General features: G+C 33.6%; 27 protein-coding genes and 2 pseudogenes across 46 annotated transcripts; 13 read left to right on the forward strand and 16 right to left on the reverse strand.

Annotated features, from left to right (window-relative positions):
* The first annotated feature begins 14,772 nt into the window (after nt 1–14,772).
* On the forward strand, nt 14,773–33,904 carry LOC117912325 (endoribonuclease Dicer homolog 3a). Its single transcript, XM_034826877.1, has 25 exons — nt 14,773–15,139; nt 15,244–15,424; nt 16,407–16,520; nt 18,179–18,313; nt 18,520–18,589; nt 18,731–18,795; nt 18,877–19,008; nt 19,120–19,272; nt 19,778–19,907; nt 22,584–22,689; nt 22,769–22,961; nt 23,045–23,205; nt 23,409–23,627; nt 23,753–24,018; nt 24,846–25,117; nt 25,205–25,740; nt 25,820–25,914; nt 28,916–29,151; nt 29,249–29,458; nt 30,117–30,593; nt 30,981–31,253; nt 31,485–31,811; nt 32,667–32,910; nt 33,210–33,321; nt 33,510–33,904. The coding sequence occupies exons 1-25, from the start codon at nt 14,997–14,999 to the stop codon at nt 33,715–33,717; spliced, it is 5,058 nt and encodes a 1,685-aa protein (XP_034682768.1). The 5' UTR covers nt 14,773–14,996; the 3' UTR covers nt 33,718–33,904.
* A 26-nt stretch (nt 33,905–33,930) lies between these two features.
* LOC117912326 lies at nt 33,931–38,703 on the reverse strand. The gene is made up of 10 exons (XM_034826878.1): nt 38,040–38,703; nt 37,297–37,388; nt 36,845–36,947; nt 36,444–36,709; nt 36,112–36,243; nt 35,752–35,874; nt 35,080–35,208; nt 34,633–34,850; nt 34,350–34,503; nt 33,931–34,275 (listed from the first exon to the last, which is right to left on the reverse strand). Exons 1-10 carry the CDS (start codon nt 38,242–38,244, stop codon nt 34,057–34,059), a joined length of 1,641 nt encoding a protein of 546 aa, XP_034682769.1. The 5' UTR covers nt 38,245–38,703; the 3' UTR covers nt 33,931–34,056.
* A 9,090-nt stretch (nt 38,704–47,793) lies between these two features.
* LOC117913151 lies at nt 47,794–54,441 on the reverse strand. Its single transcript, XM_034828094.1, has 5 exons — nt 54,366–54,441; nt 53,789–53,954; nt 52,250–52,862; nt 48,083–48,088; nt 47,794–47,977 (listed from the first exon to the last, which is right to left on the reverse strand). The coding sequence occupies exons 2-5, from the start codon at nt 53,850–53,852 to the stop codon at nt 47,809–47,811; spliced, it is 852 nt and encodes a 283-aa protein (XP_034683985.1). The 5' UTR covers nt 53,853–53,954; nt 54,366–54,441; the 3' UTR covers nt 47,794–47,808.
* Nucleotides 54,442–54,586: 145 nt separating this feature from the next.
* LOC117913150 (3beta-hydroxysteroid-dehydrogenase/decarboxylase) lies at nt 54,587–63,905 on the reverse strand. Of its 2 annotated transcripts, none has more exons than XM_034828092.1 (13): nt 63,726–63,905; nt 62,858–63,102; nt 62,553–62,642; nt 62,307–62,440; nt 61,735–61,905; nt 61,116–61,241; nt 60,601–60,680; nt 59,610–59,808; nt 58,962–59,067; nt 57,795–57,969; nt 57,224–57,380; nt 56,759–56,825; nt 54,587–55,121 (listed from the first exon to the last, which is right to left on the reverse strand). In XM_034828092.1, the coding sequence occupies exons 2-13, from the start codon at nt 63,087–63,089 to the stop codon at nt 54,967–54,969; spliced, it is 1,692 nt and encodes a 563-aa protein (XP_034683983.1). In that variant the 5' UTR covers nt 63,090–63,102; nt 63,726–63,905; the 3' UTR covers nt 54,587–54,966. The 2 variants fall into 2 exon arrangements, with proteins under 2 accessions (XP_034683983.1, XP_034683984.1); XM_034828093.1 differs by lacking the exon at nt 63,726–63,905 and adding an exon at nt 63,572–63,691.
* Nucleotides 63,906–65,388: 1,483 nt separating this feature from the next.
* On the forward strand, nt 65,389–69,420 carry LOC117912860 (protein WHAT'S THIS FACTOR 1 homolog, chloroplastic-like). 3 transcript variants are annotated; one of them, XR_004651047.1, is made up of 3 exons: nt 65,389–67,002; nt 68,213–68,815; nt 69,362–69,420. XR_004651047.1 is itself a non-coding variant. In XM_034827617.1 (2 exons), the coding sequence occupies exon 1, from the start codon at nt 65,646–65,648 to the stop codon at nt 66,999–67,001; it is 1,356 nt and encodes a 451-aa protein (XP_034683508.1). In that variant the 5' UTR covers nt 65,389–65,645; the 3' UTR covers nt 67,002; nt 67,661–67,778. The 3 variants fall into 3 exon arrangements, 1 of the variants encoding a protein (XP_034683508.1); XR_004651048.1 differs by having other exon boundaries at nt 68,704–68,815; XM_034827617.1 differs by lacking the exons at nt 68,213–68,815; nt 69,362–69,420 and adding an exon at nt 67,661–67,778.
* Nucleotides 69,421–70,118: 698 nt separating this feature from the next.
* LOC117912859 lies at nt 70,119–76,453 on the forward strand. 2 transcript variants are annotated; one of them, XM_034827614.1, is made up of 10 exons: nt 70,124–70,839; nt 71,654–71,848; nt 72,325–72,735; nt 72,823–72,886; nt 73,559–73,776; nt 73,870–73,983; nt 74,246–74,351; nt 74,691–74,902; nt 75,723–75,826; nt 75,964–76,453. In XM_034827614.1, the coding sequence occupies exons 1-10, from the start codon at nt 70,237–70,239 to the stop codon at nt 76,106–76,108; spliced, it is 2,172 nt and encodes a 723-aa protein (XP_034683505.1). In that variant the 5' UTR covers nt 70,124–70,236; the 3' UTR covers nt 76,109–76,453. The 2 variants fall into 2 exon arrangements, with proteins under 2 accessions (XP_034683507.1, XP_034683505.1); XM_034827616.1 differs by lacking the exons at nt 75,723–75,826; nt 75,964–76,453 and having other exon boundaries at nt 70,119–70,839; nt 74,686–74,845.
* Nucleotides 76,454–80,682: 4,229 nt separating this feature from the next.
* On the reverse strand, nt 80,683–81,783 carry LOC117913168 (ethylene-responsive transcription factor ERF017-like). Its single transcript, XM_034828114.1, has one exon. The coding sequence runs from the start codon at nt 81,734–81,736 to the stop codon at nt 81,161–81,163; it is 576 nt and encodes a 191-aa protein (XP_034684005.1). The 5' UTR covers nt 81,737–81,783; the 3' UTR covers nt 80,683–81,160.
* Nucleotides 81,784–91,787: 10,004 nt separating this feature from the next.
* Nucleotides 91,788–96,224, forward strand: LOC117912240 (annotated as a pseudogene).
* Nucleotides 96,225–102,322: 6,098 nt separating this feature from the next.
* Nucleotides 102,323–104,841, forward strand: LOC117912990 (3-ketoacyl-CoA synthase 10). The gene is made up of 3 exons (XM_034827819.1): nt 102,323–102,778; nt 102,854–103,479; nt 104,014–104,841. The coding sequence occupies exons 1-3, from the start codon at nt 102,368–102,370 to the stop codon at nt 104,567–104,569; spliced, it is 1,593 nt and encodes a 530-aa protein (XP_034683710.1). The 5' UTR covers nt 102,323–102,367; the 3' UTR covers nt 104,570–104,841.
* A 6,050-nt stretch (nt 104,842–110,891) lies between these two features.
* On the forward strand, nt 110,892–116,545 carry LOC117912691 (probable flavin-containing monooxygenase 1). The gene is made up of 5 exons (XM_034827374.1): nt 110,892–111,356; nt 112,521–112,761; nt 113,473–113,651; nt 114,644–114,993; nt 116,209–116,545. The coding sequence occupies exons 1-5, from the start codon at nt 110,892–110,894 to the stop codon at nt 116,543–116,545; spliced, it is 1,572 nt and encodes a 523-aa protein (XP_034683265.1).
* Nucleotides 116,546–118,371: 1,826 nt separating this feature from the next.
* Nucleotides 118,372–123,784, reverse strand: LOC117913104 (circadian locomoter output cycles protein kaput). 2 transcript variants are annotated; one of them, XR_004651079.1, is made up of 3 exons: nt 120,046–123,784; nt 118,866–119,201; nt 118,584–118,667 (listed from the first exon to the last, which is right to left on the reverse strand). XR_004651079.1 is itself a non-coding variant. In XM_034828024.1 (2 exons), exons 1-2 carry the CDS (start codon nt 121,407–121,409, stop codon nt 118,619–118,621), a joined length of 1,413 nt encoding a protein of 470 aa, XP_034683915.1. In that variant the 5' UTR covers nt 121,410–123,780; the 3' UTR covers nt 118,372–118,618. The 2 variants fall into 2 exon arrangements, 1 of the variants encoding a protein (XP_034683915.1); XM_034828024.1 differs by lacking the exon at nt 118,866–119,201 and having other exon boundaries at nt 118,372–118,667; nt 120,046–123,780.
* A 3,457-nt stretch (nt 123,785–127,241) lies between these two features.
* Nucleotides 127,242–135,326, reverse strand: LOC117913433. 4 transcript variants are annotated; one of them, XR_004651095.1, is made up of 11 exons: nt 134,776–135,326; nt 134,253–134,456; nt 133,668–133,725; nt 133,409–133,471; nt 130,800–130,875; nt 129,861–129,973; nt 129,385–129,474; nt 129,153–129,284; nt 128,601–128,736; nt 127,697–127,928; nt 127,242–127,605 (listed from the first exon to the last, which is right to left on the reverse strand). XR_004651095.1 is itself a non-coding variant. In XM_034828409.1 (10 exons), coding segments are annotated over exons 1-10 (1,197 nt in total). In that variant the 5' UTR covers nt 135,099–135,326; the 3' UTR covers nt 127,242–127,603. The 4 variants fall into 4 exon arrangements, 3 of the variants coding, with proteins under 3 accessions (XP_034684300.1, XP_034684301.1, XP_034684299.1); XM_034828409.1 differs by lacking the exon at nt 127,697–127,928; XM_034828408.1 differs by lacking the exon at nt 127,242–127,605 and having other exon boundaries at nt 127,615–127,928.
* A 1,171-nt stretch (nt 135,327–136,497) lies between these two features.
* LOC117911975 (E3 ubiquitin-protein ligase AIP2) lies at nt 136,498–139,008 on the reverse strand. Its single transcript, XM_034826374.1, has 5 exons — nt 138,757–139,008; nt 137,860–138,085; nt 137,557–137,765; nt 136,953–137,168; nt 136,498–136,825 (listed from the first exon to the last, which is right to left on the reverse strand). Exons 1-5 carry the CDS (start codon nt 138,907–138,909, stop codon nt 136,676–136,678), a joined length of 954 nt encoding a protein of 317 aa, XP_034682265.1. The 5' UTR covers nt 138,910–139,008; the 3' UTR covers nt 136,498–136,675.
* Nucleotides 139,009–140,701: 1,693 nt separating this feature from the next.
* Nucleotides 140,702–143,482, forward strand: LOC117912692 (annotated as a pseudogene).
* Nucleotides 143,483–147,105: 3,623 nt separating this feature from the next.
* Nucleotides 147,106–154,578, forward strand: LOC117912037 (coatomer subunit beta-1). Its single transcript, XM_034826462.1, has 6 exons — nt 147,106–147,303; nt 148,722–150,782; nt 151,799–152,308; nt 153,468–153,553; nt 153,901–154,144; nt 154,213–154,578. The coding sequence occupies exons 2-5, from the start codon at nt 148,737–148,739 to the stop codon at nt 154,103–154,105; spliced, it is 2,847 nt and encodes a 948-aa protein (XP_034682353.1). The 5' UTR covers nt 147,106–147,303; nt 148,722–148,736; the 3' UTR covers nt 154,106–154,144; nt 154,213–154,578.
* An 89-nt stretch (nt 154,579–154,667) lies between these two features.
* Nucleotides 154,668–155,900, reverse strand: LOC117912038 (putative peptidyl-tRNA hydrolase PTRHD1). The gene is made up of 2 exons (XM_034826463.1): nt 155,493–155,900; nt 154,668–155,213 (listed from the first exon to the last, which is right to left on the reverse strand). Exons 1-2 carry the CDS (start codon nt 155,862–155,864, stop codon nt 155,028–155,030), a joined length of 558 nt encoding a protein of 185 aa, XP_034682354.1. The 5' UTR covers nt 155,865–155,900; the 3' UTR covers nt 154,668–155,027.
* A 2,361-nt stretch (nt 155,901–158,261) lies between these two features.
* LOC117912145 lies at nt 158,262–159,504 on the reverse strand. Its single transcript, XM_034826632.1, has 2 exons — nt 158,941–159,504; nt 158,262–158,816 (listed from the first exon to the last, which is right to left on the reverse strand). Exons 1-2 carry the CDS (start codon nt 159,276–159,278, stop codon nt 158,492–158,494), a joined length of 663 nt encoding a protein of 220 aa, XP_034682523.1. The 5' UTR covers nt 159,279–159,504; the 3' UTR covers nt 158,262–158,491.
* An 11,919-nt stretch (nt 159,505–171,423) lies between these two features.
* Nucleotides 171,424–174,539, reverse strand: LOC117913375 (exocyst complex component EXO70A1-like). The gene has a single exon (XM_034828332.1). The coding sequence runs from the start codon at nt 174,018–174,020 to the stop codon at nt 172,017–172,019; it is 2,004 nt and encodes a 667-aa protein (XP_034684223.1). The 5' UTR covers nt 174,021–174,539; the 3' UTR covers nt 171,424–172,016.
* A 9,981-nt stretch (nt 174,540–184,520) lies between these two features.
* Nucleotides 184,521–185,745, forward strand: LOC117913197 (leucine-rich repeat extensin-like protein 3). Its single transcript, XM_034828160.1, has 2 exons — nt 184,521–184,863; nt 184,906–185,745. Exons 1-2 carry the CDS (start codon nt 184,531–184,533, stop codon nt 185,620–185,622), a joined length of 1,050 nt encoding a protein of 349 aa, XP_034684051.1. The 5' UTR covers nt 184,521–184,530; the 3' UTR covers nt 185,623–185,745.
* Nucleotides 185,746–186,403: 658 nt separating this feature from the next.
* Nucleotides 186,404–186,733, reverse strand: LOC117912693 (keratin, type I cytoskeletal 9-like). Its single transcript, XM_034827375.1, has one exon. The coding sequence runs from the start codon at nt 186,731–186,733 to the stop codon at nt 186,404–186,406; it is 330 nt and encodes a 109-aa protein (XP_034683266.1).
* Nucleotides 186,734–191,063: 4,330 nt separating this feature from the next.
* LOC117912694 (glycine-rich cell wall structural protein-like) lies at nt 191,064–193,939 on the reverse strand. The gene is made up of 3 exons (XM_034827376.1): nt 193,855–193,939; nt 193,522–193,765; nt 191,064–191,505 (listed from the first exon to the last, which is right to left on the reverse strand). The coding sequence occupies exons 1-3, from the start codon at nt 193,937–193,939 to the stop codon at nt 191,064–191,066; spliced, it is 771 nt and encodes a 256-aa protein (XP_034683267.1).
* On the reverse strand, nt 192,575–202,810 carry LOC117913119 (pentatricopeptide repeat-containing protein At5g10690). Its single transcript, XM_034828046.1, has 12 exons — nt 202,561–202,810; nt 200,280–200,462; nt 199,612–199,744; nt 198,914–199,011; nt 198,567–198,728; nt 198,390–198,458; nt 197,922–198,057; nt 197,226–197,458; nt 196,544–196,621; nt 196,024–196,092; nt 195,446–195,622; nt 192,575–194,496 (listed from the first exon to the last, which is right to left on the reverse strand). The coding sequence occupies exons 1-12, from the start codon at nt 202,768–202,770 to the stop codon at nt 194,215–194,217; spliced, it is 1,830 nt and encodes a 609-aa protein (XP_034683937.1). The 5' UTR covers nt 202,771–202,810; the 3' UTR covers nt 192,575–194,214.
* Nucleotides 202,811–206,535: 3,725 nt separating this feature from the next.
* LOC117913618 (F-box protein AFR) lies at nt 206,536–208,330 on the forward strand. Its single transcript, XM_034828636.1, has one exon. It carries the CDS (start codon nt 207,011–207,013, stop codon nt 208,121–208,123), a length of 1,113 nt encoding a protein of 370 aa, XP_034684527.1. The 5' UTR covers nt 206,536–207,010; the 3' UTR covers nt 208,124–208,330.
* A 451-nt stretch (nt 208,331–208,781) lies between these two features.
* On the forward strand, nt 208,782–209,528 carry LOC117913592. Its single transcript, XM_034828598.1, has one exon. It carries the CDS (start codon nt 209,056–209,058, stop codon nt 209,416–209,418), a length of 363 nt encoding a protein of 120 aa, XP_034684489.1. The 5' UTR covers nt 208,782–209,055; the 3' UTR covers nt 209,419–209,528.
* Nucleotides 209,529–217,985: 8,457 nt separating this feature from the next.
* On the forward strand, nt 217,986–223,267 carry LOC117913366 (probable E3 ubiquitin-protein ligase RHG1A). Of its 3 annotated transcripts, none has more exons than XM_034828312.1 (6): nt 217,986–218,094; nt 220,031–221,260; nt 221,375–221,425; nt 221,509–221,607; nt 221,907–222,110; nt 222,900–223,267. In XM_034828312.1, exons 2-6 carry the CDS (start codon nt 220,055–220,057, stop codon nt 223,026–223,028), a joined length of 1,689 nt encoding a protein of 562 aa, XP_034684203.1. In that variant the 5' UTR covers nt 217,986–218,094; nt 220,031–220,054; the 3' UTR covers nt 223,029–223,267. The 3 variants fall into 3 exon arrangements, with proteins under 3 accessions (XP_034684203.1, XP_034684204.1, XP_034684205.1); XM_034828313.1 differs by lacking the exon at nt 217,986–218,094 and adding an exon at nt 218,101–218,697; XM_034828314.1 differs by lacking the exon at nt 217,986–218,094 and having other exon boundaries at nt 218,102–221,260; nt 221,907–222,071.
* Nucleotides 223,268–224,219: 952 nt separating this feature from the next.
* LOC117913367 lies at nt 224,220–230,727 on the reverse strand. 6 transcript variants are annotated; one of them, XM_034828321.1, is made up of 4 exons: nt 230,489–230,727; nt 228,327–230,243; nt 225,050–228,214; nt 224,220–224,922 (listed from the first exon to the last, which is right to left on the reverse strand). In XM_034828321.1, the coding sequence occupies exon 2, from the start codon at nt 229,805–229,807 to the stop codon at nt 228,584–228,586; it is 1,224 nt and encodes a 407-aa protein (XP_034684212.1). In that variant the 5' UTR covers nt 229,808–230,243; nt 230,489–230,727; the 3' UTR covers nt 224,220–224,922; nt 225,050–228,214; nt 228,327–228,583. The 6 variants fall into 6 exon arrangements, with proteins under 6 accessions (XP_034684212.1, XP_034684211.1, XP_034684207.1 ...); XM_034828320.1 differs by having other exon boundaries at nt 225,050–225,576; nt 228,149–230,243; XM_034828316.1 differs by having other exon boundaries at nt 224,223–224,922; nt 225,050–225,576; nt 225,753–230,243.
* Nucleotides 230,728–235,501: 4,774 nt separating this feature from the next.
* Nucleotides 235,502–249,798, forward strand: LOC117912750. 3 transcript variants are annotated; one of them, XM_034827443.1, is made up of 14 exons: nt 235,502–235,585; nt 235,699–235,746; nt 236,054–236,128; nt 239,774–239,822; nt 239,914–239,962; nt 240,298–240,368; nt 241,048–241,106; nt 241,390–241,488; nt 242,396–242,453; nt 243,195–243,331; nt 243,442–243,498; nt 243,916–244,013; nt 249,185–249,378; nt 249,489–249,798. In XM_034827443.1, the coding sequence occupies exons 3-14, from the start codon at nt 236,063–236,065 to the stop codon at nt 249,557–249,559; spliced, it is 1,008 nt and encodes a 335-aa protein (XP_034683334.1). In that variant the 5' UTR covers nt 235,502–235,585; nt 235,699–235,746; nt 236,054–236,062; the 3' UTR covers nt 249,560–249,798. The 3 variants fall into 3 exon arrangements, with proteins under 3 accessions (XP_034683334.1, XP_034683333.1, XP_034683335.1); XM_034827442.1 differs by having other exon boundaries at nt 235,521–235,585; nt 235,678–235,746; XM_034827444.1 differs by lacking the exon at nt 235,502–235,585 and adding an exon at nt 236,285–236,355 and having other exon boundaries at nt 235,663–235,746.
* Nucleotides 249,799–250,194: 396 nt separating this feature from the next.
* Nucleotides 250,195–253,119, reverse strand: LOC117912749. Of its 3 annotated transcripts, none has more exons than XM_034827439.1 (2): nt 252,157–253,119; nt 250,195–251,688 (listed from the first exon to the last, which is right to left on the reverse strand). In XM_034827439.1, the coding sequence occupies exon 2, from the start codon at nt 251,626–251,628 to the stop codon at nt 250,366–250,368; it is 1,263 nt and encodes a 420-aa protein (XP_034683330.1). In that variant the 5' UTR covers nt 251,629–251,688; nt 252,157–253,119; the 3' UTR covers nt 250,195–250,365. The 3 variants fall into 3 exon arrangements, with proteins under 3 accessions (XP_034683330.1, XP_034683329.1, XP_034683331.1); XM_034827438.1 differs by having other exon boundaries at nt 250,195–251,961; XM_034827440.1 differs by lacking the exon at nt 252,157–253,119 and adding an exon at nt 251,885–252,144.
* Nucleotides 253,120–253,662: 543 nt separating this feature from the next.
* Nucleotides 253,663–261,329, reverse strand: LOC117912355 (plasma membrane ATPase 4-like). The gene is made up of 16 exons (XM_034826909.1): nt 261,050–261,329; nt 258,524–258,643; nt 258,191–258,427; nt 257,342–258,103; nt 257,136–257,258; nt 256,934–257,038; nt 256,703–256,847; nt 256,451–256,615; nt 255,713–255,951; nt 255,579–255,611; nt 255,390–255,471; nt 255,132–255,292; nt 254,866–255,039; nt 254,553–254,735; nt 254,281–254,462; nt 253,663–254,155 (listed from the first exon to the last, which is right to left on the reverse strand). Exons 1-16 carry the CDS (start codon nt 261,104–261,106, stop codon nt 254,059–254,061), a joined length of 2,865 nt encoding a protein of 954 aa, XP_034682800.1. The 5' UTR covers nt 261,107–261,329; the 3' UTR covers nt 253,663–254,058.
* Between the last annotated feature and the right edge of the window lie 12,828 nt (nt 261,330–274,157).

A 274,157-nucleotide genomic window follows, 5' to 3' on the forward strand; every position in this document is an offset into this window, starting at 1 on the left:
TCTTCATATGTCAAGTCCTCAGAAATTTGAATAGGCTCCAACTCCACAACATGAGAGGGATCATAATTATACTTCCTCAAGGTTGAAACATGGAAAACATTATGAATCTTAGATAAACTTGGGGGCAAGGCTACTTTATATGCCAAAGTGCCTACTCTTTCTAATATTTCAAACGGACCCACAAAACGAGGACTAAGTTTTCCTTTTCTCCCAAATCTCATCACAGACTTCATAGGTGAAACTTTCAAGAACACATGATCACCCACCTCAAACTCCAAATCTCGCCTACGATTATCAGCATAACTCTTATGTCTACTTTGAGCTGCTTTTAATCTTTCTTTAATCAAAGCAACTTTTTCAACAGTCAACTGCACAAGTTCAGGCCCCAAAAGTTTCCTTTCTCCAACATCATTCCAACAGATAGGAGATCGACATTTTCTACCATACAATGCTTCAAAAGGTGCCATCCCAATGCTAGCTTGAAAACTATTGTTATAGGCAAACTCTACTAAAGGTAAATGATCATCCCAATTACCTTGCAGGTCCAAAATACAAGCTCTCAACAAGTCTTCCAAAACCTGAATTACCCTTTCTGATTGACCATCAGTTTGAGGATGGAAAGCAGTACTAAAACTCAACTTAGTGCCCAAAGCTTTTTGTAGACTATGCCAGAATCTAGAAGTGAAACGAGGATCTCTGTCAGACACTATAGAAACTGGTACTCCATGCATTCTCACAATCTCCTTCACATAAAGAGAAGCTAAACGATCTAAAGAAAAGTTGACTTTCATAGGCAAAAAGTGAGCAGACTTTGTCAACCGATCAACAATCACCCAAATAGCATTATTACCCCCTGAGGTTCTTGGCAATCCTATCACAAAATCCATGGTAATATGCTCCCACTTCCACTCAGGAATAGCAAGTGGTTGCAAAGACCCTGCTGGTCGCTGATGCTCAGCCTTCACCTGTTGACACACTAAACACTGAGCCACAAATTGTGCAATATCACGCTTCATACCTGACCACCAATAGTTTTGCCTCAAATCCTTGTACATCTTTGTCCCTCCTGGGTGGATTGCAAACTTGGAACAATGAGTTTCCTCTAAAAGCTCTCTCCTTAAGTCTTCATCATTTGGGACACAAAGTCTAGTCCCAAATCTCAAGATCTCATCATCTGGCAAAACAAAATCAGGCTTACTGCCCCTCTTAACTTCCTCCATAACTTGTACTAATCGGGAATCATTCTTTTGTAGGGTCTTAATTCTCCCAACTAAGTCTGGTTGTACTCTGAAATTTGCTACAAGTGCTCCTAAGCCCATAACTCGAAAGTGGACTTGTAAACTCCTCAACTCTTCCAATAATTGCCTCTGACAACCTCTAATAGCTGCTAAGGAACCAACTGACTTCCTACTCAAGGCATCAGCTACAACATTCACCTTCCCAGGATGATACTGAATAATGCAATCATAATCTTTAAGTAGTTCAATCCACCTCCTCTGTCTCATGTTCAATTCCTTTTGGGAAAATAGATACTTCAAACTCTTATGATCTGTGAATATCTCACAAGTTTCACCAAAAAGAAAATGTCTCCAAATCTTAAGTGCAAAAACCACAGCAGCTAACTCCAAATCATGAGTAGGGTAGTTCCTTTCATAAGGCTTCAACTGTCTAGAAGCATAAGCTACAACTCTCCCATGTTGCATAAGAACACAACCCAAACCCTGATGAGAGGCATCACTATACACCACAAATCCTCCTGAACCTGAAGGGATAGTCAAAATAGGAGCTGACACTAATCTATTCTTCAACTCTTGGAAGCTACATTCACAATCATCAGACCACTCAAACTTAACTCCCTTCTGTGTCAACTTAGTTAAAGATAGGGCAATCTTAGAGAACCCTTCTATAAACCGCCTATAGTAACCAGCAAGTCCCAAGAAACTTCGAATCTCAGTCACAGTACTAGGTCTTCTCCAATTAGCTACAGCATCGACCTTTCCAAGGTCAACTGAGATGCCATCATTGCTTACCACATGCCCAATGAAAGAAATTCGATCTAACCAAAACTCACACTTCTTCAGTTTAGCATACAACTGCTTATCTCTGAGGGTCTTTAATACAATACTCAAATGGCCCTCATGCTCCTCTCTACTTCTTGAGTATACCAAGATGTCATCTATAAAAACCACCACAAACTGATCTAGATAGGGCTTGAATACCCTATTCATTAAGTCCATAAAAGCAGCAGGTGCATTAGTCAAACCAAAAGGCATAACTAAAAACTCATAATGCCCGTATCTAGTTCGAAAAGCAGTCTTGGGTACATCTTCACTTTTAACCCTTAACTGATGATAACCAGACCGAAGATCAATCTTAGAGAACACACAAGCACCTTGTAGCTGATCAAACAAATCATCAATCCGAGGAAGGGGATACTTGTTCCTCACTGTCACCTTATTCAACTCCCTATAGTCAATGCAAAGTCTCATTGAGCCATCTTTCTTTTTCACAAATAGAACAGGAGCTCCCCAAGGTGAAACACTGGGCCTGATAAAACCCTTGTCTAATAACTCCTGAAGCTGAACTTTCAACTCCTTAAGCTCCACAGGTGCCATCCTGTATGGGGCCTTAGACATAGGACCTGTTCCTGGTACCAGATCGATGGTGAACTCCACCTCTCTCTCTGGTGGCAAGCCAGACAAATCCTCTGGAAAGACATCAGGATACTCCCTTACTATGGGTATGTCTTCTAACTTCAAATCACTTTCATTACTCATCACACTAGCCAAAAATCCTTGGCAACCCTTCTTGAGTAAGCTACTAGCTCGCAAGGCTGAGATCATACGCAGTGGTCTGTCCACATGCTTCCCTTCAAAGCTAAACTTAGGCTGACCAGGAATACTAAACGTCACCCTTTTCTCAAAACAGTCAACAGAGGCATGGTAGGAAGCTAACCAATCCATTCCCAAAATCACATCAAAATCCTGAAGGTCAAGGAGTACTAAGTCAACTGGCATTTCCCTATAACCAATCATCACAATACAATTTCTAAGCATTCTACTGGCCACAACAGAATCTCCCACAGGAGTAGCAACAATCAAATCAAAGTCCATGCTAGCAACAGGCAAACCCAACAAACCAGCAAAAGATACTGAAACAAAAGAGTGTGTTGATCCAGGATCAATCAAGACTCTAGCAAATAAGGTGTGGATTCGGAGAGTACCTGTCACCACATCAGAAGTGGCTTGAGCCTCTCGATGAGTCATTGCAAACACCCGCCCTTGGGCTTTGGGTTTCTGTTTATCATTTTTATTCTTTTCCTTAGGCTTCCCAAATACAAACTCCCTACTCTCTGGACAATCCCAAACCATATGTCCCTGTTTTCCACAACCAAAGCAAGCCTTTGTCTTCTATAGCATGGCCTACCCCATGCTTCTTACCACAAGTAGGACAAATCCCATCTAAATTTGTCACTAAGAAGCCAAATAAGCAAATCAGAATTATAAGGAATAAAATAATCGGACTAGATGAAGTTGAAACTTAAACTAATGCGTCACTCATCTATTCCAAAGGTAAACTAAACAAGTTCCCATCAAGATCACAACCTAAAGCTCTGATACCACTCTGTCACGCCCCAAGACCCACTCCAAGGGCGTGACGGTCATTTCACACCTCAAACCCGAAGGCTTAAAGTATAATCTGACCCAAACAATCATATTGTAACTGGATATTACCAATTACCAAATACCTGTTCAGAGTAGCATAACAAAATCTAAAATCCTCAAATTCAATTTTCAAATAACTTCCAATATCAAATAATCCAAATGAACATAACTAACAGTTAAAACAAAATCCAACATAAAATCCCTAGTCAAATTCTACTGATGACTATTCCTCAGCCTAGCCATCACTCCTCACTCGAACTAAGAGTACCTGAAAAATTTTCAACAATTGGGAATGAGCTCACAGCCCAATAAGGAATATTAATGCAATTCATGGATCAAATATTTCATTTCAAATAGGAGATATCATTTTTTTTTTCTCATCAAATATCAGAGTTTCAACAATACTAATATATTCAAAATTCAACCAACCATTTTCATATCAAATTCAAACACTTTCACATAAGATTCAATCAAATCCATTCAATTTTCATTACTCTGGTTATCAAATATCAAATGCCCAGTTAGGTGGGACTTTTCAAATGGGTGGCTAGCTTCAAATTGTTCCTGGTGGACGGAACCAAACACTACTAGTACTAGTAACCTCTAACCAAACCCCTAGAGGCTGGGGTTCAAATCAATTACATTCCCACCATGAAATGTAAAGGTCAACTATTATATCCCATTGACAGGGCCGAATAGTCAACTATTATATCCCGTTGACAAGGGCCAAATAAACCAGAGTGATGTTTTTGTTCAAGTATTCAAATTTACACAATATAATATCTCCATATTTTGTGTCATAAATAAAACAAAATATTCCAACATAACATTTAGTGCAAAACAGTTTGATCCATGCATGGTAACAAAATATCATTTTCTTTTCCACAATTCAAAATAACAATTCAGTAGACATTTTCACAATTCAAAAATATCATTTTCTTTTCCACAATTCACCTAACCCAAATTTCTAAATGTTATGTCTTATTATTTTAGGACATCATGCCACCAAGAAGAGCAGCTTCTTCACAAAACAGTCAGGCTAATGATGATGTACCTCCAGTTGAGGGTTTGCCTCCTGTGAGTGCAGAAGGGATCTATAGGTATCTTGGGACACTAGCTGGTTTAGTTGAACGCCAAGCTCGAGCTGTTGGGACTAATGTTCAGGGACAGTCTTCATCTTCTAGGGGTAGTTCTTTTGATGACTTCAAGAAATTGGGTCCTCCTTACTTTTCTGGTGCTACAGATCCCACAGAGGCAGAGGCTTGGATCCTTAAGATGGAGAAATTCTTTGATGTAATAGTTTGCTCTGAGGAGCAAAAAGCCTCTTATGCAGCTTTTATGTTAGATAAAGAGGCAGATCATTGGTGGCGTATGACTAGGAGACTTTTGGAGGATCAGGGACCCATAACATGGAGACAATTTCGGGAGGCTTTCTACAAGAAGTATTTCCCTGACAGTGTTAGGCGGCAGAAGGTGGGGGAGTTTATTCGTTTGGAACAGGGGGATATGACTGTGGCTCAGTATGAGGCCAAATTTACAGAGTTATCACGTTTTTCCCCACAGTTGATTGCTACAGAGGAGGAAAAGGCATTAAAGTTTCAGGATGGATTGAAGCCTTATTTGAAGAACAAGATATCTATTCTGAAGCTTGGTGTCTATTCAGAGGTTGTTGATAGAGCCCTTATAGCAGAGAAAGATAATGAGGAGCTTCATCAGTATAGGGAACAACAAAGGAAGCGAAATAGAAGTGATGGTGCTCATGGTAATCAAGCACAGCGAAGGGCTACATCAGGAAGAAATCAGAATAAAGGGAAGACAGCGCAGAATTTGGATGGGATTTGTCCTACTTGTGGCAAGAAGCATGGGGGTAGGCCATGCTATAGGGAGACTGGAGCTTGCTTTGGTTGTGGGAAGCAAGGACATTTGATCAGAGATTGTCCAGAGAATAGGAAGTTCATCATTGGGAAGCCTAAAGAGGAAAATAAGGAGGATAAACAGAAACCCAAAGCCCAAGGGCGGGTGTTTGCAATGACTCATCGAGATGCTCAGGCCACTTCTGATGTGGTGACAGGTACTCTCCGAATCCACACCTTATTTGCTAGAGTCTTGATTGATCCTGGATCAACACACTCTTTTGTTTCAGTATCTTTTGCTGGTTTGTTGGGTTTGCCTGTTGCTAGCATGGACTTTGATTTGATTGTTGCTACTCCTGTGGGAGATTCTGTTGTGGCTAGTAGAATGCTTAGAAATTGTATTGTGATGATTGGTTATAGGGAAATGCCAGTTGACTTAGTACTCCTTGACCTTCAGGATTTTGATGTGATTTTGGGGATGGATTGGTTAGCTTCCTACCATGCCTCTGTTGACTGTTTTGAGAAAAGGGTGACGTTTAGTATTCCTGGTCAGCCTAAGTTTAGTTTTGAAGGGAAGCATGTGGACAGACCACTGCGTATGATCTCAGCCTTGCGAGCTAGTAGCTTGCTCAAGAAGGGTTGCCAAGGATTTTTGGCTAGTGTGATGAGTAATGAAAGTGATTTGAAGTTGGAAGACATACCCATAGTAAGGGAGTATCCTGATGTCTTTCCAGAGGATTTGCCTGGCTTGCCACCAGAGAGAGAGGTGGAGTTCACCATCGATCTGGTACCAGGAACAGGTCCTATGTCTAAGGCCCCATACAGGATGGCACCTGTGGAGCTTAAGGAGTTGAAAGTTCAGCTTCAGGAGTTATTAGACAAGGGTTTTATCAGGCCCAGTGTTTCACCTTGGGGAGCTCCTGTTCTATTTGTGAAAAAGAAAGATGGCTCAATGAGACTTTGCATTGACTATAGGGAGTTGAATAAGGTGACAGTGAGGAACAAGTATCCCCTTCCTCGGATTGATGATTTGTTTGATCAGCTACAAGGTGCTTGTGTGTTCTCTAAGATTGATCTTCGATCTGGTTATCATCAGTTAAGGGTTAGAAGTGAAGATGTACCCAAGACTGCTTTTCAAACTAGATACGGGCATTATGAGTTTTTAGTTATGCCTTTTGGTTTGACTAATGCACCTGCTGCTTTTATGGACTTAATGAATAGGGTATTCAAGCCCTATCTAGATCAGTTTGTGGTGGTTTTTATAGATGACATCTTGGTATACTCAAGAAGTAAAGAGGAACATGAGGGCCATTTGAGTATTGTATTACAGACCCTCAGAGATAAGCAGTTGTATGCTAAACTGAAGAAGTGTGAGTTTTGGTTAGACCGGATTTCTTTCCTTGGGCATGTGGTAAGCAATGATGGCATCTCAGTTGACCCTGGAAAGGTAGATGCTGTAGCTAATTGGAGAAGACCTAGTACTGTGACTGAGATTCGAAGTTTCTTGGGACTTGCTGGTTACTATAGGCGGTTTATAGAAGGGTTCTCTAAGATTGCCCTACCTTTAACTAAGTTGACACAGAAGGGAGTTAAGTTTGAGTGGTCTGATGATTGTGAATGTAGCTTCCAAGAGTTGAAGAATAGATTAGTGTCAGCTCCTATTTTGACTATCCCTTCAGGTTCAGGAGGATTTGTGGTGTATAGTGATGCCTCTCATCAGGGTTTGGGTTGTGTTCTTATGCAGCATGGGAGAGTTGTAGCTTATGCTTCTAGACAGTTGAAGCCTTATGAAAGGAACTACCCTACTCATGATTTGGAGTTAGCTGCTGTGGTTTTTGCACTTAAGATTTGGAGACATTTTCTTTTTGGTGAAACTTGTGAGATATTCACAGATCATAAGAGTTTGAAGTATCTATTTTCCCAAAAGGAGTTGAACATGAGACAGAGAAGATGGATAGAACTACTTAAGGACTATGATTGTATTATTCAGTATCATCCTGGAAAGGCGAATGTTGTAGCTGATGCCTTGAGTAGGAAGTCAGTTGGTTCTCTAGCAGCTATTAGAGGGTGTCAAAAGCAGTTACTTGAAGAGTTGAGGAGTCTACAAGTCCACTTTCGAGTTATGGGCTTAGGAGCACTTGTAGCAAATTTCAGAGTACAACCAGACTTAGTTGGGAGAATTAAGACCCTACAAAAGAATGATTCCCAATTAGTGCAAGTTATGGAGGAAGTTAAGAGGGGCAGTAAACCTGATTTTGTTTTGTCAGATGATGAGATCTTGAGATTTGGGACTAGACTTTGTGTCCCAAATGATGAAGACTTAAGGAGGGAGCTTTTAGAGGAAGCTCATTGTTCCAAGTTTGCAATCCACCCAGGAGGGACAAAGATGTACAAGGATTTGAGGCAAAACTATTGGTGGTCAGGTATGAAGCGTGATATTGCACAATTTGTGGCTCAGTGTTTAGTGTGTCAACAGGTGAAGGCTGAGCATCAGCGACCAGCAGGGTCTTTGCAGCCACTTGCTATTCCTGAGTGGAAGTGGGAGCATATTACCATGGATTTTGTGATAGGATTGCCAAGAACCTCAGGGGGTAATAATGCTATTTGGGTGATTGTTGATCGGTTGACAAAGTCTGCTCACTTTTTGCCTATGAAAGTCAACTTTTCTTTAGATCGTTTAGCTTCTCTTTATGTGAAGGAGATTGTGAGAATGCATGGAGTACCAGTTTCTATAGTGTCTGACAGAGATCCTCGTTTCACTTCTAGATTCTGGCATAGTCTACAAAAAGCTTTGGGCACTAAGTTGAGTTTTAGTACTGCTTTCCATCCTCAAACTGATGGCCAATCAGAAAGGGTAATTCAGGTTTTGGAAGACTTGTTGAGAGCTTGTATTTTGGACCTGCAAGGTAATTGGGATGATCATTTACCTTTAGTAGAGTTTGCCTATAACAATAGTTTTCAAGCTAGCATTGGGATGGCACCTTTTGAGGCATTGTATGGTAGAAAATGTCGATCTCCTATCTGTTGGAATGATGTTGGAGAAAGGAAACTTTTGGGGCCTGAACTTGTGCAGTTGACTGTTGAAAAAGTTGCTTTGATTAAAGAAAGATTAAAAGCAGCTCAAAGTAGACATAAGAGTTATGCTGATAATCGTAGGCGAGATTTGGAGTTTGAGGTGGGTGATCATGTGTTCTTGAAAGTTTCACCTATGAAGTCTGTGATGAGATTTGGGAGAAAAGGAAAACTTAGTCCTCGTTTTGTGGGTCCGTTTGAAATATTGGAAAGAGTAGACACTTTGGCATATAAAGTAGCCTTGCCCCCAAGTCTATCTAAGATTCATAATGTTTTCCATGTTTCAACCTTGAGGAAGTATAATTATGATCCCTCTCATGTTGTGGAGTTGGAGCCTATTCAAATTTCTGAGGACTTGACATATGAAGAAGTGCCCGTTCAGATTGTAGATGTAATGGATAAAGTACTACGTCATGCTGTTGTCAAATTGGTAAAGGTTGAATGGAGCAACCATAGTGTTCGTGAGGCTACTTGGGAGTTAGAAGAAGAGATGAGAGAAAAACATCCTCAATTATTTCAAGACTCAGGTATGTCAAGTTTAGAGGACTAAACTTTTATTAAGGAGGGGAGGATGTAACGCCCAACATTTTCTTTTAAGGGTAATTTAGGAAATTACTAATAATAATTAATTTAGTTAATTAATTAATTTAATAAAAAGGAAGAGGGGTAAAAGGGTAATTTTACGAATAAATACCCTAGGTATAAATTAGAAATTTTATTCTTTCCGTTCTTTTCTGAATAGAGTTCCTGTTCGCAGAATTCCAGAGAACGTAGGTTGGAGTCAGATTTCAGGGTTGAAGAACAGATCTCTATAGGTAAGAGTCTAACCCCTAGTTTAATATTTTAGATTCATTGATTAATTTCAAACACATTAGATATATTTTTTTGGAAAACCCCAAATCTAGATTAGGGTTAGATTATTTTTTTAAAATTCGTTTTAATATCAAATAGTGAAAATTTAAGATTTTGATTTATTATTGGAATTGGGGAGATCTTAAGTTTTGTTTTATTAAAAAAAAAAAAAAAAAACTCCTGTGAAGATTTCGATTTAGATTAGGGTTAGTTTATTATTATTATTATTATTTATTTCGTTTTAATATCAAAATAGTGAAAATTTAAGATTTTGATTTATTGTTGGAAATTGGAAATTCTTAAGCTTTTAGGGAAAATAAAAAAAAAAATTTGGAAGACGCGTGTGCACACTGTGGAATTGGAGAATGGCTTAAGAATAAAAAAAAAAAAAAAAAAAAAAAAAAAAGGGAGGACGCGTATGCACACTGGAATTTTAGAATGACAAAAAAAAAAAATAATATATGTGGGTGTGTGTACGGATGGAGAGAAGGATGGTGTGTAGTTAATGTATATATATATATATATATATATATATATATATATATATATATATGTATATATATTATTATATTGATAATAATGGATAAAGTTTATGTTTGAAAAAAAAAAAAAAAAACTTGTTTTTTTTTTGGTTTGGTGTACCCGAGACATGAGTGACTTTTGAATTGGTTAATTAAAAAAAAATAATAATAATATTTAGTTTTAGATTAATAAATAAGATAATAGTAATAATGGTCTTTTTTTTTTTTTGTAATAAATAGAATGAGAGATTTAGCAAAATATATATATATATATATATATATATATATTATATATAGAATTTTATAATGAAATAAAATTGTAATTTAATTAAATTAGTAATGTGTTATTAGAAACAAATTGAGAATTTATTAATTTTAATTAAATAAGGAATAGAGTAATTAAATTATTACTTTGTTAATAAAAAATATTAATCTTAACATTTAGAAATTTTTAGGATTATCAGATTTATATTTTGAGGTAAATAGTAATAGTGGTCTTTTTATTGTGTTAGGTGAAGAGTAGACTTTTCAGGGTTATTTTTCCTTCAAGGTCTTTGCACATTTTGAGGTAAGGGAAGTTAATGCAATATTTATAAAATTAAATTATTTTATATGTTATTTGAATTGTGGAAAAGAAAATGATATTTTGTTACCATGCATGGATCAAACTGTTTTGCACTAAATATTATATTGGAATATTTTGTTTTATTTATGACACAAAATATGGAGATATTATGTTGTGTAAATTTGAATACTTGAACAAAAACATCACTCTGGTTTATTTGGCCCTTGTCAACGGGATATAATAGTTGACTATTCGGCCCTGTCAACGGGATATAATAGTTGAGCTTTACATTTCATGGTGGGAATGTAATTGATTTGGACCCCAGCCTCTAGGGGTTTGGTTAGAGGTTACTAGTACTAGTAGTGTTTGGTTCCTTCCACCAGGAACAATTTGAGGCTAGCCACCCATTTGAAAAGTCCCACCTAATTGGGCATTTGATATTTGATAACCAGAGTAATGAAAATTGAATGGATTTGATTGAATCTTATGTGAAAGTGTTTGAATTTGATATGAAAATGGTTGGTTGAATTTTGAGTATATTAATATTTTTTGAAACTCTGATATTTGATGAGAAAAAAAAATGATGATATCTCCTATTTGAAATGAAAATATTTGATCCATGAATTGCATTAATATTCCTTATTGGGCTGTGAGCTCATTCCCAATTGTTGAAAATTTTTCAGGTACTCTTAGTTCGGGTGAGGAGTGATGGCTAGGCTGAGGAATAGTCATCATTAGAATTTGACTTAGGATTTTATGTTGGATTTTGTTTTAACTATTAGTTATGTTCATTTGGATCATTGATATTTGGAAGTTATTTGGAAATTGAATTTGAGGATTTTAGATTTTGTTCTGCTACTCCGAACAGGTATTTGGTAATTGGTAACATCCAGTTACAATATGATTGTTTGGGTCAGATTATACTTTAAGCCTTCGGGTTTGAGGTGTGAAATGACCGTCACGCCCTTGGAGTGGGTCTTGGGGCGTGACAAAGTGGTATCATTTTGTGATGTCCCACATCGGATAGGGGAGGAAGTTCCTGGCGCTATATATGTAGAGGCTCCTCTTAACCAAGTAGACGCGTTTTAAAGCCGTGAGGGCCCCATTGGGCCCAAAGCGGACAATATCTACATGGTTGGGTGCGGGTCGTTACAAATGGTATCAGAGCCGATCCCCGACCCCGGTGTGGGGGTTTGTTTGGCTTTGTCTGTTTGGCCCCGCAATCTCATGGGACACAACGAGGACGTTGTGTCTGCATGGGGGGGTGTTTGTGATGTCCCACATCGGATAGGGGAGGAAGTTCCTAGCGCTATATATGTAGAGGCTCCTCTTAACCAAGTAGACGCGTTTTAAAGCCGTGAGGGCCCCATTGGGCCCAAAGCGGACAATATCTACATGGTTGGGTGCGGGTCGTTACAAGTGACGGTCATTTCACACCTCAAACCCGAAGGCTTAAAGTATAATCTGACCCAAACAATCATATTGTAACTGGATGTTACCAATTACCAAATACCTGTTCAGAGTAGCAGAACAAAATCTAAAATCCTCAAATTCAATTTCCAAATAACTTCCAAATATCAAATGATCCAAATGAACATAACTAACAGTTAAAACAAAATCCAACATAAAATCCTAAGTCAAATTCTAATGATGACTATTCCTCAGCCTAGCCATCACTCCTCACCCGAACTAAGAGTACCTGAAAAAAATTTCAACAATTGGGAATGAGCTCACAGCCCAATAAGGAATATTAATGCAATTCATGGATCAAATATTTTCATTTCAAATAGGAGATATCATTTTTTTTTTTCATCAAATATCAAAGTTTCAACAATACTAATATATTCAAAATTCAACCAACCATTTTCATATCAAATTCAAACACTTTCACATAAGATTCAATCAAATCCATTCAATTTTCATTACTCTGGTTATCAAATATCAAATGCCCAGTTAGGTGGGACTTTTCAAATGGGTGGCTAGCCTCAAATTGTTCCTGGTGGAAGGAACCAAACACTACTAGTACTAGTAACCTCTAACCAAACCCCTAGAGGCTGGGGTTCAAATCAATTACATTCCCACCATGAAATGTAAAGGTCAACTATTATATCCCATTGACAGGGCCGAATAGTCAACTATTATATCCCGTTGACAAGGGCCAAATAAACCAGAGTGATGTTTTTGTTCAAGTATTCAAATTTACACAATATAATATCTCCATATTTTGTGTCATAAATAAAACAAAATATTCCAACATAACATTTAGTGCAAAACAGTTTGATCCATGCATGGTAACAAAATATCATTTTCTTTTCCACAATTCAAAATAACATATAAAATAATTTAATTTTATAAATATTGCATTAACTTCCCTTACCTCAAAATATGCAAAGACCTTGAAGGAAAAATAACCCTGAAAAGTCTACTTCTCACCTAACACAATAAAAAGATCACTATTACTATTTACCTCAAAATATAAATCTGATAATCCTAAAATTTCTAAATGTTAAGATTAATATTTTTTTTATTAACAAAGTAATAATTTAATTACTCTATTCCTTATTTAATTATAATTAATAAATTCCCAATTTGTTTCTAATAACACATTTCTAATTTAATTAAATTACAATTTTATTTCATTACAAAATTCTATATATATATATATATTTTGCTAAATCTCTCATTCTGTTTATTACAAAAAAAAGAAAACCATTATTACTATTATCTTATTTATTAATCTAAAACTAAATATTATTATTATTATTATTATTATTATTATTATTAATTAAACAATTCAAAAGCAAACTCTCGGGTACACCAAAAGAAAAGCAAAACAAGGTTTTTTTTTTTTTTTTTTTTTTTTTTCATTGCCATCATCATGATAATGAATCATTATATATATAAATATATATATATATATAAGCCTCCCTCCATCCATCCGGGCACACGCCCATTTTTTATTTTTTTTTTTTCCCTTCCATCCCATACTGTGCACACACATTTTTCCCTTTTTTTTTTTTTTTTTTTAAATTAACCCTAACCTAAAATCGAAACTTTCCAAGGAATTATTATTTTTTTTTTCATCTAATAAAATTTAAGATCTCCTAAATTCCAACCATAAAATCAAAATCTTAAATTTTTATTATTTTGATATTAAAACGAATTTAAAAAAATAATCTAACCCTAATCTAGATTTGGGGTTTTCCAAAAATATAACTAATGTGTTTGAAATTAATCAATGAATCTAAAATATTAAACTAGGGGTTAGATTCTTACCTATAGAGATCTGTTCTTCAACCCTGAAATCTGACTCCAACCTACGTTCTCTGGAATTCTGCGAACAGGAACTCTATTCAGAAAAGAATGGAAAGAATAAAATTTCTAATTTATACCTAGGGTATTTATTCGTAAAATTACCCTTTTACCCCTCTTCCTTTTTATTAAATTAATTAATTAATTAATTTAATATCATTATTAAGAATTCCTAAATTACCCTTTAAAAGAAAACTTGGGCGTTACATTTACAGTCGGTGCCGACCGGGGGAGGGGTTTGGGTTTATAGTGAGTGTCGCGCAGGGGGGGTGCGGGGTTTACAGCGGGGCGAGGAGGGCTTCACAACACTGCAAGATGGTGGGGTGGGGTGGGGGCGTTTCAGTGGTAGCTCCGTGCCGACAATAGTGGCAGCTCCCAGAGAGGTTGCTGGAGGGGGGAAAGGGGGGGAATTGAACCGCCCGATTCACCGGCCGAACCGTTGGTTCAACCGGTCCGATTCCGATTTAACCTCTTTCCAGGCTAATTAACTGGAACCGTGATCGACCGGCCGGTCCGGTTTGGTTTTTAACACCATGCTTTTACTCCTTATTTTGCATTTCAATAAAATAAATAATAAAAAAGTTTAGATAAACAAATGGCAGAAAATAGATGTACAGAATCCAAATCCGGGAACTCCAGGGCATTTTGATAATTTCCGTCCTGACTCCTATTGTCAGAACCCAAATCTCTGATTGATTGGAACTTCCGCACGGAGTCGAAAACCTCTCTCCCAGTTTCCCAAACAGCCCCTTCCCTTATCATCCATACTAAAAAGAAAAAAAAGAAAAAAAAAAGAAAAAGAAAAAAAAAAGGCTACCTAGCTCCACATGTACAAGGTTTCTAATCTCACTCCAGTTCGCATTTGCCTGCACCTCGCTACACGATTGGACTGTTAGACACACGCGCCTTTTTGTGCGTGGGGATTTTGAACAGTTCCCTAATCTGACTCGATTTAAACTTCTAAATCCGAGTCATGAGTTGTGGACTCTTGAGTCAAAACGCAGCGTGTCATGCGTTTGGCGCCTATTCTCTCACTCTCTCCCCAGCAGAAAAAACACGGAGACGTGATCGGAGAGTTCCGATCGGCGTTTCCAGATCTTTTCTAGGGTTTTCGCACTTCTTGTGCTTGTAATCGTGCCGATTATTATTCTCCACAATGCATTCTCCGGAATTGGCCAATCCTCTGAAGCGTAGTTTCGACGAGATGAACTCGAAACGCGACGCAGACGATGATTCGAATCCACCGCCATCGCCATTGCCATCTTCATCGTCTTCTTCCAAGGAGCTCAGTCCAAGAAGGTTTTTGTTTTGTTTTTTTTTTCGTTTGTTTTTTTATTATTTATTTTCTTTTTTATTTGGAACTGTGATTTTGATGATTGTGTTTGTGGTTCTTGGTTTTGTAGCTATCAGTGGAAGGTGTTCGAAGTCGCGAAGCGGCGGAACACGATTGCGGTGTTGGACACTGGGACTGGGAAGACAATGATCGCTTTGATGCTGATTAGGGAGATAGGTCAAGCTGTGAAGGCTGATGGCCGTAAATTATTCATTATCTTCTTGGCTCCTACTGTTCATCTGGTTAATCAGGCATGCTTCTTTTTCATTTTTTCTGTTTGTTTCCGGGATTATTTATTTATTCAATTGAGCTTGAATTTCAACACGAATATCCGCATTTATTCTTGCGGGTTAATTTGTCCATTATTGGTCTTTATTGAGAATGTATGACTAAATTTATGTATGAAAGTTTGAATCTTGCGTTTGTTTTCGCTTCCGAAAACTTGGAAATCAGTTAATTTAAGCTATATGCTGGCTCTAAATAATTTACTTCCTTTTTAGGTATCTTTATTGAGCTTCAATTTCTGTAATTTTGGTTTTTGGTTATTTGAACATTTGCACTTTTATATTACTGTCGTTGCGGGTTTGAAGTTTCGCTTCCGCATTTTTGTTCTTTTTGGTTGTATTTTATGGCAGTTTCCTTTTACCTTCTGTTTGGTGGCTGATGAAATGAGGAAAAAGAAAAGGAAAGAAAATAAATTCTGAAGTTCTTGTTCTGTTTTGTTTTGATTTTCATTTCTGAAAATTTTAAAAAATCTCTTATAATACGTTAAATTTTGTTTTGGGCAAGTGAAGTCGGGTTTTTCTCATCATTCATCTCATTTTACAGCAATTAGCCTTTATAGGTCTTTAGAAAACCTTAAAAACTGAATAAAATCTTGAAAAAAGGAAGCTAACCTCTATACCTTCTTATTTCTATCCTTAAACTCTTAAATCTTCCAAATAATGGAATTAAAAAGAAAATAGAAACTTTCACTTTAGAATGAAGAACTTAAAACTTTATAAACACTTCTTATAATAAAATGTTTCTAATAAAAAAGACTTTTTAGATTCTAAAAAGGACTCAACAAATTTTAGAACAAGAAACCTTTTTTTTTTTTTAGAAATTAGACATTTAGAAATATTGAAACTTCTTTAAATTCTGAATAAATAAAGTCTTCCTTTTCTCGAATGCATTTTGAAGATTCATTTCCTATTGATCACCTATTAAGACTAAGATGGTTTTTAAATGCAGCAATTTAAAGTTATAAAGGACAGTACAGGTTTTGAAGTTGAAGAATACTATGGAGCCAAGGGAGTTGATGAATGGAGTGCAAAGTCCTGGGAGAAGGAAATTAGTGAGCACGATGTAAGTTTGTCTGTGGAGTGATCCAAATTATCTACTCTGATTTACTGGCTTATGCATCTATTTTGGATTTTTGTACTTTTGATAATATAATCATGAGTATCCTGTGTATTAATGGTTTTTTTTTATTTCTTTTTGTTGCTACTTACTGTTACTGTTAGTATAGGAACCTGGTATTTAGGGAAGGGAGTTTCCTAATTTTTTGTTTGGTTTGTGTAAGAGTGTGAAAAGTGCAGGAATCATTTAATGGAAATTATGTTTTTTGAGAATTATATATGTGCATAGACAAATAGATAGATAGATAACATGGAATATCTGGACAGCAAGACATTTATGCAGACGGTTAGCCCTTGTTTTTTGAGAATTATATTTGTGCATAGATAGATGGAATAGGTAAATAGATAACAAGACATTCATTCAGACTGCTACAGTGATGAACCTTGGGTGATGGCCTACCCTTTTACCCTACACCACTTAAATATTGGGAGACTTGAACTCGAGACCTTTGGTTCATTGCTAGAGGGCATTACGAATGATTTAAAAATCAGATCGGACCAACCAGTTGAACCTTGGACTGGATCCTAGTTGGGTTTGGTTCAACTTTTGAGCCGAAATATGGGTTGAATCGGAAAATCCAGCAGTTGAACTGCCAAAACCTGGTAGGTTTAGAACCAGTCTTTTTTCTTTTTTTGCAAAAAAGGGGTGCACAATATGTGGAGGCCTGGGTTCAAACCCAGGCCCTTCTGTGGCAAAATAGGGAGGAGAACCACCAAGCCACAATTACTTCTTTGGATGTATTAGGATCTAGATTATACATATAAAATTCAATAGCTTCAAAATAAATATAAATGTTATTCATACTTATTTATAAGATAATAAATATAAATAAGAGAAGTAATATTTTTGAAGATAAAATAATAATAAAAGAAAATATGTGACTATTGAAATTTGAACAAATTTAAATAATAAAATCTTATTTTATCTTAATAGTTAAAAGTCATATATTTAATAAAATTAGAAATACTAATCATTTAATAAATTTAAATTTTATCGTTATCATAATGTAAGATGTTAATTTTAATGATAAAATGATGAAATGTGTTTAAAATTTTAATTATTTATATATTTTTATAATTTTTTCTAATTATTTTTATTTTGAATAAAACATAAATTATATATTTATGACTTCATTGTTCGACTATGTTTCAACTATCAATTTGACCAATGAACTGTGATTTAGTAACTTCCCTAGTTCAATGACTAGTCTGATTTTCAAAACATTGGACATTACCTTTGAGCTACACTTCGGAAGGCTTGTTTTCAAGAATTGTATTACTAATCCCGTCTTTTTTTGCCTTCCCTTTACTTCTAGCCTGTCTCTTTAGCTGTTGTTGGATCTCATTTATTTATTTTCTTCTGGTAATTCTTTCCAACTTGGGATTCATAGATATTGGCATCAAGAAATTGTTAACCAGAGCACTGGCTAATCAAGTAGATATTTATGGATAAGTAGCTAGACAAGACATCATCCATGCCTACTAAACTTCTCAGTCAATTTGAAATCAAAACTATGGGGCTTTAGAAGGGAGAATCTGAAAGGTATCTGTTGGATTTGCTCAAAATTGTATTGATGATGCTCATCCTTTCTTCTTATCTGATAGGTACTTGTTATGACACCCCAGATCCTATTAGATGCCTTGAGGAAAGCATTCTTAAGTCTGGAAACAGTATGCTTGATGATAGTTGATGAGTGCCATCGTGCCACTGGTAACCATCCCTATACAAAAATAATGAAGGTAAACATTGATCATGGCTGGAAAATCTCTTTCTACGCTATACTCGTCTTATTTCACTTACCCTTTCTTTATTTTTTTTTGTTAAAATTTTAAGGGTTTATATATGTATATGTACTTATATATATATGTATATATATATATATATATAACCTTTAATTCTTATGGAAGTTGGATACTGTGGTGGTTACTTATTTGTCTTGGTGAAGGAATTTTATCACAAATCTGTCGACAAGCCAAAGATTTTTGGAATGACAGCATCACCTGTAATTAGAAAAGGTTAGATATTTTTAAAGTAAATCGTACTAAAATTTTGCCTTCCTCTATTACCATAGCAATCTTATTTCTAGCTTGTGGTCTGCATACCTGGTGGCCTATTAAAACTTTCTTCTGCGTGTTTTTAATGGCTTTGCGCTTAAGGTGTCTCATCTTCTATGGATTGTGAGAATCAAATATCAGAACTTGAAAGCATTTTGGACTGCCAGGTAGTTACTCTTAAACTATGGTTTATGATTTTGCACCAATTATAAAGCTTAACTGTTGGTGTATAAATTTGTTTTGTACAGATTTATACTATTGAGGACAGGACAGAACTGGAAGTATTTATTCCTTCTGCAAAAGAAATCAATAGATTTTATGATGCATCTCAGTTTCACAATTTGGATTTGAAAGCAAAGTTAAAATCTTCATGGTCCAAGGTATTTCTGCATATATATATATATATATGCAAGCAGAGGCCTTTATTTATAGTTTTTACTTTTTGGAATCAATTTGTCATGATACTAAAAAATGTTTATTCACATGGACAGTTTGACAATTTGTTGCTAAATTTGCAAGGGTCACCAATGACTCAGTACAAAGACATGGATGATAAACTTAAGGCATTGCGGAAACGCTTGTCCAACGATCATGCAAAGATCTTGTATTGCCTGGATGACCTTGGACTCATATGTGCTTATGAGGTATGGTTATATATTAAGTTCAAGTCAAAAAGGAGACGGGAAACTGAGAAAGTTAAAGAAAATAAACAAATGTGCCACTTACTCTTTTCCTCAACTATGTTTTGTGTCATCCAATGGTCTAATTAGCTCCAGTATTGGCATAGTCAGCCTTGTTAAAATCGTAAAAGAACCTACCAATACAATAGAAGACAGGCTGAGATTAATGGGTCACAAGATTGTTAATTTTGATTGCAGGTCTCATTTTCTCCCATTCAAGGACTTCTCTCATTTTTAATGCTATAGTTTTTCTCTGCTGAAACGATATTGTCTAGTCTTCTGCAGTTGGTATTTCTTAAATGTGTGGATTTTTTTATCGTAAATTTCTGGATTCAGCAATTTAACGTCAAATAACCATAGACGTGATGAAGCCCCATCAGTCCATCGATATTTGTTTTCAATATGGTCTTACCTGTTCATTTTCATTATGATTTCTATGGTTCTATGTAATGTTTTATTTATTTTGTAGGCTGTTAAAGTCTGTATAGAGAATGTTTCAAATGCTCAAGAGGAATTTGAATTTTATAGACAAAGTTCTTCCCAGTGTAAATGTTTTCTTCAGGAGGTTTTGGGCATCATTGGGGGATATCTGCCACATGGTATGCTGTCTGGAGTCTTTCTATCTTTTTTCCATTATATCATTTCTCTGTTAAGGTACCTGAGGTGTTGATAATCGTGCCCTTTTTTGGTGCTCTAGTGTTGCCACTTTTCGTTGCTTCTGTTTCTATTTTCTCCTTCAGTAATTGTTGCATTCTTTTTATAGTTAGTGTTAGCTTGAGTCTACATTGTTGGATCATATCTTAACATTTTAAACTTTATTAAACTCTGATTAATCAGAGATTTTGAGTTTGAATCTCATCTATTATTTATTCCCTCATCTATTTATCCATAATTCATTACTGCTGCTGATTTCTCTCCATGTTTGGGGATGGGGCCGCTCAACCTGCATGTGAGGGGGAGTGTTTTAGCTTGATAACATTGTGGGCCCATATGCTAATAGCTTAAGCTTTTAGGAAAGTTGGTAGCCGTGCATGGTCCAACACATATCCCAACAACTTAAACTTTTAAGAAAGTTGGTAGCTTAACAGTTAGCGATATTTCTTTTCTATCCTTTGGAGGTAATTAATAATCTTGTATTTCAGACTTATCATCCAATTCCTTTGAAGTCAAGTAAAGCTGGTGGTAAACCTATTTTTTATTAAACCTTTGCATGTCTTGGAAAAGGTTTTAGGTAATCTTTCTAGACACTGTTTCTTTTGTGATGACTAAAGATAGTCCAATCCACTTGACTATAATTGTGTAATTTGGAGATAAAGATAGTCCAGAAATACTCTGGGGATGGTTTGATTGTCTCATGCCCTCCAATCCACTTGACGCCCCGCTACTCAAAGACTTGAAGAACTATCTAATACCACTTTTCTAGTCTTGGTTCCAAAAAAAGTAGGAGTGTAGGATTTGAGGGGGTTTAGGTCTATTAACCTTGTGGGAGCATGTATAAACGTATAGCTAAGGTTTTGGATGGCAAATTGAAAAAAGTAGTTGGGAAAATGGTTTTAGAATGCTTTTGTGCAAGGCGAACAACTCTTGGATGTTGCTCTTATTACAAAATGAAACATTGACTCATGGTTAAGGACTAAGGAGTGCTAGAGGGGGCCTTTGTAAGTGAGACATTGAAAAGGCCTATGACTATGTAAATTGGAGTTCTCTCTTGGCAGTGCTTCATAAAATGAGTTTGGCAGCAGTGGATGAATTGGATGAATTGGATTCATTGGTATCTGAACAGTAGGGTTTCTTTTTTGGTGAATGGAAAACCTTTTTCCTAGAGCACAAGGGTTTTGAGAGGGGGGATCCTCTTCCCCCTAATTTATTTTTTGTGGTGATGGAGGCCCTTATTGTTTTCTTTGAAGGGTAGGAGAGGACATGTGTTATGGGTTTCAAGAGAGGAGGTTGGGAAGGAGCAGTAGTGGAAGTTTCTCACCTTCGTTTTGGTGATGGCACACTCATTTTTGCAGTCCTGTGCAGATGTTCACTTATTTTATTTTATTTTTTGATAGGCAAAGACACAGAAAAATGTATATTAATAAAAACAAGGCACCCAACGGCTAACCCAAAGCATACAACATCAGGTGCCTATAGGCAAAAAAACAAAAGGAATAGGGATACAAAAAACTCACCTGCCCTCATCCATAGCCCAACCACTCAAAAAAGTTAATTAAAGAATCAAGCCCTTATACACAACTTAGACCAAGACCACAGATTACAAACAAAAGAATATTTCATCATTTGGATCGAAAGATCCTCATTTTCAAAAGCAATCGATTTACAACAATTATTTAATTTTTCATATCAAAAAATACAGATTTGAGCCATCATTAATCATTTGATATAATATTTCAGTACCTATGTATATAGGTTTATCCTTAATCCTATTTCTTTCCTTCCAAACCATCCAAAAAAGGTACAAGGGGGCTGCTCTCCGAACCTTTACTCTCTTCTTGCCCACAAACAAATCATGCCACCCAAGATGTTCACTTATTTAAGTTGGATTCTTCTCTAGTTTGAGGCTTCTTGAGGTCTGAAGGTTCAATTTGGAAAAAACGCGTATTAATTCCTTAGGGTAAGGTCAAACCAGATTTGAAGTTGGTTGTGGAAGACAATGAGAAGAGGTTGGAGTGCTTTTAAGGCCAAACCAGATTTGCAGTTGGCAACTGAACCAGATTTGTAGTTGCCTATGAATTTGAATTGCAATGGGAGGCAAATCAAATTTTGCTTGGTGTGGGGATATGCCTTTGAAAAACTCTTTTCCCCCTCGTTTCTCTTTTGTGATTGATAAAGAAGCATGGGTAGCTGATGTTTTGGAGGTGGCGGTGAATGAGAGTTTTGGAACTCTTGCTTCTCAATACATTTTCAATATTAGGAATTGGATAGTGTTTGAGACCTTGCTTAGGTGGCTTTACGAGATGCGGAGGCCTATTGAGGAAGAGGATAGGCTGGTCTGGGAAGCTGATAAGAATGAGAACTTTTCAGTAAAATCGTTTTATTTTAATTAGAGTTGGGTGGGGGGTGGTTTTCCCCCCAAACGAAATGTGCAGCTATTTTTAATAAGTTATTTCTTTACCCATTTTTTTTTTTTAATCTTTATTTTTATGTCTGATGCACTTTCTACAGCCACATTTCTTTTTATCATGCTAATATTTCCATGAGTCAACTTGTGTTATTTGGTGCTACATTACTGTTATCCCCTGACTGATGTCAACTCTGTGTTATCTCCTCAGGTGATGGAAATTATTTGAATTCTGAATCTGACATTCTAAAGGCAGTAGATAAGGGTTATATAACTCCCAAATTACATGAACTCCTTCAACTTTTCCAATCCTTTGGGTAATAGAACTTCTTCACTGGCTTATTGATCTGTGACCGTCATAAATTTGTTAATTTACTATATTTTTTATGCTTGCAGAGTAGCTAGGAAAGTATTGTGCCTCATTTTTGTAGAGAGAATCATAACAGCTAAAGTAATCGAAAGATTCATTAAGAAAATTATATACTTATCACATTTCACGGTTTCATATTTAACTGGGAGTAATTCATCGGTCGATGCACTTGCACCAAAGGCGCAAAGGGAAGCCTTGGAATCATTTCGCTCTGGGAAGGTATCTGACTCCTTAGGAATTGATTTGCAAGAGGTTTTAGCATTTAAACTCCCATCAATTGATGAGTATTACACTGTATGCAGGTTAACCTATTATTTGCAACTGATGTGGTTGAGGAGGGAATTCATGTGCCAAACTGCTCCTGTGTTATTCGTTTTGACCTACCGAAGACTGTTCGTAGTTATGTCCAATCACGAGGACGAGCTCGGCAAAGTGATTCCCAATTTATCATCATGCTTGAGAGGTGACAGCTTTTTTCTCTTATTCAAATTCATTTAGTATTGTTTATCAACTTATTTTTATACACAAATACCATGCTGTATATGCACTGAACTCAATTTAATTAAAGCCAAAGGTTTCTTTTGATGCACATTTTTTATGTCTATTATTTTTCACTGGTGTGTACTTTAATGCAAGTTCTAATAGTAGATATATGATATGCTGCAGGGGAAACACAGAGCAAAGGGATCAATTGTTTGATATCATCAGGAGTGAGTATTCTATGACGGATACTGCTACAAATAGAGACCCTGATGGGTACACCTTGAAAGCATACACTATTGAGGAAATGGATTCATATTTTGTGGATTCGACTGGTGCATCTGTCACTGCAGATTCTAGTGTCAGTCTTATTCATCGATATTGTGAAAAGCTTCCAGGAGATAAGTATGGACATATTTCATTTGTCAATAATGGTCTTTAGATACTTTGCCAACCCTTTTGTATCTAAGCAATTGTGTATTTGAGTAATTTATCTTACATCAGGTTCTAATTGAATGTATTTTTGTTAGGTACTTCACTCCTAAGCCATTTTTTCATTTCACATATTTGGAAGGGATGTATGAATGTAAATTAACATTACCTCCTAATGCGGCTTTTCAAACAATTATTGGTCCTGGGAACAAGAATTCTCATTTATCAAAACAGCTAGTATGCTTGGAAGCATGTAAGAAGCTTCATCAAATGGGGGCTCTCGATGATCATCTTCTCCCTTATGTTGAAGAGCCTTCAGAAAATGATATCATTGTAAAAAGCAAAGGATCAGCTGCAGGTGCAGGTATGCGTAGGTCTATGTATGAATGAATTGACAATAATTTGTCTGTGGATTTTTGGTGTCTTAAAATCTCTTTGGTTTCACAATCATAAAAGAACAGAGTTTGGTGTTTTTTTGTGACTGAAGGGCATCGGGAAGAACAGTATATTTTATTATGATTATGGTCTAATTATTTCATAGGTGACAACTTTTCAAAGATAATGTAATTCCTTTTAGGATTTGGTGTTTGTATGGTGCATAAAGAAAGGCTTGCTTTGTTTTACAACTTTGTGACCCATGGTATGGGTAATAATATCAAGGAATCACATGAACCGCTAATTGAACTTTACTCAAGACAGGATACAAGTCATTGACGATGCAAATATTCCTTAAGGGGATTTTGCTTAGTGCTCACAAGCTAACTTTAGGTTAACTAGTAAAGTTATTGCAAAAGGAGATCACATAAAAACATTTCTTAATGTTTCCTTGTGCTGACATGCAATAGAGTGAAGATGCTTTATTCTCCATAAGAGGATGCTACTTCTTAGTCAATTATGTAGCATTAATACTTGTTAAAGCATAAGAAAACTATTGTTCTGTTTCTGATTCCACTGCGAAGTTTGCATAGACAGTTGGTAACATTTCAGTTATTGCATCTTCAACCATTTTTATATTTTGTGTGAGATTGGGCTGGGTGATTGGGTTTTGAACATGTATGTATTTGTTTTCATGCAGTTTGTAGATGTTGGAGCATTCTGTATTTCTTGCTGGATTTTTACATACCTATCATTGTTTATGTTCTTCATTTTGTCTCTATTTGAGGAACAGTATGTTTCTTGTTGTGTTTGAAGGAACAACAAAAAGGAAAGAATTACATGGGACAACCCAAACTTGTGCATTATCTGGAACTTGGGGAGATAAAATTGATGGGGCCATTTTCCAGGCCTATAAAATAGATTTCTCCTGTAATATTGTTAATGAGCTGTATTCGGGATTTGTTCTTTTGATTGAATCAAAACTGGATGATGATGTGGGAAATATTGAAATGGAACTCTACTTGATCTCCAAGTTTGTCAGAACATCTGTTTCTTCATGCGGTCAAGTGTCTCTAGATGCAGAACAGGTACAACTATATAATTGTAATTTGAGTTCTGTTTTATTGTGTAGAAATTACTTAATATCATGCTATTATTTACTATTTTCTGACCAGGTGATGAAAGCAATGCGCTTCCATGAATTGTTCTTTAACAGTCTGTTCGGGAGATTGTTTATTGGATCAAAATCATCTGGAGTGCGAAGAGAATTTTTACTTAACACACAACAAAAATCATTATGGAGCTCATCAAACATGTATTTGCTGTTACCAATTGAGTCATCAAACATTCCAAGTGATGAATCTTGGAGAATAAATTGGCCAGGAATCAACTCTTGTGCTTCTGTTGTAGAATTTTTAGAAAAACGTTCTCAGTTAAGTACTGGAAATATGAATGATGATACTGGAAATCCATCACCCTGTAGCACTGGCTTAGTTGAGACAGAATGCAAAAGCATCAGTACTGTCCACTTAGCTAATAATTCAGTTCACGTGAACAACCTTAAAAATATGGTGGTTTTGGCTATTCATACAGGAAGAATTTACTCCATTCTAGATGTAGTGATTGACACATCAGCTGAGAGTCCTTTTGATGGAAGTGCTGATGTTAACTCTTCTAATTATACAACCTTTGCTGAGTACTTCAATAACAAGTGAGTAAATTGTGATACTGACTTATCCCTTCTGCTTTAGTATTTAGAATTTCATTTATATAACAGTGGCCATGATCAGGTATGGGATTGTACTAATGTATCCGGGACAGCCTCTGTTGCTGTTAAAGCAAAGTCATAATGCACATAATCTTCTTGTAAACTTTAATGATGAAGGTTTGTTTCTTTGCCTTAATGTTATGCCCATGATCTATAGTAAGGATTTTATTTTTTTTGCCCCTTTTGAAATCTTTGTTCCTTTGATGATATGTTTCTGTTTTATGTTATGTATACAGCTTATATCTTGCTCCTGGCAGTGCTTCTAGGTTCACCTTTGCTTTACCTTTTTTTGCTTAGATCTAGATGTGTTTGGATTAGGAAAAGATGTTTTGGCCATCATTTGTTAATGTACAAGAATCTACCATATCTATGGTTCTCTTCTGAACCTTCTCAATATTGATATTCAGGCAAGAAATATGTATGCAAACAGATGGCCGAATATGAACATCCTAGTGAAAAGAAGAATTGAACATGGTTTAAGAAAGATGGAGCTGTAAATTTAAGAACAATAAATTACTGAATATATGGTTAAGTGGTAATTAAGGGGAGTGCTTTTAGGATAGAGACATCTGAAATGATCATTGTTAGCATGTAACTAGCTGGGGCAACAACATCAGTTCTGTTATGCCATTTTAGTTGGATAAGCTGTCTATCCAGTTGCTGAGAAGCATGCTTTCACCATATATTTTTTTTTTATTGGTATCATGCTCTTACCATGCTCACAATTTTTAGGCCTGCCCATGCGCACATGCACACAATCTGCAGAAAGTCACCTGCTGTCACCAGCCTAATAATTATTGTTTCTTTTAGATGTTTGAACCTTCAAATTCTTTACTCTATTATTTTAGCATTTTTAAATTTTTTTTTTTTTGGATAGACTTACTTTCATTCCTAAGTTTTTCAATATGCAATATTGCAACTTTGAGACCCGCCTATAATGACCCACATCCAATTGTATAGATATTGTCCGTTTTAAGTCCAAAGGGGCCCTCACGACTTTAAAACGCGTCTACATGATTAAGAGGAAACCCATACTTATTTATATAGCCCCAAGAACTTTCTCCTCTTATCCAATGTAGGATATCACAATCACCCCCATACAGATACAACTTTCTCATTGTGTTCCATGGGATTACAAGACCAAATAGACAGATACCCCTCATAGGGCCAAACAAACATATAAACACCCCTTAAGGAGTCAAACAAACCTCTACATTGGGGTCGGGGATTGACTCTGATACAATTTGTAATAACCCGCATCCAACCATGTAGATATTATCCGCTTTGGGCCCAAAGGGGCCCTCACGGCTTTAAAATATGTCTACATGGCTTAGAAGAAGCCCATATTTATATAGTCTTAAGAACTTTCTCCCCTATCCAATGTGGGATATCACACCACCCGTCTTAGCCTTTCCTCTCACATCTCTGACATGACAATACCTTATTTTATGAGTAACCAGTGTGATGGTGTTAACAGATGGTTTTTGCCTATGGTTGGTATTATTTTATTCATAGTTATAAACCCACAAAATTATCCACTTCTAGTGCCTAGAAAATGGGGGTTGCAACCTGGATATTTGCAAAGCATACATGAAGAGTGGCCCAAAAACAAGCAAATAAATCAGAAAGGGGAAAAGCAGCAGAGAAAACTCCTACAACGTTAAGCTCATCTTATAAATCCATGAATGGCATTGTACTAAACCAACGGGAAACAATGCCGCTAAAACAAAGAAGTCAGGAAGATAAAGATAGAAACCTGTAAAACAAAGTCAAGAATGTTTCCCTACAAATGGTAACAACCAATTCAATTCCTCAAAAGCTCCTTCTATTTCTTTCCTTCCAAAGGGTCCAATTCAAGAGAAGAAGACTAGGCTTCCTAAGCTTGTGTGCATTCGTCACAAACTTTCCATATCATTTTTGTTACATAATTCAAAACCCATGGACAGTCTTAGCAACCACCCAACATCCAGCAAAAAGAACAAGATAGAGAAAATTTTCCTTGTCACTGTGCAACAAAGCAAACAATGATTAATGCTCCTCCTTTCTTTTAGATATGCAATGCTAGTTTGGAATATCTTCCCCTCTATATGGTCAATGATCAACAATTGGAATTTTGTATAGATATAATATCCACTCAAAGACAATTGGAATTAGAGTGTGCTAGATTGCATGAAATCGTCCCTCCTTCCTACCCCCCAACTGGGCTAAGAAATTTCCTCTTCTTTTAACCAAAATCCTAGGATGACTTCAGACCATGATTGATTGCATAATATGAAATAGGTTAATCACTCTGGTGCCCCAAATCCTTCCTTGTATTGACTATGAAGGGTGACTTTATTGTTGGTTAATGTTTAAATGGATGATATGACTTGTATGTGACTGTGCTATTATTTATACTTATTTGCCACACTATTTGGAAAGATTACGTAACATTATGTATGGATTTTGTTAATAGTATTATCATTTGTATTTATTTATTCACGTCTCTTTTACATTTCTTGCTTTCCAAATTCAGCCCCTTTTTCTAAATTGAAGAAGGGTGTTCAATCTAGGGGGGATCTTACTAATAATAAAATAATAAATATGATGGTTGCTCTTTAGGGTCTTTGCAGCCTTATGGGCATTGTTAAAAGTGGATCTCATAAAGTTATGGAGGAACTGGCATTGAAAATGCATTAGTGGGTATATAACGCCTACTGATTTAAACTTATCAAAAAAAAAAAACACCTAATGATTTACATTCCCTTGGTGGGGTCACCAAGGAACCCTGCTTTACTGCACTTTACTGCTAATTTCCTCATCTTCAATTTTTTTTTTTTTTTAAATATTGTAATCATTATCCAATGAGATTAACAATATGCATGTAACTTATGAAAGACCCATACGTTCTGAAAGGCATCACTTCATAATTGTCCTGACATGCAATCTATTTTCTTCTCTGTTTTCTGTCTATGCAAGCAAATCAATCAGACATATCACCATGTGAAAGTCCATATTAGTATACAATGACTCAAGGGTTTTCTATTTCAGGTCACTCCAATATGGTTGCTAAATTTGGTTCAGAGATACAATAACACTATATTATTTAATTCATTATTGGTTAATTTTAATTTTTCAGGTGATTCCTCAGGTGGTGAGGCATTGCAAACCGGCCAGAAAATGCTCAACGAGAAGGCTCAAACTCATGTTCATATGCCACCTGAGCTTTTAGTCAGTATTGAAGTACCAATAACTGTCTTAAAATCATCTTACTTACTCCCATCATTGATCCACCGTCTGGAGTCCTTGATGTTAGCTAGCCAGCTTAGAGAAGAGATTGCTTTTACTACTGGCTCTCAGATCTCAAGCTCTTTGGTTTGTCATTTTTGTTCAGCTAATATCCCTGGGTTTTGGCTATTTTTTAACACTCAGCTTTATTCTAGATCTAAATCAAACTTCTCTCATGATTTAGATTCTGGAAGCAATTACAACTCTTCGATGCTCTGAAAGTTTTTCTATGGAGCGTTTAGAATTGCTTGGGGATTCAGTGTTGAAGTATGCTGTGAGCTGCCACCTCTTTCTCAAATATCCCAAGAAACATGAAGGGCAATTATCTGCTCGACGCTCATGGGTTGTTTGTAACTCAACCCTTCATAAATTGGGAACTGATCGCAGTTTACAGGTATTGGTCTTTTATCTGCTATCTGTTGTGTACACCAGTTGAACTGATCACTGCATTAGATGTATATAATTTTCATGATATATCTATCATTACCTTCACCAAATACCTAACAGTATGAATCTTAACAGTCCTGTGATCCTCTCTTTAATAATGTAGTACTAGAATTATATTATAATCCGTTGTCTTTGAAGATTTGAGTTCCTTTTCTTTCATACTTCTGCTTCAAATATTACATCATCATTTGGAGCTTCAATAGAAGGAAAGTTTGGTCCTTATTATAAATAAAAGAAGCCAAATGGAGATCAAAAATGAAAAAATATATATATAAAGAACTCGCTATAAACCAAAGTTAATTATTTATAGATAAAAAAATTAAAAATTAAAAAAATAAAAATAAAATAAAAAAAGATCACATGATTGTTCATATTATAAGAAGCATGTGTGTATGAAAGAGAGAGAGACGGACAGAGAGGAGGGGGGAAGTGGGGATTTGGAATGGGTAGCACTCATGAATTGAACAACTATGATGTATGTAATTCTGTATCCTGTTTTAGTTTCAGCATTTTTCTACTGATCTAGTATAAACCTTGTTACATGTTCCCTTTAAATGCTTTAATAGTTTACTATGCTTTGCATTTTTTTTTATTCTTGTTGACAGGGCTATATAAGAGATGGTGCATTTGATCCTCGTCGTTGGGTTGCTCCAGGACAGCATTCTATACGCCCTGTTCCTTGTTCATGTGGGGTGGATGCATTGGAGGTGCCTTTAGACGGCAAATTTCAAACTGAAGACACAAAAATTGTGGTTGGAAAATCCTGTGATAGGGGTCATAGATGGATGGGCTCAAAAACGATAGCCGATTGTGTTGAAGCCCTTATAGGAGCATACTATGTTGGTGGTGGATTAAATGCTGCTCTTCATTTGATGAAATGGTTTGGTATTGATGTTGAACTTGAGCCCTCATTGGTAGATGAAGCCATTGCCACTGCATCTCTCCGAACTTACATTCCTAAAGCTAATGAGATTGAAATCCTAGAGTCTAAGATTGGGTATGAATTCTCTGTCAAGGGTCTGTTACTGGAGGCTATAACACATGCAACTGAGCAAGAACTTGGAGTTGGCTACTGCTACCAGGTACCAATGGAGGTTCATTGAAGTTTTTTTTTTTTTTTTTTTAATATTCTCCTCTCTTTTTATTTTTGGTTTATTTTTGCTTTTTCTTATAGAACTTGAGCTAGGAAATAGTGTTTTAACTACAAAACTAAAGGTTGATGTCCTGCTATGCTATACTGTTTCAGAAAGTTTTTCACCATCGATGAAAGAAAATATTTCCTGTGTTGGAATATGCTAGATATTTATTTTTTCTGTGAATATTAGAAGCATATTGCCTTTTAGACATCTATTTAAACATCAAGATTATTTGACACTTTTTTTGGGTAAATACATTCCATGGACAGGAGTTCCACATGACTTATTTCTTTCTTTTTTCTTTTCTTTTTTTTACTTTTTGAATTCCAACAGCGGCTTGAATTTCTTGGCGACTCTGTGCTGGATGTGCTTATTACATGGCATCTCTTTCAGAGCCACAGAGATATTGATCCAGGGGAGTTGACTGACCTGCGATCAGCTTCTGTTAATAATGAAAGTTTTGCCCAAGTTGCTGTAAGACGGAACCTTCAGCAGCATCTTCAACATTGCTCTGGTTTACTTTTAGGTCAAATAAAAGAGTATGCGAAGTATCTTTCTGGTTCTGATGATGTCCCCAATCCACTCCAGAGCACAAAAGGTCCTAAAGTAAGTTCTTACTTGATATATCTCTCCACAAAGCTGGACCATTTGCCATTTGCATTCTTTCTATTCTAAGTTGATTCTTAGGAAACATGATCAGTAACCATGCAAACTCTTTAAATGCTCAAGTTAATTCTCTGCCCCTTCTCCATGGTTTTCCACCCTGTGTTGTTAGTGATCAGCCATTTGTTTCAGATGAGATGTGGTTTCCATCAATCATTTCTTTTATTGCTGCAGGCTCTTGGAGACTTGGTGGAGAGTATAGCAGGAGCAATACTAATTGATACCAAGCTTAATCTCAATGAAGTGTGGAGAATCTTTAAACCACTTTTATCTCCAATAGTAACCCCTGATAAACTTGAGCTGCCTCCACTGCGTGAACTGAATGAATTATGTGATTCTCTCGGCTATTTTATAAAAGAAAAATGTACGAATAAGGGAGAACTGGTGCATGCGGAGCTTAGATTACAGATGATTGATGTCCTATTGGTTGGTGAGGGATGTGGCCGGAACAAAAAGGCTGCAAAAGGTCAAGCTGCTGCTCAATTGTTGAAAAACCTGGAGGTTTGTCAGTGCTCTTCTAATGCCTACTTGCTATTGTTTTGTTTATCTTTTCCAGAAGGTGAGATCAATGAATAATTTAAGACTCAGATCCTAAAATTGATATGTTGCATATCAAGATAAATGAAAATAATCCTCACCTGATCCATAGCTTTATTTGTAGCTCTCAAAGAGCCTTATGAAATGAAAATCTCATGTATGGTAATAGCAATGGGGATGATGATTTTATCTCCAATTAGGATCTGAGAGTTCAAGTAAAATTGAGGCACAGTAGCAGTATGGTTTTTGGGTTCAAACTCTTTTTTCCAAATTAGTCGATAATTTATTTAGATCACTCTAGCTCCATTTGAATCAGGGAGCTCGAGGGAGCAAAAATATATATATATTTTAAAAAAGTCAAAGAAACTGAGCATAAATTTAAGATTGATAATTTATATGGAGAATGACCAAATTCGAGAATATACCAGGTTTCAAATAATGTTTTATTATGTTTTATTTCCCTTAGTATTCTCCATAATAAACCCAAAACATAATTTGTGATATCTTCTTTGTTTTTCCTTTTCTCGGAGAATTTTTTTCTTGTTAGGGAATAGCTCATTCATATAGAAAAGGTGACTTTTGTTGCATCTTTTTGTAAGGGAATAGCTCACATAGATTTGCAGAGACTAGCCAAAGCAAAGTGACTTCTATTGGGGAAAATTTATTGTGAGAGTGTCATAACTTGTCTTTCATTCTTTGGTTGCTCCTGTTACATACAGAAACAAGTGTTTGTGGATTTAGGCATGATGCATATGGTTGCTTCTTATGAACTTTTCAGTTGTCATACATACTAATGCTGCGATACTTGTAATGAAACAGAAAAGAGGAATTTCATACTCCCGGAGTAATTCCAAGAGGAGAAAACAGGGTGCAGACTTGGTTGGTGTTTCATCGTCCCTGAACATGGGTGGTAATGCATGTGGCCAATCCAATAATGAAGATTCTTCAGAGTTGATAAAATTCCACAAAAAACAGAAGACAACAGGAATGCAGTTGTGTACAAGAACTTCCATTGCCAACAACTGTCTCGAGAATGCTTGCAAACCGAAGCTCGACACCCCAGGTTAGCACCATCCAACTGATTCTTGTTCTCATTTTGATAACAAGAGGACACAAGTAGCTAGAGCATGATATTTAAAATTTAAGCTAGCAGACAGGAGTTCTTGGCATTTTAGTTTGTGTATGTACAAGTGTTTGAACTGTGGAACTTTTTCTTTTCTTTCTCACTTTCCTTTTCTCGTCCTGATTATTTTATTATTATTATTTTGTTTTTTATCTGCTCGATAGTTTCATGTATAATAAATATCCTCTTAACTTCTATGCTTCATTGATGGTCGAGGAATTACGACTTTGTTTTTGCAGTCATTAAATCAATAAACATGAAGAAAGGAGGACCCCGCTCCTCTCTTTATGAATTATGCAAACGACTACAGTGGCCAATGCCCAGTTTTGAATCAAAAGAACAAAGATCAAGGTACGTTCAATCAAACAAGTTGTACCCTTATTCACTCTTTCTTATTTGCGTCTAATATTTCGAACTTCTTGGTTTGATTCCATCTAACAGCCGAAAATGAAAAAATTTAAAACAAAACTAAACAACAGGGTGCCAATCTAAAATTTATTTTTGAACTTTGGCTTAACCCTACGGCCTTCTTCATGCAGATTCCCGATTATATTTGGTGAAGGCTCTGAAAGAAGGGAAGGCTTTAACAGTTTCATATCCAGCATCTCCTTGCATATACCCAATTGCGGTGTCATGGAATGCCGGGGTGATCATAGAGCAGACAAGAAGAGTTCACTTGACTCTGCAGCCCTTGTCATGCTTCATGAGCTTCAACGACAGGGGAAGCTCATCATCCTTGATTCATAAGTCATAACTATTCTTTAATCTTCTCTAACTAGAACAAACATGAAAATATCAAAAGAATAAGCCGATCTGTTTTACTACTAAAGTAGGATGGTCACAAGCTTGTCATGTCAACACGTGGATGGAGCCATCTTAGTTTTCCTGTATGTACACAGTGTCAGTGAAAGCCTGTGCAATTTTCATGTTTTCATTCATTTGCTATAGGATTATACACACTGAAAGCAACAGGTATAGCTGCTATATAACAATCACACAAAGTAGGAAACTGTTCCAATCTTCCTAGAAATATTGACTCAATATTCGTGTCTTTCACAACTGGGATCTCTCGATAATTACAGAATCTTACGCTCTAATCACCAGTTCGTATACATTATTATTGTTATCACCACTCACCCGTTTCAACATTTCAAAACTCTTACGACTGCCTAAGAAATCGATGCGTTTGAAAATTGCATAACCTCTCTCCCCTGTCTCCTTGCTTGAATACACTGATCGGAGTCTGTCAGCATGCCTCGAGTCAGTATGAATGGCAGCTTCTATTTCATGAAGCGTCATGTTCTCCTGCGAGGAAGCAAAACACACCTCAATGAGTGGATGTGACTGCTAGGTTTGATGGAAAAAACAATTGTACATACCTGATAAAATGCATGGATATGGTCCAACACCTGCAGACAGGTAAAACCTTTACTGCTGAAAAAGGTTCTTGAAGAAGGACCCATCTCAGCAAATCTATCGACGGGGAGCAGTATAGTAAGGAAGTGGCCTTTGAATATTAGCTCAGCTTTCTCGCTGCAGAAAGAAGCCACACAATGAGCAAAACTCATTTAGACCGGGGAGATGATGAATTTGAAGTTCCATAATTTAGTGCCAAAGACAAAGACCATTACGTGCAGTTTTTTAGGGGAATTGTGCACTAACCTTTCTGTAAGTAGCCGGGAGAAGTTTGCAAAAGAGGCTTCTGACTCTTTGCCATCTCCTTTGGCATCAAAGAATACGGATGTTTGGTGTTCGCTAACATCTCCTACACTGGATGATTCTGTGTAAATAGAAGCAGTTGAGGTTGGCTCAGATATTGACCAGCAGATTGAATCGAGAAGGCTGCTTGGGTTTATTGGACGAATTGGGGTTTGACATGTCTGTAAGAACAGAATTCATGAACAAATTTGATACAATTCAAACCTACATGAATAGTCAATTCATTAATGTATCCATATGTATGCATAAGACTAAGAGCCTTTGGAAATTGCATTTTCTGGGTAATTTGTACGATGTTTCTGAATTTGAAATAATCTAAACATCTTTACCTGCAATTCAAACAACCCAGATTAAGAAGATACATACATAAGAAGAGTTGCAAATTGTTACCTGCATATACCGAGCACGGCGGTTTCTAACCCCTGCTTTTGCTAAACTCACAATCTCTTGCCTTTCTTCGTGGCTTGCTTTCTTTCTAGGACAGGGAGTGTCTTGAGGACCATTTTCCCTGTTCATTTCCTGAAAAATAAGTAACTGGATAAAATCAATATCAATGATATCTATATATCTACCAAAGAAAAAGAATTAACTGGGAGAAGAGAATGCGGCCAGTAGAATTTCAAAAAAGCAGTGCTTAGAGAATGCTAGAAGCCTTCAACAGGCAGTGAAGCAGGCTTGCAACCAAAGTTAGGGAGTTTTTGAAGCAGGAGCTGGTTAATAATGATGGATGGTCTGGAACAGTAAGATTTCAAGTATTAAGATATTATTAGAGTTTGAGTTTTTATTTCCTGATTTTGAAGTTCATATGTCCTGTCCTCAATTATAGAAATGTAAGATTACAAAGGCTAACCCCATTATCGTGGATTTACGTTTGGCTTCATTAACTTATGCATGAAAGAACTTCTAGAACTAGTAGCATTTATAGTCTACATCTTCATTTGATCAACTTATGATCCTTCAGAAGTGTGAGGTTTCAAACAGATTTTGCTAATAGCCGTAGGCGGCCTAGTGTCCCTCTATAATAATGTTAGGACAGTTAGAAAGCTAAAGATCAGATGATACCTCCAATTCAATTCCGTTTTGAACATTTTCAAGCACCATTCCAACCTGCCTAGCCAAATCAGCAGACATGTGAACAAGCCTTTGTGCATATCTCTCCTTTGCCGTTTTCAGAATCCACAGTGGCTGAGACACACCGTACATCAAATGAATTCCATGGTGATGGTAATTTAAAAAAGAAAATACACCCTACAATCTCAATTACATGCATGAATGATTTTCATGTGGCACGTCATGCCATCATTACGGGCTATCCAAAATATATACAGCCAGCCCTGACTGGCCAAAACCCGATCTTCATGGATCTAGAGAATACAAAATGGTCACTAATAAGAAATAAAAACAAAGTGTGGGAGCACTTACTGTAACAAGATTGTTGGAATGCCCAAGATATCTTTGTATAGAAGGCCCTTCACACACAACATAATTCGCATTGCAACCAACAAACCATTGGTCTACTAGCATGGCACCTCCTCTTGCAGCAGCCTCAACAACCTAACACATGTGTAAACCACAATGTCTCAGAGGGTTGTCCAAGCACCAATTTGGATATTACGGATGCTATTTCAGCTCAAATAAGGAGTAGCCAACTCTCACTAGCCTTAACATTACCATGAACATGTGAAACTTACACAAATAAGGAAACATGTTTCCAGTGAACCAAAATTTCAGAGGATAACCAGATATTTCTCTACCTTATTCCGCAGCTCAGCTGAGATATCTGAATCAATGAACATTGAGTGACCAGATAGTGTTGAGTCCACACTTCTTTTAGACTCTCTCCCAGAGAACCACAAATGTGGGTCCTCGGTCATGACAGATTGCTTGGCATTTTCAAAAATACCAGCAGGAAGGCAAGAATTTTCAGCACCAGAAAAACCAATGAGGCGATTCAATTCATCCATGCGTACACCATTTTCTCCCACATTCTTAACATAATAAAGGGATTCGCTCAATCTGACTGAAACAGGGAAGCAGCTGAGTCTCAGTGTAAAATGTTGTTGCACCAAATCCATGTAAGAAAAGACCCACTTCCCATAAGCAACTAAATTTATCATAACTAATCAGTACCAAGCAAAGTGTAGTCAACTCTTACCGTTCCTTCGAACGCTATCTACAAACCATCCAAGTGTAACAACAAAAAGACCATTTTTTGATCCATGCTTCAGAGCATGGTCTAACTTGCGTCCACCAAAGCTGTAAAAAGTGTTAAAGAGTCCAAACGATAATGTTTCAAAGCACAACATGAAATCATAGAAAACAACCTATAAGAGGTACGCCCATGGAATGATATGATGAGAAGCATCCACAGAACTAGACCGGGAATTCATCAAGTCCAACAAACAAATTAGATGATACAATCAACTCAGGATGCCTTTTCCTGTTACTACCCCAACCAAAAATGATCATCTAAATGTCTTACTAGACCTCCAAACTAATATCCACATGTTCTAAACAGGGAGACAGAAGAGCATCTTCCATCTAAAATGTTAAATTATCACAAACATGACAACATCAATGCAATTCCAACATCAAGTTAAAGGATATTTGGACCACCAGATGGGTGCATTGAGGATGCAAATTAGAACTGTATTGGCCACCTAATCGCTCGGTGGCGTCCATCACTTGTTTCCTTGCTTCTGTTTCACCAAAAAACACAAACATGATTCAGTACTTGAATAATAATGACAAAAACAATCCATCCATTGCTCGATGGGGAAACCGACAATCATCTGCACCCAGCAGACTATGTAGTGAAAACTTGTAAGTATTCTGCATAACAGAAAATAACGAGGTAGAACACAAGAAGCAATCCCTTTAACACTGTCACCTGAAGATCCAAGATCCCTCAACCTTATTTGAATTCTTTTTCTCCATTAAAGTTTTTCTCATGCCTCTCCAAGGAAAACAGTAGAAAATGAAATTAAATTGTTTGCAAATGGGTCCACATGTTATCGGTGCATTCAAATAAGCAGTACTATCATGCTTCTGTAATAATGATTAACACCCATCTGAAAAGAAAAGAACTTGCTTGGAATTATTCATGGTAATAATGAAAAAAGAAGAAGAAAGAAGAAGAAAATCCATTTTCACAGCTTTTGTTCAAGTATCTGAAGATTCTCACCATTGCCTTCTTTATTGGCAGGCCAAGTAAAAGCAGAAAAGCAAATAGGAAAAAAACACAAAAAACAAAAAACAAAAAAACAAAACAAAAGCGACTCCATGAAAGATCAAAACTAAAACCTTGAAAACAAAAGCTAACAATTAGAAAACATTACTGATTTTCCCACCTTTGGAGAGACCTGTGACGCATATCACGAGCCCAGAAAAAGGGCCATTGGATCGACCCACAGACGATGAAGCCGGAGACATTGGCTCAAATGTCTTGAGACCTCTCATCGGCGGCAATGAAGACGAAATCCCCACCAAGAGCCTTGAACACCCTTTGCTACTTATCACCTCCACTGTCCCTGCTCCACCGCCACCGCCGCCCATAACTGTAATGAACTACCTCAACTAGTCCAAGCAAAACGAATGATGCAACAGTGGAGGAAACCACATCACGGAGCGAGAAATTCGGGAGCAGAAGTGTTTTTCAAAACCGAGTCCACGGATTTCAAACCCAGAACCGAAACGACGTCGTTCCGCCCTGAACCGAAAAAAATGCGAATTCGAATCTCGCCGGAATCAAACGGAGAAAAAACGAAACGAAAAATGAAAAGCACTGAGAAAAAGAATTGTTTTTCGTGGACTTTGGAGGGATTCGAAGAGGAAAAATCGAAACAAGAATTTGAGAATTTTGAAAGATCTCTGACAAAGGCCGTGAATTTTTTTGAACTTCGGGCTCTGAAAGTGAATTCCACTTTCTTTCCTTCTTTTTTTCTTTTTTTTCCTTTTCCTTTTTTTTCTGTTTGGTTCAAAAGAAAAAGTGGGTCGTACCCATACTTACAGGTACTGTACAGCACGGGAATTTTTCTCTTTTTCCCTTTTTCAGTTTTTCTTATTTATACATATATATATATATTTAAACCTATGAATTTACGAAAACAGGCATGGCGTAGTAAGGAATTACGATTGTACCACTGGGTCCACCTTTCTGAGTTTGTGATGCGAACACGGTCCGTGTGGGCCGGCCACACATGGACATATGGTTTCGCTTTCCCGTGAACTCACTCAACTGTCACGCGACTCACGCACCAGTCCTCCTCATGCCCCTCGAGATCATCTATAGGATGTATTTAATCTAATCACTCTTAAGCCCTAAAGTAATTACCGATCAACCCCGTGTTGAGACCTGTGGATCGATGCATCACCTCGTTCTTTCACTAATTTTTTTTTCAAGATTTAAAGGGTATTTTTTTTTTAATAATTTGTTTTCAAATTTAAACGTTAGTTTTTTATTTTTTATTTAACTTATTATTAATTTTTAAATATTTTTCATTGAGTATAAAAAATTAAAATACTTGATTATTTTTTTAATAAATAAAGTAGAATTTTTAAACCAATCAAAAAATCTCAACCCCCTTATTATCATAATGAATCTTCACGTCTTTATCACCTTCCTCTACTATTAGTTCACCTTTTTCTCTTCTCCCGAAACTTCAACTTCAACAACTTCTAATATAAGTTTCATTATTTTAAATTTTAAAAAAATATGTTAAATTATATTTTTCAAATAAGAATTAATTTTAAAATTTTTAACATATAAAAAAACAAATAATTTAACATGTAATAGAGATAAAAACATTAAAAAAACAAAACCACTTCATAGTTAATGCTTGTAAGCATTATTTAGTTTGAAGTTAAATTAAGTTCTTTTTTAATTGAAAAAACAATGCTAAGATAATATTCGAATATTCTTCGTAGTCATCTAAACTTCCCTCCATGTATTTTTAAAAAACCCTCCATGTATTTTTAATTTATCAACTCTTTTTCATGCATTTTCATTTTGCTTTTCTTATTCATTTCAATTTCAATTATCAAATACTCTCTCATTATCATGTTGTTATTTCATTACGATGTCATATACTTATTTCAATTGAAATAGATGATTGAATAACTTTGACCATAGCATAAATAAAACAAAATTTGTCAACCTAATTTAAGGCGCTAACATTAAGGGTAACGTATGTTTTGAAAAATAAATAAGTGATATTAAAATATATATAGTCTAATATTTTTTTCCGAGTCTAAATATTCTTTAAAAATTGCATATGCCCTTCAAAAGTCATGATTAAAAAACATTTCAATAAAAATGAGATACAAGAAAATTAGTTAATAGTAGGAGTAAAAGAAATGAGCACAATGAGTAAAATTTCAAGTATATTAGATGGTTCTTTTTTAAAAACAATTTAAGATATGTTTAATAGTGATTTTAGAAAATGTTTATAATATTTTTAATATCTAGTTTTATTTTTTAAAATATTTTTTTTAAATAAAAATAAAAATACAAAAAGTTTCCATTGATTACAAACAATATAACTAAAATGGAAAAAATGAATTGGAGTTCTAAACCATGTTTTTTAATGACATAATTTTATCAAAAGATAAAAGAGTATGATAAAGATGAGAGTCCCTATATAAAAAATATAATATCTCATAAAATTCACTATTTTACGGTTTGTTCTTTCTTTGATGGGATCCTTAAAAAATATTATTCATTACCAGTGGGATCGGTGGAATTGATGTTTGATTTTTATTTCTTTTTTTGATATTCTCTTTCCTTGGATTAGCACTCGACTCATATATATAAAGTTCAGTATGAAATTTGAAGGAGATCAATTCTTTCAAATTAAAATTAATAATTGAAGTTACACAAAATCATAGCCAGAAAAAAAGATAAATTAAATTTGAAACAAATTTAGAAAATATTTTTAAAAAGTTAAAAATTTCATGTAATGTAATTTAAAGTACAATAAAGAAAATTTGGAGAATTGGTACCAATGTTGAGATAAATGTTTCATGTTGGATTTTCAATTGATATGATACATTTTGTCTTGTTTGGAAAAGGAATTTGAAAGGGTTGAAAAGATACGGCCTAAATTCAATGAATTTGTTGGTTGTCATAAATGTGGAAAATGAACAAGAATTAAAAATTAGGTAATCTTGCTTTTATTCATAGGTCCACTTCAAATTCAAACGCCTTACAATTCATTCTCCCACCCTTCCTATTAAGCCTCATCATCATATAAATGCATTTTGGTGCATTCTAGATACATTTTTATTTTATTATTTCCATAAATAAAACAACAATACGGATCTTTTTAATTATTATTTTTATTAGTAAAAATATAAATATTTTAATTATTTTTAAATTTTTGATTGATATTAAATATATTGAAAGTTTTGATTGTTTATTATTAAAAATAAAAAATATTTGGCAACTATATAATGAAAGGTAAAATATTTTTTTGGATAGTTCTTCAATAATTTTTTAGTGATTTTCAAGAATTTACAAAGCTCATAAATACGACATTTGTGTTAATTGTTTAATAAAGAAAAATAAGGTGCAAGTAATGAATGAAAATGTATTTTTTGGTAATTATTTTTTAAAATAGATTTATGTTTTCTAAAGTAAAAGAGCAGAAAACATGTTTAACAATAAAAAAAATAGAAAATAAGTTTTATTTTTAAAAACAAAAACACAGTGTCTTTATAAAATATCTTTTAGTTGTTTTTACCTATTTTTAGAAAGTTATTTAAAAAAATTATAAAAATATGGAAAATGATTAAGAGCAAGACATTACATATAAAATTTATTTTTTAAATAAATTAAAAATATTTCAATTTTCAAAGAGACTTTCATTTTATAGATAGAACATCATGGAATAATTTTTAAAAATTGTTCTCATAAATATTTTTAAAAAACTATTTCTAAAAACACTTCTTACTACATAGCATAAATATTTCTTTTAAAAATGTTTACATCTTTTATATATATTTTATTTTTGCTATCAAAATTTAAAAGCCAAAATTATATGCAATTAAGGGTAATAACATTAAATAACAAATAAATGAATTATTAAAAAAATAATAAACTTAAAACTCTAATCATAATTACTAAAAATAGTCTAGTGAGAATTTTTAATGTGTTTGGGAAGCACATTGATAATCAAGGCATGCCTTTTTTCGGAGACACACCCCCTTGTTTATTTTCCTTCTTTTTTATTTTTTTCTTAATACCTTTTTAGTGAAATTCCTAAACCTTTATTAAAATTTTATAATAAATTTTCTTTTATAAATATTTTAAAATTTAAAATTTTAAACTATATTTTATAAAAACAATAAATTTTTATATTACATTTAATATTCACACCTCTTATAAGTTATGTTTGATTTATAAAAAATACTTAAAAAAAAATTCTGTTTAATTTCGTTATAAAATATGAAAAAAATTAAATATAATTAAAAATTATTTAATTTTTAACTAATAAAAAAATAATTTTTAAAAAATATATAAAAATAATTTATTAATTTTATTTATTTATTTATTTCTTTCTTTCATTCATGTTTCCCCCCATTTTCGGAGGACCGAACATTGCCATATTGTCGGTCGCCTTAAACCGTACAAGGCTTTTGGGCACGAAAATCTTTTCAAAACAATTTTTAAAAAAATTAATTTTAGAAAAAAAAAAAAAAAATTGGTTGGTGGGCATGGAGGACAATTTGGGACTCGTATTTCTGACGGATTGCTGTCGTTTTCCAAAGAGGGAAGACCATCAGAGTTGACTCCCATTATTAAAATACAAAAATATAATAACCCATAATATTTATTATTATTAATATTTTCCATGTCATAATCATCAAATAATATTGTGAAATGGTGAGTCAGCATCACACATTATTTTTTCTTTTATTCAACACTCTACATAATTACAAAACCCACTAACATATAGCCCACTTGTGGGTTTTGTGCTTTCAGCTTCATTAAAGAAAGGCAAGTTTGACCTACCAAAACCCCCAACAGAAAATTAAAAATAAATAAAATAAATATAAAAAATAAAAAAGAGAGTACTTGTCATTTTCTTGCTGGGCTTATTAATTGACAGTTGGGATTGATTTTTAATGTTAAGAAAAGGCTTACCCTTTTTTTTTCAATTCCAAAAAATATACCTAAGAAAATTTATTTATTTCATATTTGGGTTTATTATAAAAAATATGAAAGAAAATTAAATATAAATAAAATTAACCAAAATTTTATATATTATTAAGTTGTTTAATTTTTATAATTTAAAAAAATTAATTTTTTTTTCTCATCCATTTTTTCATCAAATTTTTCTGAACCAAACATGACCCAAATGATGTCATTCAGCATTCAGCAGCTTTGATATCAAGAATTAACTCCTATTTTGGTTTAAGTAAGAAATTAAAAGAATTTTGTATTTTTAACTTAAGTTATTAGAAGGAGAGAAAGTAATAATTTTTAAAGGGTATGATTGACACTAAAAAAATTATTAAATATTTGTAGTGCAGCCAAAAAGCCACTTTAGAGGCCAAAATTTTAAAATGTCTTCGGAAGAAACATGACACCTAGTCCCCTTAGTCTGACCTATACTTGCAATTACTACATAATTCTTCAAAAAATCACTTTTTTTTTTGTCATATAAATTATTATAAAATACTTGTAATTACTTTTAATTTTTTTTATTTATATCTAAATACTATTAACATGTGTGTGAGTTAACAATAAACTTGTAAGGGGCAAAAAAAATTGATTGGTGAGATCCCCATCGTGAGGTGCACCATCAATCGACCTCGATTTTATGAGAGAAGGGTTCGAATGAGAATATGTCTATTAGTACCTAGAAAGATTGTGTACTATACTTGAGTGGTGGAGAAGTTAGAGAAAACTCTAACGAAGACTTGCAACGATATTGACACTTTGATTCTTAACTATATTATTAATTTTTCTATAAGACTTTGATCATCTCATTTGGAAATTAAAGGCCATTGAAGATATGTTAAATTTGTTATGTCATTCAACCATTATTACGATAATTTTATGTAAAGTGTTTGTAATAAAAATATTATCAATAAAAATACTACATACTAAGAGTGTTTTTACGATAATTACTACCAAATCAATCTATAATATCTTTTATCCTTGTATCCTTATGAATTACAAATCATTAAAACAAAGAAAATTTTGATTTTCGAACATTTATTACATAATTCTATTAATAACATAAATGATATTAATTTTATAAAATAATTAACAACCCCTCATTAATTTTACCCAACTTTTCATTTTCATTTTGTCCTTACAAAGCTTTAATGCCTATCTATCTATTCTTGCATACATCTAGTACCATTTTGAGTCATTCTATCTGAAGACTGTACCAAAACTTAGTGCAGCATCATGGAAGGAGCAGAGGATAGAGTGTAGACCAACCAACAAAAGAATAAAACCAAAAGGAAGAAGATAGAAAGGGACAGGCAACAATGTCAACCTCCAAGAAGAGTAAAGAAAGGCTTAGCATCAAAAGCAGTTAGGTGAGGATAGAGGCCTCATCATTCATACTCTAGGTTGGGGGCCTGGAATCTTAATACTCCATTCCAAACAGAACCTTTCTCCAAACTTTTGAGCTAAATATGTATTAGGTGAAGTATAACACCGATCCCTTAATCCCTGATGAGAGTTAAGGGACGCCTAGTGTGCCTATGCAAGGATAGAATAGCAATTTAAATGGAGAGAGTGGGTGTGTTTGAACTTTGTAAGGTCAGCCTCTGGGCTCATGGGTCACCATTGCCACAGGTATATTCCCAATTGCAGCATGCCCAGAGATCTAAACTGCTAGTGGGCAACCCCATTGAGAATAATAGGACACTGGATACACCACCACTTCCATCCCGAACCAGTTAGGCAACAGGACAAGCATTCGGCCACCACCCTGACTTTATGCATTTTGTGCCTTTTCCCCCTAATCTAAGCTTTCTGCCACCAAATTATCTATCCTCCCTGTCCTCAGCTACATGGCAAGAGAACCCACTAAGCATTATCCAAAAAGATGGGAATATTTTGTGATCTAAAGCTAATCAATATCATCAACATTCTACAAAAACACCACAGGATGAGGGAATTATGAAGGAGTCTCCAACTCTCCATTGTAAATGTAGTGTATAGAGGACAAGCTCCAACTCCCACAAGGTTGATTGTAGGATGAAGTTTGATATTGTGAAGAGAATTTGTAATAAAATATTAATATGATAAAACTTTTATTTAATGTAAACAAAATTATATTTAGTTTAGAATAAAATATTTTCTATTCTAAATATAGTAATCAATTTTCAAGAATGATTTTCAAATAAACCCCAAATTTTTTTATTTAGTTTACACAAATTTTATATATTCTCTATTTTTATGGGAAATAAATTTATAAATTATTTAATAATAATTTTATTTTTCTTCTATTTTTCCTCTTTATTTTCTTTATCTTTTATTGTTAATTTAAAAAAAAATCCAGATCAAAAATCAACCCCACCACCGGATAAACCCCACAATATTCCTCATAATAAAAACAATGGAAAAGGAAAAGCGAAAAACAAAAACAAATGTATTGAAAAGAAGAGAGAATATTCAATCTGTCTTTTTCTTTAATTTTTCTCTTGGGAAATCTAACTCTCTCACTTGGAAGCTGAGGCTGCTGACACAGCATCACTCCAATGGCCCCTCCCCTTGGGTCCTGTTTGGATACGCGACAAAGTCTGTCCCCAATCTGTTCCTCGACCTTTGCTTATTATATATCTACAGAGAATGTGAGATGCGGAGAATGATGTGTGACATGTCGACTACATTTGACGGCTTCGATTATCTTGAAATTTGAATTCGACGGTCGGGATGCGTTTAAAAAGGAAAAATTGTTAATGGCCTGTTTGGAAACTCCCTTTTACTGTTCTGTTTTGTAGCGAAGATTAAAATAAAACGGCCTTTTTAAAAAATAAATTTCAATTTTGAGGACAAATATTGAGACATCTGTGAAAATAGACTTTCTATAAAATTACATGAAATTTAGTTCCTATTTAATAATTATTTTAAAAAATAATTCTAAAAAATAATTTTTGAGAATAAAATTAATTTTTATAAAACAAATCTATTTAGAAATTTAAAATGTTTTTAACTTGTTTTTAATATTTTTAAAATAATTTTTATATCTAATAATTTATTTTTAATTATTTTATATATTTATATTATTATTTCTTAAAACAACCTCTAAAAAATAAGTGAAAATAATATATATATAAAAAAAAGTAAAAGATGTTATCTAAAAACACTTTTTTATTTTGAATAATAAAAAACAGTTCTAAAAAACAATTCTCAAATAGGTCTTTAGTCTTAAAAATTTCTAAGAAATTACTTAAAACTCAAAAGGGTAAAATAAGAAATTTGTTACAAAAATTCTCAAAATATGTATTATATAAACCTTTAATTAATGCAAAATATGGCATAAATAAAATCCCAAATATATATATATATATATATATATATAAAAAGTCTGTGAAAATTGAAAAAAAATGTGGGCACTTGCTTGAATTTACGAAATTGACCATCAATTTCCACATAAAAAATGACAAATCATGATACAATTATTTGAAAGGGGTGGGTCAGTGGGTCACCATCCATTATTTCCTTCATTCCATCTGCTTTTTTGTATCATTCTTGGATTCATTCACAAGCTTCCTCTTTCCCTCTCTTTCACGGAAACCCCCATTTAATGTCTTGTTTCCAATCATTTTTCTAATTATTTTATAATAATCAGAGAAAACATCTAAAGATGTTATATTAAAACATAGTCTTTTCTATTTTCAAAAACATAAATACATTCTTTATTTTTTTAACAAATATGTTTTCTTATTCTTTTATTATAAAAAACAAAAAACTGTTTTCAAAAAACATTTTTTCCGAGAATTTATTTGTACAAAGAAGTGAAAAACTGTTTTTCAAAAACAAAGAAAGGAACAAAACCAGGAGGGAGAGGGTGGAAGTCAATCTGCAAGACAGAAGAGAGAAAAGCTTTAGCATCAAAGACAGTTGGATGTGGCGAGGAGCCATCATTCAAATTTTGGGTGAAGGGCCCTGCCTGGAACCTTTAGAACTTGGGCAGTGGCCTAAGGATTTTTAATTTTTTATTCCTGCTCCAGACAAAAAATCACCCTGTAAATGCAGGGAAGGAAGGCTATAATCCCAAGGAGGAATTTATATATATATATATAAATTCAAGATCCTTGACATTTCATATTCCATATGAATTCATAACAAAAACTGCTACCTGCCTCCAACTTGTCAGATACACAGAAAGAAAAAAAACCATTTCCTGGTAACTATTTTTGAAATCAGTTCTAAAATTTAAAAATAATTTTTCAATATTTTGTAAAACAAAAATTAATTTGAGGACCTAAAATAGTTTTAATATGCTTTTAATGTTTTTAAATATCTTTTAAAAATAATTTTTTTTTATATATAAAGTGAAAATAATAATAAAAAATTTACAATATAAATCCAGTAAACTCTTAACAAAAAATTGCCTTCCATTGCTCTCATATTAACCTTATGTCCACCACCTTGCTCCCCGGAAATAAATGGATGTTACATAGGTTATCATCCAAACACGACTTAAGAAAGGAGCCTGCCCCAAAAATGAAATCATTCAATTAGGTTATAAAGACAGTCGTTTGATTGATTGAGCAAACTAAATGAAATAATATCATTCCCAAGGGAGTATATTTTAAGGGCTTATTTGGAATATTTTTTTGTTTTTGGTTCAAATCGTAATTTCCCATCAATAATATTTGGTATTATACATGAAATAGTTTCCTAGCAAATGACAATATCTTTTACTCATGTATTAAGTTAATTAACCAAACATGGATGGAAGCTCTTATTAAGTTTTTTTTTTTTTTAAAAAAAGGTTTTTTAGCTTCTAAGAAATCAATCCAAACATGGACTAACCTAATAAGACAAAATAAAAGGCCGAAAAATATTTTAACTTAAAGAAGTCAATTTAAACATGGCCCGAGATTGCTTTCTTCTCAAGCCATGATCCTCAAGTCAACTTATTTTGCTTAACAAAAAGAGTACTTAACTTCTGATAAGTCATTCCAAACATGGCTTAAACCAAGTAAGACAAAAAAGGAGAAGCTAAGGATCACCTTCTTTTGGATTGCCTTCTTTTTGAAGCCGCACGATCCTGGAGTGAAAAGAAAGTAAAACTTCTTTTCATTATTTGGACCAGATGTAGCTTGGAACCGCTTAAATTGAGGAGGAAGAGAATCCAGGACAAGTTGCACAAAAAAATTGTTAGGAATATCGATACCTCCAGCCTTAACCCTTGCAGCCAGACCCCACATTTTCGCAATGTGATCGCGCACATTCCCTTGGCCGTCATATTTCATGTTTGCTAACTTGTTTAGTAGCAGAGCTGCATCTGCCTTCTCAAAGCGCATGAACATGATTTCAAGACGAGCCAGGTATTGTCCAGCAGTGCCCGACTCAGGCGCTAGACTGCGAATGCTACTAGAAATTTTGTGCTTCATGATCATGAGGCTTAGCCGGTTACTCCTCTCCCATGTTTCATATTTTGCTCTTTCTTCAGGGGAGCTATTCCTGGTAGGCATGGGGGGTTTGGCTTCATAGAGAGCAGGCTCCAAGTCCATCAAAGCAAGTATGAGCTGCAGGCTACTTTTCCATTCCATCCAGCTCTCGAAATTCAAATTTTCTAATGTTTTAACATCAGACAACCTAAAAGCTGCAGAGGGATTGAGAGTGTAGTTACATTGAAAACAAAAACAGATCAAACAAAACAAAAAAAAAATGCCTCAAAAAAGTATTTTCCTTGTTTCATCCTCTTGAAAATCTCGATTATTTCCACAAATTAAGACTCTGTTAACTGTTTTTTAGAACAATTTTTTCTCCTCTAAAACAAGGAAATACAAATGCACATTTGATGATTAAAAAATAGAAAACACTTCCCAAACTAACCCTAAGCATCCTCGTGTGTTGCAAAAACAAACTTAGATTTATTTGGAAATTGTTCTTAAAAAAAGTTATATATTTTAGAGACAAAAAACAATTTTATAAGAAAGTCGAGAAAACTATTTTTCATGTTTGAGAACATAATTCAAAAACATAAAATAAGGCATATTAAATGAATACCAAAATATTATTTTCTATGTTTTAAAAGTATGATCACTTCAAGAATGACAATAGATTCCAAAATTAACGCATTGGCTGCAATATCACAACTACTTTTTAGAATGGAAGAAAAGAAAATCCAAAAGCATTAAAAAGAAGAAAGAAAAGTCCAAAAGCATTGAAAAGAAGAAAGAAAATTTCACCATTGGCATTGGTGGTCATCATTCCATCCACTGAAGAAGAAACGATCGTACTCCCTTCTTTCTTCTTTTCGGTTCTTCTCTCCTCGATCTCTGTTTTATATATACAGAGAGCGGGAGATGGGGCGGATGAGGTGTGCCACGTGGACCGCATGCTTTGACTGTTGGATTGGAGATGCATTTCTAAAATGGAAAAATACCTTTTATGATGTTGTTTTTTTTATTTTGTATTTCTTGTTTCCTAGAGTAAACATTATGTCTTTGATTTTTTTAATTGAGAATTGTAGTTTAAAAATATTCTTAATATAAGGATAATTTTAATAGTTTCATAAATTTAATTAAATATGTTTTCTGCTATATTTCCAAAACATAAAATATTGTTTTCAACAAATATATCAATAATCTAAATTTACCAATATATCGAAATATATAACACAAAATATCGATGAAATAAAATTAATCAAAACTAAAATAATGTAATGGAAATTTTAAAAAATTGATAGCAAACAAATGGATACTTTATGTTATTTTGTTGAACAGTATATCAAAATTAATAATATTAATAAATTTAGAAGAATATTAATAATTTCTAATATTTATTCAAAAATTTAAATTTTTTTAATTTGATTTTAATTCAAAATACTAATTTTAAAAAATTTAAATTTTATCAAAAAATTCTAATAATACTTTTCAATTTATTAAAAAAATTTATCTTAAATTCCTTTAATATATTTATGTTAATTTATTTTTAAAAAATTAAAACTACTTTTATTACATTCTTAATAAAAGAATAAATCAATTCTAAGATTTATATAAAATATTTTATTTGAGAATTAATTTCTAAAATTTTATAAAAAAATTATGATAATAATTTTTTATTAGTGACATTAATTTATTTAAATAATTAACATTATTAAAAGTTATATTAATAATTTATCTTATCAAATTAATTTTAAGATAAAATATTACAACTTCATTCATTGTTTTGATATTTTAGTAATTTTTTAATAAATTTATATTTTATAAAAAAATTAAAATGATTTTATATTAGAAAAATAGCAACCCGTGAAAATATCTACGATTTTTCGGGAGATGGTAGATTCGTTTGAAATATTGCCGATTTTCTCTCATGGAAACAGCTGCAGCAGCTACGATTTTAGTATTTTACCGATCTGTGGCGATTAAGCAGTTGCAGCAGCCAGTGCCGATTTTATTCGAAATTTCCGTCATTCAAAAATTTTCAAGATCATATTTTCCGATATTTCAAATCTTAATTTTAATCATATTTAATAACAGAAAACAATTTTTCGATTATTAAATGTTTTTTTAGCAAACATAGCTTTTCTTGAAACCAGTTATCAAACATGACCCGATCAAAAAACGATCCAATTTCCATCTCCATAAAAAAAAAAACATAATAGCTTGTTTTAAGAATTTGTTTTGAAAATTTGGTGATTTTTAGAACAAATTTAAAATACTTTCAAATAGTTTTATATTAAACATTCTAGGAAGCATCTAGAATAACTAGAAAAAAAAATTGCTCGCACTTTTTATATTTGAGTTTTCAAATAGAATTTTATTTCAAAAAATCAACCTATAACTAATTTATAACTAATTTTTAAAAAATATTCTCAAAAACTTAATTTTTGACAACGTTGCTACAAAGAACCCTATTTTTTCAATGAGCGGATAACATTCAAATTTGAGTTTAATATAAGAGACAATATATATATATATATATAAAGAAAATAAAATAAAATGAAAGATAAATGAGAAATAGATTTTCTATTGTTCTTCAAATTTATTACATTTATTTTTTTAATATAATAATTTAAAAATGTATAAATTCTTAATTAATTATAATTATAATTAAATTTAACTAGAGGTGACAATTATAGTTGAGTCATGTTGGCAGGTCCTGTAGACATTGTGTCTAACCCAAATAATAATCACCGTATCAAAAATATAACATTTAATAATTAAATTCTCTTATTTAATAATCAAATATGTTTATAAATTAATTAACCTATTTAATTAAAAAAAATTAAAATAGATCAAATATCAATTAATAGTGAAAAATTACCATTAGACTAATCTTTAAGATTATTAAATGGATCGGGTTAAATTCGTGTTGCACCTATTTATTAAATGAATTATATAAGTCTACACAAATTTGATCAAAATCTAATTATACTCATCCAAACTCGTAAAAAATATGTTGGGTTCGACGAATCATATTAAACTTCGTCGCCTTATATTTACCTTTCTTTTATATTTTTCATAATAAAACAAGTATGAAAGAACATAGTGCAAGGAAAGTAACGCTTTCACCAAAAAGCTGAAACCCCATATATTGTAATTCAAAGTGTATCAAGTATCATTATAGAATCTAGTAAACCCTTAACAAAAAAACTTGCCTTCCATAGCTCTCATGATAACCTTATGTCCACCACCTTGTTCCCCGGACACTAGTCCTGAGAAGTGAATAGATGTTACATGGATTATCACCCAAACACAACTTACCCATCAAAAAAACATTATCATCCAAACATGACTTAAGAATGGAGATTGCCCCAAAAAATGAAATCATTCAAGTTGCAAAGACAGTATTTGACTGAGCAAACTTAGTGGAATGATATCATTTCCAAGGGAGTATATGTTTAGGGGCACATTTGGAATAACATTTTGTTTTTGGCTTAAGTCGTAATTTTCAACCAATAATATTTGGTATTGTTAAAATTTTAATTAAGTATGAAATAGTTTCAAAGACAAACATATAGAAGCACCATAATTAAGCTCTTTTGACAAGATTAACCTAACAAGGATAGGAGCTTTTGTTTAAGCTTAAAGAAAAGAGCTTTTAGCTTTTAAAAAGTCAATCCAAACAAAGTCTAAACCTCTTCGGACAAGATTAACTAAACAAGGGTTGCTTTAACTTTTAAAAGGTCAATCAAAACATGGCCTAAACGAAATAAGACAAATAACAAAAAAGCTAGGGATTGCTTTCTTTTCGAGTCATGATCCGCAAGTGAAACTTATTTTGCTTTTCAAAAAAGAGTTTTTAGCTTCTCAACTTAACTAAATGAGACAAAAAAAGAGAAGCCAAGGATTACCTTCTTTTCAAGCAGGTGATCATCGAGTGAAAAGAAAGCTATACTTCTTTTCATTATTTGGAATAGCAGAGATCTTCCTTTCAGAATTTTCAAGCCGAACGAATTCCTCCTCTTGCCCACACATACACAAAAGTTCCTCTAGTCCCCAATTCACTTCATATGAAGCTTGGAACCGTTCATATTGAGGAGGAAGAGAATCCAGGACAAGTTGCACAACGAAAAATTCAGGGATATCGATACCTCCAGCCTTAACCCTCGCAGCCAGACCCGACATGTTGGCAATGTGATCACGCACATTCCCTTGGCCATCATATTTCATGTTTGCTAACTTGTTTAGTAACGGAGCTGCATCGGCCTTTGCAATGCGTATGAACATGATTTCAAGACGAGCCAAGTATTGTCTAGCAGTGCCCGACCCGGGTACTAGACTGCGAATGCTACTAGAAATTTTGTGCTTCATGATCATGAGGCTTAGCCGGTTACTCCTCTCCCATTTTTCATACTTTGCTCTATCTTCAGGGGAGCTATTCACGGTAGGCATGGGGGGTTTGGCTTCATTGAGAGCAAGCTCCAAGTCCATCAGAGCAAGTATGAGCTGCAAGCTACTTTTCCATTCCATCCAGCTCTCGAAATCCAATTTGTCTAATGATTTAACATCAGACAACCTAAAAACTGCAGAGGGATTGAGAGTGTAGTTACATTGAAAACAAAAACAGATCAAACAAAACACAAAAATGCCTCTTAAAATAGTCGAAAAAGCATTTTCTCTGTTTCATCCTCTTGAAACTCTAGGCTATTTCTACATATTAAGACCATGTTTGGTAACTGATTTGAAGAACGATTTTTTGTTTTCCAAAACAAGGAAATAGGAAAACACTAGAAAACGCTTCTCAAACATCCTCGTGTAGCTACAAAACAAACATCGGATTGTATGAAAATTGTTCTTGAAAACAGTTCTATGTTCAAAAGACAAAAAACAGAAAACAGATTCAGACAAAAACACAATTTGAAATGTTTTCAAATTTTTTTTTTCAGCCTCTTGAATATAAACCCTTAGAATAAATGAAGAAAACTGTTTTTCATGTTTGAGAACATAATTAAAAAACAACTGAGTTAAGAAATAAAATAAATAAATAAAATGAAGTAAATAAATTGATTCTTGAGATTTTCATTGTCCGATTCAGGGACTAAGGGGCAAAACCCCATAACTGTTCTCTATTTCAAGAAGCATAAAGAACATAAAAACAAAAAAACAATTTTAAAAATCGCTTTCCAAAACATTTCTTAAAAGCATAATCACTTTAAGAATGAAAATGGATTCCAAAATCAACGCATTCATTGCTTTCATTTTTTAAAATGAAAGAATAATGGTGAAAAATCCCCAAAAACAAAAACAAAAAACCATTTTCCCATTTTTAAAACAAAAACAAGACATTATTTCGAAAAAACAAAAACCCAGAACGAAGATGGTAACCCTTGAAAATCAAATCAAAATCCATAACCCCAATAAACAATTTTTCTTTTCATTACAACAGTACCACTACTTTTTAGAACAGAAGAAAATCCAAAAGCAGTGAAAAGAAGAAAGAAAATTTCACCATTGATGGCCTCTTTTCCTTCATTCTCCCACAGCATCATTCCATTCACTGAAGAAGAACCCATCCTACTCTCTTTCTGGTTCTTCTCTCTTGTATCTCTCTTGTATATATGCAGAGAGCGGGAGACGTGTAGGAGGAGGTGTGCCACGTGGACCGCATGGTTTGCCTGTCGGATTGGACGGTCAAGATGGGTTTCTAAAATGAAAAATGCCTTTTGTCATATTGCTTTTTTATTTTTAAAATTTTTTTATTTCTTGAAGGGTCTAATTCAATTTTCACCGTTTCAGCCAAAAATCAAGACGCTTTCCTCTCTGGATTTTGATTTATTTTTTTTTTTAAAAAAGAACAAAATTCTATTTAAAATTTTAAATATAAAAAAATAATTATTTCAATTTATTTACACAAAATTTTAAAATAATTTTTATATTTTTAATTAATTCTCAACATATTCTAAAAAAAAATACATACACAAGTTTTTTCTAATTAAATCATATTTAATTTTCTTTCTTATTTTCAATCATAATAAATAAATAAATAGATAAAGTTCATTGTTTTCTAATTATTTTCTACTTAATACCTTATGAGCCCACACATCCTCGGGCTGCAGAAATGATATAAGAATTAGCCCAGGTTTAGGCCCAACAAGAAGTAGGACAGGCCCAAGAAAGCCAAGCCCATTTAAGTCTCATATTTCCAGAAAACCCCTGAATGGATGAAAAAATATTTAGAGAAAGACATGCTAGGCAAAGAGTTCTCCCTCCAAACACTAATGAAGAGATATTATCAGTTTCATAGATGGAGCGCCAAAATGTAAAAGCTTCTCGATTATTTTCCGGGCACTGTTTTCCATTGAAACAAACAGAAATGGTACATTATCCCAGAAGAAAATGCAATGAAACCTGAAAGAAATTGAATCAAAACAAAACATCTATAGGCTTAGAAGAGATGGATAAATTCAAGAAAACAAGAATGGGACAGAAAGAACAACTGGAGGTTTACACAGCCATTGGATCAGAAAACCTGAATCGAACACCTTAAAAAAGGTAACAAAAAACCAAGCTAGATATGAGCATATCATCAATACCCGCATTTCAAATCGTCTGAAAAACCAGGTTAACAGGTCCAAGCAAGCTGAAAATGGAAACAATGAAGCCAATTCATAGCAAAGAAGGCTTTGATTACCGACTAGGACTGAATTTCTTGAAGGTAGGTAATTTTTTGGCTATATCAGATTTCAATTTGCAGCTGAAGGAGAGAGCTTCTGAAGCCAGTCTGTCAATTTCTTCTTCCTTGTTCTCATAGATGTAGAAAGCTACAAAGGCAATTAGAAGCCCTGCAATGGTTACAAGCACAAAGTCCCCTTTCAGTTCAAGGAGCATAATAGTAAAAGGATGAAATGGGTCTCGCTTCTAGCATTGATTTGATACGAAAATGGGTCAAGGAAGACATGAAGAGGCTCAAAATCTGCTGATGTAGAAAGAGAACCCGACTGAAAGAGACATGAAACTGGATACCGTGACATCCAAACATGTCAATAAGTATCCCTCAAGGCCAACCAACTGGGTTCATTCTGGGCCTAGGAATATTTCCTGAACGAGAATGATCAGATAATGGGAAGGATGCCACCAATCCATATATTTACCACAGAGCAATCAGACATGCTCCCAAAGTCGTGAGACACTTAAAAAATTCAGGGTTTGAGATATTGATTGCAACAATGATTTCAATCACAGATAAAATAGAAGTGAGATCCTGAAACTAAAAGTTCCTTCAAACTGCATCAAAATGCTTTAAACCTTTTTATGGGAAAGGTCAGGATTGGCCAGATTTTAGAAAATGTCAAAAATTCTGAATAAGGTTGAGAATCAAAGAGCTGTTTGGTAACATTTCCTGAAAACAATTTTTTGATCTTCATAATCAAAAACTGTTTTCTAACTGAGAAAACACATTAAGCAAACTTTTGATAGAAAACAAGTTTTCTAGAGCTTGTTATAAAAAAAAGTTGTTTTTTAACTTTGAGGTGTTTTCAGGGTCTGTTTGATTGCTGTTTTTGAAAACTGTTCTGGAAAACAGTCTTTGGTGTTTTCAAGAAAAACAAAATGTGTTTGAGAACTGTATTCTGGAAAACAGTTTTTGTTCTCTAAAAAGAAAAGAAAAAAAAAAACATGTTTGATTGAGTTAATAAAAAAGTTTTTTAGAATAAGTAAAACAAAAACTATGTTTGAAAGTTTTTTTTTTAATTAATAAAGTGTTTTCTTCCATTAACTTGATATTATAAATATATAAATAATTTTTATATGCACAATTCATTTAAATTAAAAAAAATTATTCCATTTTGAAATTTTTACACTAGTTATAATTTTCTTAAACAAATGATGACTTTGTAACCATGTGTAAGTATATTAATTTCAATAATTTAAGAAAGAAGAAAGGGCTTGCAGGTGGGGGTATGGTGATTGGGTGGAGCTCACCTTCGTGGAAACACAAAAAGCAACTAGGAAAACACAAAAAAAAAGAAGAGAAAACACAGAGAACAATCTATTATTTGAACAGTGAAAAAACAATGAAAACATCTTTTCATTGTTCTCAAAAAAGTAGTTTTTGAGAACACGGAAAACACAAAAAACAAAAACACAACCCCTTCCCCAAACATGTTTTTAGTGTTTTTTGTTTTTAAGAACATAAAATAGTTCTTAAAAACAGCAACCAAACAAACCCTCAGTCATTTTTTGCTGAGTTTTTTGAGCAACGATTGAAGAAATGTAGAATACTTTAAAAACTTTTGCATTGTACATAAGTGTACAGTACCTTTAGAGAGAATAAGCCAGAAAACTATATTTCATATTTGAGTTCTCAAACAAAATTTTGTTTGCAAAAACAATTAAGAACTGTTTTTTAAAACATTGCCAGACAGGCCTCAAGTCTTTCACAAATTTTTGGTATTTTATTGTCCAAAGAGAGAGACAGAACCTGTAACAAATAAGCTTTGCAGTGAAATAGCTCCAAGGAAGCTGAGAATCAATAGGGAGAGAACAACCTGTTTCATCACCAAAGTAGAGAAAAACATTAGCAAAATAATTAACATTGACAGAATTAGCCCAACAATTACTAAAATGACCAAGAACCAAATATAGATTACCACGAATCAGTAAGCAGCATGCCTGAAACTACATGCCTAAATTAACTAAAGGATGTGGAGGGACCACATGACTGCAGTAAATTAGCAATAATTCATCTCATTATAGGTGAGAATAACAAAATTACAGAAAAAACTTTGTTTCCAATACGTCATATCCTACATCAAAGCACATATCTACTTTTGCTTTACATATAACAAACTAATGCATAAATGTGAAAACAAGAACTTACATAATGAAAATATTTGTGATTAGAAACATGCGAAATAAGGAGACAACATGAAAAATAGTAACATACCTTAAGGAATAGCATCCAGTCATCCCCCTTGCAAAGAGATTTTAAAACATTTACAGCAGTATTCCATGATGAAGCTACTGAGAGAGCAGCTCGATGTGACCTCTCTTCTGAGAAATGGAAATTTGATGGAGGAATTTTCTCAACCGTATACCCCAATCTGCATCAATAAATAATTCCGTTTACAACCACCAGTTACTGTTTCTTCAAATTATAAACTTGAACTTGTTTCTATCAGCCTCATGTCCAACCAAAACATGTTGGCAATTGATCAACCCATTGTAAAAATAAACTGTAGCCCATAAAATACACAAATTGGGTGATCCAGAAAACCAATAACCACACTCTCATGGGGCTCATGTTTACTGCAAAACTTCATCCATATGATAGTCAGATATGTAACGAACAATAGATTGATGTGCTTCCAATTCATGGCCAAGCCAGGTAATTGTGGTTGATTAATTGGACAAGTGCCGACATATACGATATCTTATTCTTTATAGATAATTTATAATTGTGCGAGGAAATGCAGATTGGCATTTTAAAATTTCAGAAAAGAGATAAGCATGCATACATTTTCTCAGGTAAATTGCCATGGATGAACAAGAATATTGATGCCACCAAGAAAAGTTTTGAAACTGCAGTGACGATGGTATAGCCAGATGCAATGAAGTTGTAGTAAAACGCCATCAAAACTAACAATGTGGTGAGTGCCAGCATTTTATCCTTCCACAGAAGTGTGTCAGCCACTGCAAGAGGCACCAACAGAAAAGGCATTGCTTTAAAAATGAATTACGTATATTATAACTTTTCACATTGCTTCAACTTCTCACAATTGTGAATTTTTTATTACATTTCAATAATGTCACAGATCATCAGTGTATCCTCATTTAAAATATGTGTGTGCAACTTTGTAGCTAAAATTCTCTCCTCGTTTACCATCCAGTGTCATGCATATCTCCCACCTACCAACAGACTCGGATCATTCAATGGAGGGTTCCCTCTTGAATGGACAATCTTTGAACAATTCTGAATGAGAATAGCAACTTGAAAATAAATGAACTACAAAATCCAATGTCATTGTTCAAATTCTGTCCAACATGCTTACTTTTTGGATTGTCTGAGATAGAATCATGTTATGATAGGAAAATCCTTGTTACATAGATAATAATGATTCATAGTCCAAGCTTTTTAGACAATCGACAATGAACAAAAATTTCTAATATTTCAATGCCCTTTTTTTTTAAGTTAAACATCAAAACCAAAATTCACTTCTTACAAAATCTGTGTCTTCAACCTTCATCTACCTTTCCCTAAAACCTTCAACTTCAGTAATTCTGTCCACATCAGGTCATTTTGCCAGATGAAAACCCAGATAAATGAGGAAGTTTGGCATAAAGCTCAGCTGAACCCTCTTGCTTTGAAATCTAATTCATATTTACTATATCAGGTGATTGTAAATTTGCAATTGACAAGTTCATAAACTTTCTTGTAACCACCATAATTATCTTTTTCAATCAACTAATGCTACCCATTGGGTAAATCAGTCAAACAATCAATATGATAGTGGAGTATGGAAACAGAGAAGATCGCCACTTATTGGATGGTCACATGCTCAGTATTCAGCCGTGAACTGTAGGAATGCATCTAGATTATAGCTAGCATTTGGGCAAACATCACAAAAAAAAAAAAAGGGAAGAAAAAGAAGCATAGAGAAAGAAGATTCATTGAGGCCTCTTACCTCTTCCACTTCCAAGATATCTGGAAGCTTTAGATGGTCCCTCTCTTTTAGGTAGACGTTCAGCTCTCAAATCTGGGTATGAATCAATTGTCCTCCTTAGACCCTCCTGCAGGAGAAATGAAATTACATTTGTCACAACTACACCTACATAAGATCTTGGGATTAACTACAACATAAAATCACCTCATGCTTTGGCCCTGTCTTTCTATGCTTCAGTTGGTCTCATCAATAAAAGGTGTACAACTTTGGCCATTTGGATTGAGTGCAAAACTTGAAAAGCTAAAAATATTTTAAATATATGAAAGAAAACCCTTTTACAGACATTTCAACATGCTATATTAGTCATGCAAAATATATCTTGTTGGAGGATTAAACTAGTGGCACTATAACTTTAAGTGTGGCCCCTCCAAGAGGCTATTGCTCATTGGAAGTTAAAATCAGTGAGCACCGGAAGCATCACAAGGGCAGCAATAAGCGGCTCCATAACTTAGTGTAGCTAAAGTTGGTGAACTTTAAATTACCATGTTCAAGTTCATGAAATACCCAACAATAAACCAAACAGAGCTTTGAATACTAGTGCAAGATCATAAGCTCCATGTTAGAAAAACCAAATGTATCTTTACTGATTCTCATGGAACGAGGAAAGACCTGGAGTGATACAATGGGCGTGTAGCTAAGTTGATCCTTCGCTTTTGAACAACAAAAAGTTCTGCTGCAAGAGAGGAGCCTAATTCTTGAAGGGGTCAACTGAGGAACCTTCATACCATATGGGGCTAACATCTTATAGGTCCACTCCACCATGTGTGCAATAGGCATCATAACCAAGGCAGGGATCTTTATTCTTGGCCTGCAAACTACATGAAATCAGACAAAAGACAACAGGCATTGATAATAACATATCTACAATTCATTCTCGATTCCTTTTAGGAAAAAAGAATTAATAAGCAGAAACAAGAAATCCAGATTTCTTAAAAAATAATAATATTCCTACTTCTGCAAGAACCCTCAAGCAGTGGCTAGCTAGAAGGATGGATAGCCAATAGGAATTTTTCTTTTCATTAACTAGAAACATAATGATCATGGACAACAAACCATGCAGCCAGGAGAATTATATCCTGAAATTTTCCACAGGTTGTACCAATGTTCCAACAAATGAAAACTCTATTCTTCTTTCTTTCAATAATTCCAAAAGAAATTGCATGAGGCACTGCCCTCCACCCTTAAATCCATTTAACTCAGCCCTAATCCACCATCCCACCATTAAGTAAAGAAAAAAAGAGAAAAAAAAAATAGAAGCTCAAAGCTCTGAAACAACTTTGTAATGAATAAAAAAGTGGTCCACCAATTCAGTGGCTTCTTCACACCATACTAGAGAAGAAAAGGAAAAGAAAACAACTTAAAAACTGGTAACATGCATTCAGTGAAAGGGGGGAGAACACAAGCTTATAAACTACTTAAGCGTTCTGCTGATTCAATGGCTTCTTCACACCATACTCACGAAGAAAAGAAAAAGAAAAATGAATTAAAAACAACAGATGTACACTCGGTGAAAGGGGGGAGGACACAAACTTACAACAACATTCATCCACCCAAAATGAACGAGGAAAGTAGAAGAGCACAAATTGGAAGAAAGAAATACCTTTCATAGCCAAGACCTTCAAGAATAAGTGAGACAAACTCCCAAAACTTGATTGGTTCCATATTGGTTATAAAGTATGCCTGTAAAACTATCATGTTATTGCAATTATCAACTAGAGTAGCAAGCGCAGAGAGTAAAGAAACTACTTTCCCTATCTCCTAGCTTGATGTGGCAATTCATTTCAAAATTTTCACTGACATGTTTTAGACGATGTTACTTATAATAGAAGTTTATATTATTAAATTTTTTAATCTATCTAATTGTATTTTTTTGTGATAAATTTTACAATTTTTTTTTAGAATTTATTGAGCTTTTAAAATAGCATATTTTACTAATCCGATATATGTTGAGTCGGTACCTCCTAAGTCAATGACTGATATTGTGATTTTGAACCATGAATATGGAATTTTATTTTATTTATTATTTTTTTTATTTTTATAGCAATTGAAACATGGATGCATGCTTAAAAAAGGGATTGGATAGAATGATAGAAACTAAAATGATTGAAACAGTACCTGCCCTGCAGCTTGCTCTGCAATTTTCCCTTCTGAAGCCAGAGCTTGTTCAGCACATATATGGGCATGTGCCACATTTTCAACATAAGTGAAATCATACATGTTATTGCCATCACCAATGATGAACTGCATTGTTAACATGGAACAAAAATAAATATTAGAATTTACTGAGGATAACATACACCTACAACATCAACATAAAGAAACATCGCAGGGAAAAGAAGCACTCCTGTCTTCGGAAATCTATAGCCAAAATTTTACATGGTCGAGAAATACTGCCATACCAACTACCGATAGGCCCTACCAAAGACATCTTTGACGTAAAAAATAACTAATTATATGATCATAATTGTTTTAATTATTTAAGCTGTCAAAATATTTTTGATAAATTATCAGACTTTGTTCCATGAATTTTTAAAGAAAAGTTATTTAAAATAAAAGCTCATTTAGATAATCTGTCATGTGAAGAACTAAGGTCACCACAGTGATTGCATCAATATTTTTATTAAGAAAGTGTATAATTCAAATCATAGTCTTAAATTGAAATTGAATATCATGAGGAAAAATACATGAAGAAGATGCCAAAGTGATGATTAACAGGGATAGAGAACATGCTTGCCTTGGATTTCCCAGCCCTTGCAGCATTAACCAAAGACGGAACCAACAACTTATCGCCAGGGCCAAAGATGCTGCTTGGACGTATGCAGCATGTCAGAAGTCCATTAGTACCATTTGACTTGGTCACCAATGCCTCTCCTTCAGCTTTAGTTGCCGAATATGAATCATTGTGCTGAAACAGTTCAATGCCATATAGAGCAAAAGTCAGTGGTGGTTAGGGAAGTTGAGAGTTGTGGTTTTATATGAACAATTAGTAGAATAATCAAAATAATAACAGGATTAATAAACACACACAGGTTATTTGTGTAAATACTTTTACATGTTTAAAACCACTTTTCTCTGAATTGTTAGTTCTAAATGATATAAAATTATTAAAATCAACTTTTATACCTTAAGACACATTAAGATATTTAATAAAAATGCTTTCTCAACTAATATGTTAGTTAAAAAGAAAAAAAAAAGAAAAAGAAAAACCAATTACTGCTGCCTGTGACTTTGTTTGATTTTCAAACTGTAGCTGAACTGAATTCTATATTACATGATCTTGAGGAAGAATCTTAGAGCAGTCAATACCTTATCTGGATACAGCAGTGACTCGTCCCCATTAAATATTCCGTGAACCCCATCAAAAACCACACTAGGAGAGCTTGTATAGATAAGTCTCTTTACTTTTTGCTCAATACAGGCATCAATTACATTCTTTGTTCCTACAGAATAAAGTTAAAATAAAACACAAAATAAATATTTGATCAGCCAAAGTAAAGGGGAAGCAATTTCAGAAACATGTCAAATTTAATCTTAGCAGCCAGCATTTTTTACCTTGCACATTGACTGAATGATGGAGCTGGTGATTGTTAATGGATGAATCTGGAGCAGCCATGTGGAAAACAGCCTCAGCTCCTTGGCATGCTGTGGAATCGAAACATGTGAGACAAGATCAACCCATATAATAGGGATTAAAATGTTCAATCCAATTACAGATACAAGTTTTAACATCCCACCCCACAATTTGGTTATCCAGGCCAAAAAAGACATAAAGTTCCCAAAAATTTTATTTTGGAAATAGGGAATGAAAACAAAGTGGATGAAATAAATACTATAGATGCATATAGGATGGATTTGACCTTTAAGCACTTGAGCCTTGTCTCGAAGGTCAGCAGATACATATTCAGCACGACCAGACTGCAGAGCCTCACCAAGTAGTCCCTTCTCCTCGCTCGGTTCCAACTTGATAGAGGGTCCCAAGTCTGCAATTCGAACTGAAAATCTCCCAGAGCGAATGAGCATTTCCACCAAATGCCGTGCAGCAAAACCCCTCCCCCCAGTCACAACACACCATTTCTGCTCCCCTTCCATACTCCACAAGGCCCTGCAAACATCAGTTTATTGACTAACCTTCACTTTCAACAACTGAATTCACAGTCTACCATTTTTTTTTTGGGTAAGTTTTCATGATTGTACTCTAAAGCGACTGAGGATCCAAAACAGAAGGGTCCACTCAGAAATTCAATTTTCAATATTTTTTTGAAAAAAAACCCACAATGACAACAAACCGGATCAGTTGAAAAGAATGGTACTGATCCAGGACTCATACAAATCCAGCATTGCCTGGATTCCCAAGAATTTCACCAATCCAAAATGTTTCCCATGTTACCAAATCAAAATGACACTAAACCCACACAGCTCACTCAAAGACCCATGCTTACAATGAATGAAGAAATTTAACAAACACCTCATCTGCAACACAACATGAGTTCAAGTTACAGGAACCCACCTAACACTTTACTCCATAAACACCAGATTGATAGTAAGAACAGAAAAAAAAAAAAAAAACGCACCATCAATAAATGAAATGTACTCTGACGCCGAGAAATTAAGAAAAACTTAAAAGAGAGAAATGCGTGTAAGCTCAATTGACTTCAGGTCAGAAGACAAGTGAATCCAAGCCTAGCCCGGAATCTACAAATAGATAAGAGTAAGAAACTGGTTTACCCGAGTCCTCTGTTGTTCAACTCTGTCTCTCTGTTGAATCAAATCCTAAGAAGGGATTTCACAGCTCCGAAGATCTGAGAGACCCACAGATAAACGAATGGGCAGGTTAATTAACCGCCGTTGATGGGGAGATTTTCATTTGGATGCTCCTCTTTCTTTGCCTCTAGTCTTCTTTCTTCCTTTCTTTCGGTCTTTTTTCATTTTTAATTATTTCATTTTTTAAATAAATTCCATAGACCCCAAAATTTTGGTGATAAACGTAGATATTATCCCGATTATACGCCTGCAAAATTTTCAATTACAATAAGAAATTTTAAATAATTATAATTTAATTTTCTAATATTATTATTTAGATGAAGTTTTTATGTAATAATTTTATAGTGTTATGATCATTTCACCTGAAAACCAATAATACGGAGTAAGTCAAATATTTTATGACATTTGATATCACATTTCACGCATCTATTTTAAGGGTTATCGTTTGAATAATTCATCCCAAATTTAAAAACGATGTTATTATATCATGTTACAATTAAAATTAAATATAAATTAATTGAAGCATTATGTATGATTAAATAAACACTTCAATAAAAAAAAATAAAAAAGGGATCTAATCCATGAGTATTATACTTTCTTTTTTTTTTTTCACGTTTTTCTAAGGATATTATTATTTTTATTTATAATGAAAATATTTTTTAAAATATAAAATTCATTTTTTTTTAATTGTAATTGTTATTGTTTTAATTGATTGCTCACTCACTTGCAATTGGTGGCACCTCCAACCATTTTCATCAATTTACAGATTAATTTTCTCAAATTCAACTCATTTGGATATTACTTAGAAGCAGTGACATAAAATTCTACGAGTACAATACATCGTATCATATTTTTAATACAAAAATAATATATACATAGATCAATGAATTGAAAAAATAAAATAAAGAACAAGAGTGATCACTTACAAGATTCATGGTGAAAATCGTTGCATTAATGATTAAATAGAAAATAAAGAATTATTAAACTAAACAAAATCAAATTTAAGATCAATAATGAACAAAAAAAAAATGAGAACATTGCTTTCTATTACAAAATGTAAGATAAAAAATAGACTTAAAAATACTAAAAAATAAAAAATAAAACATTATAAATTATTTAATAGAATTTTGAATTAATTAGTTAATATTTTTGTGGGTGTAAAGTAATGTTAAATCAAAATAATTAACTTTCTATCTTTTTTTAAAAAGGTAATCAATCGCATTTGACATCCCCTTATTATAATTAAAATAACAACTTTAGGTACCGCTAGCTCACATAGTGCGATGAGTGGTGTGTATAAGGTTATATTTGTTAATTTTATATTTTTTATGTTTTTATTTGAAAAACAATTGTTTTTTTATATAAATACCTTTAATTATTTCAATGTATTTACATTATTGTTTTTAAAGTAATAGATGTTTTTAGAATAAAAATTAAATATTATTTTTATCGAGGTCAAAACAATGAAGGACGAGAGTTTAAATTTTCAAAATGGTTTTTATCAAACTTTTTAATCAAATAACCTAAAATTTTTTATTCAATCTAATAATTTTTTTTCACGTCAATAGGAAATCCCCGCCCTAAAACTAAAATATATCATCACTTCCCGTTGGAGAAATAGAATTGAAGGAGCGACTGAGAGGACCCTAGAGGCTAGGGTTTTGCGCTGGGTCACTGCGATTTGGCATCAAAGTTCTGATTTTTGATTGACAGGGAGGCAAAAGACATATACATCTCATCTGGGTTTTGGCTTAAGACTCGAAACGCTGCGTTTAGAGGCATACCCAGGTGGCGCATTCGCCTGCTTCAAAGGAATTTGCATTCGCCTTCTCCCAGGTTACGTCTTTTGTATTGTTTGTTCTTGGTGTGTTGCAGTTGGGATTAATGCAATCGATTCATTTTAGGCGTAAAATGATGGCTTACAGAGTCATTGGAACTGTGATCGAGTTGAATTGTAGTAAATACGCATCTGGGTATAAAGAATCTTTGCAGCATACTCGATTGATGACCACGAGTAAGAGGGTTCAAGATAGAAGTACGAAGAAGAGGGTGCATGATCTTGAAATTGTGACGGAGAAGTGGAAGATAGTTTCCAAAGTTTTGTTCCTTATGGAGGTTTTGAAGAAGGAGGCTGAGCAGATTATCACAGTGAGGTCACTGGATCAGTATAGGAGGCAGGTTAATCTGCCAAAGCCCCATAAGATATCCGACTTTATTCGGAAATCTCCCAAATTGTTTGAGTTGTATAAGGATCAGAAAGGGGTGTTGTGGTGTGGGATGACCAAAGAAGCCGAGGATCTGGTGGCCGAGGAGGAGAGGCTTCTCGAGGAGCATGCTGATAAAGCCGCTGAGCATGTTACGAGGTTTTTAATGATGTCGATAGATAAGCGGCTTCCATTGGATAAGATTGCCCATTTCAGGAGAGATTTTGGTCTGCCATATGATTTTCGGACCAGTTGGGTGCGGAAGTATCCTCAACATTTTAGGGTAGTTAAGTCTGAGGATGAACTTGAGTATTTGGAACTTGTTTCTTGGAATCCTGCCTTGGCTGTGACAGAATTGGAGAAGAAGGCAAATGGGGCAAATGGAGATATTCTTCCCACACCGGGTTTGCTTTCCCTTCCGTTCCCCTTGAAATTTCCTCCTAACTACAAGAAGGTGTATAGGTATGGAGGAAAAATTGATCACTTTCAGAAACGGTCGTATTTGTCTCCATATGCAGATGCCCGTGGCATGAAAGCTGGGTCACGAGAATTTGATAAGAGGGCAGTGGCTATTATGCATGAGTTGCTTAGCTTTACTATTGAGAAGAGGTTGGTCACAGATCACCTTACCCACTTCCGTTGGGAACTTGTTATGCCTCAAAAGCTCATGAGACTTCTTCTGAAGCATTTTGGCATTTTCTATGTCTCTGAGAGGGGGAAGAGGTTTAGTGTGTTCTTGACTGAAGCCTATGAAGGTTCAGAGCTGATTGACAAATGCCCATTGGTTCTTTGGAAGGAAAAAGTCCAGAATCTTATTGGTTACAGAGGAAGGAAGCGCAGAATTGAAACTTTTGATGACTTGACAGATATGGAGGATACTAGTTTGTTTGAGATGGATTCTGAGAATGAAAATTTTGATGCAGAACTCGAGCAGGGTGAGACCATTGATGGTTTAGGCAATGGCTTACTTGCAGATGACGTTGAGATGGAGATTGGAGAGATTTGCAATGCATACAAGGATAATGAACCATCCTGAGGTCATATATCTTTTCTTTTAATATCAATTTTTTTTAAAAGAAAAAAAAATTGCTTAATTTAACTTTGAAAGATTCTATATTTTTTTTTGGATTTTGATAATCCAGTCCGCAGAAGAAAGCAAAAGAGCATTTAGCATAAATCAAGGAAAATCTTTTGGCACATACCTTGGCAAAGTCTTCAAAAATTTATTCTGATAGTGGAAAGTTAGAACTATGATATCATTACATGGTTTTAGTGGTAACCATCAGCACACACCAGTAGAAAGTGGGCTATATCATTCAATTTTCAGAGAAATTATGAGAATAATAGAGACTGGTTGTGGGTTATTCAGAGAATATGAGTTTACTAGAAGAGTACAAGTTTCCATGAAGATGTTTACTATGGCACTCTCCCGTCTCATCTATTTGTTGCTAGGGGGAACCCAACCCTGCTTTTGGCTGAACAACTTAATACAACTATTCTGTTGAATAGAGATACTTTAATTTTTCAGAAACCAAAACATCATGGAGTGTAAGATTCAAAAATCTTTCTTAAGACAAAGAATATGCTTCTTAAGACTTTGTTTTCGTGGTCCCATGGTGGTTTGGGTTCTTCTTTTCATCTTTGTTGACCTTTGTTGATGGTAGGGGACTAATTTACTTGGGTTGTGGTTTTCAGGTGTGCTGTTTTATACATCGTGTGTGTATGGGTTGTGCCTCCTTTTGTTAGGCGCATTTAATATATAAACTTTATTTGCCCTTCCAATAAAAAAGGAAAAAGATAAAAATTTGTCTTCTGTTTTTCATGTAACCAAATGGAGGATTGTGTAATTAAGTTTGTTTTAGTGAGTATATTAGCATCCATGGTAAAAGGGACAATTCTAGCAGTGGAAACATTTTCATGACATTGTTATTTTCATCATTGGAAAAGAAATAATTTTTTTCAAAAAGTAGAACTGCAGGGTCATCTTTTTTATTGCTTTTTGGAAAATTTCATGTACATTGATTCTTTCATGGAATGCTAATCTCCAAAGTGATGACCTGTTTGTAGGTTCTATGACTACTCATGGTAAAAAAGTGCTTTTAAATATGTTATGTGGCAAAGTATTCTATTCAAGTTTCTAAACCTTTCAAGTTCAATCATGAGATCTTTGGGATTATTTCTAAAGGCATAGTTTTTATTACTCTTGAAGTCATAACACTTGTGCATTGTTTTTAATTTTTTCTGAAGGTTCCAGTTGTGTCAAGAAACGGCATATGCTTTGTCTGTTAACTGACCTGATCCGATTTAATTTTTCATTTCTATGGCCTCTCGCCTAGCTGCCAACAAAGAAAGACAAAAAAAGAAAACAAGGAAATAAGAATTTCTTTATTTTACTCAAGGATGGTTAGACTAGGATCTGCCTGTCAGAGAGGAAAAAAAAAGGGACCAAGATCATTTCCTTGATATTTATGTTGGCTTACCAATCAAGCTGCTGTGCTGATTGAACATTATAACATACATGTACTGCCTAGGAGCCGTTCTGCTACTGCAATGCACCTCTCCTATTAATCTGTGAAGCAGCAAATTTTCTGAAATTATGCATTCTGACTACTGATCAGCTTATGTGAGTGAGTCTACTCCATTTTCGATCTCTAATTTTACCATGTAATCTACCAGGAAAATTACATTTGTTGACTGATATCTCATCAAATGGTCACTGTATGAATCTATTAAAACAGGCACAACTAGCTTACCTTAGCTCTGGGAAGCAACAGGGCCTGAAAGGAAAGCTGCACAGCATTCATTTGAAGGAAGCTCATGGAAAAAAGCTCAAGGATCTTTTCCTTAGAGGTTTGTTGATTCATCCGGCTCTTGTTTAGTTCTAGTGATGACAATGCTAATTTGTGGATTGGATTTTACTAAAAGGCATCCATTTTATGAAGGGCACTTTGTCTAGCTGCATGTTAACGAGTTTCTGAAACTCCCTCCATATCCCTTCTTGAAGTACCTAAAAATCTTTTAAAGGGGGCTAAATGACACATTTCCAGTGAACGATTTCTTCGTAGTTTCTATTGAATGATATGCTTTCTCAAGTTTATATGTTCATACGGGCAGTTTTCTGTATAAGATTTGCAACCACCTTCTGTTGTGCACCACCATGTGAGGTTACAAGGGGCTGTTGCTGCCATATGTAATAAGAAACAGGCAGTGGTTAAAGCACGGGAAATGGTTTCTGTGATTTGGACTGGTGTAGAGGGCAAAAAAGCTCTGAAACAGGCTGTTGATTGTGATGATAAGTTGATAACCCAGGATCTTACTGTATTTCATCATTACCCCAATATAGCTATCGGTTTCTGTGCTGAATGCCTCAATACTCTGTTGGAAACTATATTGCAGGAACCCAGTCAATCCAGAGTCACGGGGAAATGGCGAAGGGCACGAGAGTCTGATCCACCTTCTTGGGCTGCATGTGAGTGAAGCCATCCATCCATCCATGTGCTGAGCATGAAAATTTGATTAACGTGATCCCATCTCATGCCTACTTCCGGGGCAAAGCGCACGGGCATACTTTCTTTTTGTTTTTAAAAATTGGTGAAATCAAATTCCATTGTTCTCTAAAAATAATTTTTTATTTCATTTTGTTTTTAAAATTTGTTTTGAAAGAGCATGACAGATCAATATTAGGAAATTTTAAAAATAGTCTAAAATAGAAAATAGTTTTTAAATCATACCGCCAATTGGACTTTAAATTTTCTTGGCACAATTTTGGCTTTTTTTTTTTTTTAAGAAAACACTTTTGATGATTTTTAAAAGCAATAATTTGTTTTGGAAATGAATTTAATGTATTTTCATTGAGCATTATGAAAAACAATTGAAAATATCGAAAACATCGAAAATTTTTTTGCTCTGTGCATGATATATCCGATATTTCAAATGCAATTTTGTTCAAATGCTTAAAATTATTTTTTTTTTCTAAAAAAAAAAAAAAAACCTAAATAGCATATGAAGTTGTACGAAGTTTGTTCACAATTTGTAATAAAATGAGTTTGACGTGTAGACATGTATTTTGAGAACATTACTAAACAGGCTCTAGAAATTACAAAAAAAATTAATGACGTGGCGGCAAATTGGCGGATGTGTGAAGCGTTTGATAGACTGCGAGAGCACAGCAAGTCAAGGATAAAAGCCTCATTTCAATTTTTTGCGTTTCCCCCCTAAATTTTCATCACACCACAAAACCTTCGAGCTCCTTCTTCTCATTGGCAATAGCAATGTCTGACGACGATGATTTCCAGGAGATTCCTCTCACCCAAGCAACTCAACAACCTCTCAAGCCCTCCGATTCCACGCGCCGGCCATCCAAGCGACCGAAGGCTGCGGCCACCGCCGCTCCTGGCAAGGAGAATGTGCCGCCGAGTCGGAAAAAGAGAGATTGTTCGGAGAAAGAGGAGTTGAAATCCAAGGGGAGTTATTTATGTGATTCTATTGAGTCTAGGTTGCTGAATGCCAGATCTGGTGGCGACGGCAATATTACTTGTGGATTCAGTGAGGAATCGGAGGGGAGCTATTCGTGTAATTCTGTGGAGTCTAGGTTGCTGAAGTCGAGATCTGGTGGTGATGGTGATGGAAATGGTGGATTCTGTGAGGAATCGGATGAGGATTTTGAGCAGCTTGACGTATTGATCAGGCTGTGTTCTGAGGGCGAAGAGGAACCTGATTCTGATGGATTTCGATTTCGTGAACAGCGGGGCAGTGGTTCGGAAGGACGAGGGTTGGTTCGGTGTCCTTTATGTGAGATTGACATTTCGGATTTGAACGATGAGTTGCGGCAGGTCCATACTAATGGTTGCCTTGACAGACTGGAGGCTGATAATGTAAACCTTCTCGATCACTTTCATCCCTTGAGTGATTCCAGATATCATTATTTCACATTTTTAGGATACATTTGAAATTATTGATTTTGATACAATGGCTTGTGGTACAGTTCCATCTTATTACAGCTTGGCTAACATACATATTTCTCATGTCAACGTCATATTTGCATTCGGTCCCTTAGAAGCTTGAATTTGAGATGAATTTTTTTACAATGTTATTTTTATTTTCAAGTGTATAAATGAGATGACCCCCCAACAATTTGGGACAAGGATTCATAATTTATTGGGTTGGGTGTTTTAGGGATCAATGAATGCATCGACTTTAGATAATTCTGTTCGTGTCTGACTTATCCACTATTCCTGTTGATGGGGTACCTGAATAATGTTTGATGGATCTATATACTATTATCATTATAGGAAGTTAATGAAAACGACAATCTTAGATGATTCTTGTTGTGCTGACTTATCCACCAGTCCTGTTAATGGAGTATGCTCATCTCGTATGGTACCCCTCTATGAGTCTATTACCATATAAAGCCAACAAGTGTGGTCAGGCATGCATATTTTTTATGTTTAATTTGGATATGAGTGCATGGCCACATTGTTGCCAAGCAGTTTCCTGCCATTTAGCAATGGTTCAAACCCTACTTTCTTGCATGTCCCTTTTTTGAAATATGTTGTTATACTTATGTGGTAATTCTGGGAAATGGTGTTATTTATATTAATCACTATATGTGTATGGGGCAAAATTTTTTTACTAGACAAGACGTTGTGCTTCTTTAATACTAGAACTAATATAAGATATTTAATGCAGGTCCTTCCTAATGGTGACAGAGAATGTCAATTTCCTCAGCCCTTTAATGATGGATCTCCTGTTCAAACTCATCAGAAAGTGGTTGATGTATCTCCTGTTATTGAATGGATACACAGTCTGGGTTTGGGAAGATATGAAGAAGCTTTTATCAGAGAAGAGATTGATTGGGACACTCTGCAGCGGTTGACAGAAGAGGTACCCTTCTTGGAAGTCATATGAAAATATGAAATCAGTTCATTTTTCAACTTAGAGAAAGAAATTTGCTCCAGAATCAGATATGTGCACCAACTAAAAATGTTTTTTTCCTTGAAAACCAGTGCTATAAAGATATTGCTTAATTTTGATTTAATATTTGTCTTTATGTGGTACTCAGTTCATAAGCATAAAGAAACTAGGGTATGCTTTTATTAATCTGCAATGTCAGATATGACTGCCTCTGGTTGCTGAGCAGCTTAGATAGGACAATGAATTGATGTGATAATAATAGAACATAGAGAATGGTAGTTAGGATGTATCAATATGATATTTGTTGCAAATACATGAAAGTATTTTGTGTGGGTGCATTTTTGCGGTGCCAAGAAACTCACACTTGCTTAATATCTGTGTCATATAGTATTTGTCCATACTGTTACCCTGTTTTGTTACATAGATTTCATGCCTCTTTTTCACAGGATCTATTGAACATAGGCGTCACTGCACTTGGACCAAGGAAGAGGATCGTTCATGCCCTTAGTGAACTTAGAAAAGGGAGCACTCATACGGTTGACATCCACACACATGTCCCTGCCCTCAGTGAACTTAGAAAACAAAGCACTCATGGAGTAGGGATAGAAGCTGATGCTTCTAAAGCCATTGTTGATGATACCAGTAAGCTAGCTGCAAACAAGTTGATTACTGATTATTTTCCAGGCTCTGTTACTGATAGGAGCAGAGGTTGCATTTCGTCTGGAGAGCGAAAAGCTGCAGAAAAAATCCAGTTAGGTTCTAGTAGGAAGCAAGTTGTGGTGAAAAATCGTGCCAGGAGTGGAAAACTCAGGGACCTTCCCTTGTGGTGTTGTATACCAGGAACACCATTTCGAGTGGTAAGTGGCATTTCATCTGATAGCAGGTTGCCACTTTTATTACAGATTACTTCCGCTTATTAAAAGCCATTCTCTTCAAATCTGCAGGATGCTTTTCGATACCTTCGAAGAGATTGTTCCCATTGGTTTCTTACTCATTTTCACTTGGATCGTAAGTCCATATATATACCTCTTAATGTTGATCCTCAATCTATACAAGTGGAAGTAGGAGCAGTTACCCCTTCAATCTATACATTTTCTTTGTTTTGTCATTTGCTTATTATTTTGTTTAGTGGATCTACCTGATTTTATTTTTGAACCAGTATCTTATTTCTGGATAAGATTTCATCCTAAATCATTTGGCTTTATCTCAATGTTTAAATTGAAAGTTCGTCCCTATTTTGATTCTATGTTATTTTTGCAAGTTTATGAGGTTAATTTATTTATAGGGCAGCAGTGAGTTACCTCACACGGTTTATTTCAAAACATAATCATGTTTCATGGTCTGCTATGCTGTATAATAGTTGCAAGAAAAAAAGGTTTATTTCATCTTTTTTTCAAAAATTTTTTATGGGATGAACTGTGACTCATACTAACCAAACCGTCAATCTGATGAGGAATTATCTGAAATTCTGAATAGAGCATGTAACTTACACATGGACTTTGTATGTTATATTCTGACAAGGTTACTGGTAAGCATTTTTTATCAGTATGCTAGTTAGACATGGGCATTGCAATGGTTCACAGGTCAAGTTTGTTTGGTTTATAATCCTTCTGCTGCTTTTACTTCAAAAGTAATTGCTTCATTGTTCTAAAGAAGTCTTGGATTATACTTTTTGTGCAGATTATCAAGGCCTTACCAGGTCCTTTTGTCATGGGAAGATTTATTGTTCTGCCATCACAGCAAGGCTTGTAAACATGAAGATTGGGATCCCATGGGACAGATTACAAATTTTACCCCTTAACCAGAAGATCAATATTGATGGTGTTGATGTGACATGCTTGGATGCAAACCACTGCCCTGGTTCCATAATAATACTCTTTGAACCATCCAATGGTAAGGTGTGGCCCAAATTGACACCTTAAGATATTGTGTCATTCAGGTTGCCTTCTCATTGTTTCTGAAATTGATCTTTGGCTTCTTTATGCATCTAGGCTGTCCTACACACAGGAGATTTTCGATTTAGTGAGGAAATGACAAGCATGTCTGTTCTGCAAATGTGTCCTATCCATACTCTAATTCTAGATACTACTTATTGCAACCCTCAGGTAAGTGAATATGAATAGCAAGATCATCTCTCATCAATGGGCTGTGCTGTAAACACAGATTTCTCTTCTTTGTCTTGGATAACCCTCCCTGTGTATGAGCATGCAACTTTGCCTATGCATTACAGGCAAAGTGAGGCAAGTTGGTGTCAAAATTCTGTTTTTTTCCTTACCTTCAGCAAATAGTTTTTTCACTGTGTGTTAATATAAAGTAAAGAATTATTTGGTTTGGCAATACTGAATACTAATAGAAGTTTACTTTCAGTATGACTTTCCAAAGCAGGAGGCTGTAATACAGTTTGTTATTGATGCGATCCAAGCTGAAGCTTTTAACCCAAGGACTCTTTTTTTGATTGGTAGTTACACGATTGGTAGGGTCAACCTCTCTTTCTCTCTCTCTCCACCATTCCCCTGGAAGTTACAGGATTTGACCTTGAAAGAAAATTTGCCATTATTATTAAATTATTTTCTCTCTTTATCTGTTGTATATATTTTGTTTGTACAAATAATTCTGATTTTTGACATTTTTTCCAAGAATTCATGGTCAGTTCTTGTTTTTTTCTTTATTAGATCATTGTCCAGTTTATAATTCGGAACTATTAGTTGAAGGTTGCATATCAATTTATACTTGTATCAACTTTACAACCCATCTCTCACTCACTCACTTACTGCTGTAGTACTTTCCTTTTTGTTTTTGTTTTCTAGAACAGGTAAGGAAAGGCTTTTCTTGGAGGTTGCTCGTGTTCTCCGTAAGAAGGTATATGTAAATGCAGCTAAACTGCATATTCTAGAATGCTTGGAGTTTCAGAAGGAAGATATGCAGTGGTTTACGTTAAATGAACAGGAGAGCCACATTCATGTTGTGCCTATGTGGACACTAGCAAGCTTCAAACGATTGAAGCATATCTCCAATCAATATGCGGTGAGGGTTGCAAAATTTTGTCATTTTTTCAAATAAATTTGTCTACTGGAGTTTTCAAATTCAGTTTGTCAGACTTAAAATACTCCTAATGTGAATTATTGTTGGGAGGTTCCAGAAGGGTTTGTGAAAGGAACAATTAAATTCTCAAAGATAACCATAAAGAGAAGATAAGCCAAGGTGATTGTTTGGCCACACTTGGGCACTAGGCTATTTTTCAAAGTTGGGTAGTGAGTACCTGGGCACACTAGATACATGCTTTTTTTTTTTTTTTTATCAATTTCTGGTTCACAGGAATAAAGCAGCTATCAAAACTATCGTTGTCAGTAGGCTCATTCCCTTGGATTGTGGGTTCTTTCTCTCTTCCTTGGTTTTACTGGTTTCCATTAGGCTATACTAGGAAATGTGAATAATGGTTCTAATATATTTGTTCAGGATTTTGTAAGGGAAATAAAACTTATATTAATACAACTTGGTATGAAAAGTAAAGAATTGTAAGAAATAAAATTGTAGATTCCAACTGAGTTCTCTCTTTCTCGCATTTTATTTTCTGATGTTTGTTGTTGTGCTTCAATATACCTAAATTTACCCTTTAAATACCATGAATTAATTTTGACCAATTAGGGTTTTCTTAAATGTTTATATAGGAAAATTTGAAAATTCAAATCTTTTTTTGACTGGATTGTTATTGCACACCTACCTGTTCTGCAACCCCCTAAGCACTTTGCTACCACATTTTGACTTCCTACAATTTATGTCACCTTTGCCTGTAAACCACCCCATTTTTTATGGTCTTCACATCATGTGTATGCTTATTGCGCAGGGTCGATTCAGTCTTATAGTTGCTTTCTCTCCTACTGGTTGGACATTCGGTAAAGGAAAGAAAAAGACTCCAGGGAGAAGGTGGCAGCAGGGTACCATCATAAGGTAATGTTCTATTCCTCAATTTTTTACCCCGATTTTCAATCAAATTCGGAATTTGAGACACCCTTTCTGTTCTTGTAGTTTATGATCAATGGTAAAAAATCAGTGTTAACTTATGTTTTTGTTGCCTTTCCATCCAGGTATGAGGTGCCATACAGTGAACATAGCAGCTTCACAGAACTCAGAGAGTTTGTCAAGTTTGTGTCTCCTGTAAACATAATTCCGAGTGTCAATAATCACGGGTCAGAATCTGTGGACACCATGGTTCGCCTCCTATTATCCTGACTGGCCCAGGTAAGTGTTCTGTTTTCGCACATGAAAAATATCCTTTGATAATGTCGCTTCTGCAAGGGCCTGCTGCGGATATTTTGCCTGATTTCACATTAAGATAAACAGTAATACCGTGGTATTGTCTTTTTTGGCCTGATGGCTTTGTCTTTTTTTCCTTTTTCCCTTTTTTTTTTTTGTATGTTTCCCCCGTCTATAAGGAACATGTGAAAATAGGTTCATGGATGGTGGAGAAAGGGACAAAAGATTTCTACTTTTAGCTGTAATGCTGCTGATTCATTTATTCGCTCCACACAATTCATATTGCATGTTACGATCACAATGATGGCTTAAATCCCTCCACCCCCTTCTTTCTTTTTATTTTATTAGTTTCCAATGATGATTTGGTTTAATGAGTCTCATATTTCATGCACGGGACCATTTGGACCGAGTGTAGGAAATTGTCATTATATCAATTGTTACTTTCTAACTGAAAAAGAAAAAATATAAGAATAAAAGACAGAAAAAAATAAAAAAAATATTTAAAAGTAATAAATTATTTTTATATAAATTTTAATTTTTTTATATATATTTTGTAATAAAATTAAATGTGAGAAAATTATTTTTTGAACTTCTTTTCCTTTACCGCTTTCAAACATATACCTAATTGGAGCTATTTCATTATCTATAAGTTAATAATATATCACCACTCTTAGGAATTTTAATTGGAGCTGTGTTCTTCGAATTTAAGTACACACTTACATGATGTAGATTTGAAGTTGGGTAACATCATAGCATTTTTTTTGGTCAATTAGAATTAGGATATGTTAGTACAATTTTTATTAAGTGTATACTTAAAAGTAATCTTTAACATTTTCCTTAAAGTAAATGATCAAGACTTTTTTCACGCGCCTTACCGCACATTGGTTGAATTTGACTTGAGATTATCCACAACGGCACCTTCTCCTCAGTCCTTAGTCCACAAAGACGCGTGACTTTCGTAGAACACAATTCTACATTAACTTTTTAACTTCTAATAAATCTCGTTTAATTTCAAAAACATTATTAAAATATAACTTTTCTTTTTCTTTATCCACTGGTTTCTCAAACAATCACTTTTATTTTAATAATAATTAATAAAAAAATTAATTTCATTAAGATCCCTAAAATCTTAAATTTACATGTAAATTTACTGTTAGATTTTAAATTTAATTAATTAATTAATACATGCATTTCATATATAAAATTAATTTTAAATATATTTACCTAAAATCTCTTTAAAAATTAAATTTTATAAACAAAATAAATTTATAAAGGTGTTAATGGATGAAATTTGGAATCAATAGTGCTTTGATGCATTTATATTAAACTTTTAAGCTATGAGTAGTTCTAAAAAATTTTGAGAAAAAATGACAAAATTAAATATATAAATTTAAAATTAATAAATTATTTTGATATTTTATTTCAGATGCACTTATTCAACTCTATTATATATAAATTTATCACTAATTTTAATTATATTTAATTTTTTTTCATAAAAAAAAACATTAAAAAATAATATTTTTAATATATATATATATTTTTCCTATATTACATTCCCACAACCAACCAAATATAGCCCTAGGATACAACTAAAATTAACCCATAGTTGTCCCAAAATTTACAAATCTAAGGATAGGTAGTTAATATTATTATTTAATTAATTAAACATTCTTTTCTCATATGTTGGGAAAAAAAAAATAGATTTCTTTGTTGTTCTAAACGTGCACCATTAAAAATATTATATCAAACCCTCCAACACTATTTCTAATATTGAAGAAACTTCCTTAAATAAAATAAATTGTAATATCCATAAGAGAAATAACTTGGAAAAAAAAATTAAAAAATTAGTGGGTAGACTTCAAATATGGTTCATGAGGTGAGCTTTCTTTGTTGACCATTCTGAGATGACCAACATCCGGCGGAAAGACACTCCATTTGGTGCTGACAAGGCCTGTTTAGCGGGCGTGTGTTCATTAATTAAGGAATAAAAAACGTCTAGGTAGTGGAAGATCATGGTCAAGATCTTCACGAAAAGTACAGTTTGGCACATGCATGCTGTCCAAATTATTATTATTATTATTCTTCAATAGACCTGCTAGTTCAAGTTCCAAGCAATTTCCAACCACACTGACCCTTACCCAATGTCATCAACTTTTTACATTTAATATATGTTAATTATTTGTTTACAATATTTCTAAGAAAATGATTTAAAAATGTAATAAAATAGAGGGAAAAAAAAATACTTTATTTATTTGACCGTTAATTCAACCAAGAAGCTTCGACATATGTGGTGCAATAGCCTAAAGAAAATGATTTTAAAATGTAATAAAATAGAGGGAAAAAAAAAACTTTATTCATTTGACCATTAATTCAACTAAGAAGCTTTGACATATGTGGTGCAATAGCCTAAAGGAATTAGGAGTTATCTTTTTGTAGATAAATTAATTTGAGGATTAATTTTATTGACACTCTTTGAAGTTTTGGTGCAAATATATTAAAGATATATTATATATATATAATTTATTTTTAAAAAAATTATTAAGTACCTCTACGTAAAATTTTTTTTTAAAAATAAGTTTTATAAACATAAAAAACTTTATTAAGATGATAACTAATCAAATTTGAAATTATTGGTCATTAGGTGTATTTATATCAAATCTTAAGGTTTTAAGTAAAAATAACTAAGACTAAGGTAGTGTTTGTTTTTTTGGCTTTTTGCTTAAAGCAATTTGTTTTCAGAATTTATGTTGTTTGTTTTTCTACTTTTTCATGACTTATTATAAATTTTTTACTAAATAAAAAAGGCCAAAATATGTAGCTTTTTTTAAATAGAAAAAAAACATATTGGTTTTTCTTTACTTTTTAATATTTAATATAAATAAAATACTACAAAAATAAACAACTTAATATTTAACTTTATTAAGCATTAAGATTCTATTTAGAATTAAGTAAAAAAAACAAACACCACCTAAGAGGGTGTTTGTTTTTTTGGTTTTTTGCTGAAAACAATTTATTTTCAGAATTTAGGTTTTTTATTTTTATATTTTTTCATAATTTATTATAAGCTTTTTACTGAATATAAAAAGTCAAAATATGTAACTTTTTTTAAATAGAAAAAAAAATATATTGGTTTTGCTTTACTTTTTAATACTTAATAAAAATAAAATACTACAAAAACAAACAATATAATATTTAACATTATTAAGTATTAAAGTTCTATTTAGAATTAAGTAAAAAAACAAACATCACTTTAGTAAAATTAGACCTTAATTTTATATTAGGATTGAGAAATAGATTAGTTGTGTCTTCAATCATGTGACAATCATGAGCCCGTATTGAAACTTGATTACGTGGGATTGATTGATGATTAATTTTAAAATACATATTTACTTTCTTTTTCAGTTTGATTATTATTAAACGCTTTTTCCTTATTATTTAAAAGAGCCAAAAATTTAATATTCAATGAAATCAACTACAACTACGAACATCTCATCTTATACTATAAATTTATAATCTCATACTAAATTTGTTTTATTTGATTTAAATGTATTATCATAAGCTAAAGATCAATAAGAGAGTAGCATATCAAACATAATTGCTAGAGAGATAAAACTTGATGGAAATTAAAATAAACAACCACAAGGAATGGAGCAAAGAAAGTAAGGCTAACCACATTGTAACTTCTTAATAAATGGTTTCACCACTAGAGTAACTTTCATATTCTATTCATATGTTGCCTTTTAGAATAAATCTCCCTATCCTTATCTTCAACCCCTAAGTCTATTCAACTAACTTGTTTTAGATACTAGTACTAAGATTAATTAGAATCTCATGATACTTCATGGGTGGGCATTCTAGGAAAAAAAATCCATCTAACTTACGTTTGAAATTGTGAAACAAAGGATAATAGTAATAAAAATTTCATTTTATTTCTTGTTTATTACTATGCTTGAATTGCATTTTAGAAATGAGAATAAGAAAATCATTTTAATCATCGAAATCAAAACCCATTCATATTGGGATTTTGATTCTTTATATCCATGTGATATTCCATTTTTCCTTCATTTCTCGTCTTATATTTATTCATAATTCTGTTTATCAAACACACTTTAAATGAAAAATCAAATGTCACAATTACATTGATAGTTATACTGATTATCGATCAAATATTCATTACTTGCTCCATATAATAACTATTTAATATTTAAAATCCTAAATTTTACTTTCTTAAATTTTGAGTTTAATTACCCCTTTTCGAAAGAACACTCCAAGAAAAAAAAATGATGTTTTTCACATGTTAAAAGAGATAAGAACTCATTTGATAAGCTTTCATGCAATATATTTTGATACATGACATAAATATCTTTTTCCATAATAATTATGTATGATGTGAAATATTTTAGAGATTGAAACTATATTATAAACTTAATTATATCAACTCAATCGATAAAAGCTCGACTTTCATAAATTTATGTGATTATTTTTTAAAGGATAATAATGGAAATCAAGTTAACTAACTCCAATTAAGTTCAATCCAACTTCTCATAAACTTAAAAAAGAAATAAGGGGTTTCTTTGTTGTTTTGGTTTTTCAAACAAACCCTACATAAGATAACGATGTTGCACCAACAAAGGTGTGGCCATGAATGTAGAAGGCGAACCCACCAATCCCATATCCTCAACTCTGCCAATCACCCCTTCTAGACCTCCTCTTATCAACAAAAATTAGATGATAAGAGCATTATTTTTTTTCTAAATAAAGATTTTAATTTTTTGGGGTTTACACCAATAGTATTGGTCATATAGATTTACCAAAAGAATTCATAGTGGCTTCCAAACTAATTAAAGTTAATATTATACACCATCATTATTCTTTGGTGTTATAAATCTTGAATTTAATCAGAGGGCGATGGCACATGTTAAAACTTGGCCATACCCCCTCCAAAACTTGGTCATATAGATTTACCGGAACTTCCAATTTTTTCCGGCAAAAATAAGCAACTCCGTCAGTTAAAATTCGCCGGAGCACTCAGAAGTTCCAGAGGAATGACGACTGCTGAAAAAACTCTTCGCCGCCACTCTCATCCATCGGGCTTGGCGGAGAAATCCCGAGTCCACCGCCATCGATATAGCTGTAGTCCCTTATGCTCCAAAACGATCCGTCCATTATCGTTTCGTTCTCCAACTGTTCCGACAACGAACAAGACGGCGTGTAGTTGTAGTGCTGCGACTCCGACTGCGAGTGCTGCGACTCCAACTCCGAGCATTCTTTCGGCGGCTCTTCGTTGGCGAATCTCGCGGCGACCAGTTGGATCTCCGAGGGAGTGAGAGACTCCCGACCGGGGATATCCGGAGGGTTGTCGGGGAAGTTGAACTTGGCGCCGTGGCCGCGGAGACAAAAAAGGGCAGCGTCGAATGCCCGCGCCGCCTTCTCCGGCGTGTCGAAGGAGCCCAGCCAAATCCTCTCTCGGCTGTTGGGGAGCCGTATTTCTGACACCCACTTCCCCCATTTCCTCTTCCGCACTCCCTTGTATTTCGTCTCCGAGTTCCCCGGCTGTCCCCCTTCGGAGGTAGTGGCGGCTGTTGCGGCGGTCGGCTTTACCATTTGTAGGCGGACGATTGAGGAGATTAAGATTCTAGATAGAGAGAGAGAGCGAGGTGAGTGTTGAGACTATGAGGTTGGCGGCTGTAGAGCGTGTGCTATATATAGTGTGGTGCGTGTTAGAAGCGCGTTGAATGGAGTTAAAAAGAGCGTAAATGTATCATCCACGTGTCCAAAAAGTTAAACGCCATGATGTGATGAACGCGGTAGGGTCATTATGAATAGTAACACGTGTATTTTATGCCAAAGGAGTTGGTGGCCCATCCGCTCCCTTCCTACATTTCATATTTTTATTTCCTTCTATTTAGAATATAAATATAGATTCTCCCCTTCCTCTTTTACCCTTCAAGATAGTGATTGATAATTTTAACATCACAATGTGTCAAACATTAATCTTTGTATCAAAACCTGGGAATTGGTCATTAGAATCGGAGATGAATGAAAACCATTGAAAAAAAAAAATGAAAGAATAAGAAAAGGAGAAGAATTTTGAATAATTGTTTCATTTGGATTTATATTTTAATTTTGATTAAATCATTTAATTAAAAAATAAAAAATAATATAATTCGTGCATGCATACACAAAAAATTGCAAATCTACATCTTAATGACAACCTGCTCTTTCTCATGAATTGATTAGTTTTCAAGTCAAATAAATTTTTTGACTTGAATATTCATTGATCTGTATACAATGTTTGATGTCATACAATCGATTCAAGGAGTATCCAATGTAAACCAAATAACCAAATGAGAAGAAAATTTGTTTAAAATGCTTTAATATAATTAAATATAAAATTTTTATATAACATCAAATTGCACCTCATAAAAACTTTAATACAATAAGGGATGAACCATCAAATCTATGATATTGTTTCCATGGTGTTCTATGACATCTATTTGATTAGCTCTCATGAATTGAATAATTTCGAAGTTAAAAGATTTGAATTTATTGACTTGAGTACTCAATGATCCATATGTAGCTCGGTGTTATCAATTCGAAGAGTATCCATTGTAAATCAAATAATGAAACAAGAAGAAAAATAATCTAAAATGCTTCACTATAATTAAATATAAACAAAATTATACAATGGAAATTACATCACACAAGACCTTAATATAATTAGGGATAATGATCAAATGATGTTGTCTTCGTGATGTTTTGTAACACCTACTTTATTAGTTATCATAAGTTGATTAGTTTCGATCAAGGTTACAGTAGTTGAATTTGTTGACTTAAATGCTCAATGATTTGAATATATCTCTTTTAATATCATGCTATAGATTCGATGAGTATCCATCATAAAATAAATAGCCAAATGAGAAGAAAAATTTATTTAAAATATTTTAATCTTATTAAATAGAATTTAATTTCGATTGTAGTTACAAAAGTTGGATTTTTTTACTTAAATGTTCAATGGTCTATATACAACTATGTTGTTGTTGTACTATTGATTTAAGGAGTATCCACCACAAACCAAATAGCCAAACGAGAACAAAAATTCATTTAAAATATTTTAATAATTAAATTCATATATATAGAAAATTACACCATACAACATTATGATATAATTAGGAACGATCTATCATTTAGATGATGTTGTTTTCATGATGTTCTATGTCATCTACTTGATTAGTTGTAATAAATTGATTAGTTTCGATCAAGGTTCTAGTAGTTGTATTTGTTGACTTAAATGCTCGATGGTCCAAATATATCTCTTTTGATGTTGTACTGAGATTCGATGAGCATCCATCATAGACCAAAGAGCCAAACGAGAAGAAAAATTATTAAAATATTTTAATATTATTAAATAGAATTTAGTTTTGGTTGTAGTAATAAGAGTTGGATTTTATTAAAATATTTTAATATTATTAAATAGAATTTAGTTTTGGTTGTAGTAACAAGAGTTGGATTTTTTTACTTAAATATTCAATGGTCTATCTATAACTCTTTTAATGTCATACTATTGATTCGAGGAGTATCCACCATAAACCAAATAGCCAAATGAGGAGAAAATTTATTTAAAATATTTTAATAATTAAATATATATAATTACATCATACAACATTTTGATATAATTAGGAACAAGTTATTATTTAGATGATGTTGTTTATGTGATGTTGTCTTTGTGATGTTCTATGATATCTACTTTATTAATTCTCGTGAATTGATTAGTTTCTATCAAAGTCATAATAGTCAAAATTTTTGGCAATCAAACTTTTTGGCTAAATGCTCAGTGGTCCATAAGCAACTCACTTAGTATCATACTTTTGATTCGAGAAGAATCCATCATAAATAATAGTCTTTGTGATGTTTTATGCAATGATGAAAATATCGGTAATTATGGATATATCGGTATTTAGATTTTACGGATATATCAGATATATCGATAGACCAAAAATTGATCAAGACTTATAAAAATGTAGAAAAAAAAACTTATAAAAATGAAATTTGAAGTATAATAGATATTTTAAAGTTACTTTGTTGAATAAATTGATATATGTATGATATGATTTGTAATATTGAATTTAATTATATTGTGTTGATTGATAAGAAATGTGAATTTTATAAGTGTACACTTATTATGAAGTTAAATTATTACAAATATTTTAATTATGTGATTCAAATATATTACTATGTTAAGCTAATTTACTTACCTCTATTGAAAATATATTAATTAATTGTAAAAATGTATTAATTTAAATTCAATGTTATACTAATTTAAAAATGTACTTAGTTAATTTATTCTCAATATGTTATTATTACACTTGAATATAAAAAAAAATTATTAATTTAAAACTAAATTATTGTAAATGTACTAATTATGTGATTTAAATATACTTATGATTTTTATTCAAAAATATTGATAATTTTATTTATGATTTTATATTTAATTAGTGTACAAAATAAATTATAAGATAATTAAAATTAACTTATTTATAATAATTTAATTTTTTTTACTGTTTTTCACTAATATATCTCTGAAATTTTAGTGATTTTTTCTCATTTAAGATCAATATTTTGCTTGTATCGTCGATATATTTGTTATTACCGATATATCATCGATATTTACTGATATTTCTATCAGACAATCTATCTTACCTATATACCATATCCACATTTCCAATTCACGATATGTCGACAATATATCACTGATATATCCCAATATTTTTGTCTTTGGTTTTATGATATGTACTTTATTAACTCTCATTAATTGATTAGCTCAGAAGTTGAAAGAGTTAGCTGGTATTGTACTATTGATGTGAAGAATATCTATCATAAACCAAATAACCAAATGAGAAGAGTTATTTAAAATAATTTAATATAATTAAATATAAAAAATGGTATGTAATAGAGAATTATACACGAGACCTATATGTTAGGAAGTGTTCAAAATTCCTAATTAGTATAGATTCCTTTTTGTAAAGAATATTATATAAAATATTTCTAGGTTGATATATTATTATAATATTAGACTTCCTTATAGAATAAGGAAGGTTATTGGAAATATCTTTATAAATATTTTAGGTCATGAGGAGAAAAAGTTGTGAGATGGAGATGGACCTGTAGAAACTATACGAGGTGGATAGAGATGTGAGGAAGAACGGAGGTACCCGATGGAGCTAGATGGCTCGTAGTAAGGTATGGATACAAGGAGTGGGGAAACATGAGATGTTTCTGGAACCCAATAGTTGTATCTGGTTTTGTCCTCTGTAATATTATTTGTTATATAATGGAATCATTCTCTCTCATCCGTGGACGTAGACATGGTTGGCCGAACCAAGTTAAAACTTCGTGTACCGTATGCGTGATTGTTTTATCTTTGTGTTCTTGAACTAACATTGTTGGCATCAAAACTTTCGCTGACATAACAACTGGTATCAAAGCTTGGGTTGAAGATTTCTGGAAGAGTAAAAGATCACAAAGCACACAAGATGAAAACAAAAGGAATTTTCATTAAAGGTGGAGTTGATTGCTCTTTCGTGGTGATATGATACAAAAAGGTTTGTCTCATGGAGAGATTGAAGATTAACTTCATGGAATTTGGTCCAAGGTGGAGATTGTTAGGAAGTGTCTCAAATTCCTAATTAGTATAAATTCTTTTTTTGTAAAGAATATTATATAAAATATTTCTAGGTTGATATATTATTGTAATATTAGACTTCCTTATAGAATAAGAAATGTTGTTGGAAATATCTCTATAAATATTCTAGGTCATCAAGGGAAAAAGTTATGAGATGGAGATGGACCTTTAGAGACTATACGAGGTGGATAGAGATGTGAAGAAGAACGGGAGGTACTTGGTGGAGCGAGAGGACTTATAGTAAGGTATGGATATAAGGAGTGGGGAAACATGAGATGTTTCGGGAACCCAATAGTTGTATCTGGTTCCGTCCTCTGTAATATTCTCTATTGTATAGTGGAATCATTTTCTCTCATCCGTGGACGTAGACATGGTTGACCGAACCACGTTAAAACCTCGTGTATTGTATGTGTAATTGTTTTATCTTTGTGTTCTTGAACTAACATTGTTGGCATTAAAACTTTCGTTGGCATAACACTATAATATTAACTCTTTTTATAATTTTAAATTTTAAATTAAATATTCATACAATTTTCTAATAATTTTAAATTTTAAATGGAATAATTATTGTGTTTTCAACACTCATAGCTCCACATGTCTACAAGCATTATTAATGGAAAAATTACATTAGTGTGAAATATTGATGTATTTTATAAAATATTTTAAAAGATGAAAATTTTAAAAAGTTTTAGATTAGTTATGTTTGGTTCTATAAAAAATTTGAGGAAAATATAAAGAAAAGAAAATAAGGAGGAAAAGTGAAAGGAAAAAATATATATATTCAAAGCCCATAAATTATTTTTATATATTTTTTTAAACTTATATTCCTCGATCATATAAAAAATAAATTATTTTAAAATATATAAATTTTTAATTAATTTTAATTTTCTTTGTTATTTTTCATAATAAAACCAAGTAGAAGAAAACTATTTTCTTTGATTTTTTTTCTTAGTATTTTTTGGAAACCAAATATAAGCTATAGCTATAATAACTTTATAAAAATATTTTTTTATATTATAAATTCTAAATTAAATGTTATTCTTATCAAAAGTAATTTGAAAATGAAAGTTACTACAAGATATTCATATTTAATAATCGTGGCAAAAGGGAATTCACCTGGAGCTTTCGTGCGTTGGTGGAGTTAAGTCGCATTCAAGCGATAATCGTGGCACGTGATAAGTTCTCCATAATGTTGGCACGTGTACTTCACGCAATATGAATGCTGCTGTAGAGTTTTACTCTCCTACTAACTGACATGTCAACTGTAGGCCGCCGTCAAATGGTTGGCAGGTGGCACTGTCTCAATACCTCTCTTACACTCAGATTACACTTCCCGTGCTTCTCATGTTGCCTCAAGCTCAACCCATTTGCATTAAAATATAGAATTTATTCACCAATTATATTATAAAAATAATTTTGTATAAATAAAAAGAGTGTATTAAATGGGTTAGAGATTGATTTTCATTCGTTTAATTATTTTTTTTAAATAAGATAAAAATATTAAAATGGCCCAAATTTTTTTGAAAAATTTATGAAATATATTTATTAAAAAATTATAACTTTTTTATAATATTATTTTTTAGTTATAATTTATTAAAATATAAGAGTATAAGTTTGTTATATTCATCGAGCAATTCATGTTAATATAATGAAAGTGAAATGTGATCTAGACCTATGGAATGCCTCAAATAATTGCTTCAAATAATTGATCAATCTTTTACGGAATCATGAAATCTTCTTTATTTGTTTTAAATTTCAATTGAAAATGACTTACAAATATTATTATAATCGATTTTTATTCGTGATTCACATGTTTCATTATCAAGAAGTATATCCATAACTTTTTATATTAGTCCTTAAATACGTTATTAATTTACTTACTGATATATATTCATTTATTAGTAAATCTATAAAAGTATCGTTCTAACATATTTACTACTGAATCTCATACTATCTGTTAAATCCAAATCCTATAAATTTAAATACTTAATTTGATGAGAAGGCCCATGTTTAAATAAATAAAAATAAAAATCTTCGGACACTTGCAAATTATTATTTTTATTTTTTGGGGTGTGGGGGGATTTGAAAATATTTTCAATGTAAAAATTAATTAATTAGTTGGTCTACATTGTATAGCAGCGGACAACCACCCACGTCATTATCTTTCAAATAAAAAATCCAAAGGGACCTCTTTGTCTACATCAACTTTCACAATTCACCATAAGATTTTTTAACTTGGGACCATTCTAAAATCTCTTAAGTTTTTATCATAAAAATTATCAGGCGCCGCATTATTCCATAACTTTCAATATGAGCCCTGTAACTATTACGGCGGCGACATAAACCATAAAAATGATCAGCTATCGTACCGACTTGTCCTCCATGATAATGACCAACCATGAAGACGGTGATAGATGATTCATGCATGCGGAGAAAAATGAGGCTTTGTTTGAAAATGTTTTTGAAAAATGGTTTAAATTTGAATTATTTTCAACCTATTTTTTTTTTTGTATTTAAATGGTAACTTTGAAATTATTTTTGTTTATAATATTTTATTTTAATTATTTTTCATATTTATATAATTATTTTATAAAATAGTCTTTAAAAATTAAAAAAAAACAATAAATATACACTTTTAAAGCAATTTTCAAAACTTGTTTTCATGTTTTTTTTTTTTTTTTTTTTACTTTCAAAAATAAAATAAAAAATGTTATGGAGAATAATTCGGAATATAGCCTTAAATTTTGGGTTTTTGAAGGGCCCTGATCATCTCAAATTGGGAAAAAAAGTCTTATTTTTTAGCCTTGTTGGAAGTTGGGAGTATCCCATAGGACGGACCGACCATTTCGTCCTTGAAGATTCAAAAATTTGGAGGTCCCATAGAATATATGCTAACCATGGACCAGCTCAACTGGCTTGAATATTCAAAGAAAATTAGTTATCTATCGTTTTTTGACGAATACTACTACTTTTCAATTCACAAAATTATTTTATAAAATTAAAAACATTTATTTATCTGGGTTGATATTGAAAGCTCTTAGTCCAACGAGTCTCTTGTGATTTTAAAATATTTATAAGGTTAAAAGTAGTTCATACTTATCTAACAGTAAAAACTTTATCTTTTATCTAAAGTAGTATATCACAAACACCTCTTAGATAGACACAAAATCTGGATTGTATTCCGTATGATTAAATAGACAAACACCCCTTATGAAACCAAACAATTCCTACATCGGCTCTGATACCATTTGTAATAATCCATATTCAATCATAAACACATTGTCAGCTTTGAGCTCAACAAGACCCTCAACTATATACTTTCAAAATATTCTTGATATTAACAATTATTTACTTATTGCAAATATCATTGTTTCTAAAATTTATAAAATAAATCTAGTTATAAAAATATTTTAAAGTAAATTTGGATTTGGTCTTCCATGTAGCTTTTTTGTAAAATAAAATTAATTGATTTATAAATTATATTCATCATAAAAATTGGACAAGTAGGGTATGGAAATCCAATTTCTCACATTAAGTTAGAAACAAGTTTAAAAATATACTTAAATATTGGCATAATAATATAATTATGGTTTGGCATGGAATGATAATGGAGGTAAATGATATATTCAACCAAATTATATATTTAAATTCAAGGAATGGTACTAAAAACCTCTTCCATATTATAGAATTTTTTTTAACATGCTTATAATTTTCTTTAGGAAAAATCTATGACATAAGTCTACCAAACTTAAAACTTAGACCACTAAAATGTGGGATCATAATACAAAATAACGAGGTTAAGATATAAAATAATGTAATTACTATAGAAAGTAATGAGACTAAACATGAAATACCAAATAATAAGTAGTGATGACAAGTAGACTTTTTTTAAGATAGGTTAACTTCATCTCGTCCCCACCTTATTTATTTATATCTATTCCCATCTATATACATGGCGAGACAGAAGTAGGAAATTTCAATGCTAACCTCGTTTTACCTTTTTTATTTTTTAAACATTTATTTATTTATTTTTATTTTTTTTACTTTTAAAATTTTAAGTTGTATTAAAAAGTAAACATAATTTATGAATTAATAAATATTTTATACATCTCAAAAATGTTAAACATAAAAAAATAATTAATTTTTTTATTTAACATTATGTATGATTGGGGGAGGATAGTTTCGGGTTTGACTCCATATAATGGATCGAAAAAACTTGTCCTATTATCATTTCTAATATATAAAGAGTTATCCTAATGATCATTTCTCAATTTGGTTTGACTTTTCTCAATGTTTAGAAACAATTAGGAAAGTTCCATCTTCGCTTACAGAAACTTTGAAAATTTAGTGGACTAGTCATTACTCTTAATAATCTCCAAGCAGGTCAAAGCATGAGAACCTTGTAAACTGCATGAAAAAGAAGAAGGAGAATTCGAAGTCCATATTTTCCAAATCCACGTACTTCAGTCAATAGCCAACTGTAAAAACCACATCTCCTCTCTGATACACGCGGTGCCCAATTTAGACTTGTAATCTCTACATAAATCTTGTGTGTTGGGATCTTGTTTTTGATTTAGGGGACAAAATTCTAATCCCTCCTTCTACTTTGCCTTGTAATTTTGTGTCAAATTCAATTAACACTCCATTTTTCTACCCATGCGGATGGAAAATATTGAGCTGGATTTTTTTAGAGAATTTCCAAGGGATTTTATTTTATTTATTTATTTATTTATTTATTTATTTTTTTTGGGAAAGTGAAGTGGGGTTTCAGGGAAAATTCTAATATTTTAGGGTTTGTTTGACACAATTGAAATTTTTGTGGTCAATTTTTGTCAAAGTTTTGTAAAAGTAGGCTTAGGGAGATGGCAATTTCAAAATCCATATTAAATTAATGAAGAATTTGGCAATGTTTTTAACATTCTATTGCCATGTTTTACAAATTTAATTTTAGACATTAAGGGCTTTACAAATTAAAAATTATATTACAAAATTTTTGGTGTTAAGAAGTCTTGAATTTGGCCAAAGTTGTAAGGGGTGCAGGTAGGGTGGGAAAGAGTCCGATATATTTTCTTCATTTTTATTTTATATTTTTATCATTATATATATATATATATATATATATCGAGTTTGCTTTATTTTTCTCATCTCTAAAAGATGTATTTGAAAGTGTTTTAGAGTGTATTTGATAATAATTTTATTTGAAATGTTTTTAGTGGAATTAGAAGATCACGTATAAAGTATTTATTTAGAAAATGTTACAAATGATTTTTCAATATTAAAAGTGATTTTTCAGATTTTTAAAAGCTTTTTTAAAATTTTATCAAATATCAAAGATTTTTTTTAAATATATTTTAAATTAAAATCGCTTCTTAAAATTCATATGAAACGGATTCTTAATTAATTCATACCCATGTCTATTATGACAAATTTAAGAGGATCGGAGGTCGGATGAAACGGAGAAAACGAAATAACATAAAAGACAAAACGGAGAAAACTAAACGGAGGAACCCAAACGGCGTCGTCTAGACTCCTCCCTGCGCTCTGAGCAGAAGAAGAAGCGTCTCTTTCCCTCTCTCAGAAATCACAGCCGAAATTTCTCAAAAGCCCATTGCTCAGACTCTCAAAAATATCCATACACATTTGCTATCTCTCTGAATCCATTGAATAAATCCCAGAAACTCCCATGAACCAACTGGGTGTGTCGACATTGCAGAGTTATACACTATTTACAACGGAACGCCTTCTCCGGCCGTAAGGGCGTCCCAGTGAGCCATGACGGAGGTACCTTGGATTCCACGTAAAACCCCATTACTAGGATTGGAGGTTGATGGTAGAGTACGGTGAAATTGGGGGGTTTGGATTGAAACGTTGCGAAAGTTTCGCTTTTTACGCAGCGAGAGGCACAATACGTTGAGAAAATTGGGTTTTGGCGTAAGAAGCTAATCGCTGCCTCCAATTTGAGAGGTACTGTGCTGTAAAATTTGTTCTTATTTGAATGCTTTTGAATTTCTTTGTTGATCTGCAGCAGTTGTTGGTAGGTTGGTAGTCTCTATATTAGACTGTAGTTAGGCTGAAACGTGAAAGCCTCTAGCTCTCTCTCTTTAGATTACACTCTTCTGCGATTCGGATCTTACACACACGTTTTCTTCTCTCTCTAGCATTTGCCTTTCTCTCTCCTCAGAAGTAACCAACAACCATTCGTTTTCTGGGTTTTTCAGTCATTTCGAGTCCATAACTTTTGAATTTGTGTGTTTTTAGTGATGTATGAATAAAAGTATTTGATTATTGGATTTTTCAATGGGTTGAAGTATTTTCATTGCTGCGGGGATTGGTTGTTCGGAAAAATGCCTTTTGTTCTATGAGTTGAAATTTTATGGTTTTTATTGATCTAATTATGATGTTTGAGCTGGTGTGTGTTTGGTTTCTGGGTTAACTGGTTTTCTTTTCATTTGGAGTATTGAACCTTTTTGAGGTTTTGATTTTTGGGCAAGATTTTGTTTATTCAATTACTGGTGTTTCTTTCTTTCTTCTTCCTTTTTTTTTTGTTTTTTGTTTTTTGGTGGGAGGGTGGTTTTGTGATTTGTTTCTTGGATAAATTTAGGCTCTTGAGGGCTGAATTCACTGAGGAAGGTTTTCTTTGAATAGAGAAAATCATGAGAATTATGTGGAGAATAATTCAAGGGGAGGAGGAGGATTGTGTGGAGAATGATTTTCTCCTGAATAAAGGAAATAAACCCATTTTCTTGTTATAAAAGCAATAAGTACTTGCCTATATTTATGGTTTGATTCCATTCATATGATATCAGATGAACAGAGCCTCGAGTTTCCCTTGTGGGTGATTGATTATTTGATTACCTAGGTTTTTACTTATTCTTTGTGACTCTCTCCCTCTTTCAAATGATCTTTGATACCTTTTGTATGACTTTATTATTCTTCGATTCATTATATGGGTTTGTTGGTCTGCTCTTTAATCATGCTTTTCAATATGTGAAACTTTTATTTATTTATTTTTATTAAAGAGCTTCAGCTTCAATGATGGAAAAATTTGATGTTCTTTTATCCGTTATTAAGATTGCTTTTTTAGAGAGCATTTGTTGTGGATTTATCAGGTGTTTTCCTTGTTAAGTGATGTTTGTTCTGTTATTCAACTTTGTACTGGGTGTTATCTTTTCTGCTATCAGGGGTCTAGCTTTAATTCATGGAAAAGCACAATAGACTTGAAACTGTTTCTGCGAATATGTGAGCTTTGGGAAACCAGTAAAACTTGCCCCCTGCTTGTAATCCTTATTCTGTTCTTAGGTTACTTCTTCTTTAGTGTTTTCAATTGATTATGTTCCAGTTCTGATTATCATTAGTTGATTCAGATTAAACAGAAAATGAGGGTCTCCAGAGTCATTGGAACTCTGGTTTGGTTGAATAGTAGTAAATATGCATCTCGGTGTAAAGAATCTCTCCAGCAGACTAGATTGATGACCACAAGTAAGTGGGTTCAAGACTGAAGCAGGAAGAAGAGGGTGCAGGATCTGGAAGTTGTGATGGATAAGTGGAAGATAGCTTCCAAAGTTTTGTTCCTAATGGAGAGGTATTAAAGGAGGCTGAGCTGATTATCCCAGTGAGGTCACTGGATCAGTATAGGAGGCAGATTAATCTGCCAAAGCCCCATATAATATCTGATTTTATTTGAAAATCACCCTAATAATTTGAATTGTTTAAGGATCAGAAGGGGGTTTGTGGTATGGGATGACCAAGGAAGCCGAGGACCTGGTGGCTGAAGAGGAGGGGCTTCTTGAGCAACATGGTGATAAAGCTGCTGAGCATGTTACAAGGTTTTTAATGATGTCGATAGATAAGCAGCTTCCTGGTGGATAAAATTGCCCATTTCAGGACAGATTTTTGTCTGCCATTTGATTTTTGGACCAAGGTGCAGAAGTCTCCTCAACATTTTAGGGTGGTTGAGTCTGAGGATGATCTTGAGTATTTGGAATTGTTTCTTGGAATCCTGCTTGGGCTGTGACAGAATTGTATAAGAAGACAAATGGGTGAATGGAGGTATTATCCCTACCCTAGGTTTGTGTTCCCCTTCCTTTCCCCATGAAATCTCCTAACTACAAAAAGGTGTATTGGTATGGAGGAAAAATTGATCACTTTTAGAAACAGTCATATTTATCTCCTTATGCAGATGCCCAAAGCCTCGAAGCTGGGTCACAAGAATTCGATAAGAGGGCAGTAGCTGCTATGCATGAGTTGCTTAGCTTTACAATTGAGAAGAGGTTGATCACAGACCACCTCACCCACTTCTGTTGGAGATTTGTGATGCCTCAAAAGCTTATGAGATTTCTTCTGAAGCATTTTGGAATTTTCTAAGTCTCTGTGAGGGGGAAGAGGTTTAGCATGTATTTGACTGAAGCCTATGCAGGTTCAGATCCGATTGAGAAAGGTCCTTTGGTTCTTTGGAAGGAAAAGGTGCAGGGTCTTATTGGTTAGAAAGGAAGCACAGAATTGAAACTTTTGATGACTTTTTGTCAGATATGGAGGATACTAATGTGTTTGAGATTGATTATGAGAATGGAAATTTTAATGTAGAAATCGAGCAGGAGGAAACCATCAATGGTTTAGGCAATGCCTTGCTTGGAGACAATGTTTAGATGGAGATTGGAGAGATCTGCATTGCAAAAAGGGATACTGAACTATCCCAAGGTTATATCTCTTTTCTTTTAATATAAATTTTTGTTCTGAATTGCTTAATTTAGTTTCAAAGGTTCTATATTTGTTCTTGGATTTCAGCAATCCAGTAGGCAGAAGAAAGCAAAAGACTTTTAGTATTGATTATCAAGAATATCTTTTGGCATATACTTTGTTGGAGTCCTCAAAATTCGCCTTTGATTGTTGGAAATAAGAAATAATAGATCATTACATAGTTTTGGAGGTAACCATCATTAAAACACCAATAGACAGTGGATTGACAACGTGCCCTAAGATTGGATATTCTTCAAATTTCAGACAAATGATGGAGAAGGTTAGACTCTGGTGGTGGGTTATTAGAAGAATGTTAGCACATTAGAGAATACAAGGCTCATTAATGATGTTTACCCCAGCCCTTATAGGTCCCACCTGTTTGTTGCTTGAGGAAACCAAACCCCTCTTTCGGGTAAACTACTTATAAAATATTCTGTTGAGTAGAGATACTTTCATTTTCCGAAAAAGTAAACAAATGGCATTTTTTTAAGTGAGTATATTAGTATATAAGTAAAAGTGCCAGCTCCCTTTCAGGAAAAGATGGCATTTTTTAAAGTACTACTGCAGAGGCATCTTTTCTCCGATTTCTCTTTGGAAAATTGCATGTACAACAATTCTTTTGTGGAGCGCTGGTTTCATGTTAGAGTGATGATCTATCTGTAGGTTTTATAACAACTAAGGTTCTTGGTAATATGACAAAATTTTCAGTTTAACGTTGTCATTTTCTGAAGAATGATCATGGGATCTTTTGGATTATTGAAGGTGTAGTTATTGCTTTTGATGCCATAACTTGGGTGCATTGTTATAAATTTTTGCTTTAGTTTTCACATGTAACAAAGAAATCACATATGCTTTGTGTGTTACAGTACCCAATTAAAATTTTAATTTCTATGGTCTCTCTCCTAGCCACTGAAAAAGGGTAAAAAAGAAGAAGAGATCAAAGAATTTCCTTGATATCTATGTTGACTTACCAATACTGGGCTGATTGAACATCATAGGAAGATCTGCAGCATATTAGCAAACTGCAGCTTAAATATGCCTGCTAACTGCTTGGCAGATTCTGTGAGTGTACTTCATTCTTCATCGCTAATTTTACTTCATCATGTACTGATAAAATGCATTTAGTCTTTGGCAATAAGGCTCAGGCAAAGGAATGAGGGAAGCTGCAGTTCACGGAAAAGCTCTAGACTCTGTTTATATTTGGGTTCTACACTCGATACTCTGTTTGCAAACTACATTGCAGGAACCCAGTTAATCCAGAGTCACATAGAAATGGCAGAGGACAAAAGAGGATAATCGGGCCTCATGGGCTGCATTGTTTGAAGCCATCCTTGTTCTGAAGCCCAAGCTGGGTGTATTGACCTGCACAGCCATTTTCCAGGTCAGCTGCCTGTCTTCAAGTTTATATGTGTCGGGACAGCCTTTCAGGCCAGCGATTCTTGAACTCCGGCAAGATTTGCAGTTACTGTGCAGCTCTACCTGCTTGAGGAGGAGGGTTGATGAGGATACTGAGCCACATGCAGGGCGGGGCTTCTGTGAGTTGTGATATATTGAGTCAGAGATGATAATAGTGTGAGGTATTAGAGTTTTTCAATACAGAAATTGTCATCATAAGCCATAACTTCGAATATTTTATATGGAAGAATTGGGAGGAATTAGAAACCTTTTATGTGATGTTTGATAGCTATTTTTGAAAACAGTTTTTGAAAATTATTCGTTTTATAAAATAAAAGTTTGTCTTAGAACTTGAAATGTTTTTAATATTTTTAAATATGTTTTAAAAATATTTTTTGTGTACGGTGTTTTATTTTTAATCATTTTATGTGTTTATATGATTATATTTTAAAACAGTTTAAAGAAAATAATTGAAAATAACATAAAAATATTGTCTGAAAATGTCATATTTTTTATTTTAAAAAAATTGTTTTTTAGTTGTAAAATGAGCTTTTTTAAGAGAATATTGTTCTCGAAAACCATTGTCAAATAGTCTCAATTTTTATTACATTTTTTTTTATAGTTTCCTCTTAAGAAACTAGGGATGACAATTGAATGGACAACATTTCTAGGACTATCACCAACCCCTAATAAGATAATATTTTTTTTTTCAAAGAAAATTTCTCTGATGCACTTAGGAATGATGATGACAATGGAAGAAGAGATAAGATGGATGTGTGGAGATCTAGTTGTCTTTGTTAGTCTACGGGTTTTCCTAATTGCGTTTTGATGATAATAAACCATGATTAAGTTGTTAATTGGTTTGAATTATAAAAAATTTTAAGTGTTAATTCAGAAATTCATAAAGGATCAATGGATGCAAGATTAAGATAATTGGAAGACATTTTAATTATAGAAAACATGTATAAGATGAATGTATGAGTGCACTTATGATTTTCATATCTTTTCATGCATCTTTAAAAAGTTGGTTTATACATTAAAGTTACATTTCCATTAAAACTTGAGTTTTATCAAACGAACCTTAGACAAATCATTTTAAAATTGACATATTAATTTACCTAAAGACCTTACCTAAGTGTTAGAAGCAAAAAAACCAGAAAAAGATAGGTTTTCGGGGCAAAAATGGTAAATTAGTCGAGGCATTGGTGAACTAGCTCAACCAGTTAGGGATATCGGTTGATCGGTTAACCCTTCTTGGTTAAGGTTCGGTTGAGAGATGCAAAAAACCTTCTCCCTTCAAGTAACCTTTATTTCCTAGTCAAGGGATATGTCTTTCTGGTCGAAGTTTGGTCAAAGACCGATCGATGTCTGGTCAAGGATCGATCGGGACCTAATGGTCACCTGCTATGCATCTAATGCCCAACGACTAGTGAACTAGTCGAGCCCTACCTTGACCGGGTTGAAGTTGTCTTTTTGGAATTTTGGTGCCCAAGGCTAGAAACTTATAAATTGAGAGCTTCATTTCATTTATGAGTAAGAGAACTCATGCATTTATTAGTTTAATTACTTGTTCTTGCCTTAAAAGCTCTCATTCTTTTCATGATGCATTAAATCTTCATTTGCATATTCTTTAGTGCACCTTTGTGATTCATTTTAGTTTTGAGTTGTATTTGAGCCATTGTTAAGCTAGGTTGAGAGATTTGAACTTGTTATTTGAGTGTTAGAAGCTTTAAGTGAGTAAAGACTTAAAGGGATTGTGTAAGAGTCCATTGGAGTCATAATCAAAGTGTAAAGGTGTTGAAAACTTGGTTGAAACTTCAAGTTCAATAGAGTCCTCACTCAGTTAGGAGCTTAAGGAGAGTGGACATAGGTAAGGGGTGCCAAACCATTATAAATTCTGAGTTTGCTTCCTCTAACTCTATCTCTTTATATTTGTGCTTCTTTTGCTTGAATTTGTAGTGTTTGAAAAAGATTTTTTAAAACCCAATTCATCCAATTTTTTGGGTGTTTTCTCTATTAAGATTAACCTTTATTTCCTCAAATTTCATAAATGAAAAATGATTATAATCACATCATCTATTAAAATATGATGTCACATTTAATTGCCATTTTAAAGTATCAAAATTATCCTTCTTATTTCCTCAATTACTAAAAATTTAGAAATTAATAAAAAACATTATCATAAATTTATCTTAAATACTTACATTTAGCGATTTTTTAGTAAATATAATGAAATATAATAGTAACTTTTAAAAATGGTAATTTTAAAGGCACAATTGTCTTTTGGATCTAGCTGAACCCAAAAATTAAGATTTGACCCATAAAAATTGCATAATTGATGGAGATGATATAAAATATGAAGATACCAATATACCATTCAAAACTATTTTCTACCATAATATTTGAGAAACTTTTTTATCTTAATTTTTTTTAATAATTATTTTGAAAATTTATTATTTTTAGAAAACTAATTTTTTTTAAAAAATATATTATAAAAATATATCATTTAAAAAAAATAAATTTGACATATTTTTATTTATTTTTTATATGCACGATTTTAAATATATATATTTTCCAAGATGTTTGATTTTTAAATAATAATAATTTATTTTTATTTTTATTTTTTTGAAAAAGGGTGTCTTTTTTTCCAAATCACTAAATTATATTAAATTTTATTGAGGTTTTCAAAAGGAATTTTTTAAATTAATCTTTTTCTACGTTTTTTTTTCATAGGTAATAAAAGTCATTTTTAAAAAGATAAAAAATGTATATTTTTCTTCTCAATTTTCATATTTTCTCTAGGTCTTGAACATAAATAGTGAACTTATATGGATCAAAACTTAATTTTTGAGTTCAACTAGGTCCAAAATACAATTGCTTCAATTTTAAAAGGGTCTTTTGAAAAGATTTCACATTCACATATGACTACGACATGACTTTATCATAGATAAACATGCAATCATATCTAATACAAAAGCATTTAAAATGACTGTAAATTCATGAAAGATGCCTAATATTTATCAGCTTTAAGTTGTTGAAGTCTTTAGTTCATTCTTAGCAACTTATTTAATACAGGCGGTTGAGCAGCTCTGACTTGAAGGTCTTGGATAGAATCTGAAGAGTGCCCAAGTGGGTTTTGTCCCACAAATTCATTAATTTCTGAAACAAAAAAGACAAGGGTAGGTCACATCCCTTGGGTGGAAAAAAACTAAGCTTTCTTCCTAATTCAATTTATTGAATACCAACGGCTAAGTAATGAAGAGATAGATTTGATCAAAAAGTCAAAACAATCAATGTTTTAAATAATTTATTAACATTTGGAAATAAGTACATATAACTAATTGATTGGGACTTAGAGATGGTTATAGCCAATTATGATTTAAGATTTGTATTAATTCTTATCAACCTTGTTGACCATTTAATGCATTAATTGTTGTAAGACTCTACAATGGGATGATATTGTCTTTGATTTGATTGAAAAATATAATTTTGGTATTATAAAATTTTATTAAATGTAAAATAATTTATGGACGAAATTGAGTTTTCCATCAAACTAACCTGTTTTGTCAAAAAAAAAAAAAAAAAATCAAATCTAAATTTGTGCTAAAAACATTTATCAAAGTAGTATGTTAGCATAACATCAAGTTCCATGTTATTATTATTTTTTATTTTTTTATTTTAAAATCATAGTTACTAACAATGATTTTTAAAATTACGATTCATAATCATGGTTTTAAATTTAAAGTTAAAACCCCAATCACCAATTATGATTTTTTATACTAAAAATAAAAAATAAAAAACACGTAATTACAAATATTAGATTGATAAATATTTTTGGAGGGGATCAATTTTGATTATTTTTATCTCTAAAATTGAAAAACATGCTAATTTACATGTGAAAATATCAGAAAAAACTATACCATAATAGCTAAATGACACCCAAGATTTAGGTAAGAATAGGAGGTTTGATTTAGAGTTGTTGAATTCAAATTTTAAATTGTAGTTGTTAAAATTTAAGATGAGTTCATAAAGGCTTGATTGATGCATCTACCAGTTGATTCATAATAGTGATAACTGACATGAGAAAACTCGTAATTAATTATTGTTAGAGACTTGATCATGGACAAAATAAGAGTCAATACCAACATATTTTCATCTCCAATGAATTTTTAATAAATTTTGAATAGTGTAAAAACAATAATACCAAGTTCATTGAGAAGATGTTGTAGCCAATTTAATATCGACACTCTATTTCTATGAATGTACGGACAAAATCTTTTACATTTTGGAACTTTATAATATAGGATTAGTACGAAGAACAACAACATAAGCTTACTAGACTAATCAAAATTAGCAGAGACATGCAGAATTTGAATTTTTATATGATGGGTGAAAAGGGCAAAATGAAATTCCATTTAAGATATCAGAATTTGATTTTTTATATGATGGTTGAAAAGGGAAAAATGAAAAATTCCTTGAAGATATCTAAGGACTCGTTTTGTTGTTGTTTGGTGTGTGCAATGGGTGGCTTGTGCATAAATTGGGAAAGTTTGCTCACTGCAAATGAGATATTTAATTGGATTAAGGAGATATTGCATGACTCTGACAATACAATGGGAGAGAATAAGACCTGAGGATATAATGTTGTCAAAGAGAGTGAGAGGTTTAGGACATGTTTGGTTGTGGTTTTAAAAAATTGTATTTTGTTCTTAAAAACAAGAAACACTAAAAAAATGTTTGGGGAAGGGAGTGTATTTTTGTTTTTTGTGTTGCATATTCTCAAAAACCATTTTTTTTTTTGTGAATAATAAAAAAAATGTTTTTATTATTTTTTCATTGCTCAAAAAACAGATTGTACTCCATATTTTAATACTATTCAAAGTTCTCTTTATTTTAAAAAATTATAATTGATGTAAAAATTTAAAAATAAAATAAAATTTTAAATTTAAATGAATTATGTATATAAAAATTATTTATATATTTATAATATCAGGTTAATTGAAGAAAACATTTTATTAATTAAAAAAAGTTTCAAACATGTTTTTTGTTTTACTTATTTTAAAAAGCTTTTTGAAGCCGAAATAAGTTTTTTTTTTTTTTTAAAAAAAACAAAAACTGTTTTCCAAAATAGTTTTAAAAAACAGCAACCAAACATGCTCATAAATGTTGATACTTCCATCTTGATTTTCTCGAGCAAGTCTTCAACGTGTTTATGTTGGGTGAGGGAGTAGATACCTTAGACATGGAAAAATAACTAAGTTGTCTTAAGTCTTTTAGTGAAAATCTATGGGCTATGGCATTAACAAATTGCCACAAAAGTTGGGAGGAGTTTCCAATGAGTATGTTACTCATTTGGGTACCCTACTAGGCAGAATAATTATGTGGAAATTTCGTATTGTATATTCATCATTACTTAGTAATATATACACAAAGTAAGCTTAATTTATAGATTGCACATACTACTAGGGCATAAAATAGTAATGGTCTGTAGAAGAGAATATTGTGATGAAGCTATACAAGGAAGGTTGTACAATATTAAGCCATGAATACGAGGTTACATAATCTTTTGTCCCTGAAACATATGATGAATTCATGGTCAAATCCATAAGATCATGTGAGGGACTTTTAAGAATATCATATGATCGATTTGACATGTGTCGTTTTTAGTAGTAAACGAGACTTCAATTTTACTGTTGAATGACGTCTTTTGTTTGATTGGATATTTGCTTGAGAGAGAGGAAAACTCTAGATGATGCTTGGCAACCGATTTGACTCAACGTTTGGAAATAAGATCTAAAATCATAAACTAAGGATAAAAAAAATGAAATAACAAAATTTTATTTATTTGATGTTTTTAATTAATTAATTATATTTTAAAAAAAAAAGTGTCTCTATTGTGACCAAGATCTTGAAGGTCTAAAGATGGTGTTGGACCAAAATTTTGAGGGACAGAAAGGCAGCCATGATCAGCTGAACCACAGCTAATCATGCAGTATGCAGAGAGAGAGATAGATAGATAGGGGGAGAGAGAGATAATAAATAAGGTTGAGGGTTGGGGATGGTGGTAGCTAAACTACACAACTATATCTGTGTGCTCTGAAAGGCCTTCAACCACCTGCATATATGTTGTCTTTGAGCTTCTTTATTATCACAGGCTGGGCAAAGCTTGGACATGGTGGTCACTTTCATCGTTTTACCTGGGTGTCGTCTCAGTTTTGAATTTTCTTCTTCTTCATTCTTTTTTTTTTTTTTTGTTCATTGATTGAAGAATTAATGGCAGTTAAAAGCTCCCAACTGCATGCAGCCTGAGTTGGTGCCCGCATTAACTATCCTCCACCCACCTCCTTTTCATAAATAAACCCACTCAGCCCTCTGCTTCCTCATCTCCTCACCCCACTTTTTGGCTTTCATATTCTTGAGATATGGCTGGTGAGCAGCATCTCTTAGCTACCGAGATTGTGAACCGTGGAATCGAATCCTCCGGCCCTAATGCTGGATCCCAGACCTTTTCAGTGAGGGTCCGACGGAGGCTGCCGGACTTTGTCCAGTCTGTGAATCTTAAGTATGTGAAATTGGGGTATCATTATCTCATTAACCATGCCATCTACTTGGCCACCATCCCTGTCCTGGTGCTTGTCTTCAGCGCTGAGGTTGGGAGTCTCAGCAAGGAGGAGCTCTGGAAGAAGCTCTGGGAGGACGCCCGCTACGACCTCGCCACTGTCCTCGGTTTCTTCGGCGTCTTCGTCTTCACCCTCTCCGTTTACATCATGTCCCGCCCCCGCTCCATCTACCTCATTGACTTCGCATGCTTCAAACCCCACGACGATCTCAAGGTAAATTCTATTTTTATTTCATCCATTACTATCATCTATGAATAAATATTTATCACAAATCTTCGTTTTATGCAGTTGTCGAAGCAGCAGCTGATCGAAGCGGTTAGAAGATCTGGAAAGCACGACGAGGCGAGCATAGAGTTTCAGAAGAGAATTCTAATGTCATCAGGCATAGGAGACGAGACGTACATCCCAAAGGCGGTGATGGCCGGAGAGAACTGCGCGACGATGAAAGAAGGACGAGCAGAGGCCGGGATGGTGATGTTCGGGGCACTGGACGAGCTCTTCGAGAAAACCAGAGTCCGGCCGAAGGACGTGGGGGTGCTGGTGGTGAACTGCAGCATATTCAATCCAACTCCATCACTCTCTGCAATGATCATCAATCACTACAAGATGCGAGGCAACATCCTGAGCTTCAATTTGGGCGGAATGGGGTGTAGTGCGGGAGTGATAGCCTTGGATCTGGCTCGCGACATGCTCGAATCGAATCCGAACAACTACGCCGTAGTGGTGAGCACAGAGATGGTGGGATACAATTGGTATCCGGGAAAAGACCGGTCCATGATCATACCCAACTGTTTCTTCCGCATGGGCTGCTCTGCTCTGCTTCTCTCCAACCGCCGGCGTGACTACCGGCATGCAAAGTACCGGCTCGAACACATTGTTCGCACGCATAAAGGTGCTGATGACAGAAGCTTCAGGTACCTTGTTTCTTCCTTTTACTCAAAACTTTTTTTTTCTTAAATTCGAATAAATCTGACTATTATGAAGTATAAATTAAAACAAAAACAAAATTAAAAAGTTGAGCCTGACCCATTGCTGCCGTGCAAGTTGCAACACCTACTGTCAAGTACTTATAACAATAAAGCTGTCGTAACATCCCCGAAGTTTTGAGAAAGACAGCAGTTAAAGGCTGCAATTCTGGGGGAAGGGTCAGAGATGGAAAATTTGAGTAAATGATATGGCACGTGAAGAGGTTTGACCTCTACTTCTCTGCAACTGCACACATTAATGGGGGTGGGGCACTCCCAGTGGTACTCCATAGCTGTTCTTCAATCAATATCCAACCACCCAGGGCCACCACTCATAAAGATCCAATCAAGCCTCCCTGAAAATGGGCTGCCCATACTGTCAACAAATAAATATCTGTCCTATCCTTCTGGTTATTCTTCTAATTATCCTTCTAATTCAAAAACTAAGGTATTGTATTATACATCAAATCTTGCTGTCTACAGGTGTGTTTACCAGGAAGAAGACTCAGAGAGGTTCAAGGGGCTGAGAGTGAGCAAAGACTTGATCGAGATAGGCGGGGACGCGCTCAAAACCAATATCACCACCTTGGGGCCTCTGGTGCTTCCCTTCTCTGAGCAGCTTCTCTTCTTCGCCACCCTGGTCTGGAGGAACCTCTTCGGCCACGGGGGCCCTCAGCAGCCGCCGACAAAGCCATACATCCCCGACTACAAGCTCGCATTCGAGCACTTCTGCGTCCACGCCGCCAGCAAGACCGTGCTGGACGAGCTGCAGAGGAACTTGGGATTGAGCGACAGCAACGTGGAGGCTTCGCGCATGACCCTGCACCGCTTCGGCAACACTTCGAGCAGCAGCATTTGGTACGAGTTGGCGTATTTGGAAGCTAAGGAGAGGGTGAAAAGGGGAGACCGAGTCTGGCAAATTTCATTTGGGTCTGGGTTCAAGTGCAATAGCCTTGTGTGGAGGGCTATGCGCCGGGTGAAGAAGCCCTCAAGCAATCCTTGGCTTGACTGCCTTGACAGATACCCGGTGTACCATTAAACCCTGCTAGTGTTTAAGTTGGATTAGCTTAAAAATAGTATTTATGCGTTGGGTTTTATTGAAAAGGATTTGATATTATGGAAACAATATTTGAAAGGAGTGAATGTTAAAATCTATGATCATGTCATAGAAGTGAAGTGGTTTTTACAAGCTTAGAATAATGTTATGAGATGATTATTTATGGGTGATGATAAATGTACTCACCTAATCTATTTAAGCTCATTTATTTAAATTTTAAATAAATAAATAAATGAAAGGGTATATTCTCTTTATCTTCTTTGGGCCTAACACACACTAAACCCTAACTCTAATCCGTTCTCTTCCTGCTTCCTTTACCCTTTTCTTTTCTTCTTCATCCATCCCAGTCTGGAGAGAAAAAAAAAAAAGACCAAAGAGAATTGAAGAAGAGGAGAATTGAGGGAAAGAAAACGAAGGGAAAAAAAGAGGAAAATTTAAAATGGGGAGAAGGGAGTTAGGGTTAGTAGTGAGGTTTTGGATGGGAGTAAAAGCTGAGTACACCTACTCAATTTTTAAAGAATTTTATTCAGAATTTTTTGGGGGTGGGGGGAAAGAAAAGAAAATGAGCAGGTGTAACGGAGAAATTTCTTGTGGGTGTACTTCCATCTCTGTGTATATATTTCCATCTCTCTATTCCATTACAAAAGAAGAATGAAAACTGCAGCTAATAACTCTTGGAGTTTATCCATCTATTTAATTTCATCATTAATTGCATTTCAGCTGTCACAGAAATGTTGACTGTAGCCCTTTATTATCCATGGACTTGTTTTGAGTCAAGGTGTGGGAACTCACACCAGCTATCATCCCATCCATTGCTCTAACTTAATTAAAAAGGCACCCTTCAATGGCTTTAAGTGCAGTTATCTTTACATTATTTCCAATAGGGGTGAGTCTTTGATATTGGAAAGCAATTTTTAGGTATTACATAGAATGTTACTATATAATTTTTGGTATTATATACAATTTCCCTTTTAGTACCCAATTGGTTCAAATGAAGCAACATGGAAAATACATACAAATGCCAAAATTTATTTATTTTTTCATTTTTCCCTTAAAATTTTAACACTATCAATGTTAAAATTTAATAGTTTAATTTTAATTATATGATAAGCCAAATATGACGATTTTGACAATAATTTATTTTGAATTTTGTTCCTTTTATGTAAGGATAATTATTTTTTGAGAGGGATTTAATGCTAACATAAATATGATATTAAACATATTGTATTTGAGTTCATGGTTTCAACTTGTGTAACCTATTTTGACTCATTTGCTTATGGTATCAAGTTAATAAAACCATAATTCACTCTTTGTTTGTCAACCCATTTAATTCATCTAACCACTTATTGTTGGGAAAATTTGAAAATAAAGAATACATTTGTTTGGATCAAGCTTTAATTATCATATTTGAAAAACAATTGATGTTTAAAAAGGTAGATCAAATTTTTTATAGTATTCAATATTACAGCTCACAAGCCTATTCTAAAAGTCATAATTTGGGTGACTTATTCTTGGACTTAAAAATAATGCACCATGACAATCTCTCCCCTAATATGAGACCTCATTGCTTCACTTGATGATATTTGGCTTTGATACCATTTTATTGGATTGGACTTTAATAATCTCATCTGAAAATTAATTGATGTTTAATAAGGATAGACTAAATGAGGGTAGATTTTAATCATCTTTAAGTGTGTTAGTGTTTACGATCTATATTGTTAAAAAGACTTTTGATTTCTTAGAAATTAATCAAATCAAGATTGTTTTTATCGAGCGACAACCTTCATCTTTACTGTCATTGCACTTTTGATTATGATTTATCTATCCTTAGAAAGATAAGAACATTTTTAAAACACATATTTTTATTTTATTAATTTAAAAAAAAACATATATCAAAATTATTTTTATTTTTAATAAAAATGTTTTAAAATATAACTAGGTTCTAAATATAAAATCAACCATAATAGTAAAAATTGTCCTTCCTAATTTTATTTTTAACTTCTTCTAGTGGAAGCTCAAGGAGTTACGTAATTATATCAACCATTCATCCTTCATCCCACTTTTCCAAAAAAGTCGGAGGCTTTGGCAGCTAAGTAGCTTCATTTTCCTAAGAAAAATTCAATGCCTGCCACTAAACTCGTTGTCCCGGCATCCCTACCCTCCTTACTTAACAAATGAGAAAGCTTTTTAAGTGGGTAGTGAAGATGTAGCTTCATTTTCCTTAGGAAAATTCAGTGCCACCAAACATGTTGTCTCTGCATCCCCTACTCTTTGGCTAACAAACGAGAAAACTTTAAGAGGTAGTAAAGATGAACTTGATAACTCACCGAATAATTTCTATAGCACTAACAAGCTGACATCCTACAATTGTATCTAGTCTTGTTTCTTCTAAAAAGATGAAGTGTGATGTGTCTCTTTCTTTGAGGCATATTTTCTTTAATGGGGTTTACTATCCAAAATCAAAGAAGAAGAGAGTAGTGGTGGTAGAGGTGGCTGACAGGAATTGAATCTAATCTAATCTAATCTAACCACAAAATTCATTATCATATGTTGTCTTGGTGTTAGATTGGAGGCAGTCAAAAGAAGAGTAATGTTTTTCTTTCCGTCTGAAATGACATGGTAACAGAGAGGAGAAAATTAGATGGTCCTAGATTTGACTTTAACTTATATGTTATATTTTTCTAATGGAATAGGAGATGGAATGAATTATAAGACATTAAGAAATGGACCTTTCTTTTGGGTCAAGAAATTGACTTTTTTAAGTCTTGTGAAAAGAATTTTAATAGGTTTTTTTAATAGAATTCGTTAATTTCTTCACTAATGATCCATATATTGGAATAATAGATAGACTTGTGCAAAGTTGTTACTTTAAGTGAAAGTCCATAAGAATCTAACGGTAATCCTATCTTTGACGGTGCAAATTATTTTTCTTCAAGTGTTTTTGATAACGACATATGTAATGACTTATAAATATCTAAAAAATTAAGAATATTTATTTTATGAAATCAAATTATATATAAATTGATTGACGTATTCAATGAAGGTGCATTAGCAAAAGAGCACGAGGAAAGACAATTGTCTCATTTTAGAATAGCTATATTTTGAGATGATTTTCAATTTTTCAAACTCGAAAAATAAGAAAAAAAGTTGAACATTTATTATAATTTTAATAGATTATAAATTTATAATAGTAATGTAAGAAATGATGCTATGAGCCTATAACTTGCATATTCCTTCTTAATTAATTCATGCAATGAAAATATCCATAGATCAATATTATCTATGTACACTTATGATGGTTATTGTGTTTGGGATAATTATTCTAAGCCGACTCAAAGAAAAATGCCAAATAAAAAAATAAAAAAAAATCACTCATCATTGATATTCTATGACTAATAATTAAAACCATGTTGTAAGTCATTAAAATAAAATTTAAGTCACTGAATGTCACATTTGAAACAATTCAATCCAATTACCTCATAAATTAAACTCGACTAAATTATTTCTTCAATTTCACCGCATTATTTTGAAAATGTGAACAAATTTTCTTAATAAAAGATAGCGAATTCCTATATGCAATATATGACCGGATGGAAGATAGAAAATTCCTTACTAAAATTTTTCCACATGATACTTTTTGCATTTAAAAGAAAGATAGATTATTTTGCCATTGTAGCACCATCAAACAAATGTAAAAAAATATCTTTCAATTATGGTATATGACCATATGAAAGATAGAGAATTTCTTCCTAAGATTATGGTACATATATATATATATATATATATATATATATATACACGCTTTTTTCATTTTTTGGGCACGATCTTTCTTAGAAATCTAACAAATTATATATATTTATATAATTTTCAATAATTTACTTAGAGACTGACTATTCAAATATTGTAGAGTTACTATCTTTCAAGTCCATGTTGGTATCTTCCACAACTATGTGAATGTGAGTCCAGTATCTTCCACAACTATGTGGTGGGTAAGAGGAGTAGGTGACTCTCCATGCAATAAAACAGCTGACAATGAAGAATTTTGCAAACATTGAAGGGAAACGTGAGAAATTTTCCAAGTCTTTTCTAGTGAGCTAGACATGAAGAATCTTCCAAGCAATGTTCAAGGGATAACTAAGATTTTCCAAGCCTTTTCTAGTGAGCTAGACATGAAGAATTTTCCAAGCAATGTTCAAGGGAAAAGTAAGATTTTCCAAGCCTTTTCTAGAGAGCTCTCCACCAGTCGTCACTTCGGTGGCTTTTGTCTGGTCACAATCATGGGAGAATTTTACCCCAAGTGCACTTTTTGTTTTTTTCCCCCAGATTCACAATTCAGAGGGCTACCTTTGTTGTACTTTTCTTACCTAATTTCAGCATATTTTTCTACATATTTTGTTTCCTCCAACACCATGGTTTCCCTTGAGAAAGAGAGGTTCATGCATTTGTGGAACTTCCAATAATCATGTGGTCACTCATCAACTATAATTTTAGACTTTAAACAAAGTCTCAACTCCATCTTACTTTCACTATCTTTTTAGTATTAGTCAGTTTGAGATACAAGTTCATTAGTCTTTGCTAAAATATTTCAGGCTTTCAACAAGTTAATGATTTGATTTAGTGTTGAAACACAAAGTTGGATGATGTGAAAAGATTATGTCCTTAGTCTACTTTCTAGTAGTTTAAACTTCTAAGTGCAAGTGATTATTAAAGATAATATCATATATAGGATTGCAAGAGGTTGCATTTTTCAGTCTAATGACTTTTGGCAATAGAACCATATTGATTGAAGTTGGGATGTAATTGAATCAAATTATCAATTAAATGTGATCAAATTACTTCTCAAACATAAATTGGTTGCTTCTCAATGTGATCAAGTTACATGATTGGACCAACTTTTATATATATATATATATATATATATATATATATGCACAGAAGAGAGAGAGAGAGAGTAGTCAAATTAGGAAATAACCTAATTATATTAGGAAGTACTTTGGTTTACTTACGAGATCGACTTATATTATGTATGTAAGTTGCCCTAGTTACATGATTTGATCACATTGAGAAATAACCTAAGCATATTTGAAAAGTAATTTGATTACTATTAATTTGGTTGAATTATTTTCCAATTTCGATCAATATGATCAAGTTATTTTTCGATGTGATTAGGTTACTTAATCAGACCCACTTGCTTCTTTAGTATGAGTAGGTTCTATAAGTAGAGCAAGTTGCTTCCTAATGCAACTAGGTTATTTCTCAATTTGACTAGGTTGACTCTCATAATATCATATAGTTAGTTATATAAGATCTTACCAAATATGACTTGAGGACCTTTCTTCTTAATTACCATACATATATTTATTAAAAAAAGCCTAAGTTTCAACTTATGTATCCACTCTTTGCTATTGATACATTAGTCTAATCATTTAGAATGTTAGAATAGGGAAAAAGATGAAAAATGGGTTCTATATATTTCTCATTCATTGCTTTCTTTGAATGACTTATTGAAAATAGAAATTGAAAAAAAATTATTCTCATATAATCGAAAATCCTCTCATCTCCGGATTTGAATTTCTTATTCTTGTATAGCATTGTGATTCATCTTCATTCATATTTTTTTACTCTTAATTAATCCATTTTTATCTCAATAAGCTAGCTTCTAATGCAAACATGTGCAAAACTAATGGTATTAGTGGATTAATATATTATTTAAAAATAAATTATTAAGAGACCTAAGTTTATCAAACATTAATGAAATACCTAAGGTATTGTTTGGATGCACTTTTTTTTTTTTTTAAAAAAAAATCCTTTATAAAATGCAAAAACTCTTATAACTGATATTTAATTACCTTATGTCCTCAAAAATATTTTTTAAATAAGAAATGAAAATTATTTACTTTCTCAAACTTGAAAATTTTTTAAAAGTATTTTTCAATAACATTAGATAAGTCTTCGCTTTTGTAAGAGCTCTAATATTTTATGGAAGATGTTCCTTTTTTTTTTTTAATGAAAAAAAGAAAAGAAAAGAGGAAGTGTATTCTGACATGACATAAAAGTTTTTGCTTGAATAAGTCTTAAGTCTTTGTTGAACTCCTAATTTTCAATTAAAAAATAAACAAGAAGCGTATCCAAACAGACCGTACCTAAGTTCAATCGTAGATGAGTCAATTAGCCACCCTGGTTTGCTTGATTCTTTGGGCACTACCACCCACTGATCTATAAATACATCACCAAGGCCTCCCCTTACCTTCATCAATCTTCACATACACTTCATCATCTCTAACCCCATCTCTCATTTACCACCATGGCCGGTGACCAAAACCTCCACCATGTCTCTAAAATAGGGATCATCGGAGCTGGCATAAGCGGTATCGCAGCCGCTAAACAGCTTTCGGGTCACAGCCCAGTGGTCTTTGAGGCCACTGATTCCATAGGGGGTGTGTGGAAACACTGCACTTACACTTCAACTAAGCTTCAGACCCCTCGTTGTGATTTTGAGTTTACAGATTACCCTTGGCCTCAAAGAGATAACTCAAGCTTTCCTTCTCATATAGAGATTTTGGAGTACTTACACAACTATGCTTCACATTTTGATGTGTTGAAGTATGTGAAGTTGAACTCCAAGGTGGTGGAGATGAGGTATATCGGTGATGAGAATGAAAGTTATTTTGACCAGCTTGAGACTGAACCCAGAGAGTATGGGAGGTTGTTGAGAGGTCGTCCTGTTTGGGAGGTCGCAGTGCAGACTAACCAGTCCCCAACCCTTCAGGTCATTTGCTCATTTCTTGGTGCTCCTTTTGTTTTTTGTTTTTTACTGTTCAAGTTTTTAGCACAAATGGATTTGATATTGCATTGTTTTGCTACATGGGTTAAATTTTTGGATCAAATTAGTAGATTAGTATGATATTAATTAGAATCGCTTTGAGTTTGTTTGACAATATTTTTAAAATCGGTCCTAAAAAAAACTGGTTGGAAACTTGAATATACATGAATAATAGTTTTCTTGGTTTATTCTTAACAAAGGTAAAGTATACTCATGTGCAATACTAAATTTTTCAAAGTATTCATTTTCTTTTCAATAGTTGTTCAAAAGATTTTACAAAAAAACAACTAATAACAATTTAAAATTTCTTTATCATCACAAACACAATTAGATTTAGTCCCGATACATTTATTTATCCGAAAAACCTAAGGCAATTTGGAAATTGTTTTCTAACTTAAAGAAAATATGTTTGACAAATTTTTAAATGAAAATAGATTTTTTTAAAAACTTGTTTTCAAAACATGTTATTTTTTTTAATAACAAATTTAAAGAATTTTTGATAATTCTTTTAAAAACAATTAAAAATATGGAGAATACTTTAAAAGCTTTTATTATATATGTATTATATTATTTTTCAAGGAGAATATATAAGTTGAGAAAATTATTTTTGATATTTAAATTTTTAATTAAAATTTTATTTTTGAGGGCAAATAAGAATTGTACTTTGAGAACAGTAATAAAAAGTATTATTAAATATGTCGTATTTTGTTTTGGATTTATGAAACAAGTTTGAAGATATATTCTTTTTTAGAAGACATAAAATTAAAACAATCAACCCTATTGATATTTTTTTAAGAAGATATAAGAGTAAAATATTGAACTTATTGATATTAGTGTTTCTACAATGTTTGGATTGTTAATACAATATCTAAAGCTTTACAAGTTGTACCACACCCTTTGATTACATTTGATTGCCAACTTATCCTGTTTCACTAATTCAATACCATTGTGCAAATCATTCTCTTGCTAGCTGTTATTCAAAAATCAAAAACCTCTCTCTCTCTCTCTCTCTCTCTCTCTCTCTCTCTCTCTCTCTCTCTCTCTTTTATTGATTTAACTCCTAAGATAAAGTTGTTGCTGATTATTATGTGTTTCCAATTTTGTGAGTAGTGGTATGCTTTTGAATGTTTGGTGATGTGCCTTGGGAAATATGGGGACATACCAAAAATGCCAAATTTTCCACCAAACAAAGGTAGAGAAATATTTCAAGGCAAGGTTTTGCACTCCCTGGATTACTCAAAGCTGGATGAAGCAGCTGCTCATAGGCTTCTCAAAGGAAAGAAAGTTGTAGTCATTGGATACAAGAAATCAGCAATTGATTTAGCCATGGAGGCAGCAGAAGCAAATCAAGGTAATGAAGTCAAACATTTTTAAAATAATAATTAAAATTAACTTCATTTTCAATGTCTCTTTCATTGAAAGCGCAACAGGAGAGGAAAGTTGACTAGTAAAGCTATGCCCAAGGTTATGTTTGGTTCCTATAAAATACTATGGAAAGAAAAAAAATGTAAAAAAAAATGATTTTTTCATGTTTGATTGTACTATAAAAAATATCAAAGAAAATCAAATATAATTAAAACTAATTAAAAACTTATGAATTTTTAAATTATTTAATTTTTATATTGATGAGTTAAAATAAATAAAACGAGTTTGAAGTAACAAAAAAAAAATATATCGATTTTTAATCTATTTTTTATTTTCTTTCTACTTTTCCTTTGTATTTTCTTTTCCTTTCATTTTCCTTCAAATTTTCTAGAACCAAACATAGCCCAAGTATTTTTTTTCTTTGGAGGCCATATGGGAAAAAAAAAGGTAAAAAAAAACTCAATCCCACTACTCCTTTGGGGTATTTTAGAAAAAGATTAGTCAACTTTGTCTCTCTTTGCAAATTGGGTTTTCAACAAAGTTCTCTGAGTTTTTTTTTCAGTTAAACTAGTCTCCTCATGTCAGAGGGTTCTCACTTAATTCAATCTCGGTTTTTTTTTTTTTTGGAGTAAAAAATAAAAAATATTATTGTATAATTGGTATATCTGACTTTCTTTGTTTTGCTTTGTGTTTGAAGATCCAGATGGGCAACCATGCACAATGGTGATAAGAACATTACATTGGACAGTCCCATCATATTGGATTTGGGGGTTACCATTTTTCTTGTTCTATTCCACAAGGTTTTCACAGTTCCTCCATGAGAAGCCAAATCAAAGCTTTCTCAGGACCCTTCTATGCTTTCTCTTATCTCCAATGGTAAATTCACATTTCCCCTTAGTTGTGTAAAGGTTTTTCAAAAGTATCAGTATCAATATTTGGTTATGTTTGAGTTTTGAAAAATAGAAAAGAAAAGTAAAAAATATCAGTATCAATATTCTAATTTAAATATTAATCAAGTTTGATTATATTTGATTTTTAAAAAATAGAAAGGAATATAAAGGAAACATAAAAGGCATCAATATCACTATTCTAACTTAAATGTTAATCAAGTTAAGTCTGAATCTTAAAAAATAGAAAGGAAAAGTAAGAAGCATGTGACAATATTATAACCTAAATGTTAATCAAGTTATGTATGTTTGATTTTTGAAAAATAAAAAGGAAAAGTATAAAGTATAAATATCGATATTTTAATCTAAATGTTAATCAAGTTAGATTTTGTTTAATAACCGTCAATATTCTAACTTTTGTTAATGAAGTTAGGTTATGTTTTATTTTTTAAAAATATAAAGAAAAGTAAAAAATAGATTTAAATTTAATATATTATTTTTATATTTTACTTCAATTTCATTCCATTTATTTTAATTTTATAATATAAAAATTAAATAATTTTAAAATATACAATATTTTAATTAATTATAATTATATTTTATTTTCTTTTGAAGAACCAAATGTAATAACAATTATTTACAAATTTATGCATTTTAAAATTCAATAAATGATATAAATAAATTTGGAAAGCTGATAACAAAAAAAGTGTATTAGATTCTACAAATTATTTTAATCTATTTTCTTTCTCATACACTTAGCGTTAGATTTTTTCCAAGAAGAAAACATTGTCTTCTTAACTTAATCAATAGCATCGGAGTCTATCTTAACTATTAATTCATTATCTATTTGTTCGAAATTCTATTGAAAATTGAATTATCATTTCCCCTTTTTTTTTTTTCTATAAGTAACTATCCTCCATGCATGCATATGCTCAAACTATAGCTTACCAACTTCACTAAATTTGTGGCATATAAATTCAGAGAAAAGCCATATCAAAGTTTATAGAGTCATACTTGGTGTGGAAGCTGCCTCTGGTGAAGTATGGACTGAAACCAGATCACCCATTTGAGGAGGACTATGCTTCTTGCCAGATGGCCATCTTGCCGGAAAATTTCTTCGCCGAGGCGGACAACGGCCGGATCTTGTTCAAGAGGTCGTCCAAATGGTGGTTCTGGAGCGGCGGAATCGAGTTGGAGGACAACACAAAATTGGAAGCTGATGTTGTGGCTCTTGCTACTGGATTTGATGGGAACAAGAAGCTCAAAGCTTTACTTCCTCAGCCCTTCTGCCGTTTGATCCAGCACTCCACTGGGAACCTACCATTGTACAGGTAATCGGAAAAGTTATCAAAATTTATCAATTAATATTTATATAAATTATGTCTATTTTAAAATTGTGTTTATTTGAAAAAGCAATTTAATTATAATTTTTTTAAAGATTCGGGGTGGGGAAAAATTAAAACTTTGTCATCAAATTTTTAAAAAAGAAATAATCAAAACATGTTATTAAATATGATTTTGAAACTGTAATATTAAATCATGTTTCAAAGAGATTTTTAACAATAAAAGCTTCATTTGTAGATCAAACAAAGGATATTTGGATGTATAAACCCTCGAGCATGGATCCACATTTTGGAGAAGTAGGGAGATCCATGTTTAAAAAGCATATTTTTATTTAATTAAAAAAAATTAAATATAAAATATTACTCCTTTTTTAGTAAAAACATTTTTGATAAAACTAATTAAAATATGTCTTTAAAAACCGAAGTCCAATTAGACACACATTGAAAATGGTCAAATTAAGACAAGTCAATTTACTAATTTGACATTCTATCATAACTTTAATTGTTGTAGAGTTTGACAATGTCAATCAATAAGTTAAGAATAGGTTAAGACGTTGTCCTAATTACCTATTGTATTCTCATTTTATCCTAAATTCATATTAGGGTTATTGTCCTAATTATCTTAGTATATTTTCATTCCCCCTCAAGCCCAAATTAAGGTTATTAGCTAAGTGGGATGAAAGAATACCCAAGTCTTCTCCTTTCCAAAATATATACATATATGTCTAAACACCCTCATTCCTTGTTTATACCTCTTCAAAACCAATTTGTTGAGAAGTGAGGTAGAAAAGTCCTTGAAAATATGTGTTATCATCATCCTTAAAGTCATCAACTAAATGTTGAATTGTGAAACACTTGAATCAATTTTATTATGTTACATAGAAAATGTAGAAGGCCGAGTTTACTCTTATTGTATTGAATCTTTTTATAATTTGGGGTTTAGTTAAATAACGAGAAAATAATATGTGACCGTACGTAATTGAGGGGAGAATGAAAGTCTTTTCCATTATTAATCTTCGGTTGATTAGTGAATTTTTGAATATAGGATCTGATTGTCAAACCAGTTAAAATATGTTGTTTTTTTCTTATTTCCGCTTGTATGTGTGTTAACACTACACACGTTTATTTATCAACCACCAAGATTTCATATCAAATGGGGCCTAATTTTTTCTCGTGTAAGCTGATTATATACGTACATGGCAGGGGCACCATCCATCCACTGATTCCAAACATGGCGTTTGTGGGGTATGTCGAGAGCGTCTCCAACCTGCACACCTCCGAGTTACGCAGCAAATGGCTGGCGCAACTGGTGGACGAGCAGTTCAAGCTTCCCACCATCGAGAAGATGCTGGAGAAAACCAAAAAAGAGATGCAAGTAATGAAGAGAAGTACGAGGTTCTACAAGAGAAACTGCATTTCCACCTTCAGTATCAACCACAGTGATGAGCTCTGTGAGGACATGGGGTGGAAATCTTTGAGGAAGAACACCTGGTTTTCTGAAGCTTTCGGCCCTTACACTTGCCAAGACTATCAATACTGAGTTTACTAGCCGGACTTAGTTGTTGCCTTACTTTGTTGCTTTCCATACAAAGCCTTATGTCACGGACTTCAGAGTTTCCTTGCTTTGTTTTCTATACAAAGCGAATCTTGGGGCTTGTTTGAGAAAAAATAAGACGTGTTATCCTTTAAATTTATATCTTTAAGCAAATTTCATGACTTTCCTTTTTATTAATTAATGGTACCATTTTGTGGAACATTTTTAAAAAAAATTTATTTAATAACAAAAACTAAAAAGAAAAAAAATGAAAAGTATCAAAATACTCGTGACACTCTTTTTCCTAATAAAACTAAGACTTTATTTCCTAGTAAGAATAATATTTATTTTGCTAATCAAGGGAAAAACTATAAAATCTTAGAAAACCAAGCACTAACAAAAAAATTCATGACACTATTTCCTAACTTTTAAGGGGTAGATGTTTTTCCACCGAAGGTTTTCGAATGTGTATCCTATGTTCATATCCATGACCAATTACATGTAAAGTTGGATCCTAAAGTTGTGAAGACTATGTTCTTAGGATACTCCCCCCACAAAGAAAGGCTATAAGTGCTATCATCCTCCTACGAAAAAGCATTACGTCACTATGCATGTGACTTTTGTAGATAATCAACAATACTTTGATAACGCCTATCTTCAAGGGGAGGATACATCAAGATTGGAAGATAAGAGGGATTGGGATGTGGAAAAAGAACTGAAAGAAGGAACAAATATCATTGTTGCTGAAAAGAATGATATAGATGTTGAAATTACTATTGAACTGAATGATACAATAGCTAAAATTGTGAATAAAGCTGATGGGAATAGAATAGATGTTCATCCAAATAAGAAATAATCTCAGAAGTCCTTCTTAAAATCAATCAAATAGTGTTTTGCCAACAATACTTGTTGAAAATCCTATTAAAACTTCTCATATGACATTCTGTTGATAAGGTATGCACCTATTAGTATAACATTATCCCAATAGCATTTCAACACTTTCATTTGGAATAAGAAAGCACAGGCTACCTCTAAAAGATGTTTTTTTTTTTCAACCACTTCATTGGTATCAACACATATTAACTAATGTAGAATGTCTTCTTTACTCAAATAATTCATAAATTCCTAATTGAAATATTATTTACCATTATCATATCTCAATGTTTGAATTTTGGCTCCAAACTGAGTGTCAACAAATTTGCTAAATGCATAGAAAATTAAGGACACTTTGAACTTGGACTTTATTAGATAAACCTAAGTGGTCTTAGTGCAATCCTCTATAAAAGTAACAAACCAATGAGCACTAGAAATATTGGTAACACGAGATAGGTCCCAAATATTTGAATGAACTAAACTATGGGTAAATAAATTAAATCTCTTTTATCAGAAGGCTCATGCGACGTATTTTGCAAGAATACATGACTCACAATGGAACTTGCTAATGTTTATTTTCTCAAACAAGAGACAGAACAACCTTTTTAACAATGGGAGTTGTCTTAAATAGTTATGCCAAAGTTACTATTCATCAATAAAAATATCGGAAAATGCATGGCCATTGGATTTTATGGAAATATTGAAAAAAAAATTGAAAACAAAATATGATCAAATAGAAATTGATCAAAACTTGTATAAATATTAAAAATAACTCTTTTATATATATAAAAACGATAATATATATAAAATAAAATTTGTAATATGGACCATAATATGAAAATATATTATAAAATTATTGACGATTGCAAATTTAATCATTAGAAGCAAGGGATTTTAGGATTCTATTTTATTTTAATTTTTGAAATTGAAGATTAAATTAAAATTAGAAAATTGGGAAGTAGATAGAAAGGTACCAATAAATTAATAGAACTCAAAAAGGAGAAAAGCATACCCTTTTCTTCCTTACACATTATTGTCCTCCATGGCTTACCCACTTTCACATCTTTGCAAGCCTTATTACAAAAAGGGCTTCAAAAGACTAAAGACCCAAAAAAAAAAAAAAAAAAAGAGAGAGAAAAACCCTAAAAAGACAAAAACAAAAACAAAAAGAGCCAAGGATTTGATTGACAAAAAATAATCAATCTCTCAGGCTAGCCACTCCCCATCCATTCCTTCAATTTCTCCAATGTCCATGCTGCATGTAAAAAACGACAAAACTATAAGAAAAAGGAAAACAATCAGCAGCCTTGTAAAATATCACTAATTTGAATGTGGGCATGGTAAATTTATACGATTTTTTTTTTTTTTTTTTAACAATGGAGAAATCCATCAAAACATGGGTCATTTGTCCCAAATGTTGTTGAAGCAAACCCCAGGTAATATGGACCTTTACCTCCATGCTACATCGTTTAAATATCGAGACGGGTGGAATTCAGGACCTCTGATTCATTGTCAGAGGAGGCTACCATTGCCAATGGTAAATCTATGGTTGTTGCATCAACTAGAACTATATTTCCACCACCTTCACCCCACCATTTCTACAAACAGTATCATTTTTGTTGTGAAAACTTCTTCACAGAGGATCACCATCCAAGTTTTAATCAAAACCCACCACAACTATATATCCTTTGTCAATCCAACCACTACCCACCCATATATCATCTCTCCATTGAACCTACATCATCTTCAAACACTGCAACCACCAAAACTATCCCTACTTTGTCCTTGACTGTCAGAATTGCATACAATGAAATAATGAGTTTATTAATAGGGCAACAAATTCAGGGAATATGGAAATAAATTAAAAGATCACAACCATATCAAAGAAATGTACAGAAAATAAAGAAGAAACTAAATGAAAGGTATCCCTTCTGTCTCTTTTACTCATTCCTGTTTTTATCTTACCAAACTCTACCGTTTACTCTAGGAATTTACTGATTTTGGTTCAAAGTTACAAACTGAAACTGGGTGGTTTCACCCATAGAGCCTGCTATAAGCCAACGCTGAGCTTGGCTGAACCTGGGCTCACTGGTTGATTTGGGGGTCCCAACATGACATTAAAATAAGGTAAGATGGTAAAGAGTAAAGTGGTAAAAGGGAGATCTCAACTCAGTATTATTCTCCTGTCCAAATAATTTGTAAAGCGGTTTTAGGATAAGCCTAAGCCAATTATTCCCACGTCACATAACTATGGGAAGTGACTTCCAAACAGATTTGAAAGGGTATACCAAGCAACAAACTCTTAGCTCAAATGGATCCCTGAAGGCCTGAATATGTCCAAGTCTTTCGTCATTCTTACAATATATGGGTTATGATGCCATATATGTAATAAAAAAATGGTTGAAGCTTTAGATCCCAAAGGGGTCTCCTCACCTGGCTAAGACCCAATTGCTATTAAAAAAAATAGAAAAAAGAACCTCAGATCAAGACTAGGCTAAATGCCCCAATTCATTTTTTTTAAAAAAAAAAAAAACAAGAAAATGAAACCTAGTATGATAATTGGAAACAGAAAACATTTCTTGAAATTGTTTTTGTTTGAAAAGAAAAAGGAAATTGGGTTGTGGGATACTCACCAAGGCAAGGCTGGATCTTGCAAGTAGTCCATTGAGCAGCAGTCATCCAAACGTGGAACCAAGCAGCTCTCATTCCCACTCAACCAAGCTGGATAATCCATGACTTCATCAAAGGGATGGTATCCATCATCTTCTACATTTGTGGCTTCTGGGCCAATTTCCATGGCCTTCAAGAACTTGAACCACCATGCTGATGTCGCTAAATTCAAGTTATCGTTCCATTCCATCTGGTGCTGCTCTCCTATCCACCTGATCTCAGCCATCTCCTCATCATCCATCGCTGGATGAAACCCTCCTCCGGTCATGACACTAGAGTCTGCAGCAACCACTGGAAGGCCCTCCTGTGATGTTGCAAAGCATCGAACCTCCTCCGTGGCAATGGAAAGTGTGGGGGAAGAAGACGATGAGGGAGATGAGGATGAGTAGATTGATGATGGGTTGTTGGTGGTGTGGTACAGGGAGGCATCCAGGTTGTTGAAATCATGAAAATTGAGATTCAGGCCTAAGGTTTGGTCAGGGAGAGCAAAGTTAATATTATCGGAAAGAGGAGGGGGTGGTGGAGCACTTGGAGATGCAGACCAGGAGTAAGGGTTTGGAGGGGCACAGGAGAAAGATGAGTAAGAGAGGCTGTCTAGATAATTGGAGAAATTGGCAGTGCTTGAAGGGTATATCCTAGGATTTCTTCTAGATTTTATTTTTGCTTCCGGCTCCAAAGATGGTTGAGGAGGAGATTGAAGCGGCGGGGATTGTTGTTGTTGTTGCTGCTGCTGCTGTTGCTGCTGTTCATTGGCTTGTTTCATTGCAGCTCTGTGGAACTTAAGTGCAGTGACAATCTCTCTCCTTGCCTCAGCCATGTTTAGGAGCCTTTCTTGATAAGGCCTACTGGTGTGAAGTCTCCTCCTAACTTGTTTTTTGTGTTGTTGGGGTTGTTGGGTTTGATGGGCCTGCTGATTTTCACCAAAACCTTCGCCGAATTTAGCGATGTTTTGGCCAGAAAAGCCATCCCCATCAACAGTATCCGAGTCTTTGGGGTTCATGGGGTCCTTGGTTCTTGAAGAGGTTAGTTGTTTAACAAGGCTACGAATATAAGCTCCAGAGAGATGAGGCTCTTCTTTCAGCTTATGAATCTTGTCTATGTCCATTCCTTCTTTGCCACCTTGCTTTGAAGATCGACCCCTCATCTCCCTCCCTCTCCCGCCCTCTCTTCTTTTTTCTCTCAAACCAAACAGGGTGGTGGAAAAATGGAATGTTAAAGAGAGAAGGTCGGTTGGGAGAATGTGGTTTGTTACTTTTTTTTCCTTTCCTGAGAGGCAAAGTACAAAATGCAGGGGCAGAGGCTGATCCGGAGTCCAGAGGGGTCTCATGGGTGTTATAAATAGATGGCTGATGGTCTAGGGTTTTTAAATTCTTTTGGATTTTTCCCTGTTTTGGCAAAGCATAGGTTGTTACCATTTCATTACCTGCTTTAAATGGGTAGTTACAAGGGTCCCTAGATTTCCTTTCCTTTCCTTTCCTTTCCTTCCCTTTTTCACTACACTTAAAATACTATTATCATCTCACCATATTGACACAAAATACACAATCCAAACTTGTAACCCCCCACCCGGTTGAAATAATTGACAATATACAATCTAGAATCACTCTCAATTTTTAGAAGGAAAAATTAAGACATGATATTGTGTTTTTTTGAAAAAAGTAACGGGAGTATCATCCCACATAATGCAGAACTAACAATCATACAGCAATTCTATCCACCACAACTCAACTAGCTTTTGTCTGATTTTATTGGCAGCAATCAGTTTTAGGTCCGATGAAGGGATTTAGGATCACTGCTTATCGTTTGAGCACCATTTGATTACAGAATTCAAATGCTATGATAAGTGAAGGGTAGCGGCAGGTCCTCAATCCTAATCGCTTAGTCGGTTAGATGATGATGATGATCACAGAAACACATAAGAAGCTTCCAAAAATAATAGAGAAAGCCATGTGAAGGAGAAGGTGACAACAACCGGTGAATTTCTAAGGCAGTAACATCTAAAAGGTTAATTGCTATGAATCCTCAGGATTGATATTTCCTCATTTACCAGTAACCACTACCGAAAATATACATCTAGAGGGCATTTTGGGCACGGAATGTTTGATGGGGCATTCTCACATCTAGCCTGCAAGCTTGTACTATGGGACCAGACTCTTAAAAAAACGTCAGCAAAAGGCTATAGAGACTGACAGAAGAATCTCCATTACTGTTGTAACCTTCTCTCTGTTTTTTATTTCTCCCAATATAAAGAAAATGCATATATATAAAAATGTTGAGTCTGTGTTCATGAAACAGAGAACTTGGACCTTTTGTAAAGGCATTTCACAGCATGTTAAAGACAGAAATGCTCCATACCATCCTCTCTCTTTCCCTTTCCTACTGCCTTTTTCTTATGAAACATTAGTTTCACTTCATATATTTTCTCTTTTACTACTAATTGGAGGTGGCAGAGGCATGGCTTCTGAGTCTATTAGCAGAGCTTTCAGGCAGCAACAAACAGTGAAAATGCAACCTTGAGAAAAGGGTACATTTTCACTGCTGTAATATTATCCATAAACAGAACAACTATGTATTGGATTAAAACAAATTTTTTTATATGTAAAGTTGCAATCTGACACTGTTTGCAAGCATGAACTTGCTGTGTGCACAGGGAGCAAGTATTAGCATTTTACCCCAACACTACAATTTTTAAACAATCCCCATAAAAGAACAAACCCTTCTCAAACTTCAAATTTGAGTAAACCCACTTTCAAATTTGAGGTATCAATCAAATCAATGGCATGTTAGCTTGGGTTAAGCCTTGAGAGTCTCCACTTTGGCCTGGTCTATGGTTCAGAACTTTCCTAATTTTTACAAGAAAAACAAAAACTCTTTGCAAATACCAAATTTAAAGTATCAATCAAACCAGTATGTGACTTATGGCTTGGGAAGCTTCACTTGGGAGAAGCCAAGGATTTAAAAACTCTTCCAATATCAAAACCCTAATGTGAAATTCTGTCAAAAGTTGAAAGTGTCAATGAAATCAATGTCCAAATAATTAAATAGCCCCAAACTCGTCAAACTTTTATGCTTTAAAATACAAACCCATCTCGAATATGCACTTTAAAGTAAAATCCCCCACAAAATTTGAAGAAAAATTGAAAATTAAATATGGGTTTTTGAGAATTTTCCAACCATTGCAACATATGTACATATATGATAAAAGAAAATGGTGTAGGTAACCTAATTTCCAAGTGAAAACAAAGACAATGGTGATATGGGTTCTAGAAAAGGAATAGAATAATAATAAAATAAATAAATAAAACAACAAATGCATGAAAGAGAGGAGAGTGAGAAGAGAGTTACAGGCCTGTGGGCTGTGGCTGTGGCTGTGGATAACATCAAAGATGCATGGCAAAAAAAAGAAAAACCCACTGCTTCCCACCAATCCCTTCACGCGCAAATGCATCAGATAAAGATGGCTTCCACGAATCACGTTCACCCACGGAACTCTCTCTCAGACTTTCTCTCTCTTTCCCAAACTTTCTCTCTCTTTTTCTCGGATTCCATTCACACCATTGCGGGAAAAAAAACCCTGTCTTTACCTTTTATCCTTTACGTAAAAAGCCTCTCTAAATTCGTGGGAGAATTTTAAAATTTTGAAAAAAAAAAAAATAGAAAATTGATTAGACTGAGTCTCTGCCGAGAGCTTGCAGGGGCCTGAGCGAGAGATAGAGAGAGAGGGCGTCATAAATCAGGCAGCAACAGTAACTCTTTTTGGTCCCTTTTTAATTAATTTTGGGTCATAATAAATGTGGCTATAATAATAATAATAATAATAATAATTATGATTATTATTATTATATTTATTGTGGGTATTTATGTGTTGTTGGTTTTATTTCTATTTCAGACTTTGCTCTGCTTCTTGTCGATCCTCAATTTACATTCATGTCCCCTCCAATTTATCACAACTAAAATTCTAGCATTTAGTTGGTATTTTTTTTTATTTTTCAATAGATTATTATTAAAATTTAATTATAAAAAATTATAAATGATGATAATTTATTATTGATGATATTAATTATTATTCAATACTTGTATAAAATAGTTTTTTATTAATAAATAAAAAAGATTAAAATAAAAAGAATCTAATAAATAAATAATTATTAATATATGGAATATTATAAAATTAAAGGTTTTTCATCACAAAAATAAAAAATGATTTAAATACACGTAATTATATCTTCACACGTAGGCTTTTTTTTTTTTTCTCTCTTGTATTTATTTATTTATTTATTTTTTTCTGTTAGGGCAGTTCTGCCATTCCATGTTCCCAAAAAAGTTCACAATCATTTATGATTTAACTTTTCCTTCCTTATTTTCTAAAACTATTTTTTTTATATCATTCATTATCTAAAAAATTCTTTTACCACCATAATAAAAGGGGTGGGCCCGCGCCTGCCAGCACTGAGGACGATGTGACAGGTCATAATCAACGGCTATATTTTTCTACTGTGAAGCTGCTGAAGACCGATGCCACGTGGGCATTGTAAAGGGTCCAATCAGAAAGAGGATGCCACGTGGGCTTCATAGAAAGGGACAATAAGGAGGCAGCCCTGCACCTTAATTAATTCATTCAATAAATATTATTTTTATTATTTAATATCTAATGTATAATTATTAGCATTATTTTATTATTATTATTATTCTTTTGGTTTCTGCCGTACATTGTACAACGTACATTGCCACTGCATGTTACCAGTGTATGGAGGATAGTTAATGATAAATTTTTTAATAATATTAAAATATTATTTAATAAATTTTAAAATTAACTTTTTTTATATTTTCTGAAAAACCTACGAGAAAAAATAATAAATACCAAAAGCATGGATCGACAATATTTTAAAAAAATATTAAAATTATTTCTAAAACATAGAGGCAAAGAGAAAATCTTATACTACTTCTAGGACTATGAGAGATTGGAATTAGGAGCTAGAAGCTATACCCCATCACAAAAATTGTCACAGTATCCACCACCCAAAATTAAATTGAAGGAGGTAAAAATTAAATAGACAATAAATGGAAGATGGTTCAGAGATAATGCCAGGCCCTCACAACCTTTTTTTTTTTTTTTTTTTTTTTTGGCCTTCTTTCTCTCCTCTCCCAAATTTTAACCACAAATGTATGGTCACTTTCTGATATAAGTGGGGGGTGTGGAGGTGGGACCATTAAATTTTTAATCTTCCACCTACACAACACTACAGTAATGTTCTAGAAGCTGAGAAGAGGAGGAAAAAAAGAGCATCTAAAGGGGTCCTTAACTTTGGTTATGGCTGTGAATGACAACTTGCAACCAATAAAAACCAAGCATAGCCAATCCCTCTACCTTCCTCTACCACTTCACTTTATACAATGGGCTACATGGGGGTATGACCACTCCCACTGATATATGATCTTATGCCTAGTGCCCCTCCATCTTTCATTATTGGTTTCAACAGTTTGTGTTTTCATTTATTTTTGTATGTTTCTTGGCAGCCAAACAGAAGCAGGGTGTGTCTCATAAAGTCAATTTGAAAAGAGGGTCTTTGTGTTTTCATTTATTTTTGTGTGTATTCTTGGCAACCAAACAGGGGCAGTGTGTTTGACTAACAACCCATCCCATGTAACCCATTTCACAGAATCAATGTGAAAAGAGGGTCGTCGTGTTTGTGTTTTCATTTGTTTGATGTGGTATCCGTTGTAGCAAAGTGTGTCACCCAATTCACAAAGTCAATGTGAGAACAGGGATGTTTTTCCACTAGTTGTTTTGTGTCTGTATTTGTTTTATGTGTTTTCTTGACAACCAAACAGATTATCTAATTCAAAAGAATCAATAAGAAAATTGTGTTTTCATTTGTCTATGGCTTCTCTTGACAACAAAACAGGATAAGGCATGTGTTGTAGCAGAGTGTGTAACCCAATTCATGAAATCAATCTGAAAACAGGGGCCTTTTTCCAAAAATAGGTTATCCCAATTTGATGATATGGGTATGAATAGATTGACTTGGGGATTAGCATCCTAACTAGAGGTTTCAAGTTCGAACTGTGAGCTATTAAAAGGAGGTTTTAGAAACCAAAATTGACCAATTCTCTATAGTAAGATTCCTAGAAGATATGAAATACCATTTTTCTAACTTTCCTCTAACAGAAAAGTTTGAAGGTTTTTCACTCATAAATGTGTCTATGGATTGGGTTAGGCTTCTTTGTCAAAAAAATACACTAAGGCCTAAGGGATGACACAAGACTGAGCACTGTGACAAAAAGTCACAAAACAGGACCATTTCCACTGCCTATGCTGAACACCCACCTTAAATTTAAGAGTCTCCCTCCTCTGAAGTTTTCACATGAGACTGCTACATCTATTTCAAACTCAAGGGGTCATGGAAAAAGAATTAGGATCAGGACAGGGAAGCATTGCTGCAAAGCTTCCAAAAAAGCAAGGCCAAATTCCAAAGAAAACAGTTGGCTGTATTTGTAATCTAAACTCTAAAGAAAGCTATTTACCTTTAGGTGACAACTTCCCCTTATAGTTGTTCTATAACCACAGGCATGGAGCATCAAGTGGCCACTTCTTACAGGACTGCTACTTAATAGGTTGGATCAGATTCAGCACTATGCTGAGCCTAAAGGTTGAAGATGTGCTACTTGCAGCTCAACCAATTCTACACTCGGGTAGAAAAGTTCTAACTCAACTCTTGAGTTGGTTTAGATGGGGATGGTCAGGTTGTTGGGGTGATGTTGACAACACAATATCAGCAATAATGCAAGAAGAAGAAAAACAGCAAGGCTAAGAAAGTCAAGTTGCATCCTAAGACAATTCTGATGTTGTAGAACAAGAAACATTTGAAACTAATTGGAATGTTTACAATTATCCACAGCAATATCTTAATTGAATGTAATTACTTTAGTAATCTTAAGGCAAAGAGACAACTAATTTTGCCAAAATCCTCTTACATTAAAGCGAATAACCAGTGCATTTTTGTTCATACATAAATGTGAATCTATTCGTATTTGTGCACTGGTATGTATCAGGTTTTGTCTCTTTTTATGCACACCACCATACCATAATCCTTTTTCTTTTCTCTTTCTTTTTCTTTCCTTAAATAAAAGAATATACAAAGTAGGCAGCCACACTGGAACATATAGAGTGAATAGAAATTTCTTTGAATAAAAAAACAAGTGAATATACATCTTGACTCACAACTCCATATATGCGCGAGTACAAAATTTGTATACATAAAAAGGGAAAAAAAACTTGCTAGATTTGGCTACCCAATTCAAGCATGGGTAAGCCTGTATGACTATGAACGGTAGAAACCAAGTAGTACATGCATCTTGAACTCCACTCCAAACATCCAAGCATAGAATATTACCATAGTGAACATGAGTTGTACATTAAAACAGACAGCAACTGCTGACCATATTTTGCTACCCAATCAATTAATTGGCTTGCCTCTCTTCCAAATTCATGGAGCAGAGTCATCTCCTAGTTCCTCCAAAGGTTCCTAAAATAGTACACAATATTGGAACAAAATTTAGATTATAAATGAATTTCCTCATAATAGAGATGAATTATGGGCAATCATGTGCCATGACCTATCAGTGCAGGCTATTTGGTTAAAGGTTGTTCTCTGCATCCCACTTTAGACAGAGCTCTAGCATCAGTTTCTCAAGAGAACAGGCATTCACTGAGATTGAAGCTGAAAATGGAAGATTTTTATCCAGGATTGTAGGCTAAATTCCTTGGAGCAGCAGCAGAGACAACAGGATAACCAGAAGTTGACTGTACATATTATCAGCCCAGGCTCATCTTTTGTTTTTCATAAAGCTGTTGATGTTCAAAGAGTATTAGAAAATGAAGCTCATAGGAGAGATTCATGAAGTAGAGTGGATAAGACATATTTGCTAAGACCTTGTGTTCATCATCATCAGTAATTAAGCTATCTCTTATTCAGGGACAAAAAGGACAGCCAGTAATTCAACAGAAATGCTGAGGAAAGGAGTCTCATTGCATAACCCAGAATCCAGTTTCCTACACAAAGGTCTTGAACCAGTTTGCCAGTTCCCATTTTAGCCAGGAAGGTCAGCACTCAGATCAGAGTTTAGCCAACACTCTCATGGGGACCACTTTATATGGATGGTGACTAATCTGGAGGGATGAAGGTTCCTATCATAACCTACATGATAAAACTCAATGAATCATGTTTTAATGAGACATGTACTGGACTGAAGATGGGTGTTCCATTCCTTCAGCCTGGGGCTTCTCTCCCAAACAAGATTGACCATGCATCAAGTGAGACAATTATGGGCCATGAAATTTTTTTCCAATCTGGATGCATAACAGTTCTTCTAGAAGGGAACCACTCTCCTATCCATCAGGAAAAGATCCTTCCAAATTATTTTAGAATGTGATACTGTCATAAATTATCCGGGACCACTAGCATTATATGTGTGTGAAAGAAAGAGAGGGAGAGAGAGAGGCTGAACCTATGGCACTTACATAAGTCTTCAAGACCTCGAAACCAGTTGGTGATCGTTCTGGAAAGGACCCTAGTTTCACTCAGTGAAAGAGTCTTGAGGCCCTGAGCAATGGCATCTGCTGGAGTGTACAAGTTACCTACTTGCCATTTTGGTTCCTGAGCATGCAAAATAGTTCAGAATCTTTTAGAGATAGATGATAAAGATCGCCTGCTTGAAGGCCATCATCTTGTGTCATGCAACAAGGCATGTCAACATATCAAATGATATGATGTTGGATTCATGACAATGAAACTGGTACCAATGATTGGAAATATGTGGACTTACTGTATGCAAAAGTGTGTTATAGAGGTGAGTGATATGTGAAGGATAATAATGCCAAAATGTATGGATTCTGTATTTTTGTTTTCTATCAGTATCCACAAGCTGTCAAGATGTTAGTCCTTGTTTGCTTGATAATGACCATGTACTGGAAGGGGAATCAAAATAATCCTCACACTGGAGGGAATGATAGAAGCAAAAGCATAAGAAAATAAATAAATAAACAAATAAAAAAAGGCTTTCACATGAATACCTGAATGCAAGGAGTGATATGGTTACCATTCAGTGAAACCTTCTCTAATGTTCCACCTATAGACTCCACACGGGGCTTCAGTATTTCTTCAAGCAAATCTGTCTCATCAATAGCATCAAAATTGAACTTGACCTGAGAGACAATAATCAATATAATCAATGTATTCAACAGAATAAATATCAAAAGCCATCTATTTCAACAGCATTCTGGCATAGACAGGCATTATGAATACCAGTAGGGTTCGTTGGACATTGTATGAGTTCTTGAAGCATTCACGATTCTCAGAGGGAGTTGGCCTGAACTCTGAAATTCCTTGTGTGACCTAAAGGCAACAATATCAATCTCACTTACGCATCAAGGTTAGAGAGTAGAAGGAAATAGTATTAGGGAAAGCGTTTAACCATGAAAAATAAAGTCATCCCTCCACCATCTGAGCTAATCAATCATGATCTAAAAAACCCTAAAAACCCCCACCATCAACATGCAGAAAAGGGAGTTCTTACTGGTCCATTAAACAAATCTTTTCATGAATCCCTATGAATATATTTACACTTGTAAACTGAATTGTTTAGGTTGCATATGCATGACAGGATTGATTTAAGCAGATTTTCACACTCACATGCACAGGCATAATCTGTGATCCACAGAAGAAATAAATTTGCATGTTAATGCAATCTCTTGAAGAGATATATATATACAATCAAATACCTGATTCATCACAGAAGGCAACTGATCCACAAAGTTGGTCAATGAAACCAATGTTTCCTGATCGTTGTCCAATATCATTGTTCCAGCCATATCAAGAAGCCCTTTCCATGCATCTAGTATATATTCATAACCATGACAAGTGGGTGTATTAGAAAAATAAACATAACTCTAGTAAGTGCATTTAGATGCAAGAAAAACAGACAGCCAAATTTGAGATTATAAAACCATGACAAGTTTGTATTTGTTCAAAATCTGTTTCAAGAAGAAGAAAAGAATGTGCCCTTCATTTCACAACATCATTGAGGTTCCTATATTTAACAAAGACCTGTGAAGGAGGAGAAGTGGTAATCAGGTTCTGCTTTGCTCTGTTCTTTCACATAACAGTACATTAACAAGCCAGGTTACAAATAAGGGACAGGAAACATCAGGATTCTTTTCAGAAGAAAGAATGTCAAAAACTAAAAAGCCAACAAGATTATCCTCAGCAATCAAACTGTGGGATGAGATCTGGGACATTTTCACATCAGGCAAAGTATGTCAGTCAGTAATAACATAATGCTAAAGGCTGACTTGAACAACTGCTCATTCTTTTCCAAAAGGGATGACTTGAACCCCAGAGTTTGATGTTGGTTCATATCTTAATTATGCCCTGAATTTTTTTTTATGATTTTAGTAGATAATATAAATATATAACATGCACATTAAATTTATGTAAGTATCAACATACTTAGGGTCAAGCAGGCTCTAGGATTAGATGTAATCCAGCCAAGAAATCTTCTTTGGACACACAACAAAACATGGATTTTACAACAATAGAAAGTGGCATGTATCTGTTTAAGTGAATAAAGGTAATTCTAAATAGCAACAGAATAAAAATAAAAAAACAAAATAGAACTACAACTAACAGAAAAAAGAGGCCAGGGTTGGGTCACAATATACCAGAGGCATTCTGGGCTAATGAATATGCTGGAGATGCTTCCACAATGGGCATCACCTGCCTGACCAGAGGACCCATCTGCATCAATATATTTGCTCGGAGTAAGAGGGTGTTGAATAAATCAACTTAATGACTCAATATAACTTAACAACTTAATTTAAGTTATTAAGCACATTAAGAGCCCGTTTGGGAGTGCTTTTGAGATATGGGATATATGTATCATAAGAATCATAAATTTATTCTTATCATCTATTTTCTTGATTTTTTTTTTTCAATTTTTAAAATTACTCATTTTTCAAAACAAATTTTTTTTTATTAAAAATTAAATTTGTCATTTGAAAAAGAAAAGAATTAAAAAAATAAGTATAAAATATAACACAATATATGGTATTATCTATTGTAATATTTAATACATACAAAATGCTTTTATATATTTAACAACGTAATCTACTATTTTTTATTTATAAATTTTAATAAAATTAATCATAAATAATATTAACAACGAAGCCCTTAAGGTCTGGCTCAAGTGATAAAGAGATGGGGAGGGTGTGTGGGAGGTTCCAGGTTCAAGTCCCAATGGAGACCAAAATTTACCTATCAAAAAAGAAAAGAAAGAAATGAAAAATCGCTTACTAAATTATAAGTTGTAGAACAGTTTCTAAATAATACTAAACATGAGAGATTTCATATTTTTTTAACGGTAAATTTGGAATATAATTTTTATTAAAAAAATAGATCAAACATTGAAATGCAATATGTTTTCAAATTTATTTTTTACGCCTACAAACCAAATACAAGCATGGTATAACATATTTGATTGAATATAATATCTTAGGATATCGTATGATTCATATCCTATTGGAAATTACACTCTAAGATATGTATATTCTATCTTATTCTATCCATTAAACGCATTAATAATAGAAGCCTATATAAACTATACTAAAAGCACTTTTACTAGAATCACTCCAAAATGGACTCTAAGTATGCTTAGTAAAATAACTTAATATTACAACTTAAAGTTAAAAATGACTTTGGTAAATCAATTTAATAACTTAATAAGACTTAACAACTTAAACATGTTTTAATTTAACGTCATCTTAAGTCATTAGACATTTAGAATTAAGTTTTATCAAATGCCCTTTAAGAAATTTGTCATTTTTTTTTTCTTTTTCTTTCTTATCTTGAGGGGGACAGATTGTAATATTAAAATCTGTAAATGGAATGAGGAGTGCAACAAGAGCCATGCTCCAATATTTATACACACATGCAATCATGTATTGTAAATACCTACCTAAAAGAGGAGAAATGCCATCATTTGAATGAATAATTGATATACAGTTGTTTATTCTAAACAACTGTTGTCATAATCATATCCCGAATTCAATGGTTTCAATAAATCCTCTATGGTAGTTTGTCTTAGACCAGATCTAAAACTAACCTCAATGGTTTTTGTAGCTATGAATCCTATTGTATTCATTGAAATCTGTTGAACCTTTATATCATTCCCTCGAGAATATACACTCTTACCTTATCTTGTATCAGAACTGTAAAGTGTACGGTAAAAAGAGGTAAGCTATCACCCTATGTTAGACTGTTTAAAGAGACCTTTGGCTTAAATAAATATAGTCATAGGATTAGGGTAGCTCATAGAGTTCAGTTTCAGAAAACTTGCTGGTCATGGATTAGTGCATCCAGTGCTGCAGATGGCCTAAAATAAAAGCCACTGGTTGAACTCTCTGGTTCAGGCTGCATTCATTTATTTTTAACTTGACACATGGGAAGGGCTAACTCGCCTAGTGGCTTGCCTTGGTACATCTTCATTGCCATACAAGAATATTAAAACCAGTAGTGTAGCCATGTGCATAAAGCTTTGTGAAAGTTGACAAAGACAAATCAAGCATATACAGCTTTATAAATTGATATTCAACTTAACCAATAAGAAGATACTTTCTATCTCAATGTGAGGCATCAATTTCACTTTCTCTCGTGTTTCAATGATGCCTATTAATCCCAGTACCAGATTTTTACCACTCACTCATTCATCATCCAATCTCCCTTAAATTTTTCCAATCAAAAAATTAGAAACAAAATTCCTGTTAACTTTCATTTCATCTCTTTTCCCGAAGCAAATTAATCCTCTCTCCCAACAAATACAAAATCTACAAATAGAACCAGGCTTTGCCTCCATTTGTTCCACCTCCCAATAATTTAAAATCTGAAATAAAATTCAGATGCATAAACTCTCCTGCAAAACTGACTGACTCTTCCACCCTTTTCTCTGTTAGATGTGATAGAACATGTAACTGGGAGTTGAAACACAATATGGATCTCCCCTGCATCAAGTACCATGCCAAGCAAAAAATCCTCTCTCCTAACAGTGGTCATGGTTACCATACAAATACCCCTAGAAACCATCCAAGAATTTTTTCTTTGTTTTCTTTTTAAAAATAAAAAATAAAAAATTGCAGAGCCAACAAGGTTAACTTCAACTTAGTTAAAAATTTTGATAACATATGCATATGGGTCCAACCAAAATATTCTGTTATTCCAGAAAATATGAAGCTCTCTAAACAGCAAAACAATAAATACTATAAACAAACAAAACTACCTGCTCAAAGTAAGGCACCGCCTCCGTTGCTGGCCGGTTGTTGTACGAGATTATGGCATTAGCCTTCCATAAGATAGACGAGAAAATCTTTTGTCACACTCCATGAATTGCCTCAATTACTTTAAACTAAAGGGAAGTTTAGAATCAGGATTCAGTTTCCATAAGAAACTAATGGGTACATTGCATTTCTTAGAAAATCAATTTTAATCTCCATTAGATAAGCTGGTTCAAAGAGCTGGAGAAGTAAGGAAAATCATACCTTGGGTATCTTCTCAGAGAAATAACTTCCTTTGAGTACTTGGAGTAGAGCCCCATTGCTAAAATTAACCATTCATACCAAGAAAGAAATCAGAATGGATAGGAAGGGTACTTTAATCCAAAAAAGATGAGAAGCACTTATCCTAGCAATCTAGAAGACTAGCAGTAACAAATATTAAGATTTCAGCAGCTAGTAAGCTGACACACCATTTCATATATCTTGATTTATTGAATATAACCAAAAAAATCCCAATTTTGATAAGTGCAACACAATCTCACATAAACTTCAAGTTTGCAGAACCATGAGCAAGCAGTGCTCTTATAATGACAGTAGCTACTATACGACTTTTTCTTTTTCTTTTTGCTTTTTATAGGACAGTAGCCACTATACGATTAAAATCTCAATTAGGAAAAAGTTCAACCCACACTGTGACCCCATGCGATTGGATTGTGTAGTGATTTCTGAATATCAATCTAATGCATACACTAGTTGGATGTTCGTGAGCATTACATGACAAAGATACCATTTTCGAATATTTGGCAACAAAGGAATAATGGGACTCGGACGGTGAAGCAATGAACTCACCTGTGGCCAACGGAATACAGAGGAAGGCAAGCTAGCTCAGTAGCCGATAGGCTGGCATCAGGCAATCCTGATGTTAAAATGGTATCCAAGCAGGAATTGAACCTCTCATAAATTTCTCTAGTAGCTTGTGCATGATCAAATGTCACATTGTACGGAACCGATATAATTAGAAAACCTTCATTTGCTAAAAGCTCGATTAGATAGCTGCAAATACATAACAGATAATCATCATATATAACAAGAACCAAGAAAAGACACCAACACATAATCTTAGTTCGACCCCAAATTCGGGTTCTGGTACTTTTTCCATATGGGTTCGTCTCTAAACTACTTCTGATTAACACAATGAATAGCCAGTAATTTGTTGGTGAAATCAGATCCTCTGGAGAACCTTGAAACCAGATTTTCCGTCAAGAAAACAGCGAGAACAGCTAAAAGTTAAGCCAGAAACACCACACATGACTATACGATTTCAATAACAAGATTTGATGCTCGGAATTAAGAAATGGGTTGATGATTTCACCTGTAGGTAACTTCAGGAACCGCTCCAATGAAGGCACCACCCAAGAATTCGATGATTGCAGTTGGTTTCTTGCCTTTGGGTGGAGGAATCACCAAACAAGAATCGACCCTTTTGTAAATCCTGTTACTATAACCGCTGTAGCTGTCTCTCCTCACGTACCCGTTGGAAACCATCTTCACAGAGGCGCTCGACGGAACGACGCCGCGTCTACCCATCCTCAGCCGATTGATATTTCGAGAAGAAGAATAGGATTCGAAGCATTTGAATGGTGGTAAACTATTGGGAGAGCGGAGAAGAGAAGAAACCGAGGTTGGCAATTCCATAATCTACTTTTTTTTCTATTGGGCTCTGAGAGCATATGATGATGAAGTGAAGATCACTAAATTTCTGATGGAAGTGAGAGAGAGAGAGAGAGAGAGAGAGAGAGATGGGAGATGGGTTTGTGGGCTGAAGAAATGGTGGAGATTCAGGGTGGAGGTAAAAGATGTTTTGGGGTTTAGGAATGTGTTGGTGGCTTCGCCACGATTCAGCTTTTCTTATTCCGATCCTCTCTCGTTTTTTCATGTGCTCAGCCATTGATTTTCTCATTTGTGAGGAAGTAGGAAACTTTTAGTCATAATCGTGGGTCCCGAAAACAAGGAAATTCGAAACTGCAATCATCGAATGGCCCCTTTGACTCAAAACTCGATTTCATTTATACCTTTGTTGCTTTTTTTTCTTTTCTTATTCTTCCGTGATTTTTCATGTAGTGGCTGTAGCGGTATTTTTGTGTTTTTTTTTTAATATGTATTTTTTAAAAATTAATGTCCGTCTAACAACTTGTTTTAAAACTTATTTTTATAACTTAAAAACAATTTTTTAAAACAAATTTCAAAAAACATTATTAGACAGGTTCATGTTTTTCTTTCATTTTTTAAAAATTATAAAAACAATTTTTTCTTATCCTTTAAAAATTATTATATATTTCACTTTATTTTTAAATTTTATTTTCATAAAATAATAACCAAACAAATTCTAAACTTTTACTAAAATTACTCTACTATGCCAAAAAAAATAAAAAAAATTTACTCAAAAGTGTATATGAACATCCTTAATTTTGTTAGAGCTATTCGATCACTTTTCTCGTATCATACTAACACTTTCGATCTTTTATTATAAGTCGTTGTTAAAAAACCTTTCACCTCATAAACAAGGATGAAAATATTAAAAATTCGTAAATTTGATTTTCTAAAAACATCAAACAAATTCTAAAATTAAAATTGGTAGTATAAAACAAAATTTGTAATCATTTTGCATGAGATTTCAATATTGACGTCCCCAAATTATGAATATATTATTATCCCTTTTCAATATCGGCATCCCTAAAATATGAATATTTTTTATATTTATTGATAAAAAAAATCAGAAACATCAGGAATATTTTCATCAATTAACCTACAAAGTACATTTTTGTCCAAAATGGATCATTGATCATTTTTCTGAAAGGGATTATTTCATCCTTCTAATCAAATAGAAGAAAACTAACAAGGAAATGAGACTGTTTAGGAAGTGATCCCAAACAGGGCCCTAATCTTATTTGCCACTTTCAGTTTAAGAAATGATCACAACTTCCCTGAAGGGATCATCCCATCCCTTTAACCTTGCCTGGTGACCCAGATCTTGCCGTACAAGAACCAAGCACCAATCTTAGAGCAAGTGTATGAGAGATCATGCACCCATATATGAAATAACCACCAATCTTTTTCTTAAATTTTCAGCAGTCTTCAAGATCCAATGCAGATGGTATAGTTATAACTATGGAATTGAGAGTTTTCACGGAAAACATGCTACAAAGAAAGCCCAGAAAGACAACATTTGACAAAGGGATCACTATCAGTACAACAGAAACTGAAACAAGTAACTAAACATACATGTATTCACCCCCGCGAACTGCATTTGCAGCCCCTTTCCTCTCTTCTTCGGCCTCCTTCTCCCTCTGCTTCCAGCTCTCATAGGCACGATCATCAGTGAGCAGTTCATGCCGACAGATTGGGCAAGAATTGTGCTTATCCTGCCAAAGCGAAATGTCCAGGAACGAGAAAGCCAAATTTTAGACAAATCAAATGGCAAGTGGAAGCATAAGAGGGGCTCTGAGTTTCTTCTCTAATATTATGATGAATAAGGATGCGGTACATTACCAGCCACGGCTTTAAACAGGGAGGGTGAAATGTGTGCTTGCAGGGCAACTCTTGCATTTTGTCATCTACAACGAAGTTCTCCTTGCAAATAGCACATTCTGCATCACCACTGAGCTTTGATAAGGCGTCTTCTGTAAGAGTAATAACTGGGAGATTCGCCACCACTTCTTTACTGGCAGGTGGTACTCTTGGGGCTCTAGTATCATTGTCCAGGATCTTAAACAGTAAACACGGAAATATTGATATGAGATGATGCCGGCTCCAATACCATTTTTTTTAACATTTTCAATGAAACCAATGATATCAATAACCTAACTGCATTTGAAAAAAATAAAGCATAACAGCCACTTAGACCCAGAAGAGAGATTTTTGGATTTGCAATGATGATTAAGGATCAATATTTTTCAAGTAGCTTACAGATTTTGTACAAAAGCAACCAGTATTCTATTTTTCAGGTTTCCCTTTTTGGAAAATGAAGACCTAAGTGCTATATCTAAACAAATTTGTCAATCACTTCTACAAATCTACTTAGGCATTCAAATGAGAAGATGAATTTTCCATGCAATTTGATAAACAAGGGAAAAGAGAGGGAGGTTAGGAGTACCTCAGGCACAATATCCTGAAGGTCATCCATCAGCTGCAAAAGTATACTAGCAGCATTTTCTGATGTGATATTATTATTTTCTGTAAGACCATTGGCTGATTCTAAGTTAGAAAGTGTAGCAGCAGCTGTCAAGAGGTTGTTAGATTGCACCAGCCATTGGGGTCTTGGAGGCTCGGGATCCACAGTGAGATGCCCCTCGAAAAGGTATCCTAATCAAAAGATAAATAAAACCTTTAAGCAAAACAATAAAAGCAAATCAAGATGAAATCTTTTTGTAAAGGCTAAACAGCAATGCTATTTGACCTCTATTAGCCCTATTTTCTGTTGTTTCCGAAGCTTCAGACAGATTCTCCACATGGTTCAGCTGCTGCCTAGCACCAGCAATGCAACTCTTCAAGTTCTCCTTCTCAGAAGAATCAGTCACCATGGATTCAGCCTGCTCAAAAAGCCTTAGCCCAGAAAGCCAGAACCCGGGAGCAGTGTATCTGGTCCTCAAAATAGTAGCAACCCGGCATACAACTGAATAAAACTGCAATAACCAGTGGATAATTTGTTCAATACAGAAGTGTTTCCACGGCCTCCTCAATGACAATTATCGTAATATATTACCCAGATAAGCAAAACTACTTAAAAACCCAGGACCAAAGAAGGCTAAAAGATCAAAACTAGTACCAAAATTCACCTACAATTGATCATGAAAGAGGAAACAAAGTGCTTTTTTTTTCTTTACACTGGGGTTTCTTCACATCGAGTATTTAAACTTGAATTATCAAGTAAATAAATAAATAAATTTGAAATTCCGGTGTTCTCCAAATGATATAAGAGAGAAAATCAAAGAAAAACAAATTACGCAAAGAGAAAATCCCAACTACACGACTTTTCCAATCCATCGACTAATTCAAGGAAAAATTCTTCAGTGTCGATGCTGGTGGTTTAAAATTTTTATTTCTTATTTCTTCTATTAGGGTTTCTTCATTCTTCAGGCGAAAAAAAAATATCAAGTTTCTAAACTTCAATTAAGTCAGGATTTTCAGATTTTATCGAACAAAAAAAGAACACAAATCACAAGGAACGTCGAAGAGAATATAAATTGCAACATCCAATCCATTGAAAATCTTCCAAAATATCAGAAAATTTAGAAATCAAACAATTATACATAAAGCGAGAATTGAAAAAGAAAGGGAACGAGAAATTGGATACCAATTTTCGCAGAGAAGGTGAAGAAGAAGAGTAGTGATCAACAAGCAGAGACTTAATCGATAAAACAGCTTCCTCGAACATCTGCTTCTTCCCAAGCTGTTTCTGCAATTCCTGCAATTGTTGCTTCAAGTTCTCCTCTGACGACGACGCCATTTTCTCTCAATTGTCTGCAATTTCCTCTTCTTCGCCTTCTTGGCTTCACCTCGCTTTATATGATCAATTTCTTGCAGAGGGGGAAACCGACAAATCGCCTCCAAGCCAACGATCTCAAAAATAATTAATAAATAAATAAGGGGAAAAAAAAAAAAAAAAAAAAACCCTTAGGGATGAATTTGGAATCACTGGAGCATGTTGGCAAGAATTTCTAAATTAAAAATTAGTTTTAGGAATATTTTTTAATTACTTATAAGAATAAAAATATGTTTAAATTTTTAAATATATAAAACAGTTTTCTGAATTTATTATGGATCATGTAAAAATTTTAAAATATATCTTTTGATAATATTTTTAAAAATATTTGAAAATTTTTAAAAACTAATTTTAAAAATATTTTTGAAAAAATATAAAATATTTAACAAAATTTTAAAACTAATTTTGAAAAATTGAATGATATTCCATCAAAGTGTTTGTTTAATTTTTTAAGAGTGTTTTCTAAATTTGTTAAATATTTAAATTTTAAAAAAAAAAATACTTTTTAAACTAAAAATATTATTAAATAGACTCTTGGTACGCAATATTTATATTCAATAAATAATTTATTGAAATGAATGAAAAGACCTTTGTGGACCCCCGTTTTGGGGTTAATTTTTGTAGGTGTTATTTTTGCTAGATGGAAGGTTTTTAGAAGGCAACGTGTCGCCTTAGGATTGGTTACTAGGAAATGACAACTTACTTGTTGGTGGAAGTGGGCATTTTCGAAGGATGCAATGAGAGAGTGACAGGTGTAGGGGAATATTCGGATACAGTTTTAAAGATTGTGAAGAGAGCTGCAAGCCGTTAGGGTGGAGTGGGGTTGATGGCTTGAGGTGGAAAATAGCTTGAGGAGGAAGAAAGCTTGGTGGAGAAAAAGAAACGAGCTGAGAAAAAAAATGGATGAGCTTTTATAGAGAAGCTGAGGATGAGAGGAGGTTTTCTTTTTCTGGGATTCAGGGGTTTTGAGTGAGAGTTGAGAAGATGTGTGATAGAAAAAGTGAACCAGCGGAGAGGGGATTTTAGCTTTAGTGAGGGCCATTCTAGAGAGAGTTAGAGAGGAGAAAGGGGTGTTTGGAACAGGAAAGACAAGAAGCAAAAGAGAGCAGTAAGGGAGGAGAAGCAAGAAATCAACTTGCCATCATTTTCCTTGTCTGGGTATGATTTCAACTTATTTTACATTTCCCGTTTTAGACTGTTCTCCTTTGTTTCTTGCTAGTTGTGGGTTCATCTTGGTGCTTGAAGGTGGACATATGATATTGTGCATATTTGTGAAATCTAAGACCGATTTTTATGCATTTTTTGTTGATTCTAATATGGTTGTTTTACTTTTGTTTATAAACAATTTGTGCATTTCTCTGTTCTGGAACGATTTGAATATGGATCCATCACTGAATCTGATTTTTAAAGATCATGGTCTTGTTTTCTTTTGATTACACCTATATCCAGCCCATCGACATTTATGGAATGGAGCTAGATTTAACTATGTTATTTCCGTTTGTGCATGCTCTGTTTCTATTTTTACTTTCTCCTCTGTTTTTGGTATATTTGGAGTGTCGAGCGTCACGTTTGGGCTGACCATTTTGGTTGGGTGCTTTTGAGAGAGTCTCATATGAGCCATTGAGCTAGTGAACAAAAGCATGAGAGATGTGGATAGCAGAGAATCTTCTTCCCAAGTGGGTAGTCAACAGATGTTAGGTTTACACAGGTTTGGATATAGGATTCAAGATTTCAGAGATGCTTGTGGGTTAAGAGGATGGATGAAGAAGGGAAGAAGTTCGGTTCTAAACGGAGGTTGAAGTAGATAGACTTCGGATTTCATTCAAATGATGTTGGGTCCTCTGGGTTTGCATTTAAGTTGAGGATACAGTCAAACCCACCCCATTGGTGAATGCTCAAAGGAACTTCAGAAGCTACCCATAAAGTTTTTTTTTATCCTAGTGGAAATATTGTTGCATAGTGTGGAATGATAGAGTCATGCTCCAATATCAAAGACATGATCAAATACAATGTGGTCAGAAAGCAGAGAAAAATTCAGAGTTAATGAAGTAACCTTGTAGCTACCCTAACCTCTACCTCTTACATGACTCTCTTATTTTTTCAATCCATATCTTCCATTACCTACTACCCCTGCTTGGGAAACCCGTTTTCAGATGCTACACCTCCCATGGTTTCTTCCTCCATTCCTTATTTTTCTTCATCCAAATACATGGTTTGTTGTTTGATGTACAGGGGTGATGTGGTGTCCAAGGATGTGAATACAAATGTAGCCACCATCCCCCCACCTTTGCATGGCCATCTTGGCACACGACACCCTTTCTATATGCATGGTGATGTTACTAGCCCTGAAGTCGGTGTACATGCCTATGCTCCTGCCTAAGTTAAGAAAACCATGGAAATAACTTATTATTCAAGTGGAAAAAATTTTGTTGTTGGAGGGAGAAGGAAACAACAGCGTCATAAGCCGCTATAGTGAATTACTCCAGAGAGTCAGGCAATCCCACCAAGTGTTGCAAGGCCAGGAACTCAGATTTCAGAGTTCATTTCAAGAATACTAGGGAGACTGCTCATGTCATTAGGAAGTTGCCTTTGGCTAAGGCCAAAAGGTATTTAGATGATGTTCTGGTCCACAAGCAAGCCATACATTTCACCCACTTCTGTAAAGGTGTTGGATGAACTGCTCAGGCCAAGAACATGCATTCAAATGGGCAAGGACACTGGCCTGTCAAATCTGCTAAATACATCATAGTTTTGCTTAAACATGCCGAGAGTAATGCTGATTTGAAAGGTCTGGATGTTGATTCACTCTACATATCTCACATCCAAGCGAACCAGGCACAAAAACAAAGGCGTCGCACATACCGTGCTCATGGAAGAATCAACCCATATATGTCATCCCCATGCCATATCAAGTTGATATCGTCCGAAAATGAGGAACCTATTAAAAAGGAGCCTGAAATTCAGTTGGCTACCAGCAAGTCTAAGAAGTCTCATGCAGTGCGCGATGGTGCATCTTCTTGAATGGCAGGTTGCTGATGAAGAGCTGAGAAAGCTGAAGAAAGAGGTGAAGAAAAAAGGTCTTCCTCTTCCAAGGATGGCCCCATAAAATCTCTCTTCCAAGAAAAAAACTAATGGTTTTGATGAGAGTCACACACCACCACCCTGAAGTCAAATAGATGAAGATATGAAAAGACATAATGAGCTTCTGGAAGTGATAAAGGGAACGTCATTAGCTGACATCAGTGCAATTGTTGCCAGGCGTCGGAAGGACTTCACAAAAGAATCCTTTGTACATCTTCACACAGTCACTTTGACACTCAAAGCGAGATTTGAAGGGCACCGCTTCGGCAATACTTTGAAATTGGGACTATGGACCACTGTACAGAGTCTATATTCAGGCAACAACAATGACAGAACCTTCCATTACAGCGATTGAACTAGAGTTGACTCTCTACTGGGCCTACTGATTCTAATATACCAAGCTCATAGCCTGGTTGCAAGAGAGAGTTATTTGATGCTAGTTCGAAAAAGAGGTCTCCACTGGATTTGCCTTCATTGCTTCTCCGTGGGAGGATAATTTTCTTTGGCATGCCATTGGTGCCCACTGATAGCAGTTGATTCTATTACCACACCCATATCTTCATCTTTCAATACCCATTAAACCCATTTCTCTCACTACTTTCCACCACCCATTCCACCATTCATCCCCCATTTGTTTATTTTCTATCTTCTCACGTACATGAAATCCATGTGCATGGCCACCTTCATCTCACCATTCTCCTAACCTTCATACCCCAACACACCCATCCCCATGCCCATCTAATCACTCCTCATCTGTCACACCCACTGTCAACAACTCATTCCACCACCATACCCATATTTCCATCTTTCAATACCCTATACACCCACTTCTCTCACTACCCCTCCCCTCATTCCACTACCAAACCAATTTTCCTCACTGCTTCTTCCACTTAAACTTCCTTCCATTCTCTCTCATACATATGCAGCCCGCATGCATGCTTATTCTCAATCTTGGCGTCTTCAACACTTGGTGGCTCTACGCTGAGAGATGGATAATGGTGGAGATTTCCGGGTTTTTATGTTGCAAACTAAGATTTCGACATGGCAGCAAGGAGAATCAAAGGAACACAGCAAAATGATGATATTGAAGATGGTCGAGGAGCTTTTAAAACCGCTGAAGGATCTAGAAATTCATATAATAAGATGTGTTTCAACAATAAAGATTTTGGCATAGATGTAGTCTGTGTTACTGAGCCCATCTTGTCATCTCTCAAGGGTCAATTGACGGAGGTATACCTGTCAGATTTTATTGCTAGAAGGCTCGAGGCAGAGGCTCTTGATGGCATGAATATATTTTCACCTGCACTAGAAGGATGCATATTAAAGTATCTGAGTTTTTCAAACGATGCTTTGGGTGAAGAGATTGGGTAATACTAAAGTGCATACAAGGTTTCTAACTGGCTTTTTGGAGAAATATAACCCTGAAAAGGTTTTGGATACTCCAATTACAGAGGAGTTGGCGCCCAGCACTCCCAGTGTAATATAACTGGGTATGGCTCCTACTCTGGGTTGAAAGCGTTGTCCCCATATTCATCTGAGGATGCCCATGGATTGCTAAAAGTTGTTATGAGAGACCTTGATCCTGTTATTTTCCTTGAAAATGAGTTGCTGTATGGTGAATCTTTCCTTGTCTCAGCAAAAGCTCTTGATTCCAGTTTTTGTCTCCCAATAGAGAAAGCCAAGATTGAGAGAGTTTGAAGAGATGTGACTATCACAACTTTCTCAAAAATGGTGGGCCTTGCACTCAAGGCCGCTGATATTCTTGCAAATAATGGAATTAGTGTTGAGAAATCTGCGTTCAATTAAGCTCCTGGATCCCATTCCTATGTAGCCATGCATGGCCAGCCTCATGTGTACATTTTCAAAGCCCACGTGTCTCTCTTCTTTACCTTAAAAATTGATTTTTGAAAATCCAATTTTCAAATAATTTAACTCACAACTTTTCTTTCTTCTCTAGTATTTAGGTTAATCAAAAATCTCATTTTCCAACTGCCATTTTCTTTCCCACAAGCATCATTTCACATTTTCCTTAATCTTTTTAAATGTTTTAAAATAAGCATGAATTTAATTCTGTAATTCCAAATGACGGAGTTCATAGAATTAATTAATGCAAAATAAAAGGGGCTTTGGTGGGAGGCCCAACTTCAATGAATGTTTTCTTAAAAAAATAAATTTGAGTGAAATGCAATATCTGTCATTGGTGGTTTCTTATCCTGTTTAGTGATGCATGTGACATATTTTATGCTCATTATTGTACACTAACCTCATTTTATGATAATGCATTTATTGTTTGCTGCTAAGGTACACATGCACTCTCTTTGACTATTTTCCATGCATATTTTGGCTTCCAGTGTATGATCATTTCGGTATCCATTGATTTCCTTACCAATTGTCATGTTTGTTTCATTTTATTTAATAGAAACTCTTTTTAAGGGTTTAGAGGGGTGTTACGGTTTTTACCGTACCTTTTCGATAAGTAACCTAATCCCCGAACCCAGATTTGGTTTTTCACAGATCATATTTTTCAAATAAGACATCACACTTAGGGTTTTATTTCTTATTTTGTTTTCCCTTTAAAAATAAAACAAAAATAAGTAACAACTTCAAGTCATTTTCTAAAAAATAAAAAGCGAGTTCGACATCGAGTGGAAACGCATGTGTAGAAATGCAGGGTCCACAACCTTATATTTGTAAATCTAACATTTTTTAATTTTTATCTTAAAAAATAATTTATTTTTGACATAAATATCCTCCAACATCTTGATTATTTTTACACATGTTTTAAGATAAAATATTATTTTTGAAAAAAAAAAAAAGAGGATATTTTCATCAAAACCTAATATTTTTTAGGGTGAAAAAAAGTAGAGAATTAAATTTACAAAACGATGATGATTTAAAGACCATTTGATAGTGATTTTTTAAGAAGTGTTTATAACAATTTTAATACTTAAAATTTTTTATCATTCAAGTGTTTAAAATGTTAAAAACACTTTTTAAAATCACTTTCAAACATTTTTTAATATTTTTATTTCTAATATTTCTAACACTTAAATGATAAAAAATTTCAAATATTAGAAATATTAAAAATGTTTTCTAAAATCACTATCAAATGAACTTTTAATCTCTTTTAATCAAACAACCATATATTCAAAGTGTTTTTAATAAAAGTGTTTCTAGAATAACAATCAATAAACTATTTATCCAACAAATATATAAGTAATTTTTAAGAGTATTTTTTTTTTATCTTTTTTCAAAAATACTTTTTATGCTATAAGTAGTTTTTAAAAATACCCTTATTGTAAAAATTTCTACTTCATAATAAACTTTAAGAAAATAATTCTAAATAAAAACTTAATTAAATGCATTGCTAAAGTGGTGTTTGTTTGTTTGTTTTTTTTTTTTTTTTGTTAAATAGAAAATATTAAAATATTTGATTTTTTTTTAATTCAACTAAACGTAACCGTCGATATCAATCTAAAGTGAATTTGTTATTAATAAGTTCAATTTACTTATATTGTTTAATATCAAAAAGTTATTTTAGTTGAATAAAAAAATCAAAATAAATATCATGTAAGATAAAATAAAATAAAAAACAATTTGCAAATAAATTCTTAATATTTTTCTATTAAAGAAGCTCTCAACTTATATTAATATCAACTTAGAGCTTTTATTATATATTATAGTAATATATTTTATTTGACTTAATTATAATTAAAAATATTTTTAATGAATGTAAGGAATGTTTGATAAAATTTAATATTTATTACTTAATAACTTAAGTTGATTTTAAGTTAAATTTTCGTAAATTAAAATTAAGGCAAATAAGGTCGAATAATAATGAAGGTTGTGGAATAACAAAAACAATCATGAAGGTAACAATAACAAATAAGAGTAAAAAAGTAAAATATAAATATAGACTTAAAAATAAGTTAATTGTTTTTATTTATTACTTAAAATTATTTTTAACTTTTTACTAATCATATTTAATTTATTTAAGTCATTTTAAACTATTAAATTAATTTATCAAATGCTCACAAAATCTATAAAAAGTTGTTGTAAAATAAAAAATAAAAATATATATAGAAAGACTAATTTTATTTATGACCTTTTAATTTGGAAGTGAGATTGCTATAAAGGGGTCGTTTCCGAACCTTCAGATGGATTTGGATTCAGCCTGCTCAAAAAGCCTTAGCCCAGCAAGCCAGAACCCGGGAGCAGTGTATGTGGTCCTCAAAATAGTAGCAACCCGGCATACAACTGAATAAAACTGCAATAACCAGTGGATGATTTGTTCAATACAGAGGATGTGGAATAACAAAAGAAATCATGAAAGTAACAAGAACAAATAAGAATAAAAAGATAAAATATAGATGTAAACTTAACAAAAAGTTAATCGTTTTTACTTATTACTTAAAATTGTTAAGTCATTTTAAACTATTAAGTTGATTTATCAAACACGCCTTAAATCTATAAAAATGTGTTGTAAAATAAAAAATATAAAAAAAAATATATAGAAAGATTAATTTTATTTAACCTTTTAATTTGGAAGTGAGATTGCTATAAATGGTTGTTTGGAGAATGGTAAACATATAAAAAGGAATTGAATTTCTTTATTTGATTATTGTAAAAAGTATGATAAAAAATTAAATATAAATAAAAATTATATTTTTCATTATTTTTTCCCTACAACGGAGCCCAAATTCCTTCAGATTTGGTGGTGTTTGTTTTTTTTATTTTTTGTTGAAAATCATTTAGTTTTAGAATTTAGATTGTTTGTTTTTTTACTTTTTCATGACTTATTATAAATTTTTTACTAAATAGAAAAAGTCAAAATATGTGACTTTTTCTAAATAGAAAAAATAACATAATGATTTTTTTTACTTTTTAATACTTAATAAAAATAAAATACTACAAAAACAAACAACCTAATATTTAATACTATTAAGTATTAAAGTTCTATTTAAAATTAAATAAAAAAACAAACACCTTCAATTTCCAAATTTCCATGTCAACAACAAACACAAAATTATAAGGGTTTTTTTCCTCTCGATTCCAATAAAGCCCATGTCCAAAGACGGCCTCAAACCATTTTCAACATATTTTCGTGGTCTCTCCCCGAACGGAGCCCCAAGTCTCAACCCGAGATCTGAGAGCAGTTCCTCGCTCTCTTTTCCTCCGTTTTCCCCCAACAAACGGCATTTTTCCCTTGCGTTTCCTTGTAATCTCTGTTTGGAGGACTCAGAATCTGTTTTTCTCTAGAATTCTGGTTCCGATCTGGTATGGTTTATCTCTTGCTCTCTAGATTCTCGAAGCAAAGTTACCGTTTTTCGTTCCTCTATTCTTTTTCCAGATCTCTCAGATCTAGTAGATTGATGATTTTAAATTCTGTTTGGTTGCTGGGAAAACAATGAGGAAAGTGGCGGAAAATGGAACGTTGAATCTGGTGTTCCATTTGTGGCGGGGTTTGGTTCAGTTGATAGGAGGCTTTTTATAGTGAAAACCTAGGATTCGACTCCTTAGTTTGTTTTATTTTTGTGCATTTTTTTTCCTCAGGATCCGAACTAGAGAATTAATGTTGTTTCTCCGTGTGGTGCGAATTTCGATTAGTGATCTGATCTGTGAGAATTTCGTTGGTGCATCGGAAGCAGATCCTCCAAAATGGAGAAATCTTGTTTCTTTTCTTTTCGTACTGGACGAGGGGACCTAATTGAGCGCTACTGCACTTCGAGTGGTCACTCTAATCTGCAGTGAATAGATTGTGGTTTTCGATTTTTATGCTTGATCTGAATTTAGGGAAATGACTGTGGTATCAGGAATTGTAGGATCCAACACCTTGCTTTTTCTTTATTTTCATGCGCCCCCTTCGCACCAATTCAATTTCAGTTATTCATAAGATCTCTGAGAAATTCAGTGCTGCATCAGAAGAAAACCCTTCAAAAGGGAAAACTATTTTTTCTTTTCCTCTCCTACTATATATGAGAAATCTAATCGAGCATTAATATAGTTGGAGCTGTTACACGTAGCTGAGGTTCTTTTCTTATTGGATCTATGCCTGATCTGATTTCGAGATATTTACTGTGTTATGAGAATAAACAAATAAAAAATTGTGAAAGCAAAGGATTCAACATTTTAATTTTTTTTTTCAGTTTCCTGCATTTTTTTCTCTCTGGAACCAAAAAGGGATAACTAATGTATTGATTAGTCTGAGCTAAAGTTGTTGTTTGTCTGATTCTAGTTTTATCGTTGATCTGATTGCTCATTGCCGAATTGAAGTTCTTAGATTCTGATTTTGGATTTTCATGGTTGATCTGAATGTAGAGAAATCAACTGTGTAAGTAGAAAAAAGAAAATCAAAAGTGCAGAAATGATAAGATTCAACACTTCAATTTGTTCTATTTTCCTCCATTTTCTCAGGAACCTAACAGAGAACTAATGTATCAGATTATTCTGAGTCCAAGTTGTTAAATATGTGGCACAGATATCAATTGTTGATCTTATATGTGAGATCATTGCTTCATTAGAAAAAAACCACCTCTAAAATGGGAAACTCTTGTTTCTTTTCTTTTCATACTATTCTTTAGAAATGTAATTGGCATTAATGTGCTTTAACTGGTTACTTTAAGCTGAAGTTGTTAGATTTTGGTTTTGGTTTTTTGCACTTGATCTAAACATAGGGAAATTGACTGTGTTATCAGAAAAACAAACAAAAAATGGAGAAATCTTGTAGTCTGCTCATCTACTTTGACAAAGGGACCCCTGCTATTGCAAATGAGATAAAGGAAGCGCTTGAAGGCAATGATGATTATGCAAAGATTGAAGCCATGAAAAAGGCAATCATGCTTTTGTTGAATGGTGAAACCTTACCTCAGCTTTTCATCACTATAGTTCGATATGTATTGCCATCTGAAGATCACACAGTCCAGAAACTGTTACTTCTTTATTTGGAGATTATTGAGAAAACTGATGCAAAAGGTAAGGTTATGCCCGAAATGATTTTGATTTGCCAGAATCTGAGGAATAATCTTCAGCACCCCAACGAGTACATCCGTGGTGTAACATTAAGGTTTCTTTGCCGATTGAATGAGGCTGAGATAATTGAGCCTTTGATCCCTTCTGTTTTGCAAAATTTGGAGCATCGACATCCATTTATTAGGAGAAATGCAATTCTTGCTGTAATGTCAATTTATAAGCTTCCACAAGGTGAGCAGCTTTTGGTTGATGCACCTGAAATGATTGAAAAGGTTCTTTCTACGGAGCAGGATCCATCAGCAAAAAGGAACGCATTTCTTATGCTTTTCACTTGTGCCCAGGATCGTGCTATTAATTATTTACTAACCCATGTTGATAGGGTTCCAGAATGGGGAGAATTGCTTCAGATGGTTGTGTTGGAATTGATCCGAAAAGTCTGCAGAACCAACCGGGGAGAGAAGGGAAAGTACATAAAGATCATTATATCTTTATTGAATGCCCCTTCAACAGCTGTTATTTATGAATGTGCTGGAACTCTTGTTTCTTTGTCCTCTGCTCCTACGGCAATTAGAGCTGCAGCCAACACCTATTGTCAGCTTCTTCTCTCTCAGAGTGATAACAATGTGAAACTTATTGTACTTGATCGCCTTAATGAACTCAAGTCTTCTCATAGAGAAATTATGGTTGACATGATAATGGATGTGCTCAGGGCACTTTCAAGTCCAAACCTTGACATTAGAAGGAAGACACTTGATATTGTGCTTGAGTTGATAACTCCACGGAACATCAATGAGGTTGTTCTTACCTTAAAGAAGGAAGTTGTGAAGACTCAGAGTGGAGAGCTTGAGAAGAATGGGGAGTATCGGCAAATGCTCATCCAAGCAATTCATTCTTGTGCAATTAAGTTTCCTGAAGTGGCAAGCACAGTGGTTCATCTGTTGATGGATTTCTTGGGAGACAGCAATGTGGCTTCAGCTATCGATGTGGTTGTTTTTGTGCGAGAGATAATTGAGACCAACCCAAAACTTAGGGTCTCAATAATAACTAGGCTGTTGGACACTTTCTACCAGATCCGAGCTGCACGTGTTTGCTCATGTGCTCTTTGGATCATTGGAGAGTATTGTCTCTCACTCTCTGAGGTTGAGAATGGTATTACAACCATTAAACAGTGTCTTGGGGACTTACCTTTCTTCTCTGTCTCTGAAGAAGGGGAAGCTTCTGATTCTTCAAAGAAGGTTCAGCAAGTGAATGCCACTACTGTTTCTTCCAGAAGACCGGCTGTCCTTGCTGATGGGACTTATGCCACCCAGAGTGCCGCCTCTGAAACTGCTTTCTCACCTCCTACCGTTGTTCAAGGATCCTTGTCTTCTGGGAATTTGAGATCCCTTCTTCTCACTGGTGACTTTTTTCTGGGGGCAGTTGTGGCCTGCACACTGACAAAGCTTGTTCTGCGATTGGAAGAGGTTCAGCCATCAAAAGCTGAAGTTAACAAAGTATCTAGCCAAGCATTATTGATCATGGTCTCAATGCTGCAATTAGGGCAATCTTCAGTTCTTCCTCACCCAATTGATAATGATTCTTATGATAGGATTGTTCTCTGTATAAGATTGCTTTGCAATACTGGTGATGATATCAGGAAGATATGGCTGCAGTCTTGCCGCCAGAGTTATGTTAAAATGCTGGCAGACAAACAGTTAAGGGAAACAGAGGAGATAAAAGCAAAGGCTCTGATCTCTTATGCCCAGCCAGATGACCTCATTGACTTTTACCATTTAAAGAGCAGGAAGGTAAGAAAACTGTGCATTTGTTTCCTATCATATCTTCAGAAATTTAATAAGATGATATTCATTTATGAAATAAGTTGCTTCATATCTCTATTTAACTCTTAGGTATGATTATTTAAGGCAGTTGCTCAAAGGTTTCCCATAAAACCCCCCTTGAAGTTTCATCCCAGCTTCGGGAATGCGTATGTGTTTATTTATTTGTTTATTTGCCTACATGTTGAACCTGGAACATCCCCATCCCCACCCTTTACTCCTTTCCCACCTGAGCTAGGCATCAGGGGAATGTTTTTCCATCTAGGATCAAGTTTACCGGCAAATATGACCATTAGACATCAAGTTGTGATCTGTTATTTGTGAAAGCTTGTTGGAGATATTGGTCTTTAATTTTTATTGTTCTTCTCTCTGGATCAGCTGATAACGATAGGAGTTATTCTAGCAATGCATCTTATTTTATGCCATAATAGTGTACACATGTTTAATTGCATAACCTGTTATAACCTATGGTACTTACCACTAGGTTAGGATACTTTTATGCTAACTGTTTCTGTTCATTATGTGAGAATTACCACGTGTTCATGCTATTGTTTTTGCTGTTCAAAGCAGCTAAATAAATTGTTCCAGTGAGTTGGGAGGGCAATCCTTGTCCTAGTCGTTTCTTGCTTTTCGGAGTTGCCCTAGCATTTACTTTAAAAAATGGATCTGGATTCATATATAGGGGTGGATGATATTTGTATTTATTTCCTGAGCTTGTGAGTAAAATTTATCAGGCTTCCATTCAAAGTATAAAGTTTCACAAGTTAGACCTTTTAATATTGTGTACTCCTACTTACCAAATGATTATGTGCTCTTAATAATTTTATTTTGTGTTTTTCTGTACGAAATGTAAATTTTTCTTGGAAAAGTATTTATATTTTTCTTCTATTTATTTTCCTTTATCTTTGAGGTCAAGGTTTTGGTTTTTCATAGATGTGTGTGATTTAAATCTGCACTTAGTTTCCCTAACTAGCTTCGACTTCCAGGGCATGAGTCAGCTGGAGTTGGAGGATGAAGTCCAAGATGATTTAAAACGTGCAACTGGAGAGTTCATCAAGGATGGGGATGATGCAAATAAGCTAAACCGCATTCTTCAACTCACTGGATTTAGTGACCCTGTATATGCAGAAGCATATGTGACAGTTCATCATTATGATATTGTCCTTGATGTTACTGTTATCAATCGAACAAAGGAGACCCTCCAGAATCTGTGCTTGGAATTGGCCACTATGGGTGATCTTAAACTTGTTGATCGTCCGCAAAACTATACTCTAGCTCCTGAATCAAGCAAGCAAATAAAGGCCAATATTAAGGTGTCTTCAACTGAAACTGGTGTCATATTTGGGAACATTGTTTATGAGACTTCAAACGTGCATGAGCGAATGGTTGTTGTCCTCAATGACATTCACATTGACATCATGGACTACATATCTCCTGCTGTTTGTACTGATGTGGCCTTCAGAACTATGTGGGCAGAGTTTGAATGGGAAAACAAGGTAAATCTAGCTGTCCTTATATGATTTTCCCAAATGGTAACATCTGATCTAATGGGTACTTGAATCTTTTTGTTTATACCTTACATAGTTATTTTTTGTGTGATTGAGATTACTTAATTCCAAGGTCCAAGGTTGATTGTTAGTAGAATCAAGTTGAGATTTTCTTGAGAATTGGTGAAGAGCCTTTTGTTTTGCTGCTGGATTTGAGAATTAAGACTAGTATTCATCTACTTATCTTTGTCTCTCTCCCTCTCTCTATTCTTTTATAGTATATCCATTTCCATGATTGCTTTCCCTAATTCAAAATTTATGATATGTTTTTACGAAAAACTATTTTCTTGCCCAAATTTCACTTATTTTCAATCTATCACATACTCTAACCCTAGAAACCTAAGCTCTTTATTTTTTATTTTTCCATGGAATCCTATACTATAGGTTCTTTAGACAACTTGGACTTAATTATGCTGGAATATTATTTACAATTCCCTTTGCTTATAGAACATCTACTGTAAAATGGTTGAAGAAAAATTGATATCTCTAAAAACATGATGCATGGTTGTGCACTCTATTGGTTTCATGAAGAGAGAAGGGGCTGTCTGAAGTACTGATGGAGCCAGAAAGTCTTGAGTCTATGGCTAACTGCTGAAATCCTTAAATAAATTATTGATCTTTCTTATTCATTAGTTGAGTTTTCATGGAGAAAAAAGGCTGTAAATCTTTTTTTCTTTGAATCTTAATTCCATGATGTTTGTTAGATTGCTTTTAAAGTAGCTCCGTAAATTGTTATGCAGCAGATAGCTGTTCTTTTGATCAAGAAAGGGACTTTCCCTAGTTTCTAGTTTTTCCGCAGTTTCCTTTCCTTGAAATATTTTTTTATTTGTTGTTCTCTTTTGCTAATGGTGGGGCAGTAGCTGGCATATTTTATAGTTAGCTTCCCAAGTAGGACATGAGAGCTTGGATTTGCTCCTCCAATAACTGAGCTAAATCCAACTTTCTTTCCTAATTTTTCTCGTTCTTGCTGCTACTTGGCCTGTAAGAAGCTCCTTTTATTTTCCTCCAATTGTCTGCAATGTTCCCCTGTTTGAGTTGCCATCGTTTTTCACTAGTGTTTGGATGGTAATTTGGATCTCAATGTTTAAGTGAATGTTCTGCATTGCAGGTTGCTGTCAACACAGTAATACAGAATGAGAAGGAATTTCTTGAGCACATTATCAAATCAACCAACATGAAGTGCCTCACTGCCTCGTAAGCTACTTCTCTCTCTCTCTCTCTCTCTCTCTCTCTCTCTCTCTCTTTCTGTTTGTGTGTTAATACATGTTGACAACATGCCAATGTTCAGAAAAATATGGTCTTATTCTTGAAATGCGTCCAAACAAAGTTCCCACTACTGCCTAGATTCCACTGGGGAAGTGTCTGCTTCCAAAATAGTGTGGTTTGCTATGTTGATAACTACTATAATAAAGAAGAAAGAAAAGAGAAAATAGTGATTCCGGGGGTGAAATTCGTGGCCAAACACATCACTGCTTCTTCCTTGTCTTACCTAATGCAACCCATTCATTTTTCATTCTCCTTGTTGGCTGGTTGGGTTTCAGGTCAGCACTGGATGGTGATTGTGGATTCTTGGCTGCTAACCTCTATGCAAAGAGCGTGTTTGGGGAGGATGCCTTGGTAAACATAAGCATTGAGAAACAGGCAGATGGGAAACTGAGTGGGTACATCAGGATAAGGAGCAAGACCCAGGGGATTGCTCTCAGTCTTGGGGACAAGATCACTCTCAAGCAGAAGGGAGGCAGTTGATGCGGTCCAGAATATTATTAATGTTCTCCAATCAAACAGGTACTGCTTACTCTTCTATACTGCCAATGCAATTGTTTTCCTGTTTCATAAAACTTTGATTTTTGCAGGTGCTTGCCTCCCAATTCTGAGGATTGGATCTGGCATTTTTTGTTGTTCCCTTTTGGGTCGGTACGGAAATAGTTGTAATCGGGAAGCAAGATTATTTCATTTTGGAGCTACAAATCTAATGCGGAAGAAAAGGTTGCTGAACAATAAGGGCTTTCTCTCATCATGTCATGCCTTGTTGAAACATAGTTTTTCTCTGATTCTTTTACAACTTTTGATTGTAGTTAGTTTTTAGTGTGATGGCTTGTTCGAACCCTTTCTATAGTTTTAAACCTTTGCCCACCTGTTTTGGAGGTTACATCTTTGTTTGGTTCATTACCAAACAAGACATTTATGTTAGATAATTTTAAACATTTTTCCTTTCTCTATTTTCCGTCCCACGAGCAATGGAACTCTTCTCTTCTCTTATGCTTAAGTGATTAAAAATGTTAAAAAATCATGGAAGAAAACAGTGGTATTTTACAAAGGAGTTTTCATTAACTTCTACAATTAAACTCCCAATTTCAATCTGTAAAATTTTGCCTTTCAACAATCCAAATACATAATAATTATACTAAACAATTGATATCTCCTAGTCCATGGATTGCAAGTTTAGACCAAAATTTAACAAAAAAAAAGGGCGGGAAGCGAAATGAGTTACATGTTCGTTCCTACAACATAAATGTCCTCTGAGGAGGTAGATCTCCACTCTTGCATCTCTGCATTTTCAGTTGTTTTACTTCATCTAGCTTCAGTATTGGGGAATTAAAAAAAGAAACACTCTAGCCCCTGCAACTCCATCCACAATTTGCAGGAACCAGAAAAAATGTTACCAACTTCATGACTTGCAGAGCTTGAGCTTTCTGAAGAATGGCGATACAATGGATTTGGGGTAGGGCTTGGTAGCAAGACAAGTGGGAATGTTCTCAGGTTGTTCAATCCACAGCTTGTGAGCAATGCCACCTGCTCTCAGCTTCTCCACCAGGTTCTCCATCTGGGTTTCTCCCTTCACTTCAAGGGTTACCTACACTCTCCAAAAACAGATTTCTTATGTTTACTGTTTACAGTCCTCTATACAAGTTTCGGCAACAGTACGGGATTCACACCCAAAACAAGTTGATTGAATTTGGGAAATTTTGGGCAAAAGTTTCTTCAATCAATATTTCTTAAATTTCGTATTCAAATCAACAAAATTTTCGAAGAACCATGTCACAAATTCAACAAAAAGATCGAACTTTTCACAGGATGCCAAACAAATCCTACAATCCAAACAACTGAGGAAAAGAAAATCGCGAACAAATACCTTATGCATTAAATCAATATTTTCAGGGCTGCAGTACTCGATCGTGTGGGGATCGTCTTTGTAAGCCCAAATCGCACACACTGAAGCATGGCAGCCCTGCGTGACGATGCTCCCCAGCGGCCACTTCTCGATCAGGTCTCGCCGGAGAACTACGTACTGCACCAGAATATCGGGGTTTGCCGCTTTTCCGTCGCTGGAGACGATGGCATTTGAGTCTGCGGCAGATTCGGTGCTCATTTGCTTGGAACTGAGTCGACTCGGTGTCCGAATTGGGAAAGAGAGTGACTCAGAAACCCTAAACCTAACCCTATGTTTTGGAGGAAAGTGAGAAATGGAGGATGTAACCGGGCGGAGAGAGAACCCCGTCACCATGGTGCGGCGAAGGGAAAATGTTAGGGTCACTCACCGTAGCACCAAATTGCTGTGCGTCTCCCTTTGAATTTTTTTATGGGCTTTGGCCCATGGGACTCTCCCATACACTAGTTTTGATTGACCAAATGCATTAATACGATTCAATACGTTTTTCTTGGATTTGAATCAAACTCATGTTATCCAGTTTAATAAATAAGTAATTTTTTAATTAATTTATATAACACAAATTGAACCCAAGTCTACCCATTTAAAAATTTCATTGATTAACTTATTCATAACTCTAAACTATTTAATCTGTATTTGACTCATTTTAAATGAATAGGTTAATGAAGTCATAAATATAATTAATTAAAATATTAATCATATAGATTTACATAAGACCTAATTCAACTTAATTATTAAATAATAAAAATATAATTATTAAATAAATTACATGACGTGTTACCTGTTTAATAATTAGATAGTATTTGAGTTTATTTTTTTGACACGATTATCATTTGTGTTGGATTTGGACCCATATAATAGAATATATAAGTTTTTGCACAATACAATCATGACCCATAAATATAAATTATCACCTCTACACATAAATAACCCGAAAAAGGAACTAAAGTTTGATATTTATTTGTTCATATTAAAAAAAATGAATAATCATTTCTAATTTGAAGTATCAAAAAAGTAGGATTAGGAGTAAAACTTTGAAAAAAAAATACTTTATTTCTTTTGAAAAAATAAAAAGAAAAAGAAGTATCGATTTCCTATCTCCCATCTCTATTTACCAAATGACGATCTAAGGCACCCTTAGTATTAATAATATTTTTAAAATTAATCTCTTTGTGTTATGGCAAAATCTCTCATTTTAAGTAAAGAGGGTGCTACTAGGTTTGGGTGAATAAATTGGTCTAATATGTGAACGTATTAAGATCATTCTAGCCTTGGTGTAGGAGTTTGTCACCATCCTCAAATAATATAATTCTTCAAGATGGATTATATTTGCCTAGTGACAACAAACCATAAGGAGTCAAATTGTCATTAATTCCCATATTTTGATTCTTGATGATATTCTCCCATTTAAGCATCTATACATCTTACATATGATGTATATCCATCATGACACAAAATCATAATTCAATGGGGCAATTAATGACCATAGACTATGTATAAACCTATCTATACGATAGGTAAGAAATGAAAATACTTTCCTATACAATAAATGTTACACTTGATAATTTAAAAAGAATGTATGTTTAGATTTAGAAATTATATGCTATTGTTTAGAGAAATTGGGTACAAGATAGATTAATATTTAATAAAATATTTATTGATTTTTTAGATCATATCATTTATTTCTAACCATTTGAAAACATGACGGGGAATAATTAAAGTTTTTACAAATTGAAAATTTAGCATTGAAATATAAAAGTTTTTAGCTGCTCGTAAAATTAAGAGAAAATTAGTACACAATATTAAATATAAATTTATTAAAAAATGATTTTTTTAATAACGTTTTTTAGAAAATTAAAATATCAAACATACTTAGTGTGTTTAATAATAATACAAGGAAGTATTCTAGTTTTTCTAATACTTGAAAAATAAAAATTTTTAAATAGAAATAGTAAAAACACTTTATAGTATTATTATCATACACATTCTTAAAACTCATTTAATAGTGATTATAAACAAATGTTTTTAACTTTTTTGTTAAATTTTTTTATCATTTAAGTGTAAAAAAAAACTAGAAATGTTTTTTAAAATCATCGTTAAATACGCTTTTAAAATTCATTTGACAATAATACTAGAAAACACTTATAGCTTAAAAAATGTTTTTGAAACAAAATCAAGTGTTTGCCAAAATTTAGAAAACACTTTAAAAATTTTGAAAAATCGTTAATAAAGAATCACTTATAATGTTTTTTAGATAAACAATTGATAACTGATTCTCTTATAAACAATGTTAAATAAAACACTTTTACTAAAAATATTCCGAATAGAAGCCATACCAAAGGAAAGGGGAAAACTTATTTCAACAACACTTTAATTCTCGACAACACTTTAATTTGCGAAACATATTTAGCATTGTTTGTTTAGAGGAGTTGTAGGGTTTGGTATCACCGAAAAGCAAAGGGTGAGCTTTTGGCTCCTCCTTAACCAAACAAGGTCTTAATAAAGTATGGTTATAAAATTTGATGCTAGATTTGCCAAATATGAGAACCACAAACCCTTCCTATAAGGGTTTGGAGTGTCCTAGAATATAAAGGTTACCCTTTAAGATAAAGGATCATATTTTGTAAGAAAGTTGAAGTTGGCAAGCATTACCTTATAAAAATAAAAATAAATAAATAAAACAAAAAATAATTGTGGGGATGCCATTTTTTGATAATTCCAAGGGGATTAGTGTTGAAAAAGGGCAATCTCAGTGGGCACCCACTTTTCATTGTCGTCTCTCACTCCCACCCAATATGAAAAGCCAATGTTACCCCTATTATACAACCGCTTGGCCTCGTAAGATGGGGAGGGCGTTTTTGTCTTTACATAGATTATTCCCATATCCATATCAGAAATACAACATAAAAAGACATTAAATTTGTCAAAAAACACCAAATTTATTTATTTATTTTTGGGTGGTTTTACAGATCTGCAAGAGAAAAACAGCTTGTTGATTTGAAGGTCTTGAACTTCCTCTGATGGAGTTTTTGTTCTCTGTCTTCTTCTTCGTCTTCTGATGAGTTGTTGTCTTGATTTGGGTCTTCTTTGAGGGTCAAAAGAGGCATTGAATTTGGGTTTTGCCAACTGTAGAAACCTGAATTTTTTCTCGACAGCTTGTATGCAATCAGGGTTCTTCTCCTCTTGTTGAATGGATTCTCTTCCTTCTGCAAATCCGCCACCGTGTTCACGTCTGATAGATTCGCAAACGACTTTGATCTTCCCGAGAAACAATTCGACAACCCCCTCCTGAGAAAACGAGAGAAAACGATAGAGAAAATGATGGAAAATCAGTTCATGGGAGCTGTTGTGTGGATTAATTCTGTTTCTGTTTGATTCCATGGAAAATGATGGGTTTTCGTCTGGAACTCACTTGATGGGAAGAGAGTCCTCCAGGGAACCCAGAGAAGCGAAGCCTGCGTTAGCCGATACGACGTCGTTACCTCCACCACCGCTTGATGAAACGACGTCGTCCCCCTCGTCGTCCTCGTCATCGCTGAGATTACCGAGCGAAGAAGCCTCCGACGACTCCTCCGGCTTCTCCGATCCGACGCCCCTCTTCCCCGATCCGCTCAGAAACCCCCCTTTGTCCCTCTTCCCGGAAAAGCGACCCACCACGCCGCCGCCGCCAACCTCCTCCTCCCTCTGCTTATCCTGCGTCATCCCGCCAACGTACGCCGGGATCGAAGACACCTCCACCATAACCTCCATGGCTGCTGCGGCTGCGCTGCGGCTCTCCTCGTCTTCTCCTTCTCTTGGGCTTCCAAATCAGGGGCGATGTCATCAATCGAGAGAGAAACACAGAGCGAGGAAAGGTGCGCACGTTTAGGGCCGAAGGGTGTGAAGGTTAAGGAGTTAGACGGGCAGAGAAACACCTGGTCTCCATGCACACAGTCAAGAGAGAAAGTAGAGAGAGAAAAATACCATAGAGACCACCTCTATCATTTCTCTATGTATATATAAATTATTATATATATAAATTATAGAGAACGAAAGTAACGTGCCCCGGCGGCGCATCGACGGCCAAGTGCCGACCGGGTTTGACATGTTCAGATGACGTGGCACAGACACCGGGAAAAAAAATAAAAATCCACCCTCTTATCCTCTTTTATTTTCGCCTTTCCTTTTTTTGTTTATCATTATATTCTTCCTAATTTTCATAAATAAATATCCTTACCCTTTTTTTAATATTAATTCATAAATTGACTTTATAATTGGATTATATGGATATTAAAATAAATATATTTTAAATTAAAATTTACCTTTTTGGATGACATATAGCAAATTAAATTATTTTTAATTATCTAAAATATATGGTAATTTTCCAAAAATTCCATTGTAATTTTTAATTTTATATTAAAAATAAATATAATAGCATACACATTTATTTTCTATTTTTATAATTAAAATAAAAATTAAAAGTTACCCAAAAGTCAATAAATCACAAAAACAAATAAATAAATAAATAAAACACTTTTATTTAATTAATATTTTAAATTGTGTTAAGTAATTCACAAGTTTTATAAGATTCTTTTTATTTTAAAACAATTACAAATTGGATTAAAATATTAAATTTAAATCATCCAACATATTTGACTTAAATCCTTAACAACTCCCATTCGCTCTTACCCACAAACGAAATAATATAAAATAAATAAAATAAAATAAAACAAAAGCTTATGAGAATGGACATGACCATTAGGGCCACTTTCATGGCATTAAAATCCTTATTTATTTATTTATTTATTTATAGTGGGCTTGAGCTTATTGGTAGACAAATATTCTAACCTAGTTTTCTTCATGAATAAATGTATATAATAAGACATAAAATATAATATAAACGAATTAATTGGCTATGATTGGAGAACATTTAGTCAACGAAATGAGTGACCAATTGATTTATTGATGGTCTTAGCCACTTGGGTCCCCTACCTTATCTCTTCTCATAAATTTAATCAATTTTGGTACCACTTAGTCATTTGTAATCCTTAAGCAATGATTTTTATATTAGGTCAATTTTAACTTGAGTGTTTGGCTTCAAAAAATCCTTGGTCATTGTAATTTCAACTTTTATACTATGACTATTTAAAACATTTTGCTTTTTATACGTAGATCCTATCGGCTTTCTATTTTTGTATCTAGATATTGTCGGCTTTGTATTCATTGAATAGCTCTAAAATTAGTCTACATGATTAGTTGAGTTTACAATATAAAATATCAATAACTTTTTCCCTAATAGCTTTGTCGTGTATTATGAACTAGAATATACTCCAATTTGATAATTTAAAAATGGGTTCTAATAAATTTTTTTGTCATATTTTGTCAAGAATTTTCTTTTATTTTTATTTTTTTATCTTATAAGAATTAATTGTTTTGCTTCAATAAAAGAAATATTTTTTTTTTGAAAATTAGATTCAATAACATGTTCACTATAGTCAATTACTTAAGCATATTAAAAAGATGAAAATATTGTATTTGTAAAAATATATTAAGATATTTTATAAAAAAATATGAAAATTTTAAATAAATATGAGATTAAGATAATTGTAAAATTTTATAATGAAAATAACTTCAAATGTTTTATCATGCAATTAATTAATAAATAAATAATACAGTTATATAAAAAAAAAAAAGGAATAAACTAATAGTATTTAGGACAACTTGTACGGTTCAATTGCAAAATTTTCATTATTGTAAAATGTGTTTAAGGTATGTATAAAATGCATATTTGGGTATGAAAGATAGAAATTTATACATAGTCGATCTAAGGAACATTTGAAAATTTTGTTAGCTAAAAATACCAATAATACCCTTAATATGCTTAAAATTTTGTACAATTAATATAAATGTCTTATATATATTTAGTAAAGTATCTTGTATATGTGTAAAATTATGAAAAAAAAAAAAAAGAAGATTTGATCTTTATGTCTGTCTATAAAACAATGTTCCAGTATTTGATATAAAAAACAAACAAGAAAATATAAAAAAAAAAACACGTAAATATATTTATAATAAACTCTGTATATCTAGTACATATGTAAAAATGTAAAAAAAACAAAAAAAATATTTATGCACATATGTGAATAATATTTTCAATTATTTATTATAAAAAACAAATTATGAAAATTAAGAAAAACATGCAAATATAATTAGGATTAATTGATTAGAAGGGATGAAAACATGTCAAAATTGTGAAACTAACCTTTTGGTGAATGTAATGAGTAATTTATTTTGATATAAATGCTCTTTAATATTTTTATTATTTAGATGTATGTTTTAAAAGAAAATGTTATTTTTATAAGAAAAAGTGAGGGTATTTTTGTTCAAAATGAGTATTTTTTTTATATATATAAAAGAAGTGGAAGATTAGAATTGCAATTTCATCTTTCCTATTTCCATGGACTTACCATCAATTATGCATCTTTTATGGAGGTTGGTCTAATTGCTAGAATATGAAGACCCTTAAAACACAATTCTTCCCAAAAAAAAAGAAAAAAAAGGAAGGGTTGTGGGGGGAGATGGGAAAATTAATTTGATTGAGAAGGGAGATGAATATAATGAGGTGAAAGGAAATGAAAGAAAGAAGGATACAAGGAAGAAGAGGATGAAGTTTTAGAGTTGGAATAAGTGAACGAGATTAGGAAAAACTGAGAAAAAAAAAAGTTGAATATGATATGGAAAGGATACAATGAAGAAAATGATGGAGTTTTAGAGTCGAAATAAGAGAAGAGGATTAGGAAAAAGGAAAAAGAAATGAAATAAGAAGTTGAATATGACGTGGGAATGACACAAGAAAGAAAATGATGGAGTTTTAGAGTCGAAATAAGAAAAGAAGATTAGGAAAAAAGAAAAAGAAATGAAAAAAGAAGTTGAATATGATGTGGGAAGGATACAAGGAAAAAAATGATAGAGTTTTAGAGTTCAAATAAGAGAAGAAGATTAGGAAAAGAGAAAAAGACATTAAAGAAGTTGAATATGTCGTGGAAGGACATAAGGAAGAAAATGATGGAGTTTTAGAGTCAGAATAAGAGAAGAAGATTGGGAAAAAAAGAAAAAGAAATGAAAGAAGTTGAATATGATGTGGGAAGGATACAAGGAAGAAAATGATGGAGTTTTAGAGTTTGTTTGGTTGTTATTATTGAAAACTGTTCTGGAAAACAATTTTTGAGAACAGTTTTTGGTGTTTTCAGAAAAAAAAAAAAAAAAAAAAAATTGTGTTTGGAAACTAAATTCTAAAAGAAAAAAAAAACATGTTTGATTGAATTAATAAAAAAAAATAGAATAAGTAAAACAAAAAACATGTTTGAATTTTTTTTAAAAATTAATAAAGTGTTTTCTTCCATTATCTTGATATTATAAATATATAAATATTTTTATATGCACAATTTACTTAAATTAAAAAAATAAGGGAAATTTGTGTTTGGGCTGGTAATATCACAATATTATTAGATTGAAAACCCAACTTTTCATTTTTTTAATATAACTATTCTAATCCCAAAAATAATATAGCCTTTGTGCACTTTGGCTGAGTTATTTTTTAATACCCAATATGCCCTCCTCTTTCTGTCGGGTACCCTCCACTTGGAAAAGAAAAAACAAAAACCAAAAATAAAAAAAAAAACAACTTAATAGCAGCCAGACCTTCTTCCATCTGAGCTTGCTCCAGCACCACCTCCACCATAACTCCTCCCAAACTTCTTCACCTCCATCCGCGGACTCCCCATTGTTGGGTGAACTGCTCCTCTCCCACCACGTGCCGCCAGATCCTCCGCCCACCTCACCATCCTCTCAATGTGCCGCGTCATGCTCCGATGCTGCAGCCTCGTCAGCGTCACTATCAACGACGTCGTTTCATCGCAATCACCGCCGCGACTCATCACCAGCGGCGGCCGAGGGAACCTCGACTCTGGGGAGACGCTGATGCAATACATAGAGTCGAGGTTCCCTCGGCCGCCGTGTTGGGCTTTGTGGAGCCTAGTTTTGTTTGATCCAATTTGACGACCCGACCCGAATAATATTGCATGGCTTTTTAATGGGAGATTTATTGAGGCCTGTTGGGCCATTTAGCCCATTGTGGAACCACCCTTTATGATTAAGGTTTTTTAGTGTGGTGGGGTTGTCGTGTTATATATATAGAGAGAATATTGTAGCCGCCAGGTTGTACTCTGAATTCTTCCCTGATAATAGTGATATCTCTGCAACTCCGTGGACGTAGGCAAATTGTTGAACCACGTAAATACTGTCTTGTGCGTGTGATTATCTTTTCTTTGGCGTGGGTTGGGAATTCGGTTTAATTCCCTACAACTGGTATCAGAGCCTAGGGTTAGGTTTGAGTGGGAGCAATGGCAGAGGAAGCAGGAAAGGCGTCTGGAATAGAAAAGTTTGATGGCACAGACTTTGCGTATTGGAGGATGCAGATTGAAGATTATCTCTATGGGAGGAAATTGCATCTGCCTTTTTTGGGGACAAAACCTGAGAGTATGAAGGCTGAGGAATGGGCGTTTCTTGACAGACAGGTTCTAGGAGTTATTAGGTTAACTCTGTCTAGGTCTGTTGCACATAATGTTGTAAAGGAGAAGACCACAGCAGATTTGATGAAGGCTTTGTCCGATATGTATGAAAAGCCGTCCGCAAACAATAAGGTGCATCTGATGAAGAAGTTGTTCAATTTGAAGATGACAGAGAATGCATCAGTAGCACAACATCTGAATGAATTTAATACAATCACAAATCAATTGTCGTCTGTAGAAATTGATTTTGATGATGAGATTCGTACTCTGATCATTTTGGCTTCTTTGCCAAACAGTTGGGAGGCAATGAGGATGGCAGTAAGCAATTCTACGGGAAAAGAAAAGCTCAAGTACAATGATATACGAGATTTAATTCTGGCTGAGGAGATTCGCCGAAGAGATGCAGGTGAAACCTCAGGATCTGGTTCTGCCCTAAACCTTGAGACAAGAGGCAAAGGTAATGACAGATATTCAAATCAGGGTAGATCAAATTCCAGAAATTCTAATCGGAACAGAAGCAAATCTAGATCAGGCCAACAAGTACAATGCTGGAATTGTGGGAAAACAGGTCACTTTAAAAGGCAATGCAAAAGCCCTAAGAAGAAGAATGAAGATGATTCTGCTAATGTTGTAACAGAAGAGGTACATGATGCATTACTTCTTGCAGTAGACAGTCCACTTGATGATTGGGTTTTGGATTCAGGAGCTTCGTTTCATACCACTCCACACCGAGAAATCATACAGAATTATGTTGCAGGTGATTTTGGTAAGGTGTATTTGGCTGATGGTTCAGCCTTGAATGTTGTGGGTCTGGGAGACGTCCGGATATCGTTGCCCAATGGGTCTGTTTGGTTACTGGAGAAGGTTCGACATATTCCTGACCTGAGGAGGAATCTAATTTCTGTTGGACAACTTGATGATGAAGGACATGCAATACTATTTGTTGGTGGTACTTGGAAGGTTACAAAGGGAGCTAAGGGTATTGACTCGTGGAAAGAAGACTGGTACTTTGTATATGACCTCATGTCCAAGAGACACAATTGCAGTTGCTGATGCAAGTACTGATACAAGCCTATGGCATCGTAGACTTGGTCACATGAGTGAGAAAGGGATGAATATGCTGTTGTCAAAAGGAAAACTACCAGAATTGAAATCCATTGATTTTGACATGTGTGAAAGTTGCATCTTAGGAAAACAAAAAAAGGCAAGCTTCTTGAAAACTGGCAGGACACCGAAGGCTGAAAAATTGGAACTAGTACACACTGATTTGTGGGGGCCTTCTCCGGTTGCATCCCTAGGAGGTTCAAGGTACTACATCACTTTTATTGATGACTCAAGTAGAAAGGTATGGGTTTATTTTCTGAAAAATAAATCTGATGTATTTGAAACTTTTAAGAAGTGGAAGGTCATGGTTGAGACAGAAACAGGTTTGAAAGTAAAATGTTTGAGGTCAGATAATGGAGGAGAGTACATAGATGGAGGGTTCAATGAGTATTGTGCTGCACAGGGAATTAGGATGGAGAAGACCATTCCTGGGACACCACAGCAGAATGGTGTGGCTGAGCGCATGAACAGAACTCTCAATGAGCGTGCTAGAAGTATGAGGTTGCATGTTGGACTACCAAAAACTTTTTGGGTTGATGCTGTTAGCACTGCAGCTTACCTGATAAACCGAGGACCATCAGTTCCCATGGAGTTCAAACTTCCTGAGGAGGTTTGGAGCGGTAAAAAGGTGAAGTTTTCACATTTAAAAGTTTTTGGTTGTGTTTCTTATGTTCATATTGATTCTGATGCTCGTAGCAAACTTGATGCAAAGTCGAAAATATGTTTTTTCATTGGCTATGGTGATGAGAAATTTGACTATAGGTTTTGGGATGAACAAAACAGGAAAATCATCAGAAGTAGAAATGTGATATTTAATGAACAGGTTATGTACAAGGACAGGTCAACTGTAGTGTCAGATGTTACAGAGATAGATCAAAAGAAATCTAAGTTTGTCAACTTAGATGAATTGACTGAAAGTACTGTCCAGAAGGGGGGTGAAGAAGATAAGGAGAATGTAAATTCACAGGTAGATCTGAGTACACCTGTAGTTGAAGTTCGCATATCTTCCAGGAACATTAGACCTCCGCAGCGTTATTCACCTGTTTTAAATTATCTCCTGTTGACTGATGGCGGTGAGCCAGAGTGTTATGATGAAGCCTTGCAAGATGAGAATTCAAGCAAGTGGGAGTTAGCCATGAAGGATGAGATGGATTCCTTGTTAGGGAATCAGACATGGGAATTGACTGAATTGCCAGTAGGAAAGAAGGCTTTGCACAACAAGTGGGTATACAGAATAAAGAATGAGCATGATGGTAGTAAACGTTACAAGGCCAGATTAGTTGTTAAAGGGTTCCAGCAGAAGGAGGGCATTGACTACACAGAGATATTTTCTCCAGTTGTGAAAATGTCAACAATCAGACTTGTACTAGGAATGGTGGCTGCAGAAAACTTACATCTTGAGCAGTTAGATGTGAAGACAGCATTCCTTCATGGTGACTTGGAGGAAGACCTTTACATGATTCAGCCAAAAGGGTTCATTGTTCAGGGACAAGAGAATCTAGTCTGCAAACTGAGAAAAAGCTTGTATGGCCTTAAACAAGCTCCTAGACAGTGGTACAAGAAGTTTGACAGTTTTATGCATAGAATTGGGTTCAAGAGATGTGAAGCTGATCACTGTTGCTATGTTAAGTCTTTTGACAATTCTTACATCATATTACTGTTGTATGTGGATGATATGCTTATTGCAGGGTCTGACATTGAGAAGATTAATAATCTGAAGAAGCAATTGTCCAAACAATTTGCAATGAAGGATTTGGGAGCTGCAAAGCAAATCCTTGGTATGAGAATCATTAGAGATAAGGCTAATGGTACATTGAAGCTTTCACAATCAGAGTATGTGAAGAAAGTTCTCAGTAGGTTCAACATGAATGAAGCAAAACCAGTGAGCACACCCCTGGGGAGCCATTTCAAACTAAGCAAAGAACAGTCACCGAAGACAAAAGAAGAAAGAGACCATATGAGCAAGGTGCCCTATGCCTCAGCTATTGGCAGCTTGATGTATGCTCTGGTGTGTACAAGGCCAGACATTGCACATGCAGTAGGAGTTGTGAGCAGATTCATGAGTAGGCCTGGAAAGCAGCATTGGGAGGCAGTCAAGTGGATTCTAAGATATCTGAAGGGTTCATTAGATACATGTCTTTGCTTCACAGGTGCAAGTTTGAAATTGCAGGGTTATGTAGATGCTGATTTTGCTGGTGGTATTGATAGTAGAAAGAGTACTACTGGGTTTGTTTTTACTCTAGGTGGTACAGCTATTTCATGGGTTTCAAATCTACATAAGATTGTTACTTTGTCTACTACAGAAGCTGAGTATGTTGCAACAACTGAAGCTGGAAAGGAGATGATTTGGCTACATGGTTTCTTAGATGAATTGGGTAAGAAGCAGGAGATGGGCATTCTACACAGTGACAGTCAGAGTGCAATTTTTCTTGCCAAAAATTCGGCTTTTCATTCAAAGTCGAAACATATACAAACAAAATACCACTTTATCCGTTATCTTGTTGAGGATAAACTGGTAATACTTGAGAAGATTTGTGGATCTAAGAACCCTGCAGACATGTTGACTAAGGGTGTCACTATTGAGAAGTTGAAGTTGTGCGCAGCTTCAATTGGTCTTCTAGCTTGAGGACAGGAGGATGAGTTGTAGGGATGAGGGATTGTTTCTTGGAGGATAGCGGTTTGATGTTGGTGATTGGACTAGTCTCCAAGTGGGAGATTTGTTGGGCTTTGTGGAGCCTAGTTTTGTTTGATCCAATTTGACGACCCGACCCGAATAATATTGCATGGCTTTTTAATGGGAGATTTATTGAGGTCTGTTGGGCCGTTTAGCCCATTGTGGAACCACCCTTTATGTTTAAGGTTTTTTAGTGTGGTGGGGTTGTCGTGTTATATATATAGAGAGAATATTGTAGCCGCCAGGTTGTATTCTGAATTCTTTCCTGATAATAGTGATATCCTTGCAACTCCGTGGACGTAGGCAAATTGCCGAACCACGTAAATACTGTCTTGTGCGTGTGATTATCTTTTCTTTGGCGTGTGTTTTCTTTAATTTTGTTTCTCACGGGTTGGGAATTCGGTTTAATTCCCTACACGCCGTTGGTGATGAGCCGCGGCGGTGACTGCGATGAAACGACGTCGTTGATAGTGACGCCGACGAGGCTACAGCACCGGAGCATGACGCGACACATTAAGAGGATGATGAGGTGGGCGGAGGATCTGGCGGCACGTGGTGGGAGAGGAGCAGTTCACCTGACAGTGGGGAGTCCGCAGATGGAGGTGAAGAAGTTTGGGAGGAATTATGGTGGAGGTGATGCTGGAGCACGCTCAGATGGAAGAAGGTCCGGCTGCTATTAAGTTGTTGTTTTTATTTTTGGTTTTTGTTTTTTTTTTCCACGTGGAGGTTGACCTGGCAGAAAGAGGAAGGCATATTGGGTATTAAAAAATAACTCAGTCAAAGTGCATGAAGGCTATATTATTTTTGGGATTAGAATAGTTATATTAAAAAAAGAAAAGTTGGGTTTTCAATCTAATAATATTGTGATATTACCAGCCCAAACGCAAGTTTTCCCAAAAAAATATATTCAATTTTGAAAATTTTACACTAATTATAATTTTTTTAAAGAAATGATGACTTTGAAACCACATGTAAGTATATTAATTTCAATAATTTAAGGAAGAAGAAAGGGCTTATGGGTGGGGGTGTGATGGTTGGGTGGAACTCACCTTTGTAAAAACACAAAAAGCAGTTAGGAAAACACAAAAAAAAAAAGAAGAGAAAACACAAAAAATAACTTATTCTTTAAACAATAAAAAAAACAATGAAAACATATTTTTATTATTTTCAAAAAAGTAGTTTTTGAAAACACGGAAAACACAAAAAACAAAAACACACTCATTTCCTCAAACATGTTTTTAGTATTTTTTTTGTTTTTAATAATAGAAAATAGTTCTTGAAAACAACAACCAAACAGGTCCTTAGAGTTCGAATACGAGAAGAAGATTAGGAAAAGAGAAAAAGAAATGAAAGAAAAAGTTGAATATGATGTGGTAAGGATACAAGGAAGAAAATGATGAGGTTTTATGGTAGGAATAAGAGAAGAAGATTAGGAAAAATGAAAAATGTTGAATATGATGTGGGAAGGATACAGTAAAAAAAAAAAAAAGGATGGAGTTTTAGAGTTCAAATAAGAGAAGAAGATTAAAAAAAGAGAAAAAGAACCGAAAGAAGTTGAATATGATGTGAGAAAAAAAAAATCATAAATAATAATAATGGATTGTTTTACATGAATGAGAACATTTTTTATGGTCAGGATACGTCTATTTGTTCTAAGAAACCTAAGTTTTTAATGATTCATCATTTTCTATGAAAATCATTGTTAGTGTCAATATAATATTAAAACATCGAGAAAATGCCCACTCAGTTGTAAATAATATGAGAAGGCATCCACACATTTTTCCCTAACATTCATTCATTGACTTTGAGATTTTAAGTCAAGTCTAAACCCAACCAAACTTTAAATGAACCAAAATTTTTTGATCTAAAATTATATTTCCTTATGTTTTTGCTTCATTTTCTTCTAAGTTTGATTAAGCTTAGAAACCCACACTGCGACTCTAAAACCCTAACTTAGTTTCAAAGACCCATGAATATATGAGTATTTGATTTTGAATAGGGCCTTTTCTTACGTTGAGGCAGAAGAAAATGAAGATTGGATTTAGTGTTATGAAGAAGATTTGTTTGGTTGGGAAAGGAAAATTATTTTTCATAAGAGGGAGGAAGAAAGATCAGGTGGGTTTAGGAAAACCTTAAAAAGGAGAAGATGAAAGGAAGACAAAAAAAAAAGGGCCAAAGGAAGAAGAAGATGGAGAATAATGCATGCCTTTTAACCATGCTTAAGATACCACCAATATATTATGAGCATTTGACTTTGAATATTAGCACTGAGATGGAGGCTGGACTGAGCATTGAGAAAGAAGATCTGTTTGGTTGGGAGAAGATTGGAAAATTAATTTGATTGAGATGGAAGAAAAAAGATAAAGTGGGTTAGAAAAAAAAAACCTTAAAATGGAGAAGATGAAAGAAGAAAAAGAAAGGAAAAAAATATAAAAGACAAAAGGAAGAAGAAGATTAGGGTAAGAGGAAACAAAGGAAAAAAGGAAGATGAATATGATGTGGAAAAAAAAAAAAAGTAAAATAGCATAGACGTGTCATCCAAACAAACTCTTAACTATGGTTAGGACTTAGGAGACAAACTCATGGGAAAAGTACCCTCTGAATATTCTACTATGGTAAGTATCCAACATCATGTTTTGTTTTACTCCAATGGTTTTCTTGCATGTACACGCTACATTCACCTTTAAAATATTTTGAAAATATTTTTGTCAAAGATTAAAGTTAATTTTAATATTTTTTAAAAAAAAATTAATTAGTTAAAATTTTATTTTACTTTATTTTTTATTCAAAAAATTGAACAAAAAATGGAAGACCCCATATTTTGAGAATTATAAGGTTAGTTTGGGATGTCTTTTAAAACAATTCCCAAAAATTAGTTTTTAAAATAGTTTCTAAAACAAAAGTTTGTTTAAGAATTCAAAATTATATCAACCAATTTTCTACATTTTCAAATGTTTTTTTAAAATAACTTTTATTTATAGTATTTTATTTTCCTTGTTCCTTGTTCTTCATATTCATTCAATTATTTTTTAAAATTATTCATAAATAAAAAGAAAAAGAAAAATAATTAAAATATGTTATCAAAATTCAATTTATTTTCAAATCAAGTTCTTAAAAAAAATACATATATATCAAACATGTTTTTAAATCTAAAAATCAGTCTTTACCCAAACATAGTCATAAATCAAAATTATATTTTAACATTTTAAAAAAAAAAAGTTTTCAAATGGGTTGGATTTTCCCTAACAGGAAAAATTGAGAAAAGTGAAATGGTGGAGGACATAATAATTGAAGGCATGCATGCAGCAGAATAAAGAAATGCAAGCCCCACTCTATGCATCAGAGTTTGGGACAAAGCCCACTATATTAACGGTCATAAATCATTATCTCCAACGTCTAGCACTTCCTTTCCATATGCTTGTCTATCTAAACCTCTCGAGTCCTAAACAAAAAGAAACCCAAAAAAGGAAAAAGGAAAAAGAAAACAGTGTAGAGATGGGAAGAGACAAAGAAAAGTGAAGCGTATTCAACCAATTGCAGCAACAATTCATAGAAAAGAAGGAAGAAATGCAGAAAGTAGAAGAACAATTTATTGTTGCAGTAAACTCATGGCTCTAATACAGTAGTAATTTTCTCAATAGTAACACCCACCACTAGCATAAATAACAACATTTAATCAAGGTTCTCAGATATTTATAAACTTATCTAAACTCTAATGAGAAGAGAACTAAAGCCACTGCTAGAGTTCCAAATGCACTTTATAACAAAGAATCTTACATGAAATCTAGCACATAACAAAGATTTTTTCCTGCTGCCTACCTAGCAACTGAATCAATGAGCCAAGATGAAAGAAAAATGAATAGCTATACCAGAAAGTTTTCTCTATTAATCTCATCCAATGGGTCTCTGTTTTCAGTTCATCCTCGCTTTGCCCTATGATCTTCAAGAAACCCATGATTTGGTAGAGCCTTTAGGGAAATGGGATTGCAAAGTTTCAAGAAAGTTTCTTCTCTAAACCGAAGATTATAGAAAAATACTGCACATGCCAATTCACTCAGCATATCGGTATATACAGCTAATGGGCTAACCATCTACCATGGAGCAAGGGAATTGGCTCATGGTTTCCTTTCAGGTTAACCATGAGGCGAAGAATGATATTGATCAGGTAAACCCATTACTGAATTTCCCACTAGGCTGCCTTCCTTTGAAACTGACATATTTTGCTGGCTTGGGCTGAAAGAGAGAGGCAAGCATATTCTCCAATGTCTGTACAGTGTACTTTGCATACTTACTAGCACTTGGGTCTTGCTCAACCAAGGGCCCATAGTTTTGCATGTAGCTCCGGTAGACTGGAACAACTGCCTGCACTATAAGCTGACAAGTTTTGTCCCTCAAATCTCTTTCAGACACGACCCAATTGGACTGTTTCTTATACATGTCATCAAAAGCTTCGTTGAAAGATTTCAACCTTTTCTTGACAAGGTCACGAGCAGTAGCACGCCCACCTGAGAACAGCATCAGACCTTCCCTACTTAGGAGGGATGGAAGCTTCCCCCAGCTATCTTTCAGGAATATTGCAGCATAGTAGTCCTTGGACTGATCATGTTCTTTTAACCAAGAATCCCCCAGAAGATCTCCAAGCTTTGTTCCCTTCAAGTGTTTATGCAAATGCCAGTGATTGTTCACCAGAAAAAGATTGGCAAGGGTAGCATCCTCATAGCCCTTTGACCATGTTTCTAAGTTTTTCTCAATAGCTTTAATGATGTTTAAAATGGCATCAACAAGTAGTCTTTCTTGGAATTTCTCATGCTTCCAGTTTCGGTGAATAACAAGAACTTGTGTCAAGATCGGCTTATAATTGTCCCCAAGTAGCCTATTACAGTAATCAGTAAGAAAACTCACCAGTCTTGGAACACTCCCATCTGAAGGAGGCGCTGTTTGCCTCTGTAATTCCACTTGAAACAAAAGTTCCCAGAAAATCTCAGACGCCCCCTCAATGACCCTTTTGATGAGATCCCTAGTCAGGTTTTGGATCTCAATACACGCCCCTCCACCAAAAAGGCGGTTGAAATCCAATCTCAACTTGTTCAAGGATGCAAAGATATCCAATAGCTTCAAAAGCTTGATAGGGTCCTTCTTACTCTCTGTAACCGTCTTCCCAAACTGAAGAAATGCAAGAATTCCCGCTTGTGCAGCTATCTTCGCGAAGCAGCCCATCCAAACATCCAATCCAATCCGCTCAAAGACATCATTACAGAGCTTGTACTCTGCCTCAAACAAATGTTTCACTGCAAACTCCAAATGCTTGCCCCACTGAGCTATGTACCCCTCTATGCTCTGCACATCATTGAATTCGGAGATCGAAATCTCCAAGTAATCCAAATCAAGAGCCTGCAAACTAGCTCTAACATTGGAACTCCTAACCTCAACATATATAGAAATGCACTTCTCAAGTCTCTTATTTGCAGTTAATCTCCCAATGATTGCTTGCAATTTCTGTATAACCATTACTGGTAAAGGGGATGGGGCAATGCAGGGTTGTTCTCCCAGAGACGATGAAGAAGACATGGGTAATGGGACACTGTTTTCTGTCAAGAGAAGCCGGAATTCACATTCCAATTTATCCAATGCAGCTTCCAATAACCCGCCATCGAGGCAAACTCGCTCTTCATCATTCTGCAATTCCCTGAGATTCTTCAGGGACTTCTTCAAATTCGAAAGATACCGTTCATCGGCAACCAAATTATCCTCCAAGTACTCCACTATATCCTCCAACCACTGAATCGCTAACCCACAATTATCACCTAGAAACTTCAATGCCTCCTCAAGCCTTTTCAACACTGAGAGATAACCCGGAAGATCGTTGCGGGGATCAGACAATAGCGATTTTTCGAGCCCGTGAACAGCATCAAACACATTCAGAACCGCCGCAGCAGGGCTGACAGCTCGATTGATGTGACCGCCAACTGCGACAAGGGCTTCCTTCTGGGCTCGAATAGGTCGAACCGCAGCCTCGAGCGAAGGCAATCTTTGATTAATCTCTTCCAATCTAGGCCCGCTTTTCTCTAGAGCTAACCCTAGCACCCTTGATTTCTCCAAGCTTGACTTCAAGGACCTTCTCGCAGACGCAAGTTTCTCGATCATGCTATCACTCACCACCGCCATCTCCCAAAACCCTAACCCCAAAATCCAGAGTTCGTAAGCTTGAAATCGGACCGACCCAACTCCAAAACCAATATCAGGATCAAGTTTGAATTTTTTCACCGTCAATATCACCCGTCGCCCTCGGATACATAGAAAAATCCGCCAAACTCAATCGGGACTCATGCAGAAATCACACTTCATTGTCTTCACCCAACCCCACCAAATCAACCCAAACAACAAGAAATCAAAAACCCCACTTCAACCCACCACAACAACCAAAAATTAGAGAGAAAATGAGAGAAACTCACTCGGAATTGGAGAGGACAAAAAAAACTGGGGTCTTGCTGAAACTGGGAAGTCGAAATGGGTGTGATAGAGAATAATGAATCGAATTGAGAATCGACAATTTGGGAAAATGGAAAAGGAGAAAAAAGAAAATTCCGAAGAAAAAAAAAAAAAACCCTAAATCTGAGAGTGTGAAAAGGGAGAGCTTTTAGGACATCACAGTCTGTGCTTCGTTGTAAGACTAGTCCCCAAAGTGCATTCCACTAGTCCAATTTCCTCTCTCTACTTTGTGGCCCCCTTCACCTCCTGTCCGATATTTCACCCTACGGTTTGTACTCGCAAACTTTTGCCACGTCAGCTTGTATTTTAAGGTCTGATTCTATTATTGGAAATGATTAGTGGTGTTGGTGTAAATTAATAGGTTTTTTATTGGTTAAACTATTAATTAAATTGCAATATAATGTTAATATGTTCTACTAGCATCAAAGGCTACTTTTTCCATCACTATTGAGAACAATCACCCATCCATAGGATGCATCTTGATGGGTTGAAGCGTGACTCAATCCAAATGCAATTTGAATTTTGAACAGATTTGAATAATTATTTTTAATACTCGAATTGGATTTAGGTTAGGTTTCCTCAAACAATTCGATTTAATGTTTTTATAATATTTATAATGTATGTTATCATCTATAATAATATCCATTTTTAAAAAAAAATTAAAAACTATCAATTTAAAAATATATATAAATTTATTTTTTTATTTTTTATTGCTATTTGAAATTTTGTTCTATTTATTATTTAAATTTTGATACAAATATATAAAAAGATTATAAATGGATTTTGAATCATATAACTTGATTAATTCTAATGTGACCTCAACCCAAACCTAAAGAAATAAAGTTGGGTTGAGCTTTGATTAAGTATATTGAGTTAAAGGTTAAGTTAAATTGGGCATGAGTTATTTGATTATTAATTAAGGTTGTACTCGGGTTAATCATCAAACTAATCAATCCATCCAAATTATACCCCTACCAATCAAATGATATGATATACATATTTTGGGTCTTATGACTTTGTACCAAAATCTCATTTGTTTACGGATTTTGTGGCTTTATATTTTAATTTCATCTCTTTGTATCCTGATCTCATATATTGCACCTCGGTCCATTTGTTTGTACATTCAACTCATTTCTATATATTTTTATTCAATAGCTCAAATTTTATCATACAATTTTAATGATTTTGATTCAAAGTGCGAAGAGTTTTATTTGATACCTTAATTTTTTCCATTTTCATAATACATATAAAATGCATTTTAATTCAAAATTTTAATATTTTCATCTCCGATTTAATTTCTCCAATAGAGATTTTATCACGTCATCATGTGTAATGGACGACAACATACTTTTTTGATAGAAAGAGATTGATTTATAAACTAAAAATATGTATGTATAAATCAACTCAAAACTCATGATAAATTGACATAACAATTTTTGTCTTTTAGTTTTTTAGAATTTTTTTAGTTGAATTTTAACTCTATATTTGATTCTTGAAAAGTATCGTCAAAAAAAAAAAAAAAAAAAAAAAAAGGAGAAAAAGATAGAAAAATGAAGAAGAGAAAATCCAGCTTTGACCATATTTGGCTGATGAGCTGGACGGAGGTCTAGAGCTTAGGTTTAGATGTAGGGGTATAAGACCAAAAATAAGCTATGAGGGTTTGACGCTTATTAGCTGGATTACATTCTCATACTTTTCTGGAAAGTTCCTTGGTTTGCTTAGCTGGCACCTCCTTTATCCGCCACGTGGAGTCACTTCCTTTTGTGAAATTGAGTGTTTCTGTCACTTACATTTGTCAACATTGTAATTACCTATTTTCTTAAATAGATTATGTTGACTTTTCATTTTTGTGGAGGATTGGGTAGATGATGATTACACCCCAAGCTAAAAATAAAATAAAATAAAATAAAATTATATTCAGCCCAGCCCAGTTGCTTCTGGCCCAAGTTAAAAAAAATAAAACAATTAAAAAAAAGAAAAAAGAGTCAACCCAGTCCGCTGTATTGGTTGACTTTGGCTTGACTATAAATTAAGAGTTTGCAAAAAAACCGATTGAACCACAAATTTGCTTGAGCTAAACCGAATCGAACCGAACCACCTTGGATCGATTAAATTTTAGAGATTTATTTATTATTATTTTTTAATTTTGGTTTTCTAATTAGACTAATTATTTAAAAAATTGGTAATAAACTAGTCAAAACTAAAAGTTATTTATGTATACCTAAAATTGCTAATATCTATCGATAATGTTATTGATTCGATGCATATTTTTTAAGTTCGATGAGATTCAACACCATATTTTTTATAATTGGGCAATTTAATAGGATTGATATAAACTATAATAATAGTTATTCATGTGATTACAATAATGTGATTTAAGCAAACACGAAAATGACGTTTGTTTTTTTAACTTTCTATTGAAAACAATTTGTTTTCGGATTTCAAATGGTTGGTTTGTTTATTTGTTTTACTTATTATTTATATTTTAAATTTTTTATTAAATAAAAAATTAAAATATTTGACTTTTTCTAAATCTTAAAAGTAATAAATTGGTTTTTGTTTATTTTTAAATGTTTAATAGAAATAAAATATTAAAAAACAAACAATTTAATACTTAACGCTATTAATCACTATTTAGTTTTAATTTTTAATTAAAATTAAGTAAAAAAATAAATATCATATAAAATAACTTGCAAACCCTGAGATAACTTGCTATAATAATAATATTATCTAAGTATTTTGAACCATAACATCCAATTATGAATCTTTTGATTTTGGGCCCAAATTAATGAAAACGGTTTTTGTTATTAATTTGAATCTAATAACTATATTTAGATTGCTTTTTGAATATTTAGATTGGTTTTTATTATTAACCAAATTGAATGGATCACCCTTCTTTTAAATTTAATTATTTTAGTTCTTACTAAATAGAAGCTCATCCAATAGAAACTCATTCAATCAATTTGATTTCATTTTAAGACTCACAATCAAAAAACTCAAAATTGAACTACTCAAACCATTCACATCATTTGATGACCCAACAAATTCAATTAAGTTACACATTAAGGAATATTTGGTAAAACTTAATACTTATTAATTAACTACTTAAGTTGACTCTAAGTTAAATTAATAATTTTTAATATATGCAACTAAATTCATATGATTTGTTTAGAAGACCTTTGTAAAATATGTATTTAATGTTATTTATTTCTTCTTGAAATTGTTGTCGACTTGTATTCCGTCTTTTAATTTTTCATAATATGAAAAGAAGTTTTGGTGACATTCTCATTCTATAAGAAAATATTAAAATATTATTCAATATTATTATTGCTTTAAATACTTTTTTTACAAGAGATGAGCTCGATAGTAGGATTATTTAAGAGGTTTAACTAATAAGGAATACTGTGATAAAATTTAATTAATTATTTGATAAATCAATAATTAGTCATTTAATTAGAGATTTTACTTGGCCTCAAATTATTTGTTTATTGAGGCTTAACTCTATTTTGGCATGAAAGGAAATGAATTAAGCATATGTGCCTCCATATTAATATTGCATGAACTTTAAAAAAAAAAGTCCTATTTTTTTAAGGGAGAACTATGTAAAAGCACACTAACATAAATAAAAAAAAAAAAAAAAAAAAAAAAAAAAAAAGAAACAAGATTTTTTTAGAACTTTTAAAAAATAATTCAATAAGTATGCACTTCAATAAAACACGAATAAAATTCTAAGATTGACCTTTAATTTTTCTTCTCTCCATAACCGAACCGTCAACTACTATATTTTTCTCATTTTTTGAGAAAATTTTTTTTTTTGACAAGGCGAGTAAAAAATAATTGTAATGAATTTTTTTTTTTCACTCGTACTTCTCAATATTTTTATGCTTGACATGTGGCAAACCAACATGCCACATTATTATTATTTTTCCTTCTTTCTTCATTTTAGCTTTTGATTTTGATTTTTTATTTTTTTCACTCTTTCACCTTTTGATTTTAATTATTTATATACATTTTAAACATAAAATAATAATAATAATAATAAAATAATTAATAAGAAAAAATTAATGCATAAAGAACAAATTTAACTTTTTTACTTATGAGTATTTAACTTGATCATAGTTTTAATTTTTTTTTCTTAATTAAAACATTTAATATTTTTAATTAAAAAGATAAAAACTTGATTGTAGTTTTAATATTTTGCTTTGTTAAATTTAAATTTTTTTATTTACATGAAATAAAAATAAAATATTGTTAGAAAAATTAGGTTAATCTCACATATGGTAATCACCCTAGATGAGGGAGAGTGAATAGGGTGATGGTCTCTTTTTGTAAATTTAAATTATGTGAATGTAAGAGATAATTATATGCAAATATATAATAAAATAATATAAAAACAATTGCATATAAATTAAGAGAATAAGGAAGAGAGATGTAAACACAAAATTTTTATAGTGGTTCGGCACAACCCGATTTACATCCACTCTCTTCTAACTTCAATTCCAAGTTTGACGTTCTATTATTTCAAGACTTTCAAACTAAGCCTTCAAGTAATACAATTAGATTATGGTTCTGTAGACCCTCAATTTTGTCCCTTGACACTGACATTTATCCTTTGGGTGTCACTTGCACCCATCGTTCTCATATGACACCACTAGGGCCCCTTTTGGGCTTAGTCGGTGTCCAAGCCTCGTGTGGACTTGTCTGTGGTCTATTGTGGCGTGTATGTGGTTCATTTTGAAGGGTCATCGTGGTCATTTTCCTAGTCGTTCACATCACCCTATAGGAAGGAAGTGGGTTCATTCCGATGTTTTAGCTTAGTTGGAGTTTATAGGGGCATGTTGAGATTCGGAGCACTCGGGCTTGTTTTGATCATATCTCCTTTTTCCGAACTCGGAATTGCGCACCGTTTTTTTCATGGAATCCTCACTCTTCCAAGAACATTCTGTCTAATTTTCAAAATTTTTTGCAACTTGTTCAACCAGTTGGCATCCGGTTCAGCCGGTTCATCGAGTTAGCCGGTGTAAAACACTGATTTTGGTAATTTTGGGACCCAAATCCTACATGGCTCAGGCCCACAAGCTCCAGATCGGTTTTGGGCCCATTTTGGGCCTTGGTTTGGGTTCCTTGCAGCCTACCACGAATCCATATGGATTCTTGGTGGTGAAGCAAGCTGAAAACTGAAGGGAGTGAGCTGGCCTCGTAAGTGCAAGAGAAATAATGGGGGGTGTGTTTTCCATGCTGATGGAGGGGATTTTGGTGTTGAAGGGGAAGGAACCCAGGAGGCTCAAATGCTGAGAGGGGTATGAGTATAAAAGGTGAGAAGAAAAAAAGAAAAGAAAAAAGGAAGGCACTTTGGAGAGGGAATATTTTGCTGGTGAGAAAAACAGAAGGTCAGGGCACCTTCTGAGTTAAGAGCGTGGGGGAAAGCTTCAGCGCTGTGGTTATTTTGAAGAGGAGAGGTACAACATCTCATTTTTTGGAGGTCATCATCGGCATACACATATCATATCTGGTGGAGATTCTGAGGTAAGTAGGCTGAATTTTTTTTACCTGTAGTTTATCTTCATCTTCTTCATATGCGTTTTCTCCTTCCGCATCATCTTTTATTTCCTTTTATATGAAGATTGTATTGCTTGGGTGGTTCTCACTCATCCGGGCTCGGAATTGAGAACCGTTTCTTTTGTTTGTTTCCTTATTCAGTTAGAAACTTCCTGGCAAAATTTGGGATTTTTTATCAACCGTCTGAACCGGTTAGGAACCGGTTCAGCGCCATAGCTGGCTGCCTCTGTCAGCCATGAGGAACCCCTGACCTTTCTTTGTCCGGTTCTCACTCATCCGGACTCGGAATTGAGAACCGTTTCTTTTGTTTGTTTCCTTATTCAGTTAGAAACTTTCTGATCAAATTTGGGATTTTTTATCAACCGTCTGAACCGGTTGGGAACCGGTTCAACCGGTTCAGCACCATAGCTGGCTGCCTTTGTCAGCCATGAGGAACCCCTGACCTTTCTTTGTCCGGTTCTCACTCATCCGGGCTCGGAATTGAGAACCGTTTCTTTTGTTTGCTTCCTTATTCAGTTAGAAACTTTCTAGACAAATTTTGGATTTTTTATCAACCAACTGTCTGAACCGGTTCGAACCGGTTGGGAACCGGTTCAACCGGTTCAGCACCATAGCTGGCTGCCTCTGTCAGCCATGAAGAACCCCTGACCTTTCTTTGTCTGGTTCTCACTCATCCGGGCTCGGAATTGAGAACTGTTTCTTTTGTTTGAATCCTCACTCATTTAGGAGTTTTCTAGAAAAATTTGGGAATTGTTCTCAATAGGTTGTACCAGTTGAGAACTAGTTCAACCTGTTCTGCTGGAGGACTTTAGGTAGCCCTTGATTTTGGCATTTTTCGAGCCCTTATCCATTGGGGCTCAAACCCATTTGCTATAGGGCACTTGTGAGCCATCTTGAAGGTTTAAGTCAGTGTTTGATTTCAGTTAGTATGGGCAATTTTGAAGTTATGGGTGGTGTGGTCTAGATGAATCTAGTTCAATTTGTATGACATTTGGGGAGTCTCTTATCTCATTTCAACCAGCTATCTTCCTTTTTGGCACAAGCTTTGTTGCTTGATTTTAAATACATGTTGCGTGGCTGACTCACCCTCTGTTGTAGCACATGGCTAGGGACCACAGGTATGCATCGTTGGTTTTGATTGTTGAACCATATGCATGCATGGTGCTTAATCCTGAATGTTTGTTATGTGTTTATCTGTGTTTGGCTGACCTTTTATGCAGCGCATGGCTGGGGACCACAGGTACGCACCCATTGTTTTGGTTGGTTGAATTCATATGCATACCAAATACCAATTAAGATTGTGTGATTCATGACATCTATTTAGCCTAGGGTTTCATCTTTGACCCATATGCTCCCACATTCCCAATTCATTAGTAGAAACCGAATTCCAGGCCTAGAGGGGTGCTACCTCGCATGAGGTACCTTCCCAATGGGTAACCTGATCCCCGGACCCAGAATCTAGTTTTCGCAGACCACTTTTTCCATACTAGGGTCATTAGGGGTTTTCGTTCTTACTTAATTTTCCCCATTTTAAAAATAAAAAAAAAAAAATAAGTGGCGACTCCATACAACACCGTTCCTCACCGGGGGCGGGTTTTTCAAAACTGGAAAACTCAAATTTTTCATTTCTTTCTTTTCTTTTAAAAGCGAGTCGCGCCGGTCCGGTGGATCGGGTGAGGGCCCACAGGTTCCAATCCACCATTTTGGATCTTTGGCTCCAAACACCCTTTACAATCCTCAAGAGATACCCCACTCTTGAACAACCACTCAAGTAATACCCCACACTTGAGAATCTCTAAGTGATACCCCACACTTAGATTTTTTCTCTCAAAGATATACAAATAATTTCACAAAATCTTAGTACAAAACCTTAGGCTCAAATGATACAAGAAAACTATGATTGAATAATGTACTAAAGATATGCAAGTTTTAGAACAATGGTGCACTAAAAACACTTTCCCAAGGTTCGGATATATTCAGGAAATGTTTAGGAAAGTTAAACTCTTTAAACAATGAAGATTGAAATCTTTTTATAGAGGAAAAATGTCAAATTAGCCGTTTGGAGTTTAGACTAGTCGAGTTGGGGGTCGACCGATTGACTAGTCATTAGCATTTAATGTTTAGTAGGTAACCGTTGGAACTCGACTGATTAAGGTGGGGGTCGATCAGTTAAGGTTCAACCTTAACCGGTTGAACAATCGTTCTGGAAGAGAGAAAAAGTTTTTTTTGCACCCTTGATTGGTTGAGTTGGGAGTTGAACGATTCCTCATCCGGTTCAATCGGTTGAGCTATTTTTAACTCAACAACCAACTTTTTTAGCTTAAAATTTTTTAAACAAGTTTAGAAAACATTTTTACAAAGTTTTAGTTGAAAACATGAAATCATCAAATTTTAAAGGATTTAAAAAAGAAAAAAACTATTTGATGATTTTGGTGTATAAGTAAAAAATGTAATGCATGAAAAACTTAGTGCACCAATAACCTTACAAAGAGATCTTATGAAGTTTGAATATTGAAAAATACTTCTTTTTAAAATCTTTTTCTTCATCATGATTTCTTTTTAACTTAGTTTGTCTTTATGATTGCCACTTTGGAAATTATCTTACATAATCATACCTAAAATATAATAATTAGTTCTAAACCTTATTTTGTTATCATCAAAACTGAGATTAACCAAACCTTGGTTTCACAAATATATTTTTTATAAAAATTGTATTTAATCATTCATGTTATTTTCTCTTAATTTTATTAAAAATTAAAATTTTTGTATATTGAAATTGTGCATTGATCAACACAACCATCAATACCACTATTTTATAAATAAAAAAAGTAACACTGAAGTGTGTTAAAAGTAACACATTTTCGTGACACTTTTAACACACTTAGTGTTTTTTTTTATATAAAAGAGTTATGTTTATCAATGCGCAACTTCAGCATGCAAAAATTTAAATTTTTAATAAAATTAAGAAAAATTAATATAAATGATTAAATATAATTTTTTATGAAAAAATATATTTTATTTTTATTTTATATAAATAAAAATTTTAAATTTTTAACAAAACAAAATATTAGAACCACACCCAAGTTTTTGTCTTCCTTAATTAAAAACATTAAACATTTTAGCTAAGAAAAAAATTAAAATCGCAGTCAAATTATATTCATAAGCAAAAAGTCAAAACTATAATCCTCAATTGTGATTTTCACATAAAAATTTAAAATTTTAAAAATATATAAACAATAACATAATATGACAATATACTAAGATTTATAAAATAAATAAGTACTTTATTTAGCATAAATATAGAAAATTTTGTCATAAATCTCTAAATTTGTTAATCATGTATTTATTTTTATATTAAATTTATTCTCATTAATTATTTATTATATATTATTACTTTATATTTAAAATGTCCATAAATAATTAAAATCAATGAATATAAAAAGATGAAATATTAAAAAAAATGAAATTAAAAATGTTTTATCAAGCCAATATTTAAAAAAAAACAAAAAAGAAAAAAAAAAGATACAGATATTACAAAGGAGTGGAAAAAAAAAAGAAAAATCATATGTTATTGTGATTGTCACTTGTCAAAGTTTTTTTATTTAAAAAAATCAATAAGAATGATGAGATCATTTGTCTTGTCAAAGTAAAAAAAAAAAAATATATATATATATATATATATATATATATATATATATATATATATATGGTAGTTGATGACAAGTAGGTGAGAGAAGGGGTTAAGGGTAAGTTTGGAATGTTGGTTATTTTTACTGATGCATGTTTGAGGGTTATTTTTTCAAAATAAAAAATCAAATTTCTAAAAAGTGTAACTTTTTTAGATGGGACATGATTACATAACTCCCCATCTTTTTAATGTACCATTAGTGTACTACACAATCATTTGAAATGAGAATGATCGGAGATATTTCATGAAATTAATATGTTGATTTTTTTTCACTGTACTTTGTTTTTTTTTTTTTTTTTCAAAAAACAAATATAGTAATACTAAATAATTTAATATTTTTTAATTAAATTTTAAAATTAAAAATAATTAATTAAAGCTAAAAACTTAAATTCAAAATGAAGCTTCAAGTCGTAATTAACGTTTCAGTTAAAAAATGAAGTCTCAATCGAAAATTAAAATTTTAGGTTAAAAATAAAATTTTAATTATCAATTGTAATTTCATTTCAAAAATGGAGTATCAATTGTTAATTGAAGTTTCAACTTAAATTTTAAAAAATAAAAATAAAAAATTTACGAAACTAAGAGACTAGTTTTAAAATAAATTTTGCAAACTTATATTTTTTCCTCTTACCTTCCATTCTTGGTTTTGAGAAGGGGAAAATAGAGGGACCCATGGGCTTGATCGAATGGCTGAGAATTCGGGGCCAGAGGTTATCAATGTGATCATAAATTGGCATAAAGATAGACAACTGGGCGAATACTCTGCATATCAGGGCATATAATTGCTGCTCTGAGCCTCTATTATTTACTGCGAATTTAAACCTCTTTTTTTCTTTTTTATTTTTTTCTTTTTTTATTTTTAATTTTGGGGGGAAGGGGGGCTATAAATTAAGGTGGATTCACGTAGGGTGACCATGCAGTGGTGAAGGGGGAGAAGAAATGTCGATGTATAAAGTGAGTGTAGTTCTCTCTCTTTTGATCGTGTGTTTGGGTGTCGATGCTAACCTCCTAAATCTCTGTGAAGAATGTCCGCCCTGTGTCAATGGGAAATGCCCACCTTGTATTAAGAAACCATGCTCTCCGCCCCCATCAATCCCACCACCACCACCCCCCAGGAATTCTTGCCCTACTCAGGTGTGTCCACCTTGTGTCAAGGGGATTTGTCCACCTTGTATTGGTAAGCCATGCCCACCACCACCACCACCACCTCCTCCCCCTAAAGTAACTCCTCCTCCTCCACCACCAGTTCCAGTTCCAGCTCCTCCACCCAAGGGAACTCCACCTCCACCTCCAGTTCCAGCTCCTCCACCCAAGGGAACTCCACCACCTGCTCCAGTTCCAGCACCACCTCCCAAACAAACCCCACCACCACCAGCTCCAGTTCCAGCTCCTCCACCCAAGGAAACTCCACCACCTCCAGCTCCAGTTCCAGCTCCTCCACCCAAGGGAACTCCACCACCTGCTCCAGTTCCAGCTCCTCCACCCAAGGAAACTCCACCACCTCCAGCTCCAGTTCCAGCTCCTCCACCCAAGGAAACTCCACCACCACCTGCTCCAGTTCCAGCTCCTCCACCCAAGGAAACTCCACCGCCTGCTCCAGTTCCAGCACCACCTCCCAAACAAACCCCACCACCACCAGCTCCAGTTCCAGCTCCTCCACCCAAGGAAACTCCACCACCTGCTCCAGTTCCAGCACCACCTCCCAAACAAACCCCACCACCACCAGCTCCAGTTCCAGCTCCTCCACCCAAAGAAACCCCACCACCACCAACTCCCGTTCCAGCTCCTCCACCTAAGGAAACTCCACCACCGGCACCAGTTCCAGCACCCCCACCCAAAGAAACCCCACCACCACCATCTCCAGTTCCAGCTCCTCCGCCTAAGGAAGCTCGACCACCTCCACCAACCCCAGTTCCAGCCCCGCCGCCTCAAGAAGATCCAGAATGCTCAACTCCAGCTCCAGCTCCCCCACCCACAAAGTTAGATGGAATCATTCAGAGGAAGATGCTGCAGCGTCCAAGCACCAACTAGAAGAGGCTTTACTCCCCCCTTAATATGTGCTATGTTCTAATGTAACCATCCTTGCTAATAAATTAATTATCTATGTGTCCTCATCAAGGTTTGAAAATGGGTAAACACCCCTATTTTCCAGAATGGATGAAGAATGGTGGCATACAACAAGGTTTAATAACCGACTATCTATGATGGTGCACTCCAATCATGCACAGTTACACAACTACTCAAAGGCGGAGACACAAAAACCACAATTGAATAATGAGAAATGGAAGTTGTGGCATAAACGGGCATGTTATTTAGAAAACAACAGGAAATGTTGAGCTTGGAGTCATGCACACGAGCCTCTCCTCTCTCCACAAGCCTCTTAAGGCTTAGAAATTGGGACTCAACAAAATCCCCTTTTTGGCCCTCAGTTCATTTCCTACATGGGACACACTCCCGCAACCTTTCTACAAGATGGAGCTACCACACCCTCTTAAAACTCTTCTAATAATTCAATGTCAAGATACTTGAATTTGGCAGGTCAACCGAAAACCTATATATCACTCCATACTTGACCTTGACGATGTGGCTTTGAATCTCCTGCTCAGAAAGTTATCAATGATAATAATAAATTGGCATAAATGGCCACAACCTGACCTACTAAATTCCACTTCTGAATTATACACGATGGCTTTGCTGCCTCTACACTTTACTGCAATTGAAGACAGCAATTAACAAAACCTCTTTTTCAGTCTATAAATTGAGATTCCACATGCAGCTCTATGCACATCTACAGCACCAAAAGAACAAAATGTCACCTTACCATGTTTTTGGGTGGCTCCTCATTTTGGCTGTGTTCAGCTGTTAAGGATGATGCTGCAATAGCATTGCCACCGCTGCCACCAGTGCCACCACCAGAACCAGTATTACCCTCATGTATAATACGCCGGCCATGTCTGAGAGCGGTATGTCCACCATGCAACAATTTTAGATGCCCGGTTCCTTTGCCACCTCCACCAGTTGGAGTGATAGTCCCATTCCCCCCACCTATATCACCTGGAGATGACATGGACTGCCCACCACCACCACCCAAAAGGCCATTGGAGAGCAAGCTGAGAAAGATGCTGGAAGTTCCAAGCATCATTTAGAGTGACTGCTTTGAGCTAGCTAGTAGCAAAGCTTCTAGTAATGTATGCTTACGCATGTCTCTGCTTCTAATGTAATGATCATTTGGTGGGTGACATTTTATGCATAAATAAATAAAGCTAGGGCTTCCTATGTATTAACGTATGTATTTTTTAAAACCTAAACAGAGGCTGCACAGAATTTTCAGACCAGGATTAAGGTCTGTGAAACAAGTAAGCTTCAGATCCTGGCTTCAATGATTGACCAAATTACTCTCAAGCTTCATCCTTAAAACATATCAAACTATATCTTGACATTGTTGCATTGTTCTTTTCTCGACAGGAAATTCTTGGCCTGGCATCTCTGATGCTACAGCCAGCTTAAGCAATTGCTTAGAGGTAAAAACCCCAACTGCCCTCAAACTTGAGCTGTAAGAAGAACCATATAAATTGCTATATTTTACGACAACAATAATTTTGTACCTCTTCTCCAAATTTAGATCAGCCACACGGCAAATTGATGTCGAGGTCGTAACACAAGGAGGTGGGCTTCTCATCATTGTCGAAACTGGGGCATCCCACTGCACAAGTACATGCAACAAAATTTGAACACAACGCAAGAAGGCATCAGAAGTTGCTAATGCTGCAGATTGTAAGTGTGTGATTTAGAATCTGGAACAATAATTAGCATACAGATTATTCTGGAAAAAATTGCAATGAAGTGTCAACATGACCATTTGATGGTTTAGGGATAGAGAATAAATTTCTTCAATTTTCTTAAATAGTATAATTATAACTATTTAATTTAAAGCAAATATTATATATATATATATATATATATTCGAATTATTTTATTACGTATTTTATGTTGGTTATATTTGTTATCCTATAATTTAATATGTATAAATATTTGTTTTTATCTAGGTTTTATATTTAATAGTCAGCCAACTCAGGCCGATCCAGATCAAGCTAAAAATAAAATAAAATTACAGTAAGCCCAGCCCAGTTCCTTCCGGCCCAAGTTTAATATATATATATATATATATATATATATATATATATATATATATATATATCAGACTCAGCCCATCCCGCTGTTTTGGTTTACTTTGAGTTGACTATAAATTAAGGGTTTGCAAAAAAACGATTGAACCACATATTTGCTTGAGCTAAACCGAACCACCTTGGATCGATTATTTTTTAGAGATTTTTTTTATTTGGTTTTCTAATTAGACTAATTATTTTAAAAAATTGCTAATAAATTAATCTAAACTAAAAATTATTTATATATACCTATAATAGCTAATATCTATTGGTTATATTATTAATTTGATGCATATTTTTCATATTGGATGAGATTCAACACCATATTTTCTATAATTGGGCTATTTAGCACCATCGATATAAACTATAACAATAGTTATTGGTGTGATTACAATAATGTGATCTAAGCAAAGATTAAGGTAGACTTTTTTTTTTTAACTTTTTGTTAAAAGTAATTTGTTTTTAGATTTCATTTTTTTTTCATTTTTTATTGACTTATTACTTATTTTTTAATATTTTTACTAAATTAAAAAAATTAAAATATTTAGTTTTTTCTAAATATTAAAAATAGCAAATTAATTTTTATTTTTTAATATATAATGGAAATAAAATAGTAAAAAAACAAACAACTTAATATTTAACATTATTAATTATTATTTAGTTTTAAATTTTAATTAAAATTAAGTCAAAAAACAAATATCATCTAAAATAACTTGCAAATGCTAAGATAACTTGTTATAATAATATTATGTAAGTGTTACGAGCCATAAAATTAATAAAAATGATTTTTATTATTAGTTTGAGGGTATTAAAATATATTTAGATCATTTTTTGAATATTTAGTTTGATTTTTGTTATTAACTCAATCAACTCTCCTTTAAATTCAACTATTTTAGTTCTTAATGAATAGGAACTCATAGAATGGAGACTCATTCATTCTTAATACTCAAACCAAATTACTCAAAATTGAACCAATTCAACCATTCACACCTTTTGATGAACCAACTAATCCAATTAAGTTACACACTTTGTGGGTATTTGGTAAGTCAACTTAATAAATTAAAGTGAGTTAATAACTTAATTTAAATCATTAAGTAAATTAAGTATGTTTAGTAAAATAACTTAATGATATAACTTAAAATCAAAAACAATTTTAAGTAATTAGTTAAAACAATTAACTTATTCTTAAATTCATATCTCTATTATAACTTTTTATCATCATTTATCATAATTACCTCCACGATTTCTTTTGCTACTCTACAACCTGCACAACCACGGACCTTCTTTGCCCTAGTTATTATTTATGAAGATAAATATGTTAATTTGATTATTTAGAATAAATTTTAAGTTTTAAGTTAATAAATTAAATATAATTTAATTTAAAAGTCAACTTAAATCATTAAGTAATAATCATTAAGTTTTATCAAACAACCCTAATTAAATATGTTATAAAATAAGATGAAGAAAACCGAAACTAAAATGACACGTTGGCAAAATATTGGATTAACTTATGAGAGTCAAAAAACACTTTCTTTTAAGTTTAATAACAGTTTGTTTAGATAGTTTTACTAAAAAAAAATTAATTTAAAATATATATATATAAAAGAAAGACAATATTTTAAAATTTTATAGTAGTTGTGCTTTTTGAAAAGTATTATGGAGTAGAAAGTTCAACCAAATTCATTTGAATGAATTAGACTTTCTTTCTTATAGTTTTAATCCAACCTTAAAATTTGGGATATATTTATCTTGAAATCGGTGATAAAATTGTGAAATGTTTAAGAAAAAGTTAGCTTAGTTATATCATATTTACGGTATGTTATTCTAAAATTTGAACAAAATTTCAGACTAATGACAAAAATGGTAAATTATGATTTTTTTTTCATATTTCAAAAGCCAACTTACGTGATAAATTAATAATTTGATAAATTTATATCATATTTATATAAATTAATACTTTTTAATATGTAAATAAATTCATTTGATTTGTATAGAATACCTTCGTAAAATATGAATCCAATGTTGTTTATTTCTTCTTGAAATTATTGTTGACTTGTATTTCATCTTTTAACTTTTCATAATCTGAAAAGAAGTTTTGATGTTATCATACTACAACAAAATATTATTCAATGTTATTATCGCTTTAAATACTTTTTATGAGAGATGAACTTCATAGGAGAATTATTTAAGAGGTTTAACTAATGAAGAATTCCTTGATAAAATTTTATTAATTAATTGATAAATTAATAATTAGTCATTTAATCAGAGGATTTTACTTGGTCTCAAACTATTAGTTGATGGAGGTTTAACTCTATTTTGGCAATTTTGGTTCAAAATTGGTCCTTAAAATACAAAGGAAAGGTTATTACGATATGATAAACTGTAATTTGTCCTCTTTTATATCTTTACTGTTGATTTAAAAAATCAGACTTTTGAAAATAAAATCTTTTAGACAAGAAATAATAATGAATAAATAATTAATCTTTTGGATTAGAGCCAGATTTTTAGCGCGAAAGGAAATGAATTAAGCGTATGTGCCTCCACATTAATATTGCATGAACCTTTTTAAAAATATTTATATAAAAAAAAAAATCCTATTTTTTAAAGGTACCATTAGTGTTCTGCACAAGCATTTGAAATGAGAATGAGTCAGTACATAGTTCACTGCTCACGAGATGAATACGATCGATTGTTTTTTTTACTGTCCTTTTTTTCAGTTTTTGTTTAAGAAGTTAAAAAGGCAGATGGTAATTCTGCATGCAAGATAACCGTCATCTGCCTCAGAAAATGAATGCAGGAGTAGTACTGGGTAATCCTGCCTTGTATTCTTGCTTTTCAGAAGGGAAAAATAGAGGGACCCATGGGCTTTGATCGAGTGGCTGTGAATTTCCGGGCCAGAGGTTATCAATGTGATTAAAAATTGGCATAAAGAGAGAGAACTGAGCGATTACGCTGCATTTCTGGGCATATAATTGCTGCTCTCTGCCTTTATTCTTTACTGCGAATTTAAACCTTGAATCAGTGGAATCCGTCATTTTTTTTTAAATTTGTGGGGAAGGGGGGGGCTAAAAATTAAGGTGGATTCACGTAGGGTGACCATGCAGTGGTGAAGGGAAGGAGAAATGTCGATGTATAAAGTGACTGTAGTTCTCTCTCTTTTGGTCGTGTGTTTGGGTGTCGATGCTAACTTGCTAGATCTCTGTGAAGAATGCCAGCCCTGTGTGAATGGGAAATGCCCACCTTGTATCAAGAAACAATGCTCTCCACCCCCATCAACCCCACCACCCCGAGGAATTCTTGCCCTACTCAGGTGAGTCCACCTTGTGTCAAGGGGATTTGTCCACCTTGAATTGGTAAGCCATGCCGCCCACCACCACCACCTCCACCAGTTCCAGTTCCAGCCCCTCCCCCTAAGGTAACTCCTCCTCCTCCTTCTCCACCACCACCACCACCACCAGCCCCAATTCCAGCTCCTCCACCCAAGGAAACTCCACCACCTCCAGCCCCTCCACCCAAGAAAACTCTACCACGTGCACCAGTTCCACAACCGCTACCCAAAGAAACCCCACCACCACCTGCTCCAGTTCCAGCTCCTCCACCCAATGTAACTCCACTACCGGCACCAGTTCCAGCACCTCCACCCAAAGAAACCCCACCGCCACTGGCTCCAGTTCCAGCTCCTCCGCCTAAGGAAACTCCACCACTGGCACCAGTTCCAGCCCCTCCACCCAAAGAAACCCCACCACCACTAGCTCCTCAGCCGAAGGAAACTTCACCTCCCCCACCCACAAAGTTAGATGGAAGCATTAAGAGGAAGATGCTGCAGCGTCCAAGCACCAACTAGAAGAGGCTTTACTCCCCCCTTAATATGTGCCATGTTCTAATGTAACCATCCTTGCTAATAAATTAATTATCTATGTGTCCTTGTGCTTCAGTCTGCAGTTATCCTCATTCCTCACATACAAATTAAGTGCATTACCATCTGCAACAAACTGAAACTCTAACACAGACACTACACTTCAAGTTTCATTAAATTCTCAGATATCAAAGCTGAGAAGCCGCACGTAAATAAATCATTCACAACAAGTCCTTTCAGTCACATACCATCCCCTGACTTATTCATGCACAATTAATTTCATGGCACACAAGACCCACTTCACCTTCTATGGTTGAGCCAAATTCAATCATTCTTCGGTTTGTGCCACTAGTATGAACAATGCATAATTGATTTCTTATAAGGATTTTCCTATGCCGCATGTTCAGTCTAATGGATCAAAGATGTGTTGGAAATTGAAGTTTAAAAGCAGGGCAACCCAACAGATGATCATAAAAATAAAATGACGAAACAAATACATCTCTACTCAGTCATCTGAAAATTTCGAAAGTTTCCTATGACGTATTTTAGGTTCCTGCATACTCTAGCACTTTTGTTCAATTTTTTTCATATATCCTTTGCATTTTTCATTGAACAAAAACATCAAACAGCTCATTTCCTAATTAGCATAATGTTCAGTTTCATCAGGTTTTGGGCTGAGTCAAAATGTCTTAGGCTAGCCACATCAATGGCAGAGCCGCATTTGTTCATGTCATCTCCTAAAATGAGACCCATTAAATAAGTCTATCTTAGATGTGTGAGGTTTGAATAGAGTTGGGGAAGCCACCATGGTTTCAAATATACTTTTAAAATTAAAATGTAGTTTCAAAGGAGGGCAACCTAACAAAACACAGATCAATAGTCACAAGAATAAAATGCAAGAAACCAAATATTAACAGAGAAATAAAACTATAGAAATCAAAGTTGTGAAGGAAAATTATTGCAATTGGCTGAAGGATGTAATCATTGCCCTTAAAGTAGAACTCTCGCCCCCAGTGAGATAATATCTTGGTGCAATAGGGTAAAAAATAATGGTCTACCTCTACGATGGTGCGTTCCAACCATGAACAGCAATACAACTACTCAAGAACGTTCCTTCAAAAAAAATGAATAAATATTACAGGAGGGAAATCTTAGAACAGTAGAAGATCAACTCTCTCTATTTTCCAAAATAGGGGAAGAATGGTTGTCTACCCACAAGGTTTAATAACCTGACTATCTATGATGGCGCACTCCAATCATGAACAGTTACACAACTACTCAAGGGCCAAGGCAAAAAAAAAAACAATTGAATAATGAGAAATAGAAGTTGCAGAACAGAAGAAGATCAACTCCCTATTTTGTAAACGGGCATGTTGTTTAGAAAACAACAGGAAATGTTAAGCTTGAAATCATGCACATGAGGCTACGCTCTCTCTACAAGCCTCTAAGGCTTAGATATTGGGATTCAATAAAAACCCCTTTTTGGCCCTCGCTCATTTCCTACATGGGACAAACTCCTGCTACCTTCCTCCAACATGGAGCTACCATACCCTCTCACAATTCTTCTAATAATTCAATTTCAAGTTACTTGAATTTAGTGGGTCAACTGAAAACCCATTTATCAGCAAACTCTGGAAGCTAAAATCAGGGAACTACTCCATAGTTGACCATGTGGCTTTGAATCTCCTGCTCAGAAAGTTATCAATGGTAGTAATAAATTGGCATAAATAGCCACAACCTGACTGATTAAATTCCACTTCTGAATTATATATGATGGTCTTGCTGCCTCTACACTTTACCACAATTGAAAACAACAATTAACCGAATCCCTTTTTTCCCTCTATAAATTGAGATTTCACATGCAGCTCTATACGCACAGCTACAGCATCCAGAAAATCAAAATGTCACCTTACCATGTTGTTGGGTGGCTCTTCATTTTGGTTGTGTTCAGCTGTTAAGGCTGATGCTGCAATAGCATTGCCACCACTGGCACCAGTGCTGCCACCAGAACCAGTATTACCCTCATGTACAATATGCCAGCCATGTCTGAGAGCAGTATGTCCACCATGCAACAATTTGGGATGCCCAGTTCCTTTGCTACGCCCGCCGCCACCAGTTGGAATGCCAGTCCCATCCCCTCCACCTATATCACCTAGAGATTACACAGACTGCCCACCACCACCACCCAAAACCCCACTTCCAACTGTAACCCCTACACCACCTCCATCACCTGGAGATGACACTGAATGCCCACCACCACTGGCCCACCACCCAAAAGGCCATTGGAGGGCAAGCTGAGAAAGATGCCGGAAGTTCCAAGCATCATTTAGAGTGACTACTTCGAGCTATTAGCAAAGCTTCTAGTAATGTATGCTTACGCATGTCTCTACTTCTAATGTAATGATGGTTAGGTGGGTGACGTTCTATGCATAAATAAATAAAGCTAGGGCTTCCTATGTATTAACGTATGTATTTTTTAAAACCTAAACAGAGGCTGCACAGAATTTTCAGACCAAGATTAAGGTCTGTAAAACAAGTAAGCTTCAGATCCTGGCTTCAATGAACGACCAAAGTACTCTCAAACTTTATCCTTAAAACATATCAAACTATACCTTGACATTGTTGCATTGTTCTTTTCTCCACAGGAAATTCTTGGCCTGGCATCTCTGATGCTATAGCCAGCTTAAACAATTGCTCAGAGGTAAAAACTCCAACTGCCCTCAAACTTGAGCTGTAAGAAGAACCATATAAATTGCTATATTTTACGACAACAACCATTTTGTACCTCTTCTCCAAAATTAGATCAGCCACTCGGCCAATTGATGTCGTGGTTGTAACACAAGGAGGTGGGCTTCTCATCATTGTCGAAACTGGGGCATCCAACTGCACAAGTACATGCAACAATATTTGAACACAATGAAGGCATCAGAAGTTGCTAATGCTGCAGATTGCAAGTGTGTAATTTAGAAATCTGGAACAATAATTAGCATGTAGATTATTCTGGAAAAAATTGCAATGAAGTGCCAAGATGGCCAGTTGAAGATTTAGGGACAGAATAAATGCATAACCTTGTCGATCAGACTTTATGTTATCTCAGAAATAACTTCCATTGATCTTAAATTTGTGAGATCTAAGTCCAAGATAATAGGCTCCCAATCTATATGTAGTGATTTTTGCAATGAGAAGCGCCTAGTTCATAGTTGCATCTAGATCCATGAATTGTGGGTTTCCTAGGTTGATCTAAGAGTAAACTAGAGGGTGTGCCTAGTGGGTTTCATGTAGAATGGAGGTACTCAACGATAAATGACTCCTGCCACATTCATCTGATGACCTTGCTTAGAATTTAATGCTTTGGGTCACAGGTTTCTGGATGGTGTTTTGTACAAGTACTAACATGAAGAATGGCATCAGTCTAGCTATTATTTTGTGTTTCTCTGGATAATTTCTGGTGTTCACAGCACATTTGACACCAAATAAACAAAATATCCTCAGAAGGGAAAAAAGACTTTATTCTTTTGAAGAAAACATTAGGGCACAGCCTACATCTCTGGCAACAAGCAAATAACAATGCTGCAGCATTTGAATGAACATCAGAAGAAGTCACATGTGGCATGATCTTGAGTTCCACATGAAAAGAATGCTTAAAAACCATTCAATTATAGGGGATCGAGTTCTTTCTTAAAGTAGCTTCAGATTTTCTTAAATATTAAGCTTATTCTGTTACCAGTTACTGTTTGAATACTTGAGTTCCCTAATTTGATTAGGTCTGAACAGGTAGTTACCAACTCAGGCAGTTCAAGAATTGCCAGCTGAAACCAAAAAGAGGAAGTACCTCTCTACAATCTTCACGGTGCAATAGCCCCACACAGCTGCCCCAGTCGTCTATAACAGGCACAACTGAATCCTTATAGAAACGCATCACTACTCTTTTCAAGTCCAAGGTAGCTAGTAGTGGCCGAGCTTCTTCAAATGGCATCATGATATTCTCAATTGGGTCAGCTGGTGATACCTGAATAGCAAAGATGAAGATATACGATTTAAAAAAACCCTCTGAGTCGAAATGGATTCTTAAGATATACCATAAGGACAGCCAAACAGCAGCATTAAGGAACATGACCCATCATTCAATTGCCTTATGACCAATAAGATCTTTGAATGGCATCAGAACTATAAATCCTGTATGGCTCGCATAGACACTTCTGAACAACCAGGTACTGATATTATCAGCCTTTCCAGGGACTACAGATAATATAATTGAGATAATCAAATCAGCTTAAATCTCTTGCATAAGGAATATAGGGGCCACTCATGGTAGATACACTTCCAAGCATCCAAAAGATTAATTATTAACACATACTTAGAACCTCTTGTGTACTTCTACAATGTGATACAAAGAAACACATTAGGTACCTGGGGAAGTAGGTAAGGACTGAACATTGATCTGGTGAAGCCCAACAATGCCTCTAAACGCACTGCAACCTGCATTTCAATGGCAGACAAAAGGTAGAAAGCATATTCAAGAAAATTAATCAGGAAGGTGATGATTAACAAGCCATCAGCAAAAGAATAGATCCAGGAAGAAGGGAATAGTAAATAAACCATCAATAAATTAAAAAACAAACAAGAAACACATCAAACCAAATTAGATGCATGTTAAAAGCAATATCCTCTAGAAGGCCCCCAGTAGATGTTTTCCAGACATCTATAAAATGCCTCTGGAAATTTTAAAGGGCACAAAATAATTTGCTGACAATCTCTTGAGGAATCATTCAGGACATTCTCAATACGACAAGGTCGTCATAATGTCTCCCAGTCTAAACAATGAACAACTTCTTCATTATTGAGTAACCAAATCAGCACTGAGAGATTATACAATTTCAAATTTCTATTTTTCCTTCACAATCAAGGAAATTAAAAAACCATTACGCACCATGCCTCCTCGACTTCTCCAGCATATTCCTTTCCATCTTGTAATAATATTTGAAAGATGGTGTGTAGCTGCATCAACCTGACCGAGCAGCCCAAATACAGCAACTAATGTTACAAAGTTCTCAAATTGCCTTTTCACATGCGCTAATAAAATTTAAAATAGATTATATAACTAGATCATGAAATCATCAGTGCTAGTACTAAAAGGATGCCTCAAGACTGTAACAGTTAAAATTACCTATCAAAAAGGAATGCAACAGTTAAGAGTGAGCAACGTACAAGAATTTACTCCTGGATGAGGTAATTAACCCTTTTAGAGATAAGAAAATCAGATACAAGATTAAACACCAAAACACAGCTTCCCCAACCCAGTAAACCCGAAAGCCATGACTCCCATATTTAGGTCCCACATCAAATTGCCTTCAAGGATCAGTGAACTTGCTCTGGGACTACTTTTGCATGATATAGTAGGATTTTTAACCCCATTAGTGTAAACACAAAATTCAAGCCCCTCTTCTCATAATCATAGTTATGTTGCACAAACACATTTTGTGAATTGCTGTACAAAATTTACTAATTAAAATCTTATCGTACTAGACATGATAAAGAATATGAGAACAATATACATGCTTGACATAACTGAAAATGGACCATCGTTGAAAACCATGTGTAAGAACAGTTACCTGACCATCATTCAGAGCTGCCTCCATGAGAAGCTGATCAGCCTCTATTTGAACTGCAGGAGAGATAGTTCCAGCGGAATCTGGCCTCATGCGCTTATGTAGACTTTTGACCAAATTGTAATCTCCTCTAGCAGCTAAAGCACTCATCATAGAAATATAAAGGTGAGGTTTTGGCCTTAGGTTGAAATTTTGTCCAGCTCGCTTTATAATTTCTCCAAATATGCAAAGGGCACCTAAGTATATTATGCACAAATATTTAATGATTAGAAGTGATAAGAGAATCATTTACAAATTAATTAAAAATTGAAACAGAGTTAGGTGCATAACCAAAAGCAATGGCAAAATAAAAAATTTAAAACAAACAAAAGAAATCCACTTCTTTATTTTTTTGTCCATCCAGTCTGCATAAAGGCCAGTAGAAAAATGTACAAGCACCACCAACATGAAACATCTTTTCGTAGAAAAATATATGTGAGCCTTAGCATGCAAGGGTACAAACTCAAATATCAGAACAAGAGCTCTACAGTTCCATTGCATCTACCAATTCAAACAACCTAAATGAGTACCAATGATCAAACTATGTGCCCTTTCAACCACCAAACAAATTTGATTCATCAAGATAGGCTTTAGACTTAATCCATAACTACCTCCGCTAACCATTGCCAGATTCAAAAGTAAATCACAAATAAAACATACCTTTACTTGAGCCACAATTTAGCAAGGCATCAACTATTGCAGTATACGCAGTTCGATCAACAAATAAATTATTGGATGATTTCATTTCCATCACAATCTTTTGAACTGAGAGGAGATCCTTGGCATGCCCAAAACCCTACAAAAGAGAGCTTTCTCAAAATTCATTGGAGAAACAACAACATTAAGTTTTAAAACAGAATGCACAAGAACTCCATTGCCTAATAGGAAATCCTTTGCTTGTAAAAGGAAAGAAATTAAGCAATATGCCAATTCAAATGAGAAAAGTTTACAGTATCAAGATACGGGAATACTTGATCACATGAGGATTGATTTATAATGGAAAAAGATACTGATAAGTAGCTTCTACAATATCAAGGAATACCATTCAACTGAAAACATTTGAACAGAAATTCTCTAAACTTCTTATTCATATAATTATATAATTGAATAAATGCAAGATTTACTCACCTTAAGTAATGTAGTGTAAGTGATAGCATCCGGGAAAAGATCAACATCAATGGTTTTCTGTGCATTTTCCTGAAAAAACAAAGGCATCTATGAAATCTTAGCAATTCTCTTTTTTTTTTTTTTAACATAAAATTAATGTTTAGGCTCTAAACTGGTTATGGAATACAAGCTAGAGACCTTCATTTCCTCAAAATAACGCATTGCGGTGTCCAACTTTTCAGTCTTCACACATGCAAAGATTAGAGTATTATAGGTGAGCCTATCAGGCTTTAATCCTTGTTGTAGTATTTCATCATGCACTGATAATGCAGCCATTGGAAAACCTGCAGTTATATACCCCTGAATGTTGAAAAAAATAAAACCCATAAACAAAAGAAACCTTTGTTGAATTCAAAAAACTACAGCTCAGAAGCACAAGTCCATGTCAAAAATTCTAATCCTGCAAAGTTCAAAACCAAGAAATAGAAGGGGAAAAAACTCTCAAATTAGTTACACTCTTACTGAACAACAGGTCAATGCAAAACCTTCATTAGTAAGTTGTACATCAAGATTGAAGGACTGCCATCTTCATGAAGCACAGAACCATAACGTGCCAAAAGACCATTAGCACGGCGTAGATCTCCTGTACTAAAACAGTGGAGTAAAGAGGCAGCTTCAGTAAACATGAATTTGAAATTACACCTGACCAAAATCAAATCAAACATTTAACTCACCGTACAGATGTAGCATGACAATACCCAATCACAAAAGGATTCAAAATATTCAATAAAATTATCTTTTCATTCTTATTGATGTCGTGGCTTCAGTACTTAAAAAAATATAGAAAAGTCCCATCAAGTAAAGTAACATCATGAAATTATTATTCAAGCCTCCATAATCATGATTGTGACAGTAAATAAAGTTAATATTATCATTTGATTAACATGATTTACTACAAACCCATTCTAAGTACTACATGTTGCATTCCTTTGGCTATGGTGTAAATTAAATAAATAATATGAAGCTTACAAACCATTGAATTAAGATAGAAACATAGCAACATAAACATTACTTCTAATATAAAACCTACCCCACCATTCCAATAAGTTGTAATTTGAAAGCCAAATCTTCAGTTTTAGCATGAGATTTAAAATATACAACTAAGAACTATAGCACTTCAAAGACCTAAGGGAAAAGAAATCCCACAAAACAATAAAATTTTGCATTGATCTGTAACACTGACCTGCTTCAGTAAGAGCATTGAGCAGACTACATACAAGAGGTGCTGATAACTCCGGACTTCCCACAGCAGTACCTTGTTCCACAGATTCAAGTAATTGAAATGCATCATCAATTCTTCGTGCCTCACCCAATCCCTTCAAATAATAAATTAGAAGCCAATCATGCTAGAACATAGACAAACCATATGAGTGAATATGTTATGGATACAAATTATGAAAAAAGGAAAATTTTGGAAGAATACTGTTCTGCCTACAGTTGTTAACACAGTGGGACTATGCAAGGACCATGAGATCACCCTGTTGCCTACAAAATAAAGTATGTATAGATCTTGTACAACTTGCCATATATAACAAATGTGACGTTGTACTTGCTAAACTAGTCATGGTTTATATATTTCTAGATAATCTTTCTTTGTAAAAAGATAATGCAAATACTCAATTTCAACAACCAACCCCATTCACTGAAGAGTTCACTACAGGGTTAGGAAACATTACCAAAATATGAAAATTGCCCATGCACATTATAAAGACATCATAACTAGATTCAGCAACCACTCCAATGGTGTTCTAGTTAATCCTCAATAGAACTCCATGAACATAATTTGTCCCATAACTTGTTAGTAATATGAAATACGCTAAGAATTTCCACACAAGACAACTATTTAAGTACCTTCAATAGTGTACCATATGTGACATTGTCAACCCCACAGCTCTCTGGTTTTGTCATCTCATCAAAGACCTTCAGAGCTAAATCAACATCACCACAGTGGACACAAGCCTCCATAACTGCATTCATCACAATGGTGTTCAGCTTCCCATGCCTTCTCTTGGCAATCTCAATTTCCTCAAAAATCTGAAGAAAAAAATGTCAGACACAATTCATTCCTTGAATTTTAGTATGTTTCCTTTTTTTCTTACCTAATTCTCAATAACCAAACAGAACATTAGGAAGGGAAACACGTCAGACAAAATTTATATTAAGAAGAGTGAATAAAAAACAGAAAGAATTGAAAAATTGATTACCATGTTTGGTTTCTGAGAAAGCAAAAGAAAATAAAATCATGAATCTTGTGCTTTATATTGTTTTACCTATAAAAATTTAGGAAATCAACTCAAGAAATCAAGATAGTATAATTAAACTCGGTTAAACCAGGTGTTAGTCAAGCTTAAAATTCCTTCTATTTTGAGCATTTCTCAACAACCTAACCAAGCAGTACTCTCCATTCAGTTGCAGAACAAAAATTGTGAAAACAAAACAAAAACAAAAAGACACAAATTTGAGTTTTATTTCATTTTTATTTATTAACTACAAACGTCAACTCCACAATGATAATTTTTTGTTGCTCAGAGAAACTATATACAATGAAAAAAGTCTCAGATTCCTACAATTTCTCAGATAGTGGAATCAAGCTCAATTAAATAAGGTGTTAGTTTTTTCCAGTCCTCCAAAACTTCAAATTCCTCCTATTTTGAGAAATTTCTAAACAATCAAACCAAGCATTACTCTCCATTCAGAGAAACTATATACAGTGAAAAAAAAGTCTCAGATTCCTACAATTTCTCAGATAGTGGAATCAAGCTTAATTAAATAAGGTGTTAATTTTAAACTTCAAATTCCTCCTATTTTGAGCAATTTCTAAACAATCAAACCAAGCATTACTCTCCATTCAGAGAAACCATATACAATGAAACAAAAGTCTCAGATTCCAACAATTTCTCAGATAGTGGAATCAAGCTCAATTAAATAAGGTGTTAGTTTTTTCCAGTCCTCCAAAACTTCAAATTCCTCCTATTTTGAGCAATTTCTAAACAATCAAACCAAGCATTACTCTCCATTCAGTTGCTAAAATTGTTGAGGTCAACTGAGCAACTATAATACTTTTATTACTCAAAAAGTAAACAAACTAAAGTCCAAGATTCTGAAAAATCTCTCACATGGTGTAAGGTCAGCTAAATTATGTGTTAGTGTTTCAAGTTCTTCAAAGATTCAAATTCCTTCTATTTTCAGCATTTTCTCGACAAGCAAACCAAGCATTACTATGCATTCAGATGCTCAACAAAAGGGAAGAAAACAAAACAAAACAAAAATTGAGTCATATTTTCATTTTTGATTCTTGAAAATCACAAAAGTCTACCTTCATTTCTCAGAAAGTAAACAATGAAAAGTTTAAGATTCCAACAAATTTATCAGATTAAACAAGCCATTAGTTTTCTCAACCTTCAAACTCTTTCAGTATGTTTGGCTCCAAGAAAGTACTAAGAAAAGAAAACAAAATGCTGAGGAAAATTATTCTTTCATGTCTATTTTTACCACACAAAATATCAAAAAAGAAAAAAATCAAATACAATTATAATTAGCTAGAAATTAATGTATTTTCAAATTACTCAGTCTTTACTGGTTAAAAAAACACGGCAATCCACATCATATAATTATAATTGGTTATAAACTTATGTATCTTCAAATTATTTAGTGTTTACATAGAAGAGTTGAGATACTTCAAATGAATTTTAAGTGATGTATAAGAATAATTTATTCACTTTAAATCTATTTTTTACTTTTTACCTTTTCTTTCCTTCTCCTTTTCCTCTCTGATTTTTTTTCCCCTCATTTTCCCTCAAATTCTCCGGAACCAAACATAGTTGAGCATTTTCTCCACAACCTAAACAAGCATTCCTCTCCGTTCAGTTGACGAACAAAAAAAAAAAGAAACAAAACAACAAATCGAGTCATATTTTCGTTTATCACTGATGCCAACTCAACAATGATAATTTTTTATTTCTCATAAAGCAAACCAAAAAGAAAAACAAAGATTCCTACAGTTACTCACGAACAAACCAGAAAAAACAACGAAAATTCCTCAAGCACAACAAAACTCCAAAACTCCAATCCGATTACAAAACTGAAAAACTGAGAAAAAATTAAAATAAAATAAAATAGACAAACAAACAACCTGGTCGAGCTGTCTCCTGCGAGTGAGCTGAACGATCCGCGAAGTGAGGCGTTTGAGATTTGGTTTGTGAGAGAGATTTTGGGGAACATCGGAAGAGAGCTTCCTGGGGAAACGACATCGTATTGGAGCGGATGAAGGAAAGGAAGAGCGAAGTCCAGAGGAGAGAACTAGGGTTCCGTGAGAAGACGAGAGAGCATTGACGTGCTGCATCGTCGTCGATGCAGCTTTTACATCACTCTGAGTGGATAATGCGAGAGAGCATCTGATTGCATGGCGCCTTCCATGATTCGAAAATTCTATTTTACCCCACGTTTTGCTCCTATTTTCCCTTTTTGCCCCTCCTTCTATTCAAAATTTCAAATTAGGCCTCTCCACTTCAAAAACAAATTCTATCTCCATTCTTTATTTCTTTGTTTTTTTTCTTTCACATGTCGATAATTTTCTAACTCAGCATACTTCAATAAATATTTTCAATCCTTTTCTATAAATATCACTCTATAAATATAAAAAATTAATATTTTTTTAATATTAATTTTTTAATTAATTTCAATTTTTTAATCTTTCATATTCTACGAATTATAATTCTATGATACCCTATTCAAAAAGTGGCATGATTTACGACAGAGTGAGGTGGTCAATTTTATTGATCTCTCTTATATGATCAAATCATTTATAGGCGATTGATGAAATGGCAAATAAATGGTGTTTAACTTTTTCAACATACCTTAATTTATTTAGGGATTTTATAATGATTGTAATTTCAATTTGGTAAATTTAACTATATTGATTGTTGTGTAATCCAAACTATTTCATTCCTTGTGACCATGAGACAATGATTATGAGATTCTTGATTTAAGAGTAAGACTACATGCATGTCACAATTACAAGTATGGAGTTAATCATATTTATAAATTATCCTAGCACACCCAATGTTGTTGAGTGTTGATCTAAATGTCACCATAAGGAAGTACATTTGTGATACTAGCATCATCTTTAAATCGTCCTCTCTTTATTTGACTCGTGTCTCTTAGTATGACATATGTCATTGGTTTTAACATTCGTATAATCTCCTCTAAAAAGGAATTCATTAACAAAAAAATCAAAAGGCGATTCAACTGCAAGTGCTGATCCCAAGAGATTTGATAGAAACAACATAATTATTGTTTCTACTCTAAGTTTCCCAATAATTACCACCAAGCGACAATAGAAGCTATCATTTCTAATTTTTACTTTATTCCTTCTACTATAATTTTACGCTTTCATGTTATTATTTTCTTCTCTATTTCATGTTACCAAAAGTTCTTATTCCCCTTTTAAGGTATAGTGGATCAATCAAAGTGAGGCCTTTGCCTACCCTTGCCACCACTCTTGCAATACTTTTCACCTTTGTAAAAGTATTATTTCATTGTTTCAACCTAAATACCATCAATGTTTTTACAGTGATAATGGTTATTTTATTGGGGAAAGGGTTATTTTTCTTATGAATACCATGTCAAACAACACTATTCCTATGACTTTGTGTGAGAGTGGAAAGGGTACGATGACCCTTGCTAATATTGTTTTTAATTTTACTTTCATTCTTGTTGTGGTGGTTTTTTTTTCTTTAATATTTTTAACGTCTCCTTCATGGTTTTGCACAATCCAAAGGTTAACAAGTAATCTACCTTTCTTATGATCAGTTTCATTAGGAAGTCAATCACAGTTCGCCTACTACTAGTTGATACTCAGTCAAAGTTTGTGAATGTTTTGTCTTGGGCATGTCATGTTTGATTCATGTCATGTTAAGATAAGAAATAATAAAAATTTACTCAACATGAATACAAACTATTTAATAATCGCATTAGGATGACCTAACATAAATATGAAAATGAATTAAATTAAATTATATATGAATTTATACAAGTAACCATTTTAATTCATTGAACTCGTCAACACATTTTTAACCCATTAAATATGCTAACATAATTATAACTCATTTACTGTATTTAAAAATTTACAAAAAAAAAAAAGTTACTTGCTTTAACTTTCAAGTTTTAATTTTTTAATTTTAATTATAATATGTTTATAATATAAAAAGTATATTAAAATTTTAATTTTACACTTGTTTATTATTTTATTTAGATTATAAAATATTTATGATCCTTATAATGAAATATATAACATTTTGCTTAGTTATTTAACTTGTTTAACTATATGCTATTTATAATTTTAAAATTATTTTTATTTTTATGATTTTTAAATATACAAACTCAATAAATTTATATGGGTTAAACTAGTCATAAATGGGTTGTGTTATAAACACGATATTTTGGTACCATTAAGTAAATAATTAGACAAGTTGAGCATTCAAACCGAACATACCGTTTATTAAACATATTATACAAGTTGATATACTTATGATATAAATATAATCAACTTGAACTTGTCTGAATGGTTAAAAGATGGTACACAAATATTCTTTAAGAAAATTACCATAAAGGATATATAAGACAATCTACATGTCTTATCTCACTTGATTATAACCTAACCATGATTATATTAGTAGGTAACCCAACTTAAGTAAAGTGCAAATCATAAGAAACCCTTTGTAGCCCCTAAAAAGGGTCATCTATCGTGAAAGATTTATTGCAAGATTCGAATCACTTTTAAGATAAAAAAATTTCAATTGCAATCATTACTTACCATAGTTTTTTTCATTCCCTATAGCTCTTATAATTCATTCTCTACTTTTGCTTTTAAACCTTTATTTACTTGATCGCCAAGTAGCCTCCGTACTTTTTAATTTTAAACTTAATTTATTTACTAAGTTGATTGTTAGAGGAGACTCATAAGTGGATCACATTGGTTGGCTTTCATTTCCATAATCGAGGTAGTGTTGTCATCCATCGTCATGTCATTAAATTTGATTCCACGTAAGCACCATCTCAATGCAAGTTACCATTCACTCCCTAGTCAATAGTTATAATCATTCTAATACCCATAAACCAAACTTTGATATAGGGTTGAAGAAGAGAAAAAGAAATAAAAATAAAGGAGAATAACCCCTTTAGTCATTAAGTATATTAACTATTAAGGAGGAGGGTTAAGGGATTTTGCCACCTCAGAATTAGAATAAAGCCTTCCTTTTTCTTTTTTCTCTATTTATTTATTTATTTATTTTATTTAAAAAAAAAACATGATTGGGTGACGTCACTATCAATCTGTCACAGCTCAGTGGGGCACACCTTAGAGCGAAAGCGTCCCGATTCCGATGATGGTTGGCCGCACTTCGCTTTGACGTGTTAAGCTCCTCAACATTATATGTGAAAATGACATATTTTTTATTTATTTATATATATAATTGAATATAAGTAAATTCTTATTTTGAAATTTTAACACCCATTCAAATTCACTCCAATCCTTTTCGCACATTAAATCAATTTAATAACTCTAATAATAAATAAAATATAAATAATTTACATGCAGATATACTTGTTCCATTTATTGATGAGTAATCCAAACGCTCCCTCTGCTCCGTGCTTGACACGGCTTTTGTTTTATTCCATATTATTGATTAAATAATAATAATAATATACTTTAATTCCTCTTTTATTCTAATTAAAATTTTCATATTTTTATTTATTTATTAATTTTATCTTAATATAATAAACTAAAATAATGAATGATACCCTAATAATTTTTTTTAAAAAAGTGGTTTATAGTTTAGGGATTATGAACGCATTTTTTTTTTATATTTTTTATTTATTTTATGTCCAATAATGATCAATTATTGTGATGAATTAATGCAACATAATTTTCTTTTCCTATTCAATCATCGAACTTGAAATGATATTTTTATTATTTTTTTAGAAACTAGAAAATTTTATTATTATTAAAAGTCTTAGTTTTTTTTTTTTTACTGGACTTATATAATTGGAGAAAAATGATAATTATAATTATTTTTGGACAGATGGAATACAGTAGTAGAGGGAGAGCTTTAAGATGCGATGGTGCGTCACTTTTCCACTAGTAAAACTTACATTAGAATTAAAAGCGCCGATCTCACCTCTCCAGTCACCGGCTGGTTCTGCTCGCCGTCCTCTCCATTCCCATCACCATCATCCTCGCCCAATTCCGGCAATTTCTTGACTCCTAGCGTTTGTTCAGTTCTCCACACAAGTCTCTGTCCTGCGGATACGGAGGATATAGTCACGTCACTTTGCGGCTTTTCATGCCCAGATATTCCGGCCACCTTCTAGAAATTTAGTCGCCTAGTAGCTCCAAAGCACCGCCTAAAACAGCATACATACCCACCTTTAACTGTTCTTCATTCTTGCATCTCCATATTTCTACAAAGCAGATCTTCTTTCGCCGTTTTCGTACGGCTGGTTTGTTTTTTGCGCTTTTGAAATCGTTAAACCACAACCAGGGCGCCATTTCTGGTGAGGTATTTCGGATCTGGGTTTTGGATATGGTGCGTTTGAGATCTTCATCGAATTCGCAAGAGAATGATGGGAATTCGGATGAGTTGATTCCGGGCCTGCCGGAGGAGATCGCCGAGCTGTGTCTCCTCCATGTGCCGTACCCCTACCAAGCGCTGGCTCGGTCGGTGTCGTCTTCGTGGAACAAAGCCATTACAGATCCTTCGTTCCTTCTCTCGAAGAAAACTCTATCGCTGTCTCAGCCTTATCTCTTCGTTTTCGCTTCCAGCAAATCAACGTCCAGGATTCAGTGGCAAGCGCTGGACCCGCGATCGGGCCGTTGGTTTGTGCTACCGCCCATGCCGTGTTCCGCAGCTGCTTGTCCACCGGGGCTCGCCTGCGCCTCACTACCAGAAGATGGGAAGCTGTTTGTTTTGGGTGATTTGCGCTCAGACGGAACGTCCCTGCACACCACCATCATGTACCGTGCGTCCACCAATCAGTGGTCGTTAGCGTCTCCGATGCGGACTCCACGGACGTTCTTCGCCGCCGGGAGCATCAACGGCAAGATTTTCGCCGCCGGCGGGAGGGGCCTGGGGGTCGAGGATTCGATACCCACCGTCGAACGCTACGACCCCGTGAGCGACACGTGGGCGGCAGTTGCTAAAATGCGCTCGGGTTTAGCAAGGTACGACGCCGCGGTTGTTGGAAACAAACTGTACGTGACAGAGGGTTGGACGTGGCCATTCAGCTTCTCGCCACGCGGCGGCGTGTACGACGCCGATCGTGACACGTGGCAGGAGATGAGCTTGGGGATGAGAGAAGGGTGGACGGGGATCAGCATCGTCCTGAGGAACAGACTCTTCGTGTTATCCGAGTATGGCGACTGCCGGATGAAGGTGTACGTACCCGATCACGACACGTGGCACCCCGTGGGTGGAGGTAGGTTCCCCTGCGAGGCGCTGCAGAGGCCATTCGCCGTGAGCACAATGGAGGATAGGATCTACGTGGTGTCACGTGGGTTGCACGTGGCAGTAGGCAAAGTACATGAAACAGTAGAGGCCTCTCAATCCCACCATCTATGGGTGGAGTGGGAGGTAATGGCAGCTCCCATCGCCTTTTCGGACTTTTCTCCCTGTAATTGTCAGCCGCTCTATGCTTAATTTTGAGAAAGCATTAATTTGTGTGCGTACTATGTAATTTTCTAATTGAAGCAGTTCTACAAATCATACAATTTGACGGATACAGTGATGGCTAAAGTATTTAAGGCCATTAGATACATTATACATTATTGTATGACTACTCCGACTTGGGAATTGGGACCGGACAGTGTGGTATTGGGCGCAATGTCTACTGCATTATTAGTAGTACTGACATTCAAAGTCAGCCAATAATGTTCTAACCTTTCACATGTAAGCAGGCGGTCCTTTTTTGAAAGCCTAATCCAATATCATCAATTTGGCCTTTAGCCTAACCTTATTTTTATCACTTAGAAAATTCTTATTCTTTATAACATATACAAAAATAGAAAATTTATTTATTTCTTTATTTTTTAATCTATTTTCCTATATATATATATATATATATATATATATATATATATATATGTTATTTGCCCTGTATTTTTCATTCAAATATAAATTAAATCTAAATTTTTAAATAATTTTCATCATACTTTATTTTTATTTTATTTTTTTATGTCTGAACTGCCTGGAATCGAAAGAAAAACAAGAGAATTATCCTATGAACCATCCATAAAATTTCCATGGCACATAACTTAGTGACCAAGTTTATATGGTCACTGACCAAGCTTTCTCAACAGCTGTAAGGCTAACCTAACATACATTGTACCATGTGTCATGACAACCCAATCACAACAGCAATATTCCACCCCATCCCAATCACCCTCATCATTGCTTCACCACAAAACGACACCGTTCCTCAACTGTCAGTTTGTCACAACGACACAATCACCTGCACAGGCGCTTTTCCTCGTAAAACCGAGTTGTCTCAGAATCCACCTGGACTCCCTCTATAAAACCTTCCTTAAACCCTTCCACTTCTCTCCATCTGTCACTCAACATTCAACAAAGAGATGGGAGCAAGAACATGGTCGGCGCTGACCCGAGTAAGAGCCGCAATGAAGAAGGTAGCCAACCTTCTAAACCTCAACAGAATCCGATGGCGCCTTGCCTCGCATCTGAGACAGCGCTCGTTGCAGAGGCCAAGGCGCCTGAGCTTCAATGATCGACCCGGGTTGATTGGGTGCGTAGACGACGATTCAGAGACCGAGGAGAGCGGCTTGGGGAGTCGACTCCTGAGGGCTTCAAGCTGCATTTCCGATCAGGATGACGTAGATAAGAGAGCCGATGCCTTTATTGCCAACTTCTACAGGCAGCTCCGCCTGGAGCGACAGGTCTCTCTGGAACTAAGGTACCGCAGAGGGAAGAGCTTTTAGAGTTATGAAACGAGTCCATTATAATTTATGCAGTAATTAATTAATGTATTGATTATTTACGGTTGGTTGAGATTTTGATTATTAATTTTAGTGCATTATTGGAAAATAGTTGTAATACAATGAGATTGAAAATAATAATGTTTTAATATTTTTAATTAATTGACTAATAAAATTGATTTGTATTTATTATTTGATTTGATTATGTTATTTAATTTTGTATGCATGGTTTGATTTATAGAAAATAAAATATAATTCAAATTAATTAAAAACTTATATATATTTTCAAATTAATTTATAATCTTAGAAAAGGTGAAATGAATTTATTAATTATAAATTTATTATCCTTTTTTTTCTCTTAAATTTTTTTATTAGGGTCAATTATAGAAACTTGTGTATTAGTACTTTATAGTGATAATAACGTAGTTTATATTATTTAATTACAAACGGAGACATGATTTAATTAGTTTTTCAAAAATAAGTCAAAGAGCTTTTTTATTCCTATATAATTTTCACATATATGAAAACGACTTTACCTTCATTTTTCTCCGAAATTAATAATTAACATCTTATAAAGTCCTTATTGGGTGAATATTTTTCTATGGAAAAATAAAGCATTTAATAAAAGTCTTTTGCTAATGATTTTGAGGCAACCTTATTTATGATTGTTGAAGAATCCTTTCATGCATTATGTTATGATTAGTATAAACCAATTATCATGCATACCCTTGACTTTTTGGGATATCTTTGAAGTGTGTGACAAAATCTTTCATTGGTACAGAGTAAAATGTTAAAAAATTCATTTGTAATAGGCAATGTTATTAAGAAGTTATTTCTTATGATTGAATTGTTAGCTAAAGCAAGATTTTGTAATGCCTTAGGGCATCTCATTAGTAAGTTGTCCTATGCCGATTCATCTAATTATGCTATTATCAATCAATTTATACATATATGCAAAATATTTATTATTATCATAGTTGATCCTCAAAAAAAAAAAAAAAAGTATCGAATCAAATATATACTTTGACTTTCTTATACTCAAACTTTGACTTGTAAACACAAAAGTACTGTAAAAAAAAAAAAAAAAAAATTATATCAATGAAATGTTTATTTTAGAAACTCATAAATATTTTTATTTGGGAGTTATTTTATTTTATTTTATTTTTAAAATTTTCTATTGTTAGGTTTTTCTTTTCCTCATTTTGGATATTCTTTGTACCAATATGTGACAACCATTATTAATTAGAAAGTCTTCCTAACATCATAGCTCCTAGTTGTCTTGGATTTTGTATTACAACTAGACCATACACACTAATCCAATATTTCCAAATTATATTATTTAAGATATGTAAACATTTCTATATTAAATTTATTACACGAGTTAGAAATGTCATTTGTTTTTCTATTTTTTCATAACTTATTATAAATTTTTTATAAATAGAAAAAACTAAAATATTTTGTTTTTTCTAAACGAAAAAAATAACATGTTGAATTTTTTTTTTTTACTTTTTAATATTTAATAGAAATAAAATATTAAAAAAATAAACAACTTAATACTTAATACTATCAAGCATTAAAGTTTTATTTAAAATTAAATAAAAAATAAACACCACAAAAAATATTATATTATATTTATAATTAATTTATCGTTGTTTAAATCATTGTGTCTCAATTCTCGAGACGTCAAAAACCCTTTTATAAGTTTAATAAGAGTTTCTATTTTGTTTGATGTGCTTATAGCTTAAAAAAAAAAAAAGTCAACATAAAAGTTAATTAATTTTGTTTAATGAGCTTATTGCTTAAAACAAAGTCCATATGGAAGTCAGGAATTATTATTATTATTTTTTTATAGAAATTCCATTTTAATTTATATAAAAATTTTAATATTTAATAAAAATTTTACAATACTAATAATAATTTTTTAAAAATATAACTTTAGCTTCGAGCAAAATACTAAAAATTTTCCTTGAATACCTTGCCCTAATATTTATTTATTTTATTTATGTGATTTGAAATACGTTTTATAGTGTTTTATTCAAAATATTTTAAATGAAAGTAATTTATAGGAATGTGTTTTTAAGAAAATCAATTATCAAACGATTTTTTATAAAACATTGTAGGTGATTTTTTAACACTATAAGTAATTTTTCAAAATTTTAAAAACATTTCCTAAAATTTTTTACACTTAACGTTTTTAAAATCATTTTTTAAAATTAAAAACAATTCCTAAAATTATTATCAAACAAACTTATAATAAAGAAGAAATATTTGGTTAAAAGGGATGAAATAATCCCTAAATTAGAAATCTATCCTATTTTCTGATAAAGAAAGGGTAAGAGGAATGAGCTAAAAAAAAAAAAACAATATTCTCAAAATATAATGAAAAAAAAAGGACAATAATAAAAGGAAAAAAGATTTAAGAAAAAAAAAACTTAAATGGGTCAATTAATGACGCTTAGCTCGAGCTTGAGTTCAAGCTGGGCCCATCAATCTCCGAATTCAGGCCCAATCTACAAATATTTATTACATTAGCCGAATACCTAATATATATATATAATCAAGTGAGACTTTTTCCATACATTAAAAATAAATAAATAAATAAATAAAACCGACTCAGATACAACTTGAAAGAAAGTAGGAAAAAGCAGTGTAGGTGCATGTGCAGATACCTTAAATCTGGAGGTGGGTCAGTCGAACACTAGAAAAGTAAGCCTTTATCCCACTCTGCCTTATCAAGATAAGAGCTTAAGCACTTCGGTCAAAAGCACAAATGTAAACACCTTGAGTTTGGTGGCTTCGGTGGCTGCAGTTCACACATCCTTATTGCTTTTGGCAAGCCCTACCAATATGAGTAGAAAACAAAAGGGATCAACTTTTATTGACCTAATTTGCATTGGTAGGCATGCGCCGTGGTAACCAAAGTCCTTCAATATAAGTCTTTGACCACGGTGTCGAAGGTCAACATCGGGTTGAGTTCGGGATGGGTCACCAAATTTCGACTATTTTGTTATATTTTTTTATTCTCATCCCAAATTCATATTACGGGTGGTTATAGTTGAAAAGGGATATCCTATAATCACCCATCTTATTTGGAAAAGTGTTTTTATTTTTACAAGAATTTTAATTATATTAAGATAAATATAACTTATAAATAAATAAATATTTGAATGTCTCTATATTTTATTTTTATGACAAATAAATTTTAAAATTTTAGTTTATATTGAGGGAAAAAAAGAAATATAAAATAAATAATTTTTAATTTAATTTTATATATAATTGGTACATAGGAGGACAACACAACCCAAGTTTAAAAGAAAAAACAAAAAACAAAAATTTCGTATTTGTTTGTTAACTTTTCTAAAAAAAGAGTCCATTGATTCTTGCACAATATACTTTTGATCGAAAGTGTTCTATAAATTCCAATAAATTTTATTTCTGGATTTTAAGGGGGGAGTGCCAAGCCATCAGTGAGATACCACTTTGGAAGAGATAGAATTCTAACCTTATGTCAGGATTTATGGGTCAATTATTTTTTTGAAAAAAAAAATTAAAAAGAAAATATAATTAAAAATAGTTTCCCGTTCTTAATAATAGAATATATAATGTGTAGTTCTTAAAAAGTATTGAAAAAATTAAAAAAATATGATTTTCTTATATTTGATTTTGTCATAAAAAAATACAAAAGAAGATAAAACATAATTAAAATTAGTTAAAAATTATACATTTTAAGATTATTTAATCTTTATATAATGAAGAAAAATAAGTTAAATAAATTTGAAGAAACATGTACAAATAATTTATTGACATTAAATCTATTTTTAATTTTTCTTTACTTTTTCTTTTCTTCTTATTTTCCTCATTATTTTCTTTTTCTTTCATTTTCCCTCAAATTTTTCGAGAATCAAATATAACCTATCAAATTTGGATTTTAAACATGACCAGACTCATAATTTAATAAACTTTGTAAACATTTTTTTTCCATAATTTTTGTTTATGAAAAACTAACAATTCATTTATTTGTAATTTTTTTATTAATAAAAATAAAAAGGATGAATGCTATTGATCTAACCAAATCAAAATCCCTTTTAATTCACAACATTTTCCAACTAAACACATGGAACAATGGGAATACCCACCTTGGCAACACGTTGGTATGTGTAGCTTTAAATTTTTAATAGAGTTATTGGTAAGCTTAACCCAATTTAAAGTTCACCCTCAAAAGATGATATTGGCCCACTATAGTGGCCCAATCCAAAATGGGTCTTAATTAAGTTTTTCTTTAGAGTAATTAATGTTCACAAAGAAAAAAATAAGGATATAATGTGGGTGGGTTGGATCCACTCAACTTTAATCAATCTTTAACTAGAATTGAATAACCATTTATAAGGCATTGTTTGGATCCACGCATAATAACTCAAAAATTCCTTTTTAAATTTAACAAAAACTCTATGCTTATTTGATTAATTTTGTTCAAAAAGGTTAGCATAAAAGTTTTTTTTTTTTAAATATTTTATTTTATTTTTTGTAAAAGGTATATTTTTTTATTTATATATGAAATCCTTTTATGTTTAATAAAACTTTTGTAATTAAAGTTTTGATTTTGACTTTAATTTTAGCTTTTAACTTAAGCTAAACATAAAAAGCTATCCAAAACAATACTTAAACTTTGCTTGCAGGAGTTTTCAAAATGCTATAAGCAATTTGAAGGTGAAATAAAATTTTTAAAAATGTCTAAATAGAACTCTGGACTACTAATTCTATATTCCTCAACATGATTTATCATATTTGGAAAAATAGAGGAACTCGATGTCTTTCATCAAATATGCAAAGTAACAAGTCTCGATTATGATGATTATATCTTATAATCTAATAGAGCAAAGTTTTGAAATGATACCATGGGTAGGCTCCATTGGGAATCTTTAGAAAGCCCATTTTTAATTGATAAAAATATTTTAAATTATCATAATTATTTTTATGTTTTCACATAAAATTCAATCTCATTATGATAACAATAAATTCAACTTCCAATTTCCTTATGCTAATTAGAGAACTACAACATTCTATTGAACAACTTTTAAGTAACAAGAACAGATTTCGATCAAGTCTTTTTTAATCCCAACTCAATTTATATAATGTTCAAATCATAAATAATTTCAACCCATCGAGAAACCTACATAATATATTTATGGGTCATTAATAAATAAATAAATAAAATTGATAAAAAAAATAAAAATAGAACAATTCACTTAAAGAAACCAATATCAACATTTTTCACCCAAATTCATAAGATAATGCGAATACCCACTTTGACAACATATTGGTATGTGTAGCTTTAGTGGAGTTATTGGTAAGCTTAACCCAATTGAAAAGTCATTCTCAAAAGATGATGATCTTGGCCTCCATAGTGGCTTAATCCAACTTGGGCATTAAGCTTTTCTTTAGAGTAATTAATGTCCACAAGCCTAAAATTGGCATAAAGCCAACTTGTGTGGCCCATTCTTTTCAATTTTTTATATGATTTTGGAGAGTATTCAATAATTGTTGTCTTTTAAATCTAACCTTATCTTAGCCTGGCTAAGGACAAGAGCAAAAGGACACGCTTAGATAACATCCACCTCCTTTGTTTTGTTTTTTTTTTTCCTTTGTTATATTTTTAATCAATATTTAATAAATAAAAAAAGAAATTTGAAAAAGAAAAATTCAAATCCAAAAAAAAAAAAAAAATCCATTCTTCAACTTATTTCTCATAAAAATTTGAAAAAAAAATATATATGAATTTTTCAACATTTTTATTGTAATATTTGATTTTCTTTTTAAATACTTTTTATTATTTATGATTTTCCTTCTCCTCAATAAGCCACCTAAGTCAAATGAGATATTTTTTCTTTTCCTTTTGAGGAATCTTCCCCATCCAAATGAATTTGTTTTAGAATTTTATATCACATCTAATAATAAAGTTTGAAATTAGTTTGTTATTTTCTTTCTTTATTGGTTTTGGAGGAAAAAATAAATAGATGAAGAAATCTTAGGTCCTATTTGGTAATTATTTATTAAAATAGTTTTTGAAAATTGTTTTATGATATTTTATAAAATAAAAGTTTGTCTTGTAATTTTGAATGTTTTTAATCCATTTTTAATATTTTTAAAAATAATTTTTATGTTTAGAGCTTTGTTTTTAATTATTATACATGTTTGCAAAATTATTTTTTAAAACAGTTGTAAAAAATTAAGTAAAAACAATTCAATGATATTATTAGAAAACATTTTATTTTTTGTTATTGAAAACATAAAATAAAAAACATTTTTTTGATAATCAAACGTGTTTTCCAATTTTTTTGTTCTAAAAAACAGAAAACTGTTATCGAAAACAATTTTGTCAAATAGAAGCTTATATTTTAGGCCTATTAACAAAATTAAAAATGAAAAAAAAATCATTTCCAAGTGTATTCATTTTAAGAATAAATAAATAAAATTGGAGAATCATGCACAAAAAAGTTATTGAATTTGAAAGTTATTTCTGAATTCCTTAATTATTTTTTTCCTTTTATTTATTTTCCTCAAAATTTCAAAGATGCATATGAAACGTTTAGTATTTTGGTTCATAATATCCAATCATGAACCTTTTATTTTAGTCTAAATTAATAAAAAAAATTGATTTTTATTATTAAATGGAATTAAAACAAATTGAAATAATGTAAACCGACTTAAATTGATTTTTGTTATTAAATAACTTATATCAATAACTTCCATTCTTAATAAATAAAAACTAGTTAAATCAATTTAATTTGATTATCATACTTAAAATCAGTTTGATTTTAATACATAAAATCGAAATCGAATCCAATACGTATTCCCAACTAAAACCCACTTTAATTAAATATTCGATTCTTCTACCAAATCTATACCCTTAAATCTACTATTGTCGTGATCGACCTTCTTTTCATTTTTATTTTCATTGGTTTTCTCGCATATAAAAAGACATCATGAAATTTATTAAATTATGTATACTATATGTGACATTTTTATTAAATTATATATACTATCAATATGACATGCCACCTTAGTAGAAGTTAGGTATATTATTTTTTAAAAAAAGTTATTAATTTGGTACAAAGTACAAACACTTGCTACCAACTACCAAAGGAAGTTTGCCCAACTCATATGTCTGGAGTTAAGAGCCAATCAAATTTTTACAAGTAAAGCCAAACCAGATATCATATAGGTAAAATGGCCCATCAAGTGGTCCTATGACCAATTCCATTTTCACATTGAAGCATATATAAATTTGTGCCACTTAAAAACTATAGGTTATACATTTCTTGGAAGCTACAAATTTAAATTATTATTATTATTAGTATTTTTCACATGCCATAGACCCATAATTCAATCTTTTGTAACATATGGGTTGTGTGCCATTACATATTCAAAGGATGTGAAAATCATGGAGAAGTTGACTTGTCACACTTGGTAGTATTAATTTCAATTCAATAGGCACTAGAGGTGTCCCATGCCTCACACACCTACCAATGTCATGAAGGTCCACATTGACTAATTTATTTAATAAAAAGTACTTATATTGAATTTTATGCTAAATTTATCAATCTTATCTTACTATTTAGGCTCATAAAGAATCTTCAAATTATTAAAAATCTTTATTTATTTAAAAAATTTATTTTGTGTATCTTTTTGTTAAAACTAATGTTGGGATAGATTTGTATAATGAAAGTTCAATTAACACGAAACCGTTCTTATACAAATTAAAAAATAACTTATATGATAAGTAATATTGTCATAACTTATCGAATAAGCTTTGCTTTTGGATATATTACTCTAATTAAAATATAAGCTAGAGTTATAATTTTAAAATAATAATAATAATATTATAAAAATTTTACTATTTTTTTTATAAGTAGGTAATTAATTTTACTTTAGGGAAAAATGAAAACCCTAATGATGAATCTAAAACCCTAGAAGAATTCAAACTTGTGGGTTAGTTAATAGCTACATTCATTGTTCTAATTGTCTGTGACCTATGCTTCTCATGACTTCCGGAGGAATAAAAATTTAAAATTTAGAGGCAAATATGAAAATAATATTAATAATAATAAAGTGAAAAGTAATATTTATCTCACACACCTTGAGGGCGCGTGGTGGGCACAGCCTTATTGCATTTTTATACTATTTTAATACTAACAAAAATAATAAATTGACCAATCCATTTTTCATATAAATGCTGTAAATTTGTTGAAATCTCTCAAAAACAATTGGGAGAAATAGAATCATCCAAACTTATCAGAGCGTGGGCACAAACACTTCAAGTGCGAGTAGGATTAGAAGCATATGTTTTAATGTTTTTTTAAGAAAAAGAAAAGGGGTAAATTAGAGGTTGGGCGGCTCTCCGCTGGTGGGGTGGGCATATACGAATGTGATAAAAACACTTGACGGTGACATAGTGGTCAACGAAAGCCGTCGATATTTGACCATTTCCGAAATAATAAATCCGACGGCTTGGATCTTACAAAAATCCATTGGCTGGACGGCAAAGGCCTTTGCTCTTCGCGCTCTCTCTCCCTTTCTCTTTACATTGGACTCGTATTCGACTCGGATCTTACACACACGTTTTCTTCTCCCTCTAGAAGTTGTATTTCTCTCTCCTCACGAGACGAAGGAGGAGGAAAGGTACAACCAAAATTCGATCGTTTTTCATTCACTTTTGAATCAATAACTATCCGTTTGCTGGGCTTTTCCATCATTTTAAAACCATTACTTCTGAATTTCTGGGTTTTTAGTGATGTATTTTTTTGAATAACTTTAATGAGTTTTTGGTTATTGGGTATTTTCGGTGGCGTTGTGCTGTGTTGATTGGGTATTGAAAAAATGAAAAATACTTTTTCTTCGATGAGTTGAATTTTCATGGGTTTTCATGATTTAAATCGGATATTTGGGATGGTGGGTTGTGTTTGGTTGCACAGAGAATTGGTTTTCTTTGATTTTCTTTGTGGGTATAGAGCTTTTTGAGGTTTTGATTCGTGGGCAAGACCCCCTTTTTTTTTTATGCTGTTGTTTTTTCGGTGGGAGGGGGATTTTGTGATTGGGTTCATGGAAAATTTCGATGGGTTTTCTTCTTTGGACTCGGGGGATTGTATTTAGGCTTCTGAGGGCTGAATTCACGGGGGAAGCGTTTTCTTTGTACAGAGAAAATACGGAAGATTGTGTGGAGAATAATCCAGTGAAACTTTCTCCTGGAAAAAGGGAAATTAACCCGCCTTTTTTTGGATAAAAGTATAAGTATTTGCCCATATCTTTCTCCTTGGTTTTTGTTTCTTTTTATGGATTGATGACTGCCATGAATATGATATGAGACAGAACAAAAATTTGAGCTTCCGTTGTGGATTATTGATTTTTTTATCACAAAGGTTTTTACTTATTCTCTGTGGTTCTTTCTCTTTCAAAGGATCTTTGATACCCACTGTTTGAACTTTGTGATTCTCAACTTGGTCTGATGGCTTTGTGTTTTTTGGTATGTTGTTTTAATCATGCTCTTTGATAAGGAAGGCTTTTTTTTCATTAAAGGAGCATCAACTTTAATCATGAAAAAGGTTAATGTTCTTTGGTTTGTTTATTTAGTTTGCTTTTGAGAGGGTATTTATTGTTAGAAAAAGAGTTTTTTCTGTTATCTGGTTTTTGCTCTGTTTGGTGATGTTTGTTTAGGTGTTGTTCTGTTATTCAGCTCTGTACTGGGTTTTATGTTTACTTTTTATGTACTTTTTCATTGTAATTCATGGAAAAACACAGTAGAATTGAAACTGTCTATCTGCATATATGAGCTTCAGGAAAATTGGTAAAAGGTCTCTATTGAACTCATAGCTTGAAGGCTAGATCCTTTCAAATAATTTGTAGGAAAAACCTTGCCCTGGTAATAATCCTTGTGTTGTTTTGGTTGTGTATATCCAGTGGTAGCATTTTCTGTCTTTGAGATGCTTTGATCATGTTATTCAATTGATGGAGAACTACAGGGTTCTATATTTGTTCCGAGTCTTTGGCCTTCGGTTGTGGTTTTGCAGTGAGTTTTGTGCAATAGGAGTTCTTCATGCTTGCTGGAAGGATGAAATAATTGTAATGTTTGCGACCAAACTTGAAGTCTATAGAAAAGCCATAAAAATTATGGTTATTGCATCGTTGGTACAACTTGTTTAAAAAGAAGTTTCTTTTGGGCCAGAAGAATGCTTCAAACTTATGCAATCAAGAAGTTCGTTTCTCACAGTGAATGTTTGCCATCATGGCATCTTCATTTCTATTTTCAAATGAGCCAGATTAGTCCCTAGGTTATGGTGTTGTTGTTTCATTTGGGACTAGAGTTCAATCAAGAATAACACAGGATGAGATCTTCACTTTTCAATTTGTATATAGTTCAAAAAATACACCACTAGAACCGCATCCCAGTGTCTCTAATCTGGGTATCTGGTGTGTGGATTTCAAAGTCCAAAATTATTCACATCTTCTTCCGACTGTAGCAGTGGGAAGGCTATAGAATGTTATTTTACTTGCTGAAGTAATAAGTTACTGATGCCTTAACTTAGGAAAAGGGTTTTTTAATAATCTACTAACTTTGCAGGTTGAAAAAGCTAAATCAAGATACATGGATGAATATTCTGGTAAAAGAGCCATTAATGAGCTTGTTGTCTCTAGAAAGGGATCAGGTCTTAGACCAGGTGTTATTTTGAGAGATACAGCCAACAACAGAGATCGGAATGCGCAATTCTGCAACCGACTTGGATGCAGAGGCAGATTGAACTCCATGAAAGGTACCCAACTTGGCAGTTTGGAGAAGCCCAAATCTTCAAGACCTTCATCCTTTACTTCTTCAAGTGGCAAAGAAATAATTGGAAGTTCCTCTAGTACTGGCCCTTCAGTGAGAAAATCCCTTCAGACACCTCGGAAAAAGCTATCTGCTCATCTAGAAACAGATTCATCTGAAACTAGTAGTGTTCCAGATGAGTCAGAAGTCTTAGAGCTCATTCCCCCACCTGGAAAGATTCAGAGAGGGCATCACCCCGAAACAGACTATACTGAGTCTTCCGAAATCACACCTATGGAAGTGGGTAGCTCTAGTATTGCTTCAAATACAAGACCTCGAAGGAATTTTCATCAAAAATCTGGCTTTACTAACCAAGCTACTCTGATGGGTTCCTCTGTTGCATTGGCATCTAAAACTGCTGGTCAAGTAGCAAGACATGGTGCAAACGCAAGCAGGTATGGTTTGAGAAATCTAAGATGCAATTCAATTTCTGATGCAATGCCATCATGTTCATCATCTGAATCAAACCTTACTAGAAAGAAGGACATTGGAAAAAAGAGACTTTCTGAAATAGAAAGCAGTTCCTCTGCTAGAGGCAAGAAGAGTGGTGGGCCATCATCAGAATATGGACGGAATTCTATTTCTAGTTATGGCGTCTCCATTTCTGATTCCAGACGAGCCAGAAATTGGACTCCTAGCAGGGATAACGGTGTTGCATCCGTTAGGACTCGGAGGTCAATCAATGGTAATACTAGGCCATCATCCTCTAATCAAGGAATTCGAAACAATTTATTGCCGACTGAGCCCTCCATTACAGTCCCACAAATGCCCCAACCTGAAATATCTATTGGGGCAAATGATCCCAGCTTGTCACATCAGTTCTCCATAGGATCTCCCTCAAGCTTCCTGAATTCTTACAGTCAATCAGATAGTAGCAGTGAGAATTTACATAGTATTATGCCCATAAGTCCCACAGAAGTTGGTATCTCACGCTCTTCAATGAATCGGGATAGCCTGCGACGCTATAACATGGATGGGATTGCAGAGGTATTTTGTTGATGTAATGTTGTAATTTGCAGTTCCTTTTGTACTATCATACTGAAGGTCTAGCGGGGAAATTGTTTTACAAAGGTAGAAATTTTTTTTATGACATTTGCACAGGTATTATTGGCTCTAGAGAGGATTGAGCAAGATGAAGAACTAACATATGAGGTAGTTAACTTTTTATTCTGGTTTCTGGATTTTTAATTTCTCCCATTTGGAAGTTTGCTTAACTATTCTTTATTGTCCTGCAGCAATTACTTGTTCTGGAGACAAATTTGTTCCTTGGTGGCTTAAGCTTCCATGATCAGCACAGAGACATGAGACTAGATATAGATAACATGTCATATGAGGTTTGTTGTTCTGTTGTGATACGGTTGCAACATGGTTTGCATATAATACTTTCAAAATGTTTTCTTTTAGTTCCTTATTTTGGACTTTTCTTCTTGGCTGGCATGTTCTTTTGGAGTGATGTGTCTCTCAAGTTTCTTCAAATAATTTATTATGATCATAGTTGACATTTCTTTACAAGCAAAAATTGTATAGTTTATAAACAATGAATGTTAGTTGATTGGTTGAAAAAGCAACTTATCTTCTAAGGTAAACATTCTAATCTTCATCCTTACAACTTTCTACTGTTATATTTTTACAGGAATTATTGGCTCTAGAGGAGAAGATGGGTACTGTGAGCACAGCACTTACAGAAGAAGCATTGTCGAAATGCCTTGAGAGAAGCATCTATCACACACTGCCTACAGAACCAGGGACCATGGATTGTGCTGGGGGTGGTGATGATGTCAAATGCAGTATTTGTCAGGTTCATCTACTGCAATCACTCAAGGATTTTTTACTATTGGTACTCGGTTGTTATTGCCTTTTATTATCATTGCAAGTGCAATCAGACTTTTAGGTTTGACTGAAGTTGGACCCAAACAAAAGCCACTCAGCACTAATACCAGCCCAATCTTCATCTATGGCTATTTAAACTTAGCCAGACCTAGTTGAATTTCTTATTTGAGCTTTGTTTGGATTAGGTTGGATCTAGTTATAGTAAGAATAAATTTGAACCAACTATATTTTTCTTTTTTGGGTTGAAAAATGATAGGGAAGTTTGGGTTAGGTAAGTAAAAGGTCTTAAATATGGACACTGATGGGAATAATAAGGAGTTTGGTTGGTTGTGTTGGGCATAGAGGTAGTTATTACAAAGAAATGTTGACATTGGTTTAAACCTGGAAAAATGGAACTTTAGAAGGTTTTTATAACAGTCAGCATGCATTATTTAAGATGAAACAAATTTTTTACGGAACATTTAAGAACCTCCAAAAAGGGCTGGAAAGGGATAGAAAGCAATTGAGGAAATTGCATTTATCCACATCAAGATACCATCTTGATTTAAGGAATACAATAGGGCCCAATGTTTATTTATAATTTAATTCTAGAAAAACCTGGTGATGATCACGAAGGTGTGGACCGCCTTGGTTTGAATAATACAGTGCACATTTATAACCAAACTAAGTTGAGATTGGAAATTTTCTCAGTTTGGATCAAAACAAACAAAGCTGATTTAATATGTTCTTCAGATTTTTCTCACTCCAGTTGCAAGGTATATATCATCTAAAATCCTGTGTATTTCCCTACTTGCAGGAAGAGTACATGGTTGGGGATGAAGTGGGGAAATTGCAATGTGAGCATGGGTATCATGTGGCCTGTATACACCAGTGGCTACGGCTGAAGAATTGGTGCCCTGTCTGCAAGGCTTCAGCTGCACTTTAATCATCTTCCTCATAATTCAGGAAACCAGCTTGGATGGGGGAGATTTGTACAAATATTATGTGGATCCTCCTACTCCCAACATTTTTTATTTTCACTTCTTTATGTACATACCAAATCCCCTTTCTTTCAACCAACCAATAAACCCAAGGCTCTTGGCTGAACAGCTGGGAGCTCCTCATTTACCTTCTATGAACTTTGAAATGAAAAGTACTCACAGAATGGTGCTGTTCTTTTGGACATGTTCTTGTGGAATTTTCTTTCTACCTCTTGCTTTAAGGTCTAGTCTATTGATTTCTTCTGGTTGGGTTTTTTTGTTTGTGGGCTATACTAGATGGTGGTCAAGTAGGCCCCAGAGAGAAGCATGTTTGGTAGCCAAATTGGCCCACCCTGGCTGATAACCTCCAACCTATTGGGGCAGACGGTATGGTCCCTGCTCCCTGAGCTCTTTTACCTTGTCGTTGTCTTTAGCTGGTGGGCCTTCTCATTCGGTTGTTTATGAAGCTCTTCCTGGTATATGTTTTTATATTCTATTTTTATGATTTTAGATACCCATTTCGATTGTGAAAACATGTACCAAGCATTACCAAATCATTAGAGAAGCATTACATTGAGTACCAATTGGATAGTTGGTTCATTTTTTGCAGTGATGCTCTGGTTGACAACTTCCAATGACCTTTACCACTGTTATTCTTTGTATCGCGATGGAGTATGGCAGTCTTGATTCTTCGCTGTTGGGCTCAGAAAATGAAGAGATAGGGCATTTCCTTGGTTAAAATTGGGAAGAAAATTTGACACAATAAACTGATAAACAGAGCCCCACTGTGATAATTGCATGTTGTTATCTGCTCCCATTCTCTCATCTAGGACTCCAAATTTTCCCATTCAAATATAACGCAGAATTCAATTCAATCAACCTTAAAACAATGCTTCCCTCACCTAAATTGAGAAAAATAAAACCCCTTTTGAGTTTTGAAGGAGGATTCACCTTTATTGCATCCAAGTAGCAAAGAACCATTAATACAGAAATGATGATTTTGCCACTGGCGAATAGCTACACTGAGCTAGCCAGCATACAAATATTGAAAGGCCATTATAGCTGCAGTGCAATAAATGGTAAATCCCCATTATGGAAACATTACTTCAGCAGACGGATTTTTGGGTGTCATTTAGTTGGGACTTTTTGACTTCATACCCTCAAGATAATTCAATGGATGTTATAGCCTATTAAGTATACAAGGACTCGATAATGTTTCAGACTTAGAAAATGGAATAACATTGTGGTTCTTACACATCAAATTTACCCCTCATCATAAACTGTACAAAAAGCTCAAGATTTGTTGTGCTGGCAGAAGAGGGCCAACACTTAACATTAGAATTATGAGAAGGTTGATTCAGAGGCATGTATGAGCGCCATCAATCACTTGCTGGGGTACAGTTTCTGTAACAGCAGAATGCAGCTTTTTCATGGTCAAACACACATTTTATCTTTGCAGGGTCAGAGTTTTATCCTAATCAGAGTCATCTGGAACACCATTGCCACAAGTAGGAAACTGGCTGTAGAATGATGCCCACCAACAATTTCCAAGCCTTCAAAACCAGAACAGACTGAGTCAATTATAGCTTGGAGAAAACCAAAATCCATGTGGATGTTTCATTCCATGAATGCATTGATGTAAATTTTCTTCCGTACCAGCACTGGTCAGCCTGCCCCCAAGTTCCAGCAGCATAAGTTGCACTTCCAACTCTAAGCTCAAGCAAATATAGTTAGCAATCCATTCGTCACCCCTGCATAACTTGTTGATCCCACTACCACTTTGCATATAGGAGGGTTTAGATGCCACGTGCCATCCATAAGCTTGTGACAGATTTTCTGAACATCTTGATCCCACTGACCCTGCAAAATTTGATCAGTCAATCCAAGTGCACATCCAATATCTGATTCAACATATTAGCAAATTAGATAGAAACCATCCTTTCATAAGGGAAGAATCAAAGTATAGTGTTGAACAAGTCGGTCTAACCATTGAGTTCTAGGGCAGTGAGGATGTGAACTGCTGCAGTCTACTTCATATGTTTCTTGCATGTCTGCATGTTAGATAATCCAGCAATTTATACAAATGTTCACTGCTTGTTACAAGAGAAGTTCGGCAACTGCATTGGCTTGAGCAAAATGAAACACCCAAGGGAGGACTTCTGGTGAAATTCCAGTGGCTGAACCGCTCAACCTCTTCCATCTTCAACAATTGCCAGCTCGATCTGATATTTTTGATGTAAAGAAACTAGTACATCCATTGATCGCTTTATTTCGGCTTTCCATAGAGCAAATTCACTATCATCCCTAGGTTGCTCGGTGAATCCTCTAGGATGCTCCAATGACCTTGGAAATTGGGTAGTCAGATCAGCCTTTTTCCACAATTACAAATCATCACTATTTTTTGTGGCTATTGATAGATGCTTGATTACAGCATAATCTGCCTTCCTATTTGATCCCCAAGAAGGCTAGGTTGATCTTTGGGCTGCAGATCAGAAATCCAATGCCAGCCTGTACCTTTTCACACAGACAGCCAAAACATCCACATCAGCAAACAAGCACAAAGACAATTTCTACCTGTTGTCACCCACAAGTGCCACTTGCAAATAGAATGCTCTAAGGACAAACAAAGACAAATTTCATAAAAACTGGATTCATTTTGTCATCAACTGTAAAAGATTAAGGTCTCTTACCAAATAGAGAGTTCAAGGTTGACAATGAAGATACACCTATGGCACCGTTTGAAAGGTCAATTTATTTCAAATACCGACCACTCTAGTCCTCTTCTTTCTGTTTCACATTCTCAGAAACAAAGGTGCTAAATGGATGGCTCTACATATCATGGTTACCTGCTGGAACTTGTACTTTTAAATTTATCCATTCAGCAAGCAATAGGCATCAAGTGTGAGCACAAAACATCATGAAAACAACAGAGGCACAGAAAGAAAAGGATATTAATGCAATGGAGGGATTCAGACAGCCCAAACAACAATTAATGAACAAATGAATTGAACATGCTATCCAGATTTGAACTAGAATGTTATGCCATCTCGAACTCCCAAGAGGTATATTGAAAAATACTATAAAACATATGCACACTCAGAGGGGGAGATTCAATGACATTTTGTAATGAATTCTTACACAAAAAAATTAAAAAATAAAACAAAAGAAAGAGAAAGTGAGGCTGAAAAGGAAATGGAGCCGGTAACATAAGAGTGAGGGATATATGATACACTTTTCGATCACAGTATATTAAGGATTAACGAGACAAAGTTCTCTGAATTCATAAAAATGTCAGTAATGTTCGCCTTATTTTATTAAGAGTCTTACTTGATAATATACTGCACTGTATATCAGCATTCATGTTTTCTTTTTTTCATAAAAAGATTTGGTTATCTTCAACGAATACACTAGTCTCAGAAGATTTCATATAATCGCACAAAAGGCATCATATGCAGTTTTCAATAAATATTAATTGTTTTCACCCATTCAAATTTATTCCTGGTTTTTCTCCACTTATTGTAATAATTTCCTAATCAGTTCCTCAATTCCAAATTATCTGTGATGATGAATAATTGTTGAATCCAAAATTCATTCATGGCTTCTACATGCCAAGTTATGCCAGCTGGATGTCTGATATTGCCCAAACATAAAAATCTGGTTTTTAAATAAGCCATAGGTTCCTTACTATTTAAAAAGATGAATCCCACTTTAGACTATTGGAAAGGAAACAATAATTGTTGCCTAGCAATTGCTGAAATGAGAAGCATTCTGTAAGGAACTAGCATCAAGCATCAGCACATGATCCCGTTGTTATTACTTACAAGTAAAAGAACAAATAAATAATTGATCATAGAATTTAACATAGATCCTTCGCATAAAAGGATGAAAATGCAATGGAAACATCTTCAACAGCCAAAACAATGATTAAATGAAATGAAGAAGTAAGCTTGGTTTCTCCATAAAGCTTCCAACAAATCATTTTACAGCTTCTACTCCAAAAAAGCCTGTTATTCAATAAGCACATACACATGAGCACTGAATCATACAAAATAGTTCCTTGAAGAAAGCTATCTACTGATATCCATCCATGGAGATTTTTACACTAACCAGGAATAATAGAAAAAGGCAAAGAACACATTCAAATAACAAGTAAATAAAATCAAGACATAAATCTTTTACTTTTCTCAGAGAGTATTGATTAGTAACAAAGGTTCCTTGTGTGTGTGTGTGTGTGTGTGTGTGAGAGAGAGAGAGAGAGAGAGATATCTACAACTAGAGGTGGCCCCATGAATTTTTATGGGGCTTATTTAAAATAGTAGATCCATGTTCAAATCTACACCCATTGACACAATTTCGAACCTGAGTTGTGAGAAAAGAAAGAATGCTGGTTATTCTCTTCATGCAATCTATGAAGTTAATTTCGTAGTACTATAAAATAAAGTTATAGTATTTCACAGAAAGTTTAGGACTAGGCTTCTACCTATGTTTAGATCTATATAAATGGCTTTGATGAACGTAGGATCCCGTAATTGATGTACAAAAGGTGATGTAAACAAGCACATCAATTGTTCGAGACAATATGATTACCAAATCCCCTTGGGTTCAATTTGTTGAGCTTTGCCACCGGGATGTCTATGGTTTTTCCAATTTCAAACTCTTGCATCAAAATCAGTTCTAGCCTCCTAGATATTTGGAACAACAAATCCCCCTTTTAATTTTGAAAAGAAATTAACAATTACTGGATTTACTGCATCCAAATACCAAAGACTAGCAGTTTCTGAAACAAGAAAATTTTAAAACATAAAAAAAAAAAATTGCAAAATCAATAGTCACAGATAGCAATTCACAACATATTCTAAATTGAGAAATTCCAGAAAAATTATGAGGCATGAGATTCTTCGAGTGATGCACATAAATATATGCTAAATTGCCATGTAAACATGAGTAAGAAATATTACTTCAGCATATATATTTCAGTTGTCATTTAGTTGGGGCATTCAAATTAAAACCATCATGACAATTCATTGGATGTTAATGTGTTATTAATATTGCGATTCAATAAATTCTCAGATTTGAAAATACATACAGAGCAAACTGCAGCTCTTACACAACAGTGTCCCTGCAAAATTTTCTTAGATTTCCCCTTCAGTGGCTGTAAATTACACGAAAAAGCTCAAGTTCTTCAGTGACTGCGGAAGACAGCCAACATGAATGCTAGTCATACAACAGAGAGCAACCAAAAATGAGCATTCTGTTTGAAGTACCCTTTGATTGGCTGCTATAAAAGAATTTCTGATGGATGTGCAAGGAATGCAGCATGTGATCACATATCATTCATGCTCAAGCCCTCATCTCATCTTGCAAGGGTCTAAGCATTATCCAAATAGGAGTCATCTGGCTCAACATGGCCTTGAGAAGTGAAATGGCTGCATCAACAGAGTCCAAACATGGTTATCACATCCTTCAGTGCATAATTAACTGATTTGACCATAGCTTACAAAATAGCTGTTTGTATGGTTTTTTATTCCTCGAACGTCTGCATGCAAATTTTCTCCAGAAGCAATGGCCAGTCTTCTCCAAGTTGCTGTGGATTTAGCTCCATTGCAACCTTGAAATCAAGCAAAGATATTGAGCAAAGGGGTCTCTGTTCCTGAATAACTTCGATGGGCCCACTGCTACTTTGCATATGTAAGTGGTTACTAGGCCACATGCCGTTGACAATCTTATTTTGAATTGGCTGCTTCACAGGGTGATGCTTTTTTGGTTCATTTTTGGACCTTGCTCCCACCAACTCAACACACGACTTGATTAACCGTTTCAAATACACATCCAACATATTATTTAGCATATTAGCACATTCCATTGAAACACCCCCAAGGCCCTGTCCTCCAGCAATCTGCTCCATCCGTTTCCTCAGGATCTCTGTATCGAACAACCCACCACTGTCAAAATAGCTAACCATATTATCATTGCTTGGCACTGACAAAGCTTTCCGGGCCCCACCTATACTAGCTGAGCAAAATGGTATCCCAAGAGGAGCAATAAGACGACTTCTCGAGAATTTCAAGTGGCTGGCTTGCTCCACCTCTTCCCCATCTTCAACAACCGCTAATCCTGTATGATCTTGGCTATGTCTCGGAGTCCCCTTGGGTCGCTGAACAGAAACCTGCCTTTGATTCTCAGGTAGCTCAGCAACTCCTTGAAGTGGCTGCACTGGCCTCTGGTAATCACAAGGAGTCAACTCCCCATTTTCAGTAAGAACTTTACTACCACTATCTTCTACAGGTGCCCATTGAGGCCCATAATCTACCTTCCCATTTGGTCCAAGAGGACTAGGGCGGTCCCGAGGCTTCCGATCACGGATAACAGGCCTACTCTTCCACGATGGAACAGCTCCATTCGACCAAATTGGCGAATTTGGAGTTGGATTTGCAATGACAGCCCTGCTTTGTTCATGCCCATCTTCTACAACAGAATTTGTGGGCCCCGCATCATGAAATGGCGGTGGGGTTTTAGCATGAAAGGCATTCTTTAAGATAGATCGAATAAACTGATTGTGCAGCAACACGTTCTCTCTCCCAAGTACACGAGAACACAACTTATCAAACTCACTCTTACACAGTTTCTGGCTCAACAACCTATTTAGGTAATAGAAATACCGTCTTGCCCTGTCAGCCCCAATTTTCTTCACTATCTGAACCTTCAAATCTGCCACATCAATCCGCGAGCTCTGCTGCGGTTGCATTTCTCATACACAATCCACAAACAAAACCTGGAAACCTGAATTCCAAACTGAAAACACTTAACTCTGCTTCCAAACGACCCCAAATTCCTCTACCCACATACCACACAATGCAGAACCCAATCCCATCCTCCTAAACCCAAAACCTCCCAAATCAAACACACAATAATCGAACAGTTCAAAACCACAAAACCCCAATTCCAACCCGTATCACTGTTATCCTCGTCTTCAAAACGAACCCAAATTCATCAACCCACATACCACACAATGCAAACCCTAAAGATCAGACTCCGTACAGAGCTCGCAAGATCCCAAAACCCTTAAAATCACCAAATTTAAATTCAACTTCCTGATAAATCAAAACCCTAAGTTCACCAAACTTCTCCAAAAACCAAGCTTTTTTTTCCAGAACCAACTGTAAGAACAGTTAATTACCCCTCTGCACAATACAAAATCCCACATTTTTTTTAGAATTCAAGAAGCGTATAGTTCAAAATTACGGAGTAAAAACACTGAGATCAATAGAAGGTTTTCCCAGTACCAGCAAAGCACGAATTGCTAAGAAATCAAAGAACAAAGCAGAACAAAATTTACAAGATCAAAACCAAAACAAAAAACCCAGGAAGAGTAATGATTAGCTCGCTAAGTGTAGGAGAATCATAGTATTTGTGAATCAGCTCTGACCTTGTTCACCAGCTTGAGAACTGCAGAGAAACCAAGCTACAGTTGGAGTTCTTGCGAGCTTACAAAGCCTCTATCCTCTGCTTCACTGCATTCGCTTTCTGGGTTTTGCTAATTTCTGGCGCTTTTTCTCGGGAAAATTGGATTGCACCCTCGATCGCTGCTAATTTGATATTACTTTCTCTTTCTCTCTCTTCCTTCTCTCTCCCTTCTTTCTCGGTCGCTCTCTCAAGCTCTCTCTCTCACCTTGTGTTTTTCATTTTTTTTCTTTTTTTTTTCTCACTTGTTTATTTTTATTATCATTTTTTTTTACTTTTATTTATTTATTATTTTATGGTTTTTGGAGATTGTATATTACCTGCATTGTGACATAAAGGGTGAAATTAGAAATAGAAAAAAAGAAAAAAAAATTGAAACATGAAATTTGAGGATGTATTGGTGGTGGACATCTACTAAAATTTATTTGGAGAATGTAGGGTAATTATTATTGTTTTTTTTTATTGATTTTCATAATTAAATTTTATTGCACCATTTTAGGATAAGATAAATAATATATTTTTTAATTTTTAAGTAAAATATATAATCGATTAAGAATCTATTTGATTGTGATTTTATGATACGTTTGTAATATTTTTAATACTTTAAAATTTTTATCAAAAAAATTGTTTTCAAGTACTAAAAATATTGAAAATATTTTCTAAAATTACTTTCAAATAAATTTTAAAAGTATTTTTCAAAAACACTTTAGGAATAAATAAAAAAAGGTTTTAATGAAAATTAAAACATTTAATAAAATTTTAAATTTTTTGAATAATCACATATGACGCTTCCATGAAGAATTTATAATCTCCTTTAATTAATACTTTTCTTTTCTTTTTTATCTCAATTTTAGCCGGTATATAAAATTAATAATTTTGTCAAATGTATGGAATAATAATTTTTTTAGAAGTCTTTAAAGATTCATGAAAGTATTGATTAATAATTAATGAAGTATATAAGAAAAATAACAAATGAAAATTTATAATATAATATTTAATAATTTTTACAATTTCTATTTTTTCGATTTAATTATTTTTCAATATACGTATTTAAAGTTACTTGTCATTTTTTTTTACACTTAAATTAACCTCGAACTCACTTTTATTTTCATTTTTTGCATATCATATGCAATGCACTACCTCTAAATTAATAAATTATTCATTTATTGATAAAATAATAATTTATTTTGGTCTTAAAATTATTATTTTATTGGGATTTTATTGTATAATATTTTAAATTACAAATGAAATATATATTTGATAATACAATATGTACTACATAAATTTGTAAAATAAAATATTTTTAGACTTTACTTATTAGATAATTAAACTAAATTTAGTAATTAGATTTTTTTCATAACTTTTATAAATTTTTTTTATTCTCAAATTTCTTAAACAAATTTAAAAATAAGAAATCATACTCATGACTAAATTGTTTTTATTCATTTTTATTAAAAATAGCAATATCATTTTATACTAAATCAACATTAGTGCCTCATACATTAATATTAAAAGATTGTGGAAGCTCTTTAAAAAAATCCCCAAAAAAATATTTATTTATTATATAATTATACCAAAGAAGTTTAATGTTCATCAAAATTTGCAAATATGATTGAAAATATTTTCTATTTTTAAAAATAGTAAAAAAAAAAAAAAAAAAAAAAACTATGGCTTCTTTGGCGATAATTTAAAAATAATTCTTAAAAAAAAGTAACTCTTAGAAAATAAAATTATGTTTGATTATTTAAATCTGAAAAATGTTTTTTAAAACTTATTAAACATTGTAGACTTATATATAATGTTTTTTCACAACAATAAAAACAGTTCAAATTTGTTTTGAAAAAACAGTTTGTTTTCAAAACAACTTATCGGGAGAAAAAGGTAAAATAAAATAAAATATTGTAAATGAAAGAAAATAGTTTCCAAGTGCTTTTCCAAATAGGTTACTTTAATGATGTTTTTAGGGAAATTATGTTTTGGTGCTTGATTTTGGGAGTAATGCATCCTTGGTGGCCATTCTAGAGGCCCAATTTTAAAGATAGCCTCTCTCTCCTCAGATTGCCCTTTTAAAGGCCCAACCAGGCCACCACAAAGCTGGCCCATTTAGTTGCCACTGAAGCCCTATGGAGCCTATATATCCAGCAACCCAGTGGGATGTCCACGTAGAAGAAGGCGTGATGATGAATAAAAACATGTGATGGAGGCCTAAATTTGAGTCACTTTGTCTCCATTCATCATCGCATGCAAAATCATCGGAAAGCCCCCATCAACTATAAGCTTTGTAATAATTATTTACAGCTCAAATAATCATTCTCGTCATCTCTTACAACATAAACCTCCATTTTTTTTAATTGAATAAATTAATACTACTATGATGTAGTACATCAATTGTATGACTTAGTACATCACAATTCATCCAACGATATTTCAAAAATTGGAATGGGACCATGGATTTACGTGTTCTGATTGTCGGCTAGTTGAAGCTTCGATTCGGCTTGAACCTTTGGATCACTTGAGAGTTATAGTAGTATTGAACCACTTGAATTAGACGGTAACGCTTCAAATAATAGTTTTTAATTTTTAAAAAGGTCAAAACGATGCAATTTTGTCATTCTTGAATATGAAATGACCTCATTTTAGCCCACTTACTATTGTTTCTTGATCTTGTTTCTTTTTGTTAGCTTTACTCCTTTATTTTATCATCTCAGTGCTTAAAATCATTGTGTTTTGTTGTCATCGTTCTTATTATTGTTACCCATTGATTATAACGACATCAACTATCGTTTCATTGTTATCGGTAAGAAAATAGATTTCAGTTAGTCATTTTCTTTAAAAATCAACATATCAACCCACCACATAAACACGGATTCACAAGCCCACAAAGCAACATTGATTTAGATATTAAAGCGCTCTCCCACGTTTTTGTATCAACACCAAACAACACCGAAGGCCGTAATGAATAATAAATTAATAATGTTGCGTGCAACAATTTATTTAAAATGACATCCCATTGAAAAATACCCAAAAAAGCAAAACCATCATTTTCGGCCTTTTGATTTATCTTCATTATCAATGGATATTTAGTTATTCATGCAATAAAAATGTTATTAGATTTACGATAGTTATGAAATTTATGCAACTTATTTTATATTTGAGTTTTTTATTTGTGAAGTTTCATATATTAGAATTTTAGATGTTTCCTTGATACAAAACTAGCTTTTAAAATTATTGGTTTTTTATTTTTTTTATTTGTATAATTATTTTAAATTTAAATAGTATATAAATTGTATATTTATGATGTTAATGATTCAACTATTAATCCAATCATTAAACTATGAACTGATAATTTTTATGATTTAATGACTTGTTGGCTTTTTAAAAACACCAGTAACAATTACATTTGTTAGTTTATGCATGACTATATATATATATATATATATATATACACACACACGTGCTACTTTAATATTCACACAAGCAAAAACAATACCGATACAAACAAACTACCGATCTAGTCATTCAATTGTGAACTAATAATTTTTATGGTTCAATGATTTGTTTGATTCTAAAAACATTGGTAATAATTACATTTGTTAGCCTATTCATGACCATACACATACACTACTATAATATTAATACAAGCAAAATCAATACCAATACAAACAAACTACTGGTCCAATCATTCAAATGTAAACCGATAATTTTTTTGATTCAATTACCTGTTTGATTCTAAAAACATTGGGAACAATTACATTTGTTAGCCTATTTATGACTATACACACACACTACTTCGATGTTAAAAATAAAAATAAAAATCAATACCAATACAAACAAAGAATGATTCAATTGCTTGATTGGTGATTGCTTATTACTCTCATTTACAATAGAATTCCTTCTTTTGGGCTCTGGTATACCATTCCATGTAATGATTTCTCTAGTTAGATCCTCTCATTGAGTATTCTTGTTGACTGTTCTATAGGCCCATTTGAATAAATTATACCCACTTAAATAACTTTTGTTTGTGAAATATAGTTTGCCTAAGTTTCTAATTCACTATGATATTTTCAATGTTGTCATCCATTTGTAATAGTAACTCATAATCTTCATTCTCATGTAGTTGTTCTCACCAACCCCATCATTGAATCTCGAGTTATTTGATGTCATTGTACCTGTATTTTTCATATATTCATTAGTAAGTCTGTGACCTAATCAAATTTCAAACATTAACATATAAAAAACATAACAATTGATAGTATAACAAATATTAGACCTCATTATTACAAGTGATGAAGTTAGAGCATTAGTTCAGTTCAAAATAACACTTATACACACTTTTAAATGTCTTTATATGTACGATAAAATTATAAATTAATACTACTATATTGTATACAAATATGACTTACTAGTTAATTCTTAATTCATAAATGGTTTGGAAAGTACATAACTACTTATACTAAAAAAGAAGTTTAACTCCTAGATAAAAAAATATGTTAACATGAAAAGACATAATTACTAGTTATATCATTTATAATTGTGTGAATCCCCGAGACATTTTTTGACCTAATTATAGACTTTATTGAAATAGGTAAACCAAAAGGCTCTCCCTCTAATATTCATATATGAAAATTTCATCTTATGCAACTTAAACAAAAACACCAAAATATCAGTTGACATAGATGTGTAATATAAAATTTCAAACTTCTTAATACTTTAATTAATGATTCAATCTTAGAGGAAGATATGAAAAAATAAAAACCCGAAAGCTCTTATTTGTGATGATAATACAAAAATATCAAATCGTCGCTTTCATGTTTTTATTTTATATCATTGACATCATAAATCCTTTTTTTTCATATTCACCCAAAATATGAGCAAAATATTTTCTTTTCCTATTTACCCAAAAAGCAAGCAATTAAAACTACTAAGATACGATTTTATTGATTGCAAAAAAAGGTCAAAACCCTCAAACCCACCATTCCATTGGAACGAGGAGGTCCTGTTCGGGGATTATTTTGAAAATTAGGGTTCTCAGTCGGATTATCACAAGTTTGGGGTACCAAAGGTGCGTTACTCCCAAAAGCGAGCATCATAGTATAATTTTCCCCTTTTTATTTTTTATTTTTGTTGGTTCTGTTTTTTATTATTACTGAACAGGCCTAAGGCCATTGAAAATAGGGCAAACAAACCCTAGAGGTGGCGGAGAAGACGACCACGACGTAGGAGGTAATCTCTCCTTCCTCACCGTAATTCATGAACCTAAATTTCGGTTTAGGCCAACACTAACCCGAAATTTTGCTCGTCTACCACCTATTTCTCGGCTTAAGGCTTTCTTAGTTTCGCTGGAAAATGTTCCTGATAAAAATGTTATGTTTTTTTGTAAAATTTTTCTTTAAAGCGGGGAAACTGAAGATGGATTGGGGGAAAATGTTTGGCTGGCTCTTGTTGATTGAGTTGAAACACTAGTTTATCAGCTTCTAGTTGTTATATTTGATTATGCAGTGTAGTCGATGATCTGATTTGCTGGTTGCAGATCATTTAAATGTGTGGATTCATGCAGCATCATGAAAAGCTTGAAGGAAGGCCAAATATGACAATGGGAGAAGTGGTAATGGCTCCTTTCCCTTGTTTTTATGCCCATTTATAATACTGTTTTCAGGATGTATTCACTTGTGGGAATGAAAAATGTTTTTTGGTACTGTTCAAGGTTGTAGAATTATGTGGGGAAAACTGAGCAAAATATATACTGTTTGTTTGATTGCAGAGAAAGATGAAAGCAGAGAGAGAGTTGAGTTTTCCATGTAGATACTAGTTGGTTTTCATCTGCTAACTAGTGTAAGTGGAGTATCTATGAACAAAAGACTAAGATGAGTATTTCATGGCTACTGAGAACGGACCATCAGATCTTTCTGGCCTGGTCTTATAGAACCAAGGTCAGAGAGATTGAAAAAATCCGTTTGTGCTGTGACTTGAATTACTTTCCCTGTAGAGGAAAGGAATGGCAATTTATTTGTATGGATCACTTAGAAAGAAGAAGATTTAATTGGAAATGCTGGAAAATTCTCGCTTTAGAGCCCCATAGTAACAATAAGAAAGTTTAAACTATTATCATGGGTAGGAGGTGTTATTTGCTAATGATACCCTTATTTTCTATGATGCCACAAAGGAGCATATTAAATATCTGAGTTGGGTATTCATGTGGTTTAAGGCAGTCTCAGGTTTAGGATGTGGTAGAGGAAAGATTTCAAAAACGACTTGCTATGTAAAAGAGACAATACCTATCAAAAGGAGGAAAACCAACTTTATAAAAAACATCCTATCTAGCTTACCAATTTACTTTATGTCTTTATTTTTCATACCTAGAAAGGTTAGTTTAAAGCTAGAAAAGATCTAAAGAGATTTCTTTTCAGGGAGGGGGCTTGTGAGAAAGCCACATTTGGTGAATTGATCGATAGTTTCTATGGATAAAGGAGTGGGGCTTGGGTATTAGAAGTCTGTCCATTCTTTAACAAAGCCTTACTTGACACATGGTGTTGGAGAATCCCTTGTGAAAGCAACTCCCTTTGGAAGTGGGTAATTTCAGGAAAGTATGTGGAAAAAAAAGGGGGATAGAGCTATAGAGGAGTGGGGAAAGTGTATGAAGTGGGTGTGAGGAAAGCTATTAGAAATGGGTGGGAGGGTTATAATAGTAGAGTGGTTTTTCGGGTGGGAAATGGTAGAGGGTGAAGTTCTAGATAGATAGGCAATGTGGTGATGAACCCCTAAGAGAGGCTTTCATTGCGTTGTTCTCAATAGCCACCGCCAAAGATGTATGGGTGGTTGAGGTGTGGGAGCAAGAAGAGGAAGGTGGTTGTTAGAATCCTAGGCTCATAAGACAGGTTCATGACTGGGAGCTAGATGGGGTTGAGGCCTTTTTTAGGATATCATAGATTTAGACAATTTGTAATGAAATAGAGGATAAGATGATTTGGCTGCACTTGAAATATGACAAAATTCTCAATTAAATCCCTCTATTCCTCCATATCTGATGAAAGAATGGAGGTGTTCCCTGCAAGCACAGTCAAAGTTTTTAAAGGCGTTTGTGAGGCGCGCCTTGAGGCGCGCCCTGAGGCGAGGCGTGGCGAAAACGCCCTGAGGCGTTAAAAATAAAACGAGACGCCTGAAAGGCGTACGCTTTTCCGGTGAGGCGTGATTGAGGCGCGCTTTGATCGCGCCTTTCACGCTCCAAGAAGAAGGCGTACGCTTCGTCGGATCTGATGTGGCAATGAACAGAGATTTAAAAAAAAACCCTAAGTAATCCCTAAAACCCGACTCTCGACTGAAAACAAACCCAAAACGAAACCCTACCTCCAACGACTCAAGCGGCGACGGAGTACTCACCCTCGATGGCGACCAATCGCAGTGCGTCTTCTCCGGCGGCGATCCCTCTCGTTCATCTCCAGGTATGTTGCGAACTCCCTCTTCCATGGTTTCTCCCTCTTCGTTTCCCTCTCCGCAGTCCACACGGGCTTCGTCGGCTCTTCATCCAAAATTTTTTTATTTTATTTTATTTTATCAAATCAGTTATGTAGATATTTAATGTATACCTATTTAAAATTTAAACCCTCTCTCTCTCTCTTCGGGCAGTCCACACTTCTCCGGCAGTCCACATTTTTCTCTCTCTCACAGTAGGCTTTTCTCCTTTTATTTTTTATTTTTTTTATTTATTTTTTTATTTTTTAAGATAATTATTTGTTAATTTTGAATTTTTTATCCGGCAGTCCACATTTTTCTCTCTCTCACAGTAGGCTTTTCTCCTTTTTTTTTTTTTTAAAGATAATTATTTGTTAATTTTGAATTTTTTATTTCTAGTTTGTTAATTTTGAATTTTTTATTTCTGGTTTAAATTTAATTTTCACCTCAATTTTCTTTATTTCATTATTAAATTCTAATTAAAATTTATGTGTATAATTTTTAAATTCCTTTAAAAAAAAATTGGTTTTTTTTTAATTTAAACCAATTAAATTTTGTATTTCATTTTTAAATTCCTTTCAATTATGCTTTGTTATTATTTTTTAGTCAATTATATTGTTATATGGAAATTTGAATATTATTATTGTTGATTTTTTTTAGAATGAGTTCCTCCGAAAAATTCAAGAAAAGATTTTGTGTGGAAGTATGTGATTGAAGTTTCTGGGGAGCAATATTTAAGATGTAAATTTTGCAATCAAAGATGTACGGGAGGGGTGAATAGATTAATTAATTATTTTATATTTTATATATTTTAAAATATTAATTAATTATATAATGTGAGGCTCAAAAAGCTTACGCCTCAACGCCTCGAGGCTTACGCCTCGCCTCACAAACACAAAAACGCCTCGCCTTACGCTTTCGCCTTTAAAAACTTTGAGCACAGTTTGAAATTCATAGGTCTCAGTGAGAGCTAGCTTTTTCACTTGGGAAGCTACATGGGGAAGGATATTGATGTTGGACCAACTCAAAAGAAGGGGTTGGAGAATTCCTAATAGATGCTATTTGTGCAAAAAAGAAGAAGAAATGGTTGTTCTCATCCTTTTACATTGTTTGAAAGCACTTATGTTGTGGCAACTGATTTATACACTATGTGGGATAAGGTGGGTAATGCGTTCTATAGTAAGAGATGTCCTTTTAAGCTGACGTGAATCCTTTCTTGGGAAGAAGAAAAAGAAAACTTGGAAGGCTGCTCTTTTGTACTTATTTTGGATTATTTTGAATGAAAGAAATAGGAAAACATTTGATAATAGTGAGAAAACAGATCAAACAATTAAACAATTCTTTATGTATAATTTTTTGAAGTGGGTTAGAATGTACAAAGGAGGTTGCTTCTTGTCCATGATGGATTTTATTGATTGGCTAAGCTTTAAGTAAGATAAGGGAGTTGTTTTTTGTGCATCCTTTTGCTTTGGACGACCTTTTGGTGTTGTTGTATACACAATGTATGCTTTTGTACACCTTTTTGTTAGGCATTGTTGTATACACAATGTATGCTTTTGTACACACATGCACTCATACACACACATATATATAACTATTAGCATGGGTAGAAACTACAGCAGTTAAGAATAAGTGTGTATTTCGTTCTGTTCACTGAAGACCAAAAAGGGCATGTGGATTTTATTTTAAACACCCCCATCCCAATTTGTGTTCAAGATTGATTGCTAACTGAAAAATTCTTGGCTGGGTAATATCATGGCTCTCTTTTGTGATTATGATCATTTTCCCTGTTGGTTGACAGAATTTTATACAAGCGGAAGATGTGCGATTAGAGACTACACGAGCTAGATGTAATTAGCTTTGTCCTTTTGTTTTAGATTAGATTTATATGCTTGCATTTTTTCTGTTTTGAATGATTAAAGCTGCTTTGTTTTCTTGCAGTTTCAAATGTGATTAAAAGGCATGGGCAGTTAATTGAGCGTCTTTCTAGGTAACACTTTTGGCAAATTTGCTAAGTAATCCAAGGTGGTGCTTAGCATGCAAAATCTTTTTATGCATCCCATAGAATAACTAATTCTATATAACTGTATTAGAGGCTTCAAGAGTAAACTGGACACTTTCCCATTATTATTCTATCCATGGAACTGAATCTATCCAGTTATAAATGAATCACAGTGGAATTTTTATTGCATGTTTGATACATATATGTCTGGCTGCAGTTGTATCTTGTCTCTTGTTTGTACTCTATTTTGTGAATGGCCCTGGTTCTTGGAGGATGAAGGTTCTAAAATATTTTGATTTGAGGATTTTATTGATATCAAATAGGGATTCTGACAAGATGACTTTTGAGCGTCTACAAAAGGAATTTGATGCCGCTCGAGCTTCTCAAACTGAAGGTAACTAGATTTTATTGGTGATACTGCTGCTTTTGAAAGATGATTAGTAGTACCAAGAATGGAAAAGAAGTTTTTCATGTAGTAGGCAAAGTTCTGTTATGGATTCGCATTGCTGTTAGGTATTTCCTCGGCTGTTTCTGTAAGAGTGCATGTGCAATATGTTTGGTTATTGTCAATTCTGGGCTGTGGGCTGTGCTTTATAGTGTTTTAAAGTTCCTTCTAAAGAAGAATTGTGCTTCCTCAAAAATGAGAAGTGTTTTGGAAATTGAATGGTAATGATGAAAAACTTGAAAACTAATGGGAATGGTTGAAAAATTTAAGTTTGGCAGTTATTGAAACTGGCTGTTGACAAGTTGGAAAAGAGTCTATTTCCTATGAGGTGGGATCACTCCTGTCAACTCTGCAGATCTGCTCCTGCCCATTCCTTGTGTCTATCCACACATCTTATAATTTGCATATTTGTTGATGCTTGTTTGGCTGGATGGTGGACCTGCTTTTGTAGACCTTTTGGCTGCTGTGATGCTTATATTTTCCTGACTGAAGCTATGGTGGAAAGAGGATGCTTGATCCTAATAACCTTTGAATTCTCTCTCCTTCATTTTTTCCTTTACTCTTTTACATGAGCATTTGAGTCAGGTTTGGTTTTGTCATTTTGAATTATAAGTGACTTGTTTTGCAGAGATTCTTTTAGATGGCGAACAGTGGAATGATGGGCTATTAGCTACAATAAGGGAGCGGGTAAGGCTCTCCTCAGTACTTTGAAGTGACTGGATTTCCTGTTCTTTCTCTTTTATTTTTAGTTTTGTTTTTTATTCCTTTGATTGTACAATTGGATAAGTTATTGTTATCAGTTGTTAAAAAACTCTTTCTCTCTCTCTCTCTCTCTGGTAAATCATGCTATTCATAACTAAAATTCTTTCCATGCTCAAGTTCATTCTGTAAAGCCTAATTTGTTTAAATTTTCATGCTACACATCAGCTTAGTCAAGTGCTTCATCTAACTGTTTTGGGTTATTTATCAGGTTCATATGGAGGCAGACAGAAAGGCAATGCCAGGGGACTCAAGCATGCTACCGGATCCTCTTTTCCATGGAAAAACCACTTATAAAGTTGGGAATAAGGTATTCAATGCCAACAAAGCACATTTCAGTATTTAGGAATATTTCCATGTTGATGACAGGTTCCATGACATTATGTGTTTGGGAATTGGATCTGTTTTGTCAAAATGAAGAAGTTCATTTCTAGTAGTAATATACTGAAAGTGGAAATTAGGGGAGGAAAATTGACATCATAAATAATTCACAACTTTTTTTAGTTTTTAAAGGTTGATCTAGAGGGCTATGTCTAGATTCCAATATATCAATGTTGATATCCAGAGTGAAGGTTGTAACCCTGGCAGAATACTGAGAATGAATACTACATTTGATATTGTGGAATTTTTAGTCCTCAAATGGCAGTTCTGTCTATGATCATTTTCCAACCACTTTGTGGAAGGGAGATGTTTCCACATGTGTGATATGACAACACCTTATAGAAAACTCAATTTTCCACAATAGTTAACTGAAAAATGATGATAATCCTGTTAGAAAAAATAATTGGGGGTATTGAATTGCTGAAAGCTTGAATAACAACAAAAACCCAAAATGCAGAATCTACATTATGCCCCTCCTTGTGTTTCTTGGGAGAAGAGACTGACAAAGATTAGATGGAGATCTGTAGAGTGTATTCATTGCAAAATGATGTATGGCATGGTTGTCATCAAATATCCCTGATTGGAATTAAGTTCAATAAAAATACAAATTTGTCATGGCAGTTGGCGGATTACATCTAATGTTAATTTGAATAATTTGTTAAGTCTCCCTAGAAAAATTTATTTTCCAATTTTTTTTATGTAAAATACTTTTTATGATTCTATAAACTGTTTGGGAGGTGGCCAATCTTTCTAGAACTGTCACTTCAGAATTTTATTGACCATATGGCATTGATGGATTACCTTTTAAGTACCAGTTTAATTTTTCTTGGAATCAGGTAATTTGTTGTTTGGAAAGGGCAAGGATTGGCATACAATATGAGACATCTTTTGCTGGTAATTTTGAACCAATTCTTGTTAATTTCTAATATGATATTATGCATCTACTAATATGTTGATATCTCTGATATTTAGGAGTTTGCTGAAATTTTAATTCATAATTTCTATTCTTGCTATTGATGTCTAACATTTTTCAAAATCAATATTGATCCATATCTTATGGCAGTTCATATCAATATTTTTGTTCTTTGATTACTGATGTTTCATGTGATATAAAATTTTCTTCTTGTCAGGTTATACAACAATTGTTTTTCAGGTGCTTCTTTTAATGGGTGCAACCTGTTTTAGACCACCCATCTAACCGTCTAGAAGAACAACATTATTTTGTCTTCTCGTAATTTACCTTTCTCTGCAGCTGCTAAAATCATATTATAAATTTTGGGTCCACTCTGGAAATACCTGAAGGAATTAAAAATTTCTACATTTTAGGTGCGAAGTATGTAAAACGGGGTTGTCTGGTCTGGTTGTCTGTAAATCAGCTTTCATGTCCTAAGCAAGTCAGATTATTAATATTCAGTGGTGTTGTTAGGCTACTATATCTTTTGTCTGTGTTTGCACAATCATTTCTTTTCCTTGTATTTTTGAAACTTTATTAGTTAAATACAAGATATAGCATTTCTGATCCATGTGGAAACTGTAATAGTTGAATTCGTTGGGGCAAACATCTTGATTAGATCCTTGTACTGGATATGAGTGAGCAATTAGGAAGTTGACTCATCAGTTTCCATGACTGCTCAGGAGAACCTTGTGAGCTGTACCACTGTGTGCTTGAGAGTAAATCATTTCTTGAAAAGATGACCGTTAACGAGCATACAGTACCGTTCTTTCTACCAATACGAGAAGCAGAAAATGATCTTCTGTCTTCCAATGCAATGGTAAGGTTTCTTGCCTTATTTTTGGTTGCTTATTTGATATATATATATTTTTATCTTTGTTTTTATTTTCAAACCTGTTTTTGTATAGATTCTTAACAGTGTGCTTTCAGAAATTTATAGATCATGTTGGAGAACTTCTGCAAGCTTATGTGGATAGACGGGAACAGGTATGTTTTTCATTTTCTCAAGTAAATAGTTATCTTAGAATTGGTTCACAGGATGTGTGAGCCAGGAGGTGCTGGTGACCTCAGGTTGATTTCAGGTGATGGAAAAATTCTGGTGCAAATAAGGGCATGACTTTGATAGACATTCCTGATTGAGCATTGGGTAAGACGATGAATCAAGTGAATGGATTGGGGGGCTATCTTTAAAGAAATGGAATTGGAGGCTTAGAATGATTGTGGTAGGGAGAAAAATTGCCAACCTGACCAAGGAGCAGGAGGAAGCACAGAGAGTTTTTATTTTGATAGGGAGGAAGCAGACAGAGAGTTCTGACAAGTTAAAAAATTATGATGTGAGATCAGGGCAAAGCAGGCCTTGGGCGCAATCGATTGATCAAACATCATTTTCCTTGTCCTTTGCAGGTTCGCCTTATTAAGGAGTTATATGGGAATCAAATTGAAGAGCTTTATCATAGTCTTCCCTACCACATGATTGAATTGGCACTGGATGATTCTGATTGGTAAATGCATTTTCTTCTCTCTATACTTGTATTTTATGGATTATTAGGATTTGAAACTTTAGTTTGTATTGATTTCTGCATTTTGAATTTTTTTTCTACTTGGTCTTTTTCCCTTTTCTTCTTTTGGTTTTTGTTCATTTGTTGAGAGTTTCAATTCCTGAAATCATTGGCACTTGAGTATTAAAGTCTGTGAGAGTCTAAAAACTCTAGGATTAAGATTCTTCCTTTAATGTACTTGGAATTTGAAGAATAAACAATACTTTGATTGACTATCTATAGTAAAAATTAAACCTTATTTAAAAAGACAATTTCATATTTGGTCATTTTTGCATGTTTAATCCCAAAAATATAAAATTTGACTACTTAATTTCAAAGTGGCCAATGGCCAACCGTTTTTTTTTTTTCCAGATAAATTCTTTTTGATGAGAAATAGAAATTTATTAGGAGCGCAAAAAGGGTTGCAAACCTAGAATGCATGAATAATACAAGAGAACCCCCGTAAGGAGAAAATTAATAAAAAAGAGAAATTAAACCAGAACGACAAATCCACACTCCTCACACAGAACCACAGTTCATCTTCGCTCAAAACGCCAAAAATACTTGGTAGGATATGTACAGGATGCCAACATCCTTACAAAAAGGATACAACAAAATTGTCTCTTAGTGTCTAGTGGCTCTGGCCTGGCATTTTGACTTCCTCAAAGGTCTTCTTTTCTGCCCTCACCACAAACCTCATGCTATGCATAACAGGGTGCTGACTGTTCATTCCCTTTCCCCCTATTGATGAACTCACTGCACCAACTTGTTGATCATTGTTTCATCAACTTTGGGTGGTCCCATTGAATCCTGAAGATTGATAGAAATGAAGACCATAACTACCAAGCCAAAGAAAAGTGCATCAAAAGATGATCCAGACTCTCCCGATCCCTTTCACATGTACAACACCAGTTTGGAATGATTCTTCCCTTTCTCGCTAACTGCACCAACACGTAGAAGGCCACTTCTCATTGAACTTTGAGGTTTCAAACTTCTTTAGCTGGGAACGACGTGTCTCTACCTTCACCATCTCCTTATAGTAGGAGTTGCCTGAAATTTATTATCTAGAGACAGTCTCCATTCTAGACAACCGCCATGCAGGCATCATTGCCACTCAAACAGACCTCCACCAGCTGAATATAAGCCAAAAAAAAGATGGCTGCCTTTATCCCCCAATCATTAAATTCTAATAATTCTTAAGAGTTCCAATACCTGCCAGTACCCTAGTGGACCCAATAATCCATCATCCTAGCCTCCTTATTGCCTGCTGGCCCAAATAACCCAGTAACCTCTCCTTAAGATTCCTCTGCCCACCAAAGGAAAACCAGCTTCACCGATACATACATCAGACCCACAGTGAGTAAAGAACTGAACCCACCTTATCCCAGAACCTTTCCGCAATCCAACTCCAAAAGATCCTGTCACTCCTCTGCGATCAACCCTAGGTTTTACCACTTATTTTTGTGGATACAACTCTCTTCCAGTTACAATCCTTTCCAGAATTAGGCTTCCATAATCATCTTTTTTTTGATAGGCGGCTTCCATAATCATTTAAGTAACAAGGCTTTATTCATTACTTGCCAATTCCGAAAACATTTTCCAATCCATATTCAATCCACATGTTACTTGAGTATAAGATTGGGAGGAGCAAGACCTGGCAGTTTCCTATGGCAGATGTGGAAGTTAGATTAATGTTTCATGAGAATTGAGGTGCTTGCAAGAATTAGTTCCTGGGAGTCTTGTGAAACAAACAACAAAACTTCTCACAATATGCAGGAATTTTCAACAAAACTTCTCCAGTTAAAAGATGATTGCCCCCATATGAAATTATGATTGCTTATCTACTTCTCAGTCTTGTACAAATCTTATTTTGTTTTTAAAGGTCTGCCTTATTTCCAACATGGCATGTATCTCATAAGGAAACAAACTTTTGCTGTAAGGCACAAGCAAAAGTTTGATTTCTCAGAGTACTATGATACAAAAGCAGAGAACTGAAGTTGATTATGGTTAAATAGAATGGACCGACATACTTTTGGATACAAAATTGTTTTATATGGATGCTGCATTTTGTCTTATTTTTGTACGGGAGCTGCTTTATTGTTGTTATTAGGTTTTATTACACTTTACCACCTCAACCTATAGCGTGTTTTGTACATTGCCCCATTGAGTTCAAAATCGAGGAATGTATCCCTCATTGCATGCAATGTGCATTTTTTGAGAGACACTGTTATTTTTTTGGACGGAAAGACATGTGCTCTCCACGTGACCAAGGGCAAAAAGGTCATTTTAAAAAAACCCTAACTAGCCCTCATCTTCCTTCGTTCTTCTTCTTCTCTCTTCACTCTCTCTCTCTCTCTTTCTCTCCCCTTCCCAATCCTCAATCCTCAATCCCCAATCCTTTCTTTGATGAGATGAAAAAGCCAATTGGGATGATTGCATTTCTTGAAATTTCAAACTTGAATCCTCAATTATGGTAAGTATTCAAAGATGGGCTTTGTTCGTCATAGCAAAAGACCCATATTCCAAACCTAAATTCCAAACCCAGATTTCATTTTATTCAAATTGAGAACTCTCACAATTCAACAAAATCAGGTTTATGACAATCCCTAAAAGATAGAATTAAAAGAAGGGGCTTTGTTCGTCAAAGCAAAAAAATCTAGATTCCAAACCCAAATTTCATTTTATTCAAATCGACAACTCCCACAATTCAACAAAATCAGGTTTATGGCAATCCCCAAAAGATAGAATTAAAAGAAGGGAAAAAAAAAACTTCAATTCAGTATGATTACCTCCAATTCACAACCAAAAATAAAAAAAAAAATCAATCTTTTTGAAAAAACCCAAATCAAGAATCTGGAAATTCTAGCATAAATATCATCAAAATTGAAGCTTTTTCTTCATCGGTATCACCACCATGGAAGACCTACATCACACCATTCTGCAAATTTTTTGAGAAAAATCTTAACAAAATCAAAATTTTTCCTCGATGGGTATCTTCTGACATGTGAAAAAGAGATGCCTAAATGCTTATCTATATCGACTACAGTGGAAGGGGGGCTTATCTACATCGACCACAGTGGAAAGGGGGAATTAGAGTGAGAGAGTGAAGAGAGAAGAAGAAGAAGAAGAAGAACGAAGAGAAGGGAGTTAGGGTTTTTTTTTAAAATTGACCCTTTTACCCTCAGTCACATGGAGAGTATATGCCTTTCCGTCCAAAAAAGTAATGTTGTCTCTCAAAAAATGCACATTACATGCAATTATAAAAGATGAGGGGTACATTGCTCGGTTTTGAACTCGAAAGGGGCAATGTGCAAAACACACTATAGGTTGAGGGGTAAAGTGTAATAAACCCTTGTTATTATTATTATTATTATTATTATTTAATAGGCAAAGCAAAATTTATTAAAACCTCCTAAAATGCCTTTTGTATACTACCTATCTACTTCGGTTATGCCTTTTTTAGTTAGCTTCCGATATTGGCTGCAAGGTAGGGGATCGACTGACCTCTTATTTTGGACTTCCATTGGGGCCTTCTTACAAATTGGAGGCGGTTTGGGATGGGGTTGAAGAGTGGTTTTGCAAAAGGCTTTCATTGTGGAAGAGACAATACACCTTAAAAAGGGGAAGGCTTAGGCTGATTCGGAGTACTCTATCTAGTTTGCTAATTTATTTAATGTCCTTGTTCACTATCCCAAGAATTGTGTGATTGAGGTTAGGGAAGATTCAAAGGGATTTTCTTTGGGAAGGAGGAGCCTTAGAGAACAAACCACCGCACTTAGTGAAGTGGTCAACTATTTGTAAGGCCAAGTCGAAAGGAGGACTAAGTGTATGATCTCTCTCTTTTCTAAATAAAGCTCTTCTTTGCAAATGGTGTTGGCCTTATTTGCTTGAGGGTAAACGCTCTAGAAGAAGGTCATAAGGGGGAGATACGAGGAGGAAGAAGGGAGGTAGCGGTTGTGTGAGGTGAAAGACTCTTTTGAGGTTGGATTATGGAAAGTTATAAGAAAGGAGTGAGATCTTTTAACACAAGAGTCTCCTTTGCAGTGGGTGAAGGGAATGGAGTGAAGTTTTGGAAAGATAGATAGTGAGGAGCCTTTTAAGCATGATATTCCCATCCTTGTTTGCCTTAACCGAATCATGGCGTATACAAGGAGATATCAGATCAAAGACTCAAAAGCTCTTTCCTTAACAATCTATCTCCATGGATTAAAAGTGTTCATAGATGGAAACACTATATCTTTAATTAATTTGTAGATTGGTTGAGTTATTGTTGAGGGAGGCAGTAGGTTTTTTGTTTCCCCTTTTTTGTTTTGCCTCTTGGCATATATGCTCCGTGTGTGAGGTGCACTAGTTGTGGCTTTTAATCATTCTCTTATTTATCAAAAAATACAAAAGGCATCAAATGGTATAGAAGAAGAGAGAGAACAAAAGAAACCCCTCCCCTTACTGAGAACCTAACCAGTTGATAAAGTCTAACAAAGAGATGTCATAAAATAAACTTTTTATATCAAAGAAGAGGAGCACAAAAGAATGAGTAATTAGTCTTTGTTGCTTTTAGAATTTTGATTTAGAATCTGTTTAGGAGATTCTTGAAGGGTTAGAAACACTTCCTAATGATTAAAAGCAATTTTTTTTAAAAAAAAAAATTAGATATTTGGAGAAGTTCTAAAAATCACTTTTAAAATCTGCAAAATTACTTAAACTGATTTTTGGACTAGTACTTGGTAGATGCTTCTTTCAAAAATCACTTTTTTGTCATGTATCCTATTACCAAAAATATTTTCAAAATACTTTTTTAGTTTATATTTAATCATTAATTGATTATCCATAAAAGTGTTTCTAATAAAATGTTGCTGACAGAGGCGCTATAAGCTAAAAGTGATTTTACGAGAATCACTCCCAAGCCACAATATGGACACAATATTCACCAGGATCAAAAAAAGGAATTATTGTTGTTTTATCCATAGTTAAGATCAAACATGAAAGTAGTAATTTCCTTTTAATATTGGTCTTTATAAGATTCTGGTTTGATGCTCATTATTATACAAAGATGGACTGACTTCTTTGTATCATTAGATGTGCCCTCAAAACTTGATATTTATTACTGTTCTAAATGGTTCATTTTTCTGTTGCAGCAAGATAACAGTTAGTCTTAGATACGCGGATCTCCTCTCTGTCCTTCCAACCCGAATTAGAGTCCTAGCCTGGCCAATGCAGCCAAGCAAGAAAATCATAACAAGCACTGGGACAATCGGTAGAAAGGGGAACTCTGTTCCAGCTCGTCTGTCTTACGCAGAGGATGCCTTGCGAACAATGAGCTTACCAGAAGGTTTTACTTCTTTCCAAATTAAAAAAGTTATATTTCTGCTCATTAGCGGCCAGCGTTTATGAACTGTCGGCTCACTGCATCCATCTCTGATCTTTTTGTCTCCATTCCAGCATATGCAGAGATTGTGCTGAACCTGCCACGGGTTCTCCAGCAAAACTTTCAGCATAGAGGCTCAGCTTAGAGCTTCATCTCTTCCCCAAACCATGCCAATATGTACAAAGCTATAGGTTGTGGTTGTGATGGAGTTGCACTGGTTGGTAGTGAAAAAGTTAGAGCTGGTTTTTGATACATGAACTTCTGTTTTTATTTTTTTTGCGTTAGCGGCCAGTGAACCAATACCATGTTGTCATGCTGCTACTTTGCGAAAGACAATTGAGACATCCATGGTAATGAAATCAATTTATTGAATTTCATAGTACAGTTCCCCTTCTGTTTTGAGTTAAATTAGCTTTCTCTTGCCCCGGTTGCTATCTAGTAACCCTATAGTTGTTTTCTTTGGCCTAAGTCAGGGGCTTCTTTGCATTTTGGACCTCAAATTTGGGTTATGGTTTCAACTACCTACGCCTTTGCAAAAGAATTGAGATTTGCCGTATGAGCACTAGAATTGTTTTGATTCACAATCAAAATGGAGTTGGCTGGTGAATTTTCACTATAAACTTCCCTAACATGATGTTAGAAGTTTGCTAGGAAACCAACTGAGAATGAGAAGCATTTCTCATCCCATCTAGAAAATTTTCCTTCTGTTTTTCTTTGAGAAACAAATATGATTTATGCCAACTTCCATGATCATAAGTAGCTTCTCAAACTTGTGGTCTATGAAAAATGAAAATTAACAAAAAGAATGCTCCATTGATACGTTCACCATTTTAAATGGAAATGACTAAATGACATATCAAATGAAAGGGCAAAAGAACACATGCCTGGAGGTTTGAATCCTCAGAGGAGTCCCAGAATGCCCTTCAAACTGATTTTGGAGAGATCCTCTGATCAGATATTAATCCTATGTACAAAAAACACATTTCCCCTATACTTAAATGACCTCTCCTCAGCCCCTACACACCATAGATGACCTTGCAGCTCCAAAACCCCCTTCATTTTTGCAGTCTCCCATACGAATTTGAAGAGACCAAGTGCCCTATCCAACTGCTTCACCCCACTCCACACCATTTTCTCCTCATCTGAAGTCAGAATCCTCCCCATGTATAAGCAGAACCTATCCCCACCCTCACTTCCATACACCCCACCACAGACTTCTACTTCAATGTCTCTGATGCTACCGTAGAGATAGTATACCAATAGTGTGAACAAGCACCGGGAGGAGTGACCCAGCGTCTTTCCAAGCTTTTTCTGCACTAGGCTTTCTTGGTGCCTAGCCTCCTTGTATCCTATATTTCTATCTACCAACACATCCTTGATCTGAGACAACCCCTCTTTCATGGCCTCCAGCTTTGAGACATGTAAAAGTAGTCCCTTCTCAGCAGTTCTTAAACACTTGAGGAGGTGGTTGAACATCACCAGAACTTCTCCCCATTTACGAGAAGGGGATTCGGGTGCTCTTGCAGGCGCAGGCCGCATCCATGAAGTAGAGTCAGGATCATAGGAAATGGCCTTATCAGCTAAGAAATTCAGGCAGCTCAAGACTATTTGCTGCCCCATCATCATCCCTTTGCCTGGAGGATGACGTTGATGATCCAGAGACTCCATCTCGGATTTCAATCCATTCAGTATCTCCTCCAGCGCACCCACCCATATCCGATGCTGTGTGACTTGTGAGCATACTGTGAAACGTACTTCCTTCCTTTGCTGAGCAGAAATGTTCAAGAAGTTGCAGACTTTAGTCAGTGAATTCACAGTCATTGGCTCCCTTTCATTCGGTTTACTGAAACAATCAGGCAATGTGCATTGCCCAGCTGCCAGTGACGCCATATTCTTCTTCACTGCTTGCTGCATCAATGGAGACCCGAGAAAAGCTCGAGCGAGCGACTTGAAAGTCTGCATTCTTTGTTCAATATGCTCATCGAAGACAATCGAATAATCATCAATATTAACTAACCTTCCATCAATCGAATCCACATTTTTCAACAGCTGACTCAATTTTACCATTTGTGGAAAGGCCTTGTCATACCATTCAAAAGGAATATGTTCTTCTGAATGGCTATTACGCGTTGTACTGATCTGCATACCTCCATTTCGCATAGTTTTCCGATACTTTTGGCCATGAAGAAGGTTTTGCACACGCTTATAAGCCATGAACAGCCAATTCTCACATTCTTGTATGTTGGTCTTCCATCTTTTCCCCTGAAAATAGACCTGTAACAACCAATATCAGATTCAAGGTTAAAAGACTAAGTGCTTAGAGTTCATTGCCACATTTTATCAAACACATTGTGGACCATCTCATTACAATTGCTTTAATGATATGGAAAAATCAATGATTATTACTACTTATGAAGTTGATTTCTGGGGAAGAATCAATGGAAGTTTTGAATTTGTATTGGGTTTTCACCAAAGGATGATTGGCTTTGTTGGGTTGCAGCTACTGTGACTAATGAATTTGTATTGTATTACTAAAGATTGTTGAGCCTGTAGAGGATGGGAAATCACAGTCAAATGGAAAATCTCATGGAAAAACACCAAAAACAATAGATTGAATGTTCAGAATTCAAATTCATCTGGAACACCCAATACCAAATTCACTAGTGAAACCCACAAAAGGTATCAGAACTAAACCCTAGGTATGAAATGAGACTGGGGAAACGGAAACCATATAGGACTTACAGTTGATTTCAGATTCACTTGAAGCCTCAGCTGTCATGTAGAGACAAGGCCTTTCAACCGTAATAAGAGAGAAAAAATACTGTTCTACTATACCAAAACTTTAAAGCCAAAGTCTTTAACCTTCTTACACTTGGATTGTAAGGTTACAATGGACTTTGAACATTCTCTACAAGAATTTAACTCTTTTAACCCTATAATGAACTTGGCTCACAAGACAAGAAAATTTAGAATGGATGTTGTGGTGTACTTAAGGAATATGCAAATTTGAATTCTATGCACTCTTAACGAAAAGCTAGTAGGGATATTTGGTTTATAGAAAATAACATCCAACACCTAAAACCATAAAAAATATTCTCAAATAGTTAAACTTTAGTTTAACCGATTGATTAGTTATTGGTTCATTTAATACTTTGTATGTGAGTGTTGGTACTTTTGAGATTCGATTGACCCTCGATCAACCAGCAAAAACCTCAATCAACAATACGTTAACATCCAAAAGAGAGATAAAAGGTTTTGTGCGCCCTCCACTGGTCCATGACTGACCCTCAAATCATTGCACCCAAAATTGCATAAAAACTTCCAATTTTAGGTTCAAACTTCTTAGCAACATATGTAACCCCTTTTTAAAGTCAATTTAGAAACCATTAGTTTCAAGGTTTTGGATTGAAACAAATTCATATCTAATTTCATGATTAAACATTGTTTTTGATCTTAAGTATAAATGAAAAAATGAACTTTGAAGCATATGAAAAAAGTTTTAGACCTAAGTACATTATGGAAAACCATCTTATATATTTCTTAGACACTTAAAATCTTTAAGGGATTAGATCTTCTTGTCATTGATTTTTTTTCAAGGTGGCTTGAGTTTTCTTTTGAATTTTTTATTAAAACTCAAAATTTGATTTGAAGCGTTCAAAACTTGGCGAAACCCTTGATTTAGTTATCTAATATGGTAGTTTTAAAAATTAAAACCATAAAAATAGATATTTGCTAAACATTTATCCTTAGAAGGGATAACTTTTAGACCATGTTTGGGTATATTTTTTATTTTTAAAAACAGATACTCTTACAAATGGTAGACATTTAATTTAAAAAACTAATGGTTCCAAAAATGATTTAATTTTACCAAAAAAAACATATGGTAAGCATTCGGTGCTCTTTGTATCCAAATAATATTTCAACAAACACTTCAATCCAAATGTCCGTAAAATGTATAACACATCTTTTTTGGAAGGATTCTAAAAAATATTTCTAGTATTTTTAATACTTAAACTATAAAAAATTTCAAGTATTAGAAAGATTAAAAGTGTTTTTTAGAATCATTGTCAAATGAGTTTTAAGAAAGTGTTTGATAGTGATTTTAGAAAACGTTTCTAGTTTTTCTAAGTTCTACAAAATCTTGTATTGTTATAGTCTCTAGTATCCTTGTGTAGATGAGACAATCGGAAAGAACTTGTCTGATTGAAGAAATATGTTACTTCTCAAAAGCTGAGGCATCATGCAGCCTATTTATGGGCCATATATTAAAAAATAGGTGAAAAGAAGCAAAACGGAAAAAGAAGCAGAAGCCTCTGTGTAGTTGGTGTCATTCAGAAAGAAGAATAAAAATGAGCACGAAGCTTCTGTGTAGGTGGGTGGGGGGTGATACTTGGTTCCAAAGGACAACATTGACGTTGAGATGGAGTTTGGAAATAATAGACGACAAACAAAATAAAAACTACCTAACAAATTTATCACTCCCTAATCTAAACATATAAATACTTCACCACTTAAAAAAAAAAAAGTCTGTCTTCATCATCTTGTTTCTCTCCCTCTCTTTCTATTTCCGGGTTGGGGAGAAGGGAGGAGGGGGGGCAGAAGAACAAAAGGTCATCATTATTCTTTTTTCAAGACTCTTGCTCTTTAAACTGTATAGTGATGTTGAATCGTATCAATGTCTAATCCTTTCAGCTTCACCACCGACTCCATGTGCCCCTTCAGTGTATTCAGCTCTCGAAGCCTAGCAACCACAATTTTATTTTATCAAACGTTTGTGATTTTTATAATTCACAATTCTTCATTTTCACAGGGCTACCAACAAATTACTCCTGCATGATGATGATCATGATGTAAAGGGTTGCTTACCTAGCAACCTCAGCCCGCCGTTTGGCTTGCTCTGCAATCTCGGAAAGCTCCCTGTAACCGCTCTTGTCAGAGAAAATGTTGCTGGTTTCAGGTGGTTGAAGACCATGTAATGTCCTTTGTGCAGCAGCCCATTGTGCTTCCCTCTCTTCTTTTCCATAGTCTTTCTTAGTAGTGAAGGCAGTCTGTTATATAAAAGCAGGGAAAAGTTATTAGATCAAAAGCCCAAGCCCACATACAGCATATCTATACAAAGATTAAAGACTCAACAATACCTTATTTTCCAGAAGATTATCCCAAGCTTTCCCACTCAGAATGTATCGAATAGCAAATTTCAGAATGTCAAGGGGAATATAGGTAACAACGCTGTACAGCCAGATGACTCCAGCCCAACCCCAGCCGGTTCCCTTAATCCTTGCGAAACCCCAGTTGGCATACACGGATATCACAGTTGCAACCTGTCAATTACAAGATGGTTAACCATGTTTAATAAAGCAAGTTAAATATCTATTTTCTGAACCAGGTACTATGGAAGCTCCAAAAACAAGCATCATGATGACGACTACAGCATATTAGGTACGTTCTTACCAGCTGAGCTGCAATGAAAGCACCGAGTAAGAGAAGCCCAGGGCGTTCAATATAGGACCAGCTTCGAGACCTTGTCACGAAAATGAGGGCCTGACTCACAATACTCACTTGTAGGTATAAGGCTGCCATCATTTCATTTTCACTATATCTTATTGATTTTACACCAAACTTGTCCTGAATAGGAATAAACAATGTGAATGAACAAAAATATTTGAAGCTGCTGTCTCTAAAATTATAAGTTTAAAAATAAATAAAACATTTCTTACCGGAAAGAAGTCGGTATCTTTCATGACCCAGAAGAATACAACAGTCATTAGGGCCAAGTAACCTCCAAGCACAATCCCAGTTGCAAAGATTTCTTTCAGTTTCCAGCTGTCTGGCTGTGGTGATGGCTTCACTCGATCCTTTGAGATTGTCATGATTGTTCCTAGAGGGAATAGTAGATTCATGTTAGTTAAAAGGAAGCTCATGATGAAATAACATTGAATTCTTTACTTAAAAGTTCATTTAAGTTATGCTCTTACCATCGTTTAAGATGGCAATAATAAGAACCATGAAGGGGGCAAAGTCAAACTTCCATATGAGAGCAATAAACAAGAAACCAAACTGCCAAGTTGGAAACAAAGAGAAGAAATGTATTTGTTAGTATCTATAACCAGAACAGCTTAATAATATTTTAAGCATCTCTAAATTATATTTTTTAATGCACTTACCACAATACGGATGGTGATAGAAACTGCATAAATCTGCAAAAGAGCGTCCAAAAGAGAAGGGAGTAAGACACTTTTAGAGTAAAACTATTAAATTTTAAAGGGTAGCTGCAAAAAGAGCAAGAAATGCAACTAACAGTGTAGTTCTTCATCCTTTGAAAGATAGCCCTACTGGTCAGCACTGCGCTTATAATGACACTGAGCCCAGGTTCAGTGAGGACAATGTCAGAAGCACCTCTGGCGGCATCAGTAGCATCAGCAACAGCAATTCCAATATCTGCCTTCTTCAGAGCGGGGGCATCATTGACACCATCTCCTGTCATTCCACAGATGTGCTTTCTCTCTTGCAACTTCTTTACAATTTCATATTTGTGTTCTATCACAAGCAAAGGCAGTGCGTTAGAACATTGCGGTATCATGCAAATTTCAGGATTGGAGGGTTTTTCTGTTAAAATAATTTACTAAGGAATTAAAGAAAAATTTAAACGATGGGCAAAAACTATGAAATTTAGAGAAGCATGGGTAGTGACTAAATATATTTGGCATGCTTAAAATTCTAATCACACTATTTTGGACATTCTTAATTTATTAATTTCTAAGAAAAGAATCAACAAATTGTGCAAAAATGCTTAAAGGAGCAACTCCTATGATGTAGGCAAGAAAAGGGACACATAGTTGTGACTAAATATGTTAACCTGCTTAAAAATCTACAAAAAATCAGTAGTGTATTCATACTATTCAAGATATTCCTAATTTATTCATTTTCAAGAAAAAATCCATAAATTTTGTAAAAATCCTTAGAAGGAGCAACTCCGATAATGTTAGCAAGAAAAAAAATCACAATTGCAAATACACAACATAGCAACAAAACCTACCAGGAAATACTCCAGCAAATCCGTCGGCCTTCTCAATCAACTCGTCCACAGGGAGGGCTGCAATGGATGCATCCTTGTCTTGGCCAAGCAATGAAGAAGAGGGATACATGTTTGTCCCCATTCCAAGCCTTCGTCCAGTTTCCTTGGCAATGGCAAGTTGGTCACCTATACAATACAGAAACAATAAATAATAATGGACAGATTAAGGAATCAGGTGAAAAATAAAAGTTGTAGCATACTAATTATTGTTACCAGTGATCATCTTGACATTGACACCGAGGTTGAGAGCTCTTCGAATGGTTTCTGCACTATCATGCCTGGGAGGATCAAACAAAGACAACAAACCAACAAACTGCCATGGTGCTCCTGGAGCGTCTTTTGTTTTCTCAGGTACTTCCTGCAAATAAATCATAGAATCAACAGTAAGAAAAAAAGGGGGTTCCATTAACTTATTAAAAGATACACCAGGGCTAGATTTGATACCTGTCTAGCAACAGCTAAAGATCGAAGTCCTCGTTCAGCAAATTTATCAATCACTCCATGCACCTTCTTTCTAACATCCTCCTTGCAGTTGCAAAGGTTTAGTATCTGTTCAAAAGCAGGAGACCCACATGAAATCCGATTTATCTCTATAAAGGTTTCTTGAATCATTTTTTTCCAATAAGGTGATGCAAAGGTTAGCTACCTGCTCCGGGGCACCTTTGCTAGCTCGGTGCCACGTCCCATCAGCATCAATGTATGTTAGAGCAGTCCTCTTGTCTACAGGATTAAATGGAAGGAAATGAACCTCTCTGATTCCAGCCCGTGCCTGCCCAGAATAGTAAAAGCCTGAACACTGATGGGATCTTATGACAAAACAAGGAAAAACAACTCAAATTGCAAAGGCTGTACCTCTTTCGGATCCGCAAGCATTCCTACAATGGCAGCATCAATGGCATCCTGATTTTCAATCCTAGAAGCCCTGGCTGCGAGCAGGATCACGTGTTCTTTCTCCACACCCTTTGTAAACACTTCAATAAGGTTTCTGTCAACAGTCAACTTGTTCAAGGTCAGTGTTCCTGTCTTGTCACTGCAGAGAACATCCATGCCTGCCATTTCCTCAATGGCCGTCATTCTCTTAGTGATTGCACCCTGCTGGGAGAGCCTGTGGGAACCAATAGCCATAGTAACAGACAAAACAGTAGGCATAGCAATAGGAATTCCTCCAATCAAGAGAACCAGCAAGTTGTCAATTCCATCCCTGTACTTGCGGTGCTGTATTGGGTACATGACAATGATCTCGATAATCATTCCAACAGCAATAGAGCAAATGCAGAAATTACCAATGGCAGTGAGAACCTTCTGGAAGTGCCCAACTTGGTTGGTGCTGTCCACCAGATGAGCAGCCTTACCAAAGAAGGTGTGCACCCCTGTCGCAATTACAACTGCATCTATTTCACCCTGTTTACAAGTTGAACCAGAAAATACTTCATCCGAAGGATTCTTGGTGACAGGGAGGGATTCTCCAGTAAGAGCAGATTGATCAATCTTAAGGGGATCACCCTCAAGAAGACGGGCATCAGCAGGGACAATATCACCCAATTTAATGCTAATTATGTCTCCTGGAACAAGAATAGCTGCATCCTGCTCAGTCCATCGTCCATCCCTAAGAACCTACATTATGTCACCATAAGAAATTAACAAAACCTAAGAAATAGGAACAGGACAAAGTTACAACTTTGAGCATGGTGGTATTTTTACCTTCGTCTTGGGAGCAAGGCCAGCCATTAGGGCTGCTGCTGCATTACCAGCATTGTTTTCTTCAATAAAACTGATTGTGGAGTTGATCAACAGTAAAACAATGATACCAACAAAGTCTTGCCAATCTGGAGGCTGGCCACCACCATTTGCTAAGGCAATAGCCATAATAGCTGCGGCTTCCATAACCCATGACAGAGGATTCCACATAAACCCCAAAAACTTGAGGACTTTGCTCTCCTGTTGGCGAAACAATAAGCCATCATCTTCATCACCATAAGGATTAAACTAACAAGTTGGAAAAGAAGTAACAGGTCGAGAGAACGATAAACAAACCTTTTTCTCTTCTAGTTTGTTTGGTCCAAAAATTTGAAGCCGGCTGGCTCCTTCATCTGATGTTAGACCTTCTCTGCTACATTTCAACTGCTCAAACACTTCCTCTATAGGAATCCGCTCCTATAAACAAGGAAACAAAGTTTAGAATTCTTAAAATATGCAAATAAATCTTATATCTTAACTAAATATAATGCAACAACTCACTTAAAAATATCGGATAATTTCTCTTGCAAATATACACATAAATCACAAGCATTGATCCCATTTGTAACAGAGGACATCCTGAAGTGCATAAAGACCGTGCTTCATGCCGATACAGTTTCAGGCATAATTGAGTTAAACCGGATAACCAGTTTAATTAGCAATTACCTAACAAAATTTTTCTGCATCTATTTGAAAATGGGCTTGTCAACGTCACGTTGAAAGCAAAAAATAGATACATTTTTATTTATCCCCCTTTGAAATCAGCTTTACTTGACAATATTTTACGTAATTTTTAATTTTTTTTAAATATGATTTAAAATTTCACAAATACACAATCAAACTAATTTTCTTTTTGAATTCAAAATTGAGTTTAACCCATATTTTTTTCTTGAGAAGTGTCAAACCCAGGGGTCTCGGAAGTCGGACAAATGGGAGACCATTTTCACAGATTTGTTCAGCGGGTTGGTACCCTTCCAAACTGATCCCCTTAGCAGGGACCAATATGAATGCGCCCCTTCATGGCAAAAAGCCCATTTGCATTATTATGGGGCTACCGTACATTTACAGTTAATTGGGCAACGGTAAGTTTCTTCTTCAGAAGTTCAGAAATATACCATCGAGCCAATTTTCTTTTTAAATACAACAACATTTATTAAGTCAAACATAAAATTGTTCTTAACAAAAGTCAAACACAGAAGTCAGAAGTCAGAAGTCGTATCCTTAAAAGAAAATAAACCCTGATTTCTTCAGAAAATTGGGACCCTTCCAGAATGATTTTTCGGCAAGGACCAACATGAATGGGCCTATTCATGGAAAAAAAAAGCCCTTTTGTTTAAATTATAAACTGGAGATATTTTATGGAGAACCCCTTACGTACAATTGGAGTTAATTGGGTCAAAGCTAATTTTTTCCCACATGGACCAAAAGCAAGTTCAAAGAGTAAAGTATTTCAATTTAATTATTTTAAGACGACAAGTATAACGGTAAACATGGCTGGCGTAGAACTTGCAGTGTTCACCGGCAGCTGTCTCGGTAACCGGTAACGAATGAATAACAAAAACACACTTTCAAGTTTTGAATATATTAAAGAACCTGAGGCATCAGTACCACGGAAGTACCTAAAAAACCCAAATCCCAAGATGGCAAAGAAAGCGTGGAGATGAAAAGACAAGAAAAAAATGAAAAAGAAACAAAGCCTGGCGAGTACACGGTGGGAAAGCACTAACTCGGGCCTGGAGTGGAACACTAATATTAGAGTAAAGGATCTTTAATGGAAAGGTATCAACAAATAAACAAATAAGAAAAAGGAATATTTCTGAACACACGCGCCTCTTTTATAGCGCGTGAAAACAAGCGTTCGAAGAACGCTTCAGTACCACAACTCATCGTGATTAACATAATACCCCTTTTCACCACGTTCCTCAAAGAAGCGTGGCCTACTTGTCATCGCACTCCACGTGACCAAGAGCGTTTACACTAGCTCCCGAAAAAACATGAAAGGTGAAAAATCTAGTGTCACCTGTGAACGATTCAGGTCGCCGACTGGATAGTACAAATTGCCGACCAGAGTGGACTCTAGAAAAAAGGCAACTTGAATTATAAGCAGTAGACAAGTTGAGCACACACCCTTCCCATCGTCGTTTGACCCACCACATGGTGGGCTCCATCACCGGTGGCCGGGAGAGGTGCAAAGTTCGATGTACCTACCGAAGGTCCACCGACGACAAGACTCGAGAAAAGTTACGCCGCCAACACATATATAACCGAAACAAAAAGGCTAAAAAATCTAATTAACAAGATCAAAGCTACAGTATTTCCGACTCGTATTTTTTCAACTTTTTTAATCAAGAATTTTTATCTAATTTTGAAACTGTATACCTAATATTATGATGATGTGATGGAAACCAGATCTTGACTCAAAATAACAAATAATATTAAAAAAAAAAAAAGTAGAGTAAGATTTCCGGAAGCCATGGCTTGGAAGTCCACATCCTCCTCACAAACCACAACCACGAGGGAATCCGGAGATCCATATCGCGGAATAGCGGCTTAATTATAGAACAGCATATAATCAAGATCATCATCATAAAAACAAAAGAAAACAAAAAGAATCACCACGACGAGATCTCAGACGAACTGATCAGAACGCACGCAAACAAAAATTCAACATTCAAAAGAACAAAAGAAAGAGAACAGTGAACTGAACAGTAAACACCATTCTCCATTATTTTCACTATTTCTTGGAAACCAAACAGGAATGAGAAAAATCCGCCATCAACTCGCATTATTTTCACGGAAACCAAAAGCACAGAAGAGAAATACCAGATCCACGGACTCGTTCTTGATCTCCTCCAGCCCGATGCTCTTATCGGCGGCCATCTGTTAAGGCGCCGGAATCCCCCGGAGAGAGAAAAGAGATGAGACAGGATGATGAGGAGTTGAATGAGGGTAGAGCCCTATTTTTATACGCAAACTTCAAACCCTAAATTGTAATTTCCTTCTCCAAACAAGCTGAGAGAAAAGTCCAATCCACACTGAAATATATAGAAAGAGAGAGGGAGAGAAAAATTCTGTGTGGTATGAACAGCTGCTTCGCTCTCTGCGTCCTCAATCCGCTCCCCCTCCGATTTTATACCAATACCAGGCCTACCCTCCCAAAACGCTGCCCAAAACGCAGCGTTTTGGGCTATCACTTTATCCCCTCCCCCGCTCCACGCGCTCTCTCCACTTGTGTACCACAACCTCGTTTAAATTTTCATGATTTTCCATAATGATTTATTTTTATAAAAGGTCCCCAAAAATAATTTTATTCTTATCCTCATTGCCAAACAGACCTAGAGTTATCATGATTATAATTTCTAGATCTGATTTTCAATATTTTTGAATTATCTGTAATACTAGCATGATTAGTTATATTTTTAATTAATTAAATATAATTTTTGAAGTTAAATTAGGGAAAAAAATATAACATTTCACACATATACTTATTTACTATTTATTTACTTATTTCTTTACGATTTTATATTTTCTAAAAATATTTATTTTTTCCAAATAAAAGTTCACTTAGATGTCTCATATGTAATTATATTCCATATCCATAACACCCAAAAAAAAAAGTGTGTTTTCATATATTTATATATAAAAAATACATAAAATAAGAACTCAAGATTATAAGTTATAACAAATAAATTTTAAGTAGATATCTAAAAATAATTAATATTTTATGTAATTTTTTTTAAATAAAAAGACTACCTTTTATGTTATGTTTGGTTTTAAGAAAGTACTAAAAAAAATAAAAACTAAAATAAAATAAAATAACTTTCTCATGTCTAGTTTCATCATAATTTTTTCATATTTTTCTTCAAAATTTTCAAAAACCAAATATAACCTTAATGATATAAGTAGTACATTTGACTCGTGAGTGCATGGAATTTGAATTATTTTTAAAGAGTTTTGATTTTATATTTATTTTTATATAAGTGTGTAAAAATAAGTTTTTTTTTTTCATATTCATTATTATTATTATTATTTGAATTTTCTAAGTCAATGGTTTTAAAATTAGATCTTTAATTTTTCCGATTGATTAATTTTTAAAAATGTTCAAATTTTGTGTACCCTAACGTGATGTGTTGGTCATCTTATTCCATACTCATGGTGAAAAAAACAAAAGGCCAAGTCAATTTTCCACCCATCTTAACCAATGAGTTAGAAAATTTCCAAATCTTGACCAAAAAAAATCTTTTTTTAACGGTAATATTCTTCGGAAGTAGTTGAGTGATTTATTGAAAGTGTTTCTTAAAAGCACTCTCTTACATTAATTTTACAAGCTTTTTAAAATCATTTGAAGTAATGTCTGTATAATTAATTCTTTTAAAAAGCAGACTGGTTAGTTGTAAAAGCACTTTTAAAAGAAATTTGACCAATAAAGACATTATAAACCAAAAATGGTTAATTTTTTAATAGAAAATGGACCAATAAAGGCATTATAAACTAATTATGTAGATAAGTTCTAAATGATTCTTTTCCAAAATAAGTGTTTTTTTTTTTACTTTTTACTTAATAAAACTTCCTTGCCTATTTCAAATTGTTGGTTTTTTACTACTTATTTCTTAAATTTTTTGATTGAATACAAAAGTCGTGTTTGTTTTTTTTATTAAATAAAAAAAATTAAAATATTTGATTTTTTCTATTAAACTAAAAGTAACATGTTGATGTCAATCAACATTACTAAATTAAACCTTTTAATAATAAATTTACTTTAATTGTATTGGTTGATATCAATGGGTTACTTTTAATTAAAAATAAACACCACCAGTTTTTTTTAAGTGCTAAAAATAATATGTTGATTTTTTTTTACTTTTTAATATTTAATAGAAATAAAATATTTTAAAAAATAAGCAACTTGATATTTAACATTATTTAATACTATTTAGTATTATATTTTATTTAGAATTAAGTAAAAAAATTTTAAAAAAAAAACACCACTTAAAACATACATGTAAATAATCCAAATATTGAAATACATTTATGTAAAAAATTGATTACTTTTTAAGTCCAAACATGATACGGATGTTAGATTTATAAATGAATTAATCGAGTAGAAGCTATGGAATAATCCCTAAATTTGTAAATCTAACCCTTGTGTTTAAATTTGAAAAGTAACCAATTTTTTACATAAATATCTTTTAGCATTTCGATTATCTATATGTAGGTTTCAAAAAATGTTATTTTTATAAGAAAAAAATTAAGGTATTTTTGTCAAAAAGGGCCCACAAAAGATGAAGGATTAGATTTACAAATTATGAGTTATTTCATCAATTTTAATTAAATATCCTTTACAAATTTAAGGATTATTTCATCCTTTCAATCAATTAATTCTCTTTTTTTTAATTAAAATTTAAAAAAAAAATTGAAGTAGTTTAAAATCCACTTTACCTACAAGGTAAAGAAGAGTTTTGGAAACTAAAGTGAGAAATTATTAAAAATAAAGGATGATTTTTTGTAATTTATTTATGCCTATCAAATAATATTTAATTTATAAATATCCTTATATTTATTTTAAAAAATCAATTTCCTTCGTATTATTAAATTTGTGGAATTCTGAAGAGAAAAACAAATTATTTTACCCCAGCCCAAACTCGTCCGTTGCCTCATCTAATAAAAATGATAACACAAATGGTGATATAATCAACATTTTCAAAGGAAAATTCTAGGTGATAAATCAATACATCCCAACCTTAGCATTTTGATTGTTAAAAACTTGAACAAATATATGAAATCGGGACATGAACAAATATAATTAGATTCAAACAAATGAAATGAGCTTGAGATAATAATAATAATAATAATAATAATAATAATAAAGATTTAAGGCATAAAATAATAAAATAAGAGGTGGTGTTTGTTTTTTATTTAATTTTAAATAGAACTTTAATGTTTAATAGTATTAAGTATTAAACGGTTTGTTTTTGTAATATTTTATTTCTATTAAGCATTAAAAGGTTAAAAAAAAAAAATCAACATGTTGGTTTTTCTATTTAAAAAAAGTCAAATATCTTAACTTTTTATATTCTGTAAAAAGTTTATAATAAGTCATAAAAGAGTAGAAAAACAAACGAGTTAAAGTTTAAAAGCAAATTACTTCTAACAAAAAGCTAAAAAACAAACACCCTCTAAGTATAAAGTGATAAGAACTAAAATTTAAAACTAAAGTCAAAAACGGTTTTTTGTTAATTATTTTAAATACAAGTTTTAAAAACCTCTGTCAAATGGACCCTAATTTTTTTTATTAAGAATTATTTAAAAAAAAAACACGATTGAGCCCAATTTAAGATTGATTTTTAATAGAGTTAATTTCATTGATCTCCCTGTATCCCACTTTTTCATGAATTTATCTTGAATTTGAATCTTTTAGTTCAACTTTATCTCAGTTTTGCTGAGAGATCAACCCTATTTTTCAACTTGAATTGGTCAAAATATGCTGAATTTCTTACTTTTCGTGGAGGATTAGATTTAGTAACTAGGATCTATGACTGACTGGTATTGCAAACCATCATTCAGCTATTGCAATTCTTTTCTTGATAGATGTTTTGACTAATGTCAATTGATTTGAAATTTCATCAAATGACTCCCATTTTCATTTGATATTGCACTCACCTCATCTTTAATTCAAAATAAGGAAATTATTTGATGAATTTTCAAACCATAGGAACAAGTTGTATTTAGCCAAGATCTCAAAGGAGACCTAATGAAATTAACCCTTTTTAATATTTCAAAAAGTATTTTATTATTTTATTTAAGCCTTGTTTGTTTCTTTAGGTTATGTTTGGTTTTGAAAAGTATTAAAAAAAAGAAAAAAAAAATAGTATGGAAAATTTGTTTTCTCACATTTGATATTAGTATAAAGCATATAAAATAAAATAAAATATAACTAAAATTATTTATAAATTTATGCATTCTAAAATTTTTAATCTTTATATAAGAAAAAAAAAAGGTGAAATGAATTTGAAGAAACATATAAAATAGTTTATTGACTTTGAATCTATTTTTTATTTCCTTTATTTTTTTTCTTCCACTTTTTTCTCTCTATTTTTTTTCTCACATTTTTTCTTATTTTTCTCGTGAACATAGCCTTAAAGAATTTATTTATGGTGCCCATGTGAAATGTGAAGAAGAAGTAAATTTAAGTTTAAGATTTTTTTTTTAATTTTCAAAATTACAATTATTTTTAACAAGAAAAAAAAACCTTTTAAAACTTCACTACCAATTGATAAATCATTAAAAAAATTATCATTATTTTTATTAATGGGATATAATAAAAAGTCATGTAAATCTATTTAGGTGATATTTGAGTTTTCGGAAAATACCAAGGAAGAAAAAAAAAAAAAAGATTATTATTTTTGGTTTATCATATAAAATAAAAGAATATAATTAAAATTAGTTAAAATTTTATATATTTAAAATTATTTAATTTCCAATAACAGTCTATTTTCTCTCCTTATGCTCCTCTAAATTTCTAAAAACCAAATCTAGGGATAATATAAAAGTTTGTCAGCATATCCAATCATCTTTTTGGTTAAAAAAATGTTAAAATTGATGATACGATGTGCCAACCATAATAATATTTTAATTAAAAAAAAGTCATAAAAATTAGGAATGACAATCAGGACTTATTGGATACACGTCATATCACATTTAAGGTATTGTCTTGTCACATCTCGTATCCAATTATATATAAAAATTAATTTAATTTAATTTAATTTTTATTTTCTTATTATTAATATATATATATATATATATATAATAAAACAAAATTTGTTTTTTAATAAAATAAATTATAAAAATTATAATATTTTAATTATTCATAAAATAAATTTATTTTAATGTAATTTAAAAAATTAAAATAAATTTTTTAAAAAGTTAAAAATAAGTAATAGACAGATATTAGAAATTTGCATACCCATCTTGTCTTATTTAATTTTTTTTTAATGGACAAAGATGAAATTATTTTACCCCATCCTAAACTCGGTCATTACCTCATCTAATAAAAATGATAACACAAATGATGATATAATCAACATTTTCAAAGGAAAATTCTAGGTGATAAATCAATACATCCCAATCTTAGCATTTTGATTTAAAAAAAAAAAAAATTTAGGTCATCATATTAGAGTACAAATATATGAAATCGGGACATGAACAAATATAATTAGATTCAAAAAAATGGAACTAGCTTGAGATAAAAAATAAAAAAGATTAAGATAAGACTAAGTATAAAGTAATAAGAATTAAGATTTAAAAATAAAAATTTAAAACCAAAGTAATAAATTTTTTAAATGACAATATTAATATATAAATTTTTTATTAAATATAAAATAATTTTCTTCATTAAATAAAACTTATGTAATAAATAAATTATAACTTTTACATCACCCTCTAAATAATTTCTTCTAATAAAATTACCCAAACAATTATTAAAATGGACTTTTATATCAAAAAGAGAGTGAAGGCACGCGCCAAAAGAGAGAAAGTGGTGGGGAAAAACGGGATTGGAGCAGTGTTAGCATTGAATAACCCAATCGCTCTCCTTCTTCGGCTACAGTTACGTGGCGGTCGTCCACGTCCGGAACGGGCGGCCTACGCCCTTGTCCACTTCTCATCACCTTCCAAAATATACTTCCCCGTACCGCCCTTTTCTCCCATTTTGGAACCGTTTGTATCACTTTTTTATTTTATTATTTATTTATTTATTTTGAAAAATTATTTATTATCATGGAGATGGTTATTTAATTAATTTTTATTTTATAAGGAAATTCAATATATATATATATATATATAGAGAGAGAGAATAATTAAAAAAATTAGATAAATATGAAATATATAAATATTTAGGTAATATTTATTATATTAATTTTTTTATTCTTAAAAAAAATAATATAAATTTTTTGGAAATAAAGATAACATAAATTAATTTTCCCTTTCCTTTAATTCATGTAAACTATATTTGGTTCTAAAAAAATATTAAGGAAAAAAAAATATTTTTTTTATATATATATGGTTTTATTATAAAAAAATAAAAAATTAAAATATAATTAAAATTTATATATTTTTAAATTATTTAAAAATAAGTTTAAAGAAAGATATAAAAGTAATTTATTAAATTTAAACCCATATTTTTTTTTTCTTCATTTTTTATTTCTTTCTACTTTTCATTTTTATTTTTTTCCTTAACCATTTTCTCTCAAAATTTTTGGAAACCAAATATGGTCTTTTTGTCTTTTCAAGTAATACATATAAATAGAAATGGCTTCTAAAAATATTTATCCATGGTTACTATTTTTATTAATATTTTTATGCTATTTTTTAAAAAAAATGTTTGAATTTAAGTAGACCTTTTACTCGTTCCGATTGCAACCTTTTTTTTTTTTTTGTTTATATTAATTTGATTCCAATGGAATCTTACTTTTATAAGTATTTTGATTCCTTTCTTGTACATGATCTTGTGATTCTTTTCCATTTCTCATCTTGTTTCTATTCTCATTCCGACCCACCAAATGCACCTTTAAGTCATGATTGGAATGCTAAATATAAAATGAAAGAAAAATTCAATTTCATTTCTTAGTTATCAATTCCTATTTCAACTCAATAGGATTTTGATTTCTCTCTCATACATGATATTATGATTTTTCTTCCTTCCAATTGTGTCAAATACACCTTTAAAGAGAAAATAAGAATTAAATTGTTTTTAAAACAATAATAAAAGAAAATTCATTATTATAGAAATCAAATTTCATCCTCACAATAATTTTTCATTTTTCATATTTAATGAAACTTTTATGATCTATTCTTTTATATTTTTTACAGTACTAATTAATTTAAGATATTCAATCAACGATATGAATCAAAACAAGAATTGTGGACTTTTATTTACAATATGACCTTCGTCCTAGTCAATTACTGAAGCACCCGGACAGGTTTGCTCAAATTTGATTCCCTTTTTTATATGGCATCGTGACATATGCAGGCATTGTGGTGTATTTTCATTTCTAAAAATTCAATTTCATTTCTTAGTTATCAATTCTTATTTCAACTCAATAGGATTTTGATTTCTCTCTCATACATGATATTATGATTTTTCTTCGTTCCAATTCTATTTCCATTTTTAATCTCATGTGTCAAATACACCTTTAAAGAGAAAATAAGAATTAAATTGTTTTTAAAACAATAATAAAAGAAAATTCATTATTATAGAAATCAAATTTCATCCTCACAATAATTTTTCATTTTTCATATTTAATGAAACTTTTATGATCCATTCTTTTATATTTTTTACGGTACTAATTAATTTAAGATATTCAATCAACGATATGAATCAAAACAAGAATTGTGGAATTTTATTTACAATATGACCTTCGTTCTAGCCAATTACTGAAGCACCCGGACAGGTTTGCTCAAATTTGATTCCCTTTTTTATATGGCATCGTGATGAGGCAGGCATTGTGGTCTATTCTCATTTCTATTCCCGGTACCAGATGCACCCGGAAAGGAAAGAGACCTTAACCTATATGTCGATATATGAAGTCAATTTGGATTAAAGAACCCTTAACTCTCAATGCATATCACATATGACAAAGCAACATTTATTCAACACTACTATTCAAATGGTGTGCCCTGATTGCGGTGGAGATTGGCTGCATATGTGGTGGTGGGTTCCCCCCAAAAACTTGGCCTGCTGACCCTTCTGGCCTTAGATAACAAATGAGTGGCCACCGTCAAAGTCTTACACCAAATTATTTATTTATTTATTTATTTATTTGTTTCTTCCTTTCTTCTTCCCATTTGCTTCTTTTTGGTTTTTAGTTCAAGAAGTTGATCCTCAAACATTATGGGATTGTCATCCATACCCAGCTCTCTTTCTCCTTTTTCCATGCCCTTGCCTTCTTGGCTCTTGTCTCTTGTCTCCCGTGGTGGGTCAACTCCAAAAAATTAGTTTTGGGGCATTTCCCATCTCCTACATATACATGTAAATACAAAAAACAAAAGCTTTGGCTTGAACCCATTTGGTGTATGTGCCTTTAAATGAAAATTAAATATGGGTTTTGTACTTTGGGGTTCCTCCTTTTGTCCTTCCTTCTCATAAGGGTTATTAAAGAATTTTTTATTTTTTTTTAATTTTTTTTAAGTAAATAAATATCAAATATTTATTGAATTAGTAGAAAATTGGGTGGTTGAAAAATCTTTGTGACAGTGAACCCCACAGACTTTAGGGATTGTAGATTAAATGGGACAAGCATCTATACCTACTTCAAGGAAAAGGAAGGTAGTGGTGGAGTTGTCTAAACAGGACTTGGCTTAGGATTCCAGAATGCCAAGTGCCATTGAAAATTGGCAGGGAAATTAATATGAAGAAAATGATTGTATTGACCCCATTTACTTAAAATTAAATTAAATTTTATTAATTACTTATAAAGAATTAAATAAAAAAAAATTCAATTTGCTAATGTTTCCTTTCATAGGATATGTATTTATTTTAATGCTATAAAGTTGGTAAAGTGGGGTGGAAGCCTTTATTTATTTATTTTAATTTTTGCCAGGTGGACTACTCAATTTTTTATTTATATGTTAAAATAAATGCACAGTATATATATATATATATATATATATATAATATAAGATAATAATTTTAAAATTATAAATGGACCAGATCATACTGTGTGAAGTGTGTGTCATCTTAAGCTTACAACATCAGCACTAACAGATTGTTTATAAAAAAAAATAATTGGAGTTTTGAGATGCCAAAAGTTGCATGGAATTTAGTGAAAACGAAGAGTCCAAAATTTTTTTTATAATTAAATTTTTAAAAAATAAATAAATACTTTAATAATTAACAAAAAAAAAATCTATGATGTGGATTTAGTATCATACCAAATTTTCCAATCTGAACCATTCAAGTATATGGTAAAATTTAGACCGTATGAAAATATACAACATTGGAGCTGATATGATATTAGGGTACATATATGACTTCCTTTGATTGTGATACCTTTTCGATATCGATACCGTATCATCTCTTCTGATCGACAACACCTTTTTGATATGATCAATATAATCAAACCCTTTGATTTGTGATATGTTTTTCATATAGTGTAGTATCATATAGTATCTTGTCAAACCCTAAAATAGAAATTAATTCATTCCATCCCGACCCTTCAAGGGTATGATTAAATGTGGATCATTGAATTAGAATATAAATAAATGAGATTAAGAGGTTAAGATATAAGAAAATGAAATCACAACATAAAATAATGAAATCGAAGCACTAAATAAAGAGAGTACGTATAAAGTACAAAATAATAAAAATAAATATATAATAAAAAATAATAAAGTCTACCCATACGAGATTAGAGTTGTACGTATGATATTTTTTGATTGATAATATCTTTATACTAATCGTTACGATATCATACTCTAACATAATCTAACTTTGAAAATACATATATTCATACCTTTTCACGAGCTTGTAAAGGTTGGTGACAATGCATCACATAGAATAAAATAATTTAAACCTAATATTTGGTACACATAGGACCATTAGTTAATTAATTAATTTTATAAAATTAGGATTTGGTCAATATTTTTAATAGCCCACCATTTATGACAAAGTGGGAGTTAAAAATGTGAAAATTTCACGTGCCAAAGCGACAGGAGGGTTAGTTGAAGCAGTGCCTTTTTATTTTTATAGTTTTTTGTTTTATTTATTTTTTTAATAAATATCAAAGGTAGGAAAGACTTTGACCGATGAATATTTGTCATACACGGTCAAGAAAATCATTTCTTTGAAATTGATAGCATATAAAATATATTAAAATTTCTAATATAATATTTTTTTATAGAAAAAAGAAAATAATTTTTATACATCTCGTATTTAGTATTTACGTCCACATGATGTTATATTTAATTTATGTTACATTCTTGCGAAAGTAAAGTGGTAAGGAAAGAAAAATATATATGTAAGATATTTTTTTTTTTAATATTTGGATATAAAAAAAGTGAAAAAAATTATTAAAAATAGAAGGAAAATGTTAAAATGGTTATCCAAATGCATTTTCAAGGTGAATAAAATATTATAAAAATTTATAATTTTTTTTTCTTTTTATAAGTTTCAAAATATGATAAACATTTTATATTTTTAATCCAAATATATTCCTTTGAAGTGTTAGTAAAAAGTCTCTTAATTGCCAAATATGTTTATTTATTTATTTTTAATTTAAAAATAATAGAAAATAAGGACCATTTAATTATGTTTTTTTAAACTTAAAGTAGTTTTTAAAAACAAATTTTAGAAATACATGATCAAAAAGTCTATATTTAAAAAAAATAAACCGATCTTGTTTTCTAAAAATTGTTTTTTATATCACTTTGTTTTTAAACATTGTTTTTAGATAATAATGGTCAAACCGTGAAACAGAGTTACAAATATTTAAAAATTATTTTCTATTTTAAAAAGCAGAAAAGAGAGACTCTAACTAACTCTTGTTACTCTTCTTCCCATTTTTTTTAAAATTTTTTTAATAAATAATATTTCTTTGGAATAAGAAGATAGAACAAGTAAACGGGAAGATGAGATTTAGGACCAGTGGAAGTAGCCTAGACAGGACTGTTAAAACCAAATGGCCCATTCTAAAGGCACTTTTGACTAGTCTCAATTTCTAAGAGAAAACAGTTGAAATTAGATTGGCATGTTGAATCCATAAGGATTGAAATGTTCGAAACAAAGTCACAAGATGCCATGAGATGAAGAAGAATTTAATACTTTGTTTGGTTAGATAATGTTTTCCAAGATAGGTATTAAAAGGAATCGTTTTTTAGAACAGTTATGAATTATTTTTATAAATAAAATTTTGAAATTCGGGTATGAAAAAATTTAAGGTTTATTTTCAATGAAGGTACTATATATTTAATATATACCCTTCTTATATTTTATTCCATGATTATCATAATTTATTTGCTATTTCAAGAAATTTTTAATTAAATAAAATTTGAAAAAATATAATTCAAATATTCCTAAAAAATGATGGATGTTACTAGGGTTTAAGACAATAACCTCTATCATAAACATGAATGTGGCAGCTACAATAGACCCCATTTAGGGGACAAGCACAAAATGGAATATCATGTGGGATGATTTTGAATTCAACAACAATGTGAAAAAAAAATTATATTCCCACTTTCCCTCTAATGGAGTAGACTATTGCGGTAGATGGGGAAATGGTACAAGATTTTGTCTGTCCTTTTTGGCCCACCTCCTTTTTTTATTTTCTTTTTTTAATTTTTTAATTTTATTTTATTTTATTTTATTTTTTTTGTGGGTGGGGGAGTGGGGAGGGGAGGGAATGGGTTTTGTTCAATACACCTTTTGACCCACTGTACAAATAATAGAGGAAAAACATAATGGAATGATGGAAGTGTAAAGTGGATAGAGAAAGGGAAGGTGTGGAGAAAAGATGCCAAAAGAATCATTTTTGTATGCGAAGTTATCACTTCCTCCATAGCCTCCAATTTCTTCTACACCAATGCTTTTAAGAATTTGTTCTATCATTGTACTTCATTAAGAAGATTCTTGGATATAGCCATGGCTTCTATGAAACCATCCATGTGAGAAAGACTTCATGGGTTTCAATGATATAAACATTTATGTATACATAAATACATATATATAAATATATTCTTACTTAAGGTACTCACTCCCCCACTTGTGCTCATTTTTAGGGGGGAATGTGGGAAGAGTAGACAACCCACTTTCTAAGTGGTCACACCACTTTTGATGCCTATCTCTCCATGTACAATGGAACTTGCTGCATCACCCAAAAATAAATAATAAAAAAAAAAAAGAAAAAGGAAAAAAGAAAAGGAAAAACCCAAAAAAACCCATAAATTTTTATGTATGCAGGTGGAAGATTTGGGTCCCATTTCCCATAGAACACCCACCATTGCACTCAATGAGGGTATGAAATATAAGAAAGTGATAAGATTTGAGATCCCCTTTTGGGGTCCATTGCTCTCCTATGTCTAGAATTGGACCTTGTAATAGTGACCCATTTAACTGATTTGAATGAAATCATGGCTTTCGAGATTTGTTAATCGAATTTTCGAAACATGAAAAAACACTTCACTAAAAGTTACAATTATTCTGATTATTTCAACGGAGATGAGGTTTGTGATAGGACAACAAAAGTTGGATTGCTCACGGACATGATGACCCCAAGTAAAATAATTGATGGAAAATGGATGGTTGACAAGGGAAGAGAAAGGAAAGATGGGTTGTGTGATATGGGGGAAAATAGAAGAGAAAGAGAGGGCATAAGGTGGAAAGGACAGTATATAGTTTTGAAGGGGCAGTGGCACTCACATGGGAAAAGAGGCAAAAGCCCAAGCCCGTGAGTAGTTTCTCTTTTATAGGTATTCAGATTATAATCATATAGATGCTAAAGTTTCACAATCACAATCACCATCCCACTAGAGAGAAAAGAGCCAAGAGCAAAAGGTCACCAAATCTTTTGCTTTATTATTATTTTCTATTTTTTAAATTATTTGTTTGGTTATCTTTAGTGGGTCTTTGTGTGGACTCCCTTAGAAATCATGCCTTTCATGACTTCTCTTTGTATTAGATTGGGTTCTTGAATGACAACAAGAAAGGGGGAAAGAAAAGGGGGAGTTGGGCGTCTTCACAAGGGCATGGGTCTTTAGTTTCTTCATGGGCGGCTCTGGGCTGTTTGAGATGTATTTTGCTTTTGACAACTTCACATGGGAGTAACCCTCCACCACTAGACTACTACTCTCATATTATCTCTCTTTCTTTCAAGTTTTTCTTCTTCCTTCTCTTGTGATTGATGGGTGTCCTGGCTTTTCCAGGGGCTTAGGGCATGTTTGG

This window comes from Vitis riparia, chromosome 4, assembly GCF_004353265.1.
Source record: "Vitis riparia cultivar Riparia Gloire de Montpellier isolate 1030 chromosome 4, EGFV_Vit.rip_1.0, whole genome shotgun sequence".
Lineage (NCBI taxonomy): Eukaryota > Viridiplantae > Streptophyta > Magnoliopsida > Vitales > Vitaceae > Vitis > Vitis riparia.

What these genes read in the sequence shown, in the direction of transcription:
- LOC117912325 (XM_034826877.1), top strand. Translation starts at nt 14,997, where the DNA reads ATGCATTCTCCGGAATTGGCCAATCCTCTGAAGCGTAGTTTCGACGAG. An exon ending in AATCATTTCGCTCTGGGAAG is followed by an intron (nt 22,962 to 23,044) that starts GTATCTGACTCC and finishes CACTGTATGCAG; the next exon opens with GTTAACCTATTATTTGCAAC. An exon ending in TTTATCATCATGCTTGAGAG is followed by an intron (nt 23,206 to 23,408) that starts GTGACAGCTTTT and finishes GATATGCTGCAG; the next exon opens with GGGAAACACAGAGCAAAGGG.
- LOC117912326 (XM_034826878.1), bottom strand. Translation starts at nt 38,244, where the DNA reads ATGGGCGGCGGTGGCGGTGGAGCAGGGACAGTGGAGGTGATAAGTAGC. An exon ending in ATTCCAACAATCTTGTTACA is followed by an intron (nt 35,875 to 36,111) that starts GTAAGTGCTCCC and finishes GGTGTGTCTCAG; the next exon opens with CCACTGTGGATTCTGAAAAC. An exon ending in TCCCGGCTACTTACAGAAAG is followed by an intron (nt 34,504 to 34,632) that starts GTTAGTGCACAA and finishes TTCTTTCTGCAG; the next exon opens with CGAGAAAGCTGAGCTAATAT.
- LOC117913151 (XM_034828094.1), bottom strand. Translation starts at nt 53,852, where the DNA reads ATGGGTTCTTCTTCAGTGAATGGAATGATGCTGTGGGAGAATGAAGGA. An exon ending in AGGAAAAGAGGCCATCAATG is followed by an intron (nt 52,863 to 53,788) that starts GTGAAATTTTCT and finishes ATCCCTCTGCAG; the next exon opens with TTTTTAGGTTGTCTGATGTT.
- LOC117913150 (XM_034828092.1), bottom strand. Translation starts at nt 63,089, where the DNA reads ATGGAAGGGGAGCAGAAATGGTGTGTTGTGACTGGGGGGAGGGGTTTT. An exon ending in CAAGGGCTGGGAAATCCAAG is followed by an intron (nt 61,242 to 61,734) that starts GCAAGCATGTTC and finishes TTAACAATGCAG; the next exon opens with TTCATCATTGGTGATGGCAA. An exon ending in ACTGGATGCTATTCCTTAAG is followed by an intron (nt 56,826 to 57,223) that starts GTATGTTACTAT and finishes GTGATGAAACAG; the next exon opens with GTTGTTCTCTCCCTATTGAT.
- LOC117912860 (XM_034827617.1), top strand. Translation starts at nt 65,646, where the DNA reads ATGCAATCGATTCATTTTAGGCGTAAAATGATGGCTTACAGAGTCATT.
- LOC117912859 (XM_034827614.1), top strand. Translation starts at nt 70,237, where the DNA reads ATGTCTGACGACGATGATTTCCAGGAGATTCCTCTCACCCAAGCAACT. An exon ending in TGCAGCGGTTGACAGAAGAG is followed by an intron (nt 71,849 to 72,324) that starts GTACCCTTCTTG and finishes TCTTTTTCACAG; the next exon opens with GATCTATTGAACATAGGCGT. An exon ending in CTACTTATTGCAACCCTCAG is followed by an intron (nt 73,984 to 74,245) that starts GTAAGTGAATAT and finishes GTTTACTTTCAG; the next exon opens with TATGACTTTCCAAAGCAGGA.
- LOC117913168 (XM_034828114.1), bottom strand. Translation starts at nt 81,736, where the DNA reads ATGGTAAAGCCGACCGCCGCAACAGCCGCCACTACCTCCGAAGGGGGA.
- LOC117912990 (XM_034827819.1), top strand. Translation starts at nt 102,368, where the DNA reads ATGGCTGGTGAGCAGCATCTCTTAGCTACCGAGATTGTGAACCGTGGA. An exon ending in AACCCCACGACGATCTCAAG is followed by an intron (nt 102,779 to 102,853) that starts GTAAATTCTATT and finishes CGTTTTATGCAG; the next exon opens with TTGTCGAAGCAGCAGCTGAT. An exon ending in GCTGATGACAGAAGCTTCAG is followed by an intron (nt 103,480 to 104,013) that starts GTACCTTGTTTC and finishes TGCTGTCTACAG; the next exon opens with GTGTGTTTACCAGGAAGAAG.
- LOC117912691 (XM_034827374.1), top strand. Translation starts at nt 110,892, where the DNA reads ATGGCCGGTGACCAAAACCTCCACCATGTCTCTAAAATAGGGATCATC. An exon ending in ACCAGTCCCCAACCCTTCAG is followed by an intron (nt 111,357 to 112,520) that starts GTCATTTGCTCA and finishes TTTTGTGAGTAG; the next exon opens with TGGTATGCTTTTGAATGTTT. An exon ending in GGCAGCAGAAGCAAATCAAG is followed by an intron (nt 112,762 to 113,472) that starts GTAATGAAGTCA and finishes TTGTGTTTGAAG; the next exon opens with ATCCAGATGGGCAACCATGC.
- LOC117913104 (XM_034828024.1), bottom strand. Translation starts at nt 121,409, where the DNA reads ATGAGACCCCTCTGGACTCCGGATCAGCCTCTGCCCCTGCATTTTGTA. An exon ending in CAAGATCCAGCCTTGCCTTG is followed by an intron (nt 118,668 to 120,045) that starts GTGAGTATCCCA and finishes TTTTACATGCAG; the next exon opens with CATGGACATTGGAGAAATTG.
- LOC117913433 (XM_034828408.1), bottom strand. Translation starts at nt 135,098, where the DNA reads ATGGAATTGCCAACCTCGGTTTCTTCTCTTCTCCGCTCTCCCAATAGT. An exon ending in TCTCTGAGAAGATACCCAAG is followed by an intron (nt 133,472 to 133,667) that starts GTATGATTTTCC and finishes ATCTTATGGAAG; the next exon opens with GCTAATGCCATAATCTCGTA. An exon ending in ATATCACTCCTTGCATTCAG is followed by an intron (nt 128,737 to 129,152) that starts GTATTCATGTGA and finishes TTGCATGCTCAG; the next exon opens with GAACCAAAATGGCAAGTAGG.
- LOC117911975 (XM_034826374.1), bottom strand. Translation starts at nt 138,909, where the DNA reads ATGGCGTCGTCGTCAGAGGAGAACTTGAAGCAACAATTGCAGGAATTG. An exon ending in CACCTTCTCTGCGAAAATTG is followed by an intron (nt 138,086 to 138,756) that starts GTATCCAATTTC and finishes TGGTTATTGCAG; the next exon opens with TTTTATTCAGTTGTATGCCG. An exon ending in CCTGTTTAAAGCCGTGGCTG is followed by an intron (nt 136,826 to 136,952) that starts GTAATGTACCGC and finishes TCGCTTTGGCAG; the next exon opens with GATAAGCACAATTCTTGCCC.
- LOC117912037 (XM_034826462.1), top strand. Translation starts at nt 148,737, where the DNA reads ATGGAGAAATCTTGTAGTCTGCTCATCTACTTTGACAAAGGGACCCCT. An exon ending in ACCATTTAAAGAGCAGGAAG is followed by an intron (nt 150,783 to 151,798) that starts GTAAGAAAACTG and finishes TTCGACTTCCAG; the next exon opens with GGCATGAGTCAGCTGGAGTT. An exon ending in AGTTTGAATGGGAAAACAAG is followed by an intron (nt 152,309 to 153,467) that starts GTAAATCTAGCT and finishes TCTGCATTGCAG; the next exon opens with GTTGCTGTCAACACAGTAAT.
- LOC117912038 (XM_034826463.1), bottom strand. Translation starts at nt 155,864, where the DNA reads ATGGTGACGGGGTTCTCTCTCCGCCCGGTTACATCCTCCATTTCTCAC. An exon ending in ATATTGATTTAATGCATAAG is followed by an intron (nt 155,214 to 155,492) that starts GTATTTGTTCGC and finishes TGGAGAGTGTAG; the next exon opens with GTAACCCTTGAAGTGAAGGG.
- LOC117912145 (XM_034826632.1), bottom strand. Translation starts at nt 159,278, where the DNA reads ATGGAGGTTATGGTGGAGGTGTCTTCGATCCCGGCGTACGTTGGCGGG. An exon ending in GAGGACTCTCTTCCCATCAA is followed by an intron (nt 158,817 to 158,940) that starts GTGAGTTCCAGA and finishes TCGTTTTCTCAG; the next exon opens with GAGGGGGTTGTCGAATTGTT.
- LOC117913375 (XM_034828332.1), bottom strand. Translation starts at nt 174,020, where the DNA reads ATGGCGGTGGTGAGTGATAGCATGATCGAGAAACTTGCGTCTGCGAGA.
- LOC117913197 (XM_034828160.1), top strand. Translation starts at nt 184,531, where the DNA reads ATGTCGATGTATAAAGTGAGTGTAGTTCTCTCTCTTTTGATCGTGTGT. An exon ending in TTCCAGCTCCTCCACCCAAG is followed by an intron (nt 184,864 to 184,905) that starts GGAACTCCACCT and finishes CCTCCACCCAAG; the next exon opens with GGAACTCCACCACCTGCTCC.
- LOC117912693 (XM_034827375.1), bottom strand. Translation starts at nt 186,733, where the DNA reads ATGATGCTTGGAACTTCCAGCATCTTTCTCAGCTTGCTCTCCAATGGC.
- LOC117912694 (XM_034827376.1), bottom strand. Translation starts at nt 193,939, where the DNA reads ATGATGCTTGGAACTTCCGGCATCTTTCTCAGCTTGCCCTCCAATGGC. An exon ending in AGTGGTGGTGGGCATTCAGT is followed by an intron (nt 193,766 to 193,854) that starts GTCATCTCCAGG and finishes TGTAATCTCTAG; the next exon opens with GTGATATAGGTGGAGGGGAT. An exon ending in CCACCCAACAACATGGTAAG is followed by an intron (nt 191,506 to 193,521) that starts GTGACATTTTGA and finishes CTGAGGAGCTAG; the next exon opens with TGGTGGTGGGGTTTCTTTGG.
- LOC117913119 (XM_034828046.1), bottom strand. Translation starts at nt 202,770, where the DNA reads ATGCAGCACGTCAATGCTCTCTCGTCTTCTCACGGAACCCTAGTTCTC. An exon ending in GCAGGAGACAGCTCGACCAG is followed by an intron (nt 200,463 to 202,560) that starts GTTGTTTGTTTG and finishes TTTTTTCTTCAG; the next exon opens with ATTTTTGAGGAAATTGAGAT. An exon ending in CAATGCTCTTACTGAAGCAG is followed by an intron (nt 199,012 to 199,611) that starts GTCAGTGTTACA and finishes GTTTTAGTACAG; the next exon opens with GAGATCTACGCCGTGCTAAT.
- LOC117913618 (XM_034828636.1), top strand. Translation starts at nt 207,011, where the DNA reads ATGGTGCGTTTGAGATCTTCATCGAATTCGCAAGAGAATGATGGGAAT.
- LOC117913592 (XM_034828598.1), top strand. Translation starts at nt 209,056, where the DNA reads ATGGGAGCAAGAACATGGTCGGCGCTGACCCGAGTAAGAGCCGCAATG.
- LOC117913366 (XM_034828312.1), top strand. Translation starts at nt 220,055, where the DNA reads ATGGATGAATATTCTGGTAAAAGAGCCATTAATGAGCTTGTTGTCTCT. An exon ending in ACATGGATGGGATTGCAGAG is followed by an intron (nt 221,261 to 221,374) that starts GTATTTTGTTGA and finishes ACATTTGCACAG; the next exon opens with GTATTATTGGCTCTAGAGAG. An exon ending in ATGAAGAACTAACATATGAG is followed by an intron (nt 221,426 to 221,508) that starts GTAGTTAACTTT and finishes ATTGTCCTGCAG; the next exon opens with CAATTACTTGTTCTGGAGAC.
- LOC117913367 (XM_034828321.1), bottom strand. Translation starts at nt 229,807, where the DNA reads ATGCAACCGCAGCAGAGCTCGCGGATTGATGTGGCAGATTTGAAGGTT.
- LOC117912750 (XM_034827443.1), top strand. Translation starts at nt 236,063, where the DNA reads ATGTGTGGATTCATGCAGCATCATGAAAAGCTTGAAGGAAGGCCAAAT. An exon ending in CTTATAAAGTTGGGAATAAG is followed by an intron (nt 241,489 to 242,395) that starts GTATTCAATGCC and finishes TCTTGGAATCAG; the next exon opens with GTAATTTGTTGTTTGGAAAG. An exon ending in ATATGAGACATCTTTTGCTG is followed by an intron (nt 242,454 to 243,194) that starts GTAATTTTGAAC and finishes ATGACTGCTCAG; the next exon opens with GAGAACCTTGTGAGCTGTAC.
- LOC117912749 (XM_034827439.1), bottom strand. Translation starts at nt 251,628, where the DNA reads ATGGCTTATAAGCGTGTGCAAAACCTTCTTCATGGCCAAAAGTATCGG.
- LOC117912355 (XM_034826909.1), bottom strand. Translation starts at nt 261,106, where the DNA reads ATGGCCGCCGATAAGAGCATCGGGCTGGAGGAGATCAAGAACGAGTCC. An exon ending in ATTTGCTGGAGTATTTCCTG is followed by an intron (nt 255,952 to 256,450) that starts GTAGGTTTTGTT and finishes TGCTTGTGATAG; the next exon opens with AACACAAATATGAAATTGTA. An exon ending in AAGATACCGACTTCTTTCCG is followed by an intron (nt 255,040 to 255,131) that starts GTAAGAAATGTT and finishes ATTCCTATTCAG; the next exon opens with GACAAGTTTGGTGTAAAATC.